The 277,186-nt window shown below is 38.9% G+C and overlaps 12 protein-coding genes and 1 non-coding gene across 16 annotated transcripts; 8 read left to right on the top strand and 5 right to left on the bottom strand.

Moving 5' to 3' along the window:
• Positions 1-5,643: 5,643 nt before the first annotated feature.
• On the top strand, positions 5,644-7,225 carry LOC143858198 (alpha-terpineol synthase, chloroplastic-like). Its single transcript, XM_077368843.1, has 4 exons — positions 5,644-5,983; positions 6,110-6,248; positions 6,359-6,607; positions 6,728-7,225. The coding sequence occupies exons 1-4, from the start codon at positions 5,772-5,774 to the stop codon at positions 7,025-7,027; spliced, it is 900 nt and encodes a 299-aa protein (XP_077224958.1). The 5' UTR covers positions 5,644-5,771; the 3' UTR covers positions 7,028-7,225.
• A 48,046-nt stretch (positions 7,226-55,271) lies between these two features.
• On the top strand, positions 55,272-56,720 carry LOC143858286 (alpha-terpineol synthase, chloroplastic-like). Its single transcript, XM_077368933.1, has 3 exons — positions 55,272-55,501; positions 55,822-56,083; positions 56,164-56,720. The coding sequence occupies exons 1-3, from the start codon at positions 55,277-55,279 to the stop codon at positions 56,658-56,660; spliced, it is 984 nt and encodes a 327-aa protein (XP_077225048.1). The 5' UTR covers positions 55,272-55,276; the 3' UTR covers positions 56,661-56,720.
• Positions 56,721-56,905: 185 nt separating this feature from the next.
• Positions 56,906-58,227, top strand: LOC143858295 (alpha-terpineol synthase, chloroplastic-like). Its single transcript, XM_077368945.1, has 3 exons — positions 56,906-57,040; positions 57,506-57,754; positions 57,858-58,227. Exons 1-3 carry the CDS (start codon positions 56,939-56,941, stop codon positions 58,155-58,157), a joined length of 651 nt encoding a protein of 216 aa, XP_077225060.1. The 5' UTR covers positions 56,906-56,938; the 3' UTR covers positions 58,158-58,227.
• An 8,175-nt stretch (positions 58,228-66,402) lies between these two features.
• Positions 66,403-93,988, top strand: LOC143857864 (sequence-specific DNA binding transcription factor). The gene is made up of 5 exons (XM_077368385.1): positions 66,403-66,649; positions 72,495-72,624; positions 76,009-76,209; positions 80,074-80,241; positions 93,286-93,988. Exons 1-5 carry the CDS (start codon positions 66,516-66,518, stop codon positions 93,721-93,723), a joined length of 1,071 nt encoding a protein of 356 aa, XP_077224500.1. The 5' UTR covers positions 66,403-66,515; the 3' UTR covers positions 93,724-93,988.
• Positions 93,989-96,150: 2,162 nt separating this feature from the next.
• On the bottom strand, positions 96,151-105,146 carry LOC143857839 (DNA repair metallo-beta-lactamase family protein). The gene is made up of 5 exons (XM_077368357.1): positions 104,799-105,146; positions 104,608-104,713; positions 99,232-99,443; positions 97,639-97,845; positions 96,151-97,565 (listed from the first exon to the last, which is right to left on the bottom strand). Exons 1-5 carry the CDS (start codon positions 104,985-104,987, stop codon positions 96,438-96,440), a joined length of 1,842 nt encoding a protein of 613 aa, XP_077224472.1. The 5' UTR covers positions 104,988-105,146; the 3' UTR covers positions 96,151-96,437.
• A 2,848-nt stretch (positions 105,147-107,994) lies between these two features.
• LOC143857881 (thioredoxin-like) lies at positions 107,995-110,160 on the top strand. The gene is made up of 2 exons (XM_077368408.1): positions 107,995-108,354; positions 109,642-110,160. Exons 1-2 carry the CDS (start codon positions 108,105-108,107, stop codon positions 109,959-109,961), a joined length of 570 nt encoding a protein of 189 aa, XP_077224523.1. The 5' UTR covers positions 107,995-108,104; the 3' UTR covers positions 109,962-110,160.
• Positions 110,161-115,613: 5,453 nt separating this feature from the next.
• LOC143857706 (phosphatidylinositol 4-kinase beta 1-like) lies at positions 115,614-186,225 on the top strand. The gene is made up of 16 exons (XM_077368154.1): positions 115,614-117,759; positions 120,214-120,405; positions 120,500-120,548; positions 134,549-134,681; positions 134,826-135,222; positions 139,992-140,072; positions 140,171-140,293; positions 142,160-142,229; positions 158,671-158,768; positions 158,862-158,966; positions 171,780-171,833; positions 180,669-180,812; positions 180,903-180,956; positions 181,045-181,119; positions 185,182-185,265; positions 185,366-186,225. Exons 1-16 carry the CDS (start codon positions 116,248-116,250, stop codon positions 185,465-185,467), a joined length of 3,273 nt encoding a protein of 1,090 aa, XP_077224269.1. The 5' UTR covers positions 115,614-116,247; the 3' UTR covers positions 185,468-186,225.
• A 10,324-nt stretch (positions 186,226-196,549) lies between these two features.
• On the bottom strand, positions 196,550-212,232 carry LOC143857793 (very-long-chain (3R)-3-hydroxyacyl-CoA dehydratase PASTICCINO 2A-like). Its single transcript, XM_077368279.1, has 9 exons — positions 212,018-212,232; positions 211,810-211,921; positions 211,698-211,716; positions 211,501-211,589; positions 211,187-211,240; positions 197,944-198,014; positions 197,779-197,860; positions 196,998-197,094; positions 196,550-196,882 (listed from the first exon to the last, which is right to left on the bottom strand). The coding sequence occupies exons 1-9, from the start codon at positions 212,086-212,088 to the stop codon at positions 196,812-196,814; spliced, it is 666 nt and encodes a 221-aa protein (XP_077224394.1). The 5' UTR covers positions 212,089-212,232; the 3' UTR covers positions 196,550-196,811.
• Positions 212,233-214,031: 1,799 nt separating this feature from the next.
• LOC143857525 (ubiquitin carboxyl-terminal hydrolase 26-like) lies at positions 214,032-237,218 on the bottom strand. Of its 4 annotated transcripts, none has more exons than XM_077367970.1 (16): positions 237,074-237,218; positions 233,816-233,983; positions 233,132-233,728; positions 231,635-231,890; positions 230,556-231,250; positions 229,494-229,602; positions 225,912-226,093; positions 225,016-225,300; positions 224,697-224,904; positions 223,817-223,888; positions 220,062-220,292; positions 219,224-219,487; positions 215,523-215,664; positions 215,012-215,097; positions 214,889-214,937; positions 214,032-214,384 (listed from the first exon to the last, which is right to left on the bottom strand). In XM_077367970.1, the coding sequence occupies exons 2-15, from the start codon at positions 233,893-233,895 to the stop codon at positions 214,920-214,922; spliced, it is 3,225 nt and encodes a 1,074-aa protein (XP_077224085.1). In that variant the 5' UTR covers positions 233,896-233,983; positions 237,074-237,218; the 3' UTR covers positions 214,032-214,384; positions 214,889-214,919. The 4 variants fall into 4 exon arrangements, with proteins under 4 accessions (XP_077224085.1, XP_077224084.1, XP_077224086.1 ...); XM_077367969.1 differs by having other exon boundaries at positions 233,816-234,027; positions 237,074-237,215; XM_077367971.1 differs by having other exon boundaries at positions 214,889-214,925; positions 233,816-234,027; positions 237,074-237,215.
• LOC143858335 (5.8S ribosomal RNA) lies at positions 216,621-216,777 on the bottom strand. Its single transcript, XR_013238915.1, has one exon. It is a non-coding gene; the product is annotated as a 5.8S ribosomal RNA (ribosomal RNA).
• Positions 237,219-242,644: 5,426 nt separating the features above from the next.
• Positions 242,645-245,638, bottom strand: LOC143858291 (myb family transcription factor EFM-like). The gene is made up of 5 exons (XM_077368939.1): positions 245,387-245,638; positions 245,015-245,241; positions 244,631-244,919; positions 243,263-243,339; positions 242,645-243,158 (listed from the first exon to the last, which is right to left on the bottom strand). The coding sequence occupies exons 1-5, from the start codon at positions 245,595-245,597 to the stop codon at positions 243,033-243,035; spliced, it is 930 nt and encodes a 309-aa protein (XP_077225054.1). The 5' UTR covers positions 245,598-245,638; the 3' UTR covers positions 242,645-243,032.
• Positions 245,639-248,397: 2,759 nt separating this feature from the next.
• Positions 248,398-266,672, top strand: LOC143857942 (serine/threonine-protein kinase SRK2E-like). Its single transcript, XM_077368493.1, has 9 exons — positions 248,398-248,737; positions 249,401-249,475; positions 249,568-249,669; positions 249,792-249,845; positions 249,945-250,037; positions 251,098-251,190; positions 264,678-264,782; positions 264,881-264,979; positions 266,250-266,672. The coding sequence occupies exons 1-9, from the start codon at positions 248,594-248,596 to the stop codon at positions 266,535-266,537; spliced, it is 1,053 nt and encodes a 350-aa protein (XP_077224608.1). The 5' UTR covers positions 248,398-248,593; the 3' UTR covers positions 266,538-266,672.
• A 4,655-nt stretch (positions 266,673-271,327) lies between these two features.
• On the top strand, positions 271,328-276,643 carry LOC143857941 (L-ascorbate oxidase homolog). The gene is made up of 9 exons (XM_077368492.1): positions 271,328-271,509; positions 272,248-272,439; positions 272,582-272,691; positions 273,531-273,801; positions 273,898-273,997; positions 274,320-274,665; positions 274,972-275,337; positions 275,884-275,962; positions 276,238-276,643. The coding sequence occupies exons 2-9, from the start codon at positions 272,296-272,298 to the stop codon at positions 276,439-276,441; spliced, it is 1,620 nt and encodes a 539-aa protein (XP_077224607.1). The 5' UTR covers positions 271,328-271,509; positions 272,248-272,295; the 3' UTR covers positions 276,442-276,643.
• Positions 276,644-277,186: the final 543 nt, after the last annotated feature.

Raw genomic sequence — 277,186 nt, 5'->3', positions numbered from 1 at the left:
TATCAAAATGTTATTATATTTTCAAAAATGTTATCAAAATGTTATTATCAAAATGTTACTAGCACGATCCAATTAAAGAAGAAAAGACAGCTGGGTTTGTCTATATATATATATATATAGGAAAAGGTTTCCGAGGTATCGTTCAGCCTGAGCAGCTCTCTATATACGACATCTCCCATGTTGCTTTACTCATCCAACCTGTTCATTCAATAGGACTTAACATATTTAGGGTGTCCCTAAGAAATCATCTCCATAGGATCATGGTATCTATTGATTTGTGGAGTTATATGTATATATGTATGTATATACATGCATATATATGTATGCATGTATATATGTATGTATATGCATGTATATACATACATATATACATACATATATACATGCATACATATATATATATATATATGCATATATATATATATATATATATATAGAGAGAGAGAGAGAGAGAGAGAGAGAGAGAGAAAGAGTAAAGTGTTTCTTAGCTCGAGCTCAGATAGCTTATCTGAGCTTGAGTGTCAAAAACTCATGTGGGCCCACATTTTTTGGGTGATCCAAAGCATTGATTTGAAAGGCCCTTACATTGATAGGCTGTGTATCAAAAATAAGGTCCATAGGATCATCCTAACCCATCCAAAAGTGGAGGTAAAATGGACAAATACTATTTCTCCACAAATCTGCCCATTTTTTCCCTCCACAAATGGAAGGGTTAGGATGATCCTTTGAACTTGATTTTTTGTAGTCACCCTATCCATGGAAGGGCCTTTCAAATGAATGCTTTGGATGCCCCCAAAAATACTGGCCAACATGAGTTTTTGAGCTCGAGCTCAGAAACACTTTCCTCATATATACATATCTATCTACTACTATAAGCTGGGAGGAAAAGAGGTGAATTTTTTCCATTTTTTTGAAAATTATATGAGAATTACACATCACTTATTTTGACTTTTTTTAACAAATGCACCCATTCAACCCACATATTTTCAATCCTACCCCCTCCTTTATGCTTTTAACAAAAGCACCCATTAAAGCCATATAATTTCAATCTTACCCCCCTCCTTTATGGTTTTTTAATAAAAAATCTATAGGGTGATCTTAACCATCCGATTTAAGAGGAATTATGGAAACATCTATAGATTGGAGGGCTAGGATCAGCCTATGGAAATGATTTTTGGGGCACAACCTATTTATGTTGTGTTCTATCACATGGACGGTTTGGATCAACCTATGACGTGGTCCGTACATTTCTTTGTCGGTCCGTGCATCGCATGGGTTTTTTACTAGTATACTATATAGCAAAAGAGAAAAGAAGAGAATTTTTTGAATTTTTTGAAAATTCTATGAGAATTACACATCACTTTTTTTGACTTTTTTTTAATAAAGGCACCCATTCAACCCGCATATTTTCAATCCTAGCCCCTTCTTTATGCTTTTTAACAAAGGCCACATAATTTCAATCTTACCCCTCTCCTTTATGCATTTTTAATAAAAAATCTATAGGGTGATCTTAACCATCTGATTTAAGAGCAATTATGGAAACCTCTATAGATTGGAGGGCTAGGATCAGCCTATGGAAATGATTTTTGGGGCACAACCTATTTATATTGTGTTCCATCACATGGACGGTTTGGATCAACCTATGATGTGATCCGTACAATTCTTTGTCGGCCCGTGCATCACACGGGGTTTTTTACTAGTAGTATACTATATAGCAGAAGAGAAAAGAAGAGAATTTTTTGAATTTTTTGAAAATTCTATGAGAATTACACATCACTTTTTTGACTTTTTTTAAGAAATGCACCCATTCAACTCACATAATTTCAATCCTACCCTCTCCTTTATGCTTTTTAACAAAGGCACCCATTAAAGCCACATAATTTCAATCTTACCCCCTTTCTTTATGGTTTTTTAATAAAAAATCTATAGGGTGATCTTAACCATCCGATTTAAGAGGAAGTATGAAAACCTCTATAGATTGGAGGGCTAGGATCAGCCTATGCAAATGATTTTTGGGGCACAACCTATTTATGTTGTGTTCCATCACATGGACAGTTTGGATCAACCTATGACGTCCTGTACAGTTCTTTGTCGGCCCGTGCGTCGCACGGGGTTTTTTTACTAGTGTGTGTGTATATATATATATATATAGAAAGTGATTGTGAGCGGCCCCTCATATAAGCTTATATGAGGTGACTGCTAAAAACATGGTGGGCACACATTTTTGGGGTGATCCGAACCGGTCATTTGATAGGCCCTGATGTAGATAAGGGGTGCCCAAAAAATCAGCTCCATAGGATCATCCCAACCCTTCGTATTGTGAAGGTGAAAGATGGGAAAATGGACGGGTAAGTGGGCAAATTTATACCCACCCATTTCCCCCTCTTTCACCTCCACAGTTAGTAGGGTTGGGATGATCCTATGGAGCTGATTTTCTGGGCACCCCCTATCTACGTCAGGGCCTATCAAATGACCGGCTCGGATCACCCCAAAAATGTGGGCCCACCATGTTTTTAGCAGTCACCTCATATAATCTTATATGAGGAGCCGCTCACAATCACTTTCCCTATATATATATATATATATATATATATATATATATATATATATATATATGAGGAAAAGGATTGTGAGCTTGAGCGCTGGAACCTTATGGTGCGCTTGAGCTCTCAAACCCATGTGGCCCACATTGTTAGGATGATCCAAAGCATTCATTTGAAAGGCCCTTACATAGATAGGGTGTGTACAAAATATCAGCTCCATAGGATCATCCTAACCCATCCATTTGTGGAGGTCAAAATGGACCGACCACAAATCTGCCCATTTTTGCCCTCCACTTTTGGAGGGGTTAGGATGATTCAATGGAGCTGATTTTTGGTACACACCCTATCTATGATAGGGCCTTGCAAATGAATGGTTTGGATCCTCACAGAAATTGTGGGACCTATGTGATTGGTGCACTCAAGCGCACCAACCCATTCCTCTATATATATATATATATATATATATATATATATAGATAGATAGAGGAAAGTGTTTCTAGTCTCTCCCCTAGATAAGCTTATCTACTCCTCCCTTTAAAAAAACACAGTGGGCCCACGCTGTTTGGATGATCCAAAGCATTCATTTGATAGGTCCTAACATAGATAGGGTGTGCCCAAAATATCAGCACCAAAGGATCATCCTAGAACTTCATTTTGTTGGGCACACCGTGTCCAAAATGGACGCATATAAACGTGGACGTTTATATGTGTCCAAAATGGGTACCACAAGGCACCACAAAACGAAGTTCTAGGATGACCCTTTGGTGCTGATTTTTTGGGCACACCCTATCTATGTTAGGACCTATCAAATGAATGCTTTGGATCATCCAAACAGCATGGGCCCACTGTGTTTTTTTAAAGGGAGGAGTAGATAAGCTTATCTAGGGGAGAGACTAGAGACACTTTCCTCATATATATATATAATTTTTATTATTCTAAAGTGGCATCCATTGTCGATAAAAAAGATGGTATTACATGTTTGGCTACCTTGAAAAGAAAATGAATCTTCATCGGTATTTTTGAGCTTACCCATTTCATTATTTCACAACACGTTTGAGGAACATGGTTATTTTCAGTTTTGTGTATTTCATTTTCAAAAATTTTAATAGCTTTAGTAGGATATATATTTTGTGAAGAATAATTAAATCTTAATTTTCCTATAACTGTCTAATGTATAAAGATGGGAAATGCTATTATCACAATTATGTTGTATGATGATAGAACTTTGGGGAAGATGAATCCTTTCAATATGTTGGTGAGACTCTTAAAGCTTTAATGGTTGATCAACAAGTTCGTCTTTGTAACTTGGTATCTACTATTCATAACACCATTGGGACCGATGCAAACGTCGTGTCATTATGTATGAAGTTTGTAGTTGATGAGTAGCCCAACATTTTACACCCAAGTCTATGTGCTGGGCACGGCCCATGATTTTGTACCTCATTTTTTATGGACTGAGTCAATATTTTAAACCTTATGTTTTGATGCGATGGGGCACACAATTTCTACTCAAAACCATGCATGGTGTGGAGCCAGGGGCTGAGGCACATAGAGCATGAGGGCCCGCCCGGCTGAGGCGGGCCATGGCCAGTGGCGGAGCCAGAATTTATTGATAAGGGGGGCAGGTTATACATAAGGGGGGCATTATGCATAAGGGGGGCAGGTTATACATAAGGCTGGGCCCAATTGAGTTCGGCCTATAAAGGAGTTTGGCCCAACTCAAGAGGGGCAGCTACCCCCCTTAAGCTACATGTAGCTCCGCCCCTCGCCAATGCCTTGCAAAATCTCTTTTATGGTTTTTGGCCATGCGCCCCCCCCCCCCCAATGACCAATAAGGGCTAGTGTAAATTCCTGGCTCTGCCCCTGTGTGGGGCACACCCTTTTACACCTCTTGTTTTGGTATGGTGGGACCCGTCATTTTACTCCCATTCATAGCATGATCCAGGAATGTTAGTCTTATGCATAGGGGGATGCTAACTAGTATTATGCAAAGGTTCATATATGTTTTTCTTCTTCTTCTTCTTCTTCCTCGCCCGACCCCTCACCTCTTGTTTTCCACAATGACTCTCTCTCTCTCTCTCTCTCTCTCTCTCTCTCTCTCTCTCTCTTGTTTTCCACAACAACACTATTGTCATCTCTCTCTCTCTCTCCTTCTTCTTCTTCAATCACCACCGTACCATCCGCCACCCACCCCCCCGACGCCGGAGCTATATCTAATGGATCCTCAATCCGAGCCCACTAGGCCCACCAAGCTTAAAGGTCCAAACACAGTTGCAGTCCATGATTTTGGGTCATCTTTTGGGTCAAAACTGAAATTACTCACAGATTTAAAAATAGCAAGCCATACATGGTTGGAAAGGTCTACGAGTCTACTTTTCAACACAACAAACGGTTCGCAAATCGGAGTTTTGTGAAGGGAGTTATGGCTATTTTTCTTAGAAGGGTCTAAGCTGCCTGCAACATACGAATTTCAGCAGTTTTTGGTTTCTTTGTGCCTGCTGTCCAGCCCATTATTCCAAACATTTTTGGCTATTATTTAAGTTATTTTTAATATTTTATTTATGCTTTATTAAGTCCCAAAGACCCCTATTAAGTTTAGTAAGTTAGCCTTAAGTATTAGTCAAAGTAAGTTTAGTTTTCCTCTCCCTTCTTTCTTGAAACTTGTGTTGTCAAGCTATGAAATGTTGTTCAAGCCTTTGGAAGTGCACCTATGGCTGGAGGGTTGTTTTATGCCTACTTAATTGTTTATTTGGGCTGTAGAAAAAAGACTTTTGCAGATAATTTGAATCAAGTTTAGCCTTTGGCTTTTGAAGAAGAAGGATTTCTTTTTGTTTAAGTTGCTCTTATCCTTGAGTGGATTCCTTTGGGTGGCGGGCTGTTTCATTTCAGTTTTTCACTTGTGTTTCCTCCTCTCTTCTCCATTTGTTTGGTGTGACACCCCCCCCCCCCCCCCAAACAAACACACACATATGTATAAAAAAACAAAAATTATAGCAACACTCTTGTTTTACTAATCACACTTTTCTCTTTTTTTACACATTTCTAATTGGCTAATAATTACTATTATAAATTCAAAAAACTACCAATGACCAAGAAAAAATGATTGAAACAAGAGAGCAGTGTCATTATCTAAACAAGGAGTTTTGTAGTGAATGTTCGTGGCTGGTAAGGTATCTCTAAAAGGAGTTTTATTGTTCTTATCTCTTGGTCTTACCTTTTAGGTGGTGGATGAAATTGGGACTTGGGAAGCAAATGACCTTTGCTCGAGACCGTCTGCTAGAGAGCTTTTTATGGGGTATTGGAGTTACGCCTGAACCAGAGTTTGGACGCTCTCGAGAAGAGATAGCAAAGGCAATTCAACTAATAACAATCCTTGACGATGTCTATGATCTCTATGGTACTGTAGAGGAACTAGAGCTCTTCACCGATGCCGTCGATAGGTAGTCTTTCTATATATATATATAATTGTTTTCATTTTCTAGTAGAGATTTCTCCAATAGTCTAGGATCCCACAATGATTCTTGTCTAAGTCTACTATTTCCAAACATTTGATGGTGCTTTTTCAGGTGGGATGTTAGGGCCATGGAAAAACTTCCAGAGTACATGAAGATATGCTATTTAGCTCTCTTCAACACTGTCAATGAATTGGCTTATGACACCCTAAAAGAAAAGGGATGCGATATCACCCCATGCCTAAGGAAACTGGTATTGCATTCATTCTCTCTCTTGTCAAGTTAATTTTTGATAATTCAAGTAAATACATATCATACTTGCAACTGTTCAACTTATCTAGTGAATGGTTCTCCTGAATTTAGTGGGGAGATTTTTCCAAAGCGGCCCTTGTGGAGGCAAAATGGTATAGCAATGGATACACACCGACTCTTGATGAGTATCTAAACAATGCATGGATTTCGATAACAGGCACAATCGTACTAGCCACTGCCTTTTTTGCAGCAAATATGAAGATAACGAAGGAGGCACTAGAATGTATAAACAACTATCCAAATCTCTTATATTGCTCATCAATGATTCTTCGACTTTGCGATGATTTGGGGACTTCAACGGTACAAAAGCTCTACATAAAACACTTAGCGATCTTATTTCTTCAATGACATTATGTTTGAATGTTTCACTATTTAAACCTTTGACTTCATTTTATATGTTTGCTTCTTTTGTAATTGTAGGCAGAGATAGAGAGAGGTGATGTTCCCAAATCTATCCAATGCTACATGCATGAAACAGGTGCTCTCGAGTCAGATTCTCGCAAACATATAAGAGGTCTCATTAGCGATACGTGGAAAAAGATGAATAAAGAATCTGTCTCCTGCTCTCCACTTCCCGAACTTCTTATTAATGCCGCACTGGATCTTGGAAGGATTTCTCTCTGCTTTTACCAATATGGGGATGGGTTTGGTGATCCAAATATGGAAACTAAGGAGCGAATCATGTCATTGTTGGTTGAACCAATTTTGGTTAAGGAATAATAATCCTAGATTGGTTTATGTAGATGATAAGGATTAATATTGGTTTCACAGAAGTGGTTATTCGATTATACCCGTATGTATTGTTTTCTATACGAATTATGAACTTCATATATGAATATATTTATATATAGCGAGATAGATATAAATTGTGTTTGATCATGTTGTCCCTCCTACGTTGTGGATTGTCAACAAAGTTTATGAAGATTGTCAACAAAGTTTATGAAGAAGAACAACAAATGGGACTGAACCTCTAGCTAAATTGGTCATGGACTCATGGCTTTGTTCTTCAACCCTGAGGTAGGAGGTTCGATCCTAGCATACCTAACACATTATGTAGAAGAATTATTTTCAGTTATTTTCTGTAGACACCCCATTTTGACCGAACCCCAAATAACCCTTAAACATCTTGGTTTGAATAACTTTCCTCTAAGTGATGGAATTAGCATCTCAAATTTTGCCCTAGCGTAGTTTAGAACCTCAATAAGGTGTCCGCAAAATTTCGTATAAATTGGGTCAAGTTTACACAAGTATCAAAACAAGGCTTTGTGAGGTTATTTGTAAAGGGGAGTTATATATCTAACAAGGGAGTGTCATTACCAATCCTCATGTACAGCAAAAAAAGCAAGGCTCAAGTGCTATCCTCTTGTTCTGCCCGAATCACCCTCTGCAATAAAAGGCCAGGGCAAAGTATATTAAAAGGGGGCTGTATCTAGAGATCAAGGGGGTGTTTATTTCACCCTAAAAAGGAGGCAAATAGGCTGATCGCATCCCTTAAGAGAGAAAGAACCAAGGGTGAGGATCAATCTAATGAAATAACCCTAATCGCATCTTATAAAAAAGATGGAGAAAATCGATTGAAGGGGGAGCCTCATTTTCGTCGGAAACAGAGGGAGATTACAGAGGAGAGGGAGAGAAAGAGAGAGAATAGAGAGAGTGAGAGAGAGGAAGGAGCCAGAGGACTGGCCACCACCTCCATCGACCTCCAATACCGCCACCATCTTCCATAGCCACCACCTCCGGTCGCTCCTCCTCCGGCCAGCCACCTCTAACCCATTTTCACTCCTAACCACCATCAAACCCCTTTTGAGATCCACCACCATTAAAACCCACCTCTACCCAGACCCGAATCCCTTTTCCACTGAAACCCCCTTCCATTTCCGCCCAATCCGACACCTCCATCTCCACCTTGCCGCCAGATCTACCCCCATCACCTCTGCTATTTCTTCCCTTATTCCCCCTTTCTAGTTTGCTAGCCACCATCATCACTACCCTTATATTCATCTCTCCCCAACTCCGGTCATTTTCTCCGGCTGTCCCGCCGGAGATCCAACCGTTCCCATCTTCTCCGAGCACTCCCCTCGCCGCCGGCCAACACTACCACCCCTTTCTCAAACCCCACAATCAGCCCCTTCAAATCAACCACCGCTAAACCCAACACCCTTTCCACCCAAACCCATCTCATTTCCACCCAATTCCATTTCTTCCTCCACCGAATCTCATCTCCACTCCTCAAAACCCCCAAATCTGCTGTTACCACCACCCATCCAAACCACCATCACCGACTCCACCTTCATCACCCTCCACTTCCTTTATCTTAGAACCCAAAAACCCTAACTCCGACCGACCACCACCTCTTGCCTCCACCACCACCATCATCTCTCCACTCACCCTTTTTCCATTAACCCATTTTCATTTTATTTTCCCCATTCACAGCAGCCCTAAACCCTCTTTATTTTGCCCACCACTCAAGCCATAGGCCGAGCCACCATTTCCACCATTTCTAACCCAAAACCCACATCAGCACCACCTCCACCATCAGCCACCACCCCATCTGTAACTCTCATCCCTTTTTTCTACCAAGTCCATTCCAATACCCATTTTAAATCACCCCAGTTAAAACCCATTTCAAAAACCCCTTTCCCATTTCTAATTAGGAACAGACTCTAACAGCCGCCATTGTTCAATCGAACCTTGTGTCCCATTTGTTCATTTCCTTCGGAGGTCATCTGTTTAGAGAACAAGCAGGGGAGAAATAGAGAGGGAATTGGCGTGGAGAAGAAGAAGAATAGGTAATCGCCAGCTTACTTTATCTTTTGATTTAGTTCATTCGAATGATTTGTGTTAGTCATGGCTTGCTTTGCTGTTCTTTGATTCCCTAACTTGTTGCTCTTCATGTTGATTTCTATTGGAAATTTGCCCTTCATTTTTTGTCTTAATGCAAAGTCAGTAGCAAGGTTTGTTTGATATTATTTTTAATTGAAAAGGAAGAATAATAGAACTTGGTCTTTGGGGTAATGGTAAAGTCGCATCCGTTTGAAGGGTAGATTCATTTTTATTTCGCCAGATATAACTTTCATTTCCAGTGCTTTGTTGGATGTATCTGTGTTCCTCTTCTCGTTAGGAAATCATCACTATCCATCAGAATTTGCCCTGATATTAATTCATGTTTCCTCATTTATCCTTGTGCTATGATTGCCTTGGGGATGGTCAATTCATCTTCTCCCTTAGTGCATTAGCTTTATGGATTCTCAAGACAATTTCTTGATTCCCTAAATTCTTTGTTGGTTATCTTTGATATAAAATGTTTGCACAAAGCAAATAGGGTTTTCTTTCTTTTAGAAAACTTGAGTCCAAGTGTACCTTACTGTTGCACTTTTGGAGTGGCCATCAGTTCTTATATTTTAAAGTCTTGCTTACGCATGTATGTTTGAGCTGCCGTGTGCTATAGGTGTACTGTTTATTGGACATATGCACTAAATTTTGCTGGTGATGTATTGGCACCTAAGATCATAATTCAATCATGTTTTGAGAATGGAAGCTTGCTATAAGGTATTTTTTGTAGAATTTCACATGATTTAACAAAAGGCCTAAGCCTTGTCTTCCTAAGCAATTCTCCTTAAGTTTCGCAGGAAATAATATCAATCAAACCATCAGTTGTTGAATATATGATTCTCGGATATACTTTTGGGACAAGTTTCATTTTGCTTTTGGTCTTTGATCTGTGAGGAGGGGCTTAATTCTTTAGTTTAGTTTTATTTGGATTTGAGGCTCTCAGCATATATATTTGATGGAGATGTCTCTTTTCTTGAAAATTGGTGTTTGTATCCCCATGTTTCTACAATGATAATAGCCCGCACACTCAGAGCCCCCCTCTTCTCTTCTTCTCCTACACTCCCCTCAGGTCTTGTGTCAACATCTGGGTTTCGTTTTTTTAGCCTCTCCCCGTATGCGAGATTCTCATCAGAGTTTGGGATTATCTCTAACATTTGATCTTTCCATTTGATTTTCAGGAATCTCCCTCTCAGGTTGGGCGATGATAGGGATACTTTGAGCCCTCCTTTGTATATAGGAGACTTGCCCAGTCTCATCAGAACCCTTGTTTACGTCATTTGTGTCTCAGAGACAAGCCTTGTCTCATATAGAGAGTTTCCCCTTTAGGAGGCTTACCTAGCCTCATGTTAGAGTGGCCTCTTCTTTTAGAGCGAGTCTTTGACTTGGTAGTATTATTAGAGAGTCTCTGACTCATTTGTACTCCCCCTAGTGTTATTAGTTAGGAGTTTTTCCATTAGAGACTGACTCAGTCATATAGAGCCTTCCCTGCTTGGGATCTTAGATTGTTTTCTCTATTCTTGGGACACTTCCTTACGTGTTATGGTTCGTCTCTTTGAGATGCTTGTTGCTTGTTCGGGGTTTCCCCTTTAGCTTTAGGACTTTGTCCTAGTTTGTGGTTGTACTTGCGTGTTCCCTTTAAGAGTGAAAACATTTAAAGGTCCAAAAGCATTGGAATATTTTAAAATCCAAAAGAAATTTGAAACTCTAAAACATTAGAAATTTAAAATATCAAAAACATTTGAAAACATAAAAAACCTTAAAAAATCTAAAGTGTTGAGTGTTTTTAGTAGCGTAGTTAGAAAGTTTCTTTCGAACTACGTTGGCTTGATCCTCTTCCACGAGGTACGTAGTGCAGCTTAGGATACGTATCCCAAGTCCAGCCAAACTTTGTAAATAAATGCTTTAACCTTTTTTTCTTCAAAATCTTGTTTTCAACAAGATCTTCCTCTAGAGTTAGGAGTTTGTCCTAGTTAGAGAGTTTTAGAGTTAGGAGGTTGTCTTTGATTTGTTGTGCGCTTGTTGGTGTTTGTTTTAGAGTTAGGGGTTTGTCCTAGAGTTATAGGAGCGCCTCCGTCCTGTCAGTGGGCAATTCACATTGCCGACTGATGACTAGAATAGGATGCGTTAGCCAACCCTTTGTTTTCCTTAGGAAATACAGCCTAGTTACACATAGGTTGTAGGAACCACATGCATTAGCTTAAGGCTAACCTGCATTTAGTTAGAGCATATAGGGTGTCCTAAAATTCACAATTCACTGAAATCTAAATGATTGCTCAAGAAGCTTTAAGAACTAGTCCGATCTTTTTAGGTCGAGTATAGGATAGATGTCTAGGTGTCTTAGGCATCCTAGCTTAGAATAGGCGCGAAGAACTACGTTGCTCTAATTCTCGTGGAGGCGGGGATACGTAGGCTTCCTTGGATGAACATCAGACCATCCGAGGACTCGGGCAAAATCGTTTAGAGTCCTAGGAGTTGTTGTTTTGTTATGTTGTGTGTTTTGCTATATTTTCTTACTTTCATGCGCAGACCTTGTACCTTTAGCTGTAGCATGCATGTCTTTGCCCACCAGAACTTAGACACCCATTAGGCATGTCACACATAACCTAGCGATGCTTAGGTGGCACACTTCTTTCATTTATGTTGTGTATGCTTATTATTTCATCCCTGAGTCATGCATGATTAGTTAGATGTCCACTCGGGAATATTTGTTCCCATTTCACATGATTTTCGTCCAAAACTCTTCGAGGTTAATAATAAATGGCATAAGAGACCAAGTGCTTGCACTCGGACGAATTGGGGGTGCTCTTCGGACCTTCCCCATTCGTAATCAGGCACGGACCTTTTGTATCTCTAGTTATCCGTTGCAGACAGAGCATTTGTTTTGGTTCCATGGCGTATCCATGGATGGCGACTCTGCGTTATTTTTAGGTACATCTCGGTTTCGAGCCCTGGCTCCGGATCAAGATGTATCTCATTCGTTATGTATCGCCACTCATGCTATGCTGTGAGAGTGGCACTATTTTGAGAGTTCCTTGGTAGAGCTCTCCTTCACATGTGGAGATCTTAGAGGATTGCAGGAGGGATCTCGCGTTCCTCGGCACCCGTCCTCTCAGGATCGGGGTCCACAGGCTGGCGACTCCACTGGGGACTTCTTGAAACATTGCCTAACTCTATAAAAATGCCATTTTTACTAACTTTGGAGAAATTTGAGCTAAAATCAAGTTAAATGAGAACTTTATCGTTATAATCTAGGGGCACCAAATAGGTGCATAAATAAAACAAAGGCTCACACACTTACTTTCATTCATGCATATATTATCTGTTTTGTGGTTACTTTCTGCTATGGTTTGATGCGGATATACTATCAGATGACCTATTCGAGATACTATGAGTAAGAGCCGTGAGGGCTATACCCTCCTTCTAGTGCCACCGCACCAGTAGTATACTCAGCACCTGGACACTTCGTGTGTAAAACGGACATAGTTCGTACACTGGACTCTATGTCACTATGTACAAGTAACTATGCACCCGGCTAGGTGGACCTCGCAGTGGTACCCCTTCTATATATTGCATTGTCCTCTTGTTTGCATATAGTAACGAACATGTGTTACTTGCACTTGTGGAGCTTAGAGTTAGGGGCCTTATCCTATCTATAGATTATGGTAGCTCACTTCATGTGGCTACAGACGCGGTCCTAGCACACTCATCAGTCTGTCTTGAGTCGAGACTTCCTTGACTCCGCTAGATTAGAATTAGGGCTGGTGCCCCTGGTTAGGATATATGTGTATGTATATATACTTATATATACTGATTATGTATATTAGGGTTCTCCTCTTAGTTAGAGTTCCTTATTCATTTCAATTGATTATATCCATTCTTTGTTCAGATCTAGATCTAGTCAGTGGCTTTTGCTTGTCATTTCCTTGGCCGGGTTTTATCCTTTGATCTGTTGATTATAGGATTTGACCCGTTGTCATATATGTTCTCACATTTGGTCGGTCTTTCATTTGGTCACCTTTCTCTGGTAACCATATTCCGAGTTTATCTTACCACCGTTATTCATATACATTTGGTTGAGTTGTGGGAATCCTTTTTAGCGTCGTCATGCTACCGGATTTTGTCCAGAATATTTTGAGCATGACCGCTATCCTTTAGAGTTAGTTAAACCATGAGTTTACCTTACCTTGACTTTCTTGTCTAGTCGTTATGCTGCCGAATTTTTCGCAGAATATTTTGAGCATGACCGTTATCCTTTAGAGTTAGTTAAACCATGAGTTTACCTTACTTCGACCTTCTTGTATAGCTGTTATGCTGCCGGATTTTACCTGGAACATTTTGAGCATGACTGCTATTCTCCAAAGTCAGGGATAAACCATGAGTTTGTTGTATCATGATCCTTTTGTTTATTCTTATTTATCCATTTGTGGATTATCATCAGATTCTTGACTTTAGTCATAATCTATTTTTTTAATCTTTTGTACATATAATTGATTCATATTTTCCATCATGGATTTACCTTTCTTATATCATGATCATTGATGGAATAGCTAAATCTTGCCTATCTGTCACGAGTGCAGGATTGTTGCTGAGGTCCAAACTCATTTAGATTAGGGGTGTTTGTCATTCCTAACTTTTTCATACCCCAAAAGAGAGCAGTCATATTTCGAAAAGACTTAAAGGGATAAATTGAAGATTCCTTGAGATCCTGTTGGTGTAGGTCATGTTATCAGTGCCTACCTTTCTTTGACCTTCATAGATTGACTTACCTGTTTTGTAATTCAAACATGTTCAGGATTATTCTTGTCTCTATTTGTAGAGGATATTTTATCCCCATTATCATTCATTTAACCTAGTGTTTTAACCTCAATTTTAGGATTCTTAAGGTGAGCAATTGTCGCTATCACCCTCAAAAGAGATAACTAATTGAAACCTGCTTGGTCTAGATCATCTTCGGTATCTAGATTCAGTTTATCCTCCCATTACATCGAGAATACCTTTACTCTCTTTGTCTGAGTTGTCTGAATTACCAGAGGTTCATCCAATGGCTGACCCAGTTGATCCTATGATAGCCATTCAAGAGATGCTGAAAAATCTTACTCGCGACATGGCGAGCATGAAGGAAGAGATGACCCATTTAAAAGTTCAAAGTACTGACAAGGCCCCCAATTCTAGAGGGCCAGTACCCCAATTTTCTCAAATTGTGTCTCCAAATTCGAACAGACCAGCTGTTTCACCATTTGAAATTAATTCAGAGGATGAAGAATATGCTTAAGAATATTGTGTACCTATGGCCAGTAAAGAGAAAGGGATGTATGACAAGTTAGAGAAGGAGATGTACAACAAGTTCATAAAGTTGGCTCAAGATGTAGAGAATATGAAATTTCAGGGACCAAAGAAGTTCGATATTTCTGAATTTATGATTCCTCCTAAGGCTATTCTGCCACCCAAATTCAAAACTCCTGACTATGATAAATATGATGGGCTGGGTGTCCTCGGAGTCATGTAGGATGGTTCATAAAGCTTTCCCAACAACATGGACTCAACCCCGAGCAGATGGCACAACTATTCCCAGTGTCCCTTGTGGGAATCGCAAAACAGTGGTTCTTGCGCCTGAAACCCGAAGAAGTCAGGACTATGGAGGCCATAGCAAACAAACTAGTTGAACAATTTTCGATGGAGGACGGAATAGAGGTTACGAAGAGGGATTTGAAGCAGTTGAAACAAGGGTCGAGGAGACCTTTACCTCTTTTATCCGACAATGGAAAAGAAAGTTAGCGCAATTGAGTCAAGCACTCTCAGAGGCAGATCAAATCAAGCTGGTAGTAAAGTGCCTATCCTCCGAATATTTTCATTTCATGGCACCTCAGCACTACGCAAGTTTTGACCATCTGATAAAGACGGGAACCCACTCAGACTGAAGATGCTTTAGCGAAAGGCCTGAGGGCCAAGACTTTATCTGATATCAAAGAAGGGAAAAGACCTATGGTTGAGCCAAAGGAGGTGCATAATGTCAATTCTGTAAGGACTCCAGTCAAAACAGTATTGGAAGGGGAAGAATCAGCAGGAAAGAAAATAAGAAAATTTACTCCGCTTCCTTGCTCGTTATCCTACCTTCTCAGGAGATTGATCAAGGACAACAAGATCGAATTGCCTGAACAAAGGGTCCTCCTTAATCCTCTGCCTAAGAATTGGAGAAAGGATTTATTTTGTGCATATCATCGTGGTTCGGGTCATACGACTGATAAATGTTATACTCTGAAATATAAAGTGCAAGATATGATCGATGAAGATGAGCTCACTATTGAAGAGCCTGGTGTTCCTCAAAAGCCTTTCGATACTCATGCTGTCCTGCCACTAGCTTCGATAAATGTCATTTCTACTGAAGGACCAATCTTGGATCCTGCATCCCTCATTCGCCCTATTTCTGAGAACCCACTTGTCCCATCAAGCACCCGATCTGTAGAAGAATCTGTTGAGAGGACTACACTTGTCAGAATGGAAAACTGGATGGTCAAGCTCTTTGGTCAGATGGCTATGCTAACTGAGGAGGTGAGGGAGATGAAAATTCAGATGCAGCACTTGTCCATTAGATGTGACTCTGTTCCGAAGTAGCTTGTTGACATGGATACAATGGCAGAGGAGACATCAGTTCAAAGTTTGATCCTGGATAGATATGTTGATTTGCATAATGGGAAAAAGCCTTCCATTGCTCAAAAGGAAGTTAGAAGTGTTAGACCTTCTCGACAACCTCTTAAGAAGCCTTTCATTGCTCCGAGGGAGGCTCCTAGGGAGGTTAAGAATGTTGGACTTTCTCACCAACCTTTAAAGAAGCCAGTGGTAGAGGAAGAAAAGATGAGTCTGAAGCGGGAAAGAGAATTCACTCAAATGCCTTGTTCTCTTATAGTCATCATGAAGAAATGGGTCAGTGAAGATTGTTTGAGACTTCCATATATTAAACCTGTGCCTGAACCATTCTTCAACAATTGGAGGATGGATCAATACTGTGAGTATCATAGAGGCCCGGGTCACCTGACAGAGAATTGTTTAGCTTTGAAACATGCAATCCAGAACCGGATAGAGAAAGACTTTTCTGCTCTAGCTGAAATCTATGCTTTTGTGAACCAGGCGTTTGAAAGAACCATTCAACCTCCCAGAGATCCCGTCACTTATGTCACTTCAGAGCCAGGGAATAAGTTGAAGGGAAAAGAAAAAATGTCTGAGTTTGAATATCTTGAGAATGTTGAGGCAGAGAAGGTGCTGTCACCAGCAGGTTTTCAAAGACAATTTGGGCCAAGTCAACAGGACTTCAGAAGACCACCCTTTCCAAGGTTTCTGAACCAGGGTCGAACTTCTTAGCCAGCATTAACATGGAGGAAGGCGTGCTACTTGTGAACTTCAGTGCCAAGTCCTCGCCTCTGTTCAACTGTTATGTTTCAAGAGTCATATGTCAAGTATCTTGTTTCTAGATTTATTTTTTGTCAAGTTTATACCAACTCCTAGGTTGAAAGTTGGTGAGTCTTGTAGTGTCAATGACACCACAAAAAAAAGGGCAGCGTCATATCTGTCAGTCTTTCTTATATAGAGTCAGTGTTTTGTTTTCTATCAAAATTGATAAAGAGCCCATAGAGGCGTGTCTGTGAGTCATCTATGTACTTCAAAGTTTTCAATTCAATAAAGCATTTGGTTCTGTATCTTCAATGTTTTATGATTCACTCTTGGATCTAATGTTTAAACAACTAAAGACACCCTTTTCGGATGAAAATGCATACGAAATTTCCTTCGAGATCTGAAAGAATGTCAAATAAGAGGAAGAGCGTTTAGCATAGCCACTTGAAGAAGAAATCGAAGCTATTGATAGTGGTATCAAAATTCGAAACTCTAGAATGGAGTGGCAAAACTTTATCTCCCGAGGAGCGCAAAGAATTAATAAACCTGTTTATAGGGGTTTGAGGTAGTCTTGCTTGATCCTATAAGGATAAACCAGGGGAATGCCCTGTCGTTGAGCAAAGCAAGACTTCATCGGCTTTAGACATCCAGTTGAAGAGTAAATTTTAAAGAGATGAGCATCAGACATCCTGTGGAGCTGATGAGATAATGAGGGAAGGCTTTCATCCAAGGAAGTCATATTATAAATTTGAGCCTTAAAAAGAACAATTGGGCTGCATATTTTCAATATGATTTCGAGGTGGAACATTTCAAGAGTAAAGACATTCCACATGTTAAAAAAAAAGGAGACAAGGAGTTGTGGAATCTTGAGCATAAATTCAAGATCTTCGAGATGGAAGTGGAGTTCAGTGGTTGAAGTTTTGCCTGACATGCCGTCAGACTCCTCGAAAAAAAATTCTAAGTCTTTTAACCTTAAGCAAAAGAGCTTGTACATCAAATACACCAGGAGGCCATCATTGGACGTCTGAACTTTTATGGCCAAAATCCCAACGTTTAAAAATTCTTTTGTAAACCCTTTGGGCCAAAAGTAAAATCAAACCATTTCTTTTCAAACACGTTATAAACTCGGGGCATTATGCACCCGAACTACGTCGGACCTGATCCCCACCTCTTCAGGGGTACATAGGCAACCTGATCAATTCAGGTTCGGTCAAACCTTGGGATAAAATCCCTTTCAAAATTTTGAAGCTAAATGTTAAACCATTCTTTGAAAAATTCGAAAGCGAACTACGTGGATCTGATCCTCCAATTTTTGGGGTACGTAGGTAGTCTGGCTAGACCAGATTCGTTCCAAATCGTTTGAACTTTAAATATCCCACCCTTTTGATCCCAAGCCTTCCTAGAAAGTCTTTCTGGTGAAACAAGCAAAAGTTGAGACAAGTGGTCTTTTAGATTGAAAACTTAGAAAGCAAAAATTGAGACAAGTGGTCTTTTAGACCCAAAATTGGAAGGCATTAGTTTTAACTTCTTTCGAAAAGAGAAATCAAGGAGACGGAGAAGCAACCACTACATAGGGCATGATCCCGGAATCCGAGTAGTGTCGATAAAACTTACTTTGATATCCTTTTAAACTAGGAGCATTAAAACCGAGCAACCCAAAGGGGTAATAACCATGACGGATTTTCGATGAAGGAAATTAGAGCCTCTTGCCATTGTTTTCGAGAGTACTCTAAGAGTGGCTAGCCTTACCATAATAAAATAACACATTTTATCTAAGGGTGAATCAAAAGTGAGTCAAGTCCCTTAAGTAATTTGAGTCTTCTTTGATTGAATCTTTGGAAGTCTTTTTCTTATTTTTATCCTTTTTTCTCTCAATGTCCGAAGTGTTTGGCACTGGAAGAGCGAGAGTATACCTTTTGAAATGTGAAGAAAATTCAGAGTAGCTCCGGGTTTAGAAATCAAGGAAAGGGCAAGAGACATTTTGTTCAAACTTGTCAGAGACATCAAAGCCTCAAGTAGTGAGCAATGAAAGAAAAAAATTCTCAGACTCATCCATTGTGGATAACCTTTTACCCATATACCAAAGAAAGAACCCAAGCAAACTTGAACTTCTCTTACCTGTCCTGGTTTTGCTCTCCAATGAATCATGTCATGGAAGTAATCATACTAGGGGCATCTTTTATGACTTGCGTCATAAAAGATATCAAATACAAGATAACTGAGATAAATACTTTCAGCAAATAGAAGCAAAAGAAGCTTGAACGCTCTCTTGAATCAAATTCATCAATTGAAGTCATTCTTTGAAGGAGTCAATGTTTCAGAAAATCTAGTACCCAACGGAGTCTAGAATTCACTTTGGCAATCTTCAAATCTTAGCAGAATTCTTTTCCTCTCTTTAAAAGAGTCAATACCCAAAAATTCCATCAAGTTTTTCGAGTCTGGTCTTCACCAATGATCATGCACTCCCATTTATTCTCGGCAGGAGATAGCTATGCTATCATTGAACTCGATATAAGATCGATAAGCCCATCAATCATGTTTGCAAGCCCTTTGGGCTTAAAAAATTCTTTTTCTTTGTTAAACCCAAACAAGGGGCATTTTTTTTAAGAAAAAAAAATCTTTTGATTGCTAGTTGGTGAGGTGCCAAGTAGTGGCCTGTTTAATTGTTGCTTGGGCAAAAAGTAGTTTCCCCTTTGATTTAAAGATTGGGCGAGAAGTAGTTTCCCCTTTTAATTGGAAGTTCGGGTGAAAAGTAGTTTCCCCTTTGATTTAAAGATTGGGCGAGAAGCAGTTTCCCCTTTGAATTTAAAGATTGGGCGAAAAGTAGTTTCCTCGTTGATTGAAAGATTGGGCGAAAAGTAGTTTCTCCTTTGATTGGAAGTTTGGGTGAAAAGTAGTTTCCCATTTGATTTAAAGATTGGGTGAGAAGTAGTTTCCTCTTTGAATTGGAAGTTTGGGTGAAAAGTAGTTTCCCCGTTGATTAAAAGTTTGGGTGAAAGGTAGTTTCCCCATTGATTGAAAGATTGGGCGAAAAGTAATTTCCCCGTTCATTGAAAGATCGGGCGAAAAGTAGTTTCCCCTTTGATTAAAAGTTTGGGTGAAAAGTAGTTTCCCCTTTGATTTAAAAAGTTTGGGCGAAAAGTAGTTTCCCCGCTGATTGGAAGATTGGGCAAAAAGTAGTTTCCCCTTTTATTGTAAGATTGGGCGAAAAGTAGTTTCCCCATTAATTGGAAGATTGGGCGAAAAGTAGTTTCCCCTTAGATTGGAAGGAGTTCTTAGATAAAAGTAGTTTCTCAATGATTTGAAGATTTTGGAAGAGAAAAGTAGTTTCTCAAAGATAGAGTTTTGAAGAGAAAAGTAGTTTCTCGATTATTTGAAGATTTTGGAAGAGAAAAGTAGTTTCTCAAAGATAGAGTTCTTAGAGAAAAGCAGTTTCTCAATGATTTGAAGATTTTGGAAGAGAAAAGTAGTTTCTCAAAGATAGAGTTTTGAAGAGAAAAGTAGTTTCTCAATTATTTGAGGATTTTGGAAGAGAAAAGTAGTTTCTCAAAGGCAGAGTTTTTGAAGAGAAAAGTAGTTTCTCAGGTATAGGGATTTTAGAGAGAAAAGTAATTTCTCAGAGAAAGAGTTTTTGGAGAAAAGTAGTTTCTCAGAGATAGAGATTTTGGAGAAAAGTAGTTTCTCATGAATAGAGTTTTTAGAGAAAAGTAGTTTCTCACTGATGAAGAGTATGAGAAAAGTAGTGTCTCGTGGCTAAAAAGGTGTTGCAGAAAAGTAGTTTCTCGTGTTTATGATGTTTGTTAGAAAAGTAGTTTCCTTTTGGTTTTGATTGTTTGAGAGAAAAGTAGTTTCTTTTTATTTAGAATGCTTGTTTGAAAGCAGTTTCCCCATTATTTTGAATGCGTGAGGAGGAAAGTGTTTCACTGATGCGATATGTTTTGTCGAGTTAAGAGTTTCAAGAGAGGCCATTTCATTGAGATGTAATGATTGTCAAGTTAAGAGTTTCAAGAGAGGCCATCTCATTGAGATGTACTGATTGCCTGTTTACCTTTGTGTTTCAAAATCAAAATCCAAAAATTTGCTTTACTTTGTTTTTGGGTCGATCAAAATGTGTTGTCTTGTCAGCTTTGTCATTCGTGTGACAAGCACCCTCTGCCAAAGAGGGGCATCTGTAGACACCCCATTTTGACCGAACCCCAAATAACCCTTAAACATCTTGGTTTGGATAACTTTCCTCTAAGTGATGGAATTAGCATCTCAAATTTTGCCCTAGCGTAGTTTAGAACCTCAATAAGGTGTCATAAATTGGGTCAAGTTTACACAAGTATCAAAACAAGGCTTTGTGAGGTTATTTGTAAAGGGGAGTGATATATCTAACAAGGGAGTGTCGTTACCAATCCTCATGTACAGCAAACAAAGCAAGGCTCAAGTGCTATCCTCTTGTTCTGCCCGAATCACCCTCTGCAATAAAAGGCCAGGGCAAAGTATATTAAAAGGGGGCTGTATCTAGAGATCAAGGGGGTGTTTATTTCACCCTAAAAAGGAGGCAAATAGGCTGATCGCATCCCTTAAGAGAGAAAGAACCAAGGGTGAGGATCAATCTAATGAAATAACCCTAATCGCATCTTATAAAAAAGATGGAGAAAATCGATTGAAGGGGGAGCCTAATTTTCGTCGGAAACAGAGGGAGATTACAGAGGAGAGGGAGAGAAAGAGAGAGAATAGAGAGAGTGAGAGAGAGGAAGGAGCAAGAGGACCGGCCACCACCTCCATCGACCTCCTCCAATACCGCCACCATCTTCCATAGCCACCACCTCCGGTCGCTCCTCCTCAGGCCAGCCACCTCTAACCCATTTTCACTCCCAACCACCATCAAACCCCCTTTGAGATCCACCAACATTAAAGCCCACCTCTACCCAGACCCGAATCCCTTTTCCACTGAAACCCCCTTCCATTTCCGCCCAATCCGCCACCTCCATCTCCACCTTGCCGCCAGATTTACCCCCATCACCTCTGCTATTTCTTCCCTTATTCCCCCTTTCTAGTTTGCTAGCCACCATCATCACTACCCTTATCTTCATCTCTCCCCAACTCCGGTCATTTTCTCCGGCTGTCCCGCCAGAGATCCAACCGTTCCCATCTTCTCCGAGCACTCCCCTCGCCGCCGGCCAACACCACCACCCCTTTCTCAAACCCCACAATCAGCCTCTTCAAATCAACCACCGCTAAACCCAACACCCTTTCCACCCAAACCCATCTCATTTCCACCCAATTCCATTTCTTCCTCCACCGAATCTCATCTCCACTCCTCAAAACCCCCAAATCTGCTGTTACCACCACCCATCCAAACCACCATCACCGACTCCACCTTCATCACCCTCCACTTCCTTTATCTTAGAACCCAAAAACCCTAACTCTGGCCGACCACCACCTCTTGCCTCCACCACCACCATCATCTCTCCACTCACCCTTTCTCCATTAACCCATTTTCATTTTATTTTCCCCCATTCACAGCAGCCCTAAACCCTCTTTATTTTGCCCACCACTCAAGCCATAGGCCGAGCCACCATTTCCACCATTTCTAACCCAAAACCCACATCAGCACCACCTCCACCATCAGCCACCACCCCATATGTAACTCTCATCCCTTTTTTCTACCAAATCCATTCCAATACCCATTTTAAATCACCCCAGTTAAAACCCATTTCAAAAACCCCTTTCCCATTTCTAATTAGGAACAGACTCTAACAGCCGCCATTGTTCAATCGAACCTTGTGTCCCATTTGTTCATTTCCATCGGAGGTCATCTGTTTAGAGAACAAGCAGGGGAGAAATAGAGAGGGAATTGGCGTGGAGAAGAAGAAGAAGAATAGGTAATCTCCAGCTTACTTTATCTTTTGATTTAGTTCATTCGAATGATTTGTGTTAGTCATGGCTTGCTTCGCTGTTCTTTGATTCCCTAACTTGTTGCTCTTCATGTTGATTTCTATTGGAAATTTGCCCTTCATTTTTTATCTTAATGCAAAGTCAGTAGCAAGGTTTGTTTGACATTATTTTTAATTGAAAAGGAAGAATAATAGAACTTGGTCTTTGGGGTAATGGTAAAGTCGCATCCGTTTGAAGGGTGGATTCATTTTTATTTTTTGCCAGATATAACTTTCATTTTCAGTGCTTTGTTGGATGTATCTGTGTTCCTCTTCTCGTTAGGAAATCATCACTATCCATCAGACTTTGCCCTGATATTAATTCATGTTTCCTCATTTATCCTTGTGCTATGATTGCCTTGGGGATGTTCAATTCATCTTCTCCCTTAGTGCATTAGCTTTATGGATTCTCAAGACAATTTCTTGATTCCCTAAATTCTTTGTTGGTTATCTTTGATATAAAATGTTTGCACAAAGCAAATAGGGTTTTCTTTCTTTTAGAAAACTTGAGTCCAAGTGTACCTTCCTGTTGCACTTTTGGAGTGGCCATCGGTTCTTACATTTTAAAGTCTTGCTTACGCATGTATGTTTGAGTTGCCGTGTGTTATAGGTGTACTGTTTATTGGACTGTAGACACCCCATTTTGCTCCGCTTTAATCTACAAAGAAGTTAATATTTTTCTATCAATTCTTCGGTGTTTTCCATTCCCATGTCCGTCCCTTATGATTTCTCGATCTTTTCAATCATTTCCGTCATGTTTCGCATTTTTCCGCTAAGTGTTGAGAATGGTTATTCAGAAGTATCCAAACAAGAGAGAATTTGGACTCATTGGGTGGGCCCGCCTTCAACATGTCGATGGAATAGGATCAAGCAAGTGGGGCTTGTGGAACCCGATCCGAGAGAGGCGGGGGGACGTGGCCCCACGCAAGTCTCAGGATCATCCACGTGAAGGAGAGCTCCACCAAGGAACTCTCGAAAGAGTGCCCCTCACAGCATGAGCGGCGATGTAAAGTGTGATACCTCTCGATTCGGAGACCAGCCCGGATTCGAGACGCACCTTAAACAAAGAAAGAGTCGCCATCCAAAGAAGTAGGCCCTGGATCCCATGCTGTGCTCTGTCGCAACAGATAACCAGAGATACAAAAGGTCCGTGCCTGATGACGAATGGGGAAGGGGTTAGGCGCCCCCAATTCGCCCAAGTGCAAGCACCTGGTCTCTTATGCCATTTATTATTAACTTTGAAGAGTTTTGGGCAAAAATCATGTGAAATGGGAACAATCATCCCCGAGAAAACGTCTATCTAAGCATGCATGACCCGGGGATGGGCAAAGAAAGTGAACATCCAAATCCTAACTCATCGCATCTAATCCTAACTCATCACATCTAAGAAAGCAATAAACAATCGCATGCATAGCTACAGCTAAGCAGATAATGACAGATATAATGAGATAAGGAAAGCAAATATCTAAGTTTAGACAGATAATCAAGCTAAGACGAATGAATAAATGCTATAGCTAAGCAATCAAAGTAGTAAAGTAAACACACTAGCATGCAAGCCTATGCAAGAGATAAGACTAAGAAAATGGCAATCGATCGCACGCTAGAAGAACAAACAAACTAGAATGCATGAGAAATCTAAGATAAGCACACAGCAAGCTAAAAGGTGTAAAAAAAGAAAGAAATCGGAAAATCAACGGCATGTGAGAACCAAAAAAAATGCCAGGGAAAAGAAGATGGAACACACGATAGGCTCAGAGGGCGATTCAAAAGGAATCAAGCCCGGCGATCCTAATCTGCTGAAGATCGGAAAAGTCTCACGATCGTCATGACCTATCGTTGGGCTCAGCGAGGGCAATCCCTGTAAAGGGGCCACGCTACGTCATCGCCCGTCCCAAAACCCGATAAAACATCAGAAAACCGATGAAAACCGAAAAATCACGATGAAAACCGGAAATGGAATGAAAAGAGGGCTCCGAGTGACCTGGCAATCACCATCCTTGCCCATTTTTACTTTTGTTTTGAAATGTTTGAAAATATTTATTAAAAAGGTTTGACTGAACTTGGGTGGACGAAAAGGTGAGAAATATTTGTAAAATGGTGATTTATAAAAAAGGTGAAAGGGTGCAAAAATGGTGTGTGAAAATAGTGTAAAAAGAAAGGGTGACTGGACTCAGGATGCCAGCAGCACGCCTGAGCTGCCTACGTACCCCTCAGCTAGGGATCAAGCCATCCGTAGTTCGGACCAGATTTTCCTAACTACACTCTAATGACTCGAGATTTTTGAGATTTTTGATTTTTTAGATGTTTTTGATGTTTTGACTCAAGAGGACAGAATCCTATCAATCCTAAGGGTAGGATAGACTCCTGATATCCCGCAAAGGTTGGACAGCATCCTATGCTTTGCGGGGGGGAATGAACAGAATCACGACTCTGCAAGGGTTGGACAGCATCCTATACCTTGCAGGAGCGGATAAAATCACATGACTTGATGAGGGGATGGACAGAATCCTAACCCCTATGATGATAGGACAGACTCCTGAAAGACTGAAGGACTGACTCCTATGCTGAAGACTGACTCTGAAAGATGGAAGGACAGACTCCTAAACTCTCTATGACAAACTCTAAAAAGGAAGAAATCCCTTAACCTGCGAAGACTCTAAGGCAGGAAAGGAGGGGGTTGGCTCAAGATACGTTCGGTCATCGCCCTAGCCCGAGAAGGAGTTTCTGAAAAGGCGATGGAAATCCTGAAGAACCGAAGAAGACCCCGAACACAGATACTAACTTCCAATACTACTAGACATAGAACCGGAGGACATGTGTATGATGGCAAAAGTTAGCGAATTAGGGTAGGCATGAGAACACACATCCCAAAAGAGACAGGTACATGGTAGTATAGATGGTTTTCTCATCTTAAAGATTTAAAGGCAAAATATTATGACTTCAAAGAATAGAGCCTCAAATCACAATCGGCACATCTAAGATGGCCCAAGAAAACTCAAATAAATATTCGACACTTAGAGGCTTTTAATCAAACATATTGTGGACATACATAAAGCACACACCAATCATTTGTTGTTTTCCAAGACCAAAACAAAATAACGTTGAATTAAGACCATCGGAAATGAAAGAAACAGAGAAATAGAGAGTACCAAGAATGAAATGAAGGAAGAGATCGGGAGAATTACTTGAAATTGGAGCCTTGTAGGTTCAGGCTTTTGCTTCTCCTTTCTTCTTCTTCTTCTTCTGAATTGGGCAGAGACGGCGGATCGGGGCGAAATTGCCAGAGATGATGACGGATCGAATTTGGGGCGTAGATCAACGGAGAGCGGGATCGTGGCTGCAACTGGAAGAAAACCCAAGTGGGTTTGATGGGTAAAAGAAAATGGTGGTAGGGTCGGTGGCCGGAGCAAACGGCTGGCAAGAATGAGGCCAAAGAAGACAACCCCCAATCTCTCTCTCTCTGTGTATATATATATATATATATATATATATATGCCTTCCCTTTTCTTTTCTTTTTTTAAATGCGGGGTAGCGGTGGTGGAGGGGAAGATCGGCCGGCCAGATTTCGGGTGGAGGCGACGGGGAGGCTGGGGAAGATGATCGGCGTTCCCCTCTTTCTCTCTCTCTGGTTTTTTTCTCTCTGGATTTTCTCTTTGTCTCTCTTTTTTTTTTTAGATGAAAAGGAGAAGGGGTTTAAGGGTTATGGATTTGGGTTTTCGAAGTGGGTTTGGTGTGGAAATGGGTTGCGGTTTTGGAGGTGGGGGTTGGAGAAGATGAGGGTGAAAGGGGGTTTTCGAAATGGGTTTGGGGTGGTCGGTGGCGGCTGGTGGTGGCTAGAGGTTCGAGATGATCGGAAGATGGGGATTTAGGTGGAAATGGTTTGGAAAATCTGCAAAGGGCTTGAGAACGGTGGTGAATAGGGGCGGTGGTGGTGGTTTGATGGAGTTGCAGAGGTGGTGGTGGCTGTTTTGATGGATTCGGGTTTTTGTGAAGTGGGTTTAGGGTTGGTTTTTGGGGTTTAAGGAGATGATGGCCGTGGGTTGTGGAGGAGGATGAGGCGAAGGTGGAGGTGGCGATGGAGGTGGTTACGGTGGTGGGTTTGGAGGTTTAAAAAAAATAAAAAAAAGTGGTGGTGCCGATGATGGTGGAGGAGTTGCAGACGTGGCGGTGATGTTGGGTGGAGAAGAAGGGCGGCTGTGTTGGGAGAGGTGGAGAAAAATGATTTTTGAAAGTGGGTTTTGGTGGATGAAACGGCAGAGGGTGGTTGTAGAGGTTTGGGGTGGAGATGGTGGCCGTGGATGGTGGCTGGTGGAGGCAAAGGGGGAGGTTTGCCCGAGAAGATGGAGGTGGAGGTGGCGGCTGTGGGTGGCTGATGGTGGTGTGGGTGGAGAAAATGGGCGGCTGGTGGCGGTGGAATGGGATGAAGGAGAGGGTAGAGAAGATGGTGGCTCGCCGGAGGAGTGGTGGTCGGCGGCGGCTCTTTCTCCCTCTCTCTGCTTCTTGTTTTTTTTTCTCAAAAAAAATGAGACCCCCCTCCTTGAGCTAAATAGCTAGATTTTAGGGTTTTCTCTTCCTTGCTTCGATCTCCACCCTCCATTCATCTTATCTTACCTTTCTTTTCTTCTTCTTTTTTTTTTGTATCAAACATATGAGCACAGCCAGTTTTGATAATGGCACAAACTTGGCTTGTCTTTTTGCCCATTTTTCGCCCATTTCTTGCGTAATTTTTCAAGAGGATTTTGGAGAACACTGACAATATTTTGGGTAACACTCTGTGCTCAAGCAGACAAGATGGGTTAGCGAAAATATCAAGATAAGGTTGTACAATTAAGCCTCAGGACTCGGGAACTCAACCAGGGGGGATTTATTTGAATTTGAGGAAAATTGGAGGTCAGGTCAAAATGGGGTGTCTACAGGGCCCACATTATCATCTTGCTTAAACTTATGTCAAGCAGCGAAACCATACATTTTTCCATAATATAACCATCGGATCAGATCGGACACTGGATCAAGGGATTTCAAAAATTTGAGTGAAAAATAGAATTTTATTTAAAATAATGGCTAAGTAATTACGAAATTCGAAAAAATAGCCATCTCAGGATGATCTATTTTTTGGAATTTTAAATTTTTCATGGGTTCATCACATCAGAACAAGGTTGGAAGACGTTTTCCAGAGTCGTAATTTTCTCGAGAATCGTGTTTTAAAAATAGAAAACTCTTCAAAAATATCTTTTTGACGAAGAAAAATAAATTATATACTAAACGGATTTGAAAATTAATGAAATTTCGTGGGAAAATAATATGATACTGGTACTATCTACCATGAATTTTTGAGAATTTTTGGATTTGGTTTGGTATATTATTTTATGCTTTCTTTGAAACTTATCCGATATTGGGAGAATTTTTACAGACATCAGATCATAGATAAAATTCCCAAAATTTTTACACTAGTCTTATATTCCATATTTGTAGTTTCTGTAAAATGTTCAATTCATTTGGATCTTGTTATCTATGGGATGTAGTGTTAATTCATAATCTGGTCTGAAAATTGAAAAATCCGAAATTGATAGTAAATAGTTTCTAAAATTCATTAAAATCTCTCAGAATGCTATGTTTACCTATATCTTACTACTGTAGAAATTTCATTGAATTTAGATTTCTATTTCTAGTAGTTTCTGTGTTATTTTTGCAATCTGGTCAATTAATTGTTAAATCAAAATTAAATATGAGCTTAATGTAAAAATCAGCAAAACTCTTTTAATAAGCTACATCCCATCATGTCTTGTTGCTGCAGAAGTTTCAACTTATTTCGAATTCGTTTGCAACAGTTTCACTTGTAAAATCACTCATATGGTTTAAAATTGATAAAATCCATTAAAATATTGAAATTAATTGAAATTCATCTGAAAATCTCTAAGGAACCTTAAATCTCTGTCACATATTAACTCCTTAATCCATTGAAACAGAAATCTTAGGATCATTAGATTTCCCTGGAAAAATGGCCAGTGCATCCATAATCGTATCCCAATTGCAACCGATCTTTGACAATTTGAATATTTAAGCTATAGCATGTTGTTGGCTCCGAGGTTACTGTCTACGGAAATCCTGAGATATGCCAAGCAATAAGATGCTATAACCTAAGTATTAAATTGCACAAGGAAAGAGTGCACGATTCCCTTCCTTGGATGCCATTCAAGGCCGAAATTGGTGAACCCTAGAACCATTAGTATTCCTTAATTGTCCATAAACTGAAAATCCTTAAAATCTGCAATTCATTAACTTCAAGAACTGAAATCGATTCATCTCGTGTCTCTCGGAACCATTGGATTATGGTTTCCGTAGTAAGAACCATTAGAGCCCAATTTAGGAACACTGGTGTCGTGTCGTGTCCTAAGTTTTAGGGAGTCTTAGGTTTTAAGGAGCCCTAGAGTTAGGAGTCCAGCCTCATCACGGACGTTTGCTATGGATAGCAACCGTGCCATAGGTCTAGTTACACTAGTCACCCAATCTTTCCCTAGGACAAGCCTAGTAAACTAGGATGTAGGCTAACCTGCATTAGTCTAAGGAACAACTTGCATTTAGATAAGAATCATATAGAATCTTAGATGAAATCATAGGATAATAAAATCCTCAACTTGAATTAAATAACTTCTCTTAAAACTGTTGAAACAGTCAAATCCGTCTAGATCGGTGTCTTAGTTGAGTTAGGCATAAGTAGTTTAGCTTAGGTGCACCGAACTACGTCGACTCTGATCCCAGTGAGGCTTGGGTACGTAGGCAGCTTGGATGTCTGATGGCATACCAACCGCGAGTCGGCACTACAACAAATTGTGGTGTTTTGTATATTAATTTTCTTGTAAATGCTTAATTAAATCACTTAGGATTTTCCATGAAATTAGAATTTTAGGAGAACTTTCACTTAGAATGAATTCAAACAAATAAAGAAATCAAGATACACACTCAGGATCTACAATGAAATTAGATCATAGGATGCATGTCACTTAGTTCGCATATTAACAGAGAGTTGAATGAGCCATTTAAAATAAATTGAAAAGAGTTAGCTTTTAGAATCGAAGACCGATTATCGGGCAGGAATGGTGCATGTGGTGGATAACTCCCCATACCTTCCATTCTTGTAATCAAGTAGCGAGTCTAGATTTCTGGTTAATTATGGGTCCTAGATCCCACATCTAGGTGGCGACTCTGTCAGTCTCTTTTGTGTGGAATTCGGATTGCCTTAGTGATCCCAAGTTCACATAAAAGACGAATTAAAATCAATAATAAAAATGCACGCGCCAATCGCGTGGGTACGAGAGACCAAGAGAGAGCGTGGTGGATCGCGCCCCACCCCCTCTCGCGGGATCGGGTCCCACAGTTTGGCGACTTTGCCGCGGACCACCTAATTTCATTACAATTCCAAAGGATAATTCATTTGAATTTAATTTAACTGGCTCATAAAAACTCTATACTTGTTAGATTAGTTTGCCTTGTTTTATTTTCTCATCACATTTTACTCGAACTTAATCTAACAAAACCTGAAGACATCATAGATTGCGCGAACTTATTGCACACACTTACATCACTTGCATCTAAACCCTTGCATCTCACATGCACACACATCATATTTTAGGAACCCGGAGTGTTATCTAGCATGGTTGACTGGGATTTCATCACCTGGTGCCTCTGTGCTAGAGAAGCATTCCACCCTTAGCCTAGTACCTTTATGGTACGTAAATGGATCTCTTGTTCACGTACTGATACGCCGGACACTGGTACAGTATATCGAACATGGATTCGCGCTAAGGGAACTCTTGGCCTTACCCCTAGATTAACCCACACATGCATGTAGTATATCAACACATGTGTATCACGTGTGTGAGCCTAGTTTGGGATATCCTATCCATTGGTGTCTAGATTAGGCCGTGCCATCTTCCAATGGTCACGATCGGTCCTTAGATACACGAACAAAGTCATGAGTCGAGATTCTCTCTCCACTCCGATAGATTAGGATTAGGGTTGATGCCTTCATGTAACACTGTTAAAATGTGCGAAGATTAAAAAACTTTCCCTTTGGGGTTAGGATATAAATCCCATCATTTCCAAAGATCTCCTAGGATTAGTCATTCATGATCTATCCGTTGAAAGTAATCCTATGCAATCTAATCTTTTGATCATGTGTCTATCATTCGCCTCTTGTGTGATTCGATTATATCTTCATTCCCTCCCTCAATTGGCAAGAATTGTGTTTCAATTCTTGTACCCTGGGTAATCTAATCGTACTTGTACCCTTAGTCTCTTCTTACTCTAAGGACAACCTGTTTCAAGAATATTTTGCTAAGTCCTTCAGAGTTCACTCTCATAATCCTTGAACTAGGGGCATTCCCCACGTGCTATCATGTCATCATTGTTGTGTTTATTTATTTTGAGGAACCATCATTTTACCTCCCATTCATTAACTAGTCATATCATAATTATCATGTCAATCATAGAAAAGAAAAATTCCCTGAATGTCAAGCTCATATACTGTTCTTATTGTTCTCATGTCAGGACTGTTCACAACTGAAAATCCAGGAAAGCTTCTTGGGTTTAAATCTATTCGTGGTCAGTGGGGAAGCTAATTCCCCATTTTCTTTGGAAGCAATCCATTGTGCATCCCCTTCATCATTTCTATCCGCCTGAGGATCTCAAGCCCAAAATTGTCAAAGCCGTTTCATCTGCTTGGGATGCCAGAGTCATCAAACCTTTAAAGGAGTCAGTTGTGGAAGATCGTCGTCTAAAGAAGAAGTCTAGAAAGAGTGATTAGTTTCATGTTTAATCTTATCCGTTCATCTTTGAAAAAAATAAACCATGTACTCAAGCTTTGATGATTTATCAATAAAGTTTATCTTCCTCTCATTATTCTAGTCTATGCATGCATCGTTGTTTACTTCTTTCTGGGATTTTGAAATGTGTCTTCCAAATATTTCAGGGCAGTGAACACCATAGCTAACCCTACCACTCCTTGGGTTCGGGTCTCTTCACGATTCGAGAGGAATTCTGTCTCTCCACCACCCTCTCTGAGAACCCCAGCATCTCCTTCTTTCTCATCCTCGCCAATGGCAGACAACCAAGATGGCCTTCCACCCGCTGCTATTACCGATACTCTTATCTTGATTCTCCAACAGCTTCAAGAACTCAAAGAAGAGAACCGAGTTATCAAGGCTCAGCTTTCTGAGAAGTTGGGACCGTTGTTGTCCAAGGATAAAGGGCCTATGCACCAAGCAGCTACTTCAGCAACACCTGCTCAGCCAGTGTTCATCACTATCCCTGATAAAACCGTAGAAGATCTGGAAAAAGAGAAGTATAGCGAGGATCGCAGTAGGCCTTCTCAGTCCATGATAGACAAGGCAGTTGTGGAGAAATTAGAAAGTCTTGCCAGGAAAGTTCAAGACATCCAGTTTCAAGACCAGGGTGGCTTCAATCCAAGTGATCTTACGTTGTTTCCCGAAATCCGTCTCCCTGCCAATTTCCAAATGCCAGATTTTGACAAATATGATGGTGTGGGTTGTCCAATCACCCATTTACAGATGTTTACCATCATGTGTCAGCCTCAAGGCTTATCTCCTGAGCAAATGGCTCAATTGTTCCCGGTTTCCCTAACCAAGGTCGCTAGAAGGTGGTTCATGGTCCTAGACAAGACTCGTTATAGGACATAGAAAGACATCGGTGAGCAATTCATCAGGCAGTTCAAATATGACGATGGGACAGAAATTACTAGAAAGGATTTGGAAAGGACCAAGCAAGATTCGAGGGAATCTTTTCTAATTTTTGTGAAGAGATGGAGAAGACTAGCAGCTCAGATGATGGAGCACCCTTCTGAGGAAGAGCAGGTCCAGATAATCATGAAAAATATTTCCCCCCAGCTCCAGTATCACATGTCGTTGCAGTATTATCCAGACTTCAAATACTTTATCGTGGCAGGCACCCAAATAGAGGAGGCTATGGCTCAAGGTGTATTCAACCGAAGTAACCCGAATACCAGAGAATTCAGGAAGTCTCCATCAGCTGAAATTAATAACCTTTCCCGCTCCAAGCCTCAGCCTTCAAAACCTCAGAACCCCATGGTGATGGATTATACCCAACCTGCTGTCGCATCTCGACCACAGGCCCAGACAGAATTTACCCCTCTCCCTCTTCCACCATCTGAGATACTCAAGGAGTGTCTAGCCTCAGGTCGCATAATCCTGCCCGACATTAGGGCTCTTCCTAATCCTTTACCAGCAAATTGGCGAACAGATCAACACTGCGAATACCATAGAAATTATGGCCATCTCACTGATAATTGCATTGCCCTAAAATTCAGGATCCAGAGGTTGCTCGACAACAAAGATCTTGTGTTCGAGCCAAAACCCGATAACCCATTACCTGGTCATGCAAACCCTGCTGCTGCTGTCAGTGCTATAACCATAGGGGACCCAAAATTTGATCCTCTCACTCTTATCTGTGCCTTAGAACCTACCTTTGAGACGTCTGGGTCAGAACCTTTTGAAGAATAAGAAGATGCAGACAGTGAAGATGTTCTAGTAGCTGCTATCATGATATGAACCAGCCTTCGCCGAGCTTCCGAAGCTAGACAGTTGCGGCAGTTAAAGTTTTAGTCGTTTACTATTTTATGTTGAGTCAGTCATCATGGTCAGTATAATTGTTGGGCCCGGTCTTACAGTTCAAGGTTAATGCCTAGTCCAGGCAAGTTGTCTTTTGCTTTTCTTTTTATTCAGAGTTGTGAATCCTGAGCATGTTCAGGATAGGTCGTTAGATGTAATAGCTTTTTCTTTAAATAAAATTTCAGTTCCAATAGTTCACTTGTGTCTATTTCTTAAGTGTGCTTCTGATCTTAAAATAAGACTCCCTCCTCAAATGAGGACAAAATTGACGAAACTCCACTTGAGTCATAGCAATTACTTGAACAAGAGGAGGAGCGCCAATCCCATCCTTTCAAAGATGAAATTGAAGTGGTAAACATTGGCACTGAAACTTTGATTCAGTGAATGCCGATTAAAAGTACATTACCCTCTGAAGAGTGTGAAGAATTAATAAACTTATTTCAAGAATAAGAAGATTGTCTAGAAAAGCTACAACCGATACCAGAGGCAAGACATAGATAGAAAGCTCAAAGAGAATGAAGAAAGTGAGAAGACATATGCTATACAAGGGGCATAGAGTGGAAACAACTTTCATATTTCCAATCAATGACCTTGGTTCTCAAATTCATAACATGAAGCCAACAAATTCAAGATAAGAAGTTCAAGAGCAAGCATTGAAAAGCGATCATCAGATATCAAGAGTTACAAATTCATAGATGGAGGATGTCAAAGAACAAGTTTCGCTCTATGAAAGTCGAAAGCATATATTAGAATCTTGAAAGAAGAAGAGTCATTATCTCTTACCGGGAAATGCCGTCAAACTCCGTGAAAAAAAAAACAAAAGAGAAAAAAAATATAAAATAATCAGTACCAGAGGGACTCTAATAACCTAGATTGATTCTCGATCTGAACATCGGAAGGCCTCATTTGGCCGAATAAATCCCAAAATCAGAACCCAATGTCAAAAGAATACCGGTTTGCAAACCCTTCGAGCCTGAATAAAATTTTCTTGAAAACACATCAAACTAGGGGCATCCGCCCGAACTATGCGAGACCTGATCCCTATACTGGGGTACGTAGGCAACTCGGTTGAACCGAGTTCGGTCGATTCAAAAAAAAAAAAAATTCAATCCTTTCAAAAAAAAAGGGGACAAGTTCCAAAAGAAGAGAAGTCAATTACTCCAGAAAGAAAAGAAAAAAAAGAAAAATCAATTAACCTTCAAACAATTTATCTTCAAACTAGGGGCACTCGCCCTGAACTACGCACGACCGGATTCCTACTCTGGGATACGTAGGCGACCTGTTCACAGGTTCGGTCGAAATCTTTGTTAAACCTTAAGCCATTCTTTGAAAAGCCCTATCCTACCTATAAAGTCCTTCTGGTGTTCAGAACTAATGATCTAGGTCCCGAGACACAATAAGTAATAAAAAAATGATGAAGAAAAAAAAAAGAGAACGGAGTTTGAAGATCTGCTAGACTGAAAACCTGAAAGGGCGGTCTAGGCAAAATTTAAGATCATCCCCTTTGCTAAGTTGAAAACCCGAAAGGGCGGCTTAGGCAAAAGCTAAGGGAATAGCCTGCTGGATCGAAAACCTAGAAAGGCGGTTCAGGCAAAAGTTAAGGCTAGCACGGTCCGCCAAGTTAAAAACCCCGAAGAGGTGACTTGGTCACGGTAAGAGAATCATTATAAGAAGGCTACAGCCGGTATCAAGACTGACGATCAACTGAAGTTCAAGCAAATTCAAGTGACATCCTAAAAACTGGGGGCATTGAAGCTAAGCAATCTTAGGGGTCGTAATTAAATCCTTGAGGCATTACTGTTTTAAGGAAGAAGTCCAGTGTTTACCAATTGAAAAAAAAAAACATTCCTCGAAAGGATAGACTTACCAAATAAAACGTTAACTAAGTCAGAAGCATTACTGTGTCTGTCAGTCTAGTTAGTCAATCTTTGTCATTATATGTTCACTCCTTCAGAGCTGCTCAATCCTTTGAGTAGTGCCTTTTATCTAAGTTTTCTCTTTAAAAGAGTCAATCGTCGTTCTTATGTCCAAATGATGCAACTGTCTTGATGAAGGAGGCCCGGCCTCGGCAGCTCCTTGCGATCGTATGAAAGAGCTCGGTAATCTAGTCAAGCAGCTTCATTTCAAAGAAGATCAACTCAGAAAAATTTAGAAGTAGAAACATCAGAAAGCCCAGCTTCCGTAAAAAGATCATACCCCAGGAAGGCACCTTAAGCTTGGAAGAGCCCCAGATGTACTGGTGGTTGAGCAAATTTCTCAGAAAGATGAACCATTAAAATTCAGGATTTCCTTCCAGTTAGTTAAATACTATCCTGGTCAAGAAATATTTATCTAAGCACCTGTCAAGAAGCAAATCCCACTTTTCATGATTATATCCAAGAGAGCCGTTGTTCTAGATTACCAATCTCAAATATCTTGTTCAAGGTTTCAATTATCAAAATCCCCAGAGGACAAGACCAACAGTCTCTTTGAGAAAAATCTTGTTCAAGTTTCATAAAGGTGTTCCTGGTCCATTCTTGTTATTAATGGTTCTTCGTTCCTAAGGTTTGTCGTTTCATCCTTCGGCAAAATCTTAGTTTCCAATATCTTTATCGGGCACGATCTATAATATCCCCGATTTCATTAAGTTCAAAAAAATCCAAAATTCATCAAATCTAATCCTCGATTCAAAAAATCCAATCCTACGTCAAATTCAAGTTCATGAAAATCTCATGTCCTCCTTGAGCCCGTTTGTGAACGGTGCCTCATTTCTCGAGTCCATTTGTGAATGGTCTCGTCTTCTCCTTGAGCCCGTTTGTGAACGGTGCCTCATTTTCTGAGTCCATTTGTGAATGGTCTCATGTCCTCCTTGAGCCCATTTGTGAACGGTGCCTCATTTCTCGAGTCCATTTGTGAATGGTCTCGTCTTCTCCTTGAGCCCGTTTGTGGATGGTGCCTCATTTCCCAAAAATAAAAAATTTATCAAATCCAATCCCCGATTCAAAAAATCCAATCCTACGTCAAATTCAAGTTCATGAAAATCTCATGTCCTCCTTGAGCCCGTTTGTGAACGGTGCCTCATTTCTCGAGGCCATTTGTGAATGGTCTCGTCTTCTCCTTGAGCCCGTTTGTGAACGGTGCCTCTTTTCTCGAGGCCATTTGTGAATGCTCTCGTCTTCTCCTTGAGCCCGTTTGTGGACGGTGCCTCATTTCCCAAAAATAAAAATTCATCAAATCCAATCCCCGATTCAAAAAATCCAATCCTACGTCAAATTCATATTCATGAAAAATCTCTAAATTCTTCGAGCCCGTTTGTGAACGGTGCCTCTTTTCTCGAGGCCATTTGTGTCGGTCTCGTCTTCTCCTTGAGCCCGTTTGTGGACGGTGCCTCATTTCCCAAAAATAAAAAATTCATCAAATCCAATCCCCGATTCAAAAAATCCAATCCTACGTCAAATTCAAGTTCATGAAAAACCTCTAAATTCTTCGTTGTTGAATTCATCAATCAAAGCTATCTTGTTTCTTTGAGCCCGTTTGTGAACGGTGCCTCTTTTCTCGAGTCCATTTGTGAATGGTCTTGCCCTCCTTGAGCCCGTTTGTGAACGGTGCCTCATTTCTCGAGTCCATTTGTGAATGGTCTCATCTTCTCCTTGAGCCCGTTTGTGAACGGTGCCTCATTTCTCGAGTCCATTTGTGAATGGTCTTGCCCTCCTTGAGCCCGTTTGTGAACGGTGCCTCATTTCTCGAGTCCATTTGTGAATGGTCTCGTCTTCTCCTTGAGCCCGTTTGTGAACGGTGCCTCATTTCTCGAGTCCATTTGTGAATGATCTCGTCTTCTCCTTGAGTCCGTTTGTGAACGGTGCCTCATTTCTTGAGTCCATTTGTGAATGGTCTCATGTCCTCTTTGAGCCCGTTTGTGAATGGTGCCGCTTTTCTCGAGTCCATTTGTGAATGGTCTCGTCTTCTCCTTGAGTCCGTTTGTGAACGGTGCCTCATTTCTCGAGTCCATTTGTGAATGGTCTCATGTCATCTTTGAGCCCGTTTGTGAACGGTGCCTCTTTTCTCGAGTCCATTTGTGAATGGTCTCGTCTTCTCCTTGAGTTCGTTTGTGAACGGTGCCTCATTTCTCGAGTCCATTTGCGAATGGTCTCATGTCCTCCTTGAGCCCGTTTGTGAACGGTGCCTCATTTCTCGATTCCATTTGTGAATGGTCTCGTCTTCTCCTTGAGCCCGTTTGTGAACGGTGCCTCATTTTCTGAGTCCATTTGTGAATGGTCTCATGTCCTCCTTGAGCCCGTTTGTGAACGGTGCCTCATTTCTCGAGTCCATTTGTGAATGGTCTCGTCTTCTCCTTGAGCCCGTTTGTGAACGGTGCCTCATTTTCTGAGTTCATTTGTGAATGGTCTCATGTCCTCCTTGAGCCCGTTTGTGGACGGTGCCTCATTTCTCAAAAAATCAAAAATTCATCAAATCCAATCCCCGATTCAAAAAAATCCAATCCTACGTCAAATTCAAGTTCATGAAAAATCTCTAAATTCTTCGTTGTTGAATTCATCAATCAAAGCTATCTTGTGTCTCCGAGCCCGTTTGTAAACGGTGCCTCATTTCTCGAGCCCATTTGTGAATGGCCTCGTCTTCTCCTTGAGCCCGTTTGTGAACGGTGCCTCATTTCTCGAGTCCATTTGTGAATGGTCTCGTCTTCTCCTTGAGCCGTTTGTGAACGGTGTCCCATTTTTCCGAGTCCATTTGTGAATGGTCTCTTATCCTCCTTGAGGCCGTTGGTGAACGGTGTCTCATCTTCTTCTAAAAGCCGTTTGAGAACGATCTTTGTTCTTTCTCTTCAGAATCCATTCGAAGATGATATCTCATTCTCTCGTTGCCCGTTTGTGAGCGGCACCGCAGCGGGATTTTTTATTGCATTCCAATTCTAGGACTTCGTTTAGGGTCTTGCATTAGGTAGTAAATGTTTGCGTCTAGGTTCCGTTTTGTGTAGAGTCGTTTGTCGATTAAAGCTACACAAAATGGTTCTGTCATTTTGACTTTGGTATTCGATGACTAAGTCATCTCTACCAAAGAAGGGCATCTGTAGACACCCAATTTTGCTCCGCTTTAATCAACAAAGAAGTTAATGTTTTTCTATCAGTTCTTCGGTGTTTTCCATTCCCGTGTCCGTCCCTTATGATTTCTCGATCTTTTCAATCATTTCCGCCATGTTTCGCATTTTTCCGCTATGTGTTGAGAATGGTTATTCAGAAGTATCCAAACAAGAGAGAATTTGGACTCATTGGGTGGGCCCGCCTTCAACATGTCGATGGAATAGGATCAAGCAAGTGGGGCCCACATTATCATCTTGCTTAAACTTATGTCAAGCAGCGAAACCATACATTTTTCCATGAAAAATGCATTTCGGCTTTATTTGGAGTTCGCACTGAAACATTAATTTCTATGAGGGGGTGCCCATGCGTTTTAAGCCATGGGATGGGGCTCACCATGTGTTCGGCATGGTGTGGACCCATCGCCATATCTGTAAAACATCCAAACAAATTGGAGTAGGGCCGCCATGGTAAAAAGTTTAAACACTGGTAGGGTCATTATCATTGTGGGGCCGCTACATTAATTTGATTTTTATTTCATGGGAATTTCGGCTAACTTTTAATAAGGTTGGACTATGTCGGATCACTTATTTATACATGAGGGGCTGCTGATTGATCATTCTTTAGCATATGTTAGCCACTTGGGTTTTCTATTATTTTGGCGTAACCCATAGCGAAAACGATCTACATGGGTGGGTTCGTGTGTTACTGCCATATGGACGCTTACCATGTGCATGATATGGCCCCACTCATACTATATCACATTCATATAGTTGGCTGTTATTTGGAAGTTATGAAACGGCATAAATCAGCCCACCAAAAGGACTTGTGGGATACAATCTACTTATGAGATGGCCCAAGATTTGGACGGTTTGGATCATCTAATGGAAACTCATTAGGTGGGGGTGTTCTTAATAATCCAAAATTAAAGCTATAGAAAGAATATAAGGATGGGCATTCGGTCACTTTTGGGCTCCCCTTGTTTCACTACCTTTTATTATCATTCTCCAAAAACAAAAACAAAAACAAAAAACAAGAGCCGAACTCCCTTCCTTGCAATTTCTCTTGGGAACTAGTTGAAAATAGCATTCTCTTTCCTTATATAAAAAGAAGCCAAATCAGCCCTCCCTTTGGTATTTTGGGGAAGCATGTGATATGTATGAATTGGGTGGGATTTATTTCCCATTAGAAAGACCGATTATTCCTTCCTAATTTGGTAGTTGAGGCAACCCATTGGGAAAACTGCTGTTCTTCATTGATGCTTTAGGTGATTGAAAATTTTCAATAGAATAAATATTTCTCATATTTAGAAAACATGGGCATTGCCATTCAAGACTGCTTCTAGTATTTAGAAAGCAAATTACTATCCCCATAGGTCGGCAATTCTTTTGGTGAGAAAAGGAAAAAAATTGTGATCTTGGGTGCTCTCTCTCCCTCTCAAGGATTGGATATAAACAAAAAAACAAAAAAAAAACAAGAAGGAACGAAAAAAACAGAGTATCGTAATACTCTGTTTTTTTCGCTCTCTCTCTCTCTCTCTCTCTCTCTCTCTCTCTCTCTCTCTCTCTCTCTCTCTTACCCTCTCACTCTCCCCGCAGCTATCACTAGCCCTCTCTCAAACATTGTTCCTCTCCCTAGTTCAAGCTCTCCATCGCTCGATCTCTCAAGGTTCTCCCTCACTCTCATCTTTCTGTGTATCTCATGCTCCACCCACTCCAGCCCACCAAAATTACGGTGGCTCTGTTTTTTTGAAAAATATATATATAACACAAGAGCCATCTCCTCTCTATCCCTCTGTTTTTTTCTTTACTCTCACTCCCTCACTCTCAAACTGCCTCACTCTCTATCTCCCCATCTCACTCTCAACTTCTCACCATCTCAAGATCTCACACACATTCTCACCCACGCTCAACAGAGCATCTATATTTTCACCTCCATCTCACTTTCACCCACTCCAAACAGCCCTCTCTGTCTCTCTCTGTCTCTCTCTGTCTCACTTTCTCTATTAACCTCTCCTTCTCAGCCCTCTCTATCACCATCTCTCATTCTCTCTATTGATCTCTCTCTATCTGTTCTTCTCTAGCATCATCTATCCCTCTCGTTATCTCCAACTCTCGGCCTCTCAAACTCTCTCACCCTATCTCTCTCCATCTCTCCTTGTCAGCCATCTTTCTATTCTCTCCCTCACTCTCTCTCACTCTTCCTCAATCGTTCGTCCTCTCTCTCATTCTCTATCTATCTCTCTCTCTCTCGGCAGTAAAAAAAAAAGAAGGAAACAAAGAAAAAAGAAGAAGGCAGCGGAGCGGACCGAGCGGCGACAGGATTTTCGACGATTTTTTTTTCGGCTCAGAATCGGCGAGGAACACTATCATAGGTAGGTGCATTGTTCTCGGATTTTTTCAGGATTATTCGGTATTTTTTATGTATTTTTGCATGATTTTTAACATTAAATTGAATTTAATTGAATATTATATGTGTGTGCATCCATAATCGTATCCCAATTGCAACCGATCTTTGACAATTTGAATATTTAAGCTATAGCATGTTGTTGGCTCCGAGGTTACTGTCCACGGAAATCCTGAGATATGCCAAGTAATAAGATGCTATAACCTAAGTATTAAATTGCACAAGGAAAGAGTGCACAATTCCCTTCCTTGGATGCCATTCAAGGCCGAAATTGGTGAACCCTAGAACCATTGGTATTCCTTAATTGTCCATAAACTGAAAATCCTTAAAATCTGCAATTCATTAACTTCAAGAACTGAAATCGATTCATCTCGTGTCTCTCGGAACCATTGGATTATGGTTTCCGTAGTAAGAACCATTAGAGCCCAATTTAGGAACACTGGTGTCGTGTCGTGTCCTAAGTTTTAGGGAGTCTTAGGTTTTAAGGAGTCCTAGAGTTAGGAGTCCAGCCTCATCACGGACGTTTGCTATGGATAGCAACCGTGCCATAGGTCTAGTTACACTAGTTACCCAATCTTTCCTTAGGACAAGCCTAGTAAACTAGGATGTAGGCTAACCTGCATTAGTCTAAGGAACAACTTGCATTTAGATAAGAATCATATAGAATCTTAGATGAAATCATAGGATAATAAAATCCTCAACTTGAATTAAATAACTTCTCTTAAAATTGTTGAAACAGTCAAATCTGTCTAGATCGGTGTCTTAGTTGAGTTAGGCATAAGTAGCTTAGCTTAGGTGCACCGAACTACGTCGACTCTGATCCCAGTGAGGCTTGGGTACGTAGGCAGCTTGGATGTCTGATGGCATACAACCGCGAGTCGGCACTACAACAAATTGTGGTGTTTTGTATATTAATTTTCTTGTAAATGCTTAATTAAATCACTTAGGATTTTCCATGAAATTAGAATTTTAGGAGAACTTTCACTTAGAATGAATTCAAACAAATAAAGAAATCAAGATACACACTCAGGATCTACATTGAAATTAGATCATAGGATGCATGTCACTTAGTTCGCATATTAACAGAGAGTTGAATGAGCCATTTAACATAAATTGAAAAGAGTTAGCTTTTGGAATCGAAGACTGATTATCGGGCAGGAATGGTGCATGTGGTGGATAACTCCCCATACCTTCCATTCTTGTAATCAGGTAGCGAGTCTAGATTTCTGGTTAATTATGGGTCCTAGATCCCACATCTAGGTGGCGACTCTGTCAGTCTCTTTTGTGTGGAATTCGGATTGCCTTAGTGATCCCAAGTTCACATAAAAGACGAATTAAAATCAATAATAAAAATGCACGCGCCAATCGCGTGGGTACGAGAGACCAAGAGAGAGCATGGCGGCTCGCGCCCCACCCCCTCTTGTGGGATCGGGTCCCACATGGACATGTGCACTAAATTTTGCTGGTGATGTATTGGCACCTAAGATCATAATTCAATCATGTTTTGAGAATGGAAGCGTGTTATAAGGTATTTTTTGTAGAATTTCACATGATTTAACAAAAGGCCTAAGCCTTGTCTGCCTAAGCAATTCTCCTTAAGTTTCGCAGGAAATAATATCAATCAAACCATCCGTTATTGAATATATGATTCTCGGATATACTTTTAGGACAAGTTTCATTTTGCTTTTGGTCTTTGATCTGTGAGGAGGGACTTAATTCTTTACTTTAGTTTTATTTGGATTTGAGGCTCTGAGCATATATATTTGATGGAGATGTCCCTTTTCTTGAAAATTGGTGTTTGTATTTCCATGTTTCTACAATGATATTAGCCCGCACACTCAGAGCCCCCCTCTTCTCTTCTTCTCCTACACTCCCCTCAGGTCTTGTGTCGACATTTGGGTTTCATTTTTTTAGCCTCTCCCCGTATGCGAGATTCTCATCAGAGTTTGGGATTATCTCTAACGTTTGATCTTTCCATTTGGTTTTCAGGAATCTCCCTCTCAGGTTGGGCGATGATAGGGATACTTTGAACCCTCCTTTGTATATAGGAGACTTGCCCAATCTCATCAAAACTCTTGTTTACGTCATTTGTGTCTCAGAGACAAGCCTTGTCTCATATAGAGAGTTTTTCCTTTAGGAGGCTTACCTAGCCTCATGTTAGAGTGGCCTCCTCTTTTAGAGCGAGTCTTTGACTTTGTAGTGTTATTAGAGAGTCTCTGACTCATTTGTACTCCCCCCTAGTGTTATTAGTTATGAGTTTTTTCATTAGAGACTGACTCAGTCATATAGAACCTTCCCTGCTTGGGATCTTAGATTGTTTTCTTTGTTCTTGGGACGCTTCTTTACGTGTTGTGGTTCGTCTCTTTGAGATGTTTGTTGCTTGTTCGGGGTTTCCCCTTTAGCTTTAGGGCTTTGCCCTAGTTTGTGGTTGTACTTGTGTGTTCCCTTTAAGAGTGAAAATATTTAAAAGTCCAAAAGCATTAGAATATTTTAAAATCCAAAAAAACATTAGAAATTTGAAACTCAAAAATATTAGAAATTTAAAACATCAAAAACATTTGAAAACATAAACAATCTTAAAAAATCTAAAGTGTTGAGTGTTTTTAGTAGCGTAGTTAGAAAGTTTCTTTCGAACTACGTTGGCTTGATCCTCTTCCACAAGGTACGTAGTGCAGCTTGGGATACATATCCCAAGTCCAGCCAAACTTTGTAAATAAATGCTTTAACCTTTTTTCTTCAAAACCTTGTTTTCAACAAGATCTTCCTCTAGAGTTAGGAGTTTGTCCTAGATAGAGAGTTTTAGAGTTAGGAGTTTGTCTTTGATTTGTTGTGTGCTTGTTGGTGTTTGTTTTAAAGTTAGGGGTCTGTCCTAGAGTTATAGGAGCGCCTCCATCGAGTCAGTGGGCGATTCACATCGCCGACTGATGACTAGAATAGGATGCGTTAGTCAACCATTTGTTTTCCTTAGGAAATACAGCCTAGTTACACATAAGTTGTAGGAACCACATGCATTAGCTTAAGGCTAACCTGCATTTAGTTAGGGCATATAGGGTGTCCTAAAATTCACAATTCACTGAAATCTAAATGATCGCTCAAGAAGCTTTAAGAACTAGTCCGGTCTTTTTAGATCGAGTATAGGATAGAGGTCTAGGTGTCCTAGGCATCCTAGCTTAGAATAGGCGCGAAGAATTACGTTGCTCTGATTCTCGTGGAGGCGGGGATACGTAGGCTTCCTTGGATGAACATCAGACCATCCGAGGACTCGGGCTACATCGTTTAGAGTCTTAGGAGTTGTTGTTTTGTTATGTTGTGTGTTTTGCTATGTTTTCTTACTTTCATGCACAGACCTTATACCTTTAGCTGTAACATGCATGTGTTTGCCCACCAGAACTTAGACACCCATTAGGCATGTCACACATAACCTAGCGATGCTTAGGTGGCACACTTCTTTCATTTATGTTGTGTATGCTTATTATTTCATCCCCGAGTCATGCATGATTAGTTAGACGTCCACTAGGGGATATTTGTTCCCATTTCACATGATTTTCGCCCAAAACTCTTCGAGGTTAATAATAAACGGCATAAGAGACCAAGTGCTTGCACTCGGACGAATTGGAGGTTGTGGAACCCGATCCGAGAGAGAGGCGGCGGGGGACGAGCCCCACGCGCTAACAGTCTCTAGATCATCCACGTGAATGGAGAGCTCTACCAAGGAACTCTCGAAAGAATAATGCCCCTCACAGCATGAGTGGCGATACAAAGGTGAGATACCTCTCGATTCGGAGACTAGCCCAGATTCGAGGTGTATCTTAAACAAAGAAGAGTCGCCATCCAAGGAAAAAGGCAAATGGGCCCTGGATCCCATACTATGCTCTGTTGCAACGGATAACCAGAGATTATAAAAGAAGGGTTCGTGCCTGGTTACGAATTTGGAAGGTCTAAAGAGCACCTCATCCGCCCAAGTGTAAACACCTGGTCTCTTATGCCATTTACTTAATAATTTTGAAGAGCTTTGGGCGAAAATCATATGAAATGGGAATGAATATCTCCGAGAAGACGTCTATCTAATCATGCATGTCTCGGAGATGAAATCAAAGGCACACAAGATAAAATAAAAGAAACATGTGTCACCTAAGCATAGCTAGGTTATAAGTGACATGCCTAATGGGTGTCTAAGTTCTGATGAACAAACACATGCATGACACACCAAAAAAGTATAAGGTCTGCGCAATAAAGTAAGAAAAATACTGCAAAACATAGAAAATGACTCGATACCATACAACCCTAAGACTCTAATCTATACCTAGGCCCGAGTCTTTAGATGATCTGATGTTCATCCAAAGAAGCCTACGTATCCCCGCCTCCACGAGAATCAAGGCAACGTAGTTCTTCGCACCTATTCTAAGCTATGATGCCTAAGACATCTAGACCTCTATCCTAGACTCGATCTAAAAAACCAGACTAGTTTTTAAAGCTTCTTGTGTGATTATTTAAATTCTAATGGATTGTAGATTTTAGGACACCCTATATGCCCTAACTAAATGCAGATTAGCTCTAAGCTAATGCAGGTGGTTCCTATAATCTATGTGTAACTAAGCTGTATATCCTAAGGAAAACGGTAGGATCTATCGCATCTTAGACATAGTCATCAATTGGCGATGTAGATCGCCAACTGACCGGACGGAGGCGTAAAACTCCTAGCTAGGACTCACTCTTAACTCTAATACAAACAAATAAAACACACAACAAACAAACAAATGAACGAGGGAGCAACTCCCGACTCAAGAACTCTCTAACTAGGACAAACTTCCTAACTCTAGAGGAGGATCCTTTCGAAGAAAACAATATTTTGAAAGATTTTTGTAATTTTAAAAGATTTAAAATGCTTATTTTTAAAGGTTTGGCTGGACTTGGGATGTGGATCCCAAGTTGCACTACGTACCCTGTTGAAAGGGATCAAACCAACGTAGTTCGGAACAGATTTCCTAACTACTCCTAATGACTCAAGATTTTTGAGATTTTTTTGATTTTTTTTAGATGTTTTTGTTGTTTTTAAGTATTTTTGACTCAAGGGGGACAAATCCTATCATCATAAGGGGAGAACAGACTCCTGATATCCCGCAAAGGTTGGACAGCATCCTATGCTTTGCGGAGGGAAATGAACAGAATAACAACTCTGCAAGGGTTGGACAGCATCCTATACCTTACAAGAGCGGATAGAAAAAACACAAGATTTGATGAGAGGTTGGATAAAATCCTAACCCCTATGATGATAGGACTGACTCCTGAAAGAAAAATAGACTCTTTAGCTAAGGACAGACTCCTAGGCTGAAGACTGACTCTGAAAATAGGATTCTAAGAAGGAGGTGCTAATGAGACAAAGCCTGTCTCCTAAAAGAAAAAGAGATAAAGAAAGGTGCTAGTGAGACTATCAAGCTAAGATAAAACTCACAAGTAATAAGGGAAGACCTTGTGCATATTTAGCAAAGGTAAAACATCCAGCCGGGCCGGACAGCTACCTAGCCCTAGGGTGCAACAAATGTGCAACCCAATACCCATAAGGGTAAGGGGTATGTTGCCAAGCCGAGTAGGATGTTCTCCCGAAACCAAATGATGCACAAAGATGAGGATGTTAATAGAATGAGACTGGGCAAGTCTCCTAGACATATAGGTAAGATAGAGAAAAAAAATGCGAACAAGTAAAAAGAGACCTTGTGCCTATTTGGTTTAGGTAAAACACCCAGCCGGGCCGGACAGCTACCTAGCCCTAGGGTGCAACAAATGTGCAACCCAATACCCATAAGGGTAAGGGGTATGTTGCCAAGCCGAGTAGGATGTTCTCCCAAAACCAAATGATGCACAAAGAGGAGGTTTAGAAAGAAAAATGAGATTGTGAGAGACTCCTAAACAAAAAGATAAACTCCAAGAGAGGTGCTGACGAGACACGGCATGTCTCCTAAGGATGGACTCACTAACGAGACAAAGCTTGTCTCTAAAGGATACAACTTTCTCTGTCTGAGACATAGCCTGTCTCCCTGAGAGGGCTCTAGAGAACTCTTTCATTGCCCTTGCAATGAATGGATTTCTAATTTCTAGGGGATACACACCATAAAGACTTGGATAAGTCTTTAAATAAATGAGAGGAGTGCTATTTGGACTAAGCGAGTCCCCTAAGGATGGGCTTAGGCTAGCGCCTTCATCGCCCTTGCTCGAGAGGGAATTCTAATATCTAAAGAATTTAACAAAATCTAAAAGACTGTGTTAGTCTATCAAAAAGAGAAAAAAAATGCTACCAGATAATCGCAAATTTTATCCTAAAAATAAATCAAGTGCTAAGCAAAGAAGAATATACAATTTAATAACAATCACAAAATGATAAATAACATTAATTAGTCCAGACCAGCCGCTGGATAGCCTAATAAAGTAAAAACAATATCAAACACTTCAAAACCAACCACAAACCCCAATACGGGGACTCCAATGAAATCAGATGATGCCAAAGTAATCATCTGATATCAAATACACATGATAATATTTCTAATACCGCCTTGAGATCAGACAGTACTCATGTCGATAATATCGAATAAAGTAGTCATCTGATCTCCTTCTTCCCTAAACAATTTAAAATAAAAAAAAATGAGTATAATAAGCTTTGAGATAATCTCACCTGAACAATCCATTTAATACCGTCTTCGAACCCTAACTCAAAGCTTAGTATGAAAGAGAAGTAATAAATTCTCAATATTTTATACAAATTTTTCCAATGATATTTCTAATCTATACAAAGTATAAATTAAAAGAGGCATTTATTTAATATATGTAAGCAACGAAGTATAACTAAATCTAAAAATATGATATTTGCTATTGTCAGGGTGAAATAAGGCTGTTAATATCAAAATGGAAATGGCTACCAGTGAAACCCATTTTGTAGACAAGAGCATAGGCTAACAAAGCAATGGTAAAATTATTGTAGCTAAATATCCCATCTTCTATTTTCAGAACTTGATTGACAAGGTGAGGTTTAATGTTATAATCAATACAAGACAATCTATTACTATAATGATTTCAAACATACATAATCTACAAGGAAAAACAAGGTCTGGTATAATAGAGAAATTGAAGGAAAACTTACATACATTTAAAAAAAATAAAAAATAAAAAAATAAAAAAAATTAAAGGGATGAACAAAATATAACACTGAAAGCTATAATTTGTGGAAGTTTGAAATATATGCCTACCTTTCTAAATTCTTAACATAAGCTATTATATCATGAGATTTTTTTTATTTTTATTTTTTTAACCTGTAGCAATGGTATCCATATAAACCTATGATAAAGAAAAATTGTATAAGTACCAGAGGATGAGTAAATCACTTCCAGACATAATCACTCAAGCTAACAACTTCTGAATCTTATAAAAATAGAATTTTCTTATCATCATAACTTCTCAAGAATACATCATAAACCAGTAAAACTTATCATAAAATCAATAAAAACTCTTAAAATGATCAACAAAAATCACACACATTCCATTTTTCAAAATTTTATAAGAGTCCAAGCAATAGACAACAGATTCATCACTCAATATGAAATTAAACAGATGTGCTTACCTTTTCCAGAACAGAGCTTCTCAAAAATGATAGCTGTCACCTCTTGGAACCATGTGGCTTCCGAAAGTCCAAGAAAGATTAGATCAAAGGTTATTTCTTAAGCTTGACAAAGGCAAGTTCTAGCTCGCCGGAGAAAATGGAGATCCGCCGGAGAAAGAGACCGGAATTTTACCAAAATATGATCGGAAAATTAAAAAAAATTAGGGTTAAGAAAATAGGTGCTAAAGGTAGAGGATGAGAATAAAATCTCAGATTTAGGGTTTAATGGATGGATCTAAGGGAGATCGGCACCAGAAAAGCTACCGGAGAAGAAGAAGAAAGGAAAGGGTTTGGATCGGATTTTTTTTTTCTCCCTCGTTTCTCTCTCAGATTTGGGGAAAATGAAAAGAAATCCCTCCTCCTCCTCTGCACGATCTCCCCCCCTCTCTGCAGATTGGAAGAAAGAGATGTGGTAGCTAGCAGGAGGAGAAGAATCTTGGTCAGAAAATACAGATCGCAGGTTAGGGGTTTGATTCGAGTTTAGAAAACAGAGAAAACTAGGTTTAGATGATGTTAATGGCAGATCTAGTGGATGAGGGAGGATCAGACGAGGTTTTCTGAAGGTGGAGGTGGTTAGGGTTTACAGAACTGATGATGATGGTGATGGTGCTTGGAGATTGAAGACGGTGAGAATCCACGGCTTAGGGTCCATGGATCCGAGCTTGATGATGATGATGGCCGATGGATGATGAGCTCCCTCTCCCTCTTTCTTTCTCAGATCTGTGTCTTTTTTTAGAAAAAAAAATGAAGTCCCTGTTTGTAACGAAAAACCAGCTTTATATAAGGAAATGCCAAATTCGCACCCCCTCTATTACCTTGGACAGCCCTATCTAGGATAATCCACCCCCCTTTTTGGTTTACACTACGGTCTTCTCGCGGTTCGTTCGCTAGGCAAACGCACTCCGATTTTGACGAAATTTTGTAAGGAGCTTGGTAGGATCCTACCCTAGCTTAGGGTGAAGTTTGGGGCCCTATCTCAATGATTTAATGGGGTTTTACACAAAATTGGAATGTTTAGGGCACGGTCAAAATGGGGTGTCTACAGAGGTGCTCTTCGGACCTTCCCCATTCGTAATCAGGACAGACCTTTTGTATCTCTGGTTATCCGTTGCAGACAGAGCATTTGTTTTGGTTCCATGGCGTATCCATGGATGGCGACTCTGAGTTATTTTTAGGTACATCTCGGTTTCGAGCCCTGGCTCCGGATCAAGATGTATCTCATTCGTTATGTATCGTCACTCATGCTATGCTGTGAGAGTGGCACCTATTTTGAGAGTTCCTTGGTAGAGCTCTCCTTCACATTTGGAAATCTTAGAGGATTGCAGGAGGGATCTCGCGTCTAATCATGGCAGCTTGTGTTAAGAGTGCTTAATATGTTATTGTTGGCTATCTCATGGTTATGATTGTTTGATTGAATTGGCTATCATTGATGTAAGTCTTAGTCTGTTTTATCTGAGCATTTGCTGCCAGTTATAGTTTTGAGTGTGTGGATTTGAAGTTTGAATTAATAGCATATTGTAGCTGTATTTTGTGCTTCTAAATGCTGAACCTAATTTTCTAATTACTTTCTGACAAATTTGATCTTCGCCTTACACAATAACATGTATCATACATGAAATGTTGGAGCTTATTTGTCTTGACACCTTACCAAATATATACTAATGTTATGCCTGAGTACTGTTTATTTTTCTGATATTTACCTCTTCATTTTCATCGTCGCGTTAGCTTTAAGTGCCAAGAATCAGCCAGGCAAATGCAGCATTGGAGCTTGATTTCTTAGCCCCACAAGCTGGACCACAATTTAGTTCTATTTTTTTTGTTCAGTAAGCTGGGGTTAGGCAGACCCCACCAGATTTATTAAATGAAGACGAAAGGAGAGTACAAGACTGGATAGAAAGGATGAGTCTGTTAGAGTCTGTTAGATTAGTTCTAACAGTCAATTTAGTTCTATTCGGTCCACTTTGAGGAGAGAAATTCAAGTACATGGGATGAGTCTGTTAGAGTCCATTTACAACCAAACTAGATACTAGGTAGAGAGTATTTAAGGTCTATTTTATTGGAAATTTGATTGAGTATTTTAAAATCATAAGGGATTGCATTTAAACCCTTTGCCACTTCATTTGTCTATATCAATAGAGTTGGATTGTAAGCCCTATGCCACTTCATTTGTCGATACCAATTGATGGGTCATTGATGAGTTAAGTAACAGAGGTCTACCACTTCGGAAATGAAGTGAGCTAGCTTCCACTGTTCCAATGGCTTAGTTAGTGTCTAAGAAATGGTGAATTTAAGAATCACCCTCATCCCGGATTGTCGGTTCTTACAAACCGGTTAGAAGGGTTCTAATCTTGGCCTTGTTGGAATTCACCACCCCTATCATACTAGAGAAAGTTTTGATAGTTGCACCGTAATGATCCCGAAATGCCACACCAACCCCTATCGGGTGTGGATTTTCAAGAGAAGTATCGTTGACGTTTAACTTGATGTTGTTACTAGCTGTGGAAGACCATTTGGGCTTTGCCTTAGTTTTGGAAACTTTGCTCGATGAAATTAAAAATTTCATCTTAGTGAGTTACCATCAATTCAATCTCATCTTCCTTTAGGCTTTGTTTGGTTGCACGTGGTTGCCTTGCAGAGTAGTGGTGACTTAGAACTGTAGTGAACAGGTGTAATAGCAGTGAAGTAGTCTCCTCGTAGAGTAGTTGTAAGTAGTGTTTGGTTGTCAACTGAAGTAGTTTCATGGTGTGCAGTCTCATTGCCAAAATAAGGGGATGGTAGGGGTGTCATTACCAATGTAGAGAGAACAAGAGAAGAATGCTAGTAGTCTTGGGAGTTAGCATTCTTCTCTGGGTGAGATGCCCGGAGAAGATAGGAACGGTTGGATCTCCGGCGGGACAGCCGGAGAAGATGACCGGAGTTGGGTTTGGGTCTTGCTAGGCGTGGGTGAGATGGGTGATGGGGTTGGAGATGATGGTGGTGGAGAGGATGGAAATGGTGATGAGGATGGCTGAATGGTGGTGGCGATCGGAAAGGAGGTGGAGTTCAAACTCTCTCTTTCTCTCTGCTGATTTTCTTCTCTTGGCTGCCCCCCAAAATGAGATCCCCGCTTAAACCCTAACCGGTTGGGTTTTTATAAATGGAAATGCTAAAATTCTACCCCCTTCCTAGTTCTATGGACAGCCCCCATTATGCTACTTCACACTCCTCTGCTCATAGAAAGATGCTATTAGAACTACAATATTTTGATATTCGCACTCTTTCCCTGGATAATCTACCCTCCTTCAAAGCTTCTAAAAAAAATGATATATACTACTCCCCTTCTCAACAGACAGCCTCTGATAGCGCATTTATGACTCTCTTTTATATTTAATGGGGGAGCCCAGCGTAAAACAAAGCCCAAGGGAAAATGATATCCTTAGCTCCATTTCTTCTATGGACAACCCCTGCTATGATGACACACTCCCCTACCGCATAGTGAAATTACACCATTAACACAAACCCGGCTCGCTTATTGGGCGATTTCCATCGGCTTCTGATGAAAATTTACGGACACTTTATTAGAGTTCTAAACTATGCCAGAATGAAATTTGGGACTCTAGAACACACATTTAAAAGAAATTTATTCAAAAATTACGCATTTGAGGTTCGGTTAAAATGGGGTGTCTACAGATTCCAACCTTCCTTTCTATCTTTCTCTCATGTTTCTTTTTCCTTCTTTTTTTTGGGGGGGGGGGGGGGGGAAGGAGAGCTCTACCAAGATTTTTATGCACCCCTTCTGGACAAGATTCCACAAGTTGCACAGAGTCCAGAGTTTGTACTGGAAAAATCATTGTTGATACCTTTCACAAAGAGTGTGCCATTAGAGCAACGGACCAGAATCACTATCATGATAAAAATTTGGTTTCGATGATACTTACCTCATAATTTTTACACGAGGATTCAAAATGCGGTTGTCATCCTTCAAAGCTGGTTCCGACAGAAGTTAATTCGTGAACATTATATGAGAATCACGAGAGCAACGAACATCATACAAAACGCCTGGAAGAGGAAAGTCGTTCGACGTAGTTAGCAGGAGCTTCAGATTACACCGAGAAGTCATCAATCGTAATGTGTGTACCCTTGCCAAATTTTTACTAGTTGATCAAGGATACACAAGTAGAAGCCTACAGACAAGGAAGCGGAAGAACCAAGTTTCTCTTTGCCTAAGCTGACAGGTCATCATGAATACAACGAAAGAAACTCATGGTGTGAAGTCTTGAGATAAGTAGCATACTTTTATTACTTGTCATCTATTGATTTACTATTTTTCTCTATTCTCTTTTACTTTTTATCCCATAAACCACCTTCCCGGAAACCCTAAACCTATCTTGTATTTTTATTTCTTCTACCCAAAACCCCTATAATATCCGTAAAAAAACTTTATCCAACTTAGAAACACCATGCAAACACATTTATGCCTTGAGCCCTTTTTGTTTTTTCCCAAAAACTAATTTTAGACCTTCCTGGAACCCTTCAACAACTTCACAGCATATGTTTGTACCACTCCAACCCTATCCTAAACCCGCTAGGAATATTTCCCCAAACTAATAAACTATTTAGGACCCAAACCCCTAATTTTTACCAACCCATTTCAACCCCATCGTTTCTTCTATAGATCCATCACATATTAGATCTAATATTAGGGTGTAATTTCAGTTCAACATTCGATCATCCTGCATCAGTGGCGGTGGGCCATCGGTGGTCATCAGGTGGGGCACAGTGGCCCTGCTCCGCCATTCTCCGCTCCGAAATGGTAGCTAGGTGATGTACCAGGGTAGTTAAATATTCCATTTGTTAGATCTAATATTGGTTTTGGAAAAACGTTGCTGGAGGGGGAAGTAATGTAGTTCCTCACGTCAATGCGGCTAGCACTGGGGGAGGATTTTGTGAACCTGGGGATTATCACGGAATGTTGATCAAGTGTTCATCAGCATGGTGCTAAGCTCTCGTTTATCAAAGAGGCTCTGTCGGGCGTCACGGTGGGCACCAATCTGTTGTTGCTCAAATCGACCAAGAAAACGAATGGTTCTGATGGTACCGATCCAGCACGTCGTCTGATGCCAAAGGTTAGCTCCCTATTACTTGCGCTCACATACAACAGTTTAGGGACCACCCAGAGTTGGAACTCCAGGGGAACCCTCAGATACTCAAGTCAGTTTTGAGATCAGTAGAATGAGATCTTAGCAAAGGAATGTAATGTATTACCTCAGCTTTGGAGAGGAGGGTTCCTTTTTATAAGCAGCGGTTCTCTATTCCAGGGTAAGTGATGTGACAGCGATGTGGCGGCGTGTTAATTGTTGTTTCGTGGTATCGACTCCTGGCAAGGTACGGTCGCCTAGGAATGAAGTTGATTGGACACCAGAGGGCAGTGGCACGATCGCTAAAGTGGCGGGATGAAGTGGAGGTGATTGGAAGGTTCGGGATGTGTTCTCCTCTTTGGGCGGTTAACAGATGTGACTTGTTCCTGTGAGGCAGCGTTCGCCGGTGAGGTGGCAGAAATGTATCGTAGTTAAATTAATGTTAGTAGGCTCATGGGTGATGGTGGTCTCTTGTGCCTAGAGTCTTCATCTTGTTGACAATTTGATTTTAACCCCATCAACGACATTGAAGACCTCTTATGCTACCCATGTCTTGTTTTGCGCAAGAGCATATTCCTTCACCTTCAAGTCGGGCATGATAAGGACTGTCTCACATGTGATCTTCATGTTAGCGACTAACATTAATGAAGATATCACGTGGATGTGCCTAATTTCTTTTTCTTTTTCTTTTTCAAGAAAAATATTTATGGGATCAAGTTTGTAGAATTCCTACGTTGCAAATAATCTATAGTTTTACATGTAAAAAGGGGTAGAAGAACGTTTCTACCCACTCCTCCCATCGTGAAAAATATAGTGAGATTGATGCTCTACCATCTCTCATGTTACATGCAGTGGCGGAGCCAGGATTTATTGATAGGGGGGGCAGGTTATACATAAGGGGGACATTATGCATAATAAGGGGGGCAGGTTATGCATAGACCTGGCAAACGCGACCCGTGCTGGCGGGTCGACCCGACCCACCCGCAAATTTGCAGGCACGGGTCAAAGTTTTAGTGACCCGTCAAAACTGACCCGCGGGTGACCCAACCCGCAAAAACACGGGTCGGGTCGGGTCAACCCGCGTTCACCCACGGGTCATTTGGCTTTTTTAAGGGTGGTGATTTTGTCATGCTAATCTAGTTAGATGGCTTTTTTTTTCTAATGCAAAGGATGGTGATTTTGTCATGCTGATCTATTTTTTAAGGGTTTGATGCCTGAATAGGTTATGGTTGGCACCATAGAATATGAATTAGGTTACGGCTGGCACCATAGGTTGATCCCAACCCTCCAATCTGAATGTTAGAGGGTTGATCACTTGATCCTAACCCTCTATAGATCGGAGGGTTAGGATCAACCTATTGAAATGATTTTTGGGGCACAACCTATTTAGGTTATGGGCCATCTAATGGACGGTTTGGATCATCCCACGGTACCGGCCATACCGTCCTCATCAAAATCCAGTGATAACATTTCCCAAAATAAACGACTGTTTGAATTTGCGGGTAACCCGCGGATTGACCTAGCCCACCCGCGGGCCGCGCGGGTCACCTAAATTCTGACCTGCAAAAATCGGGTCATTTCCTGACCCGACCCGTGTGACCCACACCCGCATCACCCACAGGTTGGCCCGGCCCGGCCCACCCGTTTGCCAGGTCTAAAGGCTGGGCCCAATTGAGTTGGGCCTATAAAGGAGTTTGGCCCAACGCAGGAGGGGCAGCTGCCCGGATCAAGTTTGTAGAATTCCGGGTACGTTGCAAATAATCTATAGTTTTACATGTAAAAAGGGGTACAAGAACGTTTCTACCCACTCCTCCCATCGTGAAAAATATAGTGAGATTGATGCTCTACCATCTCTCATGTTACATGCAGTGGCGGAGCCATGAGATAAAAGAGGATATAAATAATCACAATCAGTTGTCTAACAATCATACTTTACATAAGATGGCTCTTCCTCTCCTCTCCCTCTCCACCCCTTGCTCCTTTGCACACTTGCCACCTTCTCTTGTGCCTTTTCGCAAAGCTCGGAGCAATGCAAAGTTGGCTAAGCACATTACATGTGTTCTAAGCACAGAAACGTTGGAATCGACTATAATTCGGCGATCAGCAAATTACCCACAAAGCTTTGGCGATTACGACTTCATTCAGTCACTAGAGAGTGATTATACTGTAATTTATGCAACCAAGACAATCACTATTTATTTTTATTTTTTGTATGAGCACAACCCAAAAAAGAGGGGCCACACATGGGGTGGGGGGGAGTGTAAATGGTTAAATTACACCAACTCTAACAGCTCAAGCTTTTGGAGTAATTGGTTGTTTCACACTGTTAGAGATCCGATTTACCTAGTATTTGATTAATTTTATTGATTCATACCCCCAATAGTTCAATAGCCAATTCCGCTTAAGGCTCTATATCTTCTAATCCATAGAGTTCTTCCTTCATTGATGTGGTGTATTCCTACTAACTTGTTACAGTCATTATGCAGGGTGAGATGTACAAGGGACGGATTGAGAAGATGAAGGGAGACGTGAGGTGTTTGTTCGAAAAAGTGGAGCAACCTATATCTCTACTAAAACTGATCGATACCCTTAAACGCCTTGGTTTGGGGTATCACTTCAAAAAGGAGATCAAGGAAGCTTTTAGTATCTTATCCATGGATGACAAAAGCATGGAGATGGAGGACAAACTCTATGCTACAGCTCTCCGATTTAGGCTCCTGAGACAGTATGGGTTTGAGGTCTCACAAGGTAAATATGCTCTCATGACACAATGACGCATGTTTTTATGCTTGCTATGGCTAACATTTTTTGTGTTTGTGACGGGACAGATGTTTTTAATGGCTTCAAAGACAAGAAGGGCGACTTCAAGGAATCGCTCTGTGAGGATATAGAGGGGTTGTTGAGCTTGTGTGAAGCTTCACATCTTGCTTTTGAAGGGGAGATTGTCTTGGAGGAGGCCAGAGCTTTCACCTCAAAACATCTCAAGAATCTCAAAGGGAAGATCGCAGACCAAAACCTGAAAATACAAGTAGAGCATGCCTTGGAGCTTCCTTTACATTGGAGGATGTCAAGGTTAGAGTCTAGGTGGTACATTGAAACATACGTGAGACAAGTTGATATGAATCCTTTGGTATTTGAGTTGGCTAAGCTGGATTTCAACATGGTGCAAGCCATCTACCAGGCCGATATTAAAGACACGTTGAGGTATGAGCCTACCAGATATCATCCTTGTACATCTATCCCTATCCATCCATCTTTCAATGCATGCCTTTATCTCTATAAGGCCTTCAGGGCCTTGCACTGGAGAAGGATGGCCTTAACATGAGCGTATGTTGGGGTGCTACACGGGTCTGTCTGCGCGAAAAAGAAAAGGCCAGTGATAAGACAAGCCTTCTGTAGTACAAGGCCCTGAAGGCCTTAAACGTCCAACAATTCTCAATGTAGGTAATCTTTCTATATATAATTGTTTTCATTTTCTAGTAGACATTTCTCTAATATTCTAGAATCCAATAATGATTCTTGTCTAATTATTCTCCTATTTTAAAACATATGATGGTGTTTTTCAGGTGGGATGTTAGGGCCGTGGAAAAACTTCCTGAGTACATGAAGATATGCTATTTAGCGCTCTTCAACACTGTCAATGAATTGGCTTATGACACATTAAAAGAACAAGGATGCGATATCACCCCATCCCTAAGGAAACTGGTATTGCATTCATTCCCTCTCTTGTCAGGTTAATTTCCATTCTTTGATAATTCTAGTAAATAACTTCAGGGCCCGTTTGGATGCCAAGAAGATTTTGATTTGGAATTTGCACATTTGCTGCCCTTTTTGCGTTGACATTTGGATCCCGATCAAATCCTTGAATTTCCAATTCAGCGACTGACAGTGAAAAAAAATCAAATTTCCAAATAAGCTGTGGAAATAAGAAATTGGAAATCCACATATCTGGGAGTTTCCTTCACCCTCTTGGCTCCTCAACCTCTCCCCTGCAACAGGAATTACCCCCTTCTCTCTCTCTGTCTCCCTCAACATGAGCTGGCAGATATATTCATTTTGTACTGAAAACCAATTCCAAATCCAAAGACAAAATGTGAGGTATCCAAACGGGCCCTCAGATCAAACTTTCAACTATTCAACTTATCTAGTGAGTGGTTCTCTTCGATTTAGTGGGCAGATTTTTCTAAAGCAGCCCTTGTGGAGGCAAAATGGTATAACAATGGATACACACCGACGCTTGATGAGTATCTGAACAATGCATGGATTTCAGTAACAGGGTCAATCGTTCTAGCCACTGCCTTTTTTTCAACAAATGCAAAGATAACGAAAGAGACACTAGAATGTATAAACAACTATCCAAATATCTTTTATTGCTCATCAGTTCTTCTTCGACTTTACGATGATTTGGGGACTTCAACGGTACAAAATCTATACTTAGCAATCTCATTTCTTCCACGACACTATTTTCCATCATTTAAACCATTAACTTCATTATATTTGTATATTTCTTTCGTCATTGTAGGAAGAGATAGAGAGAGGTGATGTTCCCAAATCTATCCAATGTTACATGCATGAAACAGGTGCTCTCAAAATAGACTCTCGTGAACATATAAGAGGTCTCATTAGTGATATCTGGAAGAAGATGAATAAAGAATCTGTCTCTTGTTCTCCACTTCCTGAACCTCTTATTAATGCCGCGTTCGGTCTTGGAAGGATATCTCTATTCTTTTACCAATACGGCGATGGGTTTGGTGATCCAAACAAGGAAACCAAGGAAAGAACCATGTCATTGTTGGTTGAACCAATTTTGGTTAAGAAATAATAAGTCTAGATTGGTTTATGTAGATGATGAAAACTAGTATCGGTTTCACAAAAGTGGTTATCAGATTATACCCAAATGTATTGTTTTCTATATGAATTATGAACTTGATAAATGAATATATATATTGTGTTTGATCATGTTTCCCTCCTACGTCGAGGATTGCCACAAAAGTTTGTAGAAGAATATAACAAATGGGATCGAGCCTCTAACTCAATTGGTGAAGGATTTGGTTTTCAACCCTATGGTCGGAAGTTCAATCCCAGCTTACCTAACAAAAAAAATTTATGTCGAAGAATTCTTTTCAGTTATTAATTTGCTTGGCAAATAATACTCCAGATATTTGCCAAAATACAATATCAATTACAAATTACAATTTTATGGGTGATGAATGAGATTGAAAATACCCTCGTTAATCTTGTTGTCGCTCCCTTGTTGCTTTCCTTATCTAAAAGATTTTTAGGCTTAAATATTTGCAAGGAATTCTTGTTGTTTTTCTCTTGGTTCTTTCCTTGTCTAAAAGAATTTCAGACAATGTAAATATTTGGGTGAAAACCACCATAGACAATGTTCACTATTTTTATAACATTTATTTAAGATATAAAAGGAATTTGCATGGCGGTTATGAAACTACTAGGATGGTTAGTTGGAAGTGAGATGAGGAAGAATAGCTTGCCTGAAGAGAGGGTAGGGTCTATTTGTGGAGAGAGTAGCTATTGTTTCTAGTGGGAGTCTTATCCTCTTGTGGAGTTAGTAGGAGAGTAGAGTGCCTAGGGATGGCTTAGTATACCTAGCTAAAGCTAAGGAGGTACCCGATAAAACAAGTTAAGTTTGTTAAGGAACGTGGGAAGCTCTTTATATATCTATCTATCTATCTATAATGTATTAATATACACTAAGCATGTTTCTTTCCATAGTCATTCGCTTTTTTTTAAGAAATTTTTTTATTACAAAATATTTTCCCCAAGAAATCGGCTTTGCCAGTCATCATGTTTACCCACAACTAATTTTGATTTATCACTAACTTCCAAAATTTCACAATTTTGCCGCTTATCCCGTCACGCCCTCGACCTGAAGGCGCTTTCATGAAAGCTCACAGATTTGTTTTTAATACTTCCAACAAAATCATCCAATTAAATAAGCAACTAAAGTATCTCCGTAAATAATTAAAATTGACTGTTAGAGTTGTTAGAGTTACAGCTCTGTAACTCCTTAAAACCAATGTCTTCACCAAAGAAATTTAAATAACATAAATTCTCCCAATAATCCAGAATTAAGGAAATTACTCAAAATTTTCAAGTAAAATAATAAGATAAAATAACTAGAACCCCCAAGTGCTAATCTACACCATTCTCCCTGATCCCTCGCAAAGTCAAGACTTTAGGATCTGAAAGGTAATAGAAACCACGAGTGATCTTGAAAGCCAGCAAGTAATACAGTACTACCTTAGTTGGGTCTAAGCATGGAAAATCAGAAGGCTAAAACAGATTAATCTAGTAAAGCCGGATCAGAAACAACATGGAATAAAGCATATTTTTAAAAGTTCTCATTTTTCATCAAAATAGATAAACCAAAGTGGAGTTAAGCATAAGCTTATGGAAAAACCAATCATCAGGACTTGGAACAAAGTAGAATTCTGAAAGTCGGTGGAGGAAGAACTACACGCGATGGAAGCTTTGATATGCGAAAAACAAAAATTTTCTTTTCCACCGACAAAACTAAGATCTAAAATGCTAGCTAGATTCATAATAGTGATAAATTGAAATTCACAAGTAGTGAAAACATTACCACAGATTATCTGAGAAGATAACCACGGCTTGATCTACTCCCAGTTAGGTGCTAGACATTTCTCGAACCCAAGTACTCCGAAAGTCAAAGTAGTGGCTCCTCCCGTCGCACAGATAAAGGAAGAAGAGAAGTTGAATTAGGGCTCCAATCCCAAATTGAAATCCTAATGACTTGTTCTTTCAAGAACTAGAAGTAAGAGAGAGAAAGAGAAAAAGAATTTGGAAAGGCATATGGGTAGGACATCTTTGGCTCAAAAGTTTCCAAAGTGAGTAGATTTATTCATCCAGCTCTCTCCTCCTTTCATAGAATTTCACTTATTCCCAAGTGGAATTCGCTTCCTCTTAAGAGTCCAATTGTTTTTGGAAACTTAGTTTGAATAAAACTCTTTACACTAATTTGTTTCCAAAACACAATTAGGGAAAAATAATTTTTCTTTGTTAATTAGTTTCCAAAAACCAATAGGATTTCTCCTCAGAATTAGATGTTAGAGTTAGTGCCTAAAAACCAGTGTACTTTGTTCATTTATCAATATAAGTTTCATTTCATGACATTTATAGTTATTGTTTAATAAATAAGTGATATGCGCTTATTATAGTTGACACATATTTGTCTTTAAGGAGCAAAGTAGGAATAGCATGCTCAAGGATTCATAGATCCTAGGGAGCAACGAGATATGAAATTCCAGTCCTTTGCAGATCTTAAAGGTTCCTGGTTATGGTCGAGATTGGACATCTCCACATGTACACAACCAGCACCAGTCTTGCCTACATGCACGTGTCGTGGAGTGCATTATCTCAATCACTTGGGAAGTAGACCCTAAGAAAGAAGAGTGGGTGCAGCAATGAAATTGTGCACTGAACAGGATCACATTAGAATAGCCTATGGATGAGAGCTAGTAAGGCTATTCTACTAGACAAGACGCTTTACATGTCCTTCGACCTGATGGATCATGTTGGTATGTCGGACCGTCTTTCTTTCTTAGTCTATCTAACAGTGGTTCTTTTATGGATCACTGAAGGGTTATACTGGAATGTTGGACAAACCTACGAGGCTAAAGCGATACCTGACAAGGAATTCTCCGCCCCAATTGTTGGGATTATCTACAGTTTTGTTCGGAGTGGTAGGCCTATAAAATTACCTGGCCAAGTGGATTTGATAAGAAGTTTATCAAATGTTTTATAAAACATTATTTTGAAATGATTTTAACAAATGCGTTTGTGGGCCGAAAACTGCCTGACTGATAGGTATACCAAGAGTGGGGCCAGGGGGTAAAGAATGTCCACCCTCCATAGGACACCCAACTCAGTAGATGTGGAAAGGAGAAGGGACTTGCACATATTAGATGTGAATAAGGGTATGATGATTTGACGGTTATCTTCAAGATTATGACTCGATAGGGACCGTTGATCCAATGTGAATGTAGTTTTGACCACGGAGCAAGATCGCAATGGGGCCCATCTTTGGGTTCTGCAGGAACGACTGTTGAATCCTTGCAAAGATCCCACTCACAACTCGAATGACCCATTTATATTCTTTGAATAGGGGTCCCGCATTTATTGGATTGCACGGACGAACTAGTTTCTTCGCATTTTATGCAAAGGGAAAGATTTGCGTAGTTCTATTGGTGTATATACACTATAGGACGCATTGGGAGTACCAAATTAGTTAATTGTTAACTAAAGGGTATTTAGGGAATTATAAATCAATTGGATTGAGCTTTAATCCCATTGGATGGAAGGATTTCATTTTATTTAATTAGAGAATTAAATGACAGATTTAATTTGAATTGGAAAATAAAGTGGAAATCAACATAGGATAAAATTGGGTGGGCCCCAATGCAAAAACACCCCATGTGGAATTCCAATCTGATTTGGTTGTTTTAAATTAAATAATATCTTTACCATTATCTCTTTGAGAATAAATAGGGAAAGAGAATATTGATTTGGAGAGAGAAAGTTTGTTGGAGATATTTTAGGAGATTCTTTGGGAGATATTGTAGGAGATCTTTTAGCAATAAAAAAAGCAAACCATCTTTTGCAAAAAGCAATTCACGCCCAAGCGAGAAGGAGAAACACATCCAAAGTTTCTTTAAAAGGAATCCCCACAAATTTGGTTTCTATTTTGCAAATGCTAGTTAACTAGTTTTCCAAACCTATTGTGAAAGAAACTCTTAGAAACCTTTTAAAGTAGGAAACCAACACTTATAAAAAGGATTGTGGGACATTTTCTACTCTTGATGTGTTCTGAAAATCACACCAATTTTTCTCCCAAAAACTTCCAACAATTCTCTATTTCTCTCTGTAAGCCCAATGGTTCCCACCTTGGCATTCCCATCTTCTTTTGATGATTCCAATACACAAGTGATTTTATATCACTGATGTGTTTGAATGTCTAAGTTGTAGATCATGATAGTATAAAAACAAGATTGCTTGGATTGAGGCCAAGAAGCTCTCATTGGACCACATTCAGAAGGCCAAGACATCGGAGATCCAAGACGCATGAAGACTTGAAGCATCGCAATTGAAGATCGAAGTCGTTTTAGAATGTAAAGATCTAATCCTAGTGTAGATGTTTTGAGGCATAAATAAAGTAAATAAACACACACCCTAACATGTGTAAGAGATTGTCCTTGTGGTGTTCCAACACTTTGGAACCCTCATAACAATCTCAACTTGGTGTAGAGCTGGAAGCCCAAGAAACAGAATTGAAAATCTGCTGGAAATAGGCTTCTCGGAACTCCGAGAGATTCCTCGGAGCTCCGAGAAATGGTCCAGTAACATTTTTCCAACTTCTGTTTGTATTCCCGGAACTCCGAGACCACTATAACGGGGGAAAATATATCCGTTGGGGAACTTTGCCAGAATTACGACTATGCCCCCAAACGGTCATATTTGGTTTTTTCTATATATATGGGTATTCTAAACTTCCCAATCATCAATCCTAACACTCTAAAAACCTATTGGAAAATCCAATGAGTGAATCAAGCTTGTTTATGCCTCTCATCCTCTAGAATTAGGATTTTGATCATTAGGCTCAAATTTGTACATCTTCTACAAATCTTTGTAAACCCTTGTGAGGGATTTTTTTGTTCTTTCTTTCTTTATTCAAGAAGATTGTTTTCGGGCGAGTGTTCGGAGAAGCGGAGCCCACTCTCCGTGGTGAGGATTGCCACCAAGGTTAAAGGCAATTGGAATTGTAATCGGCACAGATCTTCGCCGAAGTTAAGAAGATCAAATAGTGAAGCCATTAACGGGTTTGGTTGGTGGAGTGGAGTAGGCCTCACGTTGGAGGACCGAACCACTTTAAATCTCGGGTGCACTCTCTCTTATCTCTTGCTTTTCTTTTATTGCACTTAGGATTTAACTTGTGTGCTTAATTTGTATTTTTGATCTCTTAATCTTCAAAATTTGGTTAGAGTTTTCAAAAGCTTAAAACTTGTTAGGAACCTAATTTTACCTCCTCATAAGTTGCCATTAGAATAGCACTCGGGCCTACCCTTGGAATTTCACTCTCTCTTCTAGTTTCTTCTATTCTAGCTTCTAGTTTTGAGAAAACACAAAAAGCTCCATCAAAGGAAATTTAAATTCCCATCCAAGGTACCGATTTAATTCAGTACACATCTGAGGATAAAAATTATTCTCCATCCCTTTGGACAAAACAAAGGAATGCATCGGTTCAACTTGCGGTGCCGCGACGATTAGATTGTTCGTATTCGTTCGAGGAGTAGATCGAGCAGATGATTTTTTCTTAGCTGTAAGTAAGGTAAATTTTGTATTCTTTGCTTTAATTACCTCACCATCAGATTATCTATATCCTAGGATTCCTAGGCTTAAGGGAAAATTTGAGGAAAATTTTTGTTCTATGCGATTTCTAATTCCGCTACGAGTAGCGATTTTGCCTGGGGTTACAACCCTTTCTAACATTGAACTCTTTCCCCTTTTGAAATTTTAACCAATAGGAAATAAGATAATTCCATCCAATAGGATTCCACTTTACTCCCAACCAATAGGAATTATGTATCTAATAAGAACATTTTAATTAACACGCCATAAGTATGGTGTATCTCATCTAATAAAAGTGTAAACACCCTATGTATGGTGGGTCTCCTGCTTATATCTCATACAGTGGATCTAATCCATTCCTTGCATACAATCAAATCCATAATCCGGATCGTCCAACAATCCACAAGGGTCTAGAATGTTATGAGTGGGATCGATGCAGGGATCAAATGGTCAATCCTGCAGGACTCACAACAGGCCCGACTGTGATCTCACACAAGTAGTCCAACTATAATCGCATTGGACAAGTGACCCCCACCAGGGCATTACCCTAAAGATGACCATTAGATCAAATACCCCTAATCACATCTAATGTGTACATCATTCCTCCAATCCTCATTTACCTAGCTGGGTCCTACTGGAGGTGGACATCAATTACCCCCTAGCCCACTCAATAGTATACCTTTCGATCAATCTGTTAAAGTATAAAAGATTAAATACCTCAATCTCGAATGGCTTAATGTTTTTGAGTAATTGTTCATTTCACATGGTCTCAACGTAACTGCTCTGGGTTCAAAACTCGTTGATATTAAAATCCACATGCAATGGTCAACCCAAAAGAGGGTCCACATGCACCACATGTAGGCCAAAGATGGGCCACACGTAAGGGGGAGTGTTAAAGTAGAAAAGATTAAATAAATCCATCTCCAATGGCTTATGCTTTAGAGTAATTGGTAGTTTCACACAATCGGCGTGAGCCCGTAGATGCATTTGCAAACACTTTTGAAAACAACCATTGCTTTTCAGAAAACCTTTGATAAACAATTTATCGAACCGGCTGTCCAGCCTTTATTTATAGGACCTAGCTGTGATTGAAACTATAAATGACTTTCCTCTATGAGTGAGGTGGAGGATTCTTTGTTGGGCATCACTATTGATCTCTTCGGTTTACCAGATGACCCAGCACAATTATTTAGGTGGAGCTACAATAAATAATTATCTTGTGTTTGTTATCATCAAAAGAGGGAATCGTAAGCCTAAGGGTTCAATCTTGGCAATCTTCTATGTTATGTTTTAATGATTTCATGTACAATTTGACCTTTGTATTAGTTGCATGTACTAATGTGTTTTTATGTGCTAGAAAGCTAATTGAAGATCTTATCAAAGAGCAAAGTCAAGGTGCAGGGATCGAAGGCTTGGACAAGAATGAAGATCATTGAAACCAAAGGGTAGAGAAGAAGATCCATGAATAAGGAGATAATAGGCTAAAGACTTGAAGAAGAAGATCAAAATTGAAGACCCAAGTCATGTCTTAATTAAAGTCCTAGTTCGTAAAATCTAGTCCTTCAATAACTACACATAAAGGCACTTTAAATGGGATTAAAATAAACTAAACGAACTAAATTGATTTAGTGGATGGTCAAGGTGGTGTCCAAACATGTTTGGACCCATATGGCACTCCATTCAAATAGATAAAAGTGATATCAAAGACAGGTGACAAACCTGCAAAACTCAAGAAAAATATGCAAAACAGCTTGCCTCCACAGAGCTCAATGGGATCCCACGGAGCTCCGTAGGGTAATTCTGTCCAAAAAAAAAGAAACAAGGGGGCAACAGCTTGTGTAGAGTTCCATGGGAAGCCTTCGTAGTAGCAGTTGCGAGCCAAATAAATACTAGTTTTAGTTTCCTTGCTCTATATACTGGGCTCTAACTGGGCTCTAGAGACTATAAACACTTTGGAACACTCTGGAGACCTTCTTCGACACGTATTTGAGTGAAAACACCCCATGTTCCATTATTTGTACACTGTGTGGGGGATTAGATTTAAGAATCACCTATAATCTTTCTTGTATTTGAGATTGAGAACCATCATTGTATATATCCCTTTCTGAAGGCCATTATTCCTCATCTTTGTAATTGGTGGAAGGCACCGCATCAACCCCAGGAGTCAAGCTCCTAGATAAATCTTGGAGTCATGGTCGAGGCACGGAATCAACCTCGGTTGGCCAAAAGCATGTAACGGTTTAGACTTCACCTATAAGACAAAAAAGACAAGACGCATTTGTGATAATATCAAAACATTGATGTGCTGATATCATTTCCTTTTGTTTTCCCATTTTTTACCTTTTCACACTATCAACTATCTTAGTAAAGTGTTAAATAGTGGTCGTAATCTAGGTTTTAAATTTCAGTTTTGGGTATCATTTTGGTCCTCATCTAAACCGAAATTTCGGCCAAAATTCAGTAGAAGCGCTTGAAATGTCGGTTTTTGGGCCAGAATTTCGGCCGAAATTCTGTAAAGAAATAAAAACTTAATATTTTAACCAAAATTTTGCCGAAATTGCTGAAATTCCCCCAGATTGTGGCAATTTCGGTTTCGGTCCTGACAGAAATTTAAAACCATGATCGTAATTGGTAAAAACACGAAATGGGGCTGTCCCAAGTAAATAAAAAGGGCCAATATATCACTTTCCAAGATTTTTTTCGAGCCCACTCCCCCCCTCTCAAATTCCGTTTTAGAAGATATAAATCTCCATCGAATCAAAGAAAGAGGTAAAGGGTTTTGAAGAAGGAGATGTCAAAAACAATTGTTCAGCCCATAGGGCAGAAGAGATTGACAAACGTGGCTGTTGTTCGTCTTAAGAAGCATGGAATCCGATTTGAGATTGCCTGTTACAAGAACAAGGTCCTGTCATGGCGTTCTGGAGTGTAAGCTCTCATATTCTTTTGATTTGTTTTGCCCATGTTTTTTGTTGGGTTTTATGTAATTTGTTTATTTTCTTTCTTTGTGGATTTGTTTATGACTGATTTGCTTTTGGGGTTTTTGGGTTTGTAAAAACAGAGGGGAGTTTTTCAATGATTTGAGAATTTTGGGTTTAGTCAATTATTAATAGTTTTAGTCTTTTAGACTAGGCAAGGTAGTTTCAATGATGAGAAAAAATGACTATTAAGAAAACTGGGCATGCTAACTTTTTGCCCTATATGGGGTGTATTTAGATTGTTATTAGCTAAAATTTTTGATTTCTAGGTCTTCACTGTCCATGGTTTTTGTTGACCATGCCATTAACTTGAGTTGGTTTTATTTGTTTTGGATTTTAAGAATTGATTTTGAGTCCATAACTGACTATTGGACTCAAAATTAACGTTTTGTTTTTACGCTGATTCGCTCGAGGTATTTTGTAACTGTTACGAACCCAAATCGGTTTGCAACATGATTGATCTTCTTAGAGGAAAGATCAGCCTCCCACTTCGAGGGAAGGGTCATTCCTCCTTTGTGCTTAAAGACACAATTTTTGGGTTTATTTAATCATTGGCCATGATGGAGTATGATTACATTGCCATCAAGCATGAATTCAGTACTTGATTTTCCTTGCATGGTTATTTTATTAATAATCAATACTTTTGAAAATTCTCTTTTGGGTGTTTCAGCTCTCCTTGATTCTTTGTTCCATATGTAAATTTTGAGTCTGTCTATTGGTTCTCTAATAAATAATTCATTTGGTTTGCAATTTTGGACAATGGAAGAAACAATTGAATAGGAAAATCCGGCATATTGAATTCCTAACCATGATTAGTCACGACGTTGAGTTTTTGCACTTACACTCCATTTGTGATGGTTTCACTGATTTTGGGATTTTTTACCTGATTTTCCTATTCATCACTTGTTCAACTACTTATTGTTATTACAATTAATATTTAAAATTTTACATTTTCAAGCTAATTAGCCTTCCTGTATTCTCTGTTACTTAGATCTTAAGTGAATTTTGAATATTTTAGTGGGTGGCCAAAAGAATTCTATGAATTCAAAATTTCCTTATGGGTTGCATTCTCAAGTTCATACTAAGCAAGATAGTTTCAATGATAACAAAAGTGGATATTAAGAAAATTGCGCATGCTAGCTTTTTACCCGATATGGACTGTATTTAAATTGTCATTAAAATTTTACCCTTCCACACAGTCTCTTGACAATTATGTGATTTTCTTTTTCCTCGTTTTTCCTATGTGTAGTTTTTTTTTTTTTAATTTAATTTTGTCTTTTTTTTACATTTGAAGGTTCATGACTTCATTGTATACTTCTTGGTCAAATTGTGTCTTGTAATTGGTGCGCTTAAGAGTCCTATAAATTGACATTCATTTATTAGTTTACAATTTTGGACTACAGTAATTTTATGATAGTGACACTGAATTAGGAATGTGCACAGGTTTATCTTCGCAACTTCTTATGTGCTATTCATCTGTGTTAAACCTCAAGATTAAATTTTCAAAACTTGAACTCAATTCAGAAAGTGGTTTTTATGGTTCAGGTCTGACAACAACTCTTGTCTATTTGCATGTAGAGGTGCAACTCGGGTCGGGTTCAACCCGAAAAAAAGTCGGGTAGGGTTGAGTTCGGTTCGGGTTCGTGGGGTTGGGCTGGGGGTTCGGGTTGGAAAAAGTGTTCCTCGGATCGCGTTGGGTCAAACCTCATCAGGCTGGAAATCAGGATGGGTTCGGGTTGGAAAAAAGGGTTCCTTGGGTCGGGTCGGGTTGGCCTCAATCCGACCCAACCCAACCCGAGTTGCACCCCTATCAGTATGTGACTTTAAGTCCTAAACATACTGATATCAATATAAAAATTGACATTTCTCCTCACATTATATGAAGCGTATATTCACATGATCAACTTTGTCAAGATCTGGACAGCAAGTTGGCCATATTAATCCTGTGGAAGGGTGTAAACTGTAAAGATGCAACCTGAACCTCATTTTTACCTTTTTTTGCCTTGTTGTGTTGTGTTCTCACATAGTAATGGTTATATGACAATTCTAGAACTAAATCCATTAGATTGAAGTGTGAGTAGATGGATTGGAGCTGAATTCATGAAATTTGTATATTTTTCCATTCAAGACAAAATGCTTGCTTCTTTTCATTTTTTTATTTTTTGGATTACTTGCGATATATCAAAAACATGCTTGATTCATTGACTATGCATGTTTTGGATATGATTTGATGAGATTTGGGTGATTATTTATGCCATTTCCATAATTTTTTGTATTTTTATTTTTATGTTCCTAATTAATCCATCTTTTAATGGCCGATTTATCTGTTTTATGTATTGTTTGATTGGTTTATACTTTACGAGGCTAGATCTATCAAGATGTGGATCTTTGTTTATCCTTCCTTTCTATTAAAAAAATTATTTTCCATTTTTGTTTGCCATGTGATTTTTTATTTGTTACTTGGGTAGATTTATATGTTCTGAGCATGATCCACATTTTTTAATTCTCCTTGCCAATTCCTTGTTTTTATAGTTATTTTACCACACAAGGGACAATTGTAAAATATTCAATTTTCTCCATAAGGTTTTCTGAAATCAAGGGGGAGGTTAGGAAGTTATTCAAAACAACTCCCGCCTTCTCAATTATGGAATTTGAAAGGCTCGGTGGGGCTATATTCTAGCCCAACCATCTCAGTCGACTGTGTATGGGTTCCTGGTATTCGTTTGAAATTTAGTGAGTTGGACCTTTTACATGTGTTGGTCTATAGATGAACACTGCTCAATTTGTTTTTACATTTGTGTGGGATTTTTGATGTGTGGGACTAAGTTTTTGCCCCACTTAGTTTATGGCTAGTTTCTTTGAAGTTTATAGTGTGAGAGGCAAAAATTTTGCACCACTCAATCTATTGAAATTTTAGATGGAATTTTTAGTGTGTGAGGTTAAATTTTAGCCCCTCTAAATCATATAGAAGTTAATGTAATCTCAACATATTGTGTAAGATATTTTAATGTGGGTTTAAGTTTAGCCCCACTCGACATATGGTGTAATTATTTAAGTATAAAAATACCCATTATTTGGCAACATTTGGTGTATATTATTTAAGTATGAAAATATTTATTATTTGGGGCTTAATTTTTGTCCCACTCAACATATAATGTAGGATATTTTGGAGTATTTAGTATGTGCCACTAAATTTTAGCCCCATTGAACTCAAAAAAAAAACGAAAAAATTGTACGAGAAGCTGCTTTGGGTGAGACTAACGCCCCCAAACTTCTGTATAGGCATATCTAAATGGGCCTCTCTTAGAGAAATTTGTATAAAAAATTTATGAGGTTTTTTATACACAAATGACTGCCTACACAATTTATCAATTTGTAGGTTGGAAATATGCATTGTGGGTTAGAAGCATGAGGATTTGAGGAGTGAATTATGTGAGGCTTTTTTCCTCTTTGATAGGAGAAAAGGACCTTGGGGCAATCACGTCTCTTAGCAATGTGGGTCGAGTTGTCTAGGCTCTTAATCAATCACTTAGACAACTTGCCAATAGCCTAGGTTGTTGTCTAAACCTTTGGGTGACTTCCCAGTACCAGTTGGACATGTTGCTAAGCTCCAAGTAGTAGGCCCTGATTTGATTGCCTAGGTGCCTACCCGAGTGGTACTGATTGGTGATTATATTGGATTTGGCCGAGTCAACGATTTGCCATTTGAGTTTGCTGACATTGGGGAGTCAACCTTACCAAGTATGTATGCAAATAGACTTGTGGTTGTGGTGCACTCTCTAATTGCAAGAAAAGGGCAAGTAGTAATCATCTCTTTTTTCTTTTTTTTGAAATGGCAATCATCTCTTTTTTCTTGTGCTCCATATCTTGGGTTTGATTCTATTCATGCACATTCTCTGGTGAAGAGGAAAAAAAATTCAAGCCTTTATGACTGATTTATGGAGGAATTAATTGGTAATGGATGAATTTCTTCTATAATATGTCTTGCATTTCATCACTGCTATTTGGCATATACAGAAAGAAAGAAATCTTGCACTATAAAAGAAAACATCAATGACAAATACAAGAGAATTGTTCTGAAGAGAAGAAGTCGGCGTTGAAGCTTATACCCTTGAAGAGTTATACTTGGCTTGAGCCAGATGAAGGGTGTGCAAATGTTGATATAAAATGCTGTTTAAACAAAGTTGGATACAGAGGCATTTCAGAAATTTCAGTGGCTAACATTCTGGGCCTTCCCGTACTTTAACTTGAAAGTGTACCAGGGAGCAAATATTGTTATTGATGTCATGGCCATTTGCAGCGCCATAAGGACTTTTCTATCTGGGCTGTCATACACATCACGTGTAAATAAGTTGAATGCGCTTGAATTGGTGAATGTGACCATTTCCTGGAACAAGTAAGAAGTGGAATTCACAATACATTTGGAGTCAAGTATACTCATGTTACTATTTTATCTCGTGAATTCTCCCTTTCCCTCCCTAAAGTAATAAACACTAGTTCTATGTTGCAATACATAAAAATGCAATATTGTTCATCTTAAATTGCTGTTGACCTAGTGGCATGAGAAAGAGATGTGTATCTCCTCCCTATACCTAGTTTGTGCAGGTAGGGGCTTGTGTAGAAATAGCATCCTTCATGTGAAGGTAGTTGGTTGTGGTGCATTTCTTCCTTGAATATCATATGGTCTATAACTTACAAATGATACATGAAGGATAATAAAGAGAGAACAATATGATCTTGCTTAGGAAACGGGTAGATACTAGGGCATCGCACCGTTGGGCTCCAATGAATCACTCCAAAGATGGATCTAGGGCATCCGACCCACGATCCGGGAGGGGCGGGGATTACTTCCACTTTCACAAGTTTCAATTCTTATATTCATTCCATTATTCATGGCCAAAATAATGTGCAGAGAACCTTCATTTAAGAGAGAGAGAGCGCTATATGGGTGACACATGGGAAGAGAGGAAGAGAGATTGGTATAACTACCTGGATGACACTTGGCAAGAGAATATGGGAGATGAGTATAACTACCTAATGACACATAGCAAGACGGGAGATGGGTATAACTACCGGTCTGCTCTCCTTTAATGAGAAATAAACACATGGCACCCTCTAACTCTGTTACAACGCATTGGGCTTTAGATACATCTCAACTTTGAAGGGGGTTCTTTTTTTTTTCCGGCTATGCTTGTCTCATTGTTACTCAGAAACATTTTTTTTTGGTCCTTCAGGCAATTGCCTTTCTATTTTAGTCTATAAGGATGCATTTCTTTTACTTGTCTGCATTATTTTTTTTAAAGAAGCTCTCACTACCTTATGTTACCTTTAGAAAAATGAGATGAAGACATGCTTTGGGATTGTCTCAAACAGCTACCCTAATGTTGTCATGTGTACTAAAAAGTAGGGGTATGCTTTTCATTTTATAAAAAGCTCTTTGTTGTCATGAAAAAATGGTATTGATGTTGTGGTGGTCACACAGCGCAGTGTTCGTGTGTGTGTGAGGAGGGAGGGGGGCTTGGACTTCCTGAAGCGGAAGTTTTATTCTAGAAGGTCTAAAACACTTGCATAAAATATGTTGTATATTTGTGCCAATACTGTTGGACTTGGAACACATTTGGGTAAGCTGAGATTCTTAGAAGGATTTCTTTCATAAGATACATCTGAGGTTCATTTTATGTGGAATTTTGAGGTCTGTAATTTTCTTTTTCGTTTAATTATTTTGTATTGATGGTGAAACTATTAATTATTAAATGAAAAAGTACTAAACTTCTGTTTTTCAAATTTTGACATAGAGAGAAGGATCTGGATGAAGTATTGCAGTCACAGACAGTTTATTTAAATGTTTCAAAAGGAGTTCTTGCAAAATCGAAGGAATTGATACTGGCCTTTGGGACTGATGACCATTCAAAGATATGCTTGGAGGTCAGTTGGATTACTCTACTATCTAATACCTGAATGTGCTAAATTTGAAATTTGTGTTACCATGTGCTGGTTGTTACATGTAGTGCCTCCAGATAGTAGACATTTGAATATCCAATCACTAGTTTTGATAAGACCGGACCTATGTCTCAAATGTCTCCGATATTTATAAAATCTCGCGTTTTTATCGGGACATTTTGATAAACTGACAAAATCCTGAACTAATCCCGAGATTTTAAAAATATGGCAATATTTTCATTTTTATCATAAAATATATCCCGATAAAATTGTGATTATTTTAATTTTTTTTCTTAAATTTAATATGTTTATATATTTTTAAAATAATTTTATTTGTACTGTTTTTTCCCGACATAAGCCCCAAAAAAAAAAATTATATATATATATATATATATATATATATATATATATATATATATATATATATATATATATATATCCCAAGATTTCCCCCTTGTGAGAAATTCCCGAGAACGACATTTGTGATATACGACCAGACTTGACATGTTTTTTTTTAGTGACTCTTGATTTACTTTTCATGGCTATTTATAATGCAACAAATTCTGTAAGGATTCAGGCTACCTCCCCAGTTAATGTTAACTTGGTTTTGATGCTTCACATTTTGATTTTGAGGCAGTCTCATTTAATTTGTGGTCATTGTTGTTCTTGTCAGTTATCTTTGGACTAAAGTCAATGAAATTATTAGAACCGGGTCGTTGTGGTTCTGAAAGTAGCATTTTTCGAACTGAGAGTTGCTCCACTTTGATCTACTTTTTTTTTTTTGAATGGTAAGAATAAATTTCATTCAAAGAAAAGACCGAGGAGGTCTTTTACAAGGGATGAAGAGTAAAAAGAAACAACAAAGAAACAATCTCACTAGGGCAAGAAAGATACAAAGACCCCAAAAGATGCGGGAGTCAAGGAGGAAGAAAATCAAACAACTCCACTTCCGCCCTCGACAACTCCACTTTGATTCACTTTTATGAGCCAGGTTTTCTGCGCAAAAAAATGTTCTATTCTGAGCAAGCCTGGCAGACTTGTGCTTTTTAGAACATTCTAGAGAAACCTAGAGTTGTAAGGTTACTTGGAAGATTCTATCGAAGTCATGAGTATTTTTTACTTGGAACATTCCAGGGTTTCCTTTGTGCACAACTGTACTGAATAATGCGATAGAATGCATAAGACTTTAGAGAACGCAGAATCTTCTAGAAAATTCTCTAGATCATTAGATTGCTGTGACATGGCACAATGTTTGCTAGATGTATAACAGCCGAAAGGCCTATAAACAGGTGAGACTTGCGAGCTCTTCATTTCGGGATCAGCCTCAGAGTTTTATGAGCATTTCCATTGTTCAATATTGGCTTTCTTTCAAAGTTTCTCTTTATGCCTGATTGTAAGTGGCACGTGTCCTTCCTTGTGTTAGTTTCTTTGCACTAGGCCAGGTCGCTTGTCTTCAGATAACGTTGGAGCATTGCACAGGTGCCGCACTAGCGCGGGGAAAGAGTGTTTTAGACCCATGACAAGTAGCTTTTTCTGTTTCTTGAGTTATAGATGTTTCTTAATTTTCAGATCTGAAACTTAATTTTTGACCACTATACGCGATGAAATGCATTCATTTTTTTTTTAATTTTTTTTGGAACATTTAAATACATTTAGAATGGAAAAGTATTGATAGATTGTTTTCAAAGCCTAAAGAGGGCCCAAACAGCAAGAGGGGTAACAAAAAAAATTACAAAGATGGCATCTAATGTCTAGATATTAGGCCTGTATAAAAACATTATAATTGGCTAATTTGTCTGATTGAGAGTCCCCTTCGCTATGAATGTCAGGAAAGAGAAAAGTCTTTGATAGTTCCTCCATTTTCCTAAATATGTTTGAATGGCACCAAGGGGGATGGGTGAACTTCTTTAATCACTTTATCGCTAGCAACGGGTCGCCTCCATTCCATTCCATGGTCCAACTCAAAACCACCAATATTCTCAATCTCTCACCACTCTAACTTCCGCTTCTATTTCATGAGCTTCACCACCTGGATTTGCATTTTCCATAATTAGTTTCCCATTGGAATAAGAATAACTTCTCCTATGAGTGTCCTTCTATACTCTTAATCGGCTCCTCACTATCAACTCACAGATGTTTCCATAAAAAGATGAGCTTAAACCTACTAATAGGAGGCTTGTTCCATTTTTCCGGTCATCCATTGATTCCGTTAAGATTCCGTTAAAATCCCTACCTCCATCCAAATTAGAAATAAGCGTGAAGGCAATTCTATGTGAAGTCATTTACTTCAATGTTTTATCTTGTGCTGTGCTTTCCAAAGTGGCCAAAGTGGGGGCCATCCAAGCTTCTCCAAGGGTTAGTTTTTTCAGCTGGGCTGCTGTCCTTGAAAGAATTCAGACGGTTGATTTTTTGAGAGCTAGAAAGATGTTGATTGTCGACCACTGTGCTCTATGCATGGAGGCTGGGGAATCGGTGGACCACTTATTTTTGCATTGTAAGATGGCTAGAGATATTCATAGTTCAAGTTTCGGTCGGTTACATTGTTTGCCTCTAGTGAAATATCTAAACCCTACCTCCTACAATGATACCATCGACACTCTTGTATATAACATAAATTGTTGAAGTCTCCAAAGAACTTCTCTGCAATACATGAGTCACTTCTCACCCAATTGCATTAAGTTACAGGACAATCCATTTACTTTAAAATCTCTAGATGGTACTGATATTATTTAGGAAGTAATTGTGACCATGGTTTTAAATTTTTACCGAAATCCGAAAATTCGGACTGAAATTTCAGATTTCGGTGAGGACCGAAACGTACTGAAACCGAAATTCAAATTTTCTGAAATTTCGTTCTAAATTTCAGAAATTTCAGGAATTTCATCGAAATTGAAATTAAAATAATAATATTTTATTTTAATGCGTTAAAGAATTTCGAACGAAATTTCGGTAATTTCGATCGAGATTTCGTCCAAAAAATCCTGGATTTTGTGAGCGTGTACATAATTTCGCCCGAAATTTCGGGATTTCGGCTGAAATTTCGGTTTCGGATAAGTCCGAAATTTTAGCCGAAACCGAAATTTCAAACCATGATTGTGACATGTTTTGGGAATTTATAGTCTGTTATTTAATGGACTGTAAAAATATTTTCCTGCTGAAACAGGTAAGAGAACAGAGTTACTATGATGGCCTAGTATGATTGTTTATTGACTGTTTACATCTAGATTTGCTACTTCGCTGTGGTGCTTCCACCCTATTAGATCTATGTAGAGAATGTGACTCGCAAATTTCATATTCTGAACTTAATTTAATAATATACATTGCACAATGCACTTATATGTTAAACTGATCGACAAAATTTCTTATCAGATTTTGGATAAAGGAGAACTCCAAGTTGCAGGGAAAGAAAGGGAGTCTCAGTTGTCGAATCAGTTTCGGGATATTGCAACAATAGTTATGCAGAAAACTATCAATCCAGAAACTCAACGTCCATATACTATTAGTATGATTGAGCGGCTTATGCATGAAATCCATTTTGCAGTAGATCCACATAATAGCTCAAAGAAACAGGTCAGCCGCTTCGCATTGTACATTTTATAGGTTCTAACCATGGTTTTAAATTTCGTCCAAAATCCGAAATTTCAGATTTCGGTTGGGACCGACACTGAAATTTTGCGAAATCCCAAATTTTGGCCGAATTTTTGAATTTCGACAATTTCTCGAAAAATTGATTTTTGTTTTTAAATATTATTATTCCAAAATTTTCGTAATTTCGACCAAAATTTAGGAATTAATAAAATAATGTTTTTTTTATTATTCGGGATTTCGACCTAAATTTCAGTTTCGGCCAAGGGCGAAACCGAAACCGAAATTTAAATCCATGGTTGTAACACAGTTGATGCCTAAGAAAACTCTGTTTTCAGTTTCCAAGAATGCATATACATATATTCAAAAGAGAAAGTTTCGGTTCAAGAAATCTTTTTTTTAATTATTGATAGCTCTTAGAGAAATTTTCGGTTCAAGAAATCTTTTTTTTGTTAATTATTGATAGCTCTTTCGTGATATTATATTGGACTGGTCTAAGCTTATTACGTGCCCAAGCTATGCTTATATGTTAGCATCCTTTGATTAATTAAATGAACTTACTTAGTATTTTGTAACAATGTTGATGCCTAAGAAAACTCTGTTTTTCAAGAATGCATATAAATGTAATGAAACGATAAACTTTCGTTTCAAGAAAGCATTATGCTACTTCTGCAATTGCTTTTTGTTTCCTAGCATTTTTCTTATGCGTCCTTCAATTATTGATAGCTCTTTCATGATATTATATTGTACAGGTCTATGCTTACTATGTGGCCAAGCTATGTTTATGTTATTGTCATTTTATTATGTGAATGAACTTAATTTACTATTTTTTGAAATTTTCAGGTGTCATGTTATTTAGTGACAAAGAAAAATAGGTCTATAGGCTTGTTTTTCAAATATATTTTCTTCTTTATGGAACAGCTTGAAAAATAGCAAAAATTGTGCTTCCCTTAACGTATAATTTGTAATTCATTTCCTGTAAAGATGCTTCCCTTTTTTTAGAAGTGATCGTGGCTATCTACATTTCACGAGGTGCATAAAATGCCTAATCTGTAAAATATATACTGGTTACTCATCAAGAATCATTATTTAGCCAAAAAATTCAACTTAAAAAAATTTCAACTAGTCCCAAAACACTAATTATATTAACATACATTAAATATAATAAACCTTATCATGACCAAAATGCCCTCCGAGGATGCCTAAACTCTAAAAGCTCTACATTTTTTGGCTCCTTATCTTTTGTTTTGTATCTGTATGAAACTGCAGTAGTTTTTAATTTGAGAAATACTAATGATAGTTTCTTTTCCGCAAAAAAATCATGATTTTAGAAGTGATTGAAGCACACATTTTTTCTACAAATATTGAATGTAGTATTTAGGGCATATTTTTCAAAAAGTTAAAATTTTGGCCATTTCATAATCTTTAATGACTAATTGGGAAATATTTGCAGACTAGGGTCTTTTAGACAAAAATCCCTTTTTATACCATTTTTACCATTTATCTCCAAATTTGTGTTTTTGTTTGTAGTGGTGATTTTTTCTTTTGTTTTACTAATATTTGTTCTGGTGCTCATTCACTTGTAGGATATCATAAAAAATCTGGCCAACTACCGTTGTGCTAGTATTTTTTTGAATGACTCAAAATATTTATTAATGTAATAATGTCTACTAAGAACAACCAATATGTTAGTTTTTGTGACAATCTAAACCCTAAACCTAATGCATTGGTTGCTCTTACTAGAGTGGACATTATTACATTAATAAATATTTTGTGATTCGTGGGGCTGGGAATTTTATTATGATCTCACTCTCTACAACCCTAATAACAGTGGGAATGAAATGGTTTCAAGGGGATTGGAATTTCGAATGGAAATGATTAAAGCAGGGTTATGGGATTGAAAAAGCTATCAAATCGACAAGTGAGGAAAAGTAAGATTTTGAAAAAGTAGAAATTGCAACTGATTAAATGGTGGGTTTTGGGTGTATGAATGGTGGGACGTTGAATGTAGGATTTTCTTAAAAAATAAATAGCATTTCAAAGTTAGAATGGGAGGAAATAAGGTTTGGTGTTTTGAGAATTAGAATTAGGGTTTTGGGCTTTTGAATGTTGTGAGATTGGAATGGGGGTTTTCTGTAGGGATGCAACGGGAGTCAATTTTTGGGAATTTGGGCTGCGCTTTTACCGTAAAATTGGGTCGTTTTCGGGTTGATTCCAATTCATTTTATTAGCAAAAGCTTAACGACCTGACCCGACCCGACCCAAGTTGCAGCCCTAGGTTTCAGATTGTTCAAACTAGGGTTTTAGGAATTTTGAGGGATGTGAATAAGTGTTTTGAAGTTTTGGATAGTAGGAATTAGAGTACAGGGTTTTCTAAAGGGCAATGGTTGATAAGCTAGGTTTTTGAAGGAGAAAAACGTGGGAGAAGGAATTTGGGTATTCGAATGGTGGGATGTAGGGTTTAGGGTTTTCTAATGGGGCATTTGGGTTTTTGGGTTTTCGAGATGTTTAGGTGAAAAGATTCCAGTTTTGTGAGATTGTTTATTGTTTTCGAATGGAGGGCTTTGGGATTTTTTATTTTTTAGAGATTTCAATGAAAATATTAGGTTTTAAATGAGAAAGGAAGAAGATTAGGGTTCTATTGGCTTAAGATGAAGATTATGGGATCTATAAGATCTCAATGACTCCGATAGTGGAGAAGGTAAAATCAGTTAGCATGTGAAAGTAAACGACTCTAATAGTGGAGGAGGTAAGATCCTCGATGCATGACTCCAATAGTGGTGAAGGTAAGATCCTTGACTCCAATAGCAGAGAAAGGTAGAGGAAGAAAAGTTATTGAAGAAATAAAGGTTAGTTTCTTGCTTGAATCCTTGGTTGCCTTGTTCTTTAAAATTGGAAGGTCATTTCTTTGATCCTTGGTCTCATAGCTCAGATACCATGTAAAGAATCTGAAAAGTTTATGAAAGAGAGGAGAGATTTCATAGAGAAGAGAAGAGGAGAACCCACTCAGTTCATGAGGCTAGGCGTCCACACTACCCATGTCTTATGTGAAGCTTTCATGATTTGCATGTGATCAATCTAGATCACATGAAACCTTAACAGGGGCATTAAAATGTGCTGATAACCTTATTCTTTCTTAATTTATCTACTAATCCTCACATTCATTCCATGCATTTTCGTATGTGCTAGTTTTGAATTAATCACTACTAACTAATCAGTAGTTCTTATCTTGTAATAGTTGAGTTCACATGTTATTCAATGGTTTCTTCCTCTTCTGATTTTAGTGTTCACATATTCTGCTCTATGTTTTTTATTTCAATAAAGATATCATATTTCATTGAATGTTTTCATAAATTCCACAATTCATCTTCCGTAGCCGGTAGAAGAAGAGTAGGACATAATTTGGTGCTCTTCAATAAGTTCTGAATTTTGATATCCAGCCTGAATAGTTAAGAACTTAAGATAATATGAATTAACAATGTAGAGTTTGAGCTCGTGGAAACATGATAGCAGTATTTTCCCAAATAGTAAAAAAAAATAGGACCCAGGAATGCGAGGCTTTTCATACATTTTGCAGTACCAATTTAACTACTCTTGGTTATCCTACTTTTCGTCAAGCTCCTGTAGTAAACTATTTCTTTATATTTTTTCCGCTTTACTGGATATTGCCAGGGATTTTAGTATCGTGAACAAAACCATTTGTTCTTCCTGATATCCATAATCACAGAGATTTGATTAAAAATTCGACCTTCGATCAAAATAATTTAAGCTCTACAATTTTTACCTGACCTTTATATGCTTGATACTGCTGTGACATTGTTGCTTGTTCTGTTGTGGCCTCTGATACAGGCTCTGGAAGTTATCCATGAACTTCAGAAGCACTTTCCTATAAAACGGTCACCAATGAGACTACGGCTAATTGTACCTGAGAGTCAATTTTCTTCTCTTATGGAGAAGCTAAATGCCTGGAATGCTAGCATAATTTCCAAGGAGGAATCTGGAAATCAGCTGTCCATGGTAAGTTTCGTATTCCTAGCACTTCATTCAATTTGTTAAGAGGCAAGTGTGGCCCAAGTTCCCTATATTTTAATCAGTGATTAGGAACTGAGTTGACAACTAAATGACAATATCTATTTATTATCAATACGATAATTTCCTTATGGCTAAGTGTTTGTACAAACAAAACTCAAAGGCTTACATTTGTGAGGAGATTCAACTTTTCAGGTCCAACAATTTGACTTGATTCCTCCATTTTAAAAAATTTCAGTAAAGTACAATGTGGAAAAAGTTTAAATATTTAGATGAATGGAAGGCCCACTCTATACACAGGGTCTTTGTATTATGTATGAGAATTCAGTGCGAACTCGATGTATATTTATAGATATTGAAAAGATTTCTTGCAATAAGAAGAAAGACAATGGATTTATCCAAAAAAAAAAAAAAAAAAGAAAGACAATGGAGAAGATGAGAAGCTCGCAAGACATGGGCGAGCCTTTCTATTCATTCATAATGTAATGATGTATTACTTAGGGCAGTGATAAATCGACCCCCGAATATCTGAAATCGACCCCCATATCTCTCCCTCCCTCTCTCTCTCTCTCTCTCTCTCTCTCTCTCTCTCTCTGCCCTATATGGGGGTCAATTTAAGATATATGGGGTTTGATTTATCACTGCCCATTACTTATCATACATACTAAACCTATTCATGGGAATCACAAGTATTCCACTATTTGGAAATTACAAGCATGCCATCCCAATACACGAATACTTTAAGGCCCCCCCCTCAAGCTAAAATGTTCCTTGTAACTTTTTTCAGCTTGTCAATCAAGTTGGCATGGCGTTCAAATGTTAATCCCTATTTGAAAACATCTACAACTTCTTCACTTGGGATTTGTGCTGGGTTGATCTCTCCTGTGATTCTTCATGAACACAGTGATCATCCAACTCTGCGTGTATGTCCTTGTGTGGAAGAGATGATTCTTTTTTTTTTGGTGACATTGGGACATAGGGTATCCCCACCCCAATTTTCAGGGCGGGACAAGCACCCGTAAACCACGCGCATCAGGTAAGCCCAGGGGGATTCGAACTCGCATTAATGGGGAGCATACATATGGCACCATGATTGTCCGAATGAAAAGTAAATGCATTAGTCCTGAAGTAGATGATTAATCTATATAAACTTTGCAGTGATGGAGTCCATGGCCCTGTAGTCAACGTCTGCACCGGACCTGGCAGCATTCTTTTGTTTCTTTCTACTCCATTAAGCTAAACAGCCATTACAATAACACAATATCCAGTGTTAGAACATCAAGTGTCTAGTTATCCTACCCATTCGGCATCTCAACATTTTGCAACTGTACAACTACTATCCTGGCACCTCACAGAATAAACCACTTCTCATAGTTCCTCCCTTTTTTTCTTTTTGAATGGTCGAAGTTTCATTCAAATAGAGGGACCAGGATGGTCAAGTACAAGTTCTAGTTTTCTAGAGAAAGATACAGGAAGATATAAAGATAGCATATAAGAGAGGCCAGAGAACTCAAGGCGGAGGAAAGTCAAACTGCTCCAGGGCCAACAAGCGCAATCCATTCCTGGCAAGCCTTTCCTCCACTCCATTGACCGATCTCCTGATATGGTGAAAGGAAATAGTCGAATTACCTAAAATGTCTTTTATCTCCTCAAAAATCTCTGCAAATCTCCACTGGAAAACATGGGATCCACTTAACCAATGGATTACATTGAGTGAGTCCCCTTCTACCACCAATATGTAAATCCTCTCCCTCCGAAAGGTTGATTCCTTGACGAACCGCACGTGCCTCCGTCTCACTTTAGTCGGACACTCCAATGGGGCCAGAGAAGGCCCATTTGACTAATCCCCTTTCATCTCTTAGGACTCCGACTATACCGGCCAAACCCGTATTTCCTCTTTTTTTTAAAGGTAACACAATTTTATTCCTATTGTATCAACCGAAATACATCAGGCGAAGATGCATCCCACCCAAGGTTGCCAAAGCGGGAAGCGGGAAGCAAAGGCCTCTCAGGAAGGCGGGAAGCGAAGGCCTCTCAGGAAGGTGGGAAGCGGGAAGGGTGAAGAGTCGGAAAAAAAATTTAATAGTTAAATATTTTAAAAAATTAAAAACAAAATAAAAAATTACTAAAAAATGTAAAAAATAATTATATGCACCAAATATTTAAAAAAATACTTTTATTAAAAGATCCAACATTTACTTAAAGGAAAATCACTATCAGCTAAAATGCCTGTGTTGACCAGTCTGTTGACCAGTGCCTGACAAGAAGAAAAAAATTTAGAAACCAAATTATGAGATTTATTTTACCGAACTTTTGAGATTTAATAATGTTAGGACATGATAGAATTTATGAATTTTTAAAATTGGAAAAGTACCTAATCATTTGGAAGTTAAGATTTTGACCCAACCCGTTTTTTCGAATTTTGTACCAATAAGTTTTTGACAATTCGATTGATCTGTAACATTTTTATCCCATAAGGTATGTCAATTTTTGTAGTTTATTTTCAACCAGAGGTATGCACGAAACCATTCAAAATGTATTGAACAACTGGAATGTTTAGGCAATGGAAGATTGGTATTAGGTGATCCCTCTTATCCATCATAGTTCTTTAGTCTTTACTTCTTTATGTGCATTATAAGTATTTGTGCGTCATAGCTGTCCCTGTCTCTTCCATCAATAAGTTGTAACTATTCAGTAGAGAAGTTACCATTCAAAAAAAAAAAAAAACCTATTTAGTACAAAGTATTTGTCTAGGGTTATTGAGAGATAATGGGTCATCACCTTGAAGATGCGTTATTTTGTAAGCCAATTTTTGAACTTCGTCTTTTCATTATTGCCTCCATTTGCTTTTCATTTTGCTATTTGATATGCAACTCCCACATTCTTTATTTTATCTATGATGGGTATTGGAACAAAAGTTGACTTTTTATCCTTTTAGATTTGGGTCTTGAAACTATTTTTAATAGATTCAAATGGGGGTTATTCCCTTATTTACATGTAAATCTTAAGTACTTAAATGACTTTACATGTAAATACTAAGAAGAGAACTAGCAAGAGACAAGGAGGGTAGATAGGAAACGCACTTCCGATAGAGTGGGATACGCATTTCCCATAGAGTGGGAATCGAATTTTTTTTTTTTTTTTGAATGGTAACTGATTATATTAAAAGGGAGAACCGAAAAAACCCTCCCGCGCCCCACTGGGCCAAACTTACAAACTGAAGGAAAAGAAAAAGAACGAAACTGCAATAAGCAATTAGGGGGGAAGATAATCGAAAAGTTCCAGAGACTGCTTGACCACCCCCGCTTTAGCCAACCTATTAGCGATTTCATTGGCTGATCTCCTCACATGCAGGAAGTCTACCGAGCATCCGGCCGATAAGTCCTTTATTTCGTCAAAAATACGAAGAAATCTCCAAGGAGGAGAGACCGAACCCTTAAGCCACCTTATAACGTTGACAGAGTCTCCTTCCACCATGGTGTTCGCTAACCTCTCGCTTCCTAGCATCAAGAATCCTTGATACGCAGCTCTGACTTCGGCTTCGGTAGAATCAGCGACTCCTATAGGCCCAGAAAAAGCCTTCACAACCTCCCCCTCTGAATTCCTTAATACGCCCCCGATCCCTGCTGGACCGGGGTTACCCAAGCTTGATCCGTCAAAATTCAGCTTAGAAAAACCTACAGGAGGTTTGACCCATTGCTGAGAGATTCTAGGAACGGAGACATGGCTGTTGCATACCACTTTCCAACCCGCCCACAAGTCGAAAGCCGAAATAAATTTGAACATCGGCAGCGCCCTTGCCCATGAAATCGAAAAGACAACTTCCTTGATATATAAGAAATAGGGAGAATTTGATCGCCCATCGAAAAGCCTATTGTTCCTTTCCGACCATAAAACCCACAGCGTAGCCATTAGTGAAATTGACCACAATACCTTGCCTTTTGACTTCCATGGAGAAAAAGCCCACCCCTCAAAAAGATCCTTCAGTTGGGAAGGAAATACCCACTCAATGCCGAATCTTGCCAGGACCCTTCCCCATACCTCACGAGCGACTTGGCAATGTATAAATAAATGCGCTGCGGATTCTCCGTCTTCGATACACATGGCACAATGATTGACTATGATCATATTCCTGTCCCTCAAAAAGTCTACCGTTTGAATACGGCCGAGAATCGCCGTCCACCCGAAAAAACAAATTCTAGGAGGAACCTTCATCTACCACACTTTTATCACAGACCGATTTACTGCACACGGATACATTCCTTTGTAAAAAGATTTAACCGAGAAGTAACCCGATGATTCCCACATCCAGATCCTTTTATCGGCCCCCGAAGAACTAATGTAGTTGGCTTCTAAGACCTGAAGAAAAGAGACCAACGAGAGCGATTCCCTGTCAAAGAAATTTCTGCGGAAACACGGCTTCCATATCACCTTATTGGCCCGGAACTCGAAGCAATCTCTGACTAAAGCTTGTTTGTCCCTGGCTACTATATATAAATCAGGGAACATGTCTTTTAAAGGGATGACAGAGCACCAGGCCATATTCCAAAAAGAGATTCTATCCCCCGAGTATACTCTATATCTGATGCCGCGGTCGAAAGATTGACTCAAACGCAAAATATCCCTCCACAGAGTCACTCCTGGTTTCCTAAATCGATTTAGGGATCTCCAATTACCCACGTCTGCTCCATATTTACTGCCTATGACTTTCGCCCATAACTGAGACTGCTCTTCGCCGAACCTCCATAGCCATTTCCCCAAAAGGGCGGCATTTACCTGGTTAATTTTACGGATTCCCAAACCTCCGCCGCGTACCGGCTTGCATACATCTTCCTAGGATACCAAGGAGAAACTCTTTTTTCCTGTAGATCCGCCCCACAAAAACCTCCGCTGAATTAGTTCAATTCGCTTTGCAATAGAAACAGGGCACCTGAATAATGATAATTGGTAAATAGGAAGATTCGACAGCACTGCTTTAATCAAGGTCAATCTACCTCCTTTTGATACCAAATTCCTTTTTCATGTGTCTAGTCTCCTTTCAATTCTTTCCACAATGGGCGCCCACGATCCTATTTTCGGTCTGCCACCTCCCAGAGGGAGGCCAAGATAAGAAGAAGGGAACTTATCCAAACAACAACCCATTAGATTCGCCAAACACCTTGCTTCCTCCTCCCCCACATTCACGGCATACAGTCTGGATTTTGAGAAGTTCGATCTTTGACCCGTGATGACTTCGTAACACCTCAAAACTGCCTTAAGATTCATTATTTTAGATAACTGGGGAGAGCTGAATAAAAGAGTATCGTCTGCAAATTGCAAGTGAGACACAGCTAGCCCGCTCGGACCGCATTGGATACCTTCAACTAGACCCACGATTTTGCCTTTCTCCATTAAGAGACTCAAAACTTCAGCAACGATAACGAACAGGAAAGGAGATAAAGGGTCCCCTTGCCGCAAGCCTCGAGACGATCGAAAAAAGCCTTTAGGAGAGCCATTAATAAGGACGGAGAACCAAGCCGACGATACGCAACTCTGTATCCACCCTCTCCAGCGATTCCCAAACCCCATTTTACCAAGGAAATGGTCCAAACACTGCCATTCAACTCTATCATACGCTTTTTCCATGTCGAGTTTGCATACAACCCCCGCAGATCCCGACTTGATCATCCAATCCACCGTCTCATTGGCCACCAGAGAGCAATCCAAAATCTGCCTCTGGCTTACAAAAGCACACTAATTCAACGAGATAATGGAGGGGAGAACCACCTTTAGTCTGTCAGCCAAAATTTTAGACAGAACTTTATATAGACAACCAACTAGACTAATTGGACGAAAATCGGAGACCTTCACAGCTCCTTTAATTTTTGGCACCAGAGCTATGAACAACGCTCCCGTACCTCTATCCAGCACCATCCCTTCGAAGAATGCCTTGAAAAAAGAAAAGATGTCTCCTTTAACAAACTCCCAGCAAGATTGGAAGAAAGCCAGACAGAAACCATCCGGTCCAGGAGCTTTGTCGCGATCCATCGAAAAAACGCCAGCCTCTACCTCTTCATCCGAGAAAGGCCATTCCAGCACACTCATGCTCTGCTCATCTAGGACCTTAAATTGCACGTTGTCTAATACCGGTCTCACAATATCTTCCGAGGAATATAAAGGCTTAAAGAAATCCAGTATTTCCTTGGTGATGACACCCCGATTGAATGATGAGACACTGTCTACCTCAATAGCCGCTATATGATTGTTTCGCCTCCTCGCACTAGCGATGCTGTGAAAATATGCTATGTTTTTGTCCCTCTCCTTTAACCATACTGCTCTTGATTCCTGACGCCACGATATTTCCTCTTGTAATAGAAGATGTTTATGTTCATCCTTGTGGAGACCCAACTCTGTCAGCTTTTCCTCTGTAGCGATCCCCTCCTCATCCGCCAAAGAGAGATCTCTCGAATGCGATCCGATAACCACAATTTCCTACCTGACCGTTCCCCCAGACGATTAGAGTTCCAGTCTTTGAGTTTCTTTTTAACCGTTCGGAGCTTTTCCCCTATAACAACATCCGCCGCCCCGTCTGCCTGGTGAGAAACCCACCATTCCCCCATCAACTCCACCATCTTAGGAATTTCCAGCCAAGGCAAGTCGAATCTAAAAGGGGAGGGACCCCAAGAACTCAGACACGGATCCAGCAATAAGGGGCAGTGATCCGAGACCGAGTGAATAAGAGCCTTTTGAAAGGAGTTCGGAAATATGGATAACCACTCTGGACAGAACAAAAACCGATCAATCCGACTCTTCCTAGAGTTTCTAGACCACGTAAATTTAGCCCCTGATAACGGAATATCAATTAATTCATGCCTGGCTATGAAATCTGAAAAGTCACCCATATACTGATTGGATCTGCTACACCCCTTTCTTTCTTCCACCCATCTCACTTCATTAAAATCCCCCCCACCCCCCCCCCCCAAACACCACGGGTGATTCCACTTATTCCTGACTACGGATAATTCTTCCCATAACTTGACCTTGTCATGCCTCAAGGTTGGACCGTAAATGCCTGTAAAAGTTACCCAGATAGGTTCCCCCACTTGCCTCAAAACGGTTGAAACTGAAAACTTGCCTAGCCAAGAATCTTGCACTTCCCACCTTGATTGATCCCACATCACTAAAACTCCCCCTGCAGCTCCAATGGCGTCCAAGGCCATGAAGTCCCAATTCGCATTCGCGCCTAAGCTCTTGATGAGAGACCGATTCACCCCCTCCAACTTTGTTTCTTGAATACAGACTATCATTGGTTTATTCACTTTTACAACTGCTTTAACTTGGGCCTGTTTTTCCAAAGACCCCAACCCGTTTACGTTCCAAGAAATTATCTTCATGGACATACCGATTGGATAGGTAACGGACCCCTTGTACTTCCTCTTCTACGGTTTTTCCTACTTGAAGATTTAGTGGTATTGCCGGGAGACCCTTCATAATTCACGTCAGATTTAAGTTTCGCCAGTTCCCTGAACATCTTCTTAATCCCCTCTAAGCTGGAAGGGTCGGAGAACCTGCGATGATCTAACTCTCTGCCCTCTGCATCCCTGAATAGCTCAATTAATTGATCCTCCGATCCGGAGTAAGATACACCCAAAGCCCTGCTTGTAGATATGATGTGGTTTACAAAAACCTCCAAAATCTGATCTTTAGGATCCACCCAGGATATGGGTTCTGGATCAACCTCCGGAGAAATAACCACCGCCAAGTCATTACTCCTGTTTTCGGACCCAATAAAGTCTTCGTGGACCCTAAGATCCTCCCCTCCAATGCCCTCCCGCCAAGCCGGCTGCCCGCAACTAACGGAAGATTCAGTTGAAGAAGGAAGATCCACTATCCCCTCCCCACTTTGCAACAGTAACTGGCCTTACTTACCCTTTTGCACAACAACATCGCCCGGATCTTCCACCTCGAAGTTACATGCTCCCTTAGAGACTTCTGCGAACTCGTCCAGAAGGTTAGAGATAATATTAAGTTTGCCCAACCTCCCAACTTCTCCTCGGGTCCCCTTACTATGTGAGAGGCAGGACGAAAAACCCTTGGCTTGCACAGACCAATTGACTAGAAGCGAGGGAGAATAGAAAGAAGGAACTAACAAGTGACTATGGGAAACTTCCGCCCTTTCAAGACAGATCTGATGGTCGATAGAGAGCCCATGGACCGATATATCCATAAAATCCATCAAATCACGTGGGCTTTGGGCCTTTAGACAACTCAGGTTAAAAAGATCCACCCCTCAAGGATCCACCTGCCTTCTCAACGGAGAGGATTCAAAAGGAATGGATGGATGGCCAGATCCACAGATAGACTGGATAGGAGAAAAAAGCTTCTGCGAGGATGGGCCCATCACCGAAGATTGCACTGCTGGCGGCAGAGGATTCAATTGCATAAAAGGCTCAACCAATGGCTGAAGATCTATGATGCTGGACAAAGGGATAAGCGACTCCACTGCTTTCGAGATATCTGCCTCTGACGAGCGTCGTACAGGAGACCATGGAGTTTCTTCCATGCAAACCCGCTGCATGGCCATCTTTTCAAATGTTGAATCGCCGCCTATTATCCCTTTATAGCTTAGGCTATTTCCACGTACAGAGGACACGTCCCCTAGCCTACTATAATAGGAAGAGGCGCAAGGAAGTAGATTTACACCTGGCTTGCTATACTGCACACTCCTCTTCTCCGGCAAGACAACTCTGCTCCGGCAAGCCTCCGACGAACCAGACGACGATTGGAAGAACAACTCTGTCGTTTCCTCCGATTCACGAACATCCTCTAGCCCTGGGCGAGAAGAACAACGTTCTATCGCCACCCAGAATATAGATTCGTCTATATACACTGGCAGTTTGATGACTTCTGGAGCGGAGGCAGATACCATTAATAAGATCAAAGCTGCCGTATACCCGTGCCCTTGTTCGCAAGACCCGTCTGTCGCTAACACCCACCCGATTCTGCATCCTACTTTTCTGAAATTCACCACCGACCACGCATGAGGAGGCAAGCCTTTAATCATCCACCACGAAGATAAGAACTTCCCTGTGAATCGATCCTTCCACGCAGATAACCTTTCGAAAGGACTATCGTTCACCGTTGCCCATTGTTCCTTATATGTGTCCAGCATGAGGATGAGGGAGGATGTAATTGCAAACTCCCTATTAGCCACCTTGTAAACCTGTAGACTTCTGGTGTTATCTGAAGTGCTGTCCAGCCACCTCTGAATCTCCTCTACTTCGAGATTAATACCTCCTTTAGCCCTTCCCCATAGAGTGTTCACAGTACTGAACTGGGCCTCGAGGTTGATTGATTCCGCCCAAACTTCTTCTGGAACGAATTCTGAAGCCGCATTGTCTTTTGGCTCATCAGCACAGTTACCGGCTTCCTCTTCAATATGCTCTACGTTGGAAAAAACCCTGAAGCACTTGGGCTTCTTTGTACTTGCCAGTGCCTTAGGCTTGGATCCTGGTAACTTTGCCTTGGAAGAGATAACCGGGGAGACTTTTGCATAGGAAGAGGGCATGTCTATGTCAAAACCTGACCAGACTTTGAGGCACCTGTAACATTCCACCCGTCTTCGAAAGTTGTTAAACTTGCATTTGGAACATTTCCAATCCCCTAAGTTGCTATCTTTTCTACGTTGTGCCACCCGAACCAATCTCTCATCTCTTTTACTCCGTTTAACTTTCCAGACCTCCGGATGGATTTTCCTCCCAGCGAGGACCTCATTTGCCGAGGTATACCGTTTGTTTCTCCAGGAACGGGGTTGGAATGCGAACCGATCCAGATTCCGCTCGAGCCCATTTGAGTTCATTCTCTTGACAAATTCCTCCATCCTTAGTAACAGAAATCCACACCGCTCACATACAGACCGCCCTAAAAAACCTCCACCTTACAGAAAAATGTGCAGACCAGTTGACAGAATACCTCCACCGGATTCCGATTCCGATACCCACGAAGATGCAGAAATGGATAATGACTCCGAAGCGGAATATACTGAAGAAGAAGAAACTGAAGGAACAGAAGAGGAATAAGATGAACCGGAGGTATACACCGTAGAAACCTCGGCTTCGGAAACTTCCGTAACAGGATCGGAAAGGGAAGAGTTCGAGTCTACAATGGAGAGATATAGAAGAGTAGACCAAGCAACTACGACCCGACGGAGAAGAACTCCCAGTCCGTTACCACCCACCTCCGAATCTCTTCGAGACGCTTACCTTCCGCCCGACATTCGCCAGAGAAGGAGATCACCGCGGCCACCAAGTCCCTTAGCTTTCATAGATTTTGACTCATTTTTGGGAAACGAATTTCTCTCAGAGTGGGAATTGTTTTTCCCACGTTTCCGAAATGGGATTCCCAAAAATCAGGGAATCGAGAAGATTCCCGTTTTCGAATCGATTTTCGGAGAATCGAGATTCCCCATTTTGAGTAGAGACATCAAAATCCCTACACGAGAATACATTGCATCACCATCCCATAGTAACACTCCGACTACCCCAAAGGCATGATTACGTAGAATTATTTGCCAATAAAAAAGTCCCCATAGCCAAAAAGGCCTAAAGTCAGATGACACCCTGGTCTCTTCAAGGCTGAGATAATACATTTTCCATGACATGTACTTCTGTCAATTCCACTCCCTGTTTTGCCAGAGAGTCAGCAGCTTCATTTGCTGATCTTCTCATGTGTTGGATTTGGGGATTTGCAATCCGAATGAGATTGCAAATATGTACCTCAGAATCGTATTCGCCACTTGTAGACGCACTTCTATAGTATCATGTATGTGCGTTCACATCTGATTTACCTCACAAGTAATATCAGGTCTAGTGAAGTTAATATATTGAAGAACACCTATCATACTCGGTAATCTCCGACGATCTTTTACCTTCTGACCTTGCTTCCCAGACCGCATTTTCTATGCATTGTAAGAGTTCGTGATGGGGCACCAACACTAAAACACACTTAGTATGCAGGAATGAGGAGAAAATATGGATCGAGATTACACAATGCACATTTACTAAATCACCGTCACTATGAACGCAAGAAAGCATGATAGTGTTGGCAAGTGAATGAATTGTTGGAACGAGATTACAGACAAGAGTTTGAGTCCGTGTGTTGTATCAGCGTTATTAACTCCTAAGAAAGATGGTTCTTGGCCGATGTGTGTATCTAGCCAGGCAATTAACATGATCACAGTGAAATATTGGTTTCTGACTCCACAGTTGTATGATATGTTAAACCGCTTTCGGGTGTTACAATTTTCTCCAAACTTGATGTGAAAAGTGGTTATCACCATATATGATTGAGATCGTGAGATGGATGAAAGACCAACCTTCAAGACGAGAGAAGGATTGTATGAGTGGTTGGTCATTTCTTTTGGTCTTTCCAGGTTCTTTAACCCTTCATTGTCGGGTCCTTTGGAAGCTTGGTAATAACCTCTCTTAGTAGTGTCTATCCTACTCTACAAACTGATTGACAAATGGAAGTAGTCAATCATATCCTCGGCAACTTGCTTTTTTGCCATGTTGGGAGCAATGCTAAGATGTGGGATCATGCGTTATATGAAGCTGAATTCATGTCCATTTTAAGTGGTCTTCGGATTGAGAATCCTAAAACTGCCCTTGATCTTGCTCCATTATCAAACATGAAGCATGCACATTGCAAGGCAAAAGAGGTCATTGCTAATTCTCATTAGTTTTATTCTTACGCTCGTGATCACTTGGAGCGTGCCACAAAGAAGTATAAAATTCATACAGAGATAGGCATCGTCGGATGATGGTGTTGAAGTTGGGACTTTGTTTGGGACATCCTCACCAAATATTGTTTTCCAAGTGGCGAATATAGCAAGCTATGTCCTCTGGTCCTTGTGGAATACTTGCAAAAATCAACGAAAATGCATACCGAATGAAGCTTCCAAGCAATATACTTACTCATGATACATTCAACGTCAAGCATTTAGCTCCGTACCATGGCGATTCATTGGAAGAATAAGACTTTAACTTGAGAGAGAGAGAGAGAGAGAGAGAGAGAAGGATGATGCAACTCAGGTAGCACAAGACTGTATAAACACTTTGGATCATGCCAAGAAGAAACCTGTCAAAGGTTTACAGAGTCCACGTTTTACTACAGCTGAAGATCGCGTGGATCGATCAATGACTCAATTCATCGATAGAGGGGCGTGCCCATCGATCGAAGGTTTCTCTCTTGAGATGCACAGAACAACATAAGAGTAATAATTAAGGAAGTTAAATTTAGCATGCTTTGCATTTTCATTATTTTCTTGCAAAAATTCATTTTGATTTAGGGTTTGTTTTGCCTACAAGTGTTGCTACTATAATCATTCAAAAAAAAAATTAAGTGTTGCTACTATTAATGCAACCTAATGTTATGGTTTGAGATTAGTTTTGATGATTATTGATTTTATACCCTTATTTTGAATAAAATTGGAGTACATTCTTCTTCTCTTTGAGTTTTTTTTTCTTTGATTTCTTGATTTGTAAGCTGAATTCCTTGATCTATTTTTCGTTCATCTTCACTGCATCACTTTCTCAGCATGCGCCCTTTAATATAATGTTTAACAAAGTCAAAGTAATCTTGGACATGTGCCATGACATTCTTCATATGATGAATCTCCCTATAGAACAGATGTGAAATGATGCTTTGAAAATCATCTAAAACATGAAACAACCAAAAGTACCCATTGGTCTTCATTACAAATGATGTGAATAGACCATCACATCCATGACTTAAAAAAAAAAAAAAACGGAATTTATCAACGAACCTGAAAAAACATGCCACCTTGCCTGAAAATGCTAAAACCAAGAAATAAATCACACATCCATGACTTCTGTTAAATAATGTGCACTTTTGTCCTTTTACATTCTATGATCTCAGAATCTTGGTTTTAAATAAATTATGTTGCAACACAACTTAATGCATTATTGTTTGACTAAACCACGATATTTTATATTTCTACTACTGAAACTTCTACTTAATCTAAATGCTCTGTAGGTCTGTGAAATGGAACCCGTTCTTCTCAGGGATTGCGATGCCTTGGTGAGGAATTTGCAGGGAAGGTTAGAAATACTTGCAGTTTCAGTGCATGTGGAAGGGGACACTCAAGTTGATCACTATGAAAATTTTGATGATGCAACTCCATCAGTTCCTGCCAAGGAGTCTAGTGTGCTCCAACTGAGCAAAAAATTACAGAAAGAGACCATCTCTGCAGGAAATGATAGTGCCCAAGATCAGGAAAAGAAGAACAAGTGTACCACATGCAATGCAGTTGTGGGGGACCCTAAACAGTATAGGGATCACTTCAAAAGCGAGTGGCACAAGCATAATCTGAGGCGCAAGACACGGCAGCTCCCTCCTCTTAGCCCAGATGAATGCCTAGCTGATATTGAAGTTAGTGATCTGAAGACTGATTTGAAGGACTATTCATTTTGATGTGAGTAGGAATTGGAGGGTTTTGAGGTGAGTGAAAAATTGGCATGAAAGAGTTTTCACAGGAGTTTTAAAGTTAAACAAACTGTTTTAAATATCAGTAAGATGTAATATTGTGTGTGAATGATATTATAATATTTGTAAGACATGTGAACATGAATGGTATTGTAGGAGATTTGCAGCAGAGAATATAGTGTATGTATGCATGTATATTATCATTGTACTGCTTTTAAATAATATGGTACGGATGTATCTAGTTCTACTGGTACTATAGGAACACTTGTTTTTTTATGGGAACAACGCGTTCTAGCTGCCATTTTCTAGAGCAAGTGCTATTAGAGAACAATTAACAAAGGAAGAATACAAAAATTGGAATTAGCTAAGCATTTTAATTTAACAAAAATCAAGCTATCCCAACATTCAATAATGTGATTTTATTTTATTTTTAACTGTGAATGTGAACCGTTGCCTCTATGCAATGTTTGACCGTCCATTTCAATGATAAAAATACACTATTGGATGTTGGGGGTTGGATAGTTAGCCTGATTTTAAGGGGTCTGACCTTTTGGGGTGCTTAACACCCTTCCATGTCGGCCATTCAATCTTCTAATCAACATCAAACATCAGACCTGACCAATCTGCATCGTTATTGTAGGGTTTTTAGACCCTCTCAAGATCTACAATCCATGTGGATATGAAAATGATTAAAGTGTTTTAGACCTCACAACCAAGGTTTGAAGTTTCAGTTTCGGTGGCAATTTCAGTTTCAGTGGAAATTTCGGTGTAAATCTTATAATTTCGGCTGAAATTTTTAAATTTCGGTCTCGGACAAAATCCAAATTTTGGGCATTTCAGCCAAAATTTAAAACCATGCTCACAACTCACAAGGTCTGCCTATCCATGTGGGTTTGAGGATGATTAACAAACAATAAAACCATAAGATAAACTATCGTTTCGATACGAAGATGCTGGTTACAAAATATGCCTTCTTCCCCTCTTTTATTAGGAAAACTCAAACAATGAAGTTCTCATCACCCACACGTTTCTCTTCTCACTTAATCACTTGTGGCTCTTGTAGGATATTTGCAAAATAAAAGTAGTATTTGAAAATAACTTTTGTAAAGAATAGCTTATTTGAAAATGGGGGGTTTTCAAAGTGGGCATAAGAAAGTTAAAAAGTTTAATACCAAAGTGAGAAGAGTGGAGGGGGGTTAATAAGTTTCCTTTTACTTTTGCAAGTGGTGGGGGCGACAGGAGCGTAATGCATTGTCCATGCGCGGAGCATGGGCTACAGGACACTAGCGGCTTTTTATGGCACACTTTGCACTTTGTCGTGAGGCATGATTGGGCGTGTTAAATTTTTCTAGATTAGATCTGGACCGTTGAACATGACTCATGTTGATCTTGATCAGTCGGTGTGATCATATGGTGATTGATCATGAGCTGATGCGATATAATCCACACAATTGCAATCATGTGTATCAATGGTCGAACTCAATCTGTTAAGTTCTAGACAGTAGGATCGGGACCAAACACGATGGAAAGTGGTGTGGAAAAATAGGTACTAAGAGTATTGAGGTTTAGACTGTGGATGATCATTTTGACTTTCTCCTTTTTACTGAGCTGGTGCCATAATCGAGCTTCCTTGATTATGAAGGTAGTGAAAGATTCTATCTAATATTGATGTATCATCACTTGGTCTCGAGGCATTCTATATGTTTAATTCATATTGTTTAATAAATTCTTTCATGTGAAGTGAAATAATAAAGCCCCTCTTTGTTTTGGTTTCCAACTTATCGGTGTTCATCTTTTTTACATGACTAAGGACATCCAAAAACTTTAGGTGTGTCAAAGACATAGCTTTATGTTAGTCCATATTTCATATTAAGTTTGAGGAACAGATTTAGTCGGGTATCCTATTGAGTATAGATGGGTAAATTGGAAAAGCTTACCATTGAAAAGATCATATCCAATAAAGTCTTGTTTTTAAGAAAGATAACTACATTCAGAGCAAAAAAGAGATTACAGATTCACATCAATGGGGAGAGAGGTTCCGGAGTAAACTAAGTCCCTCAATGCCCCCAGATTTAGAACAAAAGAAAGGAAACTATCGTTAATCATAGACATAAGCATCATGGTCAAACGCTTGTGCCTTACGCTCGTGCCTTGAACCTACGAAATGACATTTGAAGAATCCTCACCTACTTCTGACTTGCCTTCCATTTGATCCCTAAATAAGCTCATACCGCAGTGAAGAGCGCACAAACCTCGATTAAAGTCTTGTATCTTCTTTTAGAAACTCTATTAAATTGTGCTCCATTGAAGTCCATTGAGATCATAATCTATGTGATTTCAGTCACTGAACTTATCCGCGTGTGTGTGTGTGTGTGTGTGTGTGTGAGAGAGAGAGAGAGAGAGAGTACAACCCTGTAGGGTAAAAATACAGATTACAAGACCCTTCTGTGAAAACACAAATATTCTTATGTGATAATTAATGGACAAAAGAATACAATACTTCACAGATTTGAGTTTTAGCAGTCGGATGAAAGCTAGCTTCATCCGAAAAAACTGCTGTAAAATTTTCAATCAATGCATATTTAAATCATTTTAACTAATCAATCACTCTTCAATTCTCAGGAGGCTTCCATCTCGATCAATCCAAATCCTTGAAAGCTCAGAAGAACTCTTCCTTATAGGATTTCTAGCTAGTCTGGATATTATGTTGGATTGTAAGAATGGCTAGAATTATACCTGTTGTGGGAGCCAAACTTAACTCGTTTATTGGCGCCCATAAGTTCCACTAATGAGGGAAGAGGCCGAGGCACTGGCACATTCATCGATCTGTAAAGCTTCTTTAAGCTTGCACCTAAACTCCTCGATGATCCAATAAAAGATTTTTTCTCCACCCCGATTCCCTTATCGTTTGTTTTCTCAAACTCTACTCCAGCAACAATATCCTCTTTCAATGATGATAGTTGTTCTGCTGTCTTATTGGTAACTGACCAAAACTGATCAGTATTGATGGATGTAGCTTTCTTCTCTTCATGGATGATATTAGAATCTTGGAGACTCAGTTCTTCTCTGCAACAGATCTCCTCAGATTTTCCAATCTGTACTTCAGAAACACTAGCCTCTTGAAAGGATGATAATTGCCATTCTGTCTTATTTGTCTTATTTGTACCGGCTTGTGAAAGATCAGTGCCAATGGTAACATTCTTCTTCTCATCCTGCAACTGATTAGAATTTTGAAAACCAAGTCGTGCTCTTCCAAACAAGGTGATGGGTCTTTTGCTGGATGGGGGAGACAAATTCAAGCATAACTCTATATTGTCAACAGATAAATTTTTCAGTTCCAAATGGTTCAATTCTGAAGAAACCATTGGTGCAGCCACCATGGACTTGGCAACAGCGTTTTCTGAAATTGTACAAGTTTGTGACAAACTGCACTGTTGAGTGTTAATATCCATTAGTTTCCATAATGGGTCATCAGCAGTCACTTGAGCACTGAAACAGTGAGTCCTAACATAATCCAGCTCCATAGCCCTGCAACTAGGAGTTGTTGAAATGACCCGCTTGGGCTGGAGAAGGTCCAAGGCCCATTCCAATTCTTCTCTTGATGAGTGCATAGAGTAACAAACATGCCAAACACCAAATTGGTCTCTTTCTGCTTCTCTAAATCTTAGCTTACTACGCTTTTGAGTCTCTCCCTGAGTCTCTCCCTGCTCTTCACATGCATACCATTGTGCTGACGCGCGAATAAAGAGAGGCTCTGGTTGAAAATTTGCTCGAGCCTCAGCAAATCTTGCCTCTGCTCGCTCATATAGTCTTGGAAATCCTTGAAATACCTGCAACAAAAGCAAGGGAAAATGAAATAAAAAGTAGTCTGATCATGCCTAAGAGAAAGAAGTTTGTGCATACATGAAAACGAGATGATATATCGTCTGTCAGAATATGAGGAGCTGTGAGCATCAGAGTTTGAAAGCACTCTGCATTGTTATTCTTATCGACATATATCTTCGATCCGAATGTTTTAGATATTTCCACAAGTATCTCTTCCTGACCAAGAAGATCACAGGTAAGATAAACAATACTGGCATCTGGGTGCTTCCATATGCAATTGATCACCTGTAAGATTGAAATGTTACATGAGTTTGCTGTTATTTCATTTGAAATCACTGTAGAATATGTAGAACTAATTGAGAAAAGAAAAAGTGATTTTTGCTACAAACTCATAATTTGCAATGTAAATTTAAATAGTCATTTGAATCTTAATTAGCCAAACAGTTGGCATTCTAAACAGCAATTTTCATTAAATCCCCTGAAATCACTTTAATCAACAGTCATGTGTCACCAAATTTCTTGTCACATATTTGAGCTTTACAAGTCTTACATAGTGAACAACATTGGACAACAGTGGCAGTGGATTCAAGGGTTCCTAGGTATAACTAGTGTCAGAAAGATAAGATGGGTTACTCTATGCACTACAGGGTTGTAGGTAATCTTATGATACTACGACATCCTATTTTAAAAACAGTCAACTTGGTATCTTCACGATTCTAATTAGAGGATAACTTAGATGCACTGGAAAAATATAAGGGAGCACTCCTAACAGAAATCCATCTAGTGGTATCTTAGTTGCAAAGCGTATACTAGCTCTATTCTCTGGAAAATCCTAGGTTTCCATATCGTGAGTCAGGAAAGAGGAGCATGTTTGATGGAGGGGACCCTCGAACTCTTGAAATGATCTTCAGATTCCATTCTAGCCTGATCCTTCACATTGTGCCTCAGAAAAAACCAATGCCTTGGAATACACAGAGCATTTTAACACTTATGTGGTATTATATAATATCTGGCTGCAATCTTAGTTTTCATCACCAAAAAAAAAAAAAAAAAACAAAGAACCAATAGCCTAAATGAAACCTTCAATAGCACATAGTCCATTCATTTGCTTAAGCCATAGGGAAAAAAATTCCGTACTGTGTGTTGATACGATGGTCACCGACTCACCGTGCTAGTTGAGTGCGTATATGTTCCATAGTGATGACTAACATGACTTAAAAAATTGAAATGTTGATACATTGCTGGCATTATTCTTAAGCACTGAACTGAATACAAGCCCATTATGTACTACCACCGTGATTTTCCACATCATAACTTAGTGCACATATTTATACATTGCTCATTTCTGCATTACCAATGGCCTCCCTAGAGGCTTCAATGACTTAGATTCTCATTATTGTTTGGCTAATTCAAAATGCCTAATGATCAATTGAGAGCTAATCTGCAAACTACGTGGATTTTCAAGCCAAAACAAAAGAGGAAAATCGACTTATCAAACTAGGCCAGAGGAAGAAACTAATTGTACTAGCAAGGAGCAGAATTGTTGGGATAGCTTAAAGAATCTGTTATAACATGCTTAAATCCTACCATTAAAAAAATGCTTGAAGCCATCTGAGACTTCTTATTAAAGGCTACATCAACCCGACTATGGTTGAAGGAGCAACAGTTTACCTGTTGAATTGCTGAACTCTTGCTTGGCATCTTTAGGGGGCATCTACCGAATGTGCAATCCAGGAATAGATAATCAAGGGAAGAAATGTTTTCTCTCCCTCTCTTTGATAAATATTTCATAGGTAGACTTTGCAAACATTCGGGTGTGAGTCTGCAATCTCCAGTGTGCAGTATATTACCAAAATCACCTTCGAACAAGAACATGACAGCTCCTAAATTTATAAGATCAATGTCATATCAGTTTAGTTCTTGCTAGATCAATTTAATCATGAATGGAAAGAAAAGATAGAAAGCCATATTTAGCAGTAGATAAATGGAAGCAACTTACAGCAAAAAAAAAAAAAAGGCCAGACAAACAAACCTGCTACATTTTGTGCAACTAATAAGAGTTTCATCACAAAATAACATAACATTAACAAAAAAAGGACAATTAAGTCCTGCGGAGAGCACTGAATTAGAATGAGAGGTTCAGCACCACATCATTGCAAGGGTTACTCGCTCGATTCGCAGATTGGTCCGACTCGTAATTCACTTCTGACCCCGCATGATGTTTCCAACAATATATTTTCCTCAGCAATGATCTTGAATTCCCTTAGGCCACGTGTGGATACCCACAAGATTGAGATTTGGATTTCTCACATTTGGCAGTTGAGATCTGGATCTGGGTCAAATCCTTAAATTTCCAAATCAGCTACAGCGTTGAAAAAATATCTGATTTTCAATTCTGTTCTGCAAGACATTATTTGGAAATCCAAATTTGTGGCAAGTACCTTCCCTCCCTCCCTCCCCACATCATTGCAAGGGTTACTCGCTCGATTCGCAGATCGGTCCGACTCGTAATTCACTTCTGACCCCGCATGATGTTTCCAACAATATATTTCCTCCCTCCCTCGCTCCCCACATCATTGAAAGGGTTACTCGCTCGATTCGCAGATTGGTCCGACTCGTAATTCACTTCTGACCCCGCATGATGTTTCCAACAATATATTTTCCTCAGCAATGATCTTGAGTTCCCTTAGGCCATGTTTGGATACCCACAAGATTTAGATTTGGATTTCTCACATTTGGCAGTTGAGATCTGGATCTGGATCAAATCCTTAAATTTCCAAATCAGCTACAGCGGTGAAAAAATATCTGATTTTCAATTCTGTTCTGCAAGACATTATTTGGAAATCCAAATTTGTGGCAAGTACCTTCACTCTCTCCCTTGATGTATTTTGTATCCAGAGCTCAAATCCAAATACAAATACAAAAAGATGAGGGCCCTCCCTCTCTCTCTCGTATAACCTGAGGTGAAGATGATTGATGTATTTTGTATCCAAAGTTCAAATCCAAATACAAATACAAAAACCTGAGGTATCCAAACGTGGCCTTATTGAATTTGAAATACTCATTTATCAAGTTAAATAAGTCATAGAGGCCAGTAAACTAAAGTTGTAATAAACTATATCACAGTTGCGTGCTTCACAGCTTGGTTTGATAATTTTTAATTTCAGATACACCAAATGAAATAAAATTAAGAGAAGAAATAGTTGAACATTGAATCACGTGAAAAAAGAACATGAATCAATATCAAGTGTTAGGAAATCTTGAAGTATTTGCCTGGGAAATGTAAGGGCAAAGGTTAGAGAGTAGATGTTAAATAAGTGAAGGAAAGTAATAAGAAGTGCTTTTTTTTTAATGGTGAGATAAGAAGTGCTTTAAACACTAAAAAAAACTCTCAAGAGGCTTTAAAGGGAAGAAGTGAAAACTTGGGCATCATGTGACAACCATACAATAGCCATAGTATACATGATATGGGATGACATGCATTGCCAAGTCATCATGGCTGGCCATTATTGCCACATCATCAAAAGCATCAGCTGGCCATTATCTGTCCACAGCTCGCCATGAGCTTTCAATGACAGCTACCCATGTGTTGGAAAAATGTAGAAGTTGTGGAGTCTTGGAGGAAAGCTTAGACCTCTATAAGAAGAAGTCTTCGCTCCATGAGAGTGTTTTGAAGGATTCTTCGATGCCAGATGCTCAGTTCCCTACTTTGTTTGTGCATTCATATCAAAACAAGCCTTGTTTTAATAAGTTCAGTTCCTTCAGTCCTAAGACAGATAGATCTGAGATTTCTAGATTAGATCACAAGCAGAATTCTGTTCATCTATACGTTACTGATTTGGAAACGAGATCTCATTTGTAACTCAGAAACGTTTAGTTTTGAAGCCAGATCTAGTTCAGATCGATCATCAACTTGATCTAGTTATCACATCAAGATCAGATCTGCTCGTCCTCTAAATCTGTTGTTACTCGAGAACTAAATTGAGGTTCTGAAGACAGAGCTGTCCATGTCTTTCTAAGGTTATGAAATTTGCCATAATCAAGAACGGCTTTGTAACAATTTAGATCCAATAAGTTTCAAGAACCATTTCCACTTCACAATTACATTCAAATCGGAGATGAGTAGTTCCTATGGCCTTGAAGAATTCTTGGAAATTTCCAATCATGTTCGATCTTTGAAACTGTAACATATCCAAGATACATTCCAGTTATGTTTCAACTTGAATTCAAAAAGCATACTACATTTCCTTTTATAATAAAAAGATATGGCTACTAGGACAGACATTATTTTATCTTATTTCCTTGGTTTGCAGTATTGTTTTATAGTTTTACCATATTTCTTATACTTTTGGGTTGACTGTCTTGGTCGCCCTTTCTCCTCTTTAACAAAATTTTGCTACCATTCAAAAAAAAAAGGTTTTACCACATTTATATTCATCTTGGTCAAGTTAATTCTACATAATAAAACGCATCATATCAGTGCATGGATGTGTTTTAATTTTCAAGGCCCCTCTTCTTTTGTTTGACACAAAACAAGAATACATCTCTAAGTTACACAGATCAACACACTCATGATACCATAGACAGCTAAAACTGACAAGTAACATCTAATTTCTACCGTAGATATTAGAAGCCTTTACATGTCTACAACGACCTTGGGATTCTTTCACAAAACATATGAATCCTTCATAATATTTCCGCCTAGATTCCATGGATTTTTCTGAATGGTCAAAGTACATGTGTTGGATTCCGACACTCAATGGATTCCTTGCGAGACATCTGGATCTCTTTTATCTATTTTTTTATCACTAAAAATGCAAATTTATAATTAGCATAGGTTTTAAGTTTTATTCATACTAATAGTAAGCTTTTTAAATGGAAATAAAACATTACATTTACTTATCCTACTATTTTTCCAAAAATATTACCTGTTTTTTAATGACAAACAAATTATTAAAAGAGAAAAGACACCAAGATTGAGGAGGTCTCAAACTGAGGAAAAAGCAATAGAAAAAAAATGAACAAAACGAGAAAAAAAATACCAAGAAAAGAGAAGATCACAAGATATCATTAAGGAAATCAAAATTCATGATCTCATCACTGTCAATGCCTGAGTGAGCCAAGCTGCTTTGCATTGCAATTGATAAAGCACCAAATGTGCCCAAACTCTGTATCATGACCCAACCATTTCTTCCCAAGACCTGAAGAAAGAAGTCACAGAAGTGCCCCTAAAAAAAAGGAGGTGCGTCTCCCATTGGACGACTACAAAAAAAAAATATGCATATGAACCGGTGCACATTTCTCGATAACCCTTTAAAGTCTCATGTTTCATTCCTCCATTTTAACCATAGCAGCAAAGAAAAGATTCCGGGGAACTCTGTCTCTAGATTTCCAAGGAGGAAAGTCCCAAGCCTCAAAGAATTCTGTAGTATGACTAGGAAGAACCCAACTTAAACCGAACAACCCAAAAACAAAGAACCAAATCACAAGCATAAAAATACAGTGAATCAACAAAAGGCCAACCGACTCAACATTAACATGACGTAATGTGCAATAGTTAACTATAATCCTTTGTTTATGACGAAGATGCGCGACAGTGCATGTCACTAGGAGTGCGACGTTTCATGAAGTTTCATCTTTATATTCTATAATTTGCATATGTTTCCATATGTTCCGTGATTTTACAGGATTTGTACCGAAATTTTCAACCGAAACAGGAACGTTTCTGGTTCTGTGGCAACCGAAATTTAAAACCTTGGCTAGAGGTGGCAGATAAGTAGAGGATCGGAACAAGCATGAGTTAACATGACAAATTGATTTTAACCTAAAAGAATCAGATTACAGTTAAAGAAGTGCATACAAAGGCCCTGTTCGTTTGAGATTATGATAACCGATGGTGAGGCTCCCAACCGATTATTGGACTCAAATTACGTTAATTCTGTGTCCAATAATCAGTTGGGGGCCTCACCATCAGTTATCATAATCTCAAACAAACAGGTTATAAATGAACAGCTAAATGTTAAGCCAAACAAATTATTAACTTTAATTGCATTAGTTGTTCTCAGGGTATCATATGGTTATCATCAACAATTCGGAGCTAAATAGAACTATTATATGCTAATCAAACTCTGGCATGACTATGCAGATTTTTAAGACCATATGATTCCAACGTCTAAATGTAAATGAAATGTAAAAAATAAGGAAAATCATTGTAGAGAATGCAGATGAAAATAGCAATTCAGAAGACCTCACAACTTGGGATACTACTGTTCCTGTTTATCTCTATAGGCCTAACCAAGACAATAATAAAAGTTCAAAATATTTAATCCCAGGACCCCAAAAACAAGAATAGCATTCAAGAAAACCACATGTGAAAAGTATTGCAGAAGTTCTTGCAAACAAATGGCTAACTTCACTGAAAATGTAAAATACTGTAGTGTTTACATATAAAGCCGATCTTGGAAAAGATGATTAAAACAACCAGGGCACAACTGAAAAAGACAAAAACAAAATCCTTCCAATAGATTATACAAAATTAGCAGAGAAAGTCTAGATTCAAAAGTGAAAATATCATCACAATTTAAAACAACCTGAGTACAACTCATAGTTTATAAACAATCTATATGAATAAAATTCCCAATCTAACTTTAACCATAATCATATCATTCCTCTCTAAATTGTGGGAAGAAAAAAATTCCAGGAAAAAAAATTTCATCTGAAATGTTTTTGTTGAAATGCAAACAGAGCCCAAAAACAAACCACAAACTCAGAGTTTATAAACAATCTATAGGAATAATTTAATCAAAGAATGAGAAACTGGAAAACCCTAATCAATTTTTGCTTAGAGGGACCTTCAATTTCTGATAATACCCCTCTAAATTAACCATAACCATATCATTTCATTAACCATAACCATATCATTTCACTCTAAATAGTGGGGAAAAAAAGGGACCCACAAACTCAAAAGTTTATAAACAATCCATAGGAATAATTTAATAAAACAATGAGAAACTTAAAAACCCAGAAAGGAAAAAGAAGAACAAATACCAGGGCAATGATTAGCATCAAAGGCTGTAACAGAAAAGGGGCCATCTGGGTCATTGACAACTATAGATTGACCCACCTCAATATCCAAGAACAACGAATCATCGAGCTGTTAAAAATGATAAAGAAAAATAGAAAAGAAGATATTAAATGGGTGTCTGAAACATAGGAAAAAAATGAATAAAGATGAAAACCTGTGGGAATTGCTGAAGAAGCAAGTTTTCGGTGAGATGGGTAGTGTAGATTGGATATGAGAAATAAGAAGAGATTGCAGTGGAGTGGTCTTTGTGGGCATGGGTGAGGAAATGATGGCGTTTCCATTTGGATGAAGGGGTCCAGGTGTCTACAGAGAATGGTAGGCCTTTGGGCATCTCGATCGGCATATTGGGCAGAGAGAGATAGAGAGGGAGAGAGAGGGGAGGGGGCGCTTATTTCTCTTGTTTCCCTCGTATGCAAAATATGAAAAATTTGAGGCCCAAAAGAGGGGGCATCTATGCCACATGAAGACCCTTCATAGTCTTGGTCCCATGGTCCCACCGTAACCTACATCCCATTCTAGGGTTTTTCAGGCTTGAATGATCAAGGGCCTGGGATATAGGCGGCTTTATGGTTAGGGGTGTCAATGGAACAGACGGTCCGATGGATAGTCCGAATCCGAACAGTAATAGACAAGATCTAGGCACATTAGAAGGATCCATGGACATATTTTGGATCCTTTCGTAAGATCCGAAAAAGTTAAGATCGTGATTAAGACATGGCAGAAATATCCGATGGATAGTCATGATCTGAAGTCCTTTTACTAAAATACCCTCGAAATACTTCTTATAATACGTCTTGAAGGATGGGGGTGTTTTCATAAAAATGAAGTAAATATTGCTTAGCTTACGACTTTCCGCTTCCCCCTTTTCCAGACATCTTTTTTTCTTCCTTTCCTCAATCGGTTTTTCTTCCAGTAGACTTACCACTGACCCTCAACAAGGATTAGTTGCTAAAAAGTTTCATCGTCACGCACCCTCGAACGTTGGAGTTCTTTTCAATAATAAAATCTTATTCTTCATCAAAATCATGGGCTGTTATTAGATATAGTGACTAATTCTTTTCTGAATTGAGGAAGTTTTGGGGTTCATTTCAAATGAAAAAAGCTAAGATTTTTTGTTGTTTTGTAAGTAGCACCTACTAGGACACTCCGATGGACGGTCCGATTTGAAATGGATTAGAGCCGTGACAGAAGAAGTACGATCCGAAGAACACTCCGAATCCGATCCAACCGATAAGGGATTTAAATGGATCGTGACTAATACATAGGTGGATCCGATCCGAAGTGGATCCGTTAACACCTTTAAATCAATGGATCTTGATCACATAAACGAGACAGATGCGGGACTGAGAAATGACTTTTAGGATGCACGGGTATGTGAACTAATTTTGGAGTAAGTATTTAATAAGCATTTGTCAGCACCTATTCAAGGAAAAGGTTAAAGTTTTTTTTGTTTATAGGTAAGCTGCGGACCCCTACCATTATATTAAATAAGGAAGATGTTATATGGGGAACAAGACCTCTGTTCAATTTGGTTTGGATTTCAGAAAAGCTCATTTGGCTACAGAAAAGCTCGGTAGCCTTCCGAATTTGGTTTAGATTTGGCATGTCATTCCATGTATGGTTGCCAAAATAGTATTGGACTCCCTTGGATGTCTCCCATGTAATAATTACTTGTGTGATGATGTGGATTCTTTGTCCCCTCTAAAAGCAAATCCTTCCAAAACTAAAGAATTTTGGTTGAATTTTCTTGGGAATGATGCTCTCTTTCTCTCTCTTCCCTCTCTCTTTCATCTATCCCTATATTGGTAATGACACCCCTACTTATTCTCCTACTCTTCGACGCTACGCCGTGCTACCAAACACTACTTCACTATTCTCCGAGGTAATTCTAGACAAATCAAAATGCTTGTCTCCTCCGGTTTGACATCTTTTGACTTCATATTCCGCTTTTTTCCGAGCCACCCCGAGCAACCAAACGGAGCATAAGGAAAATGGCAGAAGAACTAAGTTCACGACACCCTTGAAGACAAACTAAAAACAAGCAAGAGAAAAGAGATACACGAGCTAGATTTGTGCACTTGGTGGGGCTTGGGACACTAGTGATCCCTAAGGCAAGACCCATGCTTAGGTGAAGCCATGTTTACTGTGATCCAGGAGGTCTATAATCTTCTGGCTATACTTCCGTATTCTCTGGCTTTTCCTCAACTCTAGAACCTTTGGGAGTTCTATTTTTCTTTGATAGAGGAGTTATATTTTCTTTTGTTGGGGGTGCTCTTCTTAGCCACCTTTCTGTTTTCCTTTTTCCTTTGGAGATTTTGCGATGAGTCTCCTTCGTGGGGATTAGAGTCCAATTGGAAGAATGATCCTTCCATATTCATGTTTCCTTCTTCAATGTGTAGAGTCCCTTCGTCCAGAGTATCTAAAGGAGAGAATCTATTTCCTTGACTCTTGAGGGGTTGTCTCTATGAAACTTCTACATGGGACTCTATTTGCTTCGGATTGACCTCCTTTGATGGTAAATTTTCTCTTGGGTCCATTTTTGCCTCTCCATTACTCACATGTGATTTTGTCCTCCACTTTTGCTTGATTTCTTTGGGATAGCCTTTGGATTGTTTTTCACAAACTTTAGGTTTAGGTTTCCAATCGTACTCAATTGGTTGAATGATGGTGCCAATTTTTATAGGTATTAAAGCCTTACATTTTTCAGCATTTGACACGGTACATGGGATTGTCTTTTTGCAACAATATATGCAAAAAAATCACAATGGGACTCACCTATTTGGATGATCTAAATAATTTCTTTGTCGTTTCCCGCCGTATATAGGCCCTGCCCCAAAAATCTTATCCATAGTATGATCCTAACCCTCCAGTACATTTAGTGTAAAATGGATGGCTTGTGAAGCTCCAAAATTGATTATATAGAAACACCCAAATATCAAAGGGCCAGGATCATCCTATGGAAAAGATTTCACTGCGACGTGGGCTCATTGTATTACAATGTTGCACCCCTACTACGGCATAGTGGGTGTAACCTTTTCTAGATCCTAACCATCTACTTGAAAGCATTTCTTTGGTTCTCTCGTGGCCCAAAAATCATACCATTAATCCAATCCTAACATCCAATAATATTTAATTTTTATGATTGAAGGTGGGTGATAACAACTACATACAATCAAGGGTTCACATTGAGCGGAAAAATGACTAAGAAGTGAGAGAAAATATAAAAAAGTAGAAGGGAGGTATTAGAGAATTCCCCCTTAGTAAATTGGTGGCCTATGTAGAGAGGAGTCTCATCCACATGATGTTGGGCACTCAAACACCTTACAATCTTAAAGTAATATCCAAAGAGGAAGAAGGAAAGAAAATAAAATACAAAATGGTCATACAATCCTATTCTAACCAAAAACCCATCTCCCTCCTCTAAAAAAGGAAAAAGAGAAGATAAGAGAGAAAAGGGGAAATGGCTTTAGAAGCTTGTGTTCTTCAAGTGACCACCATTGCTACTACTAGAGCTTGTAGTTTGCAGGCTCATCATCTTCCTTTCTCCTCGAAGGAGAAGACTAATTTGAAGACATGTAAAGGGTTGAAGAAGATTGGATTCACTCTCTCAACACAATCATCTTCATCTTCTTCATTTGCTTCTTCCATTCATCAAAGAGGTGGCCGAGGATCGCAAATCATCTGCAAGGCTCGGAATGCGACCGACGAAGGTAACCATTCATCACTTCTTTCTTATTTTTGTCTCGAATTTCAGATTAGTTTGTTTTAAAATTTTATTCTAACAAGAGTGTGAGGGTGTGTTTGGATTGCAGGAATTGTTAGAAAAGAAAAACTTGCAAAGAATTTCTTGTTTTTCCATTTTTGATATTTTCTTACACAATTGGAAACCAATAATATGAACCACCACAGTGGATCTTCATATTATTTCAGAAATATTTTGCAATCTAAACATGGACTAAATCATTGAAACCAAAAAAATCTTAAGAAAAACTTTTCCAGAAGAATTTTGTTTTTCCTGCAACCCAAACAGTCATCGACGATGGGCCACCCCAACTGGTGGTTCACTGAAGCCATTGTGGATCTGATTGTAATTATAACTGGTCAAGAGGTGGGCCCACGTTAGATGATCCAGCAAGTGAAAATCTCACCCATCCGATGATCCTAACCATCCAATCAATGCCTCAAGAAAAAAAAAATGACCCAATGGGTTTTGTACTTTATATTTGATGTTTAGGAATGTCCGGTTATTTATCATGATGGGCCTCATGATAACTGGGCCCACTTTTTAGGAATGTCCAATCAGCATTATTTCTCGTGATGCGACTCCTCTGCAACTGGGCCCACTTCTTTATCTTGTGGCCAGTCTGTGTACAGACCAATCCAATCTGTTGAGACTGTATTTCCATGATACTTCAAAGGAAAGATGGGGCCATAGATGTATGGTTTAAAGTGCAAACTCTAAACAACCCAAAACATTGGATATGCCTAACTCATTATAGAGCCCAGCCCAAGGTGCCTGTTTGGAAACCATGAAAAAATTCCATGAAATTTACAGAGAGAGAGAGATGAAATACCCAAGCTTAATAGGGGGAAAACAATAAAAACTGGGAGATTATTTCAGCACTACCACCGTGTTTTGATAAGATGAGCGAAGCATCTTATTGTTTAGAATTTTAAGGGCTGTGGGAAGAATATTACGGTTCTCAAAAAGCTCTTTTAGGCCTTTAAATACTCGCGCATCTTTATCAAACCATGGTAGGGCTGAAATCATTTCCCTAAAAACCATTAGTTCAAGAGGAACAACTATCTCCCACTACTACTTGGCAAAGTCAAAATTGAAGGAAAAACAAAGTGACTCTTGTATGAAACACTTCATAAGCATAGATTTTCATCAACCTTAACATCAACAGTTAGTTTTTATTTCTGCCATTATATGCAACAAAGTAGCAATTCTCATCTCCTTGGATCTAACTGAACTCATGGGAGGAAATCTGCAGTTCTAGTGGTGACAGATGCAAACTGGAAAAATCTCGTTATCGGAAATGAATCACCAGTTCTTGTAGAGTTTTGGGCTCCATGGTGTGGGCCTTGTCGAATGATCGCTCCTGTGATTGACGAATTAGCGAAAGAATATGCAGGAAAAATAGCTTGTTACAAGGTTAATACCGATGATTGCCCCAGCATCGCCACCGAGTATGGAATTCGAAGTATTCCAACTGTATTAGTGTTCAAGGATGGAGAGAAGAAGGAAAGTATAATTGGTGCAGTGCCAAAGTCTACCTTGACTACAACTATAGAGAAGTACTTGGAGGTGTAAGGGGGTGAACATGTTATTGTCATTAGTTAAGAATGTCATTGAGATGGAATTATAATGTGGTTTATGAATTCCTTTCTGTATAATTGGCATCAAGGTTATGTAATTTAAAAGTACAACCATGACTATCAATGTTCATGTACAATTCATTCATGGTTTACTTTGGTCCAATCGGAAATAAAATTCTACTTACTGATCAGTACATCTGTATGGTATGATTAGCAACTTACATGTAAGAGGAAATTGTTAGAATCTAATCAGATCATAATGCAGAAACCAATTGTAATTACCATTAGCCATGATGATCAGATTGACAATGCTCTTAAGATCTATGCCAGGGTCGAAACCAGGAATTCCCACACGGATCAAGGATCGATGGGGAATTTAATAGAGTCGCCACATAGGATAAAAGCCTAGGACCCTATGAAAGACTCTGTATGAGGCACGTCAACGTCCCTAAAAGAAGTGGGTCCATTCCTGATTACGAGTAGGGAATGTGTTAGGCACCCCACACTTGCCCTGAAAGTTTCCAGTCTCTATGCCGATTTTGATGATTTTAGGAAATTTAGTAAAAAACACTAGAGAATTAAGAATTGACAATACACAAGTTATAATTGACATTAGGCATCTCCAATTAACATTATGATCTGCTAGACAAACTTCCCCCAATCAGATAAGTGATCGAGATCCAATAGGCTAAGATAGGTAATGAGTGACCGATCGGGTCAAGTTTATTCAAAAGGATGGAACATCCACCCAAATCATGACAAAACCATATCTAATCGTCCATCTACAAAAATAATAAAGAAACGGAACAAATTAAGATAAAAATAAGCGAAAGAACATATTTTAGCCATTCTCTTCGATTGGCCACCACTATGGTCGGTGCGATCGAAAGTACGTCTATCCTTAGTGGTGGATGAGAGAGTAGGAGGATCTCAGGCCCTCAAAATACCCAAATGATAAAGGTGGTTTGCATGGGAGGGGTGGCAATGGGATTTTCCAAGGAAAATCCATGGATTTTGAGGGCCTGAGATCCTCCTAAGGTCCTTGAGTGGTAAACCTCATTCTCAGCCCTCTCATATTGATAAAAATACATTCAAAATGCGCCCCCCCCCCCCCCCAAATAATAATAATAATAATAATAATAAAATAAAAAAATTTGGAGGTTTTTTTTTTCACATTTTTAATTTAACAGATCCTTAAAGTATCATTAACAGATAAATTAGAAGGGAAAATGCTTTGATTAAATTCCCTAATATTTGGAATCTTCTTACAATTTTCAATGGAAAATCCAAATAATTCAAGGGATGAATTTTTGCTAATTTACTTGGCTTTCCCTTAATGGGGAATTAACCAAACACTTATCCCTCCCAGTCCTCTATAAATGAGGGGGGAAAGAGAGAGTGTTGATTTAATTAAGTTTAATTAGCTTAATTAAGCCAATTAGGGCCAAGTTAAGCTAATTAAGCCCAATTAAATTAAGGAAAATTAAAAAACAAATTAATTTTTCTATCAAAATTAATCTTAAAACCCGTAATTGAACTAACCGAATTTTTCTAATTTTTTTCTAATTTTTACCTAATTTTATTAATTTTTACCTAATTATCAGTAATTAACCTAGATTAATTCCTTATTAATCCCAATTCAGGGATTAATTAGTGGAGGAGACCTCGGGACGTTAGGGCATGATTAGCCCTAATCCCCATGGCTTCCCCCCTAATTACTACCCTAGGCTAAGAAATTAAAGCAAAATAAGACACTAAACACCTGGAAAGAAGATTTTGCGCCTCGCCTTTTTCGCGAAGACTGCCGACTGGACCCACTACACTCCTCAGGGCCCCCCACCATGAAAAATTTAAACTTAGGCCAACCAAAGAGGGCTTGTGGCCTTACTAAGGCATGAAAATTTTTAACTTATCAAAAACACGCCAAACAGATGAGATTTGATGCCTAAAAAGTAGGCTACAAATAAAATGAAGAAAATAGAAGATAAATAATAAAAAATGAATGCCCATGTCTGTGGCCCATGCTCGAGTCTCCACTATCAGTCTCGTCCACATCTGCGCTTGTAAACCTTGAATTCTTTTGCATTATTGTTGTCCCCATCACATATGCAAACAGGAGCGTACTTAATCCGATTTTCATTAATTTTTGCCACACTATAACATGTTTGAATAAACAAAACAAATCAATCCTATAGACATGAATTTGGATTCATAAACAAGAATTTAAAATCGGATTTTCATGAGGGAAAACTCCCACACAAACTCATAAGTCACGTACCAATGGTTCAAACAAAAGATCTCCATACACTCCTCTAAGTTTATCCTTCCAAATCACCTATAATCCAGGTAATATTTAATTTTAGAAGATTGGTGCACTTTTATAATATAATTTATGTAGGTGTATTCTTGCTACAATGGTGCTGCCTGTTTTTAAGGCCAATTTTTTGACTACTAGATGGCAGAACTCGGAGAAATGATAAATTGGAAAGTTGTAGCCCTTTCCGAGTATTTCCAATAATTATAAGTAAGAATAATTTGAAAAGTTATGGTCATTTTAGTGGGTTGTGCCTGTTAATTCCTATTCTAGTTAGGTCTGTCGGCAATCAATGATTTCTCCCCTCAAACATAATTACAACTTTTATATATTAATCCCCTTTTTAGGTTCAAAAAGGTCTTTTGGGTTCAAATAACTCTAAAAGATCATTGATACTTGAAAAGAAAATTTCTCCAACTCTTTCTTGATTCACAAATTAAATTTTCTCTATTCTTTTTCATGTAAAAATGATTTTCCTATTGATTAATTTTACAAAACCTTCAAGATCAGTTATAATCCTTATTAGTTTCAATCCTCCAACTCCCAACCTAGCCCACGAATTCACGAAAATCCATGGGGTTGGGGTTGGGGTTGGGTCGGGCAATAATAAATCTCCCAATATAACATCGATCCGAGAGTAAATCTCGTTTTCTCTTATTTATTTGATTGTAACTTCTAATTTGGAGTAGATTATTAAGATCAAAACAATAAATTTAATTGATCTTACATACCTCTTGGGAAAGAAAACTAGTTTCTCTTTCTCTAACTTCAAGTTTCCAACATTTTTTCTTTGTTTCTTTTTAGAGTAGAAGTTCTACACGTTTTGCTTTAGAGTGCATTTATAAATTTTCATTAAGAGTCCCACCAATTTATAATTCTCGTGAATCCTAATCTAATTAGACTAGGAAACTTTCCCACAATTAGTTTTTCTATTACATGATCTTTAATTGGACTCTTGTCTAATTTTCCAACTTAGGATGAAAACGCCCCCACGCTTGGGACTTGTGCTGCCTTTAAAAAAAAATGGGGACGTTTCAACGCGACTTTTGGGAGTCTTTTTAAGGTGTCATTTTGGGTTGGAGCTACGAAGAGAAAGTTTTCTCTTTGATTTCTTCTCCTCTTCTACCTGCTGATTGTTGCTATTAAGAAGTTTTTGGGTCATTTTTCATTTATGATCAAAGTTGCATAAGCGTATTCGCCAGGCATCCGGGTAGAGTGAGGACACACCCCTTGAAGCGAAGTTGTTGAATCCTAGAGACACACGGCAAGAGATCCAATCTGCACCACAATTCGTTGTATTGGGTGGGGGGGGGGGGGGGGGGGCACTTGTTTCAAGGACAACGAATTAAGATTCATGCCTCACAGATAAGTTTCTCTCACTATTACTTGGTTACTATTTTGTTTCTACATATTAGATTTACTGCATCATTTTTAGATTCATATCCAGTTTTTGCAGTACCATCAGATTCATCTTGAAAAAAGGTATGATCCGAAATTTCCCCTTCAAGGAAAACAACATTCCCGGAGTCTAAACTCTGGGACCTCCAACGTTTGTTCTCTGAGTGCAGGATGAGCATGGATTGAAGCATTATTCGAGCACATCCGACCGGAGCAGATTTCAACACCGGCAGACCATCAACTACTTTCTCTATATATCTGTTGATTGTTGTCATTGCTAACTTAAGCATCAGAGTGCCTCCCAAAGTCCAAAACTCTAGGTGGCTTTTTGACTGTTCGCTCGTGTGCGCAGGTAGTTCATCTTCCTCGGGAACCATCTCAGCCTCACCCAGATTGCAACGGCAACAATGCACTCCGGGAAAAGATTAAGGCCATGTTCATTTCAGATTGTGACAACCGATTGTGAGCTGCAAATTGATTACTGGACTGATTTTTTAATGTTGAGTCCAATAATAGGTTTGTGGATCACAATCTGTTGTCACAATCTAAAAAACTTCGAACAAGGCCTAAAAAAGTTGGAACAGGGTGAACTTAAACCTGATCTGATCTCCAATTGACAGCCCGGTAGATGATGGTTTCAGATCATGCAGATGTAATGATTGTGGGATCAGGTGAAGCTTGGCGTCCCAAAATCACCATTTGGTAGAAATTATTTGGATTGGAGGCTACGTCGAGTGGAGTAGCTTAATGTCCACTCTTGGGTTCGTGAGAGAGTAAAAATAAAAATAAAAAATGAAAGCCCGCAGGGTAGTGATATCGGAACAACCATGTTTTAATAATGGGACAAACTCAGCTTGTCTTTTCTTTTAAAATTAGCTTGTAACAGCTTTTTGGGAACCGTAATAACCTTATAAAAACTCGTATGAGATATTAAAAAGTATAGTGGGCCCACTTCATAGGATGACCCAAACCGTTTATTTGTCCGGCCACAACACATATAAGCTGTACGAGGTAAATCATTGCCATAGGATGATCCCAACCCTCCAATCTATAACTCTGTTTGGCTGCTGGGTTTTTTTTGTTCTTAGGAGTTTTGTGGGAGAGTAAGTTAAATTTTGGTCCCATCCCATGTTTGGTTGCCTTTTAGCACTAAGTTTATTTTAATCCCACTCTTGTAATGATTATTTGTGGGGTGAATTTTTTAATCCCACTTTTGCAATGATTGCCTTTTCATCCCATCCCAAGATAACCCCTGGAACAAAAATAAACTCAGGAACCAAAAATAAGCTTGAGAAGAATTTTTTTCTACCCAACAGTTCAAGCAACCAAACAAAGGTTTTTTTCCTTTCCTACCATATCTCCCAGGGTATTTTTTTCTCCCACATAACCAAACATGGGATTTTTATTTTACCAGGATACTTCCAGGACTTCTTTTTTTCCCACCTATCTCCCAGGGTATTTTTTTCTCCCACATAACTCCCGGGAACAAAAAAAAACCTGGCAACCATACAGAGCAAAGGGTTTCTATATTGTGCAGTCCTTCTACAAATTGGAGGGTTAGAATCATCGAATGGAAACGATTTTTGGGCTACAGCCTATTTATGTCATGGCCGGACAAATGAACGGTTTGGATCACCCTATTAAGTGGGCCCCACTGTACTTTTTAAAAAATACTGGGGTTTACAGTATTGTGCTGTGTGCTGATATCATTTCCCAAGCAGCCTATCATATACACTCGTGGGAGCATATACGCATCAGGAGTAAGTTAGCATATTTCTAAGGGCAATGATAAATTCGTACCCCTGTAATAATATGAAAAAGCATTAAAATCTGCTACATAATTCATTTTACAGTGGTGTGAATTATCCTAGAGGGGTGCGAAATTTTCAACAGCTATTTCTAATTACTTAATATTTATTTGTCTGGTGAGAGACCCTGCATTCTTCCCTGTTTAGCCAACAACAACGACGACGACAACAAAGAAGAACAAAGAAAACAAAATCGGTGCATTTCATCTCTCTCTCTCTCTCCGGAAATTTTAAGTTCCTGTCAAAGATTAGGGTTTTTAGGGTTGTTTCAAGGAGCCGATTTCGATCAAAAATGGCGATGTTGTTAGGGTTAGGGTTATTAATCTGAAGTTTCTGCTGAATGATTTGAATTCACGAGTTTTTGTATCTGAAAAAACCTAGGGCTACCTCTCTTGGATCCGATTCGCATTACTAATGTTCTCATTTCAAAGCGGAGGATCCTTTTGAAATTCTCCCGAAAACTAGGGTTTCACCGGGTTCGGTTCTAGCTTCCTAGGGTTTCTATGATTTTCTATTGGGGAAAACTAGGGTTTGTTCTAGTTTCCTAGGGTTTTTATGATGTTCGATTGGCGAAAACTAGGGTTTCACCGTATTCGGTTCTAGTTTCCTAGGATTTGTATGATGTTCGATTGGAGAAAACTAGGGTTTCACAGGATTCGATTCTAGTTTCCTAGGGTTTCTATGATGTTCAATTGGCGAAAACTAGGGTTTCACCGGATTCGATTCTACTTTCCTAGGTTTTCTATGATGTTCAATTGACGATGGTGCGGCTTTTGGGATTGAGTCGTGGGGAATCGGATGAAGTGCCTCGTGAGATCACGCGCTCGGCTCCTACCAGCGAGAGTGGCGAGAATGGTTGGCTCATTAGGTTTTTTGACTCTGCTTTCTTCTGTGAGTGGATTGCTGTTAGCTATCTGTACAAGCATGACCATCCTGGTGTTAGGGATTACCTATGTAATCGAATGTACACGCTGCCCCTTTCGGGCATTGAAAGCTACCTTTTCCAAATTTGTTACATGATGGTCCACAAACCGAGCCCATCGCTCGATAAGTTTGTAATCGATATGTGCTCGAAATCACTTCAAATTGCTTTGAAGGTGCATTGGTTCTTGATGGCGGAACTCGAGGATTCGGATGATAATGAGGGTATCAGTAGAATTCAAGAGAAGTGCCAGATAGCAGCGACATTGATGGGTGAGTGGGCCCCCCTTGTTAGGCAGCAGAACCCACCCGCGAGCCCTGGTAGCAAAAACCCAATGCTCAATAAGATACTCTCATCGAAGCAGCGGTTGCTTTCGTTGACGTCCTCCCCGCCGACCCAACGGTCTTCATCCTTCTCGACATCCTCTGGAAACAACATTTTGCAGGAGGGTAATAATAAGCTCTCCCCCGAGGAGAACAAACTATTTAAAAAGTTCATCCCAGGGCCAAAAGTCCGTGATGCACTTTTCTTTAGGAAATCCGTGGAGAAAGATGACAGGAAATCCGTGGAGAAAGATGACGATGACTCGGAGAAGGATGGGTTCTTCCGGAGGCTTCTTAGAGACAGTAGAGACGAGGAGGAGGAGTTGACATCAAGCTCGGAGGGTTTTTTCAAGCGATTGTTCCGTGATAGTAAAAATGATTCCGACGATAAGAGGGGTTCGAAATCAGGAGAAGATGATGAGAAAGAGGGGTTCTTCCGTAAACTTTTTAAGGAGAAACATGAGGAGAAGAAAGATGGACATGATAGAACCGATGATGTTGATAACGGCAATGTGAGCGTTGGGGCCACCGACGATAAGAGGGGTTCGAAATCAGGAGAAGATGATGAGAAAGAGGGGTTCTTCCGTAAACTTTTTAAGGAGAAACATGAGGAGAAGAAAGATGGACATGATAGAACTGATGATGATGATAAGGGCAATGTGAGCGTTGGGGCCACCGACGATAAGAGGGGGTTGAAATCACGAGAAGATGATGATAAAGAGGGGTTCTTCCGTAAACTTTTTAAGGAGAAACATGAGGAGAAGAAAGATGGACATGATAGAACCGATGATGATGATAAGGGCAATGTGAGCATTGGGGAAGAGGAGCCTTCAGAATTTTTGTCATTCCGTAGGTTGTTTCGTGTGCACCCTGAAGACACCAAGACTACGACGACAAATGAAATTGGTAACCCTAGCAGTCCATTTGAAAGTAGCCCGGGAACAGAGAATTTTTTCCGTAGGCTGTTTCGAGACCGTGACCAGTCTGTTGAAGATTCAGAATTGTTTGGTTCAAAGAAACAGAAAGAGGTCAGTATATAATTTATTAAAATATTGTTTCATTTGTTTGGTGATAGTGGTACTTATGGGACTTATTTGCATTTTTTTATTTTCCTTGATATGGTTGTCATCTTTGGGGTATTTACTTTCTTAAATGCTTGTTGGTTGTTGTTACGCAATAAGCTGTTGGTTCGATTATTCCTGATCAATTATGGATAAGCTTACTCGAATTAGATGTTTCTAAAACTCCTAGTTATCTTATCATTTCATGTTAATTTTAGCTTGGAAACAGCTCTTTCTGAATGCTTTCTCAATTTCTTGTGCTTGCTTCGGCGGGCATCCTTGTTCATATTGCTCACAATCCTGTGTAGTCATTTTTTTGCAAGTCATCCTAGCTTGTTTCATGCACTCTGTTTTCTGTGTAAATAGAAGAAAGATGCAAATTATTTTTAGTTAATGCACTTTTGTAGGTCATCTATTGGATTTTTCAGTTCATTAAAGACATTTTCCCAAGTTCCAGATCACAATCCGATTGTTGTATCAAGCTGAAATTTAGATATGCTTGGTTGACTTTGGTCTAAGAAAAAGCTTAAAGTTTCACGACAATCTGGCTGTTAGATCAAGACTTTGATCAATTGAATGAAACTGATGGCATGAAATCAAAATCCACATGACAAAAAGTGCAAGACTTTTAGCAAGAAGGGGTGAATAAATTGGAAGCTCGAGACGATTATATGATTGAATATTCGAATGACAGTGATTGAAAGAATAGAACTTACTTAAGAAAGGATAGGAGTTAAGGCATCACACCACTAACTAGCTAAGCAGTGTTCAAAAACTCCTTGACTCGACAAGGAACTCCCCCGAGTCGACTCCTTTTTGCCTTGGCCGCGTTCCGCATTGCACCACATCCGCATTCCGCGTTTTGCCCTACATAGTCATTAAACTCCTTCGACTCTCCCAAGTTATGACCGCGTCAACCTCGTCAACTGCATTCTTGGCCGCGTCCGCGTTGAGTCGACAAGGATTTTTCCTGGCCGCGTTCCGCGTCAAATCCGCGTTTTTAAACACTGAGCTGCTAAAGACATCACTCGAATGGCGATAGCATGGGCATCGCACACAGGTCTAGAACAATGGAAGTAACATCCACACAAAGTAAAATCTTGTAAATCTTTTTTTCAGTCATCCAGTATTAAAAATATACATGGCTCTCTCTTTTAAGAGATAAGAAGTTCTGGTAGTTACATAACTTATGGGGTGCTCTCACTCTCTTTAAATGAGGAACTGACACATGGCAATGGGTTGTTATGGCAAGGACATGGCTCTCTCTTTTAAGAGATAAGAAGTTCTGGTAGTTACATAACTTATGGGGTGCTCTCACTCTCTTTAAATGAGGAACTGACACATGGCAATGGGTTGTTATGGCAAGGACATAGCTACTTGGGGTTCACTCTTTAAAAGAGAGACCAGCGCATGGAAATGGGTGGTTATAGTAGGACATAACTACCCAGGGCTCTCACTTTCAAAGAAAGATTTGTCACAGGACACCCCACAATTGTCTCAATACAATATTACATACAACATAAATACACACAACAGCATAAATAAGAAGTCTAAACTAAAATAGTGTACACATATGACACAACAAAAATGTTACACCCTATGGTGTCCTACTAGTAGCCTAGCAGAAAATAACTAAAAATCTAAAGATCTCTGAAACTCTGATATTCTTTGCTCTGAAGTCTGGATCCATCTCGTTCAAAGCTAGGAAATCTGTCATAAAACCGAATGAAGGTGATGCCTGGCTGCTGGCCTCTGGCCTCTGGCCTCTGGCCTCACCAGTATACTTGAAATCCTGGCAGGATTTCCTCATCAATAGCCCCCCATCATATTCCCTTTTTGTTATCATTGGCAAATGGATTAAATGCATCATGGACACCACTGTGAAAAGGGCCTTGTGTGATCGATGAGTGCCTCCGGTGCAAGTTGGAGAAAGGTAAACTCCGTTAGGTGTTGCAAGGGAACCACAAACAACTCCTTGCCAAATGGTTTCTTTTACTAGGCAGTAAATGTCTTTAGGGGTCATTTACCTGCTCTAAGGCAAATCTAGAATGTTTAGCATTGGTTCTTGATTCGACACCCTCTGTTTTTGTTCTTTTTTTTTGGGTGGGTGGGGGGCATGGTGGTGGGGGTACGGTAAGTGTATGAGCCATGGGTGTTGAATCAAGAAGAAAGTAACTTTTCGCCTATGGGGTGAAGTTGTAAAAAATGTGAACTTTATATAGTTGATTTTATTTTTCATATTAAGTTTGATCTCTAGTTCTAATTTGTATCATTAAAAAAACCTAAAATATAAGATCTATTTCTAATTTGTTGTTGTGATTACCAAAAACAGGTGATCTACATGTTTTCTATCATAAGACACATGTTCTATTGTGATTGCACCATTTGTGTCCTTTTATATAATTGCTTTCTATATGGCAGAAACGTCCAGGATCACCAAGGCAACTGAATGACAAATCACACTCAAAGCCTCCTTTGCCCAATAATGTCACATCTCAGATTCGCAAAGGGACATATCATGTGTCATTGGACTTTGTTCAATCGTTGTGCGAGACGTCGTATGGATTGGTGGATATATTTCCAATTGAAGATCGCAAAAAAGCCCTTCGCGAGGTTGCTTACACTGGTTTTGCGATTTAGTTTTCTGTTTGAAAATTTACTTGCATATTATCCTGAATTGCTAATATTGTGGTTGTTGGGTTGCTAGTCTCTTGTAGATATCAATAGCCATCTGGCTGCTGCTCAAAATAGTGGAGGTATTTTCTTTGATCTTAGCTAATTCATATCTTGATAGTCATGTTGATTTGGAAGCACGTCTGTTGTAATCGTATTCGCTATTCATCTTTCTTTTATAGCATTTTAATCTTCCTTTGTTTGTATGTAGAATGTATTCAGGAATTTAGATAAGGGGAATTTGTTAAGGAACCCACAAGGCCCTGCCAGGATTTCTAAACAGATAATCTACCATAATTCTCATAGATTGAATTTAGGAAGCCGATGCCAACCGACTTCACTCCTATGAAATGAAAAACAAGGCAATATCATGTATCACTTTAACTTGCTGTCTTCATGTCTTCATCAATATTTTTTGATGATTTATGTTGGTAAAACCTTCTGATGATTCTTGTGTCAATATAAATGCTAGATTGGTAGAGTCCATAACAAAAGAAAAGGGGTGAGACTTTACCTGTTGTGCACACATTCAATTTGTTTCATCTGCAACTTGTTAGAACTGGGTTTACATATCAGGGCTGTTTGATTACTATATGGGTTGTCCTGGATAAGACCTTATCTTGGATTGCTTCTATTCAAAGATAGGTTATCGTAAATCTGTCCTGTCCATTTTCTATACCGGGATACCAATAAACACGGATAACTACATTTTTTTCCAACGTACAAGGATAAAGTGTTTGGGATATGTCTTATTCTGGATAATTGCGTAGCAAACATTGGTTTACTCATATCGTGGGATATATCTTATTCAAGAGAACATATACTGGGCCCCATATCTTTCTTTTATACCCTGCTTGTGGTCCTATCATGGGAGAAAGTACTAACAACATAATTAGATACACCTTATACGAGGTTTTCCAACTCAAAATTCACCTTAACTTTTTTATCAATAATTACTCATGATAACACACAATATTCCTCTATTCAATGTTGAAGAAATTGAAATAGCAACAAAGAGGGTTTATTAAAAAGAGGGACAACATAATGTGGAAATTTTTTACGTTTGATGCTTTGATACCAAAAAATGTAGAAAAAATCTACATTTGAATCTGATACAGAATAATAAGAAAAAATCCTACAGAATAATATAGAAAAAATCCATGATTGGGGTTCTGATACCTAACGTGATAATTTTTTTCCTAGAAAACAAGGTTCAAGCATCGATGGTTGCTCTTAATTTAAATTTCAACTAATATATTCAGATCTGGAATCATCGAAGTACTGCAGGAGAGTTACAACAACATAGATTCAATTGAAAACAGATACAAGAAGGTATATTTTAGCAGAAAACAGATACAAGAAGGTATATTTTAGCAGAAAACAGATCGGGTACTGGTTGATTACAACCATAGGGCTGATCTATCAAAACAAAATCGCAGAAAATAACTGTCAGCGATTTCGTTTGGGGATCTCTTCTTAAAAATAGCCACATGAGCTAAAATCTGCAGCATAAACTTGCGCATAACTTTTTCTCCGTATTCAAAAACTCATAAAACCTGCCTTCTAACAGCTCCATAGTTACATATATAACCCCCCTATTGCTTCCCTAATTGGACTGAAACTTGTTAATATATAGATTTTTTGAGTGCCACTACTTCTTAGTATTTTTATAAAAAAACTACTGTTAATATTGACATTAATGTTCATTTCAACCGTTACTGATGGACCCCACTGAAATAAAAAATAAAACATAAAGATGGTCCCCACAACTTAAACATAGCAATCCTTGCTAAAATAAAACAACTGAAAATAAAACATATCGTCAAACATATTACAAACCCCATTAACACCCATCAAGATTTAATGGACTGGGACGAATTAAAGGAGGCAAGGGCGAGAAGGAACGGGCCTTGGATCGTTGGAGGGAATTTTAATAGCATCAGATTCCCGCATGTTCGTAGAGGTAGCTTGAGCTATAAAGGGATAGTAGTCGGTGATTCGATCGTTGAGAAGATGGCCATGCAGAGGCATAGCGTGGAGGGAGCTCTCTTGTCTTCAGTACGGCGTGTGTCAGAGGTAGATTTCTCGAAAGAGGTGGAGACGCTTATTCCTTTGATAGACATCGTAGATCCTCAGCCGTTGGATGAGCAATTTGTGCAGACGGTATCTCAGCCACAGGATGAGCTAGTTTCGTTGAAGGGCCCATCTTCGCAGATATTACCTTCTCCTATCCCGTCGTTCTGTGGATCTAGCCATTCAATCATTCCGTTTGAATCCTTTCCGTTGGGAAGTATTGTGGGATCTCGATTGGCGGACCTTTTTAACCTGTGTTGTATGGAGGCCCAAAGCCCAAGCGACCTGATGGATTTTATGGATATTTCGGTCCATGGACTCTCTATAGACCATCCGAGTGGGATCGTAAGTGCGAAAGATTCCCAAATTCAGTTGCAAGTTCCTGCAATTTCTTCTCCCTCACTTCTAGTCAACTGGTCTGGGCAAGCCAGGGGTTTTTCGCCCTTTCTATCACCAAGTATGGGGACCCGAGGGGAAGTCGGGGTCATGGGCGAATCTAATATTATCTGTAATCTATTGGACGAGTTTGCAGAAGCCTCTCGGGGAGCAAGCAACTCCGAGACGGGCTTTTGGGGCGATGTTTTAGTGACAAAGGGGAGGCAAGGTCAGCTCCTGTTGCAAAGTGGGGACGTGAATGAGGTTTTTCCTTCTTCAAATGCTTTATCCAATAGCTGCGTGCCGACGGAGTGGCGGGTGGATATCGGCGGGGAGGATCATAGGGACCCAGAAGACTCTTTTTGGTCCGTCAACAGGAGTAATAACTTGGCGGTGGTTATTTCTCAGCAGGACGATCCAAAACCCATTTCCTGGGTTGACCCTAAAGCTCAGATTCTGGAGGTGTTTGTTAACCACATCATTTCTACAAGCAGGGCCTTGGGCTTAACTTACTCCGGATCCGAGGATCAGTTAATTGATTTGTTCAGGGTTGCAGAGGGAAGAGAGTTAGATCAGCGAATGTTATCCGATCCTTCCAGCTTAGAGGGGATCAAGAAGATGCTGCGGGAACTAGCTAAGCTTAAATCGGATGTGAATTATGAAGGGTCTCATGGTAGTCTCCCTAAATCTTCAAACAGGAAAAACAGTTGAAGAGGAGGTCCAGGGGGTCTGTTACCTATTCAACCGGTGTGTCCATGAAGATAATTTCTTGGAATGTGAACGGTTTGGGGTCTTTGGAAAAAAAGGCCCAAGTTAAAGCAGTTGTAAAAGAAAATAAACCTGTGGTAGTCTGTATTCAAGAAACAAAGTTGGGGGGGGGGGGTGAATAGGAATCTAATCAAGAGCTTAGGTGTGAATGCGAATTAGGAATTCTTGGCCCTGGACGCCATTGGAGCTGCAGGGGGCGTTCTAGTGATGTGGGATCAATCATGGTGGGAAGTACAAGATTCTTGGATAGGCAAGTTTTCAGTTTCAATCGTATTGAGGCAAGTGGGGGAACCTATTTTGGTAACCTTCACAGGCATTTATGGTCCAACCGCGAGGAATGACAAGGTCAAGTTATGGGAAGAATTAACCGTAGTCAGGAATAAGTGGGGTCATCCGTGGTGCATGGGGGGGGATTTTAATGAAGTTAGATGGGTGGAAGAAAGGATGGGGTGCAGTAGATCCAATCAGTATATGGGTGACTTTTCAGATTTTATAGCTAGGCATGAATTGATTGATATTCCGTTGTCGGGTGCTAAATTTACTTGGTCTAGAAACTTCAGAAAGAGTCGGCTTGATCGGTTTTTGTTTTGCCCAGAGTGGTTATCCATTTTTCCGGACTCCTATCAAAAGGCTCTTATTCATTCGGTCTCGGATCACTGCCCCCTTTTGCTGGATCCGAGATTGGGTTCTTGGGGTCCATCTCCTTTTAGATTCGATCTGGCTTGGCTGGAAATTCCTAAGATGGTGGAATTGATGGGGGGATGGTGGGTATCTCACCAGGCAGCCGGGGCTGCGGATTTTGTCATAGGGGAAAAGCTCAGAGCGGTCAAAAAGAAACTCAAAGAATGGAACTCTAATAGACTGGGGGAACGATCAGGAAGAAAATTGTGGTTAGTAGACCGAATTCGTGAGATCTCTTTGTTGGATGAGGAGGGGACTGCTGTAGAGGAAGAGCTGTTAGAGTTGGGTCGTTACAAGGACGAACATCGAAGTCTTTTATTGCAGGATGAAATATTTTGGAGGCAGAAATCAAGAGCTTTATGGTTAAAGGAGGGGGACAAAAACACGGCTTATTTTCACTGCATTGCTAGTGCGAGGAGGCGAAACAATCATATAGCAGCTCTTGAGGTTGACGGTGTTTCTTCATTCAATCGGGGTGTCATCACCAAGGAAATTCTGGATTTCTTTAGGTCTTTATATTCCTCAGAAGCCATTGTGAGACCGGTATTAGATGAAGTGCATTTTAAGGTTCTAGACGAGCATAGCAGGTGTGCGCTGGAAAGGCCTTTCTCGGATGAAGAGGTAGAGACTGGCGTTTTTTCGATGGATCGCGATAAAGCTCCCGGGCCGGATTGTTTTTGTTTGGCTTTCTTCCAATCTTGTTGGGAGTATGTTAAAGGGGACATCTTTTCTTTTTTCAAGGTCTTCTTCGAAGGGATGGAGTTGGATAGAGGTACTGGAGCGTCGTTCATAGCTTTGCTACCAAAAATTAAAGGAGCGGTGAAGGTCTCGGATTTTCGTCCTATTAGTCTAGTTGGTTGTCTTTATAAAGTTTTGTCAAAAATATTGGCTGACAGACTAAAAGTGGTTCTTCCCTCAATCATATCGTTGAATCAGTGTGCTTTGGTAAGTCAAAGGCAGATTTTGGATTGCTCTCTGGTGGCCAATGAAACGGTGGATTGGATGTTTAAGTCGGGTTCTGCGGGTGTTGTGTGCAAACTTGACATGGAAAAAGCGTATGATAGAGTTGAATGGCATTGTTTGGACCATTTCCTTGGGAAAATGGGATTTGGGAATCGGTGGCGGGAGTGGATAAAAAGTTGCTTATCGTCGGCTTGGTTCTCCATCGTTATTAATGGTTCTCCAAAAGGATTTTTTAGATCGTCTCGAGGCTTGAGGCAAGGGGACCCTTTATCTCCTTTCCTGTTCGTTATCGTTGCTGAAGCTTTGAGTCTCTTAATGGAAAAAGGCAAATCCGTGGGATTAGTTGAAGGGATCCAATGCGGCCCGAACGGCTTCGAAGTGTCTCATTTACAATTTGCAGACGATACACTTTTATTTAGTTCCCCCCAGATTTCTAAAATATTGAATCTTAAGGCAGTTTTGAGGTGCTACGAAATCATCACTGGTCAAAGATCGAACTTTTCAAAGTCCAGAATGTATGCTGTGAATGTGGGGGAGGAGGAAGCAAAGAATTTGGAAAATCTCATGGGATGCCTTTTGGATAGGTTCCCTTCTTCTTATCTTGGTCTCCCTTTGGGAGGCGGCAGACCGAAAATAGGTTCGTGGGCGCCCATTGTGGAAAGAATCGAAAGGAGACTAGATACATGGAAAAGGAGTTTGGTATCAAAAGGGGGACGGTTGACCTTGATAAAGGCCGTGCTATCGAATATTCCTATTTACCAATTATCATTATTCAAGTGCCCTGTTTCTATTGCAAAGCGAATCGAATTAATTCAGCGGAGGTTTTTGTGGGGAGGTTCAAAGGAAAAAAAGAGTTTCTCTTTGGTCTCCTGGGAAGATGTTTGTAAGCCGGTTCTCGGCGGAGGTTTGGGGATCCGTAAGATCAAACAAGTAAATGACACTCTCTTGGAGAAATGGCTGTGGATGTTTGACGAAGAACAGACTCAGTTATGGGCGAAAGTTATTGGTGGCAAATATGGCGCAGATGTGGGAAATTGGAGATCCCTAAACCGATTCAACAAACCAGGCGTGACTCTGTGGAGGGATATTATGCGATTGAGTCCACGTTTTGACGCGGCATAAGATATAGAGTATACTCGGGGGATAGAATTTCTTTTTGGAATATGGTATGGTGTTCCGACATCCCTTTAAAAGATTTGTTCCCCGATTTATATGTGGTGGCCAGGGACAAACAAGCGTTAGTCAAAGATTGCTTTGAATTTCGGGCCAATAAGGTGATATGGAAGCCGATGTTCCGCAGAAATTTCTTCGATAGGGAATTGCTCTCGATGGTTTCTTTTCTTCAGCTCTTGGACGACAACTACATCAGTTCATCAGGGACGGATAAAAGGCTCTGGGTGTGGGACTCATCGGGTTATTTTTCGGTAAAATCTTTCTACAAAGGACTGTATCCGTGCGCGGCAAATCGGTCTGTGGCAAAAGTGTGGAAGATGAAGATTCCTCCTAGAATTTGTTTCTTCGGATGGACGGTGATTCAAGGCCGTATTCAAACGGTAGATTTTTTGAGGGCAAGGCATATGATCATAGTCAATCATTGTGCTATGTGTATCGAAGCTGGAGAATCAGTGGAGCATTTATTCATCCATTGCAAAGTCGCGCGAGAGGTGTGAGGAAGGGTTCTGGCGAGATTCGGCATCGAGTGGGTATTCCCTTCCCAAGTTAAGGATCTATTTGAGTGGTGGGCGTTTAATCCATGGAGGTCAAAAGGTAAAGTATTATGGTCGATTTCATTAATGGCTACGCTGTGGGTTTTGTGGTCGGAAAGAAACAATAGGATTTTCGCTGGGCGTTCAAACTCTCCCTATTACATGTATATCAAGGTAGTAGCCTTATCGATTTCATGGGCAAGGGCACTGCCCATGTTCAAATTTGTTTCGGCTTTCGACCTGTGGGCGGGATGGAGAGTGGTATGCAACAATCAAGTACCCACTCCTAGAATCTCTCAGCAATGGGTCAATCCTCCAGTCGGTTTTTCTAAGCTGAATTTTGACGGATCAAGCTTGGGCAACCCTGGTCCAGCTGGGATTGGGGGTGTCTTAAGGAATTCAGAGGGGGATGTTGTGCAGGCTTTTTCCGGGCCTATAGGTGTCGCAGATTCTACCGAAGCTGAAGTCAGAGCCGCTTATCAAGGATTCCTGATGTTAGGAAGCGAGAGGGTAGCGAACACTATCGTGGAAGGAGACTCTGTAAATGTCATTAGGTGGCTTAAGGGTTCGGTGAATCCTCCTTGGAGATTTCTTCGTTTATTTGATGAAATTAAGGATATATCGGTCGGTTGCTCGGTAGATTTCCTTCATGTTAGGCGATCAGCTAATGAAATTGCTGATAGTTTGGCTAAAGCGGGTGTGGTTAAGCAGTCTCTGGAGCTTTTCGACTTTCTTCCCCCTTAATTTCTTTTTGTATTTTTTCCTTTCTTTCAGTGTGTAATTCTGGCCTAGTGGGGGTGCGGGAGGCCTTTTTTCGGTCTATACCTTTTTAATATATTCAGTTACCATTCAAAAAAAAGAAGAAGAATAGGCCAGGAAGGATAACCACTAGCATGAGGAAGCTTTCTAATCTGATTGAGGATTGTGAATTAATTGGCTTGCCTTTGGACGTGGCGAAATACACCTGGACAAATAATCAAGGCTATTTGATATTGAGCAGAATTGATGGAGTTCTAATTCTAAGGGAGTTTTAAAGTTTTCCCTCTTATCTTACAGAGAACCATGCCTACGTTCGAATTGGATTTAGAGTTATGCAAATTACCAGGATTTGATGGGAAGATAAAAGATTGGTGGAATGAGGGTCAAGAAGTTGGTTGGGAAGGCTTCATAATGTGCAGAAAGTTAAAAGCACTGAAGATGAAAATCTAGGAATGGCAGAAGAGTGTTGAGGATGCGAAGAGATGCATAAAGGAAGAAATATTATTGGCCTTGAATAAACTGGAAACGAAGGAAGAGATTTTTCTCTTAGAGGAGGAAGAAAGAAAAGTTGGAATGGAGTTGGAGGTATAATATTTGGATATTTTAAGAAGGGATAAAATAAGTTGGTGGCAAAAACCCTGGGCTATCTGTCTTAAGGACGGAAACAAAAACTTGAATATCTTTCATAGGATAGCGAATGCAAGAAGAACGATAAATGCTATAAACTGTATTAAGGATGGTGGGGTCTTTGTTGAAGAAAAAAGATCAAATCAAGAGCCTTAACATTCATTTTTTCTCGAAGCTGTGTACAAGCGAATATGAGTGGAAACCGAAGCTCGTAGGACTAGACTTCAAAAAGATTACAACGGAGCAATGTGAGTGCCTGGAAAGTAGCTTCATGGAAGATGAACTAAGTCAAGAGTGCCACATTTTCCATGAAGAAAGACAGCTCCGGGGCCGGATGGATTCCTTATAGCTTTCCATCATCGTTATTGGGAGGCAATTAAAGATGATGTTTTGGCATTCATGCATGAGTTTCATGAAAGAGGTAGGTTGTGCAAAGAAGCTACACAACTTTCATTACTCTCATCCCCAAGAAAGGAGCCATCGAGATCAAAGACTTCAGGCGAATAAGCCTTGTGCATAGCATCTACAAATTACTGGCTAAAGTATTAGCTAGAAGGTTGGAAGTAGTGATGGAAGGTATCATATCAAAATTTCAAGGGGCTTTTGTCAGCGGTCGATAGATCTTTAGATGGTATTCTCACTGGAGACGAGATTCTCGACACTAGGAAAAGAGAGGGAGGAAATGAAATGATTGGCAAAATTGATTTGGATATTCCTAGATCGCATTCAAGAAAAAAAGGGCTTGGGGCATAAATGGAGAAGCTGGGTTAAAGCAAGTATATCATCAGCAACTTTCTTTAGCTACTTTCTCCAGCTGTTTCATTTAAAAAAAAAACTAAAAATAAACGGATCTCCAGCTGGTTTCTCTGGTACTTCAAGGGGCTTAAGGCCAGGAGACCCACTATTACCATATCTATTCATTATGGTTGTGGAAGCTTTAAGTTTCCTCATTTCAAAGGCAGAGCATAAGGGTTATATTAAAGGCCTTTAACCTAGCAGGATCTCTCGCCATACCTGTTCATTATGGTTGTGGAATCTTTAAGTCTCCTCATTTCAAAGGTGGAGCATAAGGGTTATATTAGGGGCCTTAAACCTAGCAGGAACTCGCAAAGCATCTCACATCTACAGTTAATACCTTGATTTTCATTGAAGATAAGCTTCTCAAAGAGTCTCAAAGCTGGCATCAATTTGGAGCCTGAAGTATTGTTGAAGCATGCCAAGATTTTAGGGGCCTTAAACCTAGCAGGAACTCGCAAAGCATCTCACATCTACAGTTAATACCTTGATTTTCATTGAAGATAAGCTTCTCAAAGAGTCTCAAAGCTGGCATCAATTTGGAGCCTGAAGTATTGTTGAAGCATGCCAAGATTTTAGGATGCAGGGAAGACAATCTCCCGATAACCTATTTAGGCTTACCATTGGGATATGGAGTACCAAAAGCAACTTTGTGGGACCCCATAATTGAGAAAATTAAGAGAAAGCTTGCTTGCTTGGAAAAAGAAATATCCCTCCTTTGGTGGTAGAATTACTCTAATTAAGACGGCATTGCAAATCTTCGAGCTTACTTTATGTTGCTTTATGAAGTATCGATAAAGATGGCAAAGTGAATAGAGAAATTGCGAAGGGATTTTCTTTGGGAAGGAGTTGAATGCAATAAGAGAATCAAGCATCTAATGAAATGAGAAAAGGTGCGTAAATTGAAGAAGCATGGTGGATTAGGAGTTGGAAAAATCAGATTGTGAAACAAGGCCTTGCTGGGAAAGTGGTTGCGGAGATATGACGAAGAGAAGGAAGCCTTATGGCATAAGATCATTGGTGATGAATATGGCGGGGTTGGGTGGATTGGGAGAGTAGGAACCCTGTCATAGGAAAAGGTTCGGGTGCATGGAAATCTATCTGTGTCCCTAGAGTCCAGTTTAAGTCTCTTATTAGGTTTAGAGTGGGGAGGTGGAATGGGACAAGGTTTTGGGTAGATCTATGGCTAGGTGAGTCCTGTTTGTGCCATGCATTTCCGAATCTATACCGGTTAGCGACCAATAGTGAGTCTAGAGTCTTTGACTATTTGGATAGGGAGAGGGGAGTGTGTCATGGGATATTAGGCTTAGAAGGAACCTTTAAAGATGATGAAATTGCCACTTTCTCATCCTGCTAGGCCTTCTCAGTACTTGTTACTCTCCCCGCCACGAGTCTGATTGTGGAGTGTGGATTCCTAATTCTCAAGTGGTTTTTCTGGGAGATCTTTTTTCTACATGTTGAACGCGGAGAACTGGGAAGAAACAAGCCAAGCAAGAATATGGAAGTTGATTGCCCCACTGAGGGTAGTTGCTTTTGCATGGACAATCATCCACTAGAGAATCAATGCTAGTGACCTTATCAAGAATAGAAAGTACCATTTAGCGAGCTGGTGCATATTCTGCACGAGTGAGGAGTCATAGATAACTTCTTGCTGCATTGCCCGTTTTCTCACCGACTTTGGCAGGCTATTATTAAGTCCTGGTGTATCATGGGTGTTTCAAAGATCCATCAAGAATGTCCTGATTTAGTGGATGAGAGGACCATTTGGCAGTTGGGGTTTGATCACATGGAAATTAGTTCCATATGCACTGATTTGGCACATATATAAGGAAAGAAATACTAGAATCGTCAAATAATGAAAGAAAGGTTGGGAGAGAATAGCTGTTGAAGTTAGAATAGACATTATAGCTTGAGGAATATATAAAATGGACACTAGCTATGGCATAGGAGATATTAAGGACTTGACAAATGGTTAAGTCGGAAAGAAGGAGAAAGGAAACCTAGGGCGAGCAAGCATTGGAGGATTGATTCACGATTCTAGTGGAAGATTGCTGATGTCCTATTCTGGCCTTCCGGGTATTTGCGATGCAAACGAGGTAGAAGCTATGTTGCATGGATTCTTTGCCCCCCTATGCCGAATCCGTGTTGACACGTCTCTGCATCCGAATCGGACATGGATTCACGTGGGACACACCCGGATTCTTGTCGTAGTCATGTCCCGCATGAATCTTGTTTTCTCCGGCGAATCCGATTCATCGTTGCCTCTTTTGAAATGCGAATCCTGTATATTTTCCCTTTAAATGTATTTTCTTAACTTTTTTATATGAAAGCACAACCCGTACACTTTTAATAAAAATCCTAGTGCCTCGACCCTCAAACATCGACTCCCTTCCTCCAACTCTCTAAATACAAAACTCGCATCAACCCTCCACCCTCAAAATTTTCATGAATATATATATATATATATATATATATATATATATATATATATATAGAGAGAGAGAGAGAGAGAGAGAGAGAGAGACATATATATATATATATATATATATATATATATATATATATATATATATATATATATATATATGAGGAAAGTGTTTCTAGTCCGGCCGACTAGAGATCATTCTCTAGTCCGCCACCCAAAAACACATGGGTCCCACATATTTTGTGGTGATCTAAAGCATTCATTTGATAGGCCTCATCATAGATAGGATGTCCACAAAAATTCAGCTTCATAGGATCTTCTTAACCCTTCGATTTGTGGAGTTAAAAAATGGACAGATTTGTGGCAGTTTATAGCCGTCCATTTTAAGCTCCACAAATCATAGGGTTGGGATGATCCTATGAAGCTAATTTCTTGTGGACACCGTCTCTATGTCAGGCCCCATCAAATAAATGCTTTGCATCACCCAAATATATGGGACCAATGTGTTTTTGGGTGGCGGACTAGAAACACTTTCCTCTCTATATATATATATATATATATTTAAATTTTAAATTTTGAAATTTTTTATTTTATTTAAAAATGATCAAATCCGAATCTTACTTTTGGGGGTTTGCCAAATCGGACACCTCGAATCCGTGTCGGATCCTGACACGCGAATCCGAATCCATGCAACACTGGGTAGAAGCCAGAGCCTTACTTTGGGGACTAAGATGGTTTTTGAATCATAGACCGTGCCCTCTAATCATTGAAGGTGACTCTACAAATGCGTTGGCTTGGGCCACAAATAAAGTCGGGGACCTTTGAAGCTTGAAGACATTACAACAGAAATCAGAGATGTGGGCCACAAGTAAAGTCAGGGGGCCTTGTATGCTTGAAGACATTACAACAGAAATCAGAGATCTTGTACGTAATATTGGTCCCCGATTTCAGCATCTTGGGCGATCATCTAATGAAAAAGCTGACCAGTTGGCAAAGGAAGGTGTGGAGAAGGAGAATGTAGAGATTGTTCAAGGATCCCTATAAGTTGGCGGAGTAGAATATTGAATCTGCCTCTATCTTCTGTTAAATGTTATAATCAGGTGAGTGGGCGGGCTGCATCATCTGCTGCAAAGGTTGACAAAGTGTGGCAGGGACCTGATTGTAATTCTTCTATTCTGTCAGTGAGGGTAACAGTATTCTGGATCCTCCCGGAAAACAGATCGTCACGGATACTTGAACGTATATATGCTATTGCGCAGTAGTTGATTGAAAATCTGAGTGGGGAGGATGTTGGAGGGGCATCGATTTGGGGAGGGATGTGACTTTAGTAAGCTATCGGGGCACCTTATCCCCAATGATGTATATCTGTTAGCAGTGTTTGAATAAAATTTTGTTACTTTTTAGAAATAAAAAAAATGTATTGGCTAGTGTATGACTGATAGAGAGAGGCTGGCATCCTTTTACTATTGGCAGGCATAAATCTTGGTTTTCCTGTGATAGGTGTACCAATACTCGTACTTGGATACTTCAGGGTAACAGTATTCTGGATCCTCCCGGAAAACAGATCGTCACAGATACTTGAACGTATATATGCTATTGCGCAGTAGTTGATTGAAAATCTTAGTGGGGAGGATGTTGGAGGGGCATCGATTTAGGGTGGGATGTAACTTTAGTAAGCTATCGGGACACCTTATCCCCAATGATGTATATCTGTTAGCAGTGTTTGAATAAAATTTTGTTACTTTTTAGAAATAAAAAAAATGTATTGGCTAGTGTATGACTGATAGAGAGACGCTGACATCCTTTACTATTGGCAGGCATAAATCTTGGTTTTGCCGTGATAGGTGTACCAATACTCGCACTTGGATACTTCATGGATACTTCTATTGGTTAAAATAACTATAATGTTTCAAACATGTGTCACTCTCTTCGAATTAACTGTCATGCTTTTTGTTTAAGTGTTACATATTTGCAATTCCAATTTTTAGCATGTGAGTCTTAGAGACGCAATTTAAAATTTATTATTAGTTCTGTCTTCTAACTTAATTTTTAATTAAGCTTCATGATATTATATTTAAACCTGCATTGTCTCTTATCTCATGGTATCAGACACCCGTATCTGTGTCCGTATTTACGAAAATGGCAATTCGTATCTCTATTCTCATGCGTATGTCCGTATTCATAACCATATCTTGATTTCATAGATTATATTTATCTTGTTATAGCTTACTGTTTTGGCAGGCAAGACATTAATTTCAAGTAGTGAGTATATTTTGTTTAATATCATTGTCTTAATCTCTACAAAACTGTGGGTTTGCAGTTCTAGTAACATTTTTTTGCTAAATGGCGGCAAATTTGAATTGAATGACTTTTGCAGTCTTCTCCATGTAATTTTTACACATACCAAGCAACAAAAAAAAAGAAAAAGATTCTATTTGTTCTACACATGCCTAATATTTTTTTAATTTGTTCTCACTTTTCCTTCCGATGATTGTCAAAATTATGGATGTGATAATATTATCCAGCTTTATATGTGGATTCTAATGCTTTTGTGGCGGCTTTAGCTATCATTTTGCTACCTTTTAAGAGTAGTTTGCAGTTTTGAGGGTGAAAATTTGAGAATGAATGGATTTTGTTGTTCACTATAGTTTAATTCCAACAGTTGTGAAAATAATTACAACATTTTGCAGCCTTTTAAGAGTAGTTTGCAGTTTTGAGGGTGAAAATTTGAGAATGAATGGATTTTGTTGTTCACTATAGTTTAATTCCAACAGCTGTGGAAATAATGTTAGTCATTCACCCTATAGTTGTTACATATATGGCCGTTTAATTTTCAAAATATCAGGTTTGTGTCCTTGAAAGATTATGTAGCTAATTTATTTGATCTAAATCTTGAAATGTATTATCATAGGAGTGTGCTTTCCAATGGGGAAGGGAATGTATCGAGTGGTTCATATACCTGAAGATGAAGCTGTTCTTTTGAATTCTAGGGAGAAGGCACCTTATCTGATATGCGTTGAGGTTTTGAAAGGTGAAATTACAAGGTATTTATAAAGTTTCATGGTCTATCTAAGTGCATTTGACCGCATGCTTTCTAATTCTTATTATGATTTCCAGATATGGTGCACATCCTTTTATGGATTGTTTTAATTAATTGTACTCTTAGACATTCTCTTTTCCTCTTTTAGCCATGCGAAAGAGAGTTCTGATGCTCAAAAACTATCTAGAGGAGGGATTCCTTTAGCAAATGGAGATGTGCAATTGACAAAGCCTCCTCCATGGGCATATCCTTTGTGGAATTCACAAGATGCACACCATAATGGTAGTACTGATAGGATGTCAAGATCTACTTCTCAGGCTATTGACCAGGCAATGGCTCATTTATGGGAGGCTAAAGTGAAATTTGTCCATGTCAACTTTTCTGTTAAGAAGAATAGTGAAGCACCTGATTGTGAGCTGGAATGTGTAAGTGTCATGTTGACGGCAGATTCTGGGGTTAACATGGAAGACATAGAGGATCCAGAACCACCCCGTCGAAAGGAGCATCGCCGTGTTCCAAGCACAATTGCTATAGAGGAAGTAAAGGTGGGCCTGTAAGTGGGGAATTTGAATGTTGTTCAATATTTGCACAAAAATAGAGAATCATAATAATCTCCTGTTTCAACTTATAATGCGGATTAGTTTTTATCACTTTTTTACTTGATCACGTTCCACAACACATTTTTGCAATTCTCGTTACTTTTTATTTATTTGTTCATTCACTATCTCCAGACTTGCTTATATTACCATTAGACCCATGAATACTAAAATCCAATGCCTGAACCAGAAACCCTAATACTGTGTACACAAATTGGACCAAACAACCTGTGGCCTGATGTATATGCATGTCCACTACTCAATTTATTTGAGGAGGCATTTGACACTTTTGAATGGAAATCTCCAAATTAGTTAATCATGTTAGCTGTTAATTTCCAAGCCAAAGTTTTGACCTTGAGGTTTCCATACTCACATATAGTGAACTTGTCACAGTAACGGGATTAGTTTCATACCATATTTATCATTAAAAAAAGAGGTTAATACCAAATTTTAGTCATATGACACCAACTTTTTTTGCCTTTGTTTATTTCGATACTGTCCTTGCAGTATCCTTATTGCAAACTTCTCCTTCCCCTTGTCCTAGGTTAAATGCAGACCATTGTTTGGAATAGTGAGATATTTTTTATTAGGTAAGCTGGCATTGAACCTGTCACCTCAAGGTTGACGCATACAACCTTGTTGAATTAAATTGCTCTTCGATTCTTCGTAGATGAATATCATATTCCTACTTTTCTTTTTTCTAATGAAATATCTTAATATCTTGAAAATGGCTCAAAATAATTAAACATGTCTATTGGCTTTGGCACTTCCTTTTCTTATAGCTTCTCTATTCTTACATTGTCTTATTCACATCACATTAGGTGGCTAGATGTATTGCAAAGTCATAAAGTCTATATGTTTTTTTTAAAAAGTTAACAATTCCATTCCAATAATCATGAACTTACAAGAGACGGGGACAAGATGTCCCCAATACAAAGAAACAGACCATTGGACTACTTCCCATAGAGACCTTTAATTGTTAACTTACAAGTTAGCAGTTACAGGCAAGGGTGATCATGCCACCCCCACCGTAGTATCATCGAACAGCACAAGAGTAGTAGCCAAATGGGCCCCTTCTTTCCCCAGACTATCCGCCATAAAGTCTATATGTTATCTCCCTTGTCAACTATGAAATCACTATTGGTGGCTATATGTTTTGATCAAATAATTAATAATTGTGTACGAACTAATTTCATTCTATGTGAAGTTCTAATTATGATATTTGTTTCCTCAAGCTCTTTTTTTCTCTAATTGGCTTGTAATTGAAGTTCTCATGATGGTAGAGGCTTTTCTTTCCAAATCAGAACCTCAGGCTCTTTTTTTTACTCACTATTGTTTTCTTTACCAATTTCCCTTCTTTTCTTTGTTTATATATATATGAGGAAAGTGTTTCTAGTCGGCCGACTAGAGAACCTTCTCTAGTCCGCCGCCCAAAAACACAGTGGGAGCCCACATTGTTTGGGTGATCCAAAGCACTCGTTTGATTGGCCCAGACATGGATAGGGTGTGCCCAAAAAATCAGCTCCATAAGATCATCCCAATCCTACGATCTATGGAGGTTAAAATGGATGGGTATAAAACTCCACAATCTGTCCATTTTTTAGCTCCACAAATCAAAGGGTTAGGATGATACTATGGAGCTGATTTTTTGGGCACACCCTATCCATGTGTGGGCCTATCAAATGAGTGCTTTGGATTATCCAAACAATGTGGTCCCACTGTGTTTTTGGGCGGCGGACTAGAGAAGGTTCTCTAGTCGGCCGACTAGAAACACTTTCCTCTATATATATATATATATATATATATATATATATATATATATATATATATATATATATATATATATATATATATATATATATATATATATATATATATATATATATATATATATATATATAGAGGAAAGTGAAGCTACACCGCCGGTGTAGCTAACTTAGCTACACCGCCGGCTTAAAATACAATGGGCCCACATTGTTTTGGTGATCCAAAACATTCATTTGATAGGCCCTCACATTGATAGGGTGTGCCCCAAAAATCAGCTAGGTAGGATCATCCCAACCCTACGATTTGTGGAGGCAAAAATGAACGTGTAAAAACCTTCACAAATCTGTCCATTTTTGGCTCCACAGTTTGAAGGGTTGGGATGATCCTACCTAGCTGATTTTTTGGGCACACCCTATCAATGTAAGGGCCTATCAAATGAATGGTTTGGATCACCAAAACAATGTGGGCCCATTGTATTTTAAGCCGGTGGTGTAGCTCTACACCGGCGGTGTAGCTTCACTTTCCTCATATATATATATATATATGAGAAAAGTGAAGGTACTCCTTGGAGTAGATAACTTATCAACTCCCTACCTTAAAATAACAGTTGGGGCCACATTGTTTGGGTGATCCAAAGTATTCATTTGATGGGCCCTCACATAGATAGTGTGCGCCCAAAAAATTAGCGCGATAGGATCATCCTAACCCTATGAACTGTGGAGGCAAAAATGGATGTGTACAAGTCTGCACAAATCTGTCCATTTTTTGCCTCCACAGTTCATAGGGTTAGGATGATCCTATCGAGCTGATTTTTTCGGCACACCCTATCTATGTGAGGGCCCATCAAATGAATGCTTTGGATCACCCAAACAATGTGGCCCCAACTGTTATTTTAAGGTAGGAAGTAGATAAGTTATCTACTCCAAGGAGTACCTTCTCTTCTCTCTCTCTCTCTCTATATATATATATATATATATATATATATATATATATATATATATATATATACTAGTAAAAAACCCCGTGCGATGCATGGACCGACAAAGAACTGTACGGACCACATCATAGGTTGATCCAAACCGTCCATGTGATGGAACACAACATCAATACGTTGTGCCCGTAAAATCATTTCCATAGGCTGATCCTAGCCCTCCAATCTGTAGAGGTTTCCATAATATGTTGCTCCTCTTAAGGTCCCCGGAATTCGTAAATATTTTTAAAGGTGTGCGGAATTCGTAATATCCTCAAAAACTTACTAAGGAAAAGTAGTTTTTTCGTAATTGTCATATTTCAATACCTCTTCTTTGTAGTTTCTTTCCGTAATTGTCATACACATGTACCCATTGTCCGTAATTTCCCTCCAAAAGTATACTACCTAATGATTATTATTGCTAGCTTCTTTCGGTACTTATTATTGCAAGCCACCTTTCAAGAAATAGTATTTTCGTGCAGTTTTTCACCACGTCTAATAAGACAAATCTCTAAACAGATACAATTGCAAAGGATGGGCGAGACGTAGCCTTTGGAGAAGGTGGCTAGCAAATCGTGATTTGCTTTTTCAAATAATTCCAAAAATGGGTAGGATTGAAATTATGTGGCTTTAATGGGTGCCTTTGTTAAAAAGCATAAAGGAGGGGGTAGGATTGAAAATATGTGGGTTGAATGGGTGCCTTTATTAAAAAAAGTCAAAAAAGTGATGTGTAATTCTCATAGAATTTTGGGAGAAATTCAAATAATTCTCTCCTTTTCTCTTCTGCTATATATATATATATATATATATATATATATATATATATATACACATACATGCTTTCTTTATATTAATATTTTCACATGTTTGAGAAAAAATAAAGCCATGTAACATCATTTCCATGGCCTTAATATAATTTCCATATCCTATGAGGTACAATAGCCTGATCTAAGACATTTATAAGAGCCACATGTTATTCCATAGCTCCAGCTGAGAAGCGCTCTTGTGTAATGGGGTTTAACACCACATTGGCCTAGATAGTCAACCCTAGTGCCTAGATAGTCAACCCTAGTTATATTCCCAATGTTAATGGTTTATTGCTTCATACATTTAGGATCATTATTTTATGTCCTTGCCGAAATAACAATCGGCAATGACAAGTACCTGGTATTCTGCAAATATTAACTTGGATGAACTGACATTTCCAGTTTCTAGTAGTTGTGCTTTCCGCCTTTTCCTGTTCAATGCTTACCACGGTCTGCTTATCCAACTTAAATGCGTTAATGCTGTTTCTATCTTTTTTTCTACGGATGACTGCTATGGTTTATCTATTCCATTGTTTCTGCCATGGTTTTAAATTTCGGCCGAATTTCGGTTGGGTCCGAAACCGAAATTCGCTGAAATCTGAAATTTCAGATATTTCGGCATAATGGCCCAAATTTTGTAAAATTGATTTTTTTTTCAAAAATATATTATTTTTCTGAATTTCGGCTGAAATTTCAGAAATAATAAAATAATTCTTTTTTACTGGATTTCGGCCGAAATTGACCGAAACCGAAACCGAAATTTAAATCCATGGTTTCTGCATGCTAGCATTGCCATTATTTAGACAAATGTTGTTGAATTCCATGAACCTGCACTACTTTCTTACTTTGTCTTATCTGTGTACTTGCATTGTTGTAAGAACCTTTTCGAAGATAGGGTAACGTTTACTTGCATTGTAGTAAGAACTTTTTCAAAGATTGGGTAACATTTACTTATTGGCTGTTGTATGTAGATGTATTACTCTAACTATTGTTATCAATTGGGAACTACTAATCATGTTCCGGTTGGGCCTGTAGCTCATAGGTTGAGGCTTTCTACCTCAACCTTGAGGTTGCAGGTTCGATCCCATCTTACCTACCCAAAAAAAAAAAAAACTACTAATCATGTTTCCAGGCATGTACTTCGTACTAAATTACTGCATATGTTTTTTCTGTAGGCTGCTGCAGCAAAAGGAGAAGCACCTCCTGGGCTCCCTTTGAAAGGTGCAGGTCAGGATTCATCAGATTCGCAACCAAAGGTGATGCTACCTGATAACTTTATATCTTGAGGCATCTTGTACCAAGCACTCTCTGATTTGTATATTGGAAAATGCCATTGAGTTAAAATTTTGAGCAGGTTACTAGTGATGGTCCTCCTAAGCCTAGTGATGCCTTATCTGGTGAACTTTGGGAGATAAAGAAAGAGAGGATACGTAAAGCTTCGGTACATGGAAAATCGCATGGTTGGGACCTACGCTCTGTAAGTGCATCTTACCTCGTAGCCTCCTACCATCCTTGCATAAATTTTACTACGGCATCCTATTTAAACATGATGGTTCACTAGTAACATGATCGTCATGATGCTTATGCCTCATGACGATGACAATGTCTCGCCTCAAATCATGCATCTTACACCTTTTAAACATTAATTTTCTTTCAGGTCAAATTAAAACTTCTGATGGATATCACTTCGCATATATGTAATTTTCTTCTATAATATCATTAGTTTCACTTATACATGAAACAGCCTCTCTGCAAAGCAGGGGTAAGGTTGCGTACATCTAGCCTTCCCTGGACCCCGCAATGGTGAGAGCCTCGTGCACTGGGCCGTCCTTTCACTTATACATGAATTGTTCGTACTCTTAAGGTGTTAATCTTGAAAAATGACAAAATTTGCATTTTAGGCTGCTTCCTAGCAAGCATTTTTTTGGGGCCTGCTTATGCCCCTCATACGTGATTGGACCTGTTGATCCAAACAATGATCATAAGTCTGGCGGAATGCCTCTGAGAATACCTTGATTAGATGATCCTAGGCCCATGATCCATCAAGGCTCGTTTAATATTCTTCGAAAGAAAGCTGAATCATTGATTTTCTTAATTGTTATTTTATGCATAGATGTCCTTTCATCATGGAACAGAGGCCATGTTGGTTGCCTCATGATGTTCTACAAGATCTACCCTCTCGATTTCATATGAATATCCTTATGTGGGACCCAACAATTGCCTTTTAGCATTGATCCTGATCGGGATTGTCCGCATAGTCGTTTGATTTAACCTTTAGCAGTTTTGTATGATTGGTTCTATTAGTATTTTTAGAGGCGAAGGAGTAAGGCAATGTGTTTCCCCCCTTCAGGCGTGAAACTGCAACCAATGTTTTAAATTTCGACCGAAATACCGAAATTTCAGATTTTGGTTGGGACTGAAACTGAAATCCACAAAACCCGAAATTTTGGAAAAATGATTTTTTTTTTCACAATTTCACCCATTTTCCGAAACTTCGGATTAAAATGTAATTCAATTTTTTCTCGAAATTTTGGCCAAGGCCGAAACCCAAACCAAAATCGCAATTTAAAACCTTGACTGTGAATCACCTTAGTCGTTAGATTTCTGTACTTTTTCATTTGGGCTACTGCTATGCTGACCCCAACAAGTGGCATCATTCCACAAGTAGGAAGACATGAACCTGGATTTGTACGAGGAACCAGTGAATTGTGGCTTTACTGCTAATTGCGTGCTTAGATCATTTCAACATGCCAGTCATATTTAGCATATGCAGCCTGGTTTGTTTTATAATCATTTAATATGTATAATGATGCACCCCTTTCGTTCCTAAATCACCTCAAATAGGCCCCACTGGTGATGTGATCATGCTTTCCATGCCCATCATCTTTCGTTCACCAAGAACTCTAACTAGATTGATTTTGTTAAGCTTAGATTATGGTGTTTTTTGGGGATTGATAGAAGGCTCTACAAGGGGTTTCTTGATGAGTCCAACATCTACCTAGTTTCTTGCTAATTTTATATCTGATTAGAAATTTAGAATTGCAGCATATTTCGAGGTTCAGAAACTTGTTTTGGATAGAAAAGTGGTTCTAAAGTTGGTATGAGTGTGCAAGGAGGGCTGTCTTTATTCACGAACTACTTTAAAATTGACTGCAAGCTGTCTCCTATAGTCATGCTTTTTTTTTTTAACTATAAAACCCTTGCGTTTTGTTCCTGTTAAAGTTAACAGATGCTTTCATCTATCTTGTTTATCTTGTTGTTTGATCTGCTGTTCTATACTTGTACGATTTGTTTTACTTGGCTCATTATTGAATTTTTCTCAGTCCCTTTTTTTCATGTACAGATTATTGTCAAGAGTGGTGATGATTGCAGGCAGGAACATCTTGCTGTGCAACTCGTTTCTCATTTCTATGGTGGGTTGATTATCTATTTCTCAATTGGTTTTAGTAATGGAATTTCAATTTTTTTAGGCAAACCATTCATAGTTCTCCTTTTACATTCACTGAAACTTTTAATTTCAGATGAACATGCACTATTCTAGTATGTAATTAAGGACTTGAGAGAAAAGTCCTTGAAGAGTTTAGTTTTTAAAGCTTTCTCTGACATTTCAATCATTGTTTTATTTGTTACTATCCTACAAATTTTTCTGCTGCCCCTTAAAATTCTGGAGTTTCTCTCATTCCATGTGATGAAAAGGAAGTTCTCAGCCAATGAGGAATTCCTGCACCACTTCTCTAACCAAAAACAAAAAGCCACTGTATACATTTGATCTTTTATTTTTGTTAATAGAATTGAAAACAGGCTTCCAATGTTACCATATTGTGGAGCTCTTACAGTTCCATTCATCAAGACATAGTTTCCATGGGTCTAGTATTTAGTATATATTATTCAAGTGCAGATATCATTGGGGTTGGAGAAAAGCCTCCTGTAACGACCCGATTTCCGTCAAGTCGCTACGAGCAAAAGAAAGTAAAAATCATGACGTTTTTTTTTTTTTTTATACAAGCATCAACGACGATCCCGATAGAATCTTATTACAACTGAAATATGTCTTATCATAACAAAGTATTGATAGACATAGTAAATGACGCAAGGCGTCAAAATGTAAAAACTCAGGAACAAACTCTCTGATCACACAGTCCCTTATCCCATGGTTCCTTCATTTGCAAATGCTCCGCCATCTAATGCCTCAACTCCTGTGGTGGAGGAATCAACGTCAAAGCAGGGTCATCCAAAGACCGAGCAGAGTAAAAGAGACAATATAAACAGTTCATACAATATAATCCACATTTCAATAATGTCTAGAATAAAGATTACAATGCCCATGGCAATATAAATCAAAGGAGTGACAATAATTTCAATGTATGCTATGTATGCATGTATGCAACAATTTTATAAAATGAGACAGCACATTCCCCAGGTACATCCGGCTTTTCCCCCATTTATTTTTCTGTCAGTTCTTTTCTGACTTTTTCATTTTCTTTTATTTTTTTCTGCCGGTGTCCTTGCCGCACGGCTAACCACTACCCCTGTCTGAAGGCAGTGACGTTATGGACTTGGATTACGGTCTCGCATTTGCCGAGCCGGGGATACTATCCCTCGGGGATACTTTCCCTTTTTGGTTGGTTTGCCAACGAAAGGCAGTACACGCTTCTCGCGTTGGCCTTTGGACCTTAGGTCCCAGGATGATTCCACCACACCCTTATGTTCCCCTTCACTCTCCCCCATGTATGCAACATGTATGCAATTACTTACCTTTGCCTTTCTTCCAGCATTCATTTCAATTCATTTGATTCCAGCATTCATTTCAATTCATTTGATTCCAGGCAAGCGAGTATAAATTCACTAAGCAGGTATTTATCAGGCAATTTATAAGCAGAGCTACATTGCATAGACAATTATATTGAATACCATTACAAGACAAGGTCTAGCTGTCACCTGCCTTTTCTTATAGTCGCAGTAGGACGAGATGGCTCCTGTAGGCAAATAAGTGAAATAGGTCAACTTATTTTAGTCTAGGTCCTTTTAATATCACACAGACAACACTTGTCCTTTCTGTGTCCATTTATGTCCTAAAATAAGGTTCCCTGTGTTCACTATTCATGTGGGCCCCACATGCTACTATTCATGTGGGCCCCATCATGTCACTATTTATGTGGGCCCTGCATGTCACTATTTATGTGGGCCCCATCATGTCACTATTTATGTGGGCCCTGCATGTCACTATTTATGTGGGCCCCATCATGTCACTATTTATGTGGGCCCCATCATGTCACTATTCATTTCACCATAAGTTGATAAAGTTTACTTTACGGTTACTATGCTAGTATTTCACCGTTAAGTATATAGGTGGTAGAACCAACCATTACTTTATCCATATAGGTGGTAAAACCAACCATTACTTCAAATAAAATATAGGTAGGTGGTAGAACCAACCATGAAAGAGATCATTAAATAATTTAGGTGGTAGAACCAACCATGAAAGAGATCATTAAATAATTTAGGTGGTAGAACCAACCATGAAAGAGAGACTATTATAAAAGACTTACTTGGTAGTGGATTTTCTTTTTCCTTCTTCTCTCTCTCTTCCTCTTTCTCTTTCTTCTCTTCTCTTCCTCTCTCTCTCTCTCTTCTCTTCTCTTCTCTTCTCTTCTCTTCTCCTTTTCTTCTCCTCCTCCTCCTCTATTTATAGACATTTTTTTGCATAGTACTTTTTGCATAGTAAAGACTATTTACTATTTTAAATTATTATTTCTGTCGGTCAATAGTATTTTTGCATAGTACTTTTGCATAGTAAAAACTATTTACTATTTTAAATTATTATTTTCGTCGGTTAACAGTATTTTGCATAGTTAATAATATTTTTTTATTATTAATTTTGTCGGTCAATAGTATTTTTGCATTTTTTTTATTATTATTTTCGTCGGTGCGATGATATTTTCGTTTCCACTAGGGATGGGTCCCGCTGGTGGTAGGACCCGCTGGTCGTGGGGCCCGCTGATGTGGGACCCGCTGGCGTTGGATCCGCTGATGTGGGGCCTGCTTGTATGGGGCCCGCTGATGTGGGACCCGCTTATGAATAGTACTCGGTGGGTCCTACTGTGAATAATACTTTTAAATAGTGTATCTTAAATAGTAATTCTGCATAGTAATCTTGCATAGTATTTTAAATAGTAATTATGAACAGTATTTTAAATAGTAATTCTAAATAGTAATCTTGCATAGTGACTATTTTTAATATATATTTTTAATATATATTTTTACCGGTTATTACATTCTACCCCCCTTAATGAAAATTTCGTCCTCGAAATTGGACATACCTTATATATATATATATATATATATATATATATATATATTTTACCGGTTATTACATTCTACCCTCCTTAATGAAAATTTCGTTTCTCGAAATTGGACATACCGTTAGATGATGATACTTTTGTTTCATCTCCTCCCCTGGTTCCTCTTCTTGTGGCTTTCTCGCTTCAAGTTCTTGTTCTTCAGGTTCTTCCTCGGAGTCAGAGGAAATTTCAATCATTTGCTGCAATCCTTTCTCTTCTTGAAATTTCTTCTAGCTCACGACAAGGTTGTCAGAGGTTGTAACATACTATATAAAATATCACCATTCTTAAGGAAAATCTTCATAATTCAAAATATCTTTGTTGATAAAATCTCAATGTATTATGTCATCATCATCTTCAATTTTCAGACATCTTCAAATTTCACAACATACTCATAAATCATCATCCCAAAATTCAAAATATCTTTGTTAATTATTATCCCAACGCATGACAGATTCATGATCATCTATTTTTTTATGATTAAAATCGATTCCTCGTGAAATCCATCTAACGATCATTTTTCCCAAAATCCAGGCTTTTAATGAAATTTCCAACTAAATATAGCTGTAAATTGTAACAGGGTAATAATTTTATAATATAAATTTCTGACCTTCAGTCGCTCCATCCTGTACCTCAGTGTCGGACGATTCTGAATATAAGTTGCTGCCTTAGGGCAGTCCCTCTTCCTGTGATTAGGGTCTCCGCAGTTAAAACAAACTGCCATGGTTAGAAGGAAATCTTTTTATTTTTCAACTAAAATCTTGAGGTACCATGAAGTCTCTAAGCAATTGTTTACTTACTAAAGTTTTTAGGATAGTTCTCCTATCTCGTTCGAATTTTTCGGTTGACCCATGAAATGTGACACATCATATGTCACCTATCTAACCCAAATTAACGACTCAACCCTCAAGCACCAGATTTTCCGTAAACCCGGGAATGGGGTCTACAACATATAATCCAGGAACTTTCTCTCTCCGCTTCCGATGTGGGACTATTACAATCCACCCCCCTTAAAGGGCCCAACGTCCTTGTTGGCAGATCGTACTAGAGGAGGTACGGCTTTGATACCACAACTGTAACGACCCGATTTCCGTCAAGTCGCTACGAGCAAAAGAAAGTAAAAATCATGACGTTTTTTTTTTTTTTTATACAAGCATCAACGACGATCCCGATAGAATCTTATTACAACTGAAATATGTCTTATCATAACAAAGTATTGATAGACATAGTAAATGACGCAAGGCGTCAAAATGTAAAAACTCAGGAACAAACTCTCTGATCACACAGTCCCTTATCCCATGGTTCCTTCATTTGCAAATGCTCCGCCATCTAATGCCTCAACTCCTGTGGTGGAGGAATCAACGTCAAAGCAGGGTCATCCAAAGACCGAGCAGAGTAAAAGAGACAATATAAACAGTTCATACAATATAATCCACATTTCAATAATGTCTAGAATAAAGATTACAATGCCCATGGCAATATAAATCAAAGGAGTGACAATAATTTCAATGTATGCTATGTATGCATGTATGCAACAATTTTATAAAATGAGACAGCACATTCCCCAGGTACATCCGGCTTTTCCCCCATTTATTTTTCTGTCAGTTCTTTTCTGACTTTTTCATTTTCTTTTATTTTTTTCTGCCGGTGTCCTTGCCGCACGGCTAACCACTACCCCTGTCTGAAGGCAGTGACGTTATGGACTTGGATTACGGTCTCGCATTTGCCGAGCCGGGGATACTATCCCTCGGGGATACTTTCCCTTTTTGGTTGGTTTGCCAACGAAAGGCAGTACACGCTTCTCGCGTTGGCCTTTGGACCTTAGGTCCCAGGATGATTCCACCACACCCTTATGTTCCCCTTCACTCTCCCCCATGTATGCAACATGTATGCAATTACTTACCTTTGCCTTTCTTCCAGCATTCATTTCAATTCATTTGATTCCAGCATTCATTTCAATTCATTTGATTCCAGGCAAGCGAGTATAAATTCACTAAGCAGGTATTTATCAGGCAATTTATAAGCAGAGCTACATTGCATAGACAATTATATTGAATACCATTACAAGACAAGGTCTAGCTGTCACCTGCCTTTTCTTATAGTCGCAGTAGGACGAGATGGCTCCTGTAGGCAAATAAGTGAAATAGGTCAACTTATTTTAGTCTAGGTCCTTTTAATATCACACAGACAACACTTGTCCTTTCTGTGTCCATTTATGTCCTAAAATAAGGTTCCCTGTGTTCACTATTCATGTGGGCCCCACATGCTACTATTCATGTGGGCCCCATCATGTCACTATTTATGTGGGCCCTGCATGTCACTATTTATGTGGGCCCCATCATGTCACTATTTATGTGGGCCCTGCATGTCACTATTTATGTGGGCCCCATCATGTCACTATTTATGTGGGCCCCATCATGTCACTATTCATTTCACCATAAGTTGATAAAGTTTACTTTACGGTTACTATGCTAGTATTTCACCGTTAAGTATATAGGTGGTAGAACCAACCATTACTTTATCCATATAGGGGGTAAAACCAACCATTACTTCAAATAAAATATAGGTAGGTGGTAGAACCAACCATGAAAGAGATCATTAAATAATTTAGGTGGTAGAACCAACCATGAAAGAGATCATTAAATAATTTAGGTGGTAGAACCAACCATGAAAGAGAGACTATTATAAAAGACTTACTTGGTAGTGGATTTTCTTTTTCCTTCTTCTCTCTCTCTCTTCCTCTTTCTCTTTCTTCTCTTCTCTTCCTCTCTCTCTCTCTCTTCTCTTCTCTTCTCTTCTCTTCTCTTCTCCTTTTCTTCTCCTCCTCCTCCTCTATTTATAGACATTTTTTTGCATAGTACTTTTTGCATAGTAAAGACTATTTACTATTTTAAATTATTATTTCTGTCGGTCAATAGTATTTTTGCATAGTACTTTTGCATAGTAAAAACTATTTACTATTTTAAATTATTATTTTCGTCGGTTAACAGTATTTTGCATAGTTAATAATATTTTTTTATTATTAATTTTGTCGGTCAATAGTATTTTTGCATTTTTTTATTATTATTTTCGTCGGTGCGATGATATTTTCGTTTCCACTAGGGATGGGTCCCGCTGGTGGTAGGACCCGCTGGTCGTGGGGCCCGCTGATGTGGGACCCGCTGGCGTTGGATCCGCTGATGTGGGGCCTGCTTGTATGGGGCCCGCTGATGTGGGACCCGCTTATGAATAGTACTCGGTGGGTCCTACTGTGAATAATACTTTTAAATAGTGTATCTTAAATAGTAATTCTGCATAGTAATCTTGCATAGTATTTTAAATAGTAATTATGAACAGTATTTTAAATAGTAATTCTAAATAGTAATCTTGCATAGTGACTATTTTTAATATATATTTTTAATATATATTTTTACCGGTTATTACACCTCCACTATGTTTTGATATCTTACGACTCCAAGCCCCCCAACCTTTATAGAAGGCAGACTGGCAGCTGATTTATGAGCTGAAAGCCTGAAACCTTTTACACTTGAGTTGTCACTTAATAAAATGTTCTATGATTTGTGGCTACAGACACGAGTTTCACATATCGACACGGACATGGAGTGTCTGACACGGCAAATCCCCCATATTTAGAAAAGGGGACACGACTAAACTAGAAAATATATATACATATATATATATATATATATATATATATATATATATATATATATATATATATATATGATGCAACAACAAATATTAGTTAAAAAGAGCTAAATAAGAGTTTATAATAAAAGAAAAGTTAATAATAAAAGCAGTAAACACAATATGCAATAATAAAATAGACACATGACACGACACAAAAAACGTCTCCACACACCCACTTTAAGTCTAACACTTATAGCAATACATTTAAAAGTGTCCCATGGAGTGTCGACACCGGTGGGCACGAGTGATGTGTTGGACACGGCAGGACACGTGTGTCAGCAATAAATTCAAAGTGTCGGCTAAATCATAGAAAATGTTCCTTTGAATCCTTTCAATTTTTTCGGCTGACGAAGAAGGGATTTTAAATATAGAAAGGAAGTTTTAGGGAAGCTTTAGATGGGAATGGCTTATAAGGAAGCTTAAAGATTTATTCGTTCAGGGACGGAGAGGTAACTCCCATTTCAGTTCTCTATCCATGAGTCTTTCCTCTCTTATCACCAGATCCCAATTGTGTTTGTGTGGACTTAGACTTCCGCCTTTTAGAGGATGTCCTAAATAGATTATAAGGATAGACAATGCGGTAACCCCAGAAATGGAAGCCATTTATGTCGACACTTTGTTGAGATCCAGCGTAGAAAAGAATTATCTCTATTAAGTTTTAACTCATTTCTATCTTCCATGAAAATATAATCAATTGATTGGCCTCCAGATTAAAGAGGAAGGGAGAAATGGGGTTGCCCTGTCGAAGCCGTCTACAGGGGAAGAAGTCGCCAAACTACCCTCCAGTTATTACGACCATAGTTTTAAACCTCCCTCCTGTCATTGTGGACGCCCCAGAGTCGACTCCCTTTTCCCTTGGCCGCTTTCCACTTTTTGCGACCACGTTCTGCATTTTTCCCGAGTCAATAAAAACTCCTTTGACTCTCCCGAGTTATGATCATGTCAAACGAGTACTAAGCCGTGTCAACCATGTTCTTTGCCGCGTCCGGGTCGGGTCGACAAGGATTTTTCTTGGCCGCATTTTGACCCGGCTCCTTATTTTTAAATTCTGATTACGACAGAGAAATTGATGAAAAGAAAGCAATGAGACACTATTCTGCCACTAGTTGAATTCACATATAACTATTCCACGTACTGGAAATAAGCTGTTTGAGATTATGTATATAAGATAGCCAATTTATTATTAAGAGTTGATTCCTTTGCCTAATTCAGAGAATGCTAGCTAGGAAACAGAAGAAACGATTGAACACATGAAAGAGTTGCTTGAGGAAGTCCATAAAAAATTGAGGACATGAATGCAACATGTAACTCCAAATTGGATATTCTTCTTTTTCGACAAGTATTTGAAGAGGGTGATGTAGTTATGGTGAAGGTTAGAAATCCTCCATGCACACATCCTAGCTTTTGAATTCGTCACAGGGGACCATATGAGGTATTAAAGCAAATCAATGAAAACACACATAAGATGGATCCCTCAAACACCTGAGTATTGACAAACACCTTTAATGTAAAAGAACCATCTTCTTATTGAGGCACTGTAAGGGAAGAAGATATCCACTGAGAAACACTAGATTAAAGATGGAGGCAGAATTTTTTCATAGAATAGGCTTAACCCATGTTCAATGAAGGCATGCATTTTGGTGGAAGAGTTACAAGACGTTGCACGAGGCAGGCTGTGTTGGCTAGTGGACATGCATCACACACCAGGGGCCTGGGCTGAAAGAGGGTCAATCATAGGAATTTATCCGATTTGGTCTTTTATGGAAAGTTTATGATATGGTTCATGAAAGAGGAATCTTCTAGTCCCCTCTGGATGAGTTGAAATATAGCTGCTACAGCAAAACAAAAAAAAGAGTTCCCGCATGAGCACTGGCAACAAGAAATGCATGATGTTTGTGAGGAAACCAATCATATTTCAATACCTATGAGATCAATTCCCCTAACTAGTACAATCAATCAAATCCTCATATGGCAAGGTTTTAAATTTCGGTTTCGGTCACCACTGAAACGTTTCGGTTTCCGGCCGAAATTTCGGCTGAAATCATGTAAAAATATGATTATGATTTCGTTTTTTTTAAATTTCGACCGAAATGTCTAAAATGTCGGCGTAAATTTCGGCGATTTTAGCGGAAAATTTGGCTATTTCGGTGGGGATTAGCTTTCAACAGTTATCCGCTCCACACTTTCGGTGGATTTTTTAAAAATTTAGATGGATCTATTTAAAATTTCAGTGGAAATTTTGTAAAAATGGCTAAAAACTTTTAGTGACCGAAATCTTGTAAAGAAACGACTTCATGTAAATTTCGTTTCGGTCGCGGCCGAAACCGAAATTTAAAACCATGTCATATGGTAGGTCTGGAGAAAAAAAAGGAGTGGGGTGGGGGTTGGGGGGGCTGCTTCTAGGCAAAACCTCCTGCCTATTTGCGTCGCTTTTTCCTTTATCACTGAGCGGTCATTTAAGGGCCTTAGCTGGTGTTCCGGGCTCTTTCCCTCTCGACCGGTGTTTAAAAACTCGTTGACACGACAAGGAACTCGCCCGAGTCGACATGGATTTTTTCTTGGCTGCGTTCTGCGTTGCACCACATCCGTATTCCGTGTTTTGCCTTATAGAGTCAATAAAAACTCCTTTGATTCTCCCGAGTTATGACCACGCCAACTGCATTCTTTGCCGCGTCTGTGCCGAGTCGACAAGGATTTTTCTTGGCTGCGTTCCGCGTCACACCCGCGTTTTTCTCGACGATGAAGCTTATACCCTATATTCCCAGTGGTCGACCTTGACTCGGAAGCTAGATTCTAAGTATAAGCTCTTGAAACTATTCTGAAGTTTGGATCTTTTGCATGTCAAAAAAAAAAAAAAAAAAAAAAAACCTATTCTGAAGTTGATTAGACGACCCTGATTTTGGATCTTTTCCATGGTCTATGAACTGTAATGTTGATAATCTGGAATCAATTTATTGTGATTGCGAAGTCACTGAATGAAGTCTTTCGTTTCTTTAAGAGGTGCTGATCCATAGTGAGGCAGATTTTAGTGCTTAGAGCTACCACTCACTGAAAAGGGTAAAGGAACAAGCACCTACTCCTATAAAGTAGCATGCTGTCATGAATTTGTTGGGTGACACAAAGGGACTGTTCCAAAATAGATGTCTTAAACATGATATCTGAGCCTTGATTTTGCCAGTCGTGGGTGTGCGAAGACATCATTCTCTTCTGAGGAGGGATGAATCTGCTGATTGAATTCCTATGGCTCAAAAAGTGGTGGAAGAGTGATCCTATTGCCTGACTCATGCCAGGAAAATCTCTGATACGTTTGATGTCTTTGAAGCCTTGAACTCGAGGACGAGTTACGAGTTCTCCCAAGGAGTAGGGACTGATGCAAATGTAATCTCATATGCGTCAAAGAAATCATAGAAGAAGAACAAAATCAGGAAAGAAGAAGCAAAGGGCTTATTAAGAACAAAGATCAAGAAGCAAGGGGCTGATTGTTTGCAGTCCCAAAATCTGGCCTAACATCAAATTACTACCATTGACCTCTCGTTTTATCATGTTATTTTAAACTTGGCATGGAAGATCATCATCAAGTCAACTTCATATGGTTCGAATTTGGGGCGAAATGGATCACATTTGTTATGGCTTAGGTGGCTAGAATAGGACTTGTTTGTTAATTATTGCACATAGGGGGAGATTTGTCTATTCTCATTTAAATAAACTTATGAAGGACACTTTAAAATTATAATTTATTTACTTGCACGAAAATTCACATGGAGAGGGAATTTAACCTAGTGTTTAATTAAGAGAAAGAAAGAGGAAAAGTGGTTCTTGGCTATTGTTTCTTCTTTTGTGATTGTTAGGTTTTATCCTATTTATCTTCTGCATTCGATTGATCGTCTTCTTGGATCCATTATTTGATGTCTTTTTCTTTTGATTTGATACTACTTTATAACAAGTTTGTATCATAGTTACAAAGTTTGGATTTGGGAATAAATTGGGCAAGCAAATGTGTGGGAGAAAATAGAAAAACCACATACTTTTTTTTAATCTATTTAGCTTGCATACATCTAATATATATACTTTATTTTCTATATAAAACGCAACAAAAAATCCATAAAATGATGGTAAAGTGCAGGTTTGTTCTCCTGAATGATTTGTTTTCTTAATTGCTGAATACATGTATACCAATGTTTTTAGTTATAGATCTATGCGTGTATGTGCTGATTTGTTTTTTTTTTTTTTTTTTGGATTTTTATGGTATGTATTTTTTCAAATATTTCTTTTGACGTGTTACATGTTTTGGTAATTTATGTGTTTCCAATGCACTGGATTCAGATTAGAAATATTATTATCCGACTTAATAGATGGAATGACTAGCCAATGGCTATATATTGTAGATAACTATGCTGCAGATCCTCCATGAGATGCATTGAGTTGCCTCTAATTGTATTTTTGAATACCTCCTGCCATTTGGCGATTCTGTTCTTCTGTTTGATTCTCTCATTGTATTTTGGAGTCCTTCCTGGTCTCTTCTCTTTTAATGAAATATCGTTACCATTCAAAAGAAGAAGAAGAAGGTATTCAAATATGGTTACAATTCACATGAAAAGAGGAAGATGTCTCTCGTTAAATGGCAGGAGGTTTGCAAACCGATTTAGGTTGGGGGTTTGGGTATTAGGAGATTGAAAGAGATCTTAGAGCATATAACATAATATTAATCGATGAAACCAAAGCAGGAGTAAATGCTAAGTTAGAGTTATGGAGGACTACTTTGGAATCCAAAGGTTTTAGATTGAGTAAGACTAAGACAGAGTATATGGAGTGCAACTTTAGTAATGTAAGGAGGCTGGACGAGAATGTAGTAAATATGACTGGACAGGAGGTACCTAAGAGGGATATCTTTCGCAATCTTGGTTCAATTCTACATAAGGAAGGAGAGGATGTTAACGATAGAATAAGAGCAGGTTGGTTGAAGTGGGAGTTTGCCTCAGTAGTTATCGACGAAACCAAAGCAGGAGTGCCGTGGTGTATGTTATTTGCAGATGACATAGTATTAATCGACGAAACCAAAGCAGGAGTAAATGCTAAGTTGAGTTATGGAGAACTACTTTGGAATCCAAAGTTTTAGACTGAGTAGGACTAAGACAGAGCAAGGTTGCCAGGGCGGGAATCGAAAGCGGGATTCGAAGGCTCCGGGGATGGTTGGGAGCGGGATTCGAAATTTCGTTGGGGAATCGTCGGGGAGTCGCCGGAGATTCGCCGGGGATTCGCTGGAGAGTTGCCGGGGACACCCATTGCCAATGTACTTCGCAATTAAAGCCACTGGATTTTTCTCACATCATGTACATTAGCCTCCTTTGCAATCAAAGCCACTGAATTTTTCTCACCCATTGCCACTGACGATGGGTGTGGGGTGATCAAAATGGGCGTAAATATCACTCCCCTAAACCGTTCTCAAGCCCGGAAACCTCTCAAGCAGTTAACCATTCACACAGAAACCGTTCCGGGGGGGGGGTTATATCCTGGGAATCGCGGGGGAAACGGATTTCACGGAATGGGATTCACGATTTTGGGTAATGTGAATCCGCTAATTTTATTATCAATGAAACGCAAATCCATAAATGAAGAATCGCGATTCATGTGGAAAAGAAATCGCGATTCCCAAATACGGATTCACGTTTTCGATGAAAAGGATACTGAATTCCCCTATTTTGGGGAATCGAACCGAATCCCGAATCCGATTCGCGAATCGGGGAATTGCTATTCCCCACCTGTGAAAATGAAACTTGCTTCCTTGAGACAGAGTATATGGAGTGCAACTTTAGTAATGTAAAGAGGCGGGACGAGGATGTAGTAAATATGACTGGACAGGAGGTACCTAGGAGGGATATCTTTCGTTATCCAGTATGAAGTGTCGTGGTGTATGTTATTTGCAGATGACATAGTATTAATCGACGAAACCAAAGCAGGAGTAAATGCTAAGTTAGAGTTATGGAGAACTACTTTGGAATCCAAAGGTTTTAGACTGAGTAGGACTAAGACAGAGTATATGAAGTGCAACTTTAGTATTGTAAGGAGGTGGGACGAGGATGTAGTAAATATGACTAGACAGGAGTTACCTAAGAAGGATATCTTTTGCTATCTTGGTTCAATTCTACATAAGAAAGGGGAGACTGAAGAGGATGTTAACCATAGAATAAGAGCAGGTTGGTTGAAGTGGAAGTTTGCCTCAGGAGTTCTGTGCGACCGTAAAATCCCTATCAAGTTGAAGGGAAAGTTTTATAAGAAAGCTGTGAGGCCAGCCATGCTGTACGGGTCAGAATGTTGGGCCACCAAGAAGCAGCATGTGCATAAGATGATCAAAGCAGAGATGTGAATGCTTAGATAGATGTGCGGCCACACAAGGTTAGATATAGTTAAAAATGAAGACATTCGTAAAAAGGTGGGGGTGGCACCAATTGAGGAGAAGATGAGAGGGCACCACTTAAGATGGTTTGGACATATCCAACGTAGGCCTTTGGATGCTCGGGTGAGAGGAGACGACTCGTGCCAAATTGATGGAGTAAAAAGAGGTAGGGTTAGAAACAGTGAGGAAAGACTTGATAGCTAGGAACATAACAGAGAACATGACCTTGGATAGGATAGAATGGAAGAAAATGATCCACGTAGAAGAACCCAACTAGAGCCAGGATTAGAGCCGGGTAGATTTCTTTCACCCTTCTTCATGAAATTTTTCTAAAGGATTCATTTAGCCGACCCCAACTAGTTTGGGACAAAGGTTTTGTTGAGTTGAGTTGAGTTGAGAATATGTCAGTTGTTTTGGGTCAGACAAGAGGGTTTGAATCTGGTGCACGGTTGGGGAATTTAGTGTCAAATCATGCTACCTTCATCTATCACCAGGCATGGGTTCTTTGCAGGCGGCCAAAATTTAGTCCATTCCAGCGCCTCTTAGGGTGTGTGCTTTTGGGTGGACGACAGTCTTGACAAGATTCTTACAGTAAACCATCTGGGAAGTTGTCATATGCTAATAGTGGATCATTGCGCGATGTGCTTAGAGGCAGGCGAGGCGAGACACTGGAGCACCTTCTTTTACATTGCAAGTTTGCACGCCTTGTGTGGAGTAAAATTCGTAGTAGGTTTGGCATGAGTTGGGTCTTCCCTGCCAAGCTGGGAGATCTTATTAGTGCTTGAAGGAAAGAAATGCTAGGATCTTTAAAGGCACGAGCTCTATTGTTAAAATCTTACGATTTGAATCTTACGATTCAAATTAATTCGTGTGTTGAATGATTCAAATTGGACAAAGAATCTTTTTCATAAAAATCTTACGATTCAAGTACGATTCGATTTTGACTCGTGCGATTTTACGATTTTGTCTGTTTTGGATTTTGAGAACTGATCGTGATTTCAAAATGAAAATCATTTCAAAATGCTTGGTTTATTGCTGACATTTCTTTGTATGGTGATTATTATAGATTTGAGTATTGCTTTGTTTACTGTTGTGATAAATTATATAATGATTTATTATATAATTATATAATGAGTTACTATATTTCAAAAATAAATAAATTATATGATGATTTATTATATGATGAATGTAGTTTGTGCTTTGTTTAGTAATTTATTGTGTGATGAATATGGTTTGTGCTTCGGATTACTTATCGTGGGATTTTATTTTTAATTTAATAGTTTCAAATGGAAAATATACAATTACTCAGTTTATTCTTATTTTTTACCTTTTTATATTTTTTAATTTTTTTTTCTTTTTTATATATATAAATATGAAAAATCTTACGACTTACGATCCGATTCGAACCCTGTTACGATTTACGATTTCATTTTGATTTTCAGAACCTTGGGCAAAAGTAGAAAGTCGCATCATATATTCATCAGGGTCATTGCACTACCCATTTCTTGGGCTAGATCCTTTCCAAGTTTCAGATTCATCTCCGCATAGGACCTTTGGTTTGGTTGGAAGGATATCTGCTTCAGTGGTGAGAGTGCTATTCAAGGTGGGCGTCAGTGGAGTCCTCCTCTTGGATTTCTCAAATTCAACCTTGATGGATCCTTCTTGGGCAACCCGGGCCCCTCAGAGATTGGAGGTCTTCTTAGGAATGAGGAGGGGACGAAGATTTAGTCTTTCTCGGGCCCGATTGGTTGTGCCGACTCTAACATGGCTGAAATTAGAGTGGCACTCCAAGGTCTTAGATTCCTGGAAGCCCTGGAGCTGTCTAAGGTTATTATTGAAGGTGACTCCGCTTAACGCTATCGGGTGGCTAAAGGGCATCAAGGGTTTCCCTTGGCGATTCACACGTTGGATCGATGAGATTAGGGATCGTATTGGCAGATTTGAGTGATCTTTTCAACATGTTAAAAGATCCACAAATGTAGAAGCAGACAACCTTGCTAGGATGGAGTGGCGAAGTGGGACCTTGTATTTTTTGACTTTCCCCTCCTGAGAATGTGTTGGTTGTATCTTTTCTTTCCTTGTCCTTCCTTTCTTGTCCTATTGTTTGCTGACTAGCTCGGTTGGCGTTGTAATTGTTCTTTTTATTAATGAAATATTTGCCATTCAAAAAAATAAAATAAATGAAGACTGGAATCTTAGAGCTTCCATTCGAAGCTTCAATTTTATGGAAAATGCTGTGTTTGGATTGAAAATAAATTAATTCTGGATAGTTTTGCTATGGAAATCGAATAAAGCCATGGATATGGTTTCTTTTTAACGCTAATGGGTCTATTGTCCTCTTAGTTATATTGTAGTTTGTAGGGATCAAGATTTCACTGGAAACCAAGTTGAAAGGCTACAGCTTGACTTTGGATATTTTAACCTTTTGTGCATGTTCATTTTGGAATGTAGGCAATTCAAAGAATGTTATCACATGGTTGATCCTTAAGAATACTTTTCCATGACTTCCTATTGTATGGTTTGATTCAACACCAGAACAAGTATTCAACTCAACTCAACTCAACAAAGCCTTTGTCCCAAGCTAGTTGGGGTCGGCTAAAATGAATCCTTTAGAAAAATTTCATTAAGAAGGTGAAAGGAATCTACTCGGCTCTAATCCCGGCTCTAGTTATGTTCTTCTACGTGGATCATTTTCTTCCATTCTATCCTATCCAAGGTCATGCTCTTTGTTAACACCAGAACAAGTATTAAAAAAAAAAGATCTGCTGAAGTTGAAGTTTGTAAACTAAATGATAGGTATTGGCTGATAGATAGAACATAACAACGTAAGCATATTCACAATGCAAAATTTTTGCACCAAACATTTGTTTACCGGTGCCCAAGTCAAGAATTACACCATTAGGATGGAGTTTTTGGACACTGTTAATCCCAGTACATTCTTAGTATGTGAAAGAAGCCACCAAAGCACTTTAGACTTTCAATGGATTTTAGGATTTTTCTCTAACCCTTACTTCAGAATCTCAAGGAATCCATTCAATATATAGTGACCCCAGAAAGGGCTTCGTGTGATTGAGAGCCTATATAAGCACTTCCACGATTGGTAGAACTAATATCCCGTAACAGACAAGCATAAAATTGATCTCTTGTGTAAAGCACATACCAAAACGTAGTTGGGTTGTGAAAGTGTTTTAGAAATAAGAATTTATTTTCATCGCACCTGATTCACACACACATGCTAAGAAGTGGTAAATAGTTTACATGAATGTGAAAGAAAAAAAAAAACTGCAATAGGGTGATTACAAAAAAATAAAGAATGGAAGCCATTCCAAAATGTACAACTTGCCTTCTTGAATCATGATTCATAAGCTTCTTATCATTCCGACAAAAAAAAATCATAAGCTTCTCTCTATTTGGGTTTTTTGATGCCAGATATATTCCAAGAAGCTGGTCTACCCCTCTGGTTGCGTCCATATGAAGTCCTAGTTACGTCCTCCTACACAGCACTAATCGAAACAATTCCTGATACGGTGATTCTTTCTTTAACGAAAAGGTTATATTTCACTAATATATTTCACCAAAATGTTTGTGGCCCTTATCTATTAACATCCTTTTTTTTGTAGGCCTCGTTGCATTCTATCAAGAGCCGGTTTCCTAGTATCACAAGCTTGCGTGACTTTTTCATAGCCAAGTATGATGAACATTCTCCAAGTTTTAAGCTTGCTCAGGTAAATTAATGATTTTAAAACTGCATACGTTTCTGCTGTTTTTTGTAGTTTACCTACCATTCTCGACATTGTCTTACTTTACTAAGCACTATCCATTTTTATTGTCTTTGGATTGCTGATAATTGTTTGTTTGTTTGTTCTTTATTAATTGATTATTGTAATGGTACGTAGTTTTTGTTTGGCATCCATTAACATGCTCTATATTTCTTGGAACTGCAGTTCAATATATTCAGGCATACTTGTGGATTGCATTGAGATGAATAGTTGTATTGTCTTGATAAACAATTCCTAATACAAGATATGATACCCACTACTTCAAAATCTGATGCATTTATGTCATTTTCATCTCCAATATTTCACTATTAGTTGTATAGTCCTTATCCATGCTATTATATCTGGTCATCATAGGTTATAGGCATGTTCTCTGATCATGTGGGCGTGTACAGTTTATCAATACAAAATGCATTCTTGCATTATAAAGGAGTTATTCCAGCTCCCTATCTAAATATTTGGTCCATAATTCCAAACCTGTTAGATATCCAGGCAGAAGCACTAGTTTGCTGCATTTTCTTCTTTTATTGATTAAAGTGCCATACGTTTGATTAAGAGGCTGGTAATGGTTATCTTATTGGATTTACCTGTGTCAAAACGGTGTAAGTGGCTGCTCCGCAGTCTTTTTGGTTGGCTTGATTTTAGCTGAAAATTAACCTTAAGTTATAAGCTCTGGTGGCTACCTTTCTGGTTTCGTGGTTAATTTGGACCGAACAAGCAAGGGTAAAGTCATTTAACTTTGATTATAGTTCCTGGCATTTTACTGGCTGTGCAGAACTTTACCAGTGTCTTCCATATACAATGGGCTTTTGTTATGTTTTCTTATGGATCCCATCTTGTCAAGTGTACTTGTTAGTTGTTATAGAATCTTTAATATTTGCTGCACTTACTTGAAAGCATGGTTCTAAATTTCGCCTGAAACCAAAACAGAACTGCCAATATTTTTTCGTTTTCATTCCCACTGAAACGAAATCCGTCGGTAGACATTATAGCTTTTGGTAACATTTCTGTCGTGCCGACCAAAATGCTACCACTTTTGTATGTAAATTATAAAACTTCAGTGGACATGCCAAAATTATGACTAGAGTGCATAATAAAACTTTATGTTACACATTTTTGCTTGTTTCTTCAATTATAGTGCAAATGCATCGACTAATTGTTGATTTAATGCATTTGCATATGGATTAATGCATGAATTTTTATTTTTCACGGATTTATGGTTTTGAAAATTTGAAAAAATATAGTCGGAGTCATTTTTTTCGAAAATTAATTATTTTATTTAGTTTTGTTTGAAAATCCTTTCAAAATAGGTAAAAACTATATTTCTGGGTATTTTTCTATCTGTGAAGTGTTCTTTGTTTGATCTACTGATTAACAGAGTTTGGATTTTTATTTTTATTTTAAAATTAATTCTTTTATTATTTAGATTAGAAAATCCTTTAAATTTCCTTAATTATATTGTACTATCATTGCATTCTATTTTGTTTATTAGATTAACAAATAGAGTGGGTTTTTTCATACATTTTTGTGTTTATTTGACACGTATGAATGTGATTGTATGCATTTTCAGTTTTGAATGGACCTTACGATTCCAGACATGCGTGGCAACACTTGTCATTAGGTGTATGATCTTGTTAAACCATTGTAAATGATTTTCTTGCTTATGTTGGTTTCATCATTAGCTGTGATTTAGTCGACACTTTGAATTTATCGTTGACACGTATGTCATGTCGTGTCCACACGTGTCGTCATGCCTTTTGACACTCGTAAATGTACTGCTAGAAGTGTCATACTTAATGTGAGCGTCTCAATGGGTTTTTGTACCATGTCAAATGTGACATTCTATTTTATTATTGAATATTGTGTTTACCTCTTATTATTTTTTTTTTCTAAACTCTTGTTTTAGCTCTTTTTTAACTAATGTTTGTTATTAAATCCCTTCCTCTAAACCGAAAACCCTAAATAAACTCTTATTCCAATATTATAGTGATTATATCCTACTGGTCTCCCTTTTTCGTTGCATTTTACTGGTATCCCTTTTTTGTTGCATATTACAGACGGAAGAGAATAGATTAAATTGATGAGTTCGTTGTTATTTGATTAACTCTAGTTTGTTTTAGATTATAGTTGATTAATCCTAAGATTACGATTAAAAAAATCCTAAGATTATTAGCTTCTTAATTGAAATACTGTTTTTATATTTTTGCAAATTATGATAGTAATCACTAATTTTATATGTATGTATGTATGTTTATGTGCTATGTCACAATTTCGAGATTTTTAGGGGTGCCATGTCGGCCACCTCGTATCCGTGTCGAAATTTGACACACAAATCTGTGTTCTCAAATCATGATTATATATAATGTCTGTTTTATCAGTGTCCCCGTTTCTAAATTTTGGGAGCTTGCCATGTCAGACACTTGGTGTCCACAAATCATAAGTCATTAGGTGTTTGATCTTTGTTAAACCATTATGGAGTGTATTTATGCTTAGTCTAATATTTTCTGGAATTTCATCTTAAATTTCCATCATTTGCATGCATTTAAACTCCGTTGATTATTCAGAATTTCCACATAAATCTATGATCAAAACTGACATGGTTTCATTTCCATGGAGGAGGCCTACATGCATACTGAAATCAATATTTAAAACATTCGTGGGAAGAAATCAGGGAAATATAGTTGTTTGAAACATGTAAATCTTGGTTTTTAGGTTTGTGTCACAACTACTTGAGATTAGTTTTATCATTGTAATTGTGATGATTGTCTGTCATAGATCTTTTTTTTTTGAATGGTAAGGAATTATATTAAACCAAAAAAGAAAGATCCCGCGACCGAGATGGTTGGATCAAAATACATTGATGATGCATATAAAAGAAAAGCAGAAACTTAACCTAAGGGGGGAAGAAAATCAAATAACTCAAAAGAGGCCCGCACTACTCCATCTCTAGCTAGCCGGTCGGCCTTACTATTAGCCGATCTCTTAACGTGAGGTAACGATATTGGAGCCCTATCTATTTGATCCTTGATTTCATCCACCCAATGTGAGCCTCCAAGGAGGCGATACACTGCTTCTCAATCAACGGATCACATTGAGGGAAGCGCCTTCGATAGCTACAAGAGGGAAGAGGGAGGGATCCGGAATTCTAACTCCTTGAAGAATCGCTCTAAGTTTCGCTTGATTCGAATCTGCCGTACCAATAAGACCCGAGAAAGACCATTTTGTCTCCCCACGATCATCTCTAAGGAGACCACCAATGCCTGGTAGCCCCGGATTCCCAAGGCTCGACCCATCAAAATTAAGCTTAAACTGCCCTGGTAAAGGAGTCCAAAGTTGGGATACGGCATCTTTTGGCTCACTCCCCTAATATACTTCTGGCCACCCATGCCACAAATCGAAGGCGGATACAAAACGAAATGATGGTAAGCATCGCACCCATGCAATAGTAAGAGCCAAAATCTTTGAGAAGATGAATTGGAGACTCTTTACTAACCCCTTAATAATCCTGGCCTTTCTTTCCTTCCATTCCACCCAAATAGTGGCAAGCAGTATGATGTTCCAAAGAGTCTTTCCTTTCTTTCGCAAGGGCACCAACACCCAACAATCTAGAAGGTCGCTCAACTTATGGAGAAAACATAATAAAGGCCAAATGTATCCAATATTCGGCTCCAAAGATATCTTGCCACCTTACCATGAATGAACAAATGATCAACCATCTCACCTTCCTCTGCGCACAAGGCGCAATGATCAATGATAAGCATATGACGATTACGTAAACGATCCACGATAATGATTTTGTTGCGAACTGCTGCCCACCGAAAAGCACACACCCTCGGCGGGGCTGGGATGCTCCACACTCTAGCAATGGGCGAAGGAGCAGAGATCGAAACAATTTGTTGCTAAAAGGATTTGACGGAAAAGGACCCTGAGGAGCTCCAAATCCAAACCCAATTGTTATCACCAGATCTTTTATACAGATATAAAGTCCCAACCGGATTTCCCCGCAATCTCTTTCCCCGCAATCTCCTTTATTATACTGGGGGTTAAAGGCTTCCATTTTTGTCTCCATTATACACTCCAATTCCGGTTTATGTTTGACTACTAACTGCTTTACATGGGCCTTCTTCTCGAGGGAATCCACCCATTCACATTTCAGGAGACTATCCTCATGGGTACCTAAACTCTTGTCGATGCCCTCCCTAGGATGAGGCGTTGACTGATTCTTCTCTACCCCTCTCCGTGCACCTTCAGATTAGCAGATTCTTCATAATTTATCGAAGATTGTAATCTAATTTTATTCCATGAACTCATCAAACCTCACAAACACCTCTTGTGCAAGGGGGGGAATTAAACTAATTTTATTCCATGTTCAAAGTCCAATTCGTTGCATGGCCATATTTATGGGCTTTTCATTGGTGTATTTCCGAATCCTACTACAATTAAAACTAGAGCGATAAGCATCCAACTCTCTTAATAAAATTCATACTTTTCCTAAATCTTAGCTAAATTCCTAAATAATCTCAAATTTCCAAATAATCTCTACCACGGACGATCAACTCTCACTCAAATTTGTCCAGCTAAAAAAATTATAATAAAATAAATTTCCAATAATATGAAAAAGAAAATTTTAATGAATCTAAAATCTTTATGCTTTGGGATCAACATGGGCCATTGGTCTAGACCCCATCTCGATCTCTTGGTGATTTTGGGTGATCTGCCTGTGGATACTTTAATTGGGCAATATCTCGGGGTTTATCAATGATCCGTTTCATTTGACGCTCGATCTAATGGCCTGGCGGTTAATCTGAGGGTCCGAATTGATACAATCACGTCTTTGAAGCTCTCGGCCATTGATCTGTGAGATCTGAACAATCTGATCGTGCATCTGGCCTTAGAACGGCTGGGATGCAACTGAATCGGCAACCTATCCCGTAACTATTTTGGATGTCCACTGAGAAAGGAATGATTGCTGACGAAATAAGAGGTTTGATTTTTTATTTTTATTTTTTTTTTTGGGGGGGGGGGGGGGGGGGAGGGGAGGACAAAATGAAAATCATAAAAACTGGTTTTCATTGCAAAACTAAAACTAAATTGAAAATGATTGATGAGAAGGACGAAACGAAAAGCATAAAAACTGGTTTTCAATGGAAAACTAGATTGAAAATGATTGATGCAGAGCCACAAAGCAAGAAATATACCATGTTACAGTTATAACGGTGAATTTAGCGTATAAATTTTAATCGGGGTGAGCTTACAATTTCGCTACCTTACCCATATAGGGCGTTATGTGTGTACATGTGTTTTCATGCCAGGCTTCTAAGTTCTCTCCTACCCTAAGATGGCTGGTACCTTCCTTTAGTGCAAACTTTCATAACACTTCCTTGTCCACCCAAATCCCATAGCCACTGCTCCTTTGATGCCCTATGCCCAACCTTATGTTTAGATTTAGAATACCCAATCAACCATACCTCATGGGTTTGCATACATCCTTAGAAAATACTGGGTGAGAAATACTTGATTACATCCTTGCCAATGCTCTACAAGAACTTCTTAAAGCATTTGGTATGCTTATGGCAATTGAATACATCCTTGCCAACTGTCTACAGGAACTTCTTAATGTTTCCCTATTGCAGTAGAGCAGTGACTGGTAGTATATTGGCATATTGATCTTCGGCTGATTTTGATCAAATGATTTTTACCTTTGGGAGATAAGATCTTACTTTTTGAAAGTGTCAATTGTTTTTCATATTACTTCATCATTGACTGCTGAAGGCCCTTTGAGGGCTTATCCACTAGGAGATCTAAAAATAAGGAAGAATTACCTTTTATAATAAAAAATGGGCTAATCGCATTACTTCATCCTCGACATTTCCCCCTACCCTTAACATTCATCAATAATGCTTTGACAGGATACAACCTCAAAGCATGAAAGAATAGTTTTAAGATCTAATGCATGATTTTCTACATTAGTGCTCTAGCTTTGTCAAGCATTTCTTCTTGTCTATCAAGTATCCTTTGCCCAGATTGCCTAAAACCATTGTATATTTCACATTTACTCCTCAGTAGATATATGCTGTTGAAGTAGAAATGAGGGAAGAAGAGAGTGAGTTGGAGAGAACTTCCCCTCACTTATGTATTTATATTAAGAAGAAAGGTACAAAGCCAACTATGCCCTTAGGCATTCTACATATTCTAAAACTACCGTGCAAGCTGGAATGTATATATCACACATTCCTAGCTTGTTACAAATATCGCTTAACTTAGCTTTACTCAATGAATTTGTATACATATTGGCTAGCTGATCCACAGATCGAGTGAAAACTGTGCATATCTCACCCTTCTGGATTCTCTGACGAATAAAATGGTAGTCCACCTCAATATGTTCCATTTGTTAATGGAAGACTGGATTGGTAGCAATATGTATGGCAGCCTTGTTATCACAATACAACCGAGAAGGTGAAGAAGGAATAGTACCATTCTCAAACAAGAGTGAACGCAGCCAGATAAGCTCTGTACTCGTGTGTGCCTTGGCCCTGTATTCGGCTTTAGCATTGGACTTGGCTATGCCATCTTGTTTCTTGCTTCTCCACGACACCAACTTACCTCCTACAAAGGTGCAATACCCAGTGGTTGATCCCCTATCTGCTGGAGATCCATGCCGTTCTGCATCAGAAAAACCTTCCATCTTCATATGGCCATGCCTTTTAAATAACATTCATAGAGTGCCTTTCAAGTACTTGAGAATTTGGACTATTGCATCTTAGTGAGAGGTACGTGGGGAGCTCATATGCTGACTGACTACCCCTATAGCATATGAGATATCTGGGTGTATGGTTGTGAGGTATATGAGCTTACCAACTAGTCTCCTATATCTTCCTGGGTCATCTAACAAGTCCCCCTCTTATGGAATAAGCTACATTAGGATTCATAGGTACAGATGCAGGTTTCACTCCAAGGTTTCCTGTCTTATCTAATAAATCAAATACATACTTTCTTTGTGATAGAGAGATACCTTGAGAAGAATATGCTACCTATATCCCAAGTATCTTAGGCGACCCAGATCCTTGGTGGAGAACTCTTTCTGCAGGAAACTCTTCAACTTATGTATGCCCCCTGAATTACTGCCAGTGATGATAATGCCATCAACATATACTATCAACAATATATAACCAACTGCAGACTGATAACTGGAAACTGAATGGTCTACGACGCATTGTTTCATGCCAAAATGCATGACAGCGTCACTGAATTTCCCAAACTATGCTCGCGGAGATTGCTTCAAACCATAGAGAGATTTCTATAGGCGACACATGGAGGACATCTCCCCTTGAGCAACATATCCTGGAGGTTGCTCCATGTACACCTCCTCAGTGAGGTCGCTATGGAGAAAGGCATTCTTCACATCTAATTGATATAGTGGCCAGCCATGATTAACGGCCAAAGAAAGTAACACACGAACTGATGGAATCTTCGCAACAAGATAGAATGTCTCAGTGTAATCAACACCAAAAGTCTGAGTATACCCTTTAGCCACTAACCGTGCCTTCAAATGCTCAACAGTACCATCTGACAAATACTTAATAGAGAACACCCATCGACATCTAATAGGGCGAGCACCAGAAGGTAGAGGAACCAAATCCCATGTCTGATTGGTGTAAAGTGCACCCATCTCTAGATCCATGGTTGCACGCCAACCAGGGTGAGCAAGAGCCTTGGCCACAGACTGTGGTAAAGTGATAGAGACCAAAGAAGAGACAAAGCCTCTGAAGGAGGGGATTAGATTATTAAAAGAGACGAAGTTAGAAATATGACGTGCAGTAGAATGAGAACGAGTGCACGAAGCCATAGGAGAATTAGATAGCTCAACAGAAGAAGGAAGAGGTGATACTTGAGAGGTAGATGCCTGGATCACCGGCTAGAAAGAAGATGCCTTGAGAGGAGGTTGGGGGGGTCTGCACACCAACGTCGCTGATAGTGTCTTGTAGTAGTAGGACTTGGTGTTGTCGAGGCTGGTGAAGGTGGTGTAGGCATGGTTTTAAATTTCGATTGAAACTTGAAATTTCGGTGCATACTGAAATCAAAATCGATAATACTCGAAATGGTATTTTATTTTGAAATTTTGGCCCAAAATTTCGTTCTTCTGTTTTTTTCCGAAAATCAAGGAATTTTCGTCCAAAAAAAATTGATTTTAAGAATTAAATAATATTTTCTTGAAATTTCGGCTGAAATTTAGTATGGGATTAAATATTATTGTTTTTATTGTTACGGGTTTTCGGCCCCGAACGAAATGGGTTTCGAAACCGAAATTTAAAACCATGGGTGTAGGGGCCGAGGTGGGTGCATCCACTAACACAAATAGAGGCGGAGGAGGCAGCACAACTGGGTCAGGTAGAATCAAAAGAGGAAGGGAAGGCGCCTGCTCGAGAACAAGCGGACGAGACTCATGTGGCTGGGCGAAGAATGGCTCGGACTCAAAGAAAGTCACATCGGCAGACACAAATCATCGACGAAGACGAGGACTGTAGCAATGATATCCCTTCTGGGTACGAGAGTAACCCAGAAGACACATCGCTCCGACCGCGAGTCTAACTTATCACGACCAGGACCTAGATTGTGAACAAAGCAAACGCAGCCAAATACCCGAGAGGTAAGAGGGAAAAGATCCTGGTCAGGATGTAAGACCATGAAGGGTGAGTCACCACTAAGAACCAATGACAGGAGACTATTAGCAAGGAAGATTGCGGTAAGAATAGCATCACCCCAATAGGTTTTAGACAACCGCATTTGAAAAAGAAGGGTGCGGGCCACCTCAAGTAGCGCAGTTTCCTCTCTGCAACACCATTTTTTTGAGAGGTGTAGGCACAAGATGACTGATGAAGGATGCCATGAATGGAGTGGTAATCCTGAAAACCATTTGACCCAGAAAAATATTCTCTAGCATTATCAGCGTGTAGACATTTGAGATTGCAATTATATTGGTTTGTAATTTTAGCCTGAAAAACACGAAAGGCAGAAAAAAAACCTCAGAATGATCTCTAAGTAAAAATAGCCATGTCATACGCGAATAGTCTTCAATAAAAAACAATATGTATTCATAACCAGAAGAAGACGCGACCCTAGAAGGTCCCCATACATCGGAATGAACTAACTGAAAAGGACTCAACACTCTACTGACTGCTCGGGGTGGAAAAGACAAACGATGGTGTTTCCTGAGTTCACATGACTCACTGAAAATGAGAATCAGGTCCAGGAACTAGATACGTTTGTTGCAGCTGCTGAAGAGAAGGATGGCCAAGACGACAATGCCACCATTAGGCATCAACAGAACTATGTAAGGTAGCTGTAGGCGTGCTACAATCCAGACGATAAAGCCCATCCACCTCACGTCTCGAGAAAATCGTCTTCCAAGTCGAGAGACCGTGAAAGAGACAATAAGAGGGGTAAAATGAGACAGCGCAATTGAGACTTTTAGTAAGCTGGCTAACAGAAAGTAAACTGAAAGGAGACTTAGGAACACATATGATTGAAGATAACAGAAGGCTAGGATGAGGAGAAATACTACCACTACCAGAGATGTGAGTAGTGGTCCCATTAGCAAGTGTAATTGATTGAGAGACAATGAAAAGCTCGAAAAGAGGTAAGCTGAGAAGAGTTACCAGTCATGTGGTTCGAGGTCCCCAACTCATTAATCTAGGAGTGAGAGCTAGAAAGAAAAGTAGTAGGTGAACTACCTGGCTGTGCAAAGCCCGCAGTAGGAGGACGAGCGCTCAAGCGAAGGCGCTGAAATTCCTCATAGTCGGCCAGCGATAAAGTGAATGTGTCATCGGCTGGCACGGGAGTGGTGGAGGAGGAAGGCGAAGTCTTGGGGGGACGAGCAACAACGAGGTGAGCTAAGCGAGTCTGGCGAAGTTTGGGATGAAGGATGTAACAAGTGTCGACATGATGGCCCTCTCACTGACAATGAGTACAATATGAACAACCATGACCGCCACCAGCACGGCCCCTGCCATGGGGAGAAGAACCACCACTACGACCAGAGTGAACACCACCATCATAGGCTGCCAGGGTAGTGCTATCAACAAGAACAGCTAGGGAGGAGTCGCTCAGAGCACATTGCTGGGCACGAGAATAGACCTTTGTGAGGGAGGGAATAGAGCCGGAGCCATTGATCTGTACGTAGATGAACAAACTCAGGGCCAGACAAGGTTTTAAATTTCGGCCGAAATATTTCGGTTTCGGTAGAAAACGAAACGAAACGAAATACACTTTGTTTCGGAAAAGTACCAAACTTTGCCGAAACTTTTCGGAAATTTCGGCCGACACGTTTCGTTTCGGTGAAGTACAAAATTTCACCCGAAATTTCGGTGAAATGTTTCGGAAATTTCGGTGAAACATTTCGGAAATTTTTACAAGATTTCGTCCGAAATTTCATACCGAAACCGAAACGTTTCAGTTTCGCTGATGATCGAAACCGAAATTGAGATTTAAAACCTTGGGGCCAGACTGTCAAGGTAGTGGACAACACGGAGCTGGTCCGGCTGACGAGTAAGTACTGTGATGTCGGAGGTGAGGGGCATAGAAAGATGAAGCTGCTGGCATAGGGATACAAACCGGCTATAATGGGCAGCGAGAGACAAATCACCACGACGAAAGCATATCCACTCTGAATTTGTGGCACAAATTCTCGTGAGGTTGTCAACTCCAGAATAGTGGAGTATGATCCCAGATCTTCTTCGAGGTGGGAAGAAGCATTATGGTGGCCGCAATAGACGGAGTCATACTCTGCCAAAGAATTGTGCGAATCAGCGCATCCTCCTGCTCCCATCGAGCATACGTGGAATTAGTAGAGGAGGGAGGAGCCTGGCGAATAAGGCTAACGTTGCCTCGAGCAAGGAGCTATGTCTCGACTTGGTTCCATCCAATTTAACAGTAGTCATCCGTGGGAAGGAGCCCTCCACAGGAGAGTAACTAGGAGAGGGATAGTCGAAGGTGGTTGTGTCACACAGACCACATTGTTCATGCCGATGGAGGGATCTTCAAGGACAGGACGCTCCATGAAGACAGAGATAAAGAAGACAACAACCACGCCAATCGGCAAAAAGGAACACATATGAGAAGGTAAAAAAACTAGATGGGGCCATATTGCGGCCCCAGGGGGGTGACAAACAAATGTAAAGGAGAAAGACATAGTAGTGGGAACCGAAGCCGTGGACAAGAACAAGAGAGGGGCAGAGAGGATTCAAGACATTAGATCTTAGGGTTTTTTTGTTTTTTTTGTTGTGTGTGGGAGGGATTTAGACCGGAGAGGAGGAGAGAGGTCGGTGGGAGAAAGAAAGAGACAGTGAGAGTTTGGGTCGGGGGGTTGTGTCGAGGGGGGGGGGGGGGGCGCATGGTGAGAGGAGGCAGGGGTGGTGGTGGTTCCGGCGGCAGCGGAGGTGGGGCAGAGATTTACGGGGGCAGGGGGTGGCGTGGGGCAGGGGGATTACTGGTTGGGGGTGGCTGGGGACGGGGTACGGGGGATTATGGCTGGGAGGGGGTGGGGCTGGGACAGGGGAAAAGGGGGCGGGGGATTACGGAATACGGATGGGAGGGGGCGGGGCGGGGCGGGGACAGGGGGAGGGGGTTGCCGGGGGCAGGGGCTGCCAGCGTGGAGGAAGAGAGAGAGAATAGGAGTGGTGGTGGTTGTGGGGTAGGGTTAGGGCTGAGGGAAGGGTGGTGGAGAGAAGCTCTATGGGAGTTCCTAGGGGATCAAAACCCTAGAGCTCTGATACCATGTTGAAGTAAAAATGAGGGAAGAAGAGAGTGAGTTGAAGAGAACTCCGCCTCACTTATTTATTTATATTAAGAGAGAAGAACTGTACAAAGACAACTATGCTTTTAGGCATTCTACATATTCTAATATATGTACTTGTAATAATTGATAAAATTGTATTTGGTTTAATTCCTTTTTATTTTATTTTATTTGTCGAATGAGCCAGCGGGCTCATGCTATAGTATCCACTCTGGATTTGTGTCCGGTTTGGTTTTAAGGCCAAGTATTTAAACATTGGTTTCGGTCAAAACTTTGGTTCTTACGGAAGTTGAAGTACTTGTAGAAGTTTATGGAAATCCATGGGAATCTTGTAAAAATCATGAAAGTTTATTCAAGTCCAATGAAATGATGATAATTTGGGAAACACTGGTATAAGCACAAATATACACTTTTTTTTAAATGTGCAGAAATATACACTTAATTGTCATGTAAGCAAGACAACCATTCATAATAGTTTAAGAAGATCAAGCACCTAGTAGTAATAGTAAGATATTCTAAAAATATAGATATCAAATATGTTGAAATTTGCATGCCATTTCTTTCAGTGTTTAACTGACTGATCTTTTAGTGCATGCAAGGAATTAAACTTCAACTTCAATCCGGACTTCAAACTTGGGTCCCCACGAATTCGTCACATGGTGGATGAAATCAAGACATGTTGTGGAAATTTAGAACTATTTTTAAGACATTGAGTTCCATTGGTTGTAGCCGTTGATTCCTGTAATAAAGCTCAAAATAGTACTTTATTCCTATAGAAGAGTGTTTTATTTCCATAAGCACAGTTTTCCTATAGAGTTTTATGATAGAATTATTCCTTGGAACTGCCCATTTCGTGCAACCATTATTTGTTTCTGTAAGTAGTGGATTTTGGAAATAATCTTTATTTATTTTTAAATATGGTAGCAAATTTGGTGTAATGGCAATTTTGACTTGTCTAATGGTTTTTGCAGAGGAATTTTGTTGAGAGCATGGCGGGATACTCCATATTATGCTACCTTCTTCAGGTGTTGTCATATATTCTCTTGTTGCCTTTTCTCATGATATGACTGTTTCCCCCTTTTCAAATAATGCCATGATTATATTCGGTTATTTGTCGCATACATGGGAACACATTTCAAGAAATTTATCATGCAATGTTAGTTTTCATACAATTTCAATTTAGATAAACCGGTTCTTAGGTGTAGGAAGTATGCTGCTTTCTCACTAGATAACCACAATTAGAGGTCGGCAGTTATTGATATTCTATTATGTGTAGATCTAATCTAATTAACTTAGTTGCTTATGTATAGATATTCTATTATGTGTAGATCTAATCTAGAGGCATCAAGTTTCTCTTGAAATTATTTGAAAAGACTTAACTGTTGTTTATTGGGTTTGTAGAGTCAATATTTCTCCTAATACTTCTGTCCGTACAGTAAACAATAATTTTTGGTGCTGCTCAATGGATCATGGTTTTAAATTTCGGTTTCGGCCACGACTGAAACGAAATGTACATGAAGTCGTTTCTTTACAAGATTTCGGCGAAAATTCACCGAAATGTCACCAAAATTTCTGTTGAAATTTCGTTTTTAGCCTTTTGTACAAAATTTCCACCGAAATTTTAAATAGATCCGCCGAAATTTTAAAAAAGTCCACCGAAATGTTATAATTCCCACCGAAATTTATGAAATATTCACCGAAATAGCCAAAATTTCCACTCAAAATCTCCGAAATTTACACCGAAATTTTAGACATTTCGGTCGAAATTTAAAAAAAAAGAAAGAAATCATAATCATATTTTTACATGATTTCGGCTGAAATTTCGGCCCGAAACGGAAACGTTTCGGTGGTGACCGAAACCGACACCGAAACCAAAATTTAAAACCTTGCAATGGATTGATTCACTTTTTACACTAAACCATCCTCATCTTGAAAGAACAAGGAATTTCCTTGGGATCAAACCATGCCTTAATGCAATCTGGAAAAGTCTAAATCAAGATGAGTCCTCAAAGCTTTTATAGAAGCATTATATCCTATTTATATGGTCATGATTGCATGCACATATATATTGGGTAATAGTACTAAGTACTAACCAAACAGTGTCGCCTTTCTGTATGTTATGGTTATGTTAGACAGTAATGTCTAACTACTTTCTTGATCTATTTTCTTTTCTTTCTTTTCTTTTCTTTTATTTTATTTTATTACCTTTTCATTTATTTGTTTCCTATCTGCTGTTTTATCCAGTCATGTTGGGGCAAATTAGTTGGGCTCATGATCTTTGGAGCAGTGTTATATTACTTTGCTGGAGTGATATCTTATTATCTGTTGCATTTCTAGGTTGGATTTGAGTACTTATATGCATTTATATATCTAATTGAAGAGTTCCTGGTCTCTAAAATATGATCTTTGCCCTATATCAGTTTGCTTTTATCGACTAAAAACACTTACCATATTTACCAAGTTAGTTTTTACTGGCTAATGTTGGGAAAGGGATAATTATACTCCTTTGTTAACAGGTGTGGATAATTTTGTTTCTTTGTAAACATGCGCGAAGAAACTACGCTTGAGATACTACATTCTGAAAGAGGACGAACTTACAACCACTGGACAAGTTCAGTTCAATGTTGCCGGAACCGCTTATGGGGATGGGAAACGCTTATCCTGGGAAGCGTGTTTCCAAAGCGGGAAATGACACGCTTCTCAAACTGTGGGGATGCGTGTTTCCGAAATATGGGAAGCGTGCTTCCCTCTTCCTGGGAAAAACGTTTTCATGTTTGGGGAAGCACGTTTCAGGTCCCGAGGATACGTGTTTCGGGCTTTTTGGAATCTTTCGGGATTTTGTTCCGTTCCTCTCTTCCCCTTGCCTCTTTTTAGTTCTTTGAAGAAGAACAGAGTGAACTAGGCATTTACATACAACACTTGCCCCCTATTTCCCTATTTCTCTTGAACAACAATAGAAATATTGGGAACAGGTTATTTACATGCAAAATCATTTTAGTAAATGTCCATTTACATAAGATTTACATGTAAATTGGAGAATACCCCTTATTTGGATTTATTAAGAATAGTTTCAAGACCCCATTTTTTTAAATGGCATTCCAAGACCCAATTCTAAAATGATAAAAAGTCGACTTTCCAGTTTTACTACAAAATCCGACCCAATGTTACCAGGGTCACCCTCGCACCCTCCAACCCGCGATCCGGGGTCGCATGACCCCAAACGTGGGACGTTTGCGACCCGGATCACCAAAAATGGTGACTCGGGTGACTTGTGGGAAAGTTTGAGATGCATATATATATATATATATATATATATATATATATGAGGAAAATGATTGTGAGCTTGAAGCTCATATAGCTTATATGAGCTTGAGGGCCCAACCACATAGGTCCCACATTTTTTGTGGTGATCCAAACCATTCATTTGCAAGGCCCCATCATAGATAAGGTGTGTACCAAAAATCAGCTCCATTGGATCATCGTAACCCCTCCATTTTGCCCTCCACTTTTGGATGGGTTAGGATGATCCTATGGAGTTGATTTTTTGTACACACCCTATCTATGTAAGGGCCTTTCAAATGAATGCTTTGGATCATCCTAACAATGTGGGCCCACATGTGTTTGGGCCCTCAAGCTCATATAAGCTATATGAGCTTCAAGCTCACAATCATTTTCCTCTATATATATATAATATACATATATATATATATATATATATATATATATATATATATATATATATATATAGAGAGAGAGAGAGAGAGAGAGAGAGAGAGAGAGAGAACAAAAAAACATCATTCCCAGCTTGAATCTATTCATACCTCATTGGAGGCCCAAAAAAAATGAAATAGAGAAGAGAAGAGCTAAAGAGACCGACCTTAAACATACATTGTTCCGATAGAAACTTCTACTGCATGTAGTATGGACTATGGAATGATATTCTTGTAAAAATATATGAATATATAGTACCAGAGTGATCGCAAATAGCGAACCGACTTAGCCTACCCTCATCGTACCACGTACTGCTACCATCGTACCCTGTACCCGTTCCCGTACCGCGTTCCAGGTAACATTGATCCGACCTTTTTTGGTCGTTTCTGGCTAGGTCAAGATCTTAACTTCAAACGATGGGATATTTTGTCAATTTTGTCAATTTATAAATTCTATCATGTCTAAACATTATTAAATCCCAAATGTCCAGTTAAAAATATCTCATAATTTGGTCTCTAATTTTTTTTCATATAGTCAGGCATTGGTCAACAGGCATTAAAGCTGACAATTATTTTCCTTTAAGTAAATGTTGGACCTTTACAACCTTGATGTTATGATGGATTGAGTTGCAGATGATGGCTTTGTTGTTTTCACAGCAGATGATTTAGGTTGGCAATATGTTCAATTTCACGCTTTCCCATCACTTCCCTTCACGCTTCCCCGTCACTTCCCTTCACTCTTCCCCATTGCATCCCTTCGTTCTTCCTCGATCCTTCACGCTTCTCGCTTCCCACCTTCTCGGGGGCCTCGCTTCCCCCACTGGCAATTACGTATCAGTTTCCCTTAGCCTTTGATTTAGGGGTTTCAACGGCCTAGATACATCATTTTCCCCAAAACTTGGTGGACCAAAGCTGGCCTGGCCCTATTACTAGGTGCATCTCGGCCTTGGGACACTCCTACCTTGTCTGCATATGAATAGCTTAAAATAAATGTTACTGTACTAATTTCAACTAGAACTTTCTATATGTGAAACCAAATACTTCTCCATGTGCATGACATTTCGAAACTGTGTCTCATCCCACATCTATAACAACCCTCTTGATTCCTTTAGTGGAGATGAAACTGAATTGTCTGTAAGATAATCTATTCAAAGTTTATGAATACTATCCAATCCTTTAAAATTATTTCTGAAAATTCCATTCTTCAAGATTCGAACTTGAATGGAATGCTCATAATCTAATTTGTAAAATATTGACGGATAGGTATATGGAGAGGGTCGAGGAAGTGGTAGGGATGGATATTCCCTTGTAAATCAGATGGCTTATGGTTTTGTAGTTGTTAATGGTTTGAGTCATTGTTGTCTTATCGTTTAAATGGATACGCAGTCGAATTGCAAGTAACTTATCAAGAGTGACATCATCCTAATAGCTAGATGCTACGATGTGGCAATATGGCAGAATGTTGTATGAGTCACCATGGATAAAAAAACGGCAAAATGAAGGAAGGGGTAGGGACGGATATTCACTTGAAAATTAGATGGTATATGGCTTTGCAGTTGTTAATTGTTGGAGTTAGTGTTGTCTTATTGGTTGAATAGAAATGCAATCAAATTGCAGGCAATTTACCAAGACTGACATCCGTATCAGTGGATTACAAAATGACATTATTGGGAAGACATACAATACTGCATAAAGTTGTAGAACCCCTTTCCAACAGTTCTCGACCCTCTCCCAGAGAATCTATCTAGTACTGTTATTTTTACCCGTTTTGTTCTCCATTTTGAAAACAATAAATAAAGATAAAAATAAGATGGACAGATTCTGAAAGGGACCATCAATCAAGAAAGGCAAGGGAGGCAAGGGCCATGTTGATCCAAATATTTGAGTTGGTCAAACAAGTCGTGGGTAATTTTAGGGTTTAAGTGAGTGCTATAACACATGGGGTCCACTTGAGAGATTTGTTTATTTCTATTTAAATAAAGAGTCCTTTGTTATTTTTCACTCTGGAGTTGTCTTTTAATAAGTTGTTTTAATTATGGCTGTTATTAGGATTGTTTTAGTAGTTTTCAAGTTTGGTTAGGAGTCTTTTTTTTTTTTAAAGTTATAGGGGGTAGGCTAAGTAGGCTATGGCTTACGTGGGGCTAAGCAGGCTATGGTTTTGGTATCATAAATGCTGTGTCGATGTATCCTTTTTCTGTGTTCCCAATTTTATATGGAGGCCTTCAACACATTGACAGATTTTGAGAGTTATTTGGGAGCAAGTTCAAGAGGGGATTGTTTCAATAAATAAATGACAAAAGTGCATCTTCAGGAGAGTAGGCCAAATAGCAAGCGGAGGGGAAGAATTCATGAATCTTACCGCTTTAAAACATCGGAAAGGCTTTTCTTTTCATATCATCCACCATGTGGTGTCCATTTCATATAGCTGTCAAAGTTGGTGGCTTGATATTCTTATTTGTTGGAGCTCTTTCAAGTTTAAATCTGAATAATTTATCTTTTTGTGAAGATTTTTTCTTTTTCTTTTATCTTTTTTTTCTTTTTTGAATTTATGCTTATATTTGTGATGTATCCAACTGTTCTTTTTGTGGCATGATATTCTTATTTGACAGCATTTGGATTGATGTGCCTTGTTACCATGTTTGGGAGGGTGACTTCTCGTAGGCTGGTCCCTTTTGATTCGTTGCCTTTAAAGGCCATAACCCTTTAAAAAAAATCATTTGGTTAATTGGATACTTGGAGGATAGTCTGTACCTGTTCCATGGGGATATGGAAACTATTGTGCAAGCCTTACTCCATTGCCCACTTGTTGTAGGGATGGAAGGTCATATTTCACCTTCTTAATCCAATTGTTGGAAGCATGTAATGCCTTTGTGGAAATGATTAGTTTGAGTTGGCAAGTGCCACTTGCCAAATTGACTTGTGTCCAGCTCGATTGGACTCTTTTTACACCAAATTGAGATAGAATCAATGATTTGTGGACATGGACATGAGTGTCGCGTGTCGACACGGGCATGGGGTGTCGGACACGGCAAACCTCCAAAATTTAGAAATGGAGACATGGCTAAAATACAAAGTATATATAACCATTATTTATAGATACGGATTCATGTGTTGAGTTTTGACACGGATTCGAGTTGTTTGGCATGTCAACATCTAAAAATCTGGAAATGGTGACAGACACGTACATACATATAAAATTACTTATTGCTAACATAAATAAATCTTAGAATTAATCAATTATAATCTAAAACAAATATGAGATAATCAAATAATAAGGCATTTATCAATTTAATCTAGTTCCCTTCCGTCCCCAATATACAACGAGAAAGGGAGACCGATATGATACAATGATATAATATTGGAATACGAGTTTGTTGTTTTAGGTTTGTGGGAGAGGATATAGCAACAAATATTAGTTTAGAGTTTTTAATAATAGAAGACTCCATTTCAAAAAAATAATAATAATAGAAGACTTAATAATAAAAGAGGTAAACACAATATTCAATAATAAAACTGAATGTCACACGTAACAAGGTATAAAAATGTGTCCACATGCCCAAATTAAGTCTAACACTTCCAGCAACACCTTAAAAAGTGTCCAAATGACTGTTGAGGCGTGTGGACACGAGTGTCGTGTTGAATATGGCAGGACACGTGTGTCGGCAATAAATTCTAAGTGTCAGCTAAATCTGATGCAGGAGTATTGAAGAGAGATTGAAGAGAAGAAGAAAGAAGACGAATTAGGGGAAGAAGAGAGAAGAATAGGGGAGAGAAATAGACGAACTCAAAGAGGGGAAGAAAAACGCTCAATATCAATCAATATTCATGGAAAAGTGAGCCTAACCATGTGGTTTAGGCCTAAAATAATCAAATTACAGCCCAACAAAATAGAAAGCTACCTGTGGGCCTAAATAAGAATAAAAACAACTCCATGGACCTCAAACAACTCTATGGGCCTCTCGGAGGGCGGGGGCCTCTTGGAGGGCGAGCCCGTCTCGAATAGACTCGCAAAGGCCGCCGATCTCCATCAAAATCGTAGGACAAAATTTGGTGTGACTCATTCTTACATGCTAACTTGTCAGTTTTTTGGAGTTTTGGTAGTTCTTAATGACTTGTATGAGTCAGTAAGCTTGCCCAATTTGGAACGTTGATTTGTTGGATAGAATTGGCAGTTCTTAATGACTTTCACAAGCCAATAAGGGTGTGTTCTTTAACAATTTTAGGGAAGGATTTTTCGTATTTTTCGCTCCCGTGGAACCACGTTTTGATAGAATGTCACTCCTCAAGGACTTTTATATGGTATCTAATAGGTTCATTCTATTTTTTAGGATACATTTTTGGAGCAGATATTTCTCGCTCCATGGGATAAGGATCGATTTTTCAGGCCTCTCATCTCTTTTCGTCTATCAACTCTTCGCGTGACGAAAAAGCTACTTGAGGGAAATAGACTACTTATAAGAAAAAGGAAAAAGCAAAAGCTTCTCTCTGCTCTAAAATCTGATTGAATCAGATTCCTTTCTTCGTGATGGAACTAGCGATGGGCGAGGTGGAGAGGATGGAAGGAGTTGAAGAAGAAGAAGAGTTTGGTTGGTTTTGGAGTATGGAAGATCTGCTCTTCGAGCTGCTGGCCATGGCGTCTTTGTGTTAACAAACAATGGTACAAATCAGCACATGATGAGATTTTATGGGAGATTGGGAGATTCTGGCTATCATGGGTTGCCGGAATCAGCAGCTCCGTTTGATCATTCTCTCCCTTGGAGGGTTTCGTCGGCTTCACACTCTCTACCTTTGCCCTCTTCGAAAACCTTCTTCTTCTAATTTTCCCTCTTAGGTAATTCCTTTCAAGACAAACGCTCGGTGGGGTAAAAAATGAAGTCCATCTCTTCCTCGATCAATTCATCTATGAGGGTTGGCCGGCTGAACCATAGTTGCTAGTTCGGGAAACAGGAAACGGTACGTGAAACGCGTGAAAAAAATCAAAGGGGAAACGAGAAACGGGAAACGGTACGTGAAATGGAAACGTGAAACGCATGAAAAAAATCAAAGGGGAAACGAGAAACGATAGAGAAACGCATGTGAAACGCATTGGGAAACGCAAGGGAAACGTTTGGGAAACCTAAAGGAAACGCTAGTGAAACGTATATGAAACCTAAAGGAAACGCTAGTGAAACACTTAAATGTGATGGTAACACATATATTGATAAGGACATCCCTCTTTAGTGTATTTATCTTTAAACTAGATAGGGCTGTTCACAGAAAACTAAGGTTTAATTATACTCTTTAAAAGTATTAAAATTTCAAGAAACGTCCATTTCAAAAAAAAATTCAAGAAACGTGTTTCCATGGAAGTGTGGGAAACACGTTTCACAAACGTCTGACATACGTTTCACAGGCGTTTCACCATTTTCCAAAGAGCGTTTCGTACCCGTTTCGGAAACGTGTTTCCCACCTACCCTAGGTGTCTCCTGCTTCTATGGGCCGAACCCATCTCGATCAATTTATCTATGTTCTTGCATTTTTTTTTATTTCCATTTCCAGCGTTGCTTCTCTGTTTGTTTGTAGATATGGAGTCCTTTCTGCTGTACTCTCGTGTGTTTTTTCTTCTGTTTTTTTTTTGTTGGATTGTAAAAGCTTGAAACGGTGGATGATAACAAAACAAGCCGAATACTTTTTAATATATGGAGATGGTTTCAGCATACCCTTGTTTTGATAATAGTACTCCCATCTTTATTTTGTACTTTTCTATTTGGTCTGGCTAAGGCTATGCTTGTTTAGAATTTTGGTAACTGATATTTAGTCCAAAACCGAACTCAAAATTAAACATAATTTTCAGTCCAATAATTAGTTTTCACTCACAATCGGTTCTCAAATTCTAAAATAACTGGGATTGATGATGCTCTCTCCGCTCCCATTAGCTCAAGTTTGTCCCTCCCCCTCCTCCATTCTTAATAAATTATATTAAAAAAGTGCACCGGGCTAGTAATACTTGTTAATGATTATAATTTTGCTAATTGCAAATTTGCAACTTCCATTTTTCATTATTCTATTAATTTTCTAATGATTTTTTGTGGTTTTAAAGAGTGTTCTCCAGAGCATCTGTTATTCTAATGAGTGTGTATTTTCACTTTCTGTTTGTATTTGTCCATCCAGGTTAAGGATCGCCACAATGGTAACCTCTTGATGGATGAAGAAGGGCATATCATTCATATTGATTTTGGTTTTATGCTCTCTAATTCACCTGGAGGCGTAAATTTTGAAAGTGCTCCATTTAAATTGACTCGCGAACTTCTTGAGGTCAGATTTCATCTCATATTATTTACTATTTATATCTCTTGGTGATGAATGACTGTTAGCTTAACTTTGAACTTTACCTGTTTGTGAAAGGTGATGGATTCTGATGCTGAGGGAATTCCCAGCGAGTTTTTTGACTACTTCAAGGTATTTTAGGCATCCTATGATACTGTTTTTCAAACATTCAAGGTATTCAATCTAATCTTATCTTTTGGGACCCGCTTGGTGCTTTTAGGTATTATGCATACAAGGTTTTCTAACCTGCCGGAAGCATGCAGAGCGCATCATACTTCTCGTTGAAATGCTACAGGTAATGTGAATTTTTCGCTTTTGGCTTTTAATCTGCTTTGGTGCTTCAGATAAAAATTCTTTTTTAATTTTTCCCTTTTGGCTTTTAATTGCGCTATATCTTTTTAAAGTGCAACTATACTACCTGTTGTAACCGTGGTACTGCTATTTAGTTTTCTGTGATAAAAAATGTAATTTCTTAGGACATCCCAAACCATGAACAAGAAACACACTTATCAGGCTCACTTTTCAGCAGATTTTGTTGTATTCATTAATATATATATATATATATATATATATATATATATATATATATATATATATATATATATAGCTTTGCTAGGGAATTTTGCATAAAGGCATTTCACGGTTGACTGTTGCATGAGAGAATAGCCAGTCACCTCATATGAATTAAATGAATAAGACAAAATCTGCTGAAAATAAACCTCTGTGGCTGTTCTCTCATGCAGCAGTCAGCCACAAAATGCCTTTCTGCGAAATTCCCTTGCAAATAGAAGAAAAGAAAAGGATAAAGCATAAAACAAAAGATAGATGAACTTACTTGGGATAGGGATAGGTACTAGGGCATCACGCTACTAGTTGCTAAGGAATCACTCTAAGGCCCAAAGGGATCAATCCATAGGGAATCCCACCCACGATCAAATGAGAGAAAATCACTTAGACTTGCACAAGGATTTAATTCTCTTTTATTCAATTCAATGTTCAAATTATGGCCTAGAGGCATATGATATAGAGAGAGACGTTCCCACAAAAATTAGGAATAGAATCTTGTTGCTAAGCAACTTTATTTCCCAGACATGGTAGAAGTAGCCTGTGACTAATATATTTTAGAAAGTAACTTGACTCCTTTTCAATATAATTTGCTTGGATATCCTAGAAATAGTCTAAATGGAAATAAGAAACTAGCCTAAAGATACTTCAACTTACTAAATGACTTGAGCTTCCCAAAAGGAAACTTTGACCAACAATCAAAAGAAATTAAAACTCAAATAATTCACGTTTTAAAAGTTAATAAAAGGGTTTAATTATCCATATGGACCAGTTTGACCAAGGTCAACTGTCATACTTACCAAAATTTCCCTCCCCATCAACATCAATCACCAATATATTAGGGAATAATATTTCCACATAATTTTGCATCATTTTTACCCATTTTGTTTGTCTTTTCCCATCATTGACTGCGTTTCCACCCTTTTTTCATGAAATTAAATTAAATTTTCAGCAAAAGACTAGCAAAACAAAATTGGGGGTTGAGGATCTAGCTCAATTGGCTACACACTTTGTTCTTCAACCTTGAGGTCATAGGTTCGATCCTGGCTTACCTACCAAAAAAATGGATATTTCCAAACCTTTCGCGTCTTTTTCTAGTAAGTTAGGATCAAGGTTTTAAATTTCGGCCAAAATCAATTACGGTGAGGACCGAAACCAAAACATTCCAAAACCGAAATTGCCGAAATTTACCCGGTCGAAATTTCAGAAATTTCGGCGAAATTCTTGATAAAATTTTAATTTTTTTCCCTTTACATTACCAAAATTTTAGTAATTTCTGCCCAAGAAAACGACATTTTGAGAAATTTCTGGATTACGGCTAAAATTTCGGTTTCGGTGAGGACCGAAATTACCCCCGAAACCGAAATTTAAAACCTTGGTTAGGATCGGACCTCCTACCTCAAGGTTGAAGGCCAAAACCTTTACCATTGAGCTAGAGGCTCAATCCCATTGGAAATATCATTTCCAATGGGACCGAAACCAAAACATTCCAAAACCGAAATTGCCGAAATTTACCCGGTCGAAATTTCAGAAATTTCGGCGAAATTCTTGATAAAATTTTAATTTTTTTCCCTTTACATTACCAAAATTTTAGTAATTTCTGCCCAAGAAAACGACATTTTGAGAAATTTCTGGATTACGGCTAAAATTTCGGTTTCGGTGAGGACCGAAATTACCCCCGAAACCGAAATTTAAAACCTTGGTTAGGATCGGACCTCCTACCTCAAGGTTGAAGGCCAAAACCTTTACCATTGAGCTAGAGGCTCAATCCCATTGGAAATATCATTTCCAATATATATATATATATATATATATATATATATATATATATATATATATATATATATATATATATATATATGAGGAAGTGTTGGTGAGCTTAAGCTCACCAAACTTATGGTGAGCTTAAGCACCCAATCACATGGGGGCCTACTTTGTTAGGATGATCCAAAGCATTCATTTGAAAGGCCCTTGCATAGATGGGGTGTGTACCAAAAATCAGCTCCATAGGATCATCCTAACACCTCCATTTGTGGAGGACAAAAATGGGCAGACACATGGGGGCCTACTTTGTTAGGATGATCCAAAGCATTCATTTGAAAGGCCCTTGCATAGCTGGGGTGTGTACCAAAAATCAGCTCCATAGGATCATCCTAACCCATCCATTTGTGGAGGTCAAAATGGACAGACATTGTTTGTCCACAAATCTGCCCATTTTTGTCCTCCACAAATGGAGGGGTTAGGATGATCCTATGGAGCTGATTTTTGGTACACACCCTATCTATGATAAGGCCTTGCAAATGAATGGTTTGGATCACCACAGAAAATGTGGGACCCATGTGATTGGGGAGCTTAAGCGCACCATAAGTTTGGTGAGCTTAAGCTCACCAACACTTTTCTCATATATATATATATATATATTGGAAGAGAATAGAGTTCCTAAGCTGTCACCTCATATAGCTTATATGAGGTGGTGCTTAAAAACATAAGGGGCCCACTTTGTTTGGATGATCCAAAGCATTCATATGATAGGCCCTCACATAGATAGGGTGTGCCCAAAAAATCAACTTTATAGGATCATCCTAACCCTTCCATTTGTCGAGGTTGAAATGGATGGGTATAAATCTCCATAAATCTGCCCATTTTTAACCTCCATAATTGGAAGGGTTAGGATGATCCTATGGACCTGATTTTTTGTAGGCACCATATCCATCTAAGGGCCTTTCAAATGAGTGGTTTCGATCACCCAAAAAATGTGGGCCCCTTATGTTTTGTGAGCGCCACCTCATATAAGCTATATGAGGTGACACCTTAGGAACTCTATTCTCTCGCTCTCTCTTTCTCTCTCTCTGTGTGTATATATATATATATATGAGAAAACGGTTCAGTTCTCTACACACTAGCTTAAAATACAATGGGGGCCCACATTGTTTGGGTGATCTAAGCATCCATTTTAAAGGCCCTCACATAGATGGGGTGTCTACAAAAAATTAGATCCATAGGATCATCCCAACCCTACGATTTGTGGAGGTAAAATGGATGTCTTTAAACCTTCACAAATTAGTCCATTTTTTGCCTCCACAGTTCGAATGGTTAGGATGATCCTATGGATCTGATTTTTTGTGGACACCCTATCTATGTGAGGGCCTTAAAAATGAATGGTTTGGATCACCCAAATAATGTGGCCCCCACTGTATTTTAAGCTAGTGTGTAGATAACTTATCTACACATGTGTAGGAACCGTTTTCTCTCTCTCTCTCTCTCTCTCTCTCTATATATATATATATATATATATATATATATATATATATATATATATATATATTTTTTTTTTTTATTTTTTTTTAAATTTTTAAATTTTATTTTATTTAAAAATTACCGAATCCGAATCCTACTTTTGGGGGTTTGCCGAATCCGGCACCTCGAATCTGTGTCGGATCCTGATACGCGAATCCAAATCCATGCAACACTGTTCTAACCATACCTTGAATATTGTGCTGCATGTGATAGAGAAAATGTTATATTTCTAACCATGCCTTGGATATTGGGCTGCATGTGACAGTGAAAATGTTAACTAACCATTGTCCCCTACACACAATGGTTAGTTAACAATTAACCCAGGAGGGGAATTTACTTTATATAGCGTTGACATAAAGTGACTAAGTACCATTAATTTACGCCGTGGCTGGGATTGATCCTGTATGGTGCAATTTATGGTGAGAAGGTTAGAATTCCCTGTTTATAGCAATGAGCTCACATATCTCTCTACTTGTGTTATTGTGGTCAATTTCAGGACTCTGGTTTTCCATGTTTCAAAGGTGGTCCACGGACGATACAGAACTTGAGGAAACGGTTCCATTTGAGTCTTACCGAAGAGGTGGGTTTTTCCATTTTCATTATGATTGTATATGTTTTTTCCCATTTGATATCTGGTGGTCAGGTATTCACAAGTGTGTCAATGAATGATTCCAAAACAGCAATGTGTGTCCTTGGTGCTCTCCTTGATTAGTAGCAGTTTAGATGCATGGCGGACTCGCCAATATGATTACTACCAGAGAGTTCTGAATGGGATTTTGTGAGGTGTCATCCATCGGCTATTGTTTGCCATCTCAAGAGCTCACAGTTTGCTTGGTCCTCTTCTTCAGTGGAGCAAATCCAATGGCTTCTGGTTCTATATCATGGGTGTGACAATTCTAAATTGGAATGACCAGCTTCGAATATATGTGGCCAGAATTTTTACAAAGACAACTAGTACCACCACCATTACCAGTTCTCTTCGACCTGGTCTTTTGTGGTTGTGACGGAAAGGTTTTATTGCATTGGTATCATGGGTTTGCTTGCCGGTTGTGGATTAAATAGTGTTTCGGTATGATTTTGATCTGAAACATGTAGATAGAGAAGGCTACTCCCAGCTGCAGAATTGTACAGAATGTGAAATATATAAAAGGATGGCCACCAAACAGAAAACTTATATGAGATTCTCAAGTGGTAGAAATTTTGATGCTCCTATCATTGCTTTGCCAAGGATCCAAGCTGGCCAGCCATTCGCGGAAGCTTTTTGCAACATTTGTACATCCTCAGTGTGTCATTTGAAGTGAATTTTTCTGTGAATGTGGAGAAATACTGCAAAACGGGTCTGCTCTTCCTCCACTGCGCGGGTGCTCATTTCCCATTTTCACCCTTGTTTGCTATGATTCTTCCATACGTTCATTGCTTTCTTTGCTTGGAATCCAGCAAGTATTACAGTGTATAATATTTAATTCATCATGTTTCTTGTGTAAAAGTTGATATATTCATTTTGGTTCTTCCAATAGAGTTTCCAAAAGTTGTGAGATTATGGGTTGCTACTTAATTGACCAAGCAATTGGGTTTTTTTACATCTTTCCCTTAAAACTTCAGGGCAACGCCCCTTTATCAGGATTACATTTTTTTTCCCCACCAGGTTCACCCTGTCCCTTTCACAATTTATTCATTGATATTCCTCTCTTGGCTATTGCGACAGGAATAATTATAAAATGAAAGTAATTAACTCTGCAAAAGAGAATACATCAGCCCAGTTGTTCGAATCAAGCTAGTCTTTGAATTTGGCGGATTCGAATGGCTTGGGAAAGTCTGGTAGGGAGGCTCCATAAGGGTTGTTGGTAATGGAGTAAAGGAGTGAAATGGCCTTTGCACCACAACGGGGAATAGCTCCAAATGTCCTTTTATTAGAGCGCTGTTAATGTAGCAGTGGGTACTCAAACAACCCGTGAAGCTCCCAATGCAACCCTTCACAAAATAGATTATATCTCATTGCCCATGAATGCGCGTCACACAAGCAAAACAAACACATGAAAATTTGCAAAAACTCCAATGTGTGTGTGTGTGTGAGAGAGAGAGAGACAAGCAAAACAAGCACATGAAAATTTGCAGAAACTCCAATGTGTGTGTGTGTGTGTGAGAGAGAGAGAGAGATGCTGCATAAGCATGAGGTATTGGTGCATTTCGAAAATAGTCCCATCAAGCTAAGAAAGAAAGAAAAAACATTAGAAGGATCGCCACAACGGCTAAAAATGGTGTTTTTGAGCTTTTTAATCTAAAATTGCTTGAGAAAATGTGTCTAAAGAAAAGATTTGCAGGAGCTTTTAAAGTGGAAGAAGATAGATGTTTAAGAAAAAAGAGGAAGAAAAAGAAAAGAAAAAGAAAGAGCAAGAAAGAGGAAGAGCGAGGGAAACAAGGAGGTTTGGAGTACTTGAAAAAAGATCAAAAACCCCTTTATCTCTATTTCTTGTTCTCTTCCTTTCTCGTTGTTTATCCTCTTTATCTTGTTTATCTTTCTAGATTTCTTCTTCCCTCTTGATCATCTTTTGCTTCTTGTTCATATGTTTCTTGTCTTCATCTTTTTCTTCCTCCTTTTCTTAAGCTATTTCTTCATCTTCGCCTTCCACTTCATTTTCCTCTTCCTCTTCTTTTCTCATCCTCCTTTTCTCATCCTCCTCTTCTAAAAGTATATTGGCGGAGAGATACAATGATTCAGAGTCATACTTTGTCTTAAAAATAGAAACCCAACTCAACTTAACTCAACTCAACCAAGCCTTTTTTCCCAAACTAGTTGGGGTCGGCTAATGAATCTTTTAGAAAATTTTCATGAAGAAAGTGAAAATAAGTAGAAAAATCTCTACAAATTTTCATCAATGATAGATCAAGAAGAAAAACAGAAATAAATAAAAAATATTTGATTTGCCGCTCTTAACAAAGATTTACCATTATTAAAAAACCATGATATGTTTATTGTTGGAAAATTTGTTGAGGGTACTGTTGATGATAGAAAACAGAAACTTGTTGCTTCAAGGCGTGATATCACTTTCCTTAAGACAAGATTCGCCCCCACTAGTAGTGTGCAAAGGGGATCCGCGAATTGCCTCCAAGATACAATGAAGCCTAGTAGGGAAGCCCTACTAATGTTTGATAACGCGTAGCACTAGCGGAATCAAACCCGAAATGCCCTTCCGAAATTTCAAGCCTTAGAGAAATCTCTAGATTCTGTTTTTGCAGAAAAACAGTATCTAGAACAGTAAACAAAAGAAAAACAGTATGTAGAAATACTTGGGGATTTTTGTAGGAGTGTAGAAGAGAGTGTAAAATCAGTCAGAATTGTCAATTCGATTTCTATCTGAAATAAGAAGTTTGCACATTTTTTATAGACCATCTGGTGTCTTTTCAGTGTGAAAAACACCTCTACAGGGCACCTTTCCAGAATGTTTGAAATCTGACCGTTAGATCGCACCCATTGATATTGAATGGTCCTGATCGATTCTAGAGGTGACTGTTGGTTTGAGTAAAACCTCTCTCCAACCCAGTCATCGTTAGATCAACCATCTATGGTGTGGATCGCACCCCCTTGGCACATGACCGTTGGGGGAAGGGACACAACCCATTTGATCACACCCTTTGACCGTTGGAGTCATGGGCCCGTTGGGCCGACCGTTAGGCCCGAACCGAAGCCCAACCCAACTGAACCATTCGGCTTGATGGGCCTGCGAACCATTTGACCGGTCCACCTTCATCGTGATCCAACGGTGCAGATTAAATCTGGAAAAATTAAAGGCTCCAATCGCTCCTCGCGACGTTGCGTACGTGCAAAGTGCGCCTAAAAAAACGCCTAAAAAAGCGCCACTATGCGCCCTATAGCCCATTGCCCACGCCGCGCGCGTGCGCGTGCGCGTGTGCGAACGGTGCGTTGCACCGTCCCGCGGGTCCAACCATGGGTTCAACCCAATGTGCAATCAACAAGAGTTAGAAAAGATAGTGCTTTATAAGCCCTTCTCTTTCTTTTCTCTCATCCGATGTGGAACTATCTTTTCAACTACACTTCTACATCCTTTTGTAAAAGCAAATATTTCCAAGAAAACATTTTCTTTTTTAGCTAGTGATTAAAACCTCAGTTGAGGTTCTCGGATGTGATAAGGACAAACCTACATGTGGTTGTCTCTGCTGCTAATAAAGAAAGGTTTGCAGCTTAAACAAGTGGGAATTGGGATGGTTTTTGGGCATCTAGAATCTAGAGTACTAGAGTGAAGTGGAATTTATGGCTGGTCGTGGCAGCTGAGAAGACAAGAAAGTTTTGCTCTCTCTCTTGCGGTTGGTGATTGGTGGCTCCCAGTTTTTGTCCAGAAAACTTGTGGCTAACAAATGAATGGTTTAGATCATCTAAATATGTGAGCACTGGTTTACATATTCCTCATTGTATTTTATTAACAAAATTATACAAATAATTAAAACGTTTATGAAAGTGATATAGACTTGAGGGTTTGGAACATGACCTTGGATATGAGGGGGGCCACTTGCAAAGTCTCTTTTATGGTTTTTGGCTGTATGTGGATTCGAAGCTAGTTTAGTGGCCATGGCCCCCCCAATGACCAATGAGGGCAAGTGTAAATTAGTTTCCTCCCCGCCCCCTCCCCCCCCCCTCAAGTGTAAATTCCTGGCTCTGCCCGTGTATAGGAGAGAATGGAAGAAAATGATTTGTGTAGACGAACCCAACTAGTGTCAGGATTAGACTTAGTCAATTTGAGCCGGGGAGATCCTTTCACCTTCTTCGTGAAAATTTTCTAACGGATTCAATAGCCGACCCCAACTAGTTTGAGACAAAGGCTTAGTTGAGTTGAGTTGAGTTGAGTATGAAAGTGATATCTGAGGGAATCGCCATGTGGCGGTCTTTTACTCTGCCACATCAGCCACGTCTACATTACGAAGGAAGTTCCTCCAACACGGTATGGAGCCAAGTTTTGTTCTTTTTTAAGCCATAGAAATATCAGTGAAAAGTTTAAAAGACTCCTTATATTTCCTTTTAGTTTTTGTTGTTCCTTTATTAACTCGCAAAATTCCATTGACTCGGATGTTCACTTCCTTAATTTCTGTTTAAAAGCATAGGCAGACTGATTTGGTTAATATTCTTCTCGCAGAAGTTTTTTGGTTGACATGATCTGTATATATGCTTTTTTGGCTCTGTTAGTAAATTTTTTCACAATATTTTTTGTAAAGTCTTTCTACACTTTGCGTCCAGAAATGTTTATGTCTAACCTTTCAACTATTTTGTAGCTGCCTCCTTTACCAAATTCAAGATAGAAGACTGATTATATTCTTTCAATTGGCATTTCATCGATTTTGAAACTAAATGTGGTTTCACTTTCACACCAACTTAGTTTGAAATATCTGGTCATGTAGTAGTGGATATATCTAGCTATGTAGTAGTGCCTTATCTGTTTCATCGGGCTACCAAAATGCTAAGGCCATGTTTCTTTTATATCATGACAACCGATTGTGAGCCCCAAACCGATTATTGGAGTCAAAATTAAGGCCATGTTCATTTCAGATTATGACAACTTATTGCCAGCCCTAAACTTATTATTGGACTAAAATTTAATCTTAATTTTGAGTCCAATAATAAGTTTAGGGCTGACAATCGGTTGTAACAATTTAAAACGGACAGGGCCTAAGCAGAGCATGCATCATCAACATTAACCGATAATAATACTGCATAATCATTAGCACGGTCTCAAGCTATGTTACCTGGTTTATTGGTTTTCTTGGTTCAAGTTTGAGTTTGCAACTTTCATATGAACCTGGTTCATTAAGCGCAGACTTCTTCGGTTTAGGAATTAAGTTTGGTCTAACTTCATCATTAATTTTGTTAAGAGAAAGTTTAGAGAGAAAAATGAATGAGTTAGGGTAATCTCCCCCTGACTCATATCTTTATGCTAAAACATAAAGAAATGTACAAAGTCCCAAATGCCCTTAGGCAAGTTACATATTCCAACACTCCCCCTCAAGCTGGAATGTAAATATCATACATTCCTAGCTTGTTACATATATCACTCAATTTTGACTTATTTAAGGACTTTGTAAGCATATCAGCTAATTGGTCCCCTGACCGAGTAAACACAGTGCATATCTTTATTTTCTGGATTCTTTGACGGATAAAATGACAATCCACTTCAATATGTTTGGTGCACTCATGGAAGACTGAATTGTTAGCAATGTATATTGCAGCTTTGTTGTCACAATAAAGCTGCGAAGGAGAAGATGAAATGAAGCCAATTTCAGAAAGAAGTGAACGTAGCAAAATAAGTTCCGTGCTTGTCTGTGCCATTGCCCTGTATTCAGCCTCTGCACTGGACTTAGCTATAACATCCTGCTTCTTACTCTTCCATGAAACAAGATTGCCACCTACAAATGTACAATACCCAGTGGTGGACCGTCTATCTGCTGGGGATCCAGCCCAATCTGCATCAGAGAAGCCTTCAACTTTCATATGGCCATGTCTTTTGAACATCAATCCCTTCCCGGGAGCCCCTATCAAATACTTAGAGAATCTATATCACCGCAGCCCAGTGAGAAGTACGTGGAGAGCTCATATACTGACTGACAACCCCAACAGCATATGAAATATTTGGCCGAGTAACAATGAGATATATAAGTTCACCGACAAGCCTGCGATACCTGCTAGGATCCTCCAACAACTCTCATTCTTCTGGATCGAGTTTCACATTAGGATTTATAGGTGCAGAAGCTGGTTTAACTCCAAGATTGCCTGTTTCTTTTAGCAAGTCCAAGACATACTTTCTCTGTAATAGGAACAAGCCCCTAGAAGAACGAGCAACCTCTATCCCCAAGAAATACCTGAGCTGACCCAAATCCTTAGTAGAGAATTCCTTTTGCAAGAAGGTTTTCAAACGCTGTATACCTTGTGAATTGCTTCATGTGATGATTATGTCATCCACATAAACTATCAACAAAATACACCCAGCTTAAGAGTGATAACTGAAGACTAAGTGGTCCACTGCGCATTGTTTCATGCCAAAGCGCATGACTGCCTCACTGAATCTCCCAAACCACGCACGCGGAGATTGTTTGAGGCCATAGAGTGACTTGCGTAGGCGACACACGTAGGAGGAAGTCTCCCCTGAGCAACAAACCCTGGTGGTTGCTCCATATACACCTCCTCAGTCAGGTCGCTATGGAGGAAGGCATTCTTCACATCCAGCTGATGAAGAGGCCAGCTATGATTAACAGCAAGAGACAGGAGCACACGTACAGAGGGAATTTTTGCAACTGAAGGTCTCAGTGTAGTCAACACCAAAAGTCTGAGTGTATCATTTCACGACTAACCGTGCTTTTAAGCGCTCGACAGTACCATCAGGGAGGCATTTGATGGAGAAAACCCACCGACAACCAACAGGACGGGCACCAGGGGGTAGGGGACCAGATCCCATGTATCATTACTATAAAGAGCGCCCATTTCTAGGTTCATTGCATCACGCCAGCCAGGATGTTCAAGAGCCTCAGCCACTGACTGTGGTAAAGACATAGAACACAAAGAGGAAACAAAGCTCTTGAAGGTATTGGTGAGCTTATCATAAGAAACAAAATTTGAAATAGGATGTGCAGTGGAACAGGATCTCGTACGAGATGCAATAGGAGAATCAGAAACAACAATGGAAGGCGGAAGAGAAGATACCTGAGAGCTGGAGAGAGGGATCATCGGCTCAAAAGATGATTGTGCGAGAGGAGGTAGAAGAGACCTATCTGTAACTTGGCGCCGCTGATACTGCTTTGTAATTTGAGGTGGAGCTGGCTTCTCCAACGTGTGCAGAAGAAGTAGAATCTGCAGAAGGTGGCTGCACGGAAACAGGAGATGACGGAAGAGAAGCAGGTAGATCTGATAAGGGAAGCGATACCTCGGATTCGAGAGAATGGGTGAAAGATTCCGCGCCATGTTTGAAGAATGCCTCAGACTCAAAGAACGTAACATCGGCTGGGACAAACCAGTGACGCAGACGAGGGCTATGGCAATGATAGCCTTTCTGCGTACGGGAATACCCTAGAAAGACACAACGCTCAGATCGGGGATCGAGTTTGTCACGGCCAGGTCCAAGGTGATGAATAAAACAAACGCATCCAAATACACAAGGTGTCAGAGGAAACTGTTCCTTACCAGGAGATAAAATCTCGAAAGAAGAAGCACCGTCTAAGACGGAGGAAGGAAGGCGATTCGCTAAGAAACATGTCTTGAGAAGGGCATCACTTCAGTATGCCTTAGGAACACTCATCTGAAAAAGAAGGGTACGGCCTACTTCAAGCAAATAACGAAGTTTCCTCTCAGCAACACCATGACCCCGAGCTAGATAGAATGGTAGTGGGTGAACTACCTGACTGGGTGAAACCTGTAGAGGGAGGACGAGAACTGAGCCTAATACGTTGGAACTCCTCATAATCAGCACGGGATAATGTATAGGTGGAATCCGCTGGAGCAGTAACATAAGTAGAGGGAGCGGAATTTGAAGTGGAAGCAGTAGTAGCACCCATGTGAGCCGAGCGTGCTCGACGAAGCTCGGGATGCATGGTATAACAATGGTCTATATAATGTCCCTCGCGCTGACAGTTAGTGCAAAAAGAACGGCTACGGCCACCACCAGAACGACCACCACCACGGCCTGCACGGCCACGACCACCACCAGAGGAGGCCCCACGACGAGGCGGACAAGTACTGCCATCATAGTTCGAGAGAGCAGAACCATCAACAGGAACAAATATCACTGGATCACTAGGAGAGCACTGATGGACTCGGGAGTAAACCTCAGCAAGGGAAGGAATATCGCCAGAACCGATAATCTGCCGACGAAGGTGCGTGTACTCTGGACCCAAACTCTCAAGGTACTGCACAACACGGATCTGATCCCTCTGACGGGCAGCCTCTGTGAGATCCGTGGTAAGTGGCATGTAAACATCAAGCTGTTGACATAGGCCAACGAACTGGCTGTAATGGGTGGCAAGAGGGAGATTACCACGGCTGAAACGCATACACTCAGAATAGGTGGAGCAGATCCGACTAATGTTTGCCACACCAGAGTAAAGAAGAGTAACCTGGTCCCATATCCGTTTCGCAGTAGGCAGAAGCATCAATGGTCCAGAGACGTGAGGGGCCATACTCTGCCACAGAAAGGTACAAACACGAGCATCCTCTTGTTCCCATCGATCAAAGGTGGGATCCGTCATAGGAGGAGGATCATGATGAATGACGTGGGCTTTCCCATGGGCAATAAGATACTTCTTGACAGTTGCTTTCCACGTAATGTAGTTTGTCCCATCCAACTTAACATTAGTAATCTGTGGGAATGATCCATCCACAGAAAGATGTGGTGGCGAAGAAGATGCCAAAGAGGGTGTCTGACGAACAACAGGAGTCACTCCTGAGGAGTGATTCTCAATCACTTCCTCAATAATAACAAACAAAGACGAATAACAGTAGATAACTGAATAGGTGGGCAAACTAAGGCAAGCTAAGAAAGCTAGACGCGGCTCCAAGAATGATGGTCATCGACGAAGCTTGACAAGACTGAAGCCATGAGGCACAAAGAGGAGTTGCAAAGATAAACAAGAATCAAAGTAGGATAGGAGATGAAGATCTAACACAAGGAAAGAGTTTTAGGTTTTACAGAGGAATGAAAGAAAGATGAGGAAAAATATGTGGCTTGAATAATTGGGGGGGGGGGGGGGGGGGAGGTTACAAATTAGTTAGGTGTGAGGGGAGGACGGTGGAGGCTTACCTGCGAACCCAGGAATTGGGGGCTGGAAATAAAATAAAAAATTCGTGGGCAGGGGTGAACACAACCCTGGAAAGAAAGTGATTTTGTGTGTGTGTGTGTGTGGGTGGGTGTATGGGGGGTGCAAATCTCCGTTCCAGGAAAAAAATTTCTAGCCCGGGCAGAAAATATTTTAATTAGGAGGGGTGCAAATCCAAAATCCAGGAAAGATTTTTTTCGTGGGGGGGGAGGGGGGGTTTGAGTTAGGGTTAGGGTTTCTCGAGGAGAGAGAGAGAGGGCGTGGGATTAGGTTTTTGAGTTCGTAAAAAAGGGAGAGTGGAGATGGAGATGGAGTTAGGGTATAGGGCTAGGTGAGGGGGATGGAGAAGATGAAGGTTAATGGAGAACCTTAGGGATCAGAAAACCCTAAGGCTCTGATACCTGATACCATGTTAAGAGAAAGTTTAGAGAGAAAAATGAATGAGTTAGGGTAATCTCCTCCTGACTCATATCTTTATACTAAAACATAAAGAAATGTACAAAGTCCTAAATGCCCTTAGGCAAGTTACATATTCTAACAAGTTTTACTTGGAAAAACCATGAAAATCCTCTCCAAATCATAATAAATGTGAGAGGTGGGAATTTGAGCATGTGTATTTGTGTGCATGCAAGATGAAAATATGAAAGTTGAAATTTGAAATTGGGTGATAGCCCGCTTAACTTTCATGCTGGCTTATAATTTACTGGTTTTGGTGAATTATTGTGAAACTGTATTAGAAATTGGGACATGCTACCCCAATAAGTCCCTGTTCGTTTGGTAGCCCATGGTGGCAGCTGATTGTGATTATTGGACTCAAAATTACATTATTTTTTAGTCCAACAATCACCATCGGCTGCCACAATCCCAAACGAACGGGGCCTTCTGAATTGTAAGCCCCACAGCGGATGAGCCATTGAGTAGAAATTACTTTGCTCATATCCTTAGAAGCAAGAATCATGCCTCATGGGTGCCTCTCCCACTCCTGAACTGCGATTCGGCTCTCATTAAGGAGCAGTTAAGAAGCTTGTCAAACCTTACTAATGATGCCGTTCTTTCTACTCCTATTACTCCATCAGTCCTATAATCACTAACTTCCTTGCATCGATTTCCTTCAACTCTTCAAAGTACTTAAGCAAGTACAGGCATCTTCAGAAATTACTACTTTTTGTACTTAAATCTTTTAAGGATGTATGTGAAGGTGGTTAGAAATTTTTTTTTTTTAATGTACTTGAATTTTGAAAGACTTTTAAAGAACATATTATATAAACGCTCCCATAGTGCTCCCAACCTTAGACTCTTCTAGACCCACGCTTCCCCGCCCCGCGCACCCACTTGGTGCTTCTAAGCTTTTATACATCCAATCGATGGGCTTTTCACTTGTTAAATGTGGGAATGCAACCCATTTCTATTTTAATTCCTCCATTTGCAAGCAACTAATACACTGTTAGGAACGTATGGCCAGTAAGTTTACTCGCAACAGCTCATCTAAGACTTTATAGTTTGCAAGCAACCCATTTCTATTTCAATTGCACAGTGACTTTATAGTTTACATGATATATCCAAGAAAATTCATTGACATTAATGACACACATTCAACCTTAATCACATACTTACCATTTATTTGATTGGAACTTCACCACTATGGATACTCATTATGTCATGTGACCTTCTATTTATTCTTTTCTTTTCTTTTTCAGATCTTTTGACTATAAGATCATTAGCCTTAGCATTTCTCATTTAAAAATCACTTCAATTTCAAAGGACTACAAAAACAAAAAATTTGGCCAAATCATGCTTTTATAGTTGCCCAAAATTCATTTTTGTCAAAAAAAAATTAGTATATAATGTTTGTTAATGTAAGTACCATTTAGTGATTTATTGGAAATATTTTTTAAAAATAAACCTTATCTTTTTGTCTAAATCTAATAGAAGCATGATTAGAGATTTATAGGTAAAAATCCATTTTGATGAAACTGACCGAAAGCTGTTACATAGATGGATAAGATTTTTGGGGTATCAATCCCTAGTGGGTCTCATTAGATGAATAATTTGGATCATTGAACACAAAGCCTACGTCTGCATCATTGCTTGCTGGTAATTTTCAAAATAAATCATGTCAAGATTGAATGAGTCTGGCCTGTTCAAATACTACAGCTTAATCAAGGATTGAAATTCTGAATCCTTGAATAGAATATATACTAACTGCGTTTAGAAGATGTACTAATGCAGAGATCTTGCTAATAAATCCATGGAAAGCAATATAAATCCTACTCGATTAGGGATATTCTTTCGTTCGTAGGAGTTCGAGAGAGAGCTTTACTATTCCTTCTTAGACTTGGAGAGAGCTTTCTTCCTCTGTCCAAGCATGTACTGGTACATGTGTGGGCTGCCTGTAACAACACCACATCATCCAACCAAATAACAAGTTAGCAATCAACAGTATAATTTACCCAAAAGAAATCCAAATTCATATTTAATAGACAGTAACAAAGAAAATCTCCATGCCTGGGACATAGATTCCAAGGGCAATAATTGCAGCATAAAAGTAATCAAAGGAGAAGTTCCATTTGTTGGGCATCCATATGCAGTATTTATCCGACGTCTGCAATCATCCGATGAAAATGTAAGCTATACAATGGAGTAAAGATAGAACACACACACACTGTCATGATTTTTATGATTATTCGGGTTGGTAGGACATTGAGGCCTGATTGGAAGAAATGAAACCAGATGGTATCACTGGCAGCAGGAAAATAACATATTAATATTCAAACATTTTGAAAGATTAGTCTACAAAGTCTAAAGTTCCAACAATTTAGAGTGTTTTTCTTCAAAGAATCGCAGCGGTGTTTCTGCTTCCAAGGTAATTGTTAGTTTCTAAAAAAACATGGTTTTAAATTTTTACCGAAATCGACATGAGAAGAACGATTTTTGTTTTTGTTTCCATTCCTTCATAAACGATACGGAAACTAAAATCGTAAGTGCATTAGTGGTATTCTACATCAGTATGTGTTACATAATTATATATGCTTATTCTAGCATTTCCTGAAGTTTCATCTTAAAATTCTATCATTTTCATATGTTTCAGTGATTTTACAGGATTTTCACCAAAATTTCCAACTGAAACCAAAAAATTTATATTTTCTATGGTGACTGAAACTAAAACTGAAATTTAAAGCTTTGCTTAAAAAGGCCTTCTCGAAGAATGAAATGCTGAAAGAATAAAGGGTCTTCTTGAAGACTGAAATGCTGAGAAAACCATCTAATATATTATCGAACTCGTTACCTTGATGTATGGCAGGGCAATGTAAATTACACCAACCTCACTGGTAATACCGGTCGGGTACAAAAGCAAAAATGTGCTGTACCTGCATAGATTCAATTCCATGTGAATAAAATAATCCCTAACAGACACAAAATCACTCCAACGTCATAATAGACAAGTTTATACCTCAGCCATAAGAGCCAAGAAGGCGTAATCCCAAATGCCTCCTTCAAACCAAAGAAGGAATACCGAATAATCTGCAATTACATGTGATGGAGGAATGTTCACACCAGAAAACACATTTACTTTTGTTCCAAATCTGAATTTAAACTAATAAAAAAAAATCTGAATTTAAGAGAATAATTTTAAAAAATTGAGTTATAAAGCACACTTTTTGTTTCCTTGCTGAGCAGTTATAGAGCACAATAACAGTTGTCAAAAATCTCAAAATGCCCGACAAATGAGGATGTAAATGGTCTAAAGATTGAATGGAACAACCATGAAATAGTGACAACCCACCAGGACCCCAGGCAGGATTTGGAATGGATTCCAGGTCAAAAAGCTTGTTTTTCAAACCTTTTACTCATGTATTTATGTCAGTTAGGCGCGGACACATGTTCCAGTGAATACAAATGACAAGGTGTAGGATAGCAGAAAATTCACATACAAATGTTACAATATTTATGAATCTACTCATATACAGACCTATAAATAAAATATCTTAAGGTATAAAAAATGATAGATCCAAATTAATAAAAGAATACAAAACAAGAAAAGGTTCAAGGAATATAAAGTAAAATCAGGTAATGATTTTTCAAAAATTATAGTGTCCTTGTCAGACGGGCTTTCAAAAATTATAGTGTCCAATGGAGAGTACATTTCAGATGCATTTTATGCATTTCTAAAAACTAAAGACACTCTTCCCCAATTGTCATGCACCGGTGCACTTGAACAAAATGGTATAGGTGAACGCAAACTTCATCATATTATTGAAACTCCTTGAACTTTACTTCTCTTCTCTTCTAATCCTCATAAGTTCTGGCGTGAAATTGTTCAGACTTTAGTTTAACTTAATAATTGGATTCCCTCATTTATTAGTACTGGCATCGAACCGGGCGACAGCCACCGCATACCCATAGGGTCACCCCCCCCCCCCCCCCCCCCCCCCCCCACAAACCAAAGTACGCAAGGCTCAATCTCATTTTACAATCCATAATATACAAAGCTGCTAAATAATTGCGAAAACATGATTTATTTAAGATTAAGTACATAACCATAGCTAATTATTTTATGACAAATCTCTCAGTAAAATGTCTAGAACAAACTGAAATAAAAGTAACTACAACTAAAACCTACTCCAACGATATTATTCTCTAAGATTAGTCTACTGTTCTTCGATACCTGAAATTTTTAACCACATAATGAGCAAATAGCCCAGCCGGTTTTCTGAATCCACATCAGCTAATAGAAACAGGCATATACAATAAAAGAGTGAGAAATACCATAAAGTCCAGTCCATGCAATAATTTGTAAAAGTGCAAAAGTTGTCTTAATATAGAGTACATGTGTAAAATAACTGCTTTTGCACAAAAACACTTTCAACCACTCAATTTTTGCAATATTCCACTTGAAAAATAATGATAAAGAGTACTTCCAACCACACGGTTTTGCAATATTCCACTTGGAAAATAATGATAAAGAGTACAAATCAGTCTTTTCTGTGGCCAATTTCCACCCCTATTGGCGGGTAGTGTAATACCCGGCCCCACCAAGGGTAAAAAGGGTGCTAGTTATTCAAAAATTAAAGGCCTCATAGGTGGGTAATCATCAGCTTTTGCTCATATTCCCCTGAATTACTCAGGGCATGAGCTCACCTGACATAATGGGGCTAGCACGATTCGAGCCCAAGAAATTACTTGGATTGAACGGCTTCCTACCACCAAGCCACCACCCCAGGTGATGGAAGAAAAAGAAAACGTTTCTCTCTCTCTCTCTCTCTCTCTCTCTCTCTATATATATATATATATATATATATATATATATATATATATATATATATATATATATATATATATATATATATAAAAGATACTATTCAAGTTTAATATTGATAAATACTATGCAAGTTTACTACTGACAAACACTATTCAAGTTTACTATTCATAGACACTATTCACATTTACTATTCATAGCGGGACCCACCACTAGCGGAACCCACCAATAGCGCGACTCACTACTAGCGGGATCCACCGCTAAAACTCCACAGCTACTTTCATTAATTCATCGAACAAGTAGATCAACTCCACAACCACTTTCATTATTCCACCGAATAAGTGGTTGGGCTTTACCGACGAAAATAATATAAAATAATAATAATAAATAATATTAATCACTCGGTTACAGTTAAAAACCTTTACTATTCATTTATTTTGTACCTTTACTATTCATATATTTTTAATAAAATATAGATAAAATAGTAAAGGAATTTAAGAGGGCACTTGAATATGGTTGATGAAAGCTACAGGTTACTATTTACAATACTATTCAAGTCACTATTCACAGTTACTATTCACTTAAATTTTCCCTATAAATAGAGGAAGAGACGAAGAAAAATAGAAAGAGAGAGAGAGAGAAAAAAGAGAAAGAGAGAAAAAGAAAGAGAGAAAGGGTGAGAGAGAGAAATAAAGAGAGAGGAAAGAAAGAAAGAAAGAGGTAGGTGATTTCCACCCATATTAGTGTATTATGTGTGCATTGTTCTTTATACATATTATCCTTGTTTCTATTCATAATTTATATGTGGAATTGTCTACACTTTCCTTATTATTGAGAATGTTGGATTTGATATGTTAACCTATGCATTGATTTCTTATTACCGACAAGTGGAACGATTTACTTTTAGATGATTTTTTAGAACGAGATTTTATAAAAGCATGTTGAAAGCTGTTATATTTTCATCTGAGTTTTCTTTGATTTAAAACGAAGGAGTTCCCGATGGTTTTGAAACACCTGTAACATCATTTACATATTACGAAAAATCCTAAATTGCTTTTATCTACAGTCTTGGTATGGAATGGGTCCCACCAGTAAGGTTGATCTCTGGAAGGGGACTAGTACCCAACCTACCAGTGGGTGGGTACACTGGTCGTTCTCACGTAAACCGGTCGAGATTATCTGCCCATAAGGTTGATCTTGGGCCGCCGGCAGGGAGTCCTCTGGCTATTGATATTACTATTGCACGCTTTAGGACTTGTGAGTCCTGCGAAGGAGTGTTCATAGCGAATGAGTGTTCGCCTTTGGGTACGCTACCTGCCAATAGGATTGGAAATTGGCCACATAAAAGATTGATTTGTACTCTTTATCATTATTTTCCAAGTGGAATATTGAAAAACCGTGTGGTTGGAAGTACTCTTTATCATTAATTTCCAAGTGGAATATTGCAAAAACCGAGTGATTGAAAGTGTTTTTGAGCAAAAGCAATTATTTTACACATGTACTCTATATTAAGACAACTTTTGCAATTTTACAAATTGTTGCATGAACTAGACTTTATGACATAGTATTTCTCACTCTTTTATTGTTTATGCCCTTTTCTATTAGCTGATATGGATTCGGAAAACCGGCTGTGCTATTTGCTCATTCTGTGGTTAAAAATTCCAGGTATCGAAGAAGAGTAGACTGATATTAGAGAATAAGATCGTTGGAGTAGGTTTCAGTTGTAGTTACTTTTATTTCAGTTTGTTCTACACATTTTACTTGAAAGATTTATAATAAAACAATTAGCTATGGTTATGTATCTTGAATAAATCATGTTTCCGCAATTTATTTAGCAGCTATGTATATTATGGATGGTAAAATGAGATTGAGCCTTGCGTACTTGTGAGGGGGACCCTACAGGTATGCGGTGGCTGTCACACTGCCCCGGTTCGGGGCGTGACAGTTAAAGTGGTATCAGAGCAATAGGTTTGCAAAATATGTAGTGCCTTAGGCAAATTGTATTTTTATTGATAATTATCAAGAGTCTTACTAGTGTTCAGTATTTTTGGAATAGGTATGACCCGCATCAAGAGAATGTTTAACCCCATTAGTGCCCATGTTGCTGCGCGGGTTCCACTGTAGTCAAACTCTATTTCGGCTCCAGTGGAGCCGAACCAAGTGCAGGAGGAGTCTTCCTCCCTTATCGTCCATACTTCAGATAGGAGTACTCAAGGGTCAGGGGTACCTCGGTTGGAGCGTATGATGGAGACTTTAGTTGGGGTAATGACCCAACAGCAGCAGCAACAACATCACCCACAGCCACAGCCACCACAAGTCGAACCTCGTCAGCAACATAGGATGACAGAGTTCCCGAAGTTGACTACTACATTCGGAGGAACCACTGATCCTCTCATGGCCGAAGAATAGTTACAGGATTCAAAGAAAATCTTTGAGCTCTTGGGAATGGAAGACCAAGACAAAGTAGTGGCGGCCACCTTTATGCTTAGAGGAGGTGTAGACAGTTGGTGGAAGGTGGAGAGGCGTGCTAGGGGAAACACTATCTTTTCATGGGATAATTTCATTCTCGCCTTCTATGGCAAATATTTTCCTGATATTGTGAGAATTCTAAAGGAAAATGAGTTCTTCAATTTAAAACAAGGGAACATGACTGTCATAGAGTATGAGGCAAAATTTACGCGACTAGGGATGTTTGCGCCTTCATCGATCATGGAGGACGATGGGCTTCTTGCTCGCCGTTTGCAGGAGGGACTCAGGGAGCCCATCAAGTATCGGGTTAAAGACTTCCATCTTAGAACCTATGCAGATGTGTTAAGCAAGGCCTTACAGGTCGAGGAAGTAGTGCTTAGGTCCCAAAAGCACAGGGACCAGTAGAAAAAGAGATTTCGACAAGGGGGTCAACAGGAAGGCCAAAATTTAAGAGGGCCAGCTAAGAGGCCTGATTTTCGCGACCAAGGAGGTGGATTCTAGCAAAGGTTCAATGGCCATCGCCCCCAGCAGCAGAATACTGGTTAAATGGCTAACACACAGAAGGAGGTGGACATGTGTGTCAGGTGCAAGAAACCACATGCAACAAAGGACTGTCTATGGATCACTGGAGCATGTTCTGAGTGTGGCCAGTTAGGTCACACGATAGCAGACTCTCCTCGGAAGAGAAATGTTCAGCTTACAAGAGCAATACCAGCATCACCAGACCCGTATGTAGGACAGAATCAGGAAGGGAATCAGAAGCAGAGGGTCCCAGGCCAAATTTATGCGTTAAAAGAGCAGGACGCTAAAACCTGTAACGCAGTAGTGACGGGTATATAGTTGTTTAATTGCTGATATCTAGTGTATGTCTATCTAGAATCTAATTATGAGGCAATAGTTTAGTTGCGATATTTCATGCACCCTTATGTCTATCTAGAATTTTCATGTATAGCATTAATTTATATGCTTAGTTAATAGTGGAAATGGGTTAACCTATGACAGGTACCCTTCCCGTAGCTTCGGCTCATGCCTATGTGTTATTTGATTCGGGCGAATCATATTCTTTTATATCACCCCAATTTGTTGAGAAGAATGGTGTAGTACACAAGCCGTTGGATATAGAGTTATGTGTGGACACACCTGTAGGAGGTAGCTTGATTACTGATAGTGTCTGCATGTCCTGTGTAGTAAGACGTTGTGGTTTTAGAGATGAGAGATTTTGATGTGATATTGGGGATGGACTGGGTGGCTGCAATCATGTTGTCATAGACTGTCACGATAAGTTGGTCACCTTTCAAATTCAGTATGCACGTCTCCTCCTCTCATTTCAGCTTGTAAAGCTAGCAAATTGTTGAGGAAAGGGTGCCGGAGCTTTCTTGCCACCGTAGGATAGGGACATCGCAGTTGTGCGAGACTTTCTAGATGTATTCCCTGGGGATTTACCCGGGTTACCTCAAGATAGGGAGATCGAATTCTCCATCAATCTTGTGCCTGGCACGAGCCCCTTTTCTAAGGCTCCCTATCGGATGGCTCCAGCGGAGCTTAAGGAGTTGAGTGGGCAGTTACAGGAGCTGCTTGACAAGGGGTTGATTAGGCTGAGCCCCTTGTAGTTCATCGAATAGATCCTCGATCCTCGGCAACGGATACTTATTTTTTATGGTGACCTTGTTCAGCTCCCTATAGTCATTGCACAAACGCATACTCCCATCCTTTTTTCACAAATAACACTGGTGCGCCCCAAGGAGAAACACTGTGACCCTCTTCTTCTGATTCCCTATCTGGGCCGGTGCTGCCAGTATCATTCTTGTAAGCTGGACATTCCTCTTTCGAGGACAGTCTGCTATCCTATGACCTAACTGGCCACACTCAAAACATGCTCTAGTGATTCATGGACAGTAATTTGTCACATGTGGTTTCTTGCACCTGACGCACATGTCAATCCCCTTCTGTGTACTTCTTTGACCAGTATTCTGCTACTGGGGGAATGGCCATTGAACCTTTGCTGGAATCCACCTCCCTGGTGACGAAAATCAGGCCTCTTAGCTGGCCCTCTTAAATTTTGGCTTTCCTGTTGACCCTTTGGTCGGAATCTCTTTTTTTGCTGGTCCCTATGCTGTTGGGACCTAAGGACTCCTTCCTCGACCTGTAAGGCCTTGCTTAACACATCTGCATAGGTACTGAGTTGAAAATCTTTACCCCATATCTGATGGGCTCCCTAAGTCCCTCTTGCAAACGACGAGCAAGAAGCCCATCGTCCTCCATGATTGATGAAGGTGCAAACATCCAGAGTCTCGTAAATTCTGCATCATACTCTATGACAGACATGTTCCCTTATTTTAAAATGAAGAACTTATTTTCCTTTAGAATCCTCATACTGTCAGGAAAATATTTGCCATAGAAGGCAACAGTGAAATTATCCCATGAAAAGATAGTGATTCCCCTACCACGCCTCTCCGCCTTCCACAAGTGTATGCAACTCTAGGGGTGGCCAACCAGTTCGGTTCTCGGTCCTTGGTTACTTTTTTTTCGGTTCTCGGTTTCCGGTTCCATGAACCGTAAGAACCGAACCGTAGTACATAGTAAAACCGAACCGAACATAATCGGTTCGGTCCGGTCCGGTTCTCCGGTTCTAATGGCTAATTACTAATTACTAATTATAATTTATAAAAACTTTTAATTAAAGTTATAATATAAGTTACTTTCTTATTATAAGAATAGTATTAACTATTACTTATTAATATTATAAGTAATTTATATTAATAAGTATATGTATAATAGAAATATAAAAAATATTATATATATATATATATATATATATATATATATATATATATTCAAAAGTTCGGTTCTTCGGTTCCAGAACCGAACCAAGAACATTAGACATGGAACCGAACCGAACCGAACCGAATAAGTTCGGTTCTTCATTAGTGGAACCGAACCGGACCCAAAGTATTTTTAAACAGTTCGGTTCCGGTTCGGTTCTTCGGGTCCGGTTCCGTTCTTCGGGTCTGGTTCGGTTCTGGCCACCCCTATGCACCTCCTCAAAGCATAATGGTGGCTGCCACTACTTTGTCTTGGTCTTCCATTCCTAAGAACTCAAAGATTTTCTTTGTAACTTGTAACCATTCTTCGGCCACGAGAGGATCAGTGGTTCCTCCAAATGTAGTAGCCAACTTCTGAAACTCTGTCATCCAATTATGTTGACGAGGTTTGACTTGTGGTGGTTGTGGCTGTAGGTGATGTTGTTGCTGCTATTCTTGGGTCATTACCCCAACTAAAGTCTCCATCATACGCTCCAACCGAGGTACCCCTGACTCTTGATGAGTACTACCATCTAAAGTATGGATGATAGGGGAGGAAGGCTCCTCTTGCACTGGGTTCGGCTCCACTGGAGCCGACGTAGAGTTTGACTGCACTGAGCCCTCGCAGAAACAGGGACACTAATGAGGTTAGACATTCTCTTGATGCGAGTCATATCCATTCCAAAAATACCAAGCACTAGTAAGACTCTTGATAATTATCAGTAAAAGTACAATTTGCCTAAGGGACTACAGATTCTGTAAACCTATTGTTGTGATACCACTTTAAGTGTCACGCCCAGAACTGGGCCTGTGTAAGTAGGGTGCCCCCCCCAAGTACGCATTGCTCAATCTCATTTTACCAACCATAATACACAAAGCTGCTAAATAATTGTGGAAATATGATTTATATAAGATTAAGCACATAATCATAGCTAATTGTTTTATTACAAATCTCTCAAGTAAAATGTCTAGAAAAAACTCAAATAAAAGTAACTACAACTGAAACCTACTCCAACGATTTGCTTCTCTAAGATCAGTCTACTGTTCTTAGATACTTGAAAATTTTAATCACATAATGAGCAAATAGCACAGCCGGTTTTCCGAATCCATATCAGCTAATAAAAATAGGCATATACAATAAAAGAGTGAGAAATACTATGCCATAAAGTCCAGTCCATGCAGCAATTTGTAAAAGTGCAAAAGTTGTCTTAATATAGAGTACATGTGTAAAATAATTACTTTTGGACAAAAACACTTTCAACCACTTAGTTTTTGCAGTATTCCACTTGAAAAATAACGATAAAGAGTACTTCCAACAACACGGTTTTGCAATATTCCACTTGGAAATTTAAGATAAAGAGTACTTCTAACCCCGCAGTTTTGCAATATTCCACTTGGAAAAGAATGATTAAGAGTACAAATCAGTCTTTTCTATGGCCAATTTCCAACCCTATTGGCAGGTAGCGTACCCAAAGGCGAACACTCGTCCCCAGGACTACAGGTCCATAAGCGTGCAATAGTAATATCAATAGCCAGATGACTCCCTGCTGACGGCCCAAGATCAACCTTATGGGCAGATAATCTCGACCGATCTAGGTGATCACGACCAGTGTACCTACCCACTGGTAGGTTGGGTACTAATCCCCTTCCAGAGATCAACCTTACTAGTGGGACCCATTCCATACCAAGACTGTAGATAAAAGCAATTTAGCATTTTTGGTAATATGCAAATGATTTTACAGGTGTTTCAAAACCATTAGGAACTCCCTCGTTTTAAATCAAGGAAAAACTCAAATGAAAATATAACAGCTTTCAACATGCTTTTATAAAATCTCGCTCTAAAAAATCATCTCAAAATAAATCGTTCCACCTGTCGGTAATAAGAAATCCATACATAGGTTAACATATCAAATCCAACATTCTCAATAACAAAAAAAGTGTTGACAATTCCTCGTATAAATTGTGAATAGATACAAGGATAATAGGTATAAATAACAACGCACACATAATACACTAATATGGGTGGAAATCACCTACCTCCTTACACAAAATTCCAGCTCCGGTTTGTTGGAGTTCTGACAGAATCTCCCTTTCCTTTTCTTTCTTTCCTCTCTTTCTCTCTTTATTTCTCTCTCACCCTCTCTTTCTCTTTCTCTCTCTCTCTCTCTCTCTCTCTCTTTTTCTCTCTTTCAATTTTTCTTCTTCTCTTCCTCTATTTATAGGAAAAAATTGAATGAATAGTAACTGTGAATAGCGACGTGAATAGTAACCTGCAGCTTTCTCTCTCTCTTTCTCTCTTTCGTCAACCATATTCAACTGCCCTCTTAAATTTCTTTACTAATTTATCTATATTTTATTAAAAATATACGAATAGTAAAGGTACAAAATAAATGAATAGTAAAGGTTTTTGAACAGTAATAGAGTGATTGATATTATTTTTTTATTATTGTTATTATTATTTTATATAATTTTCGTCCGTAAAGCCCAACCACTTATTCGGTGGAATAATGAAAGTAGTTGTGGAGTTGATATGCTTATTCAATGGGTCCCGCTAGTGGTGGACCCGCTATGAATAGTAAATATGAATAGTGTCTGTGAATAGTAAAGTTGAATGGTGTTTGTCAATAGTAAACTTGCATAGTATTTATCAATAGTAAACTTGAATAGTATCTTATAGAGAGAGAGAGAGACTTTTTGCCGTCACCTGGGGTGGTGGCTTAGTAGTAGGAAGCTGTTCATTCTAAGTAACGTCTTGGGTTCAAATCGTGCAAGCCCCATTATGTCAGGTGATCTCGTGCCCTGAGTAATTCAGAGGAATATGAGCAAAAGTCGATGATTACCCACCTATGAGGCATTTAATTTTTGAATAACTGACACCCTTTTTTACCCTTGGTGGGGCCGGATATTACAACTGGCATCTCTCTTTTTGAACATCCCTTTCACTCTCTTCTCGATTACTCTAAACTTCGAATGTTTGGTTCCACATATTTTGTACTTATTCCTACATGGGATAAACTAAAGTAAAAGAGTATCATTTGTGTATTTTTAGGTTATGGTATTCAAAACAAAGGATATTGCTGCTACGATTCTGAAGCAAAATATTATGCACTTCTCGTCATGTTGTATTTTGGGAGAAAATAACATTTTATTCCCTCTCCTCCACTCCATCATCTGAGCCTCTTCCATTTGCGGATCCCTTTCCTGATCCTTCTTTTGACCCTCCTTATGAGACTATCTCTCCTGATGCTCCTAAAATTCCTATTACTCCTCTCTTAGACATTTTATTACCCAATTCAGCTGCTGATTAATTTAAGCCATACATCAACTACACTGCCTTTGCAAGTGATCCATCACCATTTACTACTACTACACATCACTAAACATAACATGGACACCATCCCCACGGTCAAACTTGAAGATTATCACTGTTTTTATCTACTATTTTGGCTCTTCATGAACCTCAATCTTACCGCGAGGCTGCCTCTAACCCAAAATGGCAGCTAGCAAGGCAAAAGAACTCATAGCTTTACAAAATCAAATTCTTAGGATCTTGTAGATCTTCCTCCCGGGGAGTCCGTTGTTGGATGCAAATGGGTTTATAAGATCAAAACCAAGTCAGATGGATCTATAGAACGGTATAAAGCTCGCCTTGTTGCAAAAGGATTCACCCAAGAGTGCGGGATCAACTATGATGAAACATTTGCCCCTATTGCTCCTATGATGACGGTACAAATCCTTATTGTTGTTGCTTGTACTCGACAATGGTCATCGCATAAAATGGATGTTAAAAATTCCTTCCTACATGGTGATCTTCATGAAGAAGTACACGCACAGCCTCCTAGTGGTCTATCACACAAACCCAATCAAGTTTGCAAACCCGAAGATCAGCTCGTGGTTTTCTTATTCTACTTTTATACTTTGATAATATGTTTATTATGGGTAATGATTTTACGGACATTAATGAGACTAAGACCTATCTACACAGATGCTTTGAGATGAAAGATCTAGGCACTATGTGTTACTTTCTTAAGATAGAAGTTGATTCTATGACGATTAAATATTTCCTTTCTTAAGTAAAAGATGCATATGATATTATTAATCGGGATGGTCTTATTGATACTAAGATAGTTGATACCCCTCTTCAATTATATGTGAAGTTTCGACCTTCTAATGGAAAACTTCTTCCCAATCCTACTTTGTATCATCAGTTGGTTGGGCCTCAACTATCTCACCATTACAAGACCAGATATCAATCACACCGTTCACATTGTCAGTCAGTTTATCGTAGAATCTCGTCCAATCCATTTTATTGTTGCTCTCATGATTGTAGGATACCTTAAGGGCATGTTTCAACAAATACTTTACTCTTCCAAATTGCCACTTGGTGCATACTCTAATGCCTATTGGGTCGATGATAATACAAATCATCGATCCACAACTGGATTCTGTATATTTCTTGGTGATTCCCTTATCTCCTGGAAAAGCAAGAAACGAATACTCATTGCTCACTCAAGCGCCGAAGCTGAATATCGTGCACTTTCGCATTCTACTGCAAAAGTTATTTGGCTACGATATCTTCTATGTGACAAGGGTATTTTTCTCTCATTCTATTCCTCTCTTCTGCGATAACGAAAGTGCTATTTAGATTGCTCACAATGATGTCTTCCAAGAATGTACAAAATATATTGAAGTTGACTGTCATCTTATCCGCTATCACATGTTTTCAAGACAATTTCCTTGCCCTCTATACCTTCAGATAACTACCAAAACTTCTTCATCCACCTGGTTACGTTTTCCTGTTTCCAAACTTCAGATGCATTCAAAATCATCTTGGGGGGTGGGGGTTTAACAGCATGCATAACTACCATCTTCCTCGTAAGATTTTGTTATTTAGGCTCTTGTTTTCCTTATTTACCATCCACTAATCAAGGGATTATACAGTTGTAACCTCTAAATATTTTACTAATCACATGTAATAGACACAATACAGAATACAGGAAGATAGACTTCTTCCTATTTGCTCTGTTTCTTCACAGCACCAACAAGATGAGAAAAATGGTATTTCCACACACTGTTTTGCTCAATGAATTGTATGAACCAATCAAGAAATAATCTAAACAAATAGCTGGAGGAAGTGAAATTAAAAACAAGTGTATAGTACAATCAATTCTAAAATTTATGATTACAGCCTATTTGGACACCACCAAAATTGGTCTTTATTTGCAATAAGTGATGGGGATCATCCATGTGTCCTTATTTATTTTTTTAAGTGTCATTCAAGTCCTTTAAGTCATAGGGGAAGGGGGTACAGGAGTCTTTTTCCACCTAAACTACTTATGTTCTTTTAAGTTATGAGCGTCTTAAATGGCCCCACATGTTTATCATGAAATACTTGAGTTGTAAGGACACTTATCATTATGTTATTAGTACACTTAAGCTATATGAAATTTAGCTGCACAAGGAATAAAGTGACAATGCTATATATTTTGCCCCCAGCTAATCAATACTCTTATACTGTTCATACCATTCCTATCTCTCTACTCAAAAGCCTTTAATCAGTCCACTTTCAGTGACCCTTACTTCATAACCTCCCCAATACCCACTACAGTTCTCTTTTCCTCCATTACAGTCCACTTACAGTCACTATGTTTCACTCTAAAATTCTGCACACCATTCCTATTAACTGTCTGAAACTGAACTTTTCCCTATTCTCTAAACCTCCTAGTCACAACCTACAACCAGAATTTTACCCTTACTTACCTTCCATCTACCAAAATTTCTTAGATCTGTCCAAATCTGTCACCCCTATTAAATCTTCCCATTTTGGTCCTCCATCGATAAGATTATCTTTAAGTGAATCTTATTTGCAAATAGGACATTAAGATCAGTTTGGAGGACAATAACAAAGATCAATATAAGATTATAATAAATATCATTTGCTGATAAGAATAATTTTAAGGGCATCTAAAGAGGCCTATCGTGTTAAAGCATTAGTAAAACAGGTTGCTAGGAACTGAATATGAAGCCATTGATTGGAGAGTAGTACTTTGCAATTATATATTGTATATACAAGAATATTAACAATTCAAAACAAAATTAGTAAACGAAACATGAGATTCAAATCAATTTTCATACAAATTTAAATCGTAATCATATAAAATCCACACCTCTGTAATGGACCAGCTGATAACCAGAGAACTGACAAGAAAATGCGTCCGAGTCTGCAAAACAAATATACAGTTTTATCAGCCCAGATCCTTCTTACCATATATCACAAAAATAACAAGGGCAATGATAAATTCACACCCTCTGTAAGATAACTGACACTCCTTTAAAAGAGGGTATAACTGACACTCCTTTAAAAGAGGGTATGTCGCAGACTTTTAACGCTTTTCAACACCAATTCACGTTAAAGGGGTGCGAATTATCCTAGGGGGGTGCGAATTTATCATTGACCTAACAAGAAATGTATGAATGTTACCTCGGGGAAACTCCACAAGATACCCCAAGTAACATACAACCTCGAACTAATCTGTGGCAGTGTTGCTGACACTGGAGATCTTACCAAACCTTTTCAAGATTCATACAATAAAATCAAGATTAATAGAATAAAATCATTAGAACAAATACATATTCCAACCCAAAAGGGGAAAAAACCAAAGGATGAGAATTCAATACCTACTAGGCCATGAAGAATCTGCCACCAAAGAAGAAGAAAAAATACAATTTGCAGATCAAAATAAGTTAAATTCATTGAAATTATAGAAAAAAGAGAAGGAATTTCAGAGACCTCCATGAAAGCCGCGGTCTGGGCGAGTTGAAGTGGCCTTTCGACGGCGCTGTAGACATTCTGGTGGCCTGATTCGATCAAAGTCTTCAAAGCAAAATACAGAACTTGACACCTATATTGATCATAAAGGATTCAAATTAACAAGGAAGAAAAAATAGAGGCAGAATTCCTAATAAAAGGAGATTTGGAGTTGTGGGAATGAAAATACCAGCCGTAGAAGACGACCCAGTTGTAGACTGAGAGGTAGAGGCGCTTTAGAGTGGATAAGAAACCAGCCATTTGGATCTCAAATCGGAGATTTCGAGATCTAAGTCTTATTTCATGACAACCCAAGTGGTGGAATGGAAAATATAGAGAGAGAGGGGAAATGTTGTTGATATTCAATGCGATTTGGTGTGGTAGATGAACAACAGCTTTGTTTAACTGTGTTGGCTTTTAAACTCAACGGCCAACAAGAGAGAGAGAGAGGTAGTTAGCAAAATTAATGGGGTTAGGGGTCTTGTTAATTAAAGAAGGGGAGACGGGATTTGATGGTGTAACTATAAACAAGTCGGCCCACTTGGGTAATTAATTATATGGGGGCGAGGTTTCTGAACTATAGCTCAGATGAGTAGCAAGCCACTATAAATACACTATCTCCCATGTTGTTTGACTCATCCAACTCATAGAACCTCATATAGATAGGGTGTTCCTAACAAACCATCTCCATACAATCATCCTAATCATTCGATCCGTAGAAGCACAATATGGACCCATTTTCTAGACGTCCACTTTAAACCTCCACAAATCAACGCTTACTATAGCCTCATATAGATAGATGATAAATTATAAGGTGTAAGGCCTTACAACAATAAGGCCTTTGTACGGTGGAAGTACCACCCTTGACATTTGATCCAACCGCAGCTCTTCAAAAAACTCAAAAGGTGAGCTGCTGTTGCATCAAATATCAAGGGCGGTACAAAGGCCTTATTGTTGTAAGGCCTTACACCATATAAAATCTCTAGATATGGTGTTCCTAACAAATCATCTCCATTCGATCTATAGAAACACAAAATGGACCCATTTTCTAGACGTCCATTTTAAACCTCCACAAATCAACGCTTACCATGATCCTATGGAGATGATTTTTTAGGGACACCCTATCTATGTTAGGTCCTATAGAATCAATATGTAACATAACCCAAACAACATAGCTACCTACCCTATTCATATGAGCTTGCCCAGATAAGGTATCTGAGGTATCGCTCAGAAACCTTTATCTGTAATTATATATTGAGATTTATCTAAGCAGTGGTATTCCCATACTGATTTCATGCCCATTTATGGTAGCCATGTGAAGACCAGCAGCTCTCCTACATAACTATATATAGCTAATATTTATGTAGGGGTACTTTCGTAATTTAAAAATGGTCATTAATGTATTGGGACATAAGTGTCATAGTAGTAAGGCTGTGGGGGAGCTCTTAAGACTGAGTGTTTCTTCAGAGTAAATCATCCCCCCATTCATGTAGTAAGGAAGGAAAACTAGATGTGAAGGATCTCCATGAGGGCCTCCTAATATTGTCACTGACTCATTGTCATGTATCACAAGAGAGAAGGTATGCTGGCAAATAGGCCATGAAATTGTTGGTGACTTTGTCCATGAGACTAAAAATTTTGAGGAAAGAGTACAAAGTCCTATCTACAAAAATCAGAGACGATGGCAAAGATAGTATTGACGCTATTAGTCACTGAAGATTCAACTCCTTAATCGTAACCCAAAAGCTACAAGGAAAAACAAAAACAGTGGGGTAAAAACCCGATCAAGGAGAATCTCAAAACCAACCTTCCGCCATGATTAAAGGCCTCATATAAGATACAAGGGGTGCCAGGAATCCTAGGCCAAATTCCCCGCATTGTAAGAGGGGCCCCTTTAGATCTCACCAATGATCCTTAGCTTTCTCCTTTTTTTTTTTTTTTTTTGAATGGTAAGCTTTCTCCTATTCTAGTCATCTTTTAGCATACTGTTTGGGTTTTCCCTCCAATACATTGCATTATCTTTGTCACACAATATTAGACTGGTTTGAAAAGTAGCGTGCCTTTTGAAGGCTCATGGATTGTTATTGGACTGGTTTGAAAATCACCATGCCTTTTGAAGGCTCATGGACTGTTATTGGACTGGTTTGAAAATCACCATGCCTTTTGAAGGTTTGATTTCACATGGACTGTTGCCCATCGACATGTTAACCCAAGAAACTTGAATATCTATTACTCATCTTTTCTTGCAAATATTGTTTTGAGAGTGAATCGAACTAATTTTGGTGAATGAAAATGTAGAAGACATTACATGGACATGAAGGATTATTCAGTGAATTATGGCTCGTCCAAATATCCCCATGTGTAAGATACCTCTAAACACAAGGTTCCTTACCCTGAATAGCTATAAAAACTCCTTTTCAAGAGTGGGTATGGAAAGAAGCATATATTAACATTGAAAGCCTCTAAGCAAACCAAAACCACAAAATGCCTGTCTCTTTTAAGTCAATCAAATTTAGCTCCCCCCCGCCCCGCTAATCAACAATTTTGTACACAATCCCTGCAATTAGAGGAAAAAAACAAAATTGAGATCAGAAATTCCATGCTCTAAACAAATAAAATATGGAAATATCTAGATTTTTCAGAATCTAGGGAAAGTTTCAGATTTGTGTTGTTTTATCAAAAAATAGCAAAATATCGCAAGATTTTTAAAAATATCAACAGATGTTTGAGACTAATTTTGTTTTAAAAGAATATGAGTCATTTTATCAAAAACTAGAAAAATATCACAACATTTTAAAAAATATCAACAGGTATTTGTGACTGATTTTTTTTTTCAAGAATATGAGTGTCATTTCATGAGTAATATTATAAATCAGTCAGCGAATCACAGAAGGATTAAAGGTAGTGCCAAGTGACCATAAAACCAACCCCAAAAGCGCACTATTGAATGCTTCAATTTAAAGAATTTGAATAAGTCTAGCCATATCAATCCAGAGAAGAATATCTGATAAACAACCCAAGTAAAAACAAAAGCAACTTAGTGAAGAGACTTGCATCTCACCTCCACATATAACCAAAGCGTCGAGGCGTCATCATCCCTGTGTCAACGACTAAATGACGGTTAAATTACAGGCAGTCCATATTAAAAGAAAGCAAATGAAAAAAAAATGCCACTTAAAAAAACCTGAAACAAGAGATTTGACGTCAAAAGAGTTCCCCGAAACCCTTCCTCGGCCTCCTGAAATTCCATCTTCTGTTCTGAAAGCTCATCTGCAGAACACCAAAGTTAGGACTTAGGAGTCATCTGAGGCTTAAGTCAATTTCAAAGATTTATAACCCAAAAAATACAGAATAGCCCCCACTTTTGAAAATAAGTACTCTACAGTGCTTGTAGGTCAAGAAAATCAGGGCTTTTATTCAAACCTGGTTTGGATATGCTATACATTAAGATGACTTTTTTCTTGGAAAATGTTTACCCAAACTCTTACGGCATTTAGACAGTTTAAAATAAATCTAACCCACATGACGTCATCATTAGACTGGTGGCCGCCCAGATAAATGGACCCAATCAACTCCATATGCACAGTGGGCAGGGCAGCCCTTGCTCACAACAATCCGCATAACAAAACTCATTTGTATATGACAGATCTTGATCTTCCTAAATGATTTATTATGTACAATGAAAGCTTAATTACCAGCTATATCACGATTTTCATGAATCTCTGAATCCGTGGCCCAAAGGAAGTCTCCAGGAAATATATTCATGTCGGCCAAAGTAGCAGATTCACCTTCAATTTCCCTGGAGCCTTTATAAAGTTTTTGGTTCTCCTTAACAACCTGTTAAGATATTTTATGGTAAGTTATAGAATAAAACGAGGCAGAAAAAGACCTCTTAAGCATGCTTGGGCTAGAATAGTACTAGCATGGGTGACCTCTTGGGAAGTCCTCCTGTCGCATGAATATTATTACTTTTCAATAAAAAAAGAACTGTGATACTTTAACACAAAATAAAAAGATGCATCCTCAATTACAAGTGTTTAACACCATAGACCCAAATGAAAGAGTTCACGCAGCCTAGACACAGGTTTCAAAGTTTTAAGAGCCTATGGAATACCTTTATTCCGTAAGTTTGCTAATATGATTCTCAAAATAGCTCTTGCTCATTCATCACATGAATAAATCTTTGTCTTACGCAAATAACAATGGCATTTTTACCACACTGAAAGGCATCTGATGCTGATAGACAAGAGGCATCAAAATGAAAACATACCCGAAGATAATGATAGCTGGAGCCAAAGCCCATTTATCATGGCTACTTCATCTAGCAACAAAACCTGATAGGTCACAATATACAATGAGACATCACAATCGAAATGGGGCAGAAATAAGGTTCCTGAAACCCTTTGTCCACCATTTAACACGCTACTAAAGTGTCGTGTACCAGCTTTGCGGGCTCTTTTTGTGGATTAACATTTTGTATAAGGGGCCATATGTTTAACACCACATTTTTGGGTCTCACCATATCACAATAGGCAACGAGCCATCACATGTGAAAGGGGGGAGAAATAAGGTTCCTGGAACCCTTTGTCCACCATTTCACACACTTCAAAGTGTCTAAGCGCCTTGTACCAGCTTTGAGAACACTTTTTGCGGAATAACACCATACACGGACGGCTTCAAAATAAAATAAAATAAAATAACCATACACAAGGATTGAGTGTCAGTCCGAAATCCTGAATTTAAGGATCTTCACATTTTGAGGTATATACAAAGTGTTTTTTTTTTATGTGGCATGATGCCCAGGCAGGCGTGCCCTCAACCTAATGGCCTTGGACGCAACTTGCATTCAAAGACTTGATGGTTCACAAGATTCTGCAATTCACACCAAGTAATCGCATTTTGCTACATTCTTCATCGATACAAGAGCCGAGATATCCGTTGTCGAGAGTCATGTAATACAAAGTATTTTTTTATGCCATTTTTTTTTTTGCAATGATTTATTCGTTTCTTGCCAAATACATGCAGATCAATCATCAATAACTCTTGGGGTATTTAATGGTAGATCTATGCAAATTTTGCTAGATCTAATGTTTATTTCCCTTTTTTTAAAGGCATTTATTTTTCAAATGATTTAGTTAGCTACAATCCGATCGTGGTTAAAATTTGGGAGAAAATTCTACTCTCCATTGCCATAACATAATCAAAATTCAAAATAATATGACAGTTAGATCTGAATCCGAGATCAGATTGGATCCATCAAATTTGCAATATCTTCACATCTCTCTTTATTTTGGTCCCAATAGAAGATCCGATGATCCGATAGTCGTCAAACCTTGGTAGGTCGTTCCTAGGCTCAGATTGTAACTCATATCCAAAGATCTACTTGATCCAATGGACAGATCATCCTAGAATGCTAATATACATATTTGGTCTAGATCTTTTTTCTTTTTCTTTTTTGAAAATTGACATATTTGGTCTAGATCTACACCTGATTGTAGCTGCTTGAATAGTGAACTGTTGGTACCTGTCCTAGATCAAGAAATCAAAAATATCTATAACTTGCCAATTGATGAGGGCACATGTTAGTGAGAGGTAATAGTAGTAATGTAGATGCAATTAGTAAGATGAGCTAGCAACTCAACAAGTGGAAGCATATAGGGTAAACGAATGGAGTGGTGAATGGGAATGTGAGTTGAGGGTCTTAAGAAGACTGTGATCAGAGAAAGGGCATACTAAAGTATCCTACCGACAAACAAAAAGAAAATCTAGCCAAGGTTTTAGGTTTTGGTTTCGGTATGCATTTTCGGTCATGATGAAAATGGAAACATGTCAGCTTCAGATGGAAATTTCAGTGGAAATCCTATAAAATTATGAAACCGTAATGAAAACATATGCACATGATGGATATTTAAGATGAAACTTCAAAAGGTACTAGAATAATCGCGCACACACTAAAATCATCACATAACAAAAAAATCATCAAGGTTTAATGACATTGAACACCTCATGAAATGTATTGTCGTGCATGTCTGATAATTCAGTACATAATACATTTCAAATGGAATTCACATAATACGTACATAAAACAAACACCATATTTCACAAGCAAATGATATGAAAATAATTGTCTAACCCATTTTTGTAAGTATAACACTAATAGACCTTCATCAGTGTTGGAACTTGGAAGGAGGTCTCCTCTAGTAAGGACAGGACGGAGTTCTCTACCACTAGTTGGTCTCCCCCAGCATGGTTAGATGAAGCTAAACTTTGACAACTCGAGTATGGCAACCTTGGGTCGGATGGGATTGGGTGGCTGTTGAGAGATGAGTTTGGATCAATCAGATGGGCCTATTCCGGTCCTACTGGGATCAAGGATTTGAACGAAGCAAAAGTGAAAGCGCTTTTGCAGGGAATCAACCTTCCTGATAGCAGTGTTTTGGCTAGTCTTATTCGCTTCCATCATTGATGAGATCTAGGATAGGGTGGAGGGATTCCTGGTTCGGTTTTAGCATGTGCGGAGATCGGCTAACAGAGAAAGACGGTCGTTTTGGCCTTTTTTTTCTTTGAATGGTAGTCGCTTTGGCCTGTTCTGGTTCTAATACATTGAGCGTGGAAATTTTTCACAAGCTCCCAACTTGATTTGTTATGGTTCTAATACATTGAGCGTGGAAATTTTTTAGGAGCTCCCAACTTGATTTTTCTTATTTGCAGTGTCCTTTTTATTGTTCTTGCATTTTGCCCTTGTATGCCATCTTGATCGTTTTCGCCAAACTCCAACCCTCTAAAGCATATCATCACCTTTTCTAGATTTCTTGTTGCATTCTCATCCTTGTTTCCATCTTGCACTCCACGTACATTTCAACCTCAGACTATTCCAAATCAGCTTCTTCTTCTTCCACCTCATCCAACTACTCTTTGGTGTACACATAGCAAATGAGTTAGAATGAACTATGATTTGTTAAGGGGATTTTGATTGCTAAAATATTAAGAATTTCCTCATTTCAAAGTTGAGCACTACTTCATATCGTTGAAACAATAAGTGGAATGACAAGTTTACTTAAAGATACTGAATTTCCCAATAAAACATCAATCGGTAAAACAATATAACTTTCATGGTTTTTCTTTTACCAAATATTAAACTCTTCAACTCGAGCGAGTGAGCGTGCAGGGGGGGGGAGGATAGCTGACAGTGTATTAAGGGCGCAATAATGCCAAAAGAAGGGATTTATGTAGTGCCATAATGCCAAGAGAAGAAGTTTCAGTTCACAAATGAACCAAAATGAAAAGCAACTATAAGCCTACAAGGCTATAACAACAGGAAATAATACATGGGATTTCAAAAAGCAATACCTAAATATTAGATAGCAACTTGTAATTGGGAAAAAAAAAAGATTACCCCAAAGGATTCCCATATCATCATTTTCAATTGGTAAATTGATGTGGAGCCAGAAACTTTCAAGTTGATCGTGTTACCGCCTGATGTTCTCCGCGAGCGCTTTGAAGTGCGGCGATCAAACTCAGAAGCAGTCACAGAAGCTTCTAAAACTGAACGTGGAGCTTCCTTACCACGAACAAGAAATACACTTATATCCTTGTCAGAATAATTAAGTTTCCTCATCAACTCACTGCTTTCTCTTTCTCCAATGCAATCATCACATATCTGTACAAATTAAGGGAGACCTTAAAGCAAATACCAAAAAGTAGGAACGCCAAAATGGCATGCACATATGAGAAGTTGACTGCAATCACTGCTAAGAAACTTACAATAACTCATCCATTCTAGATGATCAACCAACTTAATTTCATAAAATTGACAAAATAGCATCTAGAATGAATGAGAAAAGAAGTTTGACATTTAGGGTGTGTTCGGCAAGGAAGTGACGAAGTGACTCCAGGTTGCTCCGCTGAATTCACTTATTTAATTGCCAAAAATGGGAAACGAAGGAAACGGACTTTGCGGGTCAAGGTTACCGAACAGAATTTTCCTGATTTTATGAGATTTGTCATTCTCCGCCCCTGAAAAAGTGGAAGAAGGCCTTCTAATAAGCCTTGCCGAACACACCCTTAATTACTCCAGCATCCCCATTTTAATAGTAACCTCGTTTGAATAGGCACAGTTCTACTGAGTTAGATAATTCAAGGTAGTTTCTGTCAATTTTTTTTTTTTTTTTTGAGAAGTAAGCGGGTTCCATTATTTACTTCAAATCATTATTCGATCTTTAACTAAGCCTCACCTCCGGATTAGTCTTAATAATAGGTTGTTTAGACTCAAGCTCGCCATTCACTTCATCAACGGAAGGATCCAAGTCTGATTCTAAAAGCAGCATTTCTTCACTCGACCCAATCAATTTATTTGTGGTGCCGCTATAATAGATTTCGGCATAGATACCTTTCCCCTCAGGAACTTTCCACTCTTCACAGAAACACTTCCAATCACTCTCCGTAATGATTGTTAAACCGTCTGTCTGGAATTTAAACAAGAACAATAATTGATACCAAAATAATATTTTCTTGAGAAAATTATATGATGAGTGGGCGTACAAACACGTAAAGGTAGTATGATGGAAGTACCACCCTTGAAATTTGATCCAATAGCAGTTTCTCAAAAGTGAGAAGCTATTGGATAAAATATCAAGGGCAGTACCGCCATTACGTGTTTGTAAGCCCACTCATCATATAAAATCTCTATTATCTTCATCATGGAATGACTTGAAGTAGAAACTCTATTATAATAATATAAATTTCTGAAGTACACCAAATTATATTAAATACTAGGGGTGCCAACGGATCCACTTCGGGTCGGATCCACCTATGTCACAGTCACGATCCATTCAAATTCCTTATCGGTCGGGTCGGAGTCGGATTGTTCTTCGGATCCTACTTTCCACATCATGATCACGATCCATTTTACCGTCCATCGGAGTGTCCTATTATGTCCCACTAAGCAAAGTAAACAATTAATTTTTTTTTAAAAGAGATAGAATGGCAGTCCACTATTAGTGTCTCTATGCATTTTCTTCAACTAAATTAAAATTTTATCTATGTTTAATCTATGTGTATAATAATGCTTGTAAACAATAAAACTAATCAAAATTACATACACAAGTATAATGTATAACTATGACCAAAGAATATGATTGTATAAAGAACAAAACCCCTCTCTCTTTTCCTTCGTGAAAGTATGAAATGAAACGACTAAAATGAGTGAAATTGCATTCCCATCCGATTCATTAAGTGATAAGAGAGGTTTTGACCAAAATACCCTTCATAGAAGGGTTAGCATTAACAAAATTTGGAGGATATTTTTGTAAACCATTTCAGATCGTGACTATCCAATGGGCATATGTGCCGTGCCCATGCACAATCCAAAAATTTTCGGATCCCAGATTTGATGATCCGAAATATGCCCATGGATCATATTCATATGTTTAGCTCCTGTTCATTAACGTTCAGATTCGGATGATCCATCGGACTGTCTGGATCCATTGACACCCCTATTAAATACTAGGATCTAGAGCTTCGCCAATTAGGAGTACATATAATAGCAAACATTAACTGTGAGGTCAAAAATATCAATAAGACAGACATGAAGACAACAGTCAAGTGTGGGAAGCAGGATTTTTTCATCGCAGCTTTTCTATTCCTAGAATATTCTAAACCTGTGCTCTTGGCTATTAATGATGCAGGAACTACCACATACTTGTGCAAGACTCAAAGAAAGAATCAAAAGGGAAAAAGAGAGCTTAAAGTTGTCTAAATGTTAGCCAGTCATAACAATAAATTGGAGAAATTCAAACAATCCTATAAGGAGTGGTATTTTAGTTTTTTTTTTCTTTGTAATCACTTCTTTCAAGTTGGTCAATATGTTATACTTGTAACTATGCAAGATAGGGTAAAATTCGGATCATTTTTTATAAATTATGGAAGTTGACTACTACTTTGTCTACTATGTTATTTTCACATCTTGCAGTATGTATGAAGAACAAGGCAATATCCCTACAAAGATCAATAATTTCCAAGATAGCCCAGAGAAGGCCGAAGAAATCACATTCTTTGGATTTCCTTTGACCAGTAAAAGTCGTATAACTTCTGTTTCATTTGAATCCATATCCCTGACTAGATCACTGCATGCTCTCACGATTCATCCCAAATCATTTCTAAACACACAACTTATTATGGCTGATCCCAAACTCTCAAAATAACTTCCATCAAAATTGAGTTTGATGATATTTGGAGATGAAGGGTTCCATGTGCTCTAGTGTCTCCTAGGTTGTAGAGGATAAGCCTTCGAAGTTCAACTTGACCACCCATCCTAGGGAAGGTAGGAGCCATGAGATGTGGCAACCCATTCCCATATCATGGTGACCAAGGGCAGTGGAAGTGACTATGTAAGCATGAATGCTGATTCAAGGTGTGGGTAGGTAGCTTGAGTAGTTATGCGCCTCGGATTGAGAAGCCCATTAGTGTGAAGCGTTTTTTGGACCATTTCAAAAAAAAGTTATAATGTTTGGAGACACGGAGTGCCCTGGAGCATCTTTCATCAAGCATGGAAGGTGCAACGGCCTGTGGTCTTGAGGCTTTGAGATAGGGAATATGTTATTTCTAGAAGAATTTTCCTTATGGGTGGAGTTTCATGTGTGTTTGCTTTCCTAGAAGAAGTGGGGAAGTTGATGTTCAGAATTTTAACAAAAACCTCCAGTTGCTAGTGAGCTTTGACAGCCAATTCTTTTCATGTTTTTTGAGTCTTGGTCAACAACTAAAGGAACCCACTTTGATATTGGTGCCCGATTGGAAAGTTGATTGCTAAAGGAAGTGATGCTCGGATCTTTATGTAGACTCAATGTACATGTCTCACACAATTCGATATAGAGAAACCCACTTAAATACTCGGATATTTCATGGATGTTTCTATTGTTCAAATGACTATGAGGCTTGAAACACGTCACTCTCTTCGAATTAACTATAAGCTTGTCACATACTTGCAATTGTATTTTTTAGCATGTGAGTCGTATATATACCATTTTAAATTTACTATTAGTTCCATTTTCTAAGACAAATCTTGTTGTTTTATGATATGTTATTTAAACATGTCTTGTGTATTATCTCACGGTGCCCATATACGTATCTATGTCCTAGGACTTGGGAAATGCATATTTGTAACCATGTTCCACTGTCCATGTCCATATCTAGGCATCATAAGTGTTGCCCCATCCAAAATTTTGTCAATGTTCACACCAATTGGCCATTTTCTATTTAACCATTGACCACCAGCTTGAATGATTGAACATGAAAGTCTTAGGAACTCTTACACATGCACACAGGTTATTAAGTTTTAAAACAATATTTAAGACCAGGCATGTGTGTGTCGGTATGCATGTTTTGAACACTACAAAGGTTAATTAAATGTTTCCAATATAGACCATGAAAATGAGAGAATGCAAATTCTCAATAAACCTGCAAAGGCTAAGAAAAATAAATTGGCAAACAAACCCATTAAAGGTTTCGAGCATGATATGCAAACATCAAAGAGTGCCAAAACCTAAGGGCAAAGATGTATAAACAGAACAATAATTGCAGCAAGTGTGTAGCAAAATTAGCTCCAGTGAACATCCTGAACTCCGTCCAGGATATAATATTCCACAATACAATCCAGCTGTTCGAGATTTTAAAAATATAGTGATATTTTCATTTATATCATAACATATCCCGATAATATTGCGATATTTATCCCGATATTTTTACGATATTTTTATTTTATATTTTTTCATTAATTTAATCATTTTATTTTTACCGTTTCTCCTGATATAAACCCAAAAAAAAACAAAAAAAAAATAATATCTCCCGAGATTTTCCCTTGCTGAGAAATTCCCTTGAAGGAAATTTGTGACATAGCATTGGATTTGGTTAAAAAGTTTAAAAACAGGCTTCATAAAAAACAACTGACACATAGATGACATAGAAAATTTACAGAAGTACTTCAACTACTTACAGCAGATGTCCTCTGGACAATCACACCACGTTTGCAAGTTAGATCGAGAGGCCTTTCTATAAGTCGTGAATGCTGGATAAAACAAATAAATAAAAGATTACTTCCAACAGTCAATAAGAAAAACCAAGCTTTTATAAGGTTGAGCCTATATATAATATGGTCCAAGGTGCACCTCGCACACTCCCATGCCCACAGCCATAAGGATTTGTATAAGCGCAACTGGATCATGTTTGTATCAGTGAGAAAGGACAAAGGACATAAAGATCAAGCCGCAAGAAGCCCGGAAAACCACATAATAACCAGCGGTAATGTCCCTTGCCTACACCAACAGCGAGCTACAATACACAATCATATAAACTGTTTACAAAATCACTTGCCCTCCATATCATGTTACCAGTGCCACCCCAATGATAATGAACTGTTGGTGCAGTTTTACCTTGTCACTTGCTTTCATGTATTTCTAATTATTGTTTATCTAAAGATATCTCTCGTACTCCTGATTTAGGCGAGAAAACGGAAAGCTAGTAGGAAGCATGGTTTTAAATTTCGTCCGACCCGAAACCGAAATAACTTAAAATCTGAAATTTCACAAAATCCCAAATTTTGGCCGAAAATTTGAAAAATTGATTTTTTTTTTAAATATTATTATTCCAAAATTTCGGAATTAATAAAATAATACTTTTTTATTACGGGATTTCGGCCGGAATTTCAGGATTTCGGCCGGAGTTTCGGTTTCGGCCAAGGGCGAAACTGAAACCGAAACCGAAATTTAAATCCATGGTAGGAAGCCAAGTGTGCACCAATATACCTTCAAGAGAAAAGAGCTTGATGAAACAACTTGAAAACCAAAGATAGAAAAGAATGCAAAGAAGCAACTCACCTTATCGCATTTAAGTGAAACAAGGATGGCATCCAGACAATCAGGTTCTACAGAAGAAGAAACATTTTTCCCACTTGAAGTGATATAAGTTCTCCACTTGGACAACCATGATGAAGGCAATAAGTAATACCTAGAACCAGGAGAAAGTGGAATACTTTTCCCCAGAAATAACTTTTCATGATTCTGGCGTTGTTTAATCTTGGCCGCTCTGCAGCATTACCAATGAAGTAAGCCATTAAACCAGAATATTTTTTTCTTTTTAATTTTACTCTTAAACCAAAATATTAGGATTCAACTTTCAAGAAATCTTCATCATTACCTAAGGCTATCCTCCAAACATGCCACTTGTGTCAGCTCGTTGTTGCAAAGTGCACAAGTTTCCGAATCCATAGGAAAGGGTGAACAGCCAAAAGGGTCTTCAGCCTTCACTACAGTAGAACTTTCACAAAGAAAAAGCCAGAGAATCTGAGGAACCAACAAACGCTTTGCTCCAACGGCTTGTTCTGGCAGAAGTTCTCCATGGGGGCATCTAAGTGAAGCTGTGGGTCCCGAATCAGCAATACACGACGAATCAATGTTTTTCCTACGTATCCACTGAAACAACCTACAAAACAAATCAGATCTGCATAAATTGCATTGAAGAACAAGTATAAGAAACAAATAGAAAAAATCAAGCTAGTTAATATGAAACCATGGATTTAAATTTCGGTTTCGGTTTCGGTTCCGGTTCCTACCGAAACCAATTTTTTTGCAAATTTCGGTCATTTCAGCCGAAATTATTTCAATTTCAGTCAAAATGACCTAAGTTTGGACGAAATTGAAACAGAAATCCGAAATTGCAATGATTTCGGACCCAACCGAAATCTAAAATTTTGTATTTTGGCCAAAATTTAAAACCATGTATGAAACAACATCAGTGTGCTAACGGTATTATAAAAAAACCCAGAATTCATCCAAAGTTAATGGTTAGGCAGGTAACCTCGTACCAGGTCATGAGAAATGGAAAAATAAGTAAATAAAAGTTCCACAGTTTTGTCGGTTTAGTAAAAACATATTGGGTTGTCTGAAAACAGGTCAACTTCACCAGTCAAGTTGAAGTTTTTTAACATTGATCGGCAGCACAATTTATAACACTCACAAAAACATATGGGAACATGAAGTAAAATGAGAAATAAGAGAGAAATGAAGGAGACACAAGATAAAAGAAAACAATACCATGCCTTAGATATATAGTACAAATTTCCACCAAGACAAGTTCCTGCAAGTGCAGCCTCTGCAAGTTCCTTCATGGATGCTCTACGATCCCTATAGTCATCAATACAGACCGTAGTCTTTGCCCCATCCTTGAGGCAATCAATGCAGTAGTCCTCACTGGTCAATTCCGGCCCTCCTCCATACTAGATGTATAGATAAACGACACATTAAATCATCAACAAAATTAGCAAATGAATAGAAGAAAAGGGGTAGAAAGGATTGAAAAAATATTGTAACAGACAATATATACAATAATACAAAAATAATCAATGACCAACTGAGAACGTAGCTAATTTGTATCAAATACATATCAATTAATGTCCATTATCTTTTTCTTTTTTTTTTGAATGGCATTAATGTCCATTATCTTTAGCAATAATCAGCATCTACTACTATCAGATAGTTGCCAGCTATTTATAGTAGGGTCACTTGGGGTTGCTTCTACACTTTACCCAATTATTAGGTGAGTTCATATTTAGTTCTCTATGTGCTTAAAGGGATCATCATCATTTCCTTTATAGGCTACAGAATCTATGTATATGAAGGATTACCTCCTTTTTTTAAAAAACTGGAACAACTTATTGTCCCGTGACTTGTGAATCTGGTTAGTATCCTTTCTATCACTCTTGAAACCCAACACCCAATCACATCAAAACCCAGGAAGAAAAACCGGGAGTGGGTGGCGGTGGCGGTTTGAAAGGATAATGAATGGATATCACTCCCACCAATCCAACATGTAGAGCCTGAAGGTAACATATTATAGAAGCAGATCTTGTGATGAATTCATTCTGCTTTGAATCTATGAGAAGAAAAAGGAAGCAAAATCAGGAAATGGAGATGAAGGATATGGAATGGAAATTGAAATTGATCCAAGAGGCTTGTATGCGCAACCGATGAGACTAAGAATTTCGTTGAAAAAGACCGAGATGGTCAAGACCAATAAGTCCTATATCATACTAACAGGATCCGAGTCATGAGCCTCACTCCAAATTTTCTTTAGAAAGGGAACTGCACAAAATCAGACCAGCACGAGTCATCCTATCTCAACATGATTGCATGGACATTCATGATTCAAACTGAAATGAGTGAATTCCTGTCCACACGACCAAAATATGTTTAGACCTTAGAAGTTTACTAATTATTTCTAGACGCATTTATCTACTTTTTTTTTTTTTTTGGAATGATCAAGTATTCATTAAAAAGTGAACCGAGATGGTCAAAATATACCAAAAAAAAAAACAGAAACAAGACCAGCCCAATACAAAACAAAATCAAGGAAGAAGAAAATGATATTGCTCAAGAGCCTCCAAGTGAACCCCCCTTCTGGCTAACCCATCCACAACATCGTTTGCCGATCTTCTAATATGATGAAAACTAATAGAAGAAGAACCAACCAAGTCCTGGATTTACTCAAAGAATTGGGCGAAGCGCCAAGGATAATTTTTAGAGCCGCATAACCATCGAATAACATTACTAGAATCACCCTCCACCACCACCTTGTTAAGGTCCTTTCCCTCCAATAATTTAATACCATGAAAAGCCGCCTTAACCTCCGCCTCAGAAGAATCAGCTTCTCCTAAAGGACCTGCAAAAGCCCAAACCACACTACTCTTGTCGTCTCTAAGGATGCCCCCTACTCTAGATGGACCGTGATTACCTAGGCTAGACCCGTCAAAATTTAATTTAAGAAGCCCTTGACCCGGTGGCTCCCAATCTTGCGCGATCACTTGCTCCAGATGGACTGGGATTACCAAGGCTAGACCCGTCAAAATTTAATTTAAGAAGCCCTTGACCCGGCGGCTCCCAATCTTGCGCGATCACTTGCCGTGGTGCAAAATTGGAGCAAATTTTCCTCCACTCATGCCACAACTCAAAGGCAGACACAAACCTGAAACTTGGCAAAGATCTAACCCAAGCTATTGATAAAGCGGACACCTTGAGAGTAAGAAAGGAAGAACTCTTTACTTGCCCCTTGAAGGTCCTTGCATTTCTCTCCTTCTAGACGACCCATAACATTGCAAGAAAAGAAACATTCCACAAGGCCTACCTTTACTCCTCCAAGGAACCAACTGCCAACAATCCAAAAGATCAATAAGGCGACAAGGGAACACACAAGATATACCAAATCTCCCTAAAACTCCGCTCCAAACTTCACTAGAAACCTTACAATGCATTATTAAATGATCCACTGATTCTCCTGCCTCTAAACAAAGACAGCAATGATTAACAATCAGCATTTTGCACTCTCGCAGGAAATCAATCGTCTGAATACAATGAAGCAAGGCTGCCCAGCCAAAAACGTCAACCCTTACGGGAGCTTTGAAAGGCCACACCTTTGCCACATTGAAAGGCCCATCACATAACAACACGTAAAGATAGAAAGATTAAACAGAAAAGTCCCCCTAAGAGTCCCAAATCCAAACCCTCTTATCTAAACCAGATCTTTTAAAGTAACGGCTCTCTAATAATTCAAAGAGTTTAGCCAAAGATAGAAACTCTCTATCAAAGAAGTTCCTCCTAAAACTGGGAAGCCAAACGGTTCGATTCTCCCTTCTTTCAAAAGCGTCCAAAATGAGGCCCTCCTTAGCAGTCGCTACTAAGAAAAGATCAGGAAAAAGATCCCTTAAAGGGGATGGAGAACACCACCTATCTAACCAAAATCTTACTCATCGCCAGTCCGAACTTTGAATTTGACGCCTTCAAGGAAAAGATGTTTAAACTGCAAGATAGCCCGCCACACTTTCGTCCCCTGATGCCCAAACTCATTTAGATATTCCCAGTGTCCCATGTCAGATCCATATTTTCTTACAATTACTTTAGCCCAAAGATGCTCCCTTTCATTCCCAAACCGCCATAGCCATTTACCCAAAAGTGCTTAGTTAACTACTTTCAACCTTCTGATTCCCAACACTCCCGCTTTTAGTGGCTTGCAAACATCCTCCCATTTGACTTAAGGGATACCTCTCTTATCCTCTGACCCACCCCATAGAAATCTCATCTGGATTTGTTCCAACCTCTTTATAATACTAACAGGACATTTAAAGGTCGAAAGGTGATATAATGGCATATTTGCTAGAACTGCTTTTATAGGAGTTAGCCTCCCTCCCCTTATAAATCAGCTTCTCCCACACGTCATCTCCACTTATTGAGAAAACCAATTTTACAAACCCTTTTTTATCTAATGCAATAACTATATAGAAGCAATTATGCAATACAGTTTGAAGAATGTCTGATCAAACATGTGACAAGGCAGAGGCAAATAGGCAACTCATGTAGGGACCGGAATCTTTAAATTTCGGATTTCGGGTTAGATTTCGGCCGAAATGACTGAAATTGAAAGAAAAGAAATCGGTTTCGGTACGAAACCTAAATTTCAATCCTTGAATGCCTCAAAGGCCACGCCATAGTCCAATGGAACAATATTTGAAGACTTGTTAAAGGGAAAATATCTGATCCTCTATTCAATAAAAAAAAATGACTCATAAGTAGGATAGCCAAATTGTAGGAGAGATGCACTTCAAATAAAAGTCCATTACACCACACCTTGGAGAGCAACTTGCACCAAGCTTTGTTGGACACTCGCTTCATGGTACCAACCTTTGAAAAAGGAACTCTTCCATGTAAGCACTGAATTGGTGTGTTGTCGATGGTACTGCAGGACATTACAATGTCAAAATAAGATCACAGGAGCCAAGGGAATCCCCTTATTAATGTACATGAAAAGGCATAAAAAGCTAAAGGGAACCTTTTCAAAGTCATACACAATGAAACTATATTATTTACTAGGGGAAACTTGGACAGAACTAGTGAACGAAGCAACCCTGCAGTACTAGAGTTGAGGATCTAAATTTAATTACACTGTGAAATCCCTACTCCCTAGACCACAAAAATATCCTACAATAAAAACAATTGTTTCCAAGGTAAATAACAGTTGATATTAGAAGAGAAAAAAGGGGAAGAGCCTCAATGCATACGCCAAATATTTCGAAGAGGCAATAGATGAGAGAATTAGTATTTATACAGGTTGCATACCAAAAATAGTTTTCCTAGGTACCATGTTGAAACTACGCATAATATAATTCTTAAATTTTCAGAAACATAAAACAGTAATCTTTTACACCAAATCTTAGGACCCAAATTATGAAGTTTAATATTATAAGCATGTGTAGGAGGACGACAAATAGGATGCTTAGAGTAAAAAGCTGCTTCTTTTAAAACTATGATCAGGTTTCATATGCTGATTAAACAAGGATGGTACATCAGAATCAATCATATGCCGTTAACTATAGTCATCCATATAACCAATGGTCCAATTAGGAAAAAAATGTTCTGCTCATAAATTATAATAGAGCAATATACACCTAATTTTAACAGACGAGCATATCAATACTAACTACATTGAAGCATGAAATAGGGATACAGATATTGCACAACTTCAAAGCCCAGCTCCCTCGGTTATTTGACACCCAACGGCACATTCATCCTTGTACAACACACTATATTACACGCAGAAAAAGCAAGCATCTCCATGTAAAATTTTGACAAAGATAGACATTTTTCAATGGTCTAAGAGAAAAAAAGGAAATATAGAAAGATGGTATTTACGGAGGAGTAACGACATCAGCCCACTGACGAAGCCAGTCTGTTGAAATCCAAAAGAACGGCTCTTCAAGTGATTGAACAGGAGCTTCAGAAAGAAGTAATCTCACTTCTTGTCTGCGTTCCATGATATTCTGCACTTCTCTTTCCTTTTTTATTTGGTAATCTTGACAAGCACTCACATATGATGCATTTAGTTCTTCTATCTCTTTCAAAAGATGAAATGGAAGAACATCTTTGGAATTGCCGGGAACTAGTTTTCCTCTGTTTTCTTTGCCATCTCTATGAGTATACATAAGCATATAAGCATCAGTTGATGAAAATATCTCTTCACAATTACCAATACTAATATCTGGAGAGGGAATATTAATATGATTTCCATTCGCAACAGAGCCCAACTGTTGAGAGCAAGCTGGCTGCACAATTGTGACAGACTTAGCGGTTGAACTTGAGGATCCTTCTCCAAAAGGGTGAATACCCAACTTGGAGACATGCTCATCATCAAATTCCCACCAATGTCCGTCCCACTCATCCTTAATATGTGCCACATAATGGCCACTGTTAACAGCAGTGCCCTTGTGAATCAGTATGGCTGACAGGTCATATATTAGCTCTGACTGAGAGTGGTCGCATAATCTTCTTGTCATATTCAATTGTCTAGGAAAACTGAATGCTGATGTTATTTTCTTCTTCGTCGTAGTCTGGAGAACAAAGAAAACAGAATTGAGAGAGAGAGAGAGGTAGGGAGGGAGTGAGGGAGTGAGGGGGGAGGAAGAGAAGAGGCGAAATATGAAGACCATGGTTTTAAATCTCGGTTTCGGTTTTGGATTCAACCGAAATACCAAAATTTTAGCTGAAATTTTTGACGGAAATTTTGGGGAAAAAAAGCATTTTAACGAAATTTCGGAAATATCGGTTTCAGCTGATTTTGGTTTCGGTCTGGACCGAAATCCGAAATTTCAATATTTTAAACCATGATGAAGACAAGGCAAAAACCAACCTCTGCAAGTCTGCATTAAAAAAGGATACATAGACTTTAGTAAACATGCTATTAAAAAGCACAGATTGAAGCATCAGGGAAGTACCTTAGGAAGGAAAACACAACGCTTTAGCTGGAAATTGAGAACAGAAGGAAGTGAGCGGAGCTTAATGTAACGTGTGGCATCAACTCGTTTTCCACATGACTCACAGAAGTACTGATTTTCCCCATGTAATTCTTCCACACTAAGGTAATCCTCTAAACTCTCATCAAGATTGTTAAAACCCTTAATATTCAACTCGAGTTCATAGAAGTCTTCCAATGTTGAAGAAGCTTCAGAATCTTTTCCACACATTGAGCACCTATAAAGAATACAAGGATGCTATGGTTCATTTCTTACCCAAGACCATAAAAAATAAGAAAAGTATCAACAGCGGTGCCAACATCAAAATATGCAAGCACCAAAACATAATTCAGAGAGTGCAAACTAAGGGCATAGAATGTTGGGTACAGAAAATGTAAGTTGCAGGACCCATTTTCAGCAACAAAAACAAAAAGTCACTAAAAATAGTAAAATACTATGTCCTCAAATCTTTTTTCTAAGATTAATAATATTTTAAAATTAATAAATTCATTTGGTCACAAACCAAGAGTCCAAAAAAATTAAAACAGCATGGGCCAACCTCACAGAGCAACATAATAAAGAGCTACGTCGTACAAGAATGCCATACAAGAGAAAGAAATGTATACTAGTAAGAAAAAACTATGTCCAAAACTATTTTCTCTAATTTTGGCGAAAACTATGAAACAGAAATGTATACTAAAAAGGATATTAATTTAAGCATAAAATCCATAAAGCAAGCTATGTCATGAACCATTTTTCCAAATTTTGGCAATAATTTTTTAACGCAATAATGCTATGCAACAAGAACATCAAAATTAGCATAAAGCCCAATAAAAGAACGGGAAAATAAATGCAACTTTAAAACATGCTGAAGTTTGAAACCCACAACAGGATGTGGCAGTCTGCTATCATAGAAAAAGTAGCCTTTCTAATGTTTATTCTTTTAGCAAATAGGTTAGAGCCCCAAAGCACTTCCTAATCAACCTACAATTAATTCAGACATCACCATGCTGCCTTAGTTGACAGACACCCAGATCTTTTATTTGGGTGAAATAGAGCTGTTTGGGACTTTGTGGATTTCCAACTACGTCGCTGCATAGTCAAGCCACAATTACAAGTGTCACTTTCAGAAAGCAAATGCCTTTCAGTAACAATCAAATCAATTGCATAGCTGGCATATATGCAGCGTAAAGAATAAACTTGGATTCAAATAAATCATGAAATCGAGCATTGCCTGACTTGACTGGGGGAAATTAAAACACTACCAATTATACAATGATATCATATACAATTTGAATGAGAAAGGACTCAAAGCTCCTAGTAACTTGATGAAAAGAAGTGTTTTCAACTTACCATATCGCTTACACAATGAAATTTATAAAAAAAAAAAAAAAGAACAATGAGAAACATAAAAGCAGCCTAACTAATTATAACTTACAAGGCTGCATATGAAAAATGCATCACAAGTTTATTTCTTACCGGGTCACATGAGATACTCTTCCACGAAAAATATCTTGAACAATAGTTCTTGCATTGCAAACTTTCGAATCGCTAAGAGACCTTTCCAGCAAAGAAAGAAATAAGGTGAGAAATTCATGGCTATCCTGCTGAACACCATTGTCAAGCTCCAGAGTCTTAATGAATGGTGCCGAATCAATAAAAGCCATTTCACTAGAGTGTAACTGAGCAAATAGCCGTGCAAGTTGATCCAAGACCGGATGATGCTTCAAAAGATCCGGTTCAACAGAAAAAACGCCTGACCTGAATGATGTGTTCATATAAAGGCATTGCACAATGCTATTAGCATAGCATGTCGCACCCAGATTAGTCAAACCCGCAGGTGAATTAGCCGGAGAACGGAGATCCTTGCATGAATCGGGGCCAAGAGCTAGAACAATATCTGACATCTTTTGCCATAAGCCCAATTTTCTAGCTCCATTAGGAGGTGGAATGAACCCACAGAAGCAATTTGGGGAATCCTTCGAATTTACACGGCACCCCTCACAAACAGGCTTCCAAATCGAATATAGATGATGGATGTCATCTTGTGTAATTTCCCCAGATAAATGAATTTTCCTACAGAAGAACCATGAGATAAATTAGATACAAAAATATAACCACCTAGGTCAACAAAATAACAGCTTGAGAAAGAGAGCCACACACCGTAAAATCCTAGATGAAGATCCATCACTGTCATCTGGGCGCTGTCTTTTATTTTTACTGCGGGTGGTTGGTCTACTCATGTTGTCACCAAATGAACATCAGAAACTACATTGTGGGGTCCATTCTTCATTTAGAAATAGCATTTGACAATCAACATAAAAGGATTTCCTATCAAAGACACCAAAATTGGATAGTAAGCTTTCCAGTAACACCTGAAAATGATAACCATATGATATACTGAGCATCTTGACCATAGAGCCTTAAAGAAAATAATAACAAGAAGAAAGCTGAACCAACTACAAAAAAGACCTAGAGGACGCACCAAACCAAGGCCAAGAAGAGCCAATATGTTACTAAAACACTCCAAATGTGCACATTTATTCACTATAAGTCCACATATAAGCAATCCAAGTTTAAAATATAAGCAACGACCAGAGAGTAAAGGAATTTGCAAACAATAATATCCACCAATTGCACATATACCATAAACAAATTGAGAATAGGAAAACATGATCTAGTTGCATGCTGTATTCTGAATGTTGGTATCAACTCAAAAAAAAAAAATCTAGACTCCTGGTCAGAAAAAAAAAAAACTCAAAAAAATCCAATTCCAAACGGAAATAAATAAATAGATTGGATTTGAACCACCAAAGTTCTCATATTGGCAAATGAATTTCCTCTAGACTCCATACCTTGTTGAACATATTGGAAGCCTCCATAATTTACTCCAAGAGATCTGTTTTGTGATTTTGGAGATCAAAACTTTTTGCAAATAAACAAACTGTGTATGTGATTCCAGAGGCAATGAATTTAAACAAGATTCCAAAAGGAAGGAATTAAACAGGTGAAGAGATTACCTGTTCATGAATTTAGTATTAACAATTACATGGTAAGGAATGGGAATGAAATACGACCACCAGGAAAAAAGAAAATAATTGCATGTAAAAATGGGGCAAGGAAAGGCAAGAAATACTGCAATTAAATATAAATCAATGGCAAATAGAAAAAGAAATATCCCCCACATAAATAACAGACGTATGACAAATAATGAGAAAATCCAATCTCTGAAAGAACAAAACAAAAAGAACAAAAAGATTACAAAGTGGACAACTCATGCCACTGACCCAAAGAGCAACAAGATACTCCAAAATTTTGCTGAAGAATCCACCCAACTATTTCTTTTGCGACGTATGTGTGGAATGCATCTCTAATGAGGAGCCCCTAAACTGCCAGGGAGGGAGGCAATCCCCCTTAAGCCAACAGATATTGCTAAGGAATCGCCTTCAATACAAACACTTGGTTATGAGTTTAACATCATTCCACAGTACCAAATGGCAAATCTAGAAAAGTTGAAGAATTTCTACACGAATTCGTCCGAAACAAAGTGTTTTGTCCTGTTTAATCCAAAACAGATGAAACAGAACAAAACATGACAAAAAGGACCAAAACAGACATAATTCCTGAATAAAATCTTTCATTTAATAATTTGTTCTAATTTTCGAAGTAGAACAAAATGCTTCAGCCATTCCGAACAAAACAAAACGGTATTGATAACTTAGCTGCTAATTAAACTAATTGATCTAAATTCCTTTATATCCTCTGCGCTCCTAGCCTCAAGGATAAAGGATATAAAATAACCTTAGGGAATTTTAACAGCTATTTTGAAAAGGTAAGTCCGTGCCTATTATCAAAAATTGTTTTTGCATTTGCCTATATACAGTTGGGGCTCTAATAATTAATATTGTTAGTGGTCGCATTTTATATGAAGTATTAGAGAGTATTAATTGTCAAATAGGTACTGTCCTCCTCCATACCCCAGCTACATGGCATTTTCTCCGTCCAATGCTTTCTTCTTGCATAAGAAAAAATCTGATGACATCCTACTGCCACCGCGAAGCGGGCATCTAGTGTTGCTGTCCTATTTTCATCTGTCATTGGTGTTGTTTTTGCTGCCAAGGCTACTATGGCTACTGCAACCATCACAACAAATTCCACCAAAGAGACTAAAGAATGTTTCCTATGTAACTACATACAATATGTACTATGAACAAAATTATTGTTCACTTGTTTATACTTTGAAGTTTGAACAATGTTTCCTAAGAAGGTACTCCTTATATCTTAGAATTCTGACCGATCAATCTTGTTGAAAGCCTATACAAAATTCTATCTAAGGTGCTAGTTGAGTGCATAAAAAGGGTCCTTCCATTGATTATCTCTGAGAATTACTGTGCATTTGCCACTCAAAGACAGATTTTGGATTGTTCTTTGGTTGCAAACGAAGTTGTGGACTCGTTGTCTAAAACAAGAGAGGGGCTATTGTATACAAGTTGGATATGGAAAAGGCCTATGATCGAGTTGAGTGGCAGTGTCTGGATTAACAGCGGCCACTGTGATAATTGGCCTATATGCATTCAACAAGTACAGCTAAGATTTAAGTGGAATAACAAATTTAATGGTCCTACAGTTACCATCCTTTTTTCCCACTAAATACAGCATGCAATCAATAAGTCCATGGACAAATAAAACATCAATCCAAGTCTAACCACAAAACAAAAAACCCCAAAACCCTACAGAACATTATAATTTGCAGAATTTTAACTGAAACAGTAATTAGGAAAATGAAGAACTCAAGAACATAAAGTGAAGCAACTAAATTGAAGAAATGGGTCAAAAAGAAAAGATTGCAATGAAAAACAAAGAAGAAGGATCATTACAAAGAAACCCAAATCCTGAAGAACTCAAGAACAGAAAGTGATGCAACTAAATTGAAGAAATGGGTCAAAAGAAAAGATCGCAATGAAAAACAAAGAAGAACAATCATTACAAAGAAACCCAAATCATAAAACCAAAACCCCAAGATATACGTTACATAACCTATGAAAAAATTCCAAGATCATAAAACCCACCAAAAGCATAAAACCATAGCCATGACCCCTAACCATAAAAGACAATAACAAACCCAAGAAAACCCATTTCAAAAAAAACAAACCCAAGAAAACCCATTTCAAAAAAAACAAACCTAAGAAAATAGATAGACACTTGATTTCAAGGAGATATGAGGACAAAGAGAGAGAAAAATGCAGTGAGACAAGAAGAAATATCAATGCAGGCAAATCCTAATCGAAGAACCTAAACCCACATGAAATTTTACATATCCTAGTAAATCATCTCATTTTTTTAAGATCATATGAACCATCCCATTTTTTGTTTAAGATCACAAGAATCATAAAGAAACGAGAAAATGGAGAGAGATTTTACCTTTGGATTTCTTAAGATGAGGTAACTAGGCCTTCACAAAGCTAGCACGGATGTGTAGGAGCTCTTGATATTCCAAACAAAATTTGGTCTCTCCATTAAATATTTGCTTTTTAGTGCAGATTTACAATTCGGATCGATTACCAATGGAGGACAAAAATTAGGTGGAATTATCAACAGGACCCATGCTTTTCAAAGATTATCAACGAGAGACAAAAGAGGTCTTGTCATTAAAAGCTGAACGAAAATGCCCTTTTGAGAGCTACTAACCCCCTTCCAGAGAGTTGAAAACCCTCTTCCAAAACTCTAGTACCCTCGGCCAATTTTCAAGCACTTGATAAGCCCATTCGAAAATTGGTAACCCTACTTTTGAGAGCTACTAACCCCTTCCAGAGAGTTGAAAACCCCCTTCTGCTACTTTTGAGAGCTACTTGAAAACCCCTTCTGCCTATAGCAACTCTTCTAATGGCATTATAATTCTGCTCATGATAGAAATAACAAAAGAAATGGATGTTGTTTTCACTAAATATGCTTCATGTATTACATCCCAATTTGTGTATCACAAAAAAAGAAATTTAAGTAAACCAAAAAATGTGTAGCCATCCATTCATGTATTACATCAACTTTTTCTTATACAACCACTTGTCTTCCAAAAAAGTAAGTGAAGCCATCCATGCATTATCTCCAGAACTCACCCTAAAAAACAAATCGCTTAAACCCTAAACAAGATAAATCAGAAACAAAGGAATGAAAAATAGTGCAAAACCTTAAAAAAAAAAAAAAAAAAAAAAAAAAAACCTAGATACAAAGAGATAGATGGTAAGAACTCAACATTCAAGTTTTCAAGATTTGCCAGCAACAATGGTGGCTGAACAAGGAGGAAGATAACTAGTAGGGTAAAAAATCAAAAATGTGATAATGAAAAAGTAAAAGAAGAGGGAAGAAGGAGAAAATAAGGTCAAAACGTGTTGTAAATGCCAAAGGGTATTTTCGTCCAGCTTTTACTGACAAGACCTCTTTTGTCCCCCGTTGATAATTTTTGAAAAGCATGGGTCATATTGATAATGTTGCTTAATGTTTGTCCCCCATTGGTAATTGGTCCTTACAATAATGTCTCCAAACTTCTTTTTCCTTTTTTTTTGGGTGATGATAAATTCGCACCCCCTGTAGGATGATTCTTAAACGCTTTTTCATGTTAAAGGGGTGCGAATTATCATACAGGGGTGCGAATTTATCATTGACCTTATTTTTTTCTGTGAAAATGAAAATACATTAACGCAAAGGGGAGTGATAAATCGACTCCCCACGTGTCTTTCTCTCTCCTCTAGGTTAGAGAGAAAGAGATTGAGATAGAGATAGACACATGGGGAGTCGATTTATCACTGCCCTAATGCAAAATACGGTCTGAATACATTCAACATTCTCAATGCTTCGGCAGGGCACGACTACCCTACAGTGGGTCCTATGTTCAGTTAAGTTAATCTGAACCGCCCATTGAAAGGCAGTAGTTTTGATCTTTATATTAGGGTTGCAACTCGAGTAAGGCGGGACCCTACCCAAGAAGCTACAATAAATACCCAAGATTCCTAAATCTGATTCTCCTGATATAGTTTCTAGGGTTGGGTCAGGTCGGGTTTTCCAACATTCTCGATGCATGCACCATAAGCAAGGTTTTAAATTTTGACTGAAATCCGAAATTTCAGGTTTCGATCAATACCAAAATCGAAATTGGTTAAACCCGAAAAGTTACTTTATTTTGACTGAAATTCCGAAATTGGGCGGGATAAATATTTCTTTTTTTTAATTTCGTCGGATTTTCGAACCAAATTTCAAAATTTCGGCAAAAAATTTGGTTTCGGTGAGGACCGAAACGCATTCCGAAACTGAAATTTAAAACCTTGACCATAAGTACAGAAAGCTTGACCATTATTCTCTTTAACTTCTTTTACGTTTATTGGTCTGCCAAGTGTCTACCCTTACAAATTGTAATTTGGGGTAGCAATTCTCTTTAATCTCATTTTTATTCTTCCTACTATTCCACTGCTTGAAAATTGTAACTGTGGTTTTAGTTGGCAAGAAAAAAATGGTTTACGGTCTATTGTGACTTCCTGCTTATCCCACTTGATAATAACAAACCACAAATAAAGAGATTCTAAATATATCATCATTCTACATTTGTAACGAGAGAAATTTAAGGTGAACTGAAATTATAAAAGGGGGGATCACACCTTGCTTTGGCATTGCAATTTTCCATGATATGCCCATTGGATTTGCCATTCTAGCCAAGGTGCTCTACCTCCGTAAGTTTTAATTTTATATATTTATTTGTGTATTTATCTTTTATATCTTTCATTTAAAAGAAAATTTAACAATGGTATCAAAGCCTTTGTTGAATTTTCTTTTTAATTTTTACCTACTCGAGCAAGATAACATTATATATAGGAAATACCTATTTGCATTAGGGCCCGTTTGGATACCCCTTGGATTTGGATTTGGAGGTGAATTTGGATTTCCAAAATCCATGGATTTGAAATCAAGAATTTTAAAATTCACAAATTTATAAATAATGCCGTTTGGATGACCACGTATAGATTTGGATTTCAAATCTAAATTATTATTATTTTTGTTTGGATGCTCTTTGGATTTGGATTTGAAATCTAACAAAACCAAAAAGCCCTAAAATACTTGATATAGGGGCATTTTAGCCATTTTCCATGATCCAGGGGTATTCTAGTTATTTTACCCTATATGGGGGTATTTTGATCATTTTTTATGTCGTAAGGGTGTTTTAGTCATTTTCCATGACTCATGGTATTTGGTCATTTTCACTTGGTATAGGTGTATTCCGGTCATTTTGCATGACCCCGGGGGTATTCTAGTCATTTTACCTAATATGGCGTATTTTTATCTAATGAGGGTATTTTGTCATTTTAGTCATTTTTCATGAGCCATAGGTCATTTTTACTTGATATAGGGGTATTTTGGTAATTTTTCATGATCTTGGGGTATTTTAGCCATTTTACCCTATATGAGGTTATTTTGATCATTTTTATGTCATAAGGGTATTTTAGTCATTTTGCACGACTTGGGGGTATTTTGTCATTTTTACCTGGTATAGGGGTATTTTTAGTCATTTTACCTAATATGGCGTATTTTTATCATTTCTATCTCATGATGGTATTTTTTAGTCATTTTTTATGAGCCATGGGTCATTTTTACTTGATCTATGGGTATTTTAGTAATTTTTCATGATATTAGGGTATTCTAGTCATTTTACCCTGTATGAGGTTATTTTGATCATTTTTATGTCATAAGGGTATTTTAGTCATTTTGCATGACTCGGGGTATTTTGTCATTTTTACCTGGTATAGGGGTATTTCGGTCATTTTGCCTGACTCAGGAGTTTTCTAGTCATTTTACCTAATACGATGTATTTTGATCAGTTTTTAATGTCATGTAGGTACTTAAGTCATTTAACACTTTTTTGGTATATTTTGGTCATTTTAACCCCTGGGCAGATTTAGATTTATAAATAACCTCTCACATAAAGGATTTATAAATCCAAAAAATTACACTAGCATGAGGAATTTGTAAATCTTGTGGATTTCACTCAAATCAAAATCCAAATGTCATAAAGGCTTGCCAAACGCCGAATTTGGATTTAAAAATCCAAATTCACCTCCAAATCCAAATCCAAATCCAAGGGGTATCCAAACGGGCCCTTAGTGTATGCACATGAATACATATAATAAAGTAGGGGTGCATTGAGAGAGATTAATTAATGGTTAATTAATCTAATTGAATGGATAAATAGTAAGGGGAGTAGTTGTATTGAATACAACACCCATATCCCATGAAAAATGAAATGGAGGGAAATGAGGAGAGAATAAAGAAATGAAAGAGAAGAGAGAAATGAAGAGAGAAATGAGGAGAGGAAACATGAGCCCCATTGGACTCCCTCTATGGTTGAAGCTTCAAAGAAATTATTAGATCAATTCAGACTCTTCAGGCCATTGGATCAAGTGCCAGATGACATGGATCACCAATCAACCCCTAGAGATTGTCTGATCATAGTATCCACAGGCCGGTCACCCCAAATCGCCAAGAGATCGAAGCGGCATCCACATCACTGAATTGATCGAAGAACATAATGCAGTTTATTTTATCTATTAGAACTGTAATCAAATTAGTATTTTAGTTGGACGAATATAAGTTCGAAAAGTTGGTCATCCAAGTAGAGTTTTAGAAATTTTAGGAAAGTTGAGAATGTTTAGGAAACTTTAGAGTTTTAGATTTGGTAGGAATTGGGGTTTTTAAGGAAAAGTGTTAGACAAATTTATCCTTTTTTCTTTCTTACTTTTATTGAAAAAAGGAAACATTGTTTAGTATGTTTAGGAAACCAATGAAAACTCTATAAAAATCATGCAATGTAAAAATTGACAATGAGCTTGATTATGGAATAGAAGTAGTTTTTCTCCCACTTGCACAAGAGGTGCTTGTGAGGTTTTATGAGTGTGTTTTGAAGAAGATGATGCAAGTTTTCCATGGTGAAAACTTCATGTCCTCTTGATTTATTTTATCCCTGTTGGTTGCAGGCTTTGCCACTTCTTTCATTCAAGTTCTCCTCAAGAGGCAGCCACTTACATGAATTGTCCAAGCTAAAAGTGTACAGATTAGCAGAGAATCAGAAACAAGGGATCTTAAAATATTTCAAAGCAAGAAAATGATTTTTAAATTATCAAATCCAAGGACGACTATACAAAATTTAGTTAAGAATGGGAGTTTAGGTTCACTCAACAATGTAGGAAACAAAGAGTTCTATTGAAATATCTCTTGAAGATCAAAGAAGCATAATCATCGGTACATCTTCCACATAGTCTGCTAACTAGAATACAAAATAAGAAAAATAGCCATAAAGCGCTGGACACCAACTAGATTATACATTAATACATATAAAACTAGATAAAAAATGGATAATGAGGAAACTCAAGAATACAATGCATACCAAATTTCTCGCCAGTATTTTTGAAAATGAAGTGATATGAAAAACCCCAAATAACAATATGCGATTACAATGGCAAAGCAAAACTAAAGAGCAAACACAAGCAATTAAATAAAAGGCACAAAGATTTACGTGATTCGGCAAAGCTTACATCCACGGCAGAGGCAACGAGAAAATCCACTATAAGATCAAGAGATTACAAGAGAAGATCCCAATCTTTCATCAAAACCCACACAGGAGACCCTAGCACACCCATTTTCCCCCTTCTTGAGCTCTCAACCTCTTTACAAGATAAGGATCCGAAATAAGCCCTAAAATCCCCTTTATATAAAGCGGGCCATAAGTTAGTCTTATCGGGCCAATCCAAATAAACGGGCCGGGCCAATTCAAATAAACCGGCCCCAATCGGGTTTGAATTCAAGACACCCAACTCAACATGAAGGGTGACTTAACCAACCGGGGACAAAGTACTTCCACAACAATGTCTCATAGTTCATTCAAATGGGAAAATGCAGACCTAGTCCACCCACAGATTGCATGAATTTCATCAAATGGAAAAAAGAAAGACAAAATTAAAATTTAAAGATCTGTTTATTCAAACGATGTTCTAAGAATCAACAATGTAAACTCAAAGCTAGGTAATAACTTTATGTTCTAGGAATACTAGTCTGGTTGGATGTTATACAAACATCCTTATAAAAATCCGCAACAAAAATCCGCAACAACAAATAAAAAGGTGTAAAAGAAACAAAAAAGAAGAGAAAAACTGAACCTATATCAAACCCTCCAAATTTTCATGAGTGAAGCTCCATTACTCCATGATAAGCTTCTCCCTCCAGATCCTTCTGTATAACATATTCTTTTGTTAAATCTTTATTTTCCGAATTATAGTACCGACTACCATTATTCTTTTTCCTCTTCTCCAAATCTTTAAAGGTGGCCTTTCTAGCTATAGCTCTCCTATTTCCCTCGTTCTTTTTCAGCATTGTCATCAAAATTACTAGAGTTTCCTCCTAACATAACAGTCCGTTGATTTGTCGATGTTGCTACAGACTCCGAATGTCCTTGGGTATGTAATCTATACTTCTGAAAGAAGACCAAAATCCCCTTTCAAATTTATCATCCAGAATACTTACGAAGAGAAAAAAAATAGGAAAGAGAAATCTCAAGATCAAGCCTCTAAAACCCACCTGCAAATGACTCTTCACTTCATCACTGGTCAATTTGTCAGACTTCATCAGGTTTCTGATCTGTGTGGGAGTAGCCACTGCACAAAAAAGGAAAGGAAAAACCCAAATCAAATACATGCACATAATAAAGTTTACTGCTAGTCAGTTTAATAGTTGCATGTTTCACAGATTCAAAAGACCCATTTTTAAAAAAAATAAAAAGAGGAAACAAGTATTTCATGCAGATTGGATATTATCATCACATATTAATTTCTATATTTGTTGATACAAGAACAAGTTTTTCTTCTTCCTTTTAAGGTCTTTGGGTCTTCTGATCTCCTTTTCTAGAAGATAGCTTCATTGATTGCCATTTCTGAAGATTCAATCAACTATTGGTGACTCAAAAGAGAAACATAAAACCAATCAAAAAGGGTAGTTATACAGTCAATAATTCCCGTTTTCTCAAAGATTCAAGTACCCCAAGGAAAGAAGTAAGGCACGCATGCAATCCTACACATTCCAAGTAACCACTTTAACAATCGAAAATCAGAAAGAGCTTGAACTTTGTTACTATAGCATGCTACTGGCATTTCCATGCTAACTATAGCCAAGTGGAAAAGGGGCGTATCTGGCTCATTTTAGATCCGAAGTCAATCCGATGAGCTTGAAATTTATTTTTTGGATCTTTTGAGTCCTTTGTTTTCCCTATCTAGTGTGCCTCAAGAGTAGGGATGGTGGCTCTTGCTCTGTTCACTTGCGTTCTCAGGAAATCAAATCCCGGGAAAACACCTCCTTTTTTCCCGAGAAAGCTAAAATAGTGGTGTTCACTTGTTTTCCCAAGAAACTAAGAAGATTAGGTGGAAAATGTCAAAAATGACATGGAAAATCCCACAAATGACGTGGAAAAGAGTCTTTTCTCACAAGTGTGAGAAACCATTTCCCACCATTTTGATGAGATTCGCTTTCCCGGGAAAACAAGTGAAAAAAGATGGGCAAGCAGTTTCTCGGAAAACCTTTTCCTGCACAGTTCCTGCGCCCGTGAACAAGCACGAGAAACCTTTTCTTGCACAGTTTCTCAGGATTTCCTTTCCTTTTGCCACGTCAGTTTCTCGGGAAACCTTTTCTTTTCCTTTCCTAGGAAAACAAGTGAACAGAGCCTTAAGGAATTTATTTTTGGATCTTTTGAGTCCTTTGTTTTCCGTATCTAGTGTGCCTCAAGGATAGGGATGGTGGCTTTCGTGCTTAAATGTACCATCTTTCTTTTCATTTAATAAACCAGTAGGGTCCCGGGAAACCCAAGCTTCTGTATCAAAAAACAAATAAATAAATAAATAATCAGAAAGAGAAAAAATAAATCCCATATAGAGTGTATTAAATCTAGGATTTTACTTCGAGAACCACCAAGCTGTTGCAAAGCATTGAGGAAGCGACGATGTAAATCTTGTGTCCAGTTTCTCCTCTTCTTCTTTGGAGGCAGTGAATTAGATTCAACTTTCGAAGATAAAGATGAGGAAGCTCTAAAACCGCTCTGCGAATCGTCTGATAATGGTACCACTGCCTTCTCTTCCTTTCTCGCCGCAGGAAAATGTGAAAATGGCATAAATGCCCCTCCCCCATTCCAGTATTTACCCCTGGGAAATGGGTTTTGGCTTGCAGAGAGATCAAGTTCTTTTGCTTTCTGAATGAAAAACCGAGTACTTCTTTGAGAAAAAAAACAGGCAGAAAGAAAAATCTAAGAAAAAAAAAAACACTTTTTCTTTTTTCGAAAATTACCTCTATCACATCTACTGATTTATTTTTCTTGTTGTTTGCATTGTTATTAGAATTATTGCTCCATAGCTGAGCGGAGCTCATCCAGTTCATCTTATCGCTGTTATCCTTTTCCCTTTTTATCACTCGATCTTCATCAAGTTTACTTCTAATGGGCATGAGTTCCTCTAAAACAGGATGAGCATTCGATGACCTGCATGGTACTGCCTCCTCTTTCACTACTTGAATAACTGCAACAACAGCAACAACAACAACAACATCAGGAAAAAAACCCAGAAAACTAGAAACAAATGAAAGAAATCCAATAAACAGAACCCAGTGAAAATCAAAATCCATATCCAGAAAAAGAAAAGAAGAGAAGAATAAAAAACACACCATTGTTTAAGAGAGACATGCAGTTTGGAAGATCCCTTTTATAAAAATAAATCTTATTCCTCTCTTCTTCCAACCTTTTCACATACTGTTCTAGCTTCCGCAATCGATCCACACCGTCTCCCATCGTCGAAACATGTCTTAGAAAATCAGAAACACTTTCCTGGGTAAAATATTTTTCTAAAAACAAGCTCAATTCTGATGTTGATCCCATTCTCTCTCTCTCTCTCTCTCTCTCTCTCTCTCTCTCTCTCTCTCTCTGTAAAAGATGCAGAATGAATACAAGGAGAGGTGGATATATATACAACAGTGGGACTGAGAACTGGAATCTAGGATACCTAAAACCGGTTATTGAAAACCAGGACAGGGTAATTAAAATATGAAGATTCTGAAGAAGAAAACAGGAGAATGCCGGTTTACTACAGGGACTGCTTTTCCACGTTTTCGAATGGTTACTTCCTCATGAAAATAAAATTCTTAGGAACTGATATCTGCACTTACTATGTATGTTTTACACTTTTCGAATTTTGGCATGATATTGGCACTACCATGTTTTGCTAATCGCACTCATGCATCTTGTCTTTTATTATCTAAAAAGCTGCCAAAGCTTATTACAGTTCGGGGTTCGATCCCAGCTTACCTAGCATTGATTTTGGCACTACAATGGTCAAGGCTTTCTTCTTTGGCCTAGCGGTCGGGGCTTCAATCTCAGCTTACCTACCAAAAAAAATGCTGGTTACAGTTCCTAAAAAGCTCTCTGAAGCCGCAGATTAAAAAAGAAAAGGCAAGCCGAATTTGTGCAATTATTAAAACATGATAGTGTCAATATTAGTAGCCTAAGAAACTAAGTACATTTTTAAAGGGGAAGTGCTATATTCTTAACAACTCCGCCCTCCCTCTTTCTAACTAGGGACAGTCCCCTCTAGTGCAATTATAACTACTCTTCTACCGCTGAGGGACTGTCCCAAGTAAAAAAACGAATATTTCATTTCCCACATTTAATATAGGGGAAAATTATGAAATTTTTTATGGAAAATAATATTCCATAGAAAAAAATCATGATCTAATAGGTTTACAATTTTCCTTGAAAAAATGAAAAACTTTCCCGGTCTATAAACATGATTCCCGGTCACTATAAACTATGGGCGGAATGCACGGTCTCCAGAAAAGGTCCAGGGGAAATCTTGCGAAGGATTTACACCATCGCCTCGTGTCCTAGGAGATCCTGCAAAGGTCTCCCATAAGTTAAAAATAGGACGTGTTCAATAGACCGTATCGCTAATTTTCCATTTTTGAAAAGCTATTAAAGGTCGAGATTCACACTAATCCTTTTCCCATATTAGTCGGTAACCTACGCCACGTAGTATACTTAGTAGACCCCACAATGCTATGGCGAATACTCTATTTTAAGCTTTTGATAAATGAATCTTTTTTCCTAATTTAACCATTATTAGGTTTTTAACTATTTATTTTTCAAGGTATAAAAAGAGGGCAAGCCTTGGCGCAACGGTAAGGTTTCTCCACTGTGATCTTAGGTTACAGGTTCGAGTCACGGAAACAGCCTCTCAGCAAAGCAGGGGTAAGGCTGCATACATCTAGCCTGCCCCGTACCTCGGCCACCCTATTTTTTAAGGTATAAAAGCTATACTAATTCGATTCATTTTTTAATCCAACGAAAAATAAAAATCCTAATTCTAGACTACATGATCTATCTTAAATATAAATCTCCATGAGAAACGGCCATCCGCACACCCACCCAGAGCGATTACATCAAATAGGAAGAAAAAAAAAAACTTATACATTACAGATTTGAGTTAAAAGTCCACACAAGCCATAGCCTGAGGTATGTGAGTTCCTTCATGCCCAATATCACCATGCACAACCATCCATAAAAAATATATGCAATCAACCATAATAAACAATGTAATTCTATCCTCATAAAAGCCTCACGATGAACCAGTGTGTGCAACACATGCACGGGTTGACTGTAGGCAATCTCGGGAGTCCCTTTTAGTAATTCATGAATAATATAACTATGCAATCTTCAAATAATTTTTAAATTATTCCTAACATAAAGTACAATCTTTTTTTATTCTGTAGAGTCCAAGAACATCAAAATCAGGTAAGAAATTAGGGAGTCATCAATTTTCGAAGTTCGCAGTGCAAATCGGAAAAACCATAAATTTGGAATTTACCATACAGATACCCCTACGGTCGACCATGAGAGGATTTGTAATTTTCCAAATTTGGTGACGGTCAGCCGTATGGTCAACCATCTGGTACGAACGGGAAGCACCCAAAGTTTCCTAAAAAAAATATGCTTTTCTTGTAACTTTAGATCCAATCGTTGGATTTTCTAGATCTTGGATTCTTTGGATTTTTCTCAACACAAGGAATCTAATAAACCCAATGATCGCTTGAAATTCCATTTATCAAGAACTAAATCTTTTAAAGCTTGATATCATTTCAAAGTAGGAAACTAGGGGAATTTTCAATCTCCAATATCTGGGAATTAGCTCTGGGCGCACCGATGAAAACCGTGCTCTATTATTGATAAAAAATCCTCCAATCTGAGTAACTATCGGCTCTGCTACCACTGGAATATGGTTGTGGACATCGATGCGAGCGGTGGAAGCTTAGGTGTGCTCAAAACTAAAATTAATTTAGTTTCCACCGACGGTACCAAGATCCTAGTTACTAGATTAATCCATGGTTACAAATTGAAATAATAGAGAATAAAAACACCAGAGGGCTTCGTCCCAGCCCTAATTCACCATCCCGATACTACTGGAATGAAGCATTATGGTCCTGAGCGTGGTCCAAAGTGGGGGCCGCCTAGGTATGAAACTGGGTGGGACCCAGCCTGATATGGGACAGGTTTAAAGGGCCTTGCAGTGAGAACTATAGAGTACATCTGCTTTTGGCCTATTGGTAATTGTCTTAAAAGTTAGGATTAGTTTCGGAATTTCATCCCATTAATTTAGTTATCTTATTTCTCCATTCTCCCATACTAATCCTCTCTCTCTCTCTCTGGATTTTTGTCAAAAATCTGATCGGCGGAGGTAACCCTTTAACAGGCTTTGGCTCTTTCATCAGCTAAAGACCCAGTTTTTGAATCGATCGGATCGAATATAGCTACATCTCGATGTTGGGTTTTTTCATTTGATGGTGTTTTTATCTCTATGATGTGAGAGGATTTTGATTTTCACGATGGATTTGCCGATTATGCACGAGAGTGATCGATATGAGCTTGTAAAAGACATTGGGTCTGGGAATTTCAGTGTTGCGAGATTGATGATGGATAAACACACCAAAGAGCTTGTTGCTGTTAAGTATATTGAACGGGGCGATAAGGTTTGTTTTTTTTCCAATAATTCTCTTCTTTCTATAGTTTTTAATTAAAAAACTTTTGGGCTTTTGTTATGTTTTGATGGGCATGCTTAAATTTATAGCATATCAAAGGATTGGGTATTTTCTTCCTTTACATGTTAGAAACTAAGCCATGGGGAAGAAGTGATAACACTGATAGGTCTAGTAACTCAAACCCAAAACTCCAAACCAAACCATGTAACTCTACGCATGGATTTAAATTTCGGCAGTGAAATTTGACCGAAATACCGAAATTTCGGCTGAAATTCGGTTAAATATCAAAGCAAATTTCATTATTGTACTGAAATTTCGGTATTTTCGGCCGAAATTTTGTAAACAAACTTAAAAAACCACATTTTTCCCGAAATTTTGGCCAAAATTTGGTACTCTGGCCAAAATTTCGGCTTTGGGTGATCTCGGTTTCAGTCCCAACAGAAATCCAAAATTTTGGCCGAAATTCAGAAATTTAAAACCATGACTATACCATAGGAATGGTTTGAAACTAGTTGGCTTGATTGTTTTAGAGCATAGTGACTGTACTTTATTTTGATTGAATTAGGTGTAAATAGAAACAGATAGAACTGCTATTTTGTGGACTGATTTATTGTAGGATTTCTGACATTGGTCTGCTATTTTTTTTTCTAACAGATAGATGAAAATGTACAACGAGAAATTATTAACCATAGGTCATTGAGGCACCCCAATATTGTTAGGTTCAAAGAGGTTTGTATATTTTTAATTATTTCTTCTTAAGTACCCATATCAGAAGAAATCATGGCTGGGTTCATACTTCCTCTCTTTATATTCTTATCTAGGTTATATTAACACCAACACATTTGGCTATTGTGATGGAGTATGCTTCTGGCGGAGAGCTTTTTCAGCGTATATGCAATGCGAGCCACTTTGATGAGAATCAGGTTGTTAATTCAATCTGTTGATTCACCCCTGCCACTTTTTTTTTTTGAATAGCTGTTTGCTGTTTTAATATCCCTGCTATTGTCAAATAAATAAAATAAAATATCCCTGCTCTCCCATGCAGGCCCGCTTCTTCTTTCAACAACTTATATCAGGAGTCAACTATTGTCATTCAATGGTAATGATGCAAATTTTCTGTTTGACGTGTCTTAGTCTATACTTGGGATGTTTCCTAATTTGTTAAATTGGTTTTTATGTGCTTTATTCTGTGATGAAGCAAGTTTGTCATCGAGATCTAAAGCTGGAAAATACACTTTTGGATGGAAGTCCTGCTCCACGTCTTAAGATATGTGATTTTGGGTACTCCAAGGTAATTCCTTCCTTTCAGATTATCATGCTTCTTGTATAATGAGTTTCCGGATGCTTATATATGCATGTTAAGTCACGCACAAGGTTTTAAATTTCGGTTTCGGTTTCGGTCGTGAGGGAAATGGAAACTTTTCGGTTTTACTTGGGAATTTTGATGGAAATCCTGTAAAATCATGGAAACGTATGGAAACATATGCAAATGGTAGAATTTTAAGATGAAATTTAGGAAATGCTAGAATAAGCACAGAGGCACACTTAGAAACTATCACATAAGCGAAACAATAATCTATAATGGTTAAACAACACTGAACACCTAGGGGCCGTTTGGATACATGTATTTAATAATCCAAGATTGTAAAATCCAATTTTACAAGCTAAAACCTGAACAATCTTGAAAATGCACAATCCAGGTTTTTAACTTATAAAATCCAGGATTATCAAATCCTTGTATCCAAATGCCCCCCTAGGGACATGTAGTGTCATGCATCTTTGATAATTCAGTACATACCATATTTCACATATAATTCAAAAAAATATATACATATTACGTATATTACGTATATTACGTTTCACATACAATTCATACAGATATAAATTTGTAACACATAATGACACAGTATACCACTAATACAATTAAGATTTTGAATTCAGTATCGGTTTCGGTAGGAAGAGAAAAAGGAAACATTTTGGTCGTTTCGTGTCAGTTTCGGTGGAATTTTAAAACCATAGTCACATGAGTTAAGATTTAAGAATGTTAAGCATCCAGATGTGCACCTGTGGATGCCGATGTATTTACGAATTCACCTCTCCCCAACAAACATTTGTTTTCTAGAGCCTGTTTCTGGATTCTGTGTTATTACTGATATCTATTTCATCTTTATTGAAACTTATAATAAATTTCAAGGTATTTGTCATTAAAAATAAAAATAAAAAATAAATTTCAAGCTATATATTTTCATTTAGCCATATCAATTCTCTTCTTATTTACCAGTTACAATTATGGCTAGGATGTTCATGCCTTTGGATTTTGTGCAATTCTAACTTGCAGTTGCTTTTCTCAGTCATCTGTGCTGCATTCACAACCAAAGTCAACTGTTGGGACTCCTGCATACATTGCCCCAGAAGTATTTCTTAGGAAGGAATATGATGGGAAGGTAAGATAATTGCTTACCAACTCAACGTCCTTTAAGAAAAGTCTTTCATTTATTTAAATCTGTACATTCTCTAACGACATTACACCAACATCACGTGCTTGTGAAGGTAGAAGAGTTTACTGTACCTTTTGAAATGACTAGTTAGTATTTAAATATATTTTCTTACATGAAACACAATAATTTGATTTATTTTGTGATGGAATGGAGAGAGCTTTTATATCATAGTTCATTATCTTAAGTCTAGTAAACCTAAACATGCTCGATATCCTAGTTCACTCTCATCCTGATTTCCTGTTGAGGGATTTACCAAATAAACTTAAAGTGAGCTGCTTCCATCCCTGCATGTATTTTATCTTTGTCCATGTAGAAAAACTTCGTCAGACGCAATTTTTGGACCATTTATTATTTCTTCGATAACATCTATGAAAGAAAAATCACTTTTTTTAATGATTATGGAAGAAAAATCACTAAAAGCACACCTCATTATTTCTTTCTTTTGCTTTTCCGGTTTCCTTGGATAGAGACTCTTCTAGTCTTGGAGAGGAAAAAAAGAACTTCGTCCAGAAAGAAGATGAGTTTTCTTCAAAGATTTCTCCTATGGGATATTCAGGAAGGAAAAAAGAATTCTTTCAAGAAGAAAAAGAAACTTCCTTTGGGAAGAAGTAGAGTAGTAGACACATCTTCAGAGCCTTCCTCTGGGAGAATAGAGGAGAATTCCTCTAAGAAGAAGATTTCTATCTTCCAGGATATCGAAGATGTAGATTTCTCTCCTAAGAAAGGAAGAAGATTTCTCTCCTTCGGGAGATCCAAGGTGAAAATTTCTTTTCTCAAGAAAGTAAGTTCAAAGTAGTTAATATTATCTACGTCTCAAATGAGTTCCACTTTTGTGAGGACCCTTCAGAAAAGACGAGTAAAAAATACAATTCAATGGAGTTTATCTTCTAGGAGGACTCTCATGCAAAAGCATATTCGAAAGCCAAGTTAATATTTTCAATGACTCAAAGGAGTTCCTCTTACTAGAGGACTCTTTTACAAAAGAATAGTCAAAACAGATAACATCTCTATGACTCAAAGGAGTTCGTCTTCCGGTAGGACTCTTTTGCAAAAGAATCAAAATTGTCAACACTTCTACGACTCAAAAGAGTTCCTCTTCCTAGAGGACCCTTTACAAAAGAAGAATAAAAAATATTATTGAAGGAAGTTTCTCTTCCGAGAGGACTCTCTTACGAATGTTGTTGCCTTCTGTATGGCAACCCAAGAGGGGGGTGAATTGGGTCTAATAAAAATCTTGTTCAATTAAAAACTATTTTCAATTATAAAACAAGAACAATATAAATGATGAGTGCACCAATTTTATAGTGGTTCGGCCAAACCCAGCCTACGTCCACTCTCTCAAGCATATCCACTCCTTGAGGCTTCACTAAATCAATCTCTTTATGGGTGGAGATCAAACTATTACAAAGGTTTATATCCAAGCTTCACCTCCGAAGGTTGATCCGATGCCTTCTCACCAATTTCGAACCTTTATCCGCAAGCTTCAAATTCGGAGGTTGATCCAATGCCTTCTCAACAATTTCGAAGCTTTATCCCTAAGCTTCAAATCCGGAGGTTGATATGGTTCCTTCTCACCAATTACAACAAGAATAAATCAAAACAACCTTCTCACAATGTGGATATACAAGTTCTCACTAACACTCTTAAGGAAGATAAAACAATAAAAATCCTAGCTAATTCTTAAAATGATCTTGCAAGTACTAGCACATTAGAGTTTCTAACACTTAAGAGAGGATTCTAAGATGAGTATACGTGTTCTCAAGTGTTAAGGGATGTGTTCTAAGGATCCTGTTGGATATAGTGTATTGCCTAAGGGCATAATTGTCATTTTTGTACTTATCCTATTTAATATAAATACACAAGTGAGGGGGAGATTTTCCCAACTCACTTTTCTCTTCTCTCTATTCTCTCTCAATATGGTATCAGAGCCCTAGGGTTTCTGATCCATAGGGAAACCTTTACCCTCCATATTCTCCATCAACCCTAACCCTCCTTCCTTCTCCCTCTCTCTAACCTAACCCTAACCCTAATTCTAAGACCCTAACCCTCCTTCCTTCAACCCCGCTACAGTAGCCTGTTACAGTGCCGCTACAGTACCCGCTACAGTACCTCCCTTCTCCTCTCTTTTACCCTTTTCGAACAACGAAACCAAGCAACCCTAGTTTCATTATCTTCCCAATGATCTAAAATCCTTTGAAATTGTTCTCTACCTCTTTACGGCCTCGACTCTAGTCATTATATCTTCTTGTTTCCCTATGGCTCATATATCTCGCCCCCATCCCTTGTCCTTATCTCGGGGTGACATTCTTTTCTCTGGATCATCGATCTTACTTCCTTTATCTTTATCCTCCTCTATCTTCGCTGTACTTCTTTTGGTTTGCCGGTATCGTTGAGAGCTTCTCATACCTCTTGTCGTTCTTCTATCTATTGTCATGGATTCCCCTGATGTTACTGATCCTCCACAAATCAGCCATTCTTGTGCTGACACCCGCTCCGCTACGGCGTCGGCCTGTTCTTTGAGTTATACTCCTTCCTCATACTCTCCGTCTGTGGAGCATTCTTTTCCTCAGATTACCTCATAGCGTCTTGACGGCTCCAACTCTTGAGTTGGAGTCTCGCTGTTGAGACCTACCTCCTCACTCAGGTAAGGTATCCCTTATTGAGTAGGATCCCCCTTCTATGTCAGATCCTACCTATGACTGTTGGTGGCATGCCCTCATTCGCAGCCTTCTGTGGCAGAGTATGACCCTCTAGGTGTATAGACCACTGATGACCTTGCGTACCTCTAAGGTCATCTGGGATCATGCCGCTCTCATTTATTCTGGGTTGATAACCTCACTCGTCTTTCATCCACGTACTCTGAGTGGATACGTCTTCACCGCGGTGATGCCTCTCTCTCTGATCACTACAGCCGGTTTATCTCACTCTGCCAGTAGCTTGACACTTATATGCCCCTGACTACTGATCTGGCTGTTCTTACTCGACAGCGTGACCCGTCCCGTGCTGTTCACGTTCTCGAGTCTCTGGGGCCAGAGTTTTTACCCTTTCGTCAGCAACTTCTTGGCTCTGGTTCACTTCCATCTATCAGCGAGATTTATTCACGTGCTCATCAGTGCTTACCTAGTGCTTCTTCTACTGTTGTTCCTGCCGACGGTTCCGCCCTTGCAGTTTATGACTGCGGGTTCCGTTCTGGCCGTGATGGTAGCTCATCCGGGTGTGGTGGCGGCCGTGACTTTGGTGGCGGTCGCGATGGTGGTCGCGGCCGCAGTACTGGTGGCCGACCCCATTCTTACTGTATTCACTGCCGCTGAGAGGGACATTATATATATACTTGTTACACACTACACCCAGAGCTTCGTCCATCTCTGTCGGCCCACCTTACTGCTGCAGATTCTATTGATGCTTCGCCAACACCGTCCATTCTTGACAGCGCCCCTACCGCCCCACAGAGTGACACTGACTATTTCCAGGGCCGATTACGATGAGTTGCAGCGTCTCCGTCTCAACAATCGTCCATCTACTGCCGGTTATGCTCAGCCAGGTAGTTCACCGGCCACTCTCCTTACTAGCTCAAGTTCCTGGATTATTGATTCAAGGGCCTCGAACCATCTGACTGGTAATACCTCTTCCCTTAGTTTTTTTTCTCCATTTTCTCCTGCGTCTCATTCTGTTACTTTAGCTGATGAGACCTCTACACCCATCACTGGTATCAGTACTTTATCTCCACATTCTGGCTTTACATTATCCTCTGTTCTTTGTGTCCCAAAATCTCCTTTCAATTTAATTTCTGTTAGTTAAATTACTAAGAATCTACACTGCTCTGTCTCATTCTTTCCTTCTCACTGTGTTTTTCAGGGTCTCACGACTGGGAGGACGATTGGCTTGGGCCGTGAGGTGGATGGCCTCTACCATCTCGACAGTGACTTGCCTCGTGTTGCCTTACACAGCTCTGTCGATTCGTACCTATCGCATTGTCGTCTCGATCACCCCCCTCTCTAGAAGCTACGCCAGACATCTACTGTTTCTTCCACTATTCAGTCTTTTGATTGCAAGTTTTGTCAACTTGGGAAACACCATCGTGTGTCTTTCTCCTCTAGGGTCCTTAGTCGAGTATCACGTCCTTTTGATTTAGTACATTCAGATGTATGGGGTCCCTCGCGGACTATGTCTCAGTTTGGCTATAGATATTTTATCATATTTGTGGATGATTTCTCTTGTGTTACTTGGTTGTTTTTATTAAAAGATCGTTCTCATGTTTTTAATGCATTTCGTGCTTTTTATGCTGAGATTACTACACAATATCAGTGCACCCTTAAATGTTTACACACTGATAATGCACGTGAGTATCTTTCTAATGAGTTTAGCACATTTCTCTCGTCCCACGGTATCATTCATCAATCATCATGTGCACACACATCCCAGCAAAATGGTGTTGCTTAGCGGAAACTCCTTTACTTACTTGACATCACGCGTTCCCTCCTCTTTCAGATGCATGTCCCTAAGTCTTATTGGAGCGATGCCGTTCTCACCGCTTGCTTCCTCACAAATCGCCTTCCATCTTCTGTACTTGATGGCTCCTCCCCGTACTCGATACTTCATCCTACGAGTGATCCCTTTCCTCTTACCCCCGGGTCTTTGGTTGTCTGTTTTGTACACAACTTATCTCCTGGTCTGGATAAGTTGGACCCTTGGGCTGAGCGCTGTGTCTTTCTGGGCTACTCCCGTACCCAAAAAGGCTATAGATGCTACAGCCCTAGGCTGAGACGCTTATTTATCTCGGCCGATGTCACCTTCTTTGAGTCCACCCCTTTCTTTCAACCTCCTATTGTCTGGGATGGCCTTTCTGATTCTCCAGTTCCTCTTCCCCTCCATGTCCTCCCTGATCTGGTCCCTTCTACTCAACCTACTCTTCCTTCTCCTACTCCTCCACCTTCTATTCCTGGGTTGCCGTCCTCTCAGCCGGAGATCCTGATCTTCTCTTCTCAGGTACCTCTTTTACCATATTCTGATAAGTTAGTTGATTCTCCTATTGCATCTCATACCCGCTCTCGTACAACTGCTCATCCTATTTCTTCTGTGTTTTCCTATGACCATCTGACTCCTCTGTTTCGTAGCTTTGGCTCTTCCTTGTCTTCTGTCTCTTTACCCAGGTCTGTTTCTGATGCTCTTGCTCATCCGGGATGGCGCGCTGCTATGGAGTCTGAGATGGCTGCCCTTCGTTCCAATCACACCTGGGATCTAGTTCCTCTTCCTTCCGGGGCACATACCGTTGGCTGTAGATGGGTGTTCACCATCAAATATTTACCAGACGGTACTGTTGAGAGGCTAAAGGCTTGCCTTGTTGCCAAAGGTTACACCCAGACCTTCGGCGTTGATTACATTGAGACCTTCTCCACAGTTGCCAAGATTCCCTCTGTTCGTGTCTTCATTTCCCTTGCTGTCAACCAAGGCTGGCCCCTCTATCAGGTTGATGTCAAGAATGCCTTCCTTCGTGGTGACTTGCTTGAGGAGGTTTACATGGAGCAACCTCCAGGGTATGTTGCTCAGGGGGAGATGTCATCTGCAGTTTGCAGGCTACGCAAGTCCTTGTATGGGCTCAAGCAGTCTCCTAGAGCATGGTTTGGGCGCTTTAGTGACGCTGTCATGCGATTTGGCATGCGGCAATGTGCAGTTGATCATTCTGTCTTTAGTTGTCTCTCTGATGCAGGACATGCTCTCCTTATAGTCTATGTGGATGATATTATTATTACAGGTAGTGATATGGTTGGTTTACAGAAATTGAAGACCTTCTTACAGGCAGAATTCTCCACTAAAGACCTTGGTCGCCTACGGTATTTTCTAGGGATTGACGTAGCTTATTCTGGCAGCAATCCATCCCTTTCTCAGCGGAAATATGTGCTTGATTTATTAGAGGAGACTGGATTTGTGGGGGCAAAGCCTGCTGATGTTCCTATGGATCCAAACACCAAGCTGATTGCAGAAGAGGGAGACTTGATGGATGACCCCAGCAGGTACCGTCGTCTGGTTGGAAAACTTATTTATCTCACTGTTACTCGCCCAGATATCTCTTATGCAGTTGGGGTAGTTAGCCAGTTTATGAGTGCCGCTCATACTTCTCACTGGGCAGCGATAGTTCAAATTCTTCACTATTTGAAAGGTGCACCAGGGAAAGGTTTGCTATTCAAGAAAAATGGGCATGTCAGAGTGGAAGGATTTAGTGATGCAGATTGGGCAGGATCTCCAGCAGATAGAAGATCAACCACGGGTTATTGCACATTCGTTGGTGGCAATCTGGTATCGTGGAAAAGTAAGAAACAAGAGATAGTTTCAAAGTCTAGCGCCGAGGCAGAATACCCTAGCTATGTCTCATACTAGTGGGGAGCTTCTTTGGTTATGGTCTCTCATGTCAGAGATTGGTTTCTCTGCTACTTCTCCAGCTCAGCTCTACTATGATAATAAAGCTGCGATTCACATAGCCACCAATCCCGTATTTCATGAGAGAACCAAACATATAGAGGTTGATTGCCATTTTATTCGCCAGAGAATCCAGAGGGGCGAAATACACGTTTCCTTCACTCGATCTGTGGACCAGTTAGCAGATATTTTTACCAACTCATTACCTAAGTCAAAGTTAAATGATATTTGTAACAAGGTGGGAATGTATAATATCTACATTCCAGCTTGAGGGGGAGTGTTGGATATAATGTATTGCCTAAGGGAATAGTTGTCATTTTTGTACTTATCCTATTTAATATAAATACAAAGTGTTAACTAACCATCTTCTCCAAAAGCTTAAGCTGTTAGAGAAAGGCATTATTTATCTTTTATACTTGAACACTCCCCCGCTCGTGTGGCCCACTTGGCAAACACATGGCACATGTGGTCCCACTTTGGGCCGACCATCGCCTGTGGATTTTTGCTATCCGGGAGGTTTGAACTCGAGACCTTTGGCTCTGATATCATATTAACTTACCAACTTCTCCAAAAGCTTAAACTTCTCCAAAAGCTTAAGCTTTTGGAGAAGTTGGTTAGTTAACATGGTATCAGAGCCAAAGGTCTCGATTTCAAACCTCCCGGATAGCAAAAAATCCACTTGCAATGGTCAGCCCAAAGTGGGACCACATGTGCCACGTGTTTGCCAAGTGGGCCACACGTGCGGGGGAGTGTTAAAGTATAAAAGATAAATAACACCTTTCTCCGACAACTTAAGCTTTTGGAGAAGTTGGCAAGTTAACACATAGGTGAGGGGGAGATTTTCCCAACTCACTTTTCTCTTCTCTCTATTCTCTCTCAACAGATCCCAATGTTTATAGATTGTTTTTTTGAATGGTAGGTCATATTTATAGATTAGAACACAAACTAGCTGTTATAGCACTTCAAACGGATAGAATGAACTAACCACGGACGAACCGTGCAACTAGTCGTTATAAACTGGGAAGTGAATGAAATATGCTAGAAGGTAGACCGTTGCTGTCCACCGTTGATAGTGCCCTGGTCATGGTTGACCGTTCATATTGACGGTCGTCCGTTGTTTCCTATTCACCAGTTTTGCCAAGATATGGTCGATCGTGAAATGTCATGGTCGACCATCCATGACTATATTTCGTCTGGCCTTCATTGTAATCCTTCCAATCTTATGTGTAATGGCTTTTATGTCCATTCTTAGTTTGTTTCCCATTCAAAGAGTGACCAAGGTTGAACTCTTGGGCTAACAAAAGCCAATCCAAAGTAAAGTTTTTAATACACTTATGGCACAAAGGAATTACTCTCGCGGACTCCTTTACAAATAGTCAAATTGTAAAAAATTTGTATGACTCGAAATGAGCTCCTCTTTCGGAAATATTCTAATAAAGAAAAAGTAAATTTTTTTATTTAGATAGGGAACCTATTGATGAATAATTAGAGGTGTTTTTTGTTGGGGTTCCACACAAAACAAATTGTCCCTCATCGGATAAGTGATATGGATGGGGATGGGTTATAAGGGGATGGGTACCCTCCCTCTAACGGCTAACTTTTAGGGGTGAGTTCTACCTGGTTAAATCCCTACAAATGGTATCAGAGCTCAGGGTGTGGTAACCCTGGTTTGCCTCTGAGGGCGGGAATGTCCCTCGGGGAAGATCTCGGAAACCCCGGTGCAGTATCTTGTGGTTCCCACGTTGCCGCCGCATGGAAGAGCGAGATTGTCCATGTTGCTTACACGTGAAGGGGGAGATTTTAGGGGTGATTTGGCGGGAATGCCCTTCGGGTAACGATGTCAATTTTGGCTCGGGCTCGGAAGCTCGCTCGAGCTCGGCTCGAGAATCCTTAACGAGCAGAGCCGAGCCGGCTGGCCAGGCTCGTTAAGCTTAACGAGCCGAGCCCGAGCTAGGCCAGGCTCGGCTCGTTAAGGCTCAATAAGGATTTAATATATTTAAATATATATACTATATATATATATATATATATATTAATATATACACTAAAAGGGTTGTCCAGGGAGTGAAGGGCGGAGGCAAAATATGTCACTTCTTTTTTGGAACCCCATTTGTTACTTGGACCCCCCCCCCCCCCCCCCCGGTAGTGTAAAAAGAGTAGTCAAATTACACTAGATAGGGCTGTCCAGGGAATGAGGGGTGTGAACTTAATATAACCCGAGCTCGATAAGGCTCGGGAGCCTGGCCAAGCTCGGCTCTGCTCGTTTACACCCCTACCTTCAAGGAAGATCTCGGAAACCCCGGCGCAGTATCTTGTGGTTCCCACGTTGCCCAAGTTGCTTCCATGTGAAGGGGGAGATTTTAGGGGTGATTTCTACCCGGTTAAATCCCTACAAATGGTATCAGAGCTCAGGGTGTGGTAACCCCGGTTTGCCTCCGAGGGCGGGAATGTCCCTCGGGGAAGATCACGGAAACCCCGGTGCAGTATCTCGTGGTTCCCATGTTGCCGCCGCATGGATGTGCAAGATTGTTCACGTTGCTTCCGCATGGAGGGGGAGATAGATTGACATTATGCCCTGGGACCAGATTCAACAACACACGAATTGAGGTGTGTTTTACCACCGGTGAGAATATCTCGTGTAATCACGCCCTCTTTCTGGGCGTACCCCTTTGCAACTAGAAGGGCCTTTTACCTTTCTCCACCTGCATCAGAAGATGCCTCCTTCTTGTATATCCACTTGCAGCCAATTGCTTTCTTTCCCTTGGGGAGCCTCACAAGGTCTCAAGTTTGATTTTGATGAAGTGACTCCTTCTCATCTGTCATAGCCATAACCCACTTATGGCTTTCCCCACCACTCATAGCATCCTGAAAACACATAGGTTCTCCACTAGCAGTAAAAAAAAAAAAACACACACACACACACATACACAAGAAAGACAAGATTTTACGTGGTTTGGCACTGCCTACGTCCCCGAGGGGAAGATTTTCACTATTTCAGTCTAGAGTTACACACGCTTTTCTTCTTGGCCAAGAAACACATAAGAAAAACCTAATCCCACAACCCTAACATGTGGCTTATATTTCAACGGCACTAGCTCGGCCCGCATGTGCCATAATGCCACACGTCGCGTACATTAGTCCGTAAGGGTCTTGTATAATGCCATAATGCAAGACATCTGCACACCATTTTCTTTATTTTAAATATGTAATTAATGACCATTAGAGCCAGAAGTGTATGCCCACACCAATTTAATAAAGCCTCTTCCTGCAAGAGGGAAATTTGATCTCAATGTGTTTTAAGTATGTGATTTTCATTTCATGCATGTGAGATTTGTTGTGAACTATGATGCTTCCAATTGAAGAAGTTACGATGAAGTGAAAGGCAACCTTTCACACCACCTTGCCTTCCTGATGGATGAAAGACTCACCACCACTCGCCTCCCCAGTTCACGGGCCTCTAAAAATCTTAGGCAAATCCACCCTCAGAGGATGAGTGTCACACCATTTATAATTCCAAAACAGAACATGCTCGTTGGAGCACACTGAATCTGATGCTCGGCTCAAGCGGCTCCGTGGATCTCATAATGTCTCCCCAAGCCGGTATCCTCTGAGCGCAAAAAGAATCTTCTGTCAACCAACCCTCGAAAGTAGACCTGTACTACCTCGCAATTAACAAAATCCATAATTGATCCCATTCCTCTCCAAACCTCCAAATGATACTTCCCACCGCAAGGTCGAATGTTCAAGCCCTTCCTCTAGCGTGCAGGGGTATGTGGGAGTAGAGAAGTAGTTGTTGATCTCTCTGGGATTCATTTTCCTAGAAGGTCACTATTGATCTCTCTGAGACTACAAATGTGGAGCCCCCTGTCCTCCTTAGCACTGCAAACTGATTCCCAGCTAACCAAATGATACTTCCTCCGCAAGGTCGAAGGTTCAAGCCCTTCCTCTATTGAGCAGGGGTATGCGGATATGTGAGACTAGAGAAGATACTCCTACTTGTTATTGATCGTGTATCACTAGTTATGCAATATGTAATATTAGTCATTTCATATCTCTAGAAAGGGCATTAATGTATTTCTGAATACTCTCAATCATATAAAACACACAGGTGAAGAGAATCGATATTCAATTTCTAACAGGCGAAGAGAATCGATATTTTATGGAAGTAGATACTAATGATGCCATTTTGTTGAAATCAAAGCCTTGTGAAAGCATTAATCTTAATTTCACTCTTTTTTCATTGAAGTTCTCAAATTATTGCATTTCAATCCTTTCCAGGTTTTTTTTTTCTTCCGTTTCGATTTTTCATCGATTTTTCTTCTTCCCCTTGGATTCAATAAAAAATCTCTCGAACATAGAAAATCCTCCAAGACTTAAATCCCAATATCTCCATTTTTGTTCCTTTCCTTTTCTTGTTATCTTTTTCTTCTTTCCGGTTCTGATTAGAAATATCTTAGATCTAAGAATAAAACTAGAGAAATTATCAAGGCCTAGCCCTCAGTAGTGTTTTTTCCTTCTCACATCTTATTTATTACCTCTTGTTTCCAGACATGCATAGATCCACTAAAAAAAATTTCCCAAAATAAGAACTTTCTAGAAAAGGTAACTTTCCTGAAGTGGAGAGTTTTTTTGTTTCTTGAGCGATAAAAGAAGAATCTTATATGAGGAAAAATAATAGTGCAAGAAAGAAAATGGGATGAGATGTCCTCTGAAATAGAAAATGCAGAAACATAGCAGGTAGCCAGTGGGAAAAATTAAAAAAATGCAGGAAGAAGTAAGAACACTAAGATGAACACCCAGCACATTTTATAAAGGAACTGCCTCTCCAGTGGCAAGCATATCTGGTCAAGTCCTTCCCTTGCCAATATGTCGGCCCAACTAGTTTGGGACAAAGGCTTAGTTGAGTTGAGTTGAGAAAAGTACACTCCAACTAATATCCATCACTCGGAGAATATAATTTGCTAGTTTCCATTGTCCCAAGGATTTCCATGGTCCCAAGGATGATCTGATAGCCCATGCTATAGTGTTCTTTTTGTTAAACATTAAAATTTTCTGAACTCTTCCTTGAAGGTACGGAACCTGGTAACAATGGGTCTAATTTCTACTTCAGTTGAGTGATCCCCACCAACCTTTGCCTACCAACTTGTTTTTAGAAGAACAAATACAGATCCATAATTATGATCTTTTTCCTGTTGGAGGGTTCCATTCATCCCATCTCATCCCATCCCATCCCAACTGATAATTTTTCATCATTTATCTTATGCCAAAAACATACCTTTTATTTCCATATTCGTTTCACTGAAAGTTACGTGTTCCACATTTTTGACTTGCCTGTGCCAAGTTCCCATTTTCTATTTTGTCTATGTACTTCCATATTTCAGTGCTTAAGTGTTTACCTTCCTCCTTTCCGTCTAAAAACTCCCTTTGAATTTTTTCTAATTTGACACTATTTTTTCAGAATTTTGAATAAATGACAAAATACACAAGTAGGTTAGCAAGTATGTTTTTGTTGAGAAACTACGCCGGGCAAATCCGATCTGATCGTGCACAAATTAACGATTTCAAAAACAAGAAAAAAATAAAACAAGCCACACGATGAACCCCGAGAATGTACGTGGTTCGGCCAAGCCTACATCCACGGGTGAGAAACACGATCTTCACTATGAGAAAACAATATACAAGGATTACAATGGATTAAACCCAAAATTCACAAACCCACAACTGTTTCCTTGCCCTCTCAACCAAGAGCGTACACAAGAGATAACCCGAAAAAAACCCCAAGAGAAACACAAGAGAAAACCCCAAGAAGAACCTTAGAGAAAGAAAACCCAAGAAGAAATCTCTCCTCCTCTCTGTCTCTCCTTCTCCTTCTCTCCCCCTTTCTCTCTCCTCTGTTTCCTTCTTTCTCTCACGCCCTAACCTCTTGCAGCCGCTACACCCTTGTTCGTGGCTTTAGAAGAGATTTTATACCTTAGGTTTTCTAAGAAACCTAAAAGCATCACTTGCTATTTTGGCTTACTACCAAAAGAGGGAACAAGAACATGGGAAATAAGACACTTTCCCAACAGTTTTAATGGGGCTTAGCAAAATGTATTATGGTGCTGGTTATGTTCGGTCTGAAAGAACCATGCAAAGTGCGCATCAATGAAAATGCTTGGCACCTCGATGTTGGCTTTTTGCCACTTGAAGCAACATCAGTGACTAGACCATAGCTCAACTCGTCTCAGATTACGGCAGGGGGAGTCCGAAACCTTTCATTTCCCTTGACCTTAATGAACTTTGAGAGAGAGAGAGAGAGAGAGAGAGAGAGAGAGAGAGAGAGAGAGAGAGACTAACTCACTCACCTTCCAATTATTTACAAATGGAGTCTGAATAAATACAAAACAGTCATGGACACCCAACCATATAATAACCTTCTCTAGAGGTACTAAAGGATGGACCATGACCTTACAGAACTTTCCTCATTGAGTGATTTACTCTGGAAAGTTTCTGCTTTAAGCATTTTGTGCCGCAATAATTAAGCTTAATATTTGTACAAAACCATATTTGCACCAACTACTAATATCATTTAAAATCCATGATTTCTTCACCGTCTCTTATATCCATACTTGTACAAACTGTATTTGAACCAACTACTATTATCATTTAAAATCCATAATTTTTACTAATATCAGTTAAAATCCATAATATCTTAGCCGTCTTCTATATCCATGCTTGTACAAAACCGTACTTGCACCGACTACTAATATAATTTAAAAGCCATAATTTGTCCATCATTTAAAATCCATAATTTTTACTAATATCAGTTAAAATCCATAATTTCTTCGACATCTTCTTTATCCATGCTTGCACCCACTTCTAATATCATTTAAAATCCATAATTTTTTCATTGTTTTATCCTACTCAGTTTTGCTTCGCACTAAGATTTTGTAAGGTGATGATGTACTTAGTTTCCAGCCTTTCCCATTACAATTTCAATATTACATGCGTAACAACTAGCGCTTACAACCGCAATTCAGATCGCAGATGTGTGGTCATGTGGAGTAACCCTCTATGTCATGCTAGTGGGTGCATACCCTTTTGAGGATCCCGAGGAACCGAAGAACTTTACAAAGACAATACAGGTTTTTCCTAGCTCTTACAGTCTTACTACCTTAGCAGCTGACAACTAATTTATAATAATTGACTCGAATCATTTTTATTTATTTTTGGTTTCTTGCAGCGGATCTTGAGTGTGCAGTACTCGATACCGGACTGTGTTCACATATCTGCTGAATGCCAACATCTGATCTCAAGGATTTTTGTAGCCAATCCTGCCATGGTTAGTAACATATATTTCTTGATAACAGTAGTTTCGTGCTATACGATGAGACCATTTTTACTTCTATTTAATGACTGTATGGTTACTTGGGAACATAGTTTACGTAGTAATTTACTTAACTCTCACCTTTTTTTTTTGTTTTTGGAAAAAACATGCAAGTGTTCTTCTTCATTATCAGCTAGTGGATCACAACGCACCACTTTGATCTTTTTTCTTTTTTTATTCATTTGGGTGTAAACCTTGATTGTATGAGCTTTTGTCCTGTTCTCTATCTGTGAGAATTAATCGTGATCTTGCCGGCATCAAACCCTTGTTATTTGATGCTAATGATCAGTAAGTTTTTTACTTTTAAAAGGAAAAAAGAATTGGTTGTCTGCATGAACTTAAACCTGTCAACCCCATTGGTGGAAGTGATGGGACCCATGAATTGGCGACTTCCCCATGAATTACTATGGGTCCAAATCCTTCCACCCATGAGAATGGGCGGACTAGAACTTCCATAGAGTAGACTATGGAAGGGTCTAGATATTTAGGAATCATGTCTCGACACAGGGTTTTACATTTCGGTTTCAGTTTCGTTGGCCATGGAAACAGAAATGTTTCGATTTTGGTTGAAAATTTCTATGAAATCCTATAAAATCATAGAAAAATTTGGAGACATGCAAATGATGGAATTTTAAGATGAAACTTCAGGAACTGGTAGAATAAGCACTAAAAAACATTTGGAAACCATCATGTAAGCAAGGAAATCATACATAATGGTTTAATAACAACGCACACCTAGTGACATGCGTTGTTGCCCCGGTCTAATAATTCATTGCACACCGCATTTCTCATGTAATTCATAGAAATAATTATAGATAATACATACACCACAATTCACATACCGTTCGTATAAATATAGTTATGTAACACGTGTTGATATAGTATACCACTAATGCACTTACGGTTTTAGCTTCGCTATATGTTTTGGTTTTGGTATTGTTTGGTGGGGATAGAAATGGACATTTCAGTCGTTTCGTGTCGGTTTCGGTGGAAATTTAAAACCATGTATAGACATTTAAGAATGCAATTTTGTTCATGTTGCCTGAATATATGAGTTATGCTATGTACGTTTCTAAAGCCTAGGGTAATATTTTTCTTGATCAATAAAGTTCAGGTAAATTTATTTCATCCCGGGAGTTCCATACTCCTCTCTATTCTATTTGGGCTTCTGAAAGCGCTCACTCACTCACTCTTTCCAAATTGCTGACTATTGCTTCCATTACAGAGGATAACCATTCCCGAGATCCTGAACCATGCGTGGTTTCTAAAGAACCTCCCAGTGGATCTTATGGATGAAAACACAATGAACAATCAATTGGACACTGATCAACCTATGCAAAGCATTGATGAGATAATGCAGATCATAGTAGAGGCCACCATACCAGTGGCCGGAAGCCGTGGCCCTGACCAGTATTTCATGGGAAGCTTCGAAATCGATGATGAAATGGAGGATTCAGAGAGTGATCCCGATGTCGACATAGACAGTAGTGGGGAGATAGTGTATGCAATGTAATCTGTTTTCCTTCTGGTATTATGTTATTAATGATGTTGTGTTCTTGTTATGGTTGTTTCAAGTGCTACCATATATGTACTCTTCACGGTTATTTAACAGTCTATGTTGCATTTCAAGCCAGTGATTTTCCGTCTCGATGGTGTGTTAGAAGTTTACTGCTGTTTCTCTTGAGAGCCCTCATTATTTAACACATTCTAGCCCCATTGGTCCGCACTACCATACATGGACGAGAAAGGATGTAGCCCCATTGCAAAGACGGTTCAAGGAGAGGTAGTATAAGATCCAAGCCCTGATTCTGTATCAACCACACTATGGCTAAAAGAAGAAAGCATTTAGATTTAGATTTTTTTTATTCTAAATCATCTATATGGTTTTAGATTAATGAGATACACCTTAGATCTATGGTTTTAGATTATGAATTATCATAATATAGAGGGATTATTGACAATTAACCAATTAAATATTACTGAATGAGCTCCATTCTATTTTTTTTTCTTTGTTATTTTAATGACCACAATCTACTGGGGTGGGCTCCATTCTTTTTTTTATTTTCTATTTTTTAATGGCCAAAATCTACTCCATTGACTAGGGAATAATAAATAATTAATTCCCATGTTGTGTTTTTATTTATTAAAAAACCAGTAACATAGTGCTGAAATTTTCAGTAGTTTAATCATTAATACAAGGATATGTTCCATTTAAATTTATCTTTTCGGGTAGGTATGATGGAATCAAGCCCTTGTTGTACAAATTTTTGTAGATTGATTATACAATATATAATAAGAGAGAACGGTTTCTACATACAAGTGTAGATAAGTTATCTACACACAAGCTTAAAATATAGTCGAGGCCCACATTGTTTGGGTGATCCAAATCCTTCATTTGACTAGCCCTCAGATAGATAGGGTGTCCATAAAAAATCAGCTCCATAGAATCATCCTAACCCTTCGAACCGTGGAGGCAAAAAATGGACAGATTTGTGAAGGTCTATACACGTTCATTTTACCTACACAAATCGTAGAGTTGGGATGATCCCACATGAACACGTCCTTAGAATCATCCTAACCCTTCGAACCGTGGAGGCACAAATCGTAGAGTTGGGATGATCCTACGTACTTGAATTTTTGTGGATACCCTATCTATGTGAGGGCTAATCAAATGAATGGTTTGGATCACCCAGACAATATGCCCTCCACTGTATTTTAAGCCAGTGTGTAGATAACTTATCTTCCCTTGTGTGTAGAAACCGTTTTCTCATATAGTAAAGCCTATCATGTTTTTTAGACTAATGATTTTATTTCGAAAGCATTGCACTGAAACCCTTGGTGTATAGATCCACCCTCCCCATAATTAGGTCTGTCAACGGACCTAGACGGTCAGGCTGATCCTCTGGATCCGACTCTATGTGGGTCCCTTGGAGTGTCTCATGTGGGAAGTAGACAGTAGGCACAAAATTTTTAATTAATCACTAGTATTCTGCCCCATGCTATGCATGGGTGTAAAATGATGGGGCCCACAGCATATAAACAGGAGGTGTAAATGGTGGGGGCAAACCCTAATGCATAGGTTTGGATAGAGATGGTGGACCCCACATCATCAATAACTTAAGGGTAAAATGGTGTGCTCTACCCTATGCATATTTTTTGGTAGAGATGGTGGGCCCCGCACACCAAAACCTGAGATGTAAAATGTTGGCCTCACCCCATCAATAACATGGGAGGTAAACTGTAAAGTGATAAGCCCCACCCTATGCATGGGTTTTGCACTTTTGAGTGGAGATGGTGGGCCCAGAACATCAAAGCATGAGTAAAATAGTGAGCCCCACCCATACTAGGCATAATTATAAAATGTTGGCCCCACCCGTCATAGCCCGAGGTATAAAATAGTGGGCCCACTGGATCAGGTATAGAATGGTGGCCCCCACCCATTATATGCTTGGGTATAAAATGTTAGGCTCCATCTTATCAAAACAAAACATGATGTATAAGAAAAAGGTTAAAAGATGGGTGAATATATCACTTATCAAAAAGTAAAAGTAGCATCGGGAATCGTTAACGACACACCTCCTTCACATGGCGCCCATCACCTCTTAAAAGTTTATTTAAGACAAATATCCAGGATAAATTCGCACCCACTGTAAGATAATTCGCACCGTTAAAAGGAGGGCATGTCATATGTGGCAGACTTTAACGCTTTTTGACGTTAAAGGGGCGCTAATTATATCCTACATGGGGTGCGAATTTATCATCTCTATTTTCTTAGCTCTGATAATATATTGCTCTCGGCTCGCCCATGCCAACAGTCAATAAGTATTTGACTATATTTGCTGCATGTTTGTCCACCACGAAAAAATTATTCCATGGAATATCGGTGGGCCCGGTGTAAAAATTGGAGGTGAGAAAACTGAAGGAGAGAAGGAGAACAGTGAAAACATTTTTTCACAATTAGCCCCACTAATGTTCCATGTAATATTTTTTCACGGTTGCCAAACATGCTCTTGATCCCCTATCAGCCCATCTTACGCATGATGTTGCCTCAATCATGTTTCACAAGATCAAAGGTCTTAATTCCGCATTCATATCACTGCTTGGAACCATAATTTATCGTCACCATTGATCCTATAAATTATATTTATCGGCTATAACCTAAGATACATTTTAAGCAAAATTGGGACATTTATGACATTAAAATCAACGCAAGGGCAGTCTCTCTCTCTCTCCCTCAACCAGCCAGCGAAGCAGGAAAACCAAAAAAACAAAAACAAAAAAAACTTTTCCTCACTTTTTTTAGAATCGACAAAATCATGAAACTCGATATTTGGAAAACACCATTTTCACTCAAAATCAATGTTTTTTTTGCCCCCTGTAGGATAATGCGCCCCACTTTTCACATGATTTGACTTCATAGGGGCTGTTTCTGTTTGGATATGCGGATTTTAGAATCCGAGATTTCTTCAAAATTGTAGCTAAGAGACAAGAGAAGAAGCAGACCGGCTGTCGTTTTTGACTTCTCACCCTTCTTTCCAGTGTTTAAAAACTCATTCTCACTTAAAACCCAAGCAACACTATCTGGACATCATACAACAGCTTGATCAAGAACCCTCTTTTACACTGTTTTCAAACAAAAACCTGAATTTTAAAATCCTTGTATCCAAACGGCCCACAATTCACGTTACAAGGGGGGCACATTATCCTACACGGGGGTGAAAAAATCATCTCCCTTCTCAAAATCCGGGCTCTGTTTGGCTGCAAAAAGCAAGGAAGACGGCTGAACATTTTTAGGAATATGAAATACCAAATGTTGTTTGGTTGTCAATTTTTAGCTCAAATTCCATTGGACTACTAGACATGGAAGAGACATCATTATTAGCTTTTTGCTTACGTGACGTCTATGTGGCGGGGTTGTCCCCTATCCTACTTTTCCAATGCAAAACCTTGTTTGTGGTGGATTTTAGATGGGAGGAAGAGTAGAATATGTCTTGTAATGTGTAATCATTACTTTTTTATCTCTTTCTCTCTCGTTTACTATTTATTTTGTTAATGACACCCCTTCATTCTCCACATGCTTTGACATCCAACCAAACACACTACCAAAATTCCCCTAATCTATCTTCTCTAGACAATTCTACACATATCCCACCCTTGTCACCTCCTTGTTGACTACTACTTCCACTAAAATCCCAGCTAACCAAAGATTTACCAGGTCCAGAGTCTCCCCCGACAATCCCTCTCTGGTGTTTTTTGTTTTTTACGTGAACGCGAATTCGCCCCCACACAACTAGGGCTGGCAACGGGGCGGGTCGGGGCCGGATGTTGGGGTCCCCCTACTCCTTCCCCTCTGCGGGGAATTTCCCCCCTCCCCTTCCCCTCCCCATTGCGGGGATGGTGGGGAATCTCCCTCCCGTCCCCACGGGAAATATCTAATCCCCAACCCTCTGATGGGCACACCATACTACCATAGGCATAGGATGATCCAAACCTTCCACTTGATGGGCACATTGTAGGATGATCCAAACTGTCCATTTGATGGGCCGCAACGTAAATAGGTTGTGGCCCAAAAATCATTTCCATATGATAATCCCAACCCTCTGATCTATAGAGGAATTCCATATTATGGTACCTTCTATAGATCGGAGGGTTGCAATCATCCTATGGAAATGATTTTTGGGCCGCAATTTATTTACGTTGTAGCCTATCAAATGGACGGTTTGGATCATCCTATGGCGTAGCCCATACATTACTTTTTGAAAAATAATGGACTATATGAGCGCACACCATATAAAATCTCATCGCTCATCAGAGAGATGTTGCCTTTATTTGGAGGAGGGAGATTTTTAAAGAATTTAATGTTGCCTTACAGTGATGGTTCGATGGAGAGATTTTAGGGATTTCTAAGGGTAATATACTAATATAATGAGGGACAATGCCCAATGGATTATGGGTAAAAGAAAACATAAAAGGCTATTTTAGGGACAAAACTCTAGTAATGGAAATTATGAAAATTCTGGGGGAATCTTGTAGATATGTTTTGATTCAAAGGGGTTTCTACTTTCTAGTAGTTTTTCCAAAAAAAAAAAACTCTCGAAGAATACAAGAAAAAAATGGCACTAATGCGGGGCGGGGCGGGGCGGGGCGGATCCCCGCTTACCGGGTGAAATTGCCAGCCCTACAGACAACAGCATTTGTTAGAAAAACAAAACAAATCCTTCGATGCATCCGCAATTTGATAAAAACACACCTCCTAAAACCCATTTATGATTTACCTCTAGAGCCTTTTACTCCCCTGTTTCCCTTCTCTTCATAAATTCATAATAACGCGGAAACGCGTAAAACGCGCCGAAAATTTTAGCTGGATCCACGAAATATTACTATTTCCCGCCCCTTTTATAATGAGGTTTTACTACACTGGAGTAGATAGAGCAAACAGATCTCTCTTTCCACCATTTTCCTTCTTAGAGAGCCAGAAAAATCAGGTAATTCTACTCTTCTATGTTAGATTTTGTGTACATTCACTAGTTCTTCCTAAAGAAATCCGAAATCTGTCTCGCATTTTGCCACTTGGCGATTGAGTTCTCTGATTTTCTAGGGTTTTGGTAAGGTTTAGTTAAGGATCTAATGATCTGTACTGAATACATATGGTTTCTCTAGTGGTTTGGTCAGTAAGGATTGAGAGTGATTTTTCTATTTTCCTAGGGTTTGGTAACTGCTTTGGGGCTTTATTTCTGCTTTCTTCTTTGTCTTAGTGCTTTAGTTTCTCGAATTCTGAGTTCCATAACTTTCCCTGTTTAATCTGCATTTGGGTTGGGTTGGAATGATTTTTTTTTTTTGGGTATCCATTTGTTCAGATTGATGAAGCAATGCTAGGCTTGGCCTTGAATATGTAGTTTGTACTCACTATGCATTTATCTTTTCCTAATCATAGGGTGCATTTTGCTTTGGAACATACTAAGTTTCTTCTTTGGCTTTTGATACAATTCTTTTGGAATATTGTTTGTTACTTTGTTCATCTTTGACTCTCATTCATCTACATTTTTCTCTTTTTGCATAAGTGCCTCAGGTAGTCCTTGGCATATGGAATATGTTTGTTTTCCTCTTTGTTTCTCACTATTAGTTTCTCTCTTTAAGTCAGAGACAGACTTCTTTGTGTTGTTTCTAGCACATTTCTTGCTATTGTACTCTGCTTGGCTTATTCTAAGGTCTATCTTATGCAGAAATCCGAGCATTAAGTCTTGAAGAGATCTCCATTGATAATATATAAAATGAGATCAGTGGGGTTTTTGTATTTTATTTTCGGAGCTTTGGGATGTTTGAGTTCTTTTCTGGTGGAAGCAGATGACCCTTATCGATACTACACCTGGACTGTTACATATGGAACAATTTCTCCTCTTGGTGTCGCTCAACAGGTTTGTTTCAAAAGCTTTTGATTTTTTTTTTTTTTTGGTTATAATTAATTCTGTATCTGAAGATATGCTTGTACTGATGTTAGTGTAGGTTTTCATACTTTAATATGTCTAATGTGTCATTTTTCTTTTGTTAATTTTGAAGGTTATTCTCATCAATGGACAGTTCCCTGGTCCTCGACTTGATGTTGTTACAAATGACAACATTATCCTTAATCTCATTAATAAGCTGGATGATCCTTTCCTCCTGACATGGTGAGTTTCTACTTAGGCCTCTCTCTCTCTTGTGAAATAACTGAAAGGGTAGAAATTAACCCTTTAGTCCAAGAGGTCCTAGACAGTAGAAACAATATCTAAGTACTATTCAAGTCATGAGAAACCATACTATTCAAGATTCATGGATCAAGATCCCCAACCTATGGAGTCATTGTATCATGCAAATTGAAACAACATTCATGATAATTGATAAGCCTTAAAGGTCGTTGACTGATACTAAGCTTTAGTCCAAGGGTTCCTAGAAAATAAAAACAATCTCTGGAAGGGTTTTTATATCAACAGACAATAGAAACATTCTTGACTAGGCTTTTATTTCACAATATTGTGAACCTTTACCCTCCCTACCAATTGCTTCGTCATTAGATAATTGGAGGTCCAGCAGAATTCTAATACCGTAGTGGGTTAAACATAAAGTTCAGTGCTGATGCATTGCTGATATAGCCTTCGAGTAAAAATAGAATGTTTCTTGGAATTTCTTTAAAACTAGTTGCCAACTTGTAACATTGATAAAATATGATAATATCTATCCCCCATCTGTTTAAAATTCTTGGCCCTGGTGTGTTCAACATGGTCCTCTGTAAAGTATGGATGTTTTTTCATGGGTCTTACCCAGAAATTGAAGCTTTTCTCACAATTGTGTGAATCGAATACTATGACAGATGTAGTGTATTACTTCTCCACTTTTCAGAAGTCTAAATTTGAAGTGTAACAGGGAGCTGTGAATGCTCTTTACGCACATGCATTTCACTCATTGGTCTGATTTTGATTTCTAGAATTACAAGTGGGACTTATACTCATGCTTTGTGATGAAAAATTAGGAATGGAATTAAACAGAGAAAGAACTCATGGCAAGATGGAGTTCTGGGGACCAATTGCCCAATCCCTCCAAACACAAACTACACATACAAGTTCCAAACTAAAGATCAGATCGGATCATTTACTTACTTTCCATCAACCCTGATGCATAGAGCTGCTGGAGGGTTTGGAGGTTTGAATGTCTATCAGAGACCAAGGATACCGGTTCCATACCCTACTCCCAATGGAGATTTTACTCTCCTAATTGGTGATTGGTACAAGACTGACCACAAGGTTTGTTCTTAGTACTTATAAGTTTGATATTTAGATTTGATATCTTATGTTTGATGTCTATACGAGGAAAATAATCTTGACGTCTTATATTTTCAGACATTGAAGCAATCTTTGGATTCGGGGAAGGCTATTCCGTTCCCTGATGCTGTTCTTATAAATGGTCAAGCCCAATCACCTTCTTTCAATGGTGATCAAGGTAGGCTTTCCATATGAATCTCACTTCTACTTAAAATTTCTTTCCCATTGTTTTAAACAGATGATTCTATACTTTGTCAACTTGCCTAGTTTTGTTCTAAAACTAATCCCCTGTTTGTTTTAGATTATGACAACTGATTGTGGAGTCCAAAATGATTATTGGTCTGAAAATTGCACTAAACTTGAGTCCAATAATCGGCCGGCGACTCCATAATCGGTTGCATAATCTAAAACAAACAGGGCCTAATGTGTCTGATTATCCCGAAGTTCCACATTAAAAGTTAACGCATGTGCATTTAATCATACTTTATATTGTTTTTCAGGGAAAACCTACATGTTCAGGATCTCAAATGTTGGTTTATTAACCTCATTCAACTTCAGAATTCAGGGCCATAACATGAAACTGGTTGAATTAGAAGGATCTCACACTATCCAGAACATCTATAGTTCTCTCGATGTCCATGTGGGCCAATCTCTTTCTGTCCTGGTCACCTTAGATCAGCCACCCAAGGACTACTACATAGTTGCATCTACCCGCTTTACAGAGCGTGTTTTCACATCAACTGCTGTGTTACACTACACTAATTCCCAGGCACAAGCTTCTGGGCCATTGCCTGCTGATCCTCCTTCCCAAGTGGACTGGTCTCTACAGCAAGCAAGGACCTTCAGGTATATTATTTGTGGAGGACTTAGGATATGGTTGCCCTGCCCATGCCAAATAACTGGAGCCACCTCTAGTTTTGAAAATTTATGAAAGCATCCTTTTGTGAAGGATCACCCATTAAACCTCTTTTTTTTAAACCATAGTTTAGGAGATTTTGTGTGGCTCCAGTTTGAGGACTCAGAGAGGTAATTTGCACCAGAAAACTGCCCTAGTTATATGCCAATAGCATTCCAAATCAGTAAATTTGAATATCTCATCTAGTCATATTTGATCTAGTTTGACCAATCTTTCTTTTCCTTTCATTTATGAAGATGGAATTTGACAGCAAACGCAGCGAGGCCCAACCCTCAAGGATCATTCCATTACGGGCAAATAACACCAACAAGGACAATTGTATTGGCCAACTCAGCCCCTCTGATAAACGGCAATCAACGTTTTGCTGTTAACAGGGTCTCCTACATTTCCCCCGATACACCTTTGAAGCTTGCAGATTATTTTAACATCCCTGGGATATTCAGCTTTAACACTATCCAGGGCCTGCCCTCTGATGGTCCAGCATTCCTTGGCACCTCTGTATTGCCAGCAAACCTCCATGACTTTCTGGAAATTGTCTTCCAAAACAATGAGAACACCATCCAATCTTGGCATCTTGATGGTTATGACTTCTGGGTTGCTGGGTAAGCCCTAATAGTTCTTCATTTATTTTCACCCATTGTTTTTCAACCACTGGATAGAATTACCGGAGAATATTTGTTCAATAGAGTTAATCTAGACATTTGATGTATTCCAATGCAATGGATATTGATATGCACATGCCCGAATCCTCCAATTCCTTATATATAATGTTAGCATTGCTTGAACTCAGATAATATGATGAAATTTAAGATAGCACTAGAACTGAAGTTGTACAATATACTGCACACTTAAAGGCAACAATTTATTATCCTCAACTCTGAAATACATGCAATAACATGTGTAACAATTCCCACTGAGTTAGTTGAGCCAAGTCCGGTTGTATCTCTGACTGACCAAACCAGTTTTTAAAATCGATACATTACATACACTTCAGTGGCTATTATTTTATCTAGTTACCTTATTAACTTGATTACACAATCAAGTGATATTTTTTTGAACACTCTAAAAGTGCAGTAATGTTCCAAATTCTTAGTTTCCAATCAACTTTAAATTCTAAACAATCTGATCATTTCTTCGGATGAATACAGGTTGGGTAATGGGCAGTGGACACCGGCCAGCAGGAGCCAGTACAATCTAGTTGATGCAGTCACCAGACACACTACTCAGGTAACCTAATGAATTCCTTTCTTTTAACCATGTGAAGTAGAGCTTTTTGCAGATCCCTTAGTTGAATTATACTTGGAATATGAGTAACATTTAGTTGCTTTGAAGTGTTTTGTTTGATTAGCCGACCCCAACTAGTTTGGGAAAAAGGCTTAGATTAGTTTGAGTTCAGTTGAAGTGTTCTGTTTGATATTTACAACACAGAAATATAGAATTTGGTGTGCTTAAATATTTAAATTCATGTCACAGTATTTGCTTAGTATATTTATTTGTTGCAGGTATACCCCAATTCTTGGACTTCGATCTTGGTATCATTGGACAACCAAGGTATGTGGAACATAAGGTCTGCAATGTGGGCTAGGCAGTACCTAGGGCAGCAACTCTACCTTAGAGTCTGGGTCGCCGATCATAGCCTTGCTAACGAGTATGACATTCCTCCGAATGCTCTCCTTTGTGGCAAAGCTAAGGGTCTTCACATTTAGTAAGATCAGATACTTCTGTATTTTTTACTATTTTATGTCATGAAAGTATGACAGTACGAAGAGAAAAAAAATGAAAAATGCCTTGCTAGTGTACCTAGTTCTCTCTGCCAAGAGAACATTTTTCCAATTGTTTTGATTTTCTTCTGAGATGTATTTGTTTTTTTTTTCATGTCCAAGCTTTTGAATGAAGGTATTTACACCTCTTTTGTATTCCTTTAACCATGACTCACCTCATGCAAATAATAAAACAAAAAACCAAAGAACAAGAAACAATCTGCCACGCTGAGAGATCAACATGGGATATTTGTCATTGACGGGGATCCAAAAAAAAAGTCAAGGGCAGTTTAGTAAGAAATTAACAGAAATCTAAAAAGAGAGAAGCATTGTCAGCTAGTGGAAGGGGGTTCTTTCTAATTTTTTGTCCATTCTCATTTTCCTCAAGGCAAAAATGAGAGAAGCATTGTAGAGAATGGTTGTAGAGCATAGTTGTCGGAAACTCCTTGGGCGGGTGGGAAACCCGTTTCCCCTAAAACGTGGGAAGCGCGTTTCGGAAACATTTCTGAAATATGATAAAAAAATTGGAGAAATGTTTCCGAAATGCATAGGAACATACGAGAAACTTATGTAAATCATGTGTGAAACGCACGATAAACTATGCAACACTCGTAGGAAACGCATGTGAAATGTGTAGGAAACATATGTGGAGCAACGAAAATCATTTTGGAAAATACAAATAAAAAATTGT

Source organism: Tasmannia lanceolata, unplaced genomic scaffold (genome assembly GCF_043159265.1).
Source record: "Tasmannia lanceolata isolate RefF3 unplaced genomic scaffold, GAP_Taslan_0.1 ptg000025l, whole genome shotgun sequence".
In the NCBI taxonomy this organism is placed as follows: Eukaryota; Viridiplantae; Streptophyta; class Magnoliopsida; order Canellales; family Winteraceae; genus Tasmannia; species Tasmannia lanceolata.
The sequence above is the reverse complement of the archived record's forward strand: the minus strand, read 5'-3'. Positions and strand labels throughout refer to the sequence as shown.

Coding starts and splice junctions, on each gene's coding strand:
- LOC143857706 (XM_077368154.1), top strand. CDS start 116,248: ATGGTGCGGCTTTTGGGATTGAGTCGTGGGGAATCGGATGAAGTGCCT. Junction 142,230..158,670: donor ACTCGTTTCTCATTTCTATG/GTGGGTTGATTA, acceptor TTTTGATGCCAG/ATATATTCCAAGAAGCTGGT. Junction 158,769..158,861: donor TCGAAACAATTCCTGATACG/GTGATTCTTTCT, acceptor TTTTTTTTGTAG/GCCTCGTTGCATTCTATCAA.
- LOC143857864 (XM_077368385.1), top strand. CDS start 66,516: ATGTCAAAAACAATTGTTCAGCCCATAGGGCAGAAGAGATTGACAAAC. Junction 66,650..72,494: donor CTGTCATGGCGTTCTGGAGT/GTAAGCTCTCAT, acceptor ATTTTGACATAG/AGAGAAGGATCTGGATGAAG. Junction 80,242..93,285: donor CTGGAAATCAGCTGTCCATG/GTAAGTTTCGTA, acceptor AATGCTCTGTAG/GTCTGTGAAATGGAACCCGT.
- LOC143858295 (XM_077368945.1), top strand. CDS start 56,939: ATGAAGATATGCTATTTAGCGCTCTTCAACACTGTCAATGAATTGGCT. Junction 57,041..57,505: donor CCCCATCCCTAAGGAAACTG/GTATTGCATTCA, acceptor TCTTCGATTTAG/TGGGCAGATTTTTCTAAAGC. Junction 57,755..57,857: donor ATGATTTGGGGACTTCAACG/GTACAAAATCTA, acceptor TCGTCATTGTAG/GAAGAGATAGAGAGAGGTGA.
- LOC143857942 (XM_077368493.1), top strand. CDS start 248,594: ATGGATTTGCCGATTATGCACGAGAGTGATCGATATGAGCTTGTAAAA. Junction 249,846..249,944: donor TCAACTATTGTCATTCAATG/GTAATGATGCAA, acceptor TCTGTGATGAAG/CAAGTTTGTCATCGAGATCT. Junction 250,038..251,097: donor GTGATTTTGGGTACTCCAAG/GTAATTCCTTCC, acceptor TGCTTTTCTCAG/TCATCTGTGCTGCATTCACA.
- LOC143858198 (XM_077368843.1), top strand. CDS start 5,772: ATGAAATTGGGACTTGGGAAGCAAATGACCTTTGCTCGAGACCGTCTG. Junction 5,984..6,109: donor TTCACCGATGCCGTCGATAG/GTAGTCTTTCTA, acceptor GTGCTTTTTCAG/GTGGGATGTTAGGGCCATGG. Junction 6,249..6,358: donor CCCCATGCCTAAGGAAACTG/GTATTGCATTCA, acceptor TCCTGAATTTAG/TGGGGAGATTTTTCCAAAGC.
- LOC143858286 (XM_077368933.1), top strand. CDS start 55,277: ATGGCTCTTCCTCTCCTCTCCCTCTCCACCCCTTGCTCCTTTGCACAC. Junction 55,502..55,821: donor CACTAGAGAGTGATTATACT/GTAATTTATGCA, acceptor GTCATTATGCAG/GGTGAGATGTACAAGGGACG. Junction 56,084..56,163: donor TGGGTTTGAGGTCTCACAAG/GTAAATATGCTC, acceptor GTGACGGGACAG/ATGTTTTTAATGGCTTCAAA.
- LOC143857793 (XM_077368279.1), bottom strand. CDS start 212,088: ATGGCTGGTTTCTTATCCACTCTAAAGCGCCTCTACCTCTCAGTCTAC. Junction 211,241..211,500: donor TCTTGTGGAGTTTCCCCGAG/GTAACATTCATA, acceptor TTTGTTTTGCAG/ACTCGGACGCATTTTCTTGT. Junction 197,861..197,943: donor TCTTGGCTCTTATGGCTGAG/GTATAAACTTGT, acceptor GAATCTATGCAG/GTACAGCACATTTTTGCTTT.
- LOC143858291 (XM_077368939.1), bottom strand. CDS start 245,597: ATGGGATCAACATCAGAATTGAGCTTGTTTTTAGAAAAATATTTTACC. Junction 244,920..245,014: donor AATCAGTAGATGTGATAGAG/GTAATTTTCGAA, acceptor TTTTTCATTCAG/AAAGCAAAAGAACTTGATCT. Junction 243,159..243,262: donor AAGTGAAGAGTCATTTGCAG/GTGGGTTTTAGA, acceptor GTCTTCTTTCAG/AAGTATAGATTACATACCCA.
- LOC143857839 (XM_077368357.1), bottom strand. CDS start 104,987: ATGCCGATCGAGATGCCCAAAGGCCTACCATTCTCTGTAGACACCTGG. Junction 97,846..99,231: donor AGAGTTCAGCAATTCAACAG/GTAAACTGTTGC, acceptor TCAATCTTACAG/GTGATCAATTGCATATGGAA. Junction 97,566..97,638: donor ATATATCATCTCGTTTTCAT/GTATGCACAAAC, acceptor CTTTTGTTGCAG/GTATTTCAAGGATTTCCAAG.
- LOC143857881 (XM_077368408.1), top strand. CDS start 108,105: ATGGCTTTAGAAGCTTGTGTTCTTCAAGTGACCACCATTGCTACTACT. Junction 108,355..109,641: donor TCGGAATGCGACCGACGAAG/GTAACCATTCAT, acceptor GGAAATCTGCAG/TTCTAGTGGTGACAGATGCA.
- LOC143857525 (XM_077367970.1), bottom strand. CDS start 233,895: ATGAGTAGACCAACCACCCGCAGTAAAAATAAAAGACAGCGCCCAGAT. Junction 224,905..225,015: donor TGTTTGGAGGATAGCCTTAG/GTAATGATGAAG, acceptor GTAATGCTGCAG/AGCGGCCAAGATTAAACAAC. Junction 220,293..223,816: donor TTGTCCAGAGGACATCTGCT/GTAAGTAGTTGA, acceptor TTTAAATTCCAG/ACAGACGGTTTAACAATCAT.
- LOC143857941 (XM_077368492.1), top strand. CDS start 272,296: ATGAGATCAGTGGGGTTTTTGTATTTTATTTTCGGAGCTTTGGGATGT. Junction 273,802..273,897: donor GGTACAAGACTGACCACAAG/GTTTGTTCTTAG, acceptor TTATATTTTCAG/ACATTGAAGCAATCTTTGGA. Junction 275,338..275,883: donor TATGACTTCTGGGTTGCTGG/GTAAGCCCTAAT, acceptor GGATGAATACAG/GTTGGGTAATGGGCAGTGGA.